Genomic DNA, 224,792 nt, shown 5'->3' on the forward strand with positions numbered 1-224,792 from the left:
TCTGCCCCGCATGCATGAGTGAAAGAAAAATAATAGCTTTCTAAGACTCATTAGGGCTTTCTAAATATAATTGGTCATAATGGTTTCATTTGGGAAAAACACAAAGAGAGTTTTTAGCTTCTGTGCTCCCAGGGACAACAGGCACACAGACACAGCATGAGCAGTTCTCTGGGAAATGAGTGAGTGCATAATACAAAATAAAAGGGCATTGTGACAAAGGGCACCTTAGAAAAATTCAATGGATATCACAAAAGTCTTGATTTTCTAATTTTAGTTCGGCTTACTAATGTTGTGTTTTGTTGTTTTTTAAACATTTCCTATATCTCTGCTGTTTTTGAACTGCCAGGAGTCAACTGGTGAAGAAATACAGAATCCATACAAGAATCAGTCTTTAAAACATCCACCATGTTTAGTTTAGAGTTTTTGAATGTAAACTGCCACAGGTTAATAAAGAGTGTTATAAGATGGAAAAGGTAAAACATATGCATCTCTTTTGTAAAAGATTTTCAGCCAGGCTTAGTGGGCCCAATGTTCACCATGAGTGTTAGCGTGTTAGCAGTAAGTGTGATCAGTTGTGATTTGATTGCTTTTGTAATATGAACCAAATTTCCACAATTAACTTAAATTACTGACAGATTATAAATGTGGACATAATTTAAAATCTTATCCCCCCCACACTGTGTACATTCCTTAACATATTTGGGTTGAATAAAGTGACACAAACTAACTGGCACATGTTACTCCTGGAGCATTTTAGTGTTGTATCACGGCAGAACAGTTTGCTGCCATGGTGGCAACAGGATCCAGAACGATATAATCAGTGCAAGCAATAAGGTTCAGAAAGGGCGCACAACAAACATGTGGCCCTGGTGGATCAAAATGATATGTTCCACAGGCTGTGCAGAGCTGTAGTTCTCCAAGGATAAGATGAGACAAACTTTTCTTTGTCCCACAGTAGGGAAATTTACATGTTACAGCTACAGCTGTAACATAAAGGTTGACACAGGCCATGACACATGGCCATGCTAGTTGGAAGTGGGGAGTGAAAATACAAAATTTTACATGCCTTAAAAAAGATATGACACAAATTCTTCTTTCTTTTCTTAGCACCATGCAGGCAGAGAGCAGAGTCAAGTGCACTAAAAAACAAGATGTTCTGAAGGTAGAAAAAAATCCATTTGGCCTGAATGCAGCACTGTTCCATTCCCCTCAAATTAGGAAAACGCTCGAGTGGATTCTTAGAACCAACAGTTTGTTTTGGTCCAGCAAATATGGATATCAATACACCATGAAGAGTCCTCTTATTACGATAAATGATGTACCATATCTATCATCACCTTGTGTTTTTAAGGTTTAAAAATATTTCTTTCTTATCCAGCTACAGAATTAATAAGTCAGCATTTAATCAACTCATTTCTTAATATGTTATTATTGTTAATGTTAAATATTCTATTAAAAGTGATTTATAACTCAATATTCTTGAGTTTTCAAGTTCTATTTTCAGTTGCCTCATTAATACTCACAGTCCTGGAAAAAAACTGCAGTTGTCTATTTTACTGGCTCATTACAGTCAACCAGACTAATGTTTAAATGGTGACACAAATATTTGGAAAAAAGATTTGGAACCCTCTTGCATAAGACATATTTAGGTAAATACAAAATAATTTCCATGGATAGAAGATAATTCAGTTTAGGCATTTCACACCGCATCTGGGTTTCTGTTTTAAAACGTCTTCCTGTGACATCTGGGTCAGTTTTTTTTTTTTTTTGGCAAAACTAATTAAACTACCGGACTAACCAGAGCAGCCAACAAACTGTCAACAGTGAGAGAGGCACCCAAAACAGCAACAGGCCGAGATTAAAGAGAACATCTTTCTCTCTCTCCATCTGTCTGTGTGAGTATATGCATGGAATTCGCAGACACAAAAGCATCAAGGACCTGTTTACAGTTTGTCTTCATTTCTGATGAAGTAGTGGTGGAATCACAACCTGGACTTGATTGACATACTGTAGATTTTCCCAGTGATTTGTGTTACTGTTCTGTTTTTATTATTTTAAATTTAACATCTGAATATTGAGGTCCGATCCTGAATTTGAAGGGGGAGATTTCAAAAGATGTTTCAGTGGGATCATGTCTATGCTTCCATGAGGCAGCCAGCGTAGTTTTAGCGTAAAAAATGTTGTATTCCTGAAGCTGACTAATCGAAAGAACAATGTTCACGGCTGTGTGTTCATCATATAATAAACATTTAAAGATAATCCTTCCAATGTCCTGTCTTACCCCTCCCTTGAGGAATGCCTATTCTTGCCTAACCAATTTCACAGTGGGGTGTGACATCACAAGAAGACCAGATTAAACACTAGATGAGGGAGGTTCAAAATTCTGAATAACTTAAAAAGACCACAGAGCTAGCGTTCAGTAGTTTTACAGCACAGGAGGACCACCGTCATTGCCTTAATCCACCTCAAAGCCCTCTTTTTTCACATAATACCAGCTCTTTAAGAGATCAAAAACATGCGATCTGAGCTCTGACCGACCTGAATGTAAAGCATTCTCTGGCAGAAACAGGATAAAGCTATAACCGAACTTCACATGCTTTGAAGAAAACAACACCATGTAACCTGGGAGCTGACTCACTGCTAACATTGGTTTTTATACACATACAGTTTTAACATATATGTTGGCATAAAATACCCAAAAGGGGTATTTTTTAAAAAACAAAGAGTCCCCTGCACCGTCACTCTGCTGTGACATGAACACAAACACAAAGTTAAAATCGTACCCCCGCTTACTTCACTGCATTTAAATACAGTACTTGCAGCAGCTCACTGTGATGATGTGCAGATCCCCGTTGCTTTATAGTTGCATTTGTGTGGAACAATGTTGTATTATTGTAGGATTGTTTCTTAAAAAATTGTAGGACATTGTGTCTTTATAATGGTCAGCTACGGTATAGTGTGGCTCATTTGCTGAAGGCATTTCATTTAAATGTACAGTACACTGTATAAGATCAGCTAATGATCAGCTAATGACTCCACTGACTTTCAGCTTGCTTCCTATTGTATACTGTACTTTAATGAGTACAGGTACAGGTATATGAGTAGTATTAAGCTTCCCTCATTTTCCTTGTGGCGAAAACAGTGATCCACTGTGGCGACCCTGAACTCACAGGTTAAACCAAAAGGACAAAAAAAAAAAAAATTAAAAAATATATGCAATAATGGGAAGAACAATAATGTGCATTTTATTAAACCAGTCAGCCACCAACTTTGCCTACATGCAGGTACTGTTGTTTTCATTTTAATCCTCCTCTGGAATTAAACATGCAGCACAAATTATTGATTATTCCTAAAAAAAAACTGCCAAATTACAGTATATTTTAATGTGTGTTTGCGTTTTGTTAAGTAAAATGTGTTATCATTGTGTGAGTTAGGAACAATTGTAGTGCAAGTGGCCATTAATTTCAGTTTCAGATCCTGAGGATAAACAAACACATTTTCCATCTTCCCTTTCGGTAATTTCATGGATCATTTAGTCTGCGTTGTGTATTTGTGTGCATGTGTGCGCGTGTGTGTGTGTGTGTGTGAGTGTTTCCATGTTTTGTTATGCTTGACTGCGTGCATGTGTATGTGATTAGAAACCTGCCCGCAAAAACAAATGAGCTCACGTAAACACATCCATGACTTCTAGTCACGACATTGAATGCAGGTACAAGTGTTGAGCAGAAATCTCAGAGAAGTGTTTATAAAAATGACAACTCTATTCTGACTCACTGCTGAGAAATAACAAACCTTATTACAATAACTTTAATATAACAATGAGTAATTAAAGTTATTTTACAGTGGTTCCATTTTTGCTTTAAAAAACTGGCACTTTTTGTCATCACATGCTGGCAAACTGTACTGTGAAAATTATACTTTAGCCAAAATTCATGTTACTGCTGCAGACAATGCCTGCTATTATATCTAAAGAAGGAACAGATGTACAGTCAGTCATAAGAGATAAGATAAGATCAAACTTTATTGAGCCGACAGTGAGGAAATTCACTTGTTAAGCAGCTCACAGGGACGTTGTACAGTGCAAAAAGTATTTACGAAAATTAAAAAGGGGAATATACAGTGTGTATGCATAAACATTTATAACTAAAACAAAGAAACAAAAACCCAAAATGAGAATTTACAGTAATCAAGGATGACCAGAGTTATTCAGCTGAACTGTTGACTTGTACAGTCTGATCAGTCTGAAGGAGCTGCAGAGGCTCCACTGTCACATGCAGTGGGTGAGAGGTTTTTTCCATAATGGATGTCAGCTTGGCTAAAATCCTCCTGTCACCCACCTCCTCCAGCGGGCGGCAAAAGACATTAAAATATAAACTATACCCCCCAGAGTACAAAGGCATTTCTAGAGAGGCAGAAAGAAGGGAGGAGAAGAGCTAGTTTTCAATCACCAGCCCTACTACAAACTGCCATTCATACAGTGAAAAGGTCAGGGCTATAAAAATGCTGGTTGAAGGGCAATACTCCTAAAAACTTCTCCGGCTCAATATTTATAATAACAGGAGGTAGATACTGCTTTATAATAAAACACAGACATTTTAGCACTCCTGTGGCTTGGGACGACATTTAACTTCAGTATCTCCCACATTTTTGGGTAATATACATATGATTTTCAATGATCCACAGTTTAGTATCTTTGTGATTCTCGTGCTTTGCATGACATTAATAATCAAAATGATTATCGACAGTTTTTCTTCCAGCTTGCTGCAGTGAATAAAACACAAAAAAAATAAAGAAGCACACAGTAGAATTCACAGAAGTCTGTTGTTTGGTTAGCATGTGCTGGCTCCCATACAGTAATACTGGCAGTGACTGCTGTTGATCGGAAGGCAAAACAATAAATAAGAGTTTATGTTCATGCTGCCCTTTGTGGCTAACTGACTGCTGGAACGTGTTTCTGTTGTTTAAATGCTCTGGTTAGCATGACATACTCTATGTCTCCTACTGAATGTCTGACTAAGCTAAAAACAACACAGAGAGCCAGAAACCAGCATATTTTGTTTCTGAAGTCATCAGTGTCACCAGGATCCCAAAATGACGTTACCAGTAGGCATTTACCACACACACACACACACACGCACACACACACGCACACACACACGCACACACACACACACACACACACACACACACACACACACACACCCACACACCCACACATAAACATCTATTACAAGTCTATCAACTACACATTTCTAATATAATAATTAATATACATATTATGCATAGTGTACTATACATATTCTACCACTACTATATTATAAGCACAAATACTGCATTGATGCAATACAATATCTTGTTTTGTTTAACATTTTTTAATTAAGCAAATTTAACCTTTGACCTTTAACCAATTCAGTAAAAATTCTCATTTGTCATCTGGAAAACCTGGAAACCATGTCAAAATATCTCTAGAAATGAAGTCCCTTTATGAATCAACACATTCATTAATTTCTTAAAAACAATAATAACTGTTTGTTACATTTGTTAAATACTTAATCTGTAATTAATGAAACAATTAGGCCTTTGAGCTCTGTAGTGAAATTGGTTCCAGATGTTTTATGTCTAATGTTGTCCACAGTAAGTAGTGATCTATACCAGCAATTTTAGTTTTGTTCAGTTTAATTAAAATTTGACCCACAGTGCTCCAGGAATTCTTGTCATCTTTAATGCAGACCAAATATTGAGGAGTATCTGGGCAGAGGTGGACAGATTTAATATTGTTTGCCAGAGGTCTCTTCACTTTTATTGAGAGCATTAATAATTGTCACCTGGTGAAATCATCCATTTCACAAGCACTTATGAGTTCATGGTTCAGCTTAAACTTTAACCAGCTTCTTCTCAGTTAAATTGTACACTGGTAAATGAGATGGGTTTTTTTATCTGAGAAATAAAAAATGTGACTTAAAAGAAATACCTAAATATGCTTTGTCATACTAACAAGTCAAGTCAAGAGTGTCAGGGAGGATGGTGGGATGACAAAACCAATGACTTTCAAATAGGAGAAAGCTGAGAAAGCATTTCCTGCTCCACTGTTGTGACTAAGTAATGTAAGTTGCTTTTGTGCCCAGAGATGATGAAGGTTTGGTACATTTGAACTGAATACTGAGATGATGATAGAAGCCAACTTTTCCAGCTACTATAGGTATGTGGTACATGTCCTAACCTCTCAGATGCCCCTCATGTGTTTAATTTATGACAAATACTGTGTGTCAGCTCTAGCACAGTGAAAATACAACATATTCTAACATAAATTGCTACTGCTATTATATCAGCACTCATGATCGAAGCACCAAAAATTAATAATTTCAAAATAAACAATGTGAAATTTAGCATTTAATATCACAAACAGGTTTTGTGAGCTATATTTCACATTGTCCAAGAGTCTGATTTACTTGGTTTAAGACTGAGGCTTAAAAGCAAGGAGAGCTTTTTAAGCACATGTTGAAAAAGAGAACATCCAAAAAGATGGTGGAATATTTTTCTCAAACATTGTCCTCTTCTTTCACACACACCAACACCCTGTGGGTCACTTACAGTGTTTGGACAGTGGCAGGGAGGGCAGGCTGAGGCAGGCCTTATGCACAACAATCATGTTTGCACAAGGCTGGCATATCCAAACACTTGTGAATACCCTGAGCACACAAATATTGGAATGAATGGAATTTATCAACACATTATGCAAGATTTCTTGCAAAGCTAAAACACAGGCAGAACTGTTTTGTTTTTTTTCTTCCTTGGGTGTCTATGTAGCTCTAATGTTTCATCATGGCAATGAACCTGTTTATCAAAAGGTTTTAGAAAGTGTTGCCATTAACACATCAATTATGATTGCAACATTCCAACATTCTAACGTTCTATTAGCGACCTCCACACGCACCCTGCACACAGTAACAGCAGCAACACAGAAAGCACTGAGATGCACATTTCAAATTAACAACCCATCAACAACAACACACTGGAGAATGTGTTTGCCCTGAAGACTGTTTGTTAAACTGTTTCAGTTGCATTCAATACAAATGTGTTTGGCTGCTAAGAATTTTACGGTGTGTGCAGCACATATAAAAAAAAAATGCTAAAACTATGAACATATGAAACTATGTCCTGCAGTGAAAAACTTTGTGAAATGACATGAGTTAAGGTATCAGACATTTCTAAACATCATCAATTGTTTTTGATATCAATACATGTTTGAAAACTGGAACATTTATTGTGTTAACTTTCTTCACTTTTCTTGCACAGAACTTGTACAGTTAAAAACGTGAAAGTGGGTAACTTCAAATTTAACCCGTGTGTATGAGATTAATTTAAATTCTAAACATCTAACATTTAATATAATTCCCCGTATATCAGTGCCAGGTGGGTTGGACTACTCTGCAACGGTTGAGTCTTTACTTTTTCCTCCTTTATTTCAGGTTATCAAGCTACCTTAAAGCTACAGTGGAACTTAGTACAAAGAGGTTTTATTCTTTATATTACACTTCAACGTACTTTATACATTCTGACTAATAATCCTTATTGAGGTCTGACCTGCACAGAAGCTCACTGAAATGCATCATGGCTGATTCGTACAGCCTTAGTTATAAGAGCAACAAATGCAAACATAAAGCAAAACATAATTAGTAAATGAATCATTAGGTTAATTTTTTACTTTGACAGGTAAAAGTAAAGTGAGAGTGAATGTGACCCCCCGTGGAAAAGATATAACGTAAACTGAAGTATGACTGGAGCAGCTCCTGCAGGTTTGGGTAAACGTGTCGTCCCAACTGGCCCACACAGTGCTGACTTAACAACAGCCACCAGCAATAAAAGAACATGTTGTTTTCACATGAGAGGCAGAATAATAATGATTCATTTTTAGCTCTGTTACTGCAGAGGTATTTCACAAACAACGGAGAGGTAACGGGCCTTGTTATACAAGCCTTAGTGAAATCTGTGGCTGATTTTGTTTGTTAAATCAGCATCGTAGCTTGAATATGTGGAACCTGCTTGAACCTCTTGACATGAAGCTGTAAAGTCAATAATTTGACCTCTGGCTGAGCCATAATGAAGACAGTTTGTATAGGTAGTTTATAGGTAGTCATTAATGGTGGAAGTAGTACAGTAAAACCCTCTGAGCCAATATTAACGACCTCCATGTCAGTGCTGGTGGCTGCCACATCTTACCACCAAGATTGCCTGTTGTATCAGGAGTAATAATGTCTCTGGAACAGAATGTTTATTAAGTACATTGTAATTCCTTTGTGAAATGCTCTGACAACATCTAACACGGCGCAAAATAGCTTTTGATAGATTATTGCTGCATCAGCACCTGGGTAGTGAAGCAAAATGCTTTCGAGGCAAAATCTGCCTGAGGGTTAAGAGACTTGTGAGATTAGTTATTGAAGAATGTGATTTGACTTTAGCCCTACATGGCACAAGGGCTGCTTACATGGTAGAAAGAAATTACTTTTTGGTCTCTGAAGGTACTACAGGAGTAACTTGAACTGCGAATGCACAAATACCCTGCACCAACACACACAGAACTTTACACCAACTGGGCAAGGATGCACAGTAAATAAGTGTGAGTCACTGAAGGTTGGGAAATAACAGATTCCTCTTAACGGTACAACAATAATCCCATTGCAATTAGTGGAAACAGTAGTCAATGGAATGAAACGCTTTGCAGAGTCTAGATAAGTGAAGAAAAAAGGGCATTAAGTTGTAAGAATCAGTATGAATAAAATGTGCTACTTCTTAATCTAATAATGTAGAGACTGAACAGTGATGATTACAGCACAGAGCCCTGGCAGCTCCAAGTCATTGCTGTGAATCCCCAGATTTGAGGGCTTGGCAGAACCTGACCCTGCTGGTCTCTAGCACTGATCCAAACTACACCCACACAAGTGATACTCAGCTCTCAGATCCGCTCTCACTCGTAATAGAGCACTCTGGGTGTGTGTTTGTGGGTTCCTGCAGGAGCGAGTGCTGTGGCTGAGTCTTGTTCCTGCCTCCCCTTTCCTTTATTCTCAGTGTGTTCTCAAAAGCCTCTAAAGTTCATATTAGATTCAGCAGGATGATGCAAACTTCATCCAGACTGCTATGTCTGGTGGTGGAGATGGTTGTAGCTCATTGAAAAACACCAAAGCTTTAAAGAGTTTGCCAGCATCTGAGCAGTATGATGAGATAAAGCATTTTTTGCTGAAAAAAGAAGTGTCTGGGGTGTAAGTTTGCAGATTATCGAGCTCTTTGAACAGGCAAGAAAAGTCTTAAAAATAAGACATATCTTCCTACTGAAAAGAGCTTTCATGTACAACACACAATGAAAAAATTCATTCTTTCTTTTTTGACAGTTCTGAACACCAAGCTGTAATTTCACCAGCAGAGACAAACAGTATAGTAATTTATTTCACATGCACTTTCATCTTGTTTTGAAAAGTGCTGTTCAAAGAGTTGCTGCTGCCACCTTAAAAGGAAAGAGTCTGACTTTACTCCCTCATTACATCAGCACACTTCAGAGAGTAGACATTTCTTAAATGCATGATCAATTGTTACAATGCAAAAGAGAAAACTAAACTGCTAAACTGGACGCTAACAGACATCAATAAACACAGCAGATGAACATTCCTTAAACCTTTTCTGATTTCTGGGAAATTTAAGTGCAAACATTGTCCAGTTTTAAATGTACACTTAATATAAATGAATCCCCTTTTTTTGTCCTTTCCTCTTATCCTGTGGGTTCAGGGTTGCCACAGTGGATCATTTGTCCACATGTTGATTTGGCACAATTTTTATGTGTCGCAACTCTCCACAATATCTATCGGGCCTGGGACCAGCACTTCACAGCTGGGGATGGGTTACATTTTTTTTTTTCTATTTTAAATGCTGTGTTAAACCATGATTGAGTGTGAATTATAATACATGTTTCTGTATACATACTGTATGTGTCCTCACGCACATGCAAGCATCCAAACACCACACTATATTCCACAGTGTACCTTTAATGCAGTCAAAGAATTGCTTTTTACATGTTATAGGCACTGTTAAGTTTAGAAAATGGCTTTAAGGTGCATTTAGTAGCTGTTCTGGGGATGGTAATCATGTCAAACATAGATTATAACTGCTTAGTAAAAACTGCTGTGACAATAGGACAAACTGTCTGCTCATATAGATTATTTGAAATAATAGAGAACACAACTATTAGAGCAACAACTAAACTGACCTTTTTTCGATACTGATTGAGTTTGAGAGACTAACATGTCCATAAACAGCTGTTTGGTCTGGCTTTCAATTAGAATCTCGTTCAGAGCTTATGATGTTTAGTCTGGCTTTGGGAGATTATCAGCAAATATCGGTCAATCAGTAATGAAAAACAGGTAGATTTCCACATCATTATAAAGAGTTCTTCTTTGATCCTACTCCTCCCGCAATATGGATAAAATGGAATATTAAGTAGCCCTCTGTTATCAATCCAACTACAGCGGAGTGCTGTTACACCTCTCTAATCCTCTTAATTTAAGAACCGGTACTCCTGGTGTGCTCTCATCCAGGTAGTCCAAGACTGGGTTGTCATATGCCAGCTGTGCCTTACTCTGGGAAGATTCTTCCTGTCGCTTCTGTGTCGGGATTTGCTCCTCTTCATCTTCTTCCTTTCCTTCCTCACATGCCGAGCTGCAGCAGACAGTTGCCTTGGTGATCAGGCGGTCTAGTGGTTTAAGAGAGCGCATCCACTGGGGCAGGAAGTCCCAGTTCTGGAGCTTGGCTGGCAGGTGACGGGGGCTGCGGGTCTGCATCACATTTATCATAACAATAAAGATAGTGACACCCACAAAAGGAGCCCCAACACCAGCCATCACCCGCCAGCCAGCCAGCGAGAGGCCCAGCACCAGCGAGGGAAGGAGCAGGAAGCACAGGAGAAGGTAAAAGACTGCAAACCAGCGGTACTTGGCCGTGCGTTCACCAAGAACACGAGCCATCCGTATGGGCAGACGCATGAAGGGAAGAGGATACCACAGCAGAATGCCCAAGACATTGAAGAACAGGTGACACAGAGCGATCTATGTGCAAACATAAGATGATGAGATACAGTAAGTACTGCATGTGCTAAAGGACCTGCACGTCACTCATTGCTGTCATTCTGTGATAGTTTTTAGAACCTCAGAAGGGGTCTACCCTCATACAACTACAGGACGTGTTTTATTTTCATTTTCACTCCTAAAGAAGACTCCCAAACATTTGTCCCTGAAACATCCACTTAGTTTCTTCTACATCGTCTGCTCACAGTTTGGCCCTTGGTCTCCCCTGATCCATATTTTGTTCACTGGCCCTGTTTCTTTAGTCACACACGCACACATGCACACACACACGCACGCACGCACTCACGCGCACACACACACACACACACACTATTTTACTCCCTCGTTCTGTTACCTGCCTTTCTTCCAGACCTGCCCTGGCCAACTGCAGCTCACTCTGTTTCATTTAGCCTCAGTATTTGAGTCTCCAACTAACTACCTGATTGTGAACAGAGACACACTCTGTAGACTCACAAGCAGTTGAACGCAAGAGAAGTTTCTTTAATAGACTAATAAAGTTGATTTTAATCTTGAACTTCAGGCTTTCCACGTTTATGTCTTCTTCGTACATTTTGTCCTCCACTGTCTGCCCAAAGACCTCACCCCTCATTAAGCTGACAACTCAGGGTCCTTGCATTTGTCTGCATGATAACCTGTTAGTTTGGCTAATTTCAGTTTAAGACTTCTGTAAGTTTTCTGTCTTAGTTTTAATATTTGTTACTCTGGTGAAGTTTTAGTCTGGTGCCCAGCAGCACTGTGTTAATTGATTCTCCCCTGCAGGGTTAGTCAGTGCCTTGCGGGCCACAGTTAGTTTTTTATTTTTGTTCTCACCTAGGTGCCCTTGATTAGCCATTCTTTATTTTTGTTGAGGATATCATTAAAAACATTTGTTACCTGGCTTTGTATCTTTGCTGAATGTTACATTATGTAGACATTTGTGTTAAACAACCACCACTGTAACTTCTATATTTTTGTTCCGTCTATTTATTTTCCAATCAGTGGAAAATATGTTTCCTCACTAATGCATTAATCTTCTAAAGAAGAATTGGTTGTGCCTTTTTCTCATGGTCCAGCAGTTTGAAAGGGGCTGTTGTATCTGATGCAGCTTACCTGTATGGCAGCTGCTAGCTTATTCCCAGGACTGGCCAGAGCCGCCAGCAGGGCCGTGGCAGTGGTGCCAATGTTGGAACCGAGAGTGAGAGGATATGCCCGCTCCAGGCTGATCACACCAATACCTGAGGGAGACGGCAGACATATGCTGTGTTAATAATTATCTATAAAGACAAAAGTTACACTGCAGCTGAGTAGAGAAAAACATGGGCTCATGGGCCGACCAAAAAACTGTGGGTGTCCCCTCAACCTGGATCAGAGAAGCACAGGCTGTAATGCTGAATGGCCTAGAACTTTGCTTTGCAACATGGATACAGGAACTAAACAGTAAGTCGGTAAGATGGGTGATCCACTGGGGATCACCCATCAAAATCTGTATATCCTGTTGCTATCTTTCCTGAAAGGAGAAAAGGAGAAAAAAGAAAACATACACACAAAAAAACACATTCCACAATACATGGAGAAGCTGAAACTTCACCAAAAACTACTTACAACCAATACTGCAAAACTTAAAAAGTATAAAACCATGAAGATTCTGACCTACTGTAAGTGGAAAAAAAAATGTAAGGATTGTTTAAAGTTTAAACTATATTTCTAAGCCAAAGTATGATGATACACGAAACTGATTAAAAGAATATGGTTCGAAGAAGTTAAACATTTCCCAGGTTCACTTACAGTAAAGAAACGAGGAAAAAAGTTGAAGAAAACAAAACTGTAAAAGCTAATGAAGTGAAAATAGTTCTCATTGTCTATAGATGTTATATGTTCAGAAAGTTAAACAAAGTTTTTAAGAAAAAACGTTAACAAACGTTAAAAAAGCTATGAGGAAAACTGAAAAGATTTTACATAGTTGAGGGGCATAATCACAGCTGCTCTCCCACTAATTACTATAAGTCCAAACTTGTTCAAAGGGCCTGTAGGTTGACAAGAAAACCCGAGACTACTTCCCTGTCTGGCAGCCCACTGGACAGTCCTCCTCTGACAACAACTCTATATATATATATATAAAATATATATAAAACAACCATACACAACAAACCATGCAATAAAAAACAACAAATAACTACAAAACAATAACATGTAATAGACTAAAAAAAGAATCTGAAAACAGAAATGTCTACCCTCTGGTACTTTGACACAGAGGAGCTTTAAAGTAAATGCTAACCCTCATAATGGCAATTCTTACATTCTGAGGGTAATAATGTTTAATATTTTACACGTTCACCATCTTAGTTTAACACGACAGCGAGATAATGTTTCCTAATTTACTAAACACAAAGGGTATCATCAAAGGCATAAGATTCATTGTGTAGGATGAATGTATACATTTTTGTGTCCAGTACTCAAATAGATGTTGAAACTTTGACCTGCTTATAAGTTTTGACAATTAACAGAAACCTAAAAATACTAGACATGTGTTAGTGCTAGAGAAAAAGTCAGTCTATCCAGTGATTGTTAAGAGATGTATTAGTCTGGAACACAGTGATGGACTGAGCGACCAAAGTAAAGTGGAAACCTGTCAGAGATCAACTAGCTGCTTAACATTACAAATCTATTTCTAATACTGTAAAAACAATAAGAGATGCAGCCGCAGGTTTCAGACTCAGACCGAGGTGATGACAGTACACAAGGTTAAATTGATATTATTCAGTGGTTTAATGGCTGTGGGTATTTTAAGATATTTTCTGAGGTCCTGAGGTGGGTGGTGGACAACGGAAGACTGAACATAAGGAGAGGAAAACAAAACCAAGTAGCAGGAGTTGTGTTTATTCTGTGTTCAAACTAAGTATGCTGCTTACAATTAAGTGATTTCCCAAAAAAAAGGACATCAATGTGAAGTGTAATGTCCTTAAGCCTGCTCAAATGTATCAGAAATCTTTTATTCACCTTCCAAGCCACATCTGTGATTCCACTTAAAACAGAGGCTGGAATTGTAAGATTTTGGTTAACAAGCACTGTGATAATGACCTTTTGATGTTTTTTTATGTACAGCTGCAAACAAAGGGTTAACTAAATGGCAATTTGGGGTTTAAATTATTTCTTTGAACTGTTTTTGCTGACGCAGATTGTATTTCATACATCCTTCATGAACAGAAACGTCAAGAATTTGGTGCAGGGATTTATTTATTAAAGGGGTTTATGACGCAGGTTTTAAACAGAGGTTTAAAATGATATAGTGAGTCAAAACTACACATACAGAACAACTAACATTTAGTTATAACATTTCAAGTAAGCTCTTGTCAGGTTTAGCTTTTTGCAGAGACTTTTTGGTAGCCATCACTATAAGAAGGTTCATATTTGACCACTTCTTAAAAGGCAAAAGGGTTGAAACTCAAATTAGCTGTTTCAACACTTGTTTGGGTGTTTAACAACTGTGGCTGACTGTTTATTTTTACTGTTCTTTTACGTTATGCTAATGAATTATGAGGTACTCAGCCATTAATATTTAATATTCCATCCACTCTGTTCAATGCACCGAATTAAACTGTATGAAATTCATGAGTTCTTCCTTAAATAAAAGTGTATGTTGTATCAGTTAACCTCAGTAAAAGAAAAAAAATCAGTTCAAAGAAATACTGTAATTGATAGCCCAATGTTGTCACAACTTTGAAAGTAACTTTAAATAAATTTGGATCTACTAGTTTTTAGACATTCAAAAGAACATGTCACTCACCTACCAGGGGAGTCATGGCTGAAGTAAAGACAGAGCTACTCTGGACCAGGAATGTCACCCCTGCACCCACAAACATGGCCATGTATCCTGCCAGCCACCCAAATGGATAGGGCAGGTCTGTAGTTAGGATGAGAACAAAAATTCAGAAACACTGCAAAAGAACACTGCATCCAAATTAGCTTTCAGATGCTTCTTTACAGACTAAATTCTGCACATTCACCTGCCACACTGAATAAAAGCTACTGCAGCACCAGATCTTGCCCACCTGTGTTAATGACTTCATGGATGACCTTTGCTACTTGGCCTTTGAGAAGAGAGTTGAGCAGCTTGACCAGCAGCAGTAGACAGGTGCAGAGGACAGCCAGGGAGGCTGCCAGGAGAATCAGACCCACAGCGAGGTCTGATAGTGGCGTAGACACAAAAAAATGACGACCTGCAGAGTGACAGAACCAGCAAACAGCTGGTTTATTACATCTTAAGGCACCAAGTATGAAACATATATGTATACAGTGTATACAGACTTAATAATTTACTGCAGCTCTCCTGTACTCGCTGTACAAGAGTGCGTGGGTTTCTACTGAGTTTGAACTCACACTTCAGTGATGGCTGGGATAAGTGATGACTGGGACCACAGTTTTCAGTGCTCACATTGTCTGTGGGCTGTAAAAAGAAATAAAACAAAATGAAAGAAAGAAGCAACTGCGATGAAAACAGAAATTAGCAACACAGTTCTCACGGGCAGCAGTGACAGGCTGTATTTGGTGCCAGTGTGTGACACAGTGTGTCTGCATGTGCAGGAGACAGCAGTGGGGAACCGCATTACCATAACAAGGTCAGTCTGGCACCATTCCTTCACCAGGCTCCTGTTCCTCATGTTCTCGTTTCCCATGGCGATACCCGTGATCACACACTTGTCTAACTGAGGGTGAAAGGAAAAACATTTTTCAGCTTTGAAGATTTGCAAGGTAAGGGAAAACAAAACAAAAGCACTCAGTAGACTTGTAGTTCTTCACTTTTTCTTACCAGGAGCTAGGACCTGCTGAAGGCAGTAATAAACAGCTCACAGCTTATATTAGAGGAGCTAACAACAGTGTATATTCCCCAGACTTTTGCTCTTGTATTTATGGTTTTGAAAAGGCAAAATACTACCACTCTCTTCACTCTTTAAATGGTAAGTAGGTCGGAAATCGAACGCTTGGCTTGCCTTTTCTCCCTAGTTACTATCAGGCTCTCTGCATCACTGCAATGGATTTGAAATAAAACAATCAACTGTCAATGAGCTTAGTTTAGTCAAAAATTCTGGATAAAGTGTCTGGAAATTAGAGACATTTTAATTTTTAGACCTGTATTCTTAGACAATTGTGGTAAAATCACAGACAAATTAAAAACTCCTGCAGTCAGTCAATACCTGAAGTCTGGAAACCATCAAAATAGGCAGATGCTAGATTTCTTCGCTGGTGATGCTCTGCCAGCCCTTTCCTGCTTATTTCTGAGATGATTTGCCTTCGGTTTTGCCTTCAGCAAGTGAAATGCAGCTTAACTGAATTTAGGTGACGTAACTGACTTGACCAATGCAGAGCATTGAAGTGCTGGGTGCTTTCACAGTACACTTGTTCAAGTTATTGTCCCTCTGCACTGTGAAGCAGTGTCCAATGTCAAATCTGTTGTTTCAGAAATCTAAATGTTCATTTCCAGGTTTGTTTGTTTTTTATCTGGTCTTCATGTTTGAGATTTAGCAGTGGTTTAAATGATCTCGTGTTTTAGCAAAAACAAGTCACAAGAAAGGTGGTTACCTGTATGATGAGCTTGGTGACTGGCTCAGTTATGACCTTGAGCAGCTCAGGTGCTTCCTCCCCAGGGTGGAGCCTGAAGCTGGCGACCAGTAGGTGCGACATCCGGGTCATGACGCCACTCACCACCTCCAGCGGCAACAAAACCAGGACTGACAGCCAGTTGAAACAGTCGTGGATTGTGGCTCCAGCGAAGGCACTGTGGTGAGTCACAATATTTTCTGTAATAAGGTCAGCCATCAACATGATTAACTACTCAAACTGATTGCTTGTTAATCTGCTTTTCACAGCTCAACTTTTTTGGATGCATGTGATGTAATGAGCATTTTAGTTTTGACTCAGTGTGTGAGTGTATTATGAAAGATTAATAAATGCTGTTTATTTTACCAGCCTCAGATTAAGTAACATGGCGTCTGTTCAGTGCCAAAGGGTTACTGGTGTGGGATCAGTGTGGATTGCTGCCATTATTGTCACTCTTGTAGAGATTGCACTCAAATAGAGGCTGAAGCAAAGAGCCCGCCAACAGCTGTCAATGCTTTCTCCTCACCATCCTGTGCTGGCTCCCCTGCACTTTTAACACTTTTATCCTGCTTTCCTCCATCTCTTCATCCTCTTTAATTTTCCATTTCCATTTCTTCTTCTTCTATACCTCCCATACACTCCCCCTCTCTCGTGCTACTTACCGCTGAAACTCAGTCCTCTCTGCTGCTTGCATCATGGCGACTATGGTGTTTGTGACTGAAGTGCCGATATTGGACCCCATAATGACAGGAACAGCAGACCTCACTTCTAACACTGTGAAGTCAGACCACACAAAACATCACTTTTACAAATGCAGATACATCTCTTTTGCTGAAACCCCATGATCACATAGATACACACTTTCACACATGAAGGCCGATCTGCTATATCTCACTGAGAAGCTTTACTGGATTTTAGAGCCTTTTTAAAGGATAACACAGTGTTGCTGAAGGAGGAGCCAGCACTGCTTTTTCACTTCCAAGCAGATTAGGATGGAACTTTCTGGTCACAAGCTTCTTCCTCTAAACATTAGGCCATCACTGCCTCCTGATAATTACTACACAAACTTCCACAATTCAGATTGCAACATGAGTTTCAATGGAGATGAAAGGTGATTGAAATTTGCAGGTGAGTGGAGGCAGCTCAGCCTTTTCACTTTGCAGTCAACTTTATTGTTGGAGACCTCGCTAATGATGATGATCTAGAGGAAACATGATCATAAGCAAGACTCACTCACTCACACACACACACACACACACACACACACCTACACACACACACACACACACACACACACACACACACACACACAAACAAACACACACACACACACACACACACACATACACACATCCGTGTCTTTTCATTTCTCTTTCTCTGATAATTACCTATAATCTTCCTCCTCTCTCTCCTACAGATGTTTTTGAAAGCAGAGAGGCAGCCTCTGCATACTGATATATTTCACTTCAACCAAACAAATGAAAGAGGGGTGAGCCGGTACAGACAGGTTATAACCTTATCGTGTATTAGTTTTAGAAGTCTTGATAAACTGCAGGCTAACCGAGATGGAAGATTACAGCCTGTGAAATGGTTTTATTTCATTATCCCACTGATCCCAGTCTGACCTTCTAGAATAGATGTGATTTTTTTTACAAATGTCCACCACAGCTCTGCAAACTGAAAATGCCAATTTCGGGTCAGTCAGTGAACAAAGAGAGATCTTACTTATATTTGTATGTCATTTTAATTAAGTTTAAAGGATGAAGCTAATGGGGAGCATTTGGTGACGTGGATAGTGCTACTGCCTCTAGAAGAGAAAGTCCTTGCTTTGAATCCACCTGCCAGCTTTTAACCTTTTTAATATGAAAACTACGTTTTTGTGAACGCTTTAGAAAGGTTTGGGCTATAGTATAATGTATGAGGATGAGCGCCTGAGTCAGGGGGGAAAAAGTCAAAGTAAAAGCTGAACTTGACTTCCTCTTTACTTTTTCATGCACAATTGGAAAACACATTTTTTGACTTTTCATACATTGCTCACTGCTTGAGTACATTCATAAATATAAACAACTATATCTTCATCTCCTACTACACATTCATCGGCTTACATTACTGTATTTATTGTAACCTTTATTTGCTCATTTGGTTCTTAATGCTAAGCAACAAATCAAATGGCATATTAAATTCTCCATAAGGAGCCCAGCATGTGATTGGGCTGCAAGCCAGAAAACTGAGAATTTAACCATAAACCACAAATGAATTAGATCTGTTTGTTAATGCCACAAATGCATCATGGGAGTTTTGTTTTTATTACTATGCTATTGTTCTTCTGTTTGCAGACCTACATTTGCATGCAAAACAATCACCTGCAGAGAGATACAGACATTCACACTTTTATGTGCCTACTCACGTCCAGAGGCAACCAGACTGACGATGATAGAGGTGGAAGTTGATGAGCTCTGAACCAGCACAGTAACCAAGATCCCCACCACCAGTCCTGCCACAGGGTTCGACAGCACCGCATTGTCCTGGAAAATGTCCCCTGCTACTTTACCTGGTTAAATATGCCACCCACGTACACACACACACACACACACACACACACACACACACACACACAAATACTGGATTCAGACATGACAAGGTTGCCAAGAGCAGTGTTAAACAAGGGTCAAACTGCTTGTTTTCCTAATTGCAAAAAGGTCACCCAGATGAAGCTTTCCACTACATTTTACAGCAGGGCCACAGTAGGAGAGTAAAAAGTGCTCTGCTGTGATATTTGTCAAACATTAACTGCCTGAGTCACTACAAACCCGCTGAAGGGGCAGTGAAGGTTTGGGTACTTACCCCCTGCTAACTGGAAGGCAGAGCTCAGAGTGTCCAGAGAGCAAACAAAGAGAAAGAGGAGGATGAGGAGAAGAGGGATCTTGGATAGATTGAAGATGAGCTGCTTGATCTTCACTGCTGTGGGCTGAGGAGAGCTGTCTGTTCAAAACAACAACCAGGGCGAAGTTGAGCCTCACAATGTGCCCTAAAATTGGACTGCAAAACAGACCTACTTTGGGAAAAATTACAGATAACACAAACATGTGGTATGTTTTTAGCCAGTACATAGCACTCTTCTTCCTTTTCCGTTGTGTATGCAGGAAGCAATTTTACATGTAGATAGCAAAGCCATCTGACATAGATTACACATACGCAGCCAAATACTGCTGAGTGGCAGCAGGACTTGGCCTTTGTTGCAAAGATCTCATGATCCCACTAAGTTTTTCTACTCCACTTTCTAATCCTGCTTTGTGCTTGGGGGATTTGTTGGGTTTTCTCAATAAACCTTTGCAGTTTTGACACAAGTATGTAGCACATATGATGATTTTTGTAGTGCATTGGTGGTATGTAAATCAAATCTAATTAAAATTTAAACTGCATTAAAAACTGAAATGTTTTTTCTAAGGTATATGCCTTTCCTTTAAGAACCACAGCCAACCCTAGAGATGAATTTGTGTTGTCTCTTATACCTTTCTCTTCGGGGAGTCTGCCTGCCTCTCCAAGTGAAGGTTTGTTGAAGTGGTGATTTGTATGTTGGTTGTAGCCCTCAAAGCTGCTGGTGAGGTCAAGGGTGGAGCCAATACCAGACTCTCTGTCCTCATCCAGTGGGAGTTTGGGCTGTGAGGGGAGCTGAGTGTCATGCATCCTCAACCCTGATAACAAAGAACAAGAGTAGACACTCAGGTGGAAGAAGATCAGTTTTGAAGCATTTCAAAGACATAAAAAACAGAGTGAAGGGAACTGAAACTCATAAGTTACCATTGTAGTCGAGCTCTGTGCTCCTTCCAGAGGACACTATAGTTATAGATCGAGAAGACATGGTGTTTTGAGTGCTGTGTGGAGACAGGGAGGTAATTAAAATCACAGGATGACACCAATGCAAAGGGAGCAAATGTGAAAGTGAATGTTTTTATCCGCCACCTGCAGCACTAAAGGAAGCCAAAGGAGACCAACACGTCTGCATATAAGCCCATCTCTCAGCACACTGCTGAGATCGAGAGACAAACAATAAAAGAGAACAAAGGCGGCCTGCATTGTTTGTAATTGGCATCTGTCCTTGATTCTCGGTCAAATCACACACTTGAGCCACATAGACTGCAAGACATCATTTCGCCTCTTAACAAACAAACACCTAGTTAGAATCAATGCTGGAACAGCATTTCCTGTAAATTCCCTTGTCCTGCATTTCCCACAGCTGCAAGTCAGCTCTTAGAGCAGCAACTGTCATCAATGGATTTCAAGATGTTGGTTTAAAGACACCGTCTTTAACCCCCTTTTATGGCAGCCACTTTGCCATATTTTGGGGACTCCAGTGGAAGAAGCAGCACTAATGTGTCTCTTAAATGCAAAGAGGATGGAAGTGAGTTGAGTAATTACAGCAGCTGAAATTACAGTAATTACAGTCCCTGCATCATTCTCATTCTGCGTGGCATCCTCCCAGCAGGTTTTGACATGCACAGACCCTGTAAGCATATGTACATCTATCTCTATGTCACAGCATTAAAAGTTCCATTGATTGGCTCTGTTTTATTTGAAGTATAAAAATAAAAGGATTAATGAAACATTTACTAACTGTTGTTAGTGACTGACTGCTGACTTGCCCACATTTTCTAAAGGATGAATGAGCTGCAGGCCCCACAGCTTCAGATAAAAGGCCAGAATTCAGTTTTAAATCAATTATTAATTTTAAATAACCAAAATATTGATGATAGCGGCTTATGTATTAGAAAGATGGAAAGATGTTGTTTATCATAAATATTTGATGTTGACATGTGCAGTATAGTTTTATCTTACCTTGTCCGAAACAGTCTTGGGTAATGTTTAGGACCTCTGGGAAAAGAAGGTATCAAACTAAAGTCTAAATCCTCTTTAAATAAACGAGCAGGTCTGGAGATGTGAGGACGCACAGCCAATGCCTTTAACTTTAACTTGCTCTATCATCAGCGACCTCATTGTTAATCAATAACACAAAGCCTTAAGTTAATGATGCATAAGTTGGGAAAGCACGTGGATGATGAATGATGTTTGTCCACCTGATTTGGACCCAGATAAAGATTCCACAATGAAGAGGCCAGTTTGATGTGATTATGGTCCTCTTGTTCTTTAACGTTCCCCTAGTTGCACATGAACGTGCTGGTGAAACCTGACATCTAGTGGTATGTGTTGGATAACTGCACTGCATTTCTGTGCTCTCTTCGCAAGGCCGCACAGATTCTCACAAAAAATTCATCACGTACTGTAGTCTGGCAAAGATTAAAGCGAGGGTATTAAATAATAATTTCTTCCACAAGATAAGTCAGCACGCACATCACGCACATCTTAATCTACTTGAATTGAGGAGGATGTTTCCAGACTTAGGGACTTTGCCAAGACTTGAGATAAGGCATATTGTGATTGGGAATGAACTATCGGGGAGATTTTGTCTCATCTATATAAACACACATTTAACACACCCCACTACCCACAAGCAATGTCCTCCTCACCATGGGGAAAAACTGTGATGCACTCAGTAACAGGATAATTGTTAATAATTAGACCAGCCACAGTTCTGTCATATCAGCAGTGTTCTCAACCAAATCTGCTGCACCTGCTGACCTCACACTTGCATCCACGAATTCACAGAAGCAGAACCTAATAACCCCTTAGATTAAGTTGTTACTTTCTAAAGTGTTATGAGAGCTGGGAGCTAGAGAGAGATAACAGCTCTGTTGCCGTGCAGCCACACGGTCAACATATATCCTGCCACCGAAGCCACTGCCAATCAATGTGCTGTGCAGGGCATTGGTCCTGTTAGGCTTCCTGTTATCCTATGATAATCTTACACTGACGGATACCATATGATGCTTTCACTGAGCTCCCAGTCGTTTCAATTGAAGGGGATCAAAAATGGACTCGGTTCCTTATCTCTGGATAATGATGATGGTGATTAATGGATCCAATGGTCCATGCTCTGTCAGTGTTTGATTTTGAAGTATTATTGGCCATTTGTAAATAATTCTAAGCTTTCCAATTTACTTGCAAAAGCAGCAAATTGGAATAGTCCTCATAAAATTAGTTCATTAACTAATTTAAGTATGTTCTGCCGTTCTTAATGCTGTTTAGTGAGGGTGCTTGAACTAATCGCAGCTCATGTCACAAAGTTTACTCCTTTCTGTCACTTTATTAAAGATATTCAATAGACATCAGTTTGTAAATATCAGAGCATTGATGGACAGATTTGCTGCAATTATGAACAGATAAAAAAAGACTGACAACAGCATCACTTTATTTTCAATAAACACTCAATCTGGAGTCTATATGTTGGTCACAGTACAATGAAACTGCATCATCATGGGTGTCTACATGCAGTTGTGTGTGTTCAGTTTTCTCTTTTTATACATGTAGTTTATCATTATCATAAATATTGTTTATGTTTGGATTCAAATGTATATTTTATGCATTTTGTGCTTATGATGATCTTGTTGCTTGATTGCAACTGTATTGTCCTATTGATCTTTTTATTCATCACTTTAGTTCTTCAGTGGATGATGAGGGTGTGTCAGAGACATCGGGACACTCCTGCAACACAAAGAGAGAAAAACAGAGCTCTGCATCTGATGCTTTATGTGTTTTGATCTATGCAGTAATTACAATGATATTTTGTGTAACAAATGGCTTACAATAAGATATTACAGTATTTCTACGATTTCAAAATAATAAATCTTCTGTGCAGAAGCAACTAGAAGTTGTATTAAGCTCACCTTCACTCTTTCCATCTCTGGTCTCCCTGGGAGTGATTTTTGTGAGGAAAAGGCCTTCGATATAAAATAGAGCAGTCAGATTAGATCTAATAAGTCACAGAGCAAGCAAAACACATGAAACACTAGAAGGTACAGATGCAGATACCTTCTTTGACTGTTGCATCTCCTCTGTGGATTTGGATCTGTTTTTCATATGCTTCTGAGGAGACGTGGTGGTACTCTAGAGAAATGGAGGCTCGTATCAGACACAACCAGAATGACTCAAATGCCTTAGTTTGGTAGGTTTACACACACCTCATTTGCCTTCTGCTCCATGGCTGACTTCAAGATTGTTCTCTGGAGAAGTCAAATACTCAACCGAGGTTAAGGATGGATGATCTCTGGATGTTCTGGATGATTCCTGGATGCAAACCTATAATATAGGGAAAAAGAAATGGAAAAAAAGCTGCCATTTTTTATGAAATATTAATGGTGGAATACATTTTCATAATGTTCAAGATGAGTGAGAAACAGAAACTGTTAGGCTGCAGTTATGAAATTTTTTCACTAGATGGCGACTCTGACTCAGTGAGCAACTGTTGATACAACTTCACTCTTTGTTGCATGTTTTTGCTTGTGCGTGCATGCGTGTGTGTGTATGCGTGCATGCGTGTGTTGGTGTGTATTTATCCTCGAGTTTCATTCTAATTACCAACCCCGGGATGCACACACTGCTGTTTACATTATTGATGATGATGATGATGATGATGATGATGATGATGATGATGATAATAGGCCTCATTGTAATAGTAATAGGTCTATATTTTGTAAATTACTATAACCAAAATTATTTTAATAAAAAAGATTTAGAAAACATAGTTTATAAAATCATTTTAATGTAAAAACCTATTATAGACAGAAAGAAGAACAAGAAGGCAAAGGAAGATAGAGCTGAACCCTCACAGTCAAGCAGGACCGAAAAAAAAAAACACTTCCTGTGAAACTGAAAGGCAACAGTCAGAGCCACAGCTGGTGTTAGAAGCCCTGGCAGCTGGGGACAAGCCACATCTGGGTTTTGGGTCAATTCGCAGGAGACTGACTTTTGTATGCTGTCGATTTCTGTACTGCCTGCGGATACTTGTGTCAGTCTGACATTTCACTAGTTTGATCAGAACAAACATTTTTCCAGGAATGTCAAACTGAATGGATGTTTACTGGTGCCCCTGATTAACTATTCTGCAAGGACACATGGGTGGGATTTTAATACCTTCTTCAAGATAACTGCTGTAGCTGTCCAGAGCTCAATTCATTTGCTGATGGAAGATTTACATGTAGCTGAAATCTTCAGAAACCTTGTGTCACCTTGTGCTGAACGTGTAGTGGATCAAGTCACTTTGATCATGATTACACTATTAAGATTACTGACAAGTGTTGGAAATGTAGATGCATGTGTATTTGTCCTTTAAAATGTATTCTGTATTGCCACATCAGAAGGCAAAGTACCTCATTTGTAAGTCACTGTGGATAAAAGTGTCAAGTGCCAAATGACTAAATGTAAATGCAAAGTAGCTTGAAAGCAGATTAAAATGAATGTAGAGCGGCTTCATATCTTTGTTATATACTGTAATGTAAACAGTAAAACGGCACATTCAAAGTCAAACACATCTTTAACTGTTATTTAGACAGTTTAATATGCATTACCGGGACTCTGTGGGAGTAGTCAGTCGGAACAATTTTGTGATGGATTACATTAATGTGAAAATGTCACTAAATCATGATTAGTGCACAAAATGTTAGTTATTGTCTTTGCCTTATTGTGTGCTACCTCGACCCAGTTAGAAGTGCACAGAAAAAACCAAAATTCAGGTGAAATAACAAAATATCTTTAGTGGGTTCATGTAAAATCTGATTATTCATATTAGGGGCCTCATAAAGAAAATGTGGCTTCGGGTTTCTTAAGGATAGAGTAATTTATGTTGTAGTAACTCAGAGTAATGTGTGTCTACACAAAATCTAGGTCCAGCTTCTTTCATAGAGGCATCTAACCACACACGATGGTTCAGTGGGCACACTGAAGGGCATAAAAGGCTGTTGTACTCCGTGCACTCTCTCTGAAATGTCCATTATAGCCTTTAGAGGGAAAGAGGAGGACAATCTCAGCCTAGACAGCTTTCAGTGGCTTCTGAGTGCTCTTTCGGACCAGATCACTGAGGGAAATGCCCTAAATGAGAATGCTTTGCCTGCTTGATTCAGCCTGTCTCTCCCTCTGCTTTCCTCTGTCACTGTTTGGCTGACTTTAGGCAGATGAGAAATCCCTCTTCTTAGAAAAGGAAAAGAGATGGGGAACAATATATAGGCTGCACTGAAGTGAGTAGAAGTGCATTTCCTTTGTAACTGAAGTAGAAAAGCCCTGTGGCTGTGAAAGAAACTTCTCCATTGATTAATCCACATGGACAAGCCAACAACAGTCAAGTGACACATCCAAAAACACAACCTTTTTGTGGTAAGAGTACAAAAGCAGTTCATGCACAAATGCACAAAATGGTCATACATCATTATATGGACACACCACACAAAGAAACAAAGAATTATGCCTCTTAAGCTGCTCAAGAACTCTTTCTGCAAGGATGGATAAATAGAATCGTTTACTTTGCAGTCTGTCCTCCTCCCATCAGACTGAGAGAGGAGGATGATAAATGTGAAGTAAAATGGGCTGAAGAGTTTAATAACAGAGTATTTAATGAGTTCCTGAGATTGGAATCGATAACATCGACAGAGACCAAAACTGGTCTACAGTAGCTTTAAGTGTTGGGCCAAGATTAATTAACTCCCCAACTGAGAAGCGTAACATAACAAGAGGCTCCTGAGATTAATTGCCATGTTTGTGAGAGTTTTAGACGAACAGAAAAGATCTTTTAAACCACCCCTTCTAAACCACCCTCTGTTGTTCTCAGCAAAGGTCTGATTAACTGTTGGAGATGCAATCACGTGGTCATTCACTCATTCATTTAATAAAAATGACAATGACAGAAGGAAGCCATACAGCCATGACATCAACTAAGCACTGCAATGTTAGTCCAGGAGATCAGATAAATACCTTGTACTGACATTGGCCCCACACCACATATATGTTGGTGAACATGCTAATTACAGAAGCTTACACACTCACAATATGCATAATTAGAAGCTGATGAAGCACGTACATGCACATTAAGGTGGTTAGAACCATAGAGGTGAACATGTGGATTTGAACTGCTCCAGAAGCTGGACAGAAGGCACATTAAGACAGTGGCAAGGACATTATGTCCTGTAATTGATGGTGATGGGCTGTTTGTTCTGCTGTGCTCAGGTGTGACACATGCATACACACAAACACAATTTTTTTTCTCTTCCCCTCAGCTGAATGAATTTAGTCAGGAGTCACGTAATGCAGCTGCTCCCTGTCTCAATCACAGCTCAGACATGTGCATCTTATCTGATAACCGAGTCACTGTTAATGAATCTATGGCTTTCCTCTCTTACACAGAGAGCAGTGGAATCTGTTGTTCTCACGATGAGTAGAATCTTTGAATGCATCTTAATGTGCAAGCATTAATCTGATTAATGGGTTTTGTTTTACACCACTTATGCATTTTTCTGCAGGTCTCTCAAAAGGCACAGTGAGTACTATTCAGAGCTCCCATTAGCAGAGGATTGAGTTCAGGGAATACACTTAGAGATATTCAACACCAGTTTGTTACTGTATCCATCTCGGTGTTGAAGAGACAAAGCCTTGAAAAGCGGTAAGAAAACAGAGAAAGGAGAAAATACTGGCTCTCAGTCTAAATGAAAATATGAGCTTTTCTATGAACGAGCAGGTGGGGTTTATCACAAGACAGCACAAGACATTTAATCAAGCACAGAAATGTGACAGGAGAGAATGAATGATGAGTGTGACAGTGGGAGAAAAGGGCAGGCAGATGCATCTAGTGCCTGAACTAGCACAGTGATACCCCCCCACCCAAAAAAAAAAAAAAAAAATAGATTAATGAAATGCCTGACGGTAATTTAGACACTCACCTCCTTTTCTTGCCTGTTCCTTCTCTTTTCTTCCTTCAGTAAGGCAGAGGTGCAGTAGTGTAGATGGCACTCCTCATCTCACTGCTGCTATGGTGTATGAGAGAGCACACCCCTCTGCCCATTCATAGCTCCATCGACGCACCACTCATGCTTGGATGGTCTCCCTCACACACACACACACACACACACACACAAACAAAACCAGGTGTGCCAATCAAAGCTCTGTATGCCAATTTCTCCAGCCCAGCAGTGAGAAGTTGTAGGTGTAACAAACGGGTATAAAATACAGCACAATGATGTTTTAAGTATATACACAGTGCTGTTTATTGTCTTAGGTTAATTACTTAGTGACCAATTCCTCAACATGGTGACTGTGAGCACACTGGGTAAATGAAGCCCCATGCAGTCACGTACTCTGAAATATGCATGCTGCTGAAATCATCCATGAGGATGACTCCATCTCTGAGTCACCTCATTTGTTTTGTAACCTGTACAATAGTAACGTACACCCCATAATATTCCTTCTAGACTCCAAAACACCTTCCAGCAACTGGTGTGTAGACAGATGAAACAGGTTATTGGCTAATATTTCTTCACAAAGAGCCAATCACAACATTGCAGTGAACCTCATCACTGTGCAAAAATGACATTATCACATGACGGGGGAGGGGGGGGGGGGTTCTCTTAATTACAAAGCTAGTTACAAGTGACACTTCACAGACAGATATTCTGCATGAGTCATGCAGCCATTCCACTGGGGCAGTGGGGTTTGGCTGCACTACATATAAAATCATATCACGTAGAATTTTTTTTGTCAAGCCAAAAAGTGACCTCAGTGATCCATCCAAAAACACTCCTCTCTGAGGACTGGAAGTTGAAACATGGGGTGTTTTTCCAATAACAAATGTAAACAGCAAAGATCACATTACATAACACTTTAATTATTTGAAAAAAACCTGTGGGATATTTACAATGATCACAGCATCTGAATCTTTGAGTATACTACCACATTACCGATTAAAGATCTGTACCCTGAGATCTATTCTGAGGTGACAGGAAAACCATGACTTAACCAGACTTATGTGCCATTACAGCAAAGCAAGTGCATTTTAGTACCACAAACACAGATTCAAACAACAAGCAAGTAAGCACATAGATGAAAACAGGCATTTAAAATACTAAAAACTAAATCAACATAAAAACTTTTACACACCTTAATTGAAAATAGGAAAATCGAAGTTGTGCAATACTCCTAAAAAACCCCTTCTGGAAAGTCACTATTTCCTGTGCAGAATCATGTTTTAGAGTTCAAAGAAATGAGCATGACAGCAATGTGAGAATGGGAGAAACAGAAGCATTGTGAGCTGTTCTCAAACTGGAACAGCATTGAACATCAGGGAAAAGTAGAACTACTTCAGCAAATTGGATTCAAAGTTAACGTTAAGCTAAAACTTTTTAGACATTTTTTGGATGCTTCAACATTTCATAGCAAACATTTTTTTTTTTTTTTTTTTTTTACACAAGGATGTGTAGTGTTTTGAAAGGACGGTAAATGCTTGCCAGGGTGTTCTTTACATATTGGCTGAAGAGGCCAATAATCAGTAGTAGTACACTGCTGTCTCCGAGCTTATCTGTAAACAATTATAAAAAGTGCTTGACTACTTTAGACTAAAATTAGTTTTTTGTCCTTGGACATAATTGGGAACATGAAGTTGTGGTTTTTTGATCACGTTTTGTCCATCCCACACATGAAAGACTTTCAAACTGTTGTTTCTTTTAGATCTTTAGATTTTGGTTCAGCAGAGTTTGGTTTTTCCCCTGTTGCTTCAGATGGATGTAAAGGGGACGATGTCTTGTCCTGTTGCTCTTTGGATTCTGCAGTGGAGGAGCTGGATGTATTGGACTTATGTGACTCTGTGTCCTTTCCCTTTTCTAGGGACAACTGCAGGAACAGAGGGACCTCGAGCTGCTCTTTGGTAAGAAGGCCTCGCTGGTCATCGGCCCTGGAGCACTGAGCCCTTGTCAGCATATCCAGAAACCCTGACACAGACAAAATAATGTTAAATAAAACCCAGGTTTTTAAACTTTCCCAAAGGTATTCACATATTATAACTGAGTGTGTGGGCTCCTCTTGGTCCTCCTACTTATTAACTTTAATAAGTAGGTGTAATTAACGTTAAAAATAAAAAGAATTATCTTTATTAAAAAAACGTAATTATAAAAAACTAAATTGTTCTCATCAAATCCCTCTCCTGGCTGTACACTAGGGTTGGGCAATACAAAATCATAGATCCTGCAACGTTAGATTAACTGAGAAATTTCAAATTAAAAGTTCTTCTTGAAATTAAAATTGTAGCCAATATAAAAATAAAAAAATCCAACTCCTTGGTTTAGGAGTTCCACAGTCCATCTGCTGAAAAATGTTGTGTAATATAACTAAGCTGTTCACTGTTAAACTATATGAAATCTTAGTATTTAATACATTGATTTAATATAATTATTGTCATAGAATCCCTTGATGATGGTTGTCCTACTTCAGTCGTGTCACAGTATATTTTGCCATAACGCCCAACCCTACTTGGTACTGCTGAGATGTCCTACCATCCATGTCGCGGTTCTTACTGGGCTTGGGTTGAGCCTTAGCTCTGTCTGTCTGCAACAATGATCGGGGGTCCAGACCACTTCCACTCGCTGCTCCTGCCTAGGACCGAGATTCCAGCATTATCAATTTAAGAAATTGTTTTGAAAATCAAATCTGAGATATAAATTTTGCTGTTTTATTTAGGTGTTTACTATATAAAATAAAACAATTCATAGTTTAAACTCAAATATTCCACAATGGACTGAAAAAGAACTATCTGCTGTTTACAGATTACTGTCCACTACAATCCCACAATGCAAAGTGCTGCATTGCACAAATGCGAAAACATTATAGCAAATTATTACCTTATAGAGAACATCTTTAGCTTATACTACCCTCTACTACAGTAAGAACAAAGTTCTACATTATCCATGCATTAAATTTCATTCTTTCTAATTATCTACACAATATCATAAAAGTTATCATCTGATGAACAGAGTTGTAAAAGACAAAACCGTTTTGTTGTGATGTTTAGGTCTTCCTCACCTGAGGGGCCACAGTGGAACCACTGCCTTTGGAAATGCTGGTCTGGTCTTTTCCTGTTCAAATCACACAAAGTTACTAATCACTTTTAAACAGTCCCGTTTCCAGTACAAAAGTAATGTAGGTAGTGGACCGCCAACGATGCTCCAGAACTTCAATTCCCTATCGGGTTAAACACTGACATCAGCCAGATAAAATAGTGTTGACAAGAATTAAACTGGTCCTCCTGGAATACAGCCACTCTAATTGAATCCATTTCCCTCATCCTACATGCAGTGAGTGGAACTGAGCTGGGGAGCACTGATCCAAAGTGAAGTTGGTTCTGGTCTCTCAGCATTTGGGAAATGAGGTGAGTGAACTCAAAGTGACACAGCACTCAACAAACCAAATGGACTCAGACATCTCAACCGCACAGAAAAGGATATAGACACAGAGGAAGAAAGACACGCACACATACACACACCAATCAGAGTAGGGAAAAAGGAACTTTTTCAGGAAATGGGCAGTAAATTCAACAGTGAAAAGGCCATCTTCACTGCCAAGAAATGAAGGATTTGTTTAAAGGCATCATAAAAAAAACCTATTAACTGAATAGGAAGGTGCAGCCTGGGTTCAGGCCTTTGGAGATCACACAAAAGTGGCATTACCGATATCAACGACTGACAGAGGATGGAGAGATAATTATACATCGTTTTCAAATTATATTAAACTGATACATCTACTTGTTGGCCAAGAATGGATCAAGTTACAATAGTTAGTAGTAGTTACAATAGTTAGTAGATGATGTAAAGATTAAAAAACACGTCTCCCTCTGGTCTACATTAAGTAAAACTGAGTTTTTAAAAAGGATCTATTAACCTTTGAATTTTTCAAGTCGTAGCGTCTTATTAGCCAGTCCTAACACAGTGCTGCTCATGTTCGTAGGCTCGTCACTTCCTGCCTGAAACAAACAAACAAAAAAAATTCTAGTCATAAACATGCTGACACATTTTTTTTTTTGTAAAGAGAAACACCATCAAGAGGAAGTACATTATGCTCTTGCACAGAAAAAAAAGAAACAATCCATAATATGAGCTTATTTTTTAATTATTTGTTTATTTTACTTATTCCAGGTACAAAACAGTGTAGCATTTAGTTTTCAGTAACCGCAGTAAATGCAGATTTGATATATAAAAGTAATTTGTACACTGGGCTGTAAACTGTTGCCTTGCTGCTGCTGTAGGCATAAGAAGCAGACAGGACAAAATGTGAAACAAATAATAAGTTTGAATTTATCTTTCAAGTCTGTTGCTTTAAAGATTAGAGAAAACTCATTAATTATAGTCATTACATAATATTACTACAGAGAGATGTCAGTTATGTCCAAGTTAGAAATACCTGACAACTTCACTCTGCTTGTCATTTAACTGGTTGTGTAATTAAACCAATAAAATCAATCCTTTACAATTAAAAGTAATAATCTGTTACTTCTAAGATTAACTGCTCAATAGTAAGTTTCCTTTTATGTCAGTGATGTGGACTCAAGTTAATACTTTTAATGAGCACTGCGTTTCTGACTTGAGTAAAGTTGCCTCTTTCAAACCATCTCCTCACCTTGTAAGAATTACAGCAGTCACTCTTTTGAAGAAGACCTGTCGTAAGGTTGAGCGTCTGTGGAAATCTACAGAACTTCAAGTCCACTATCAACACCTAAAAGAACTATTAATGCATTTTAAAAACATGGTTAAGGATGCTAGACCTAGCTATTTTTCTATTGTTATACAACATCCGTCACTGCTGCATTACCTGCCGTCCCAATTTTGTTTTTTGGATGATGACTGCAACAACTTTGCCTCTTTGTTTGTGCAAAAGATGAGTGACATCTGCCCAAATATCATTCCCTTTTCTTCCCCACAAATTGCCCCAGCCAGTTAGCTTTCATAACTAAGGTCCTAGAAAAGATGGCTGCAGACCAGTAAACAGATGTTTGGGTTTTGTTTTAACTTCAGCTAAATCTACCCTTCAAAACATACGGCGTTCATATGGCCCATGCTGTGAGCCTCGACCAGCATGAAAAGAAACTTTGTTTGCACTTGTATTTATCAATTAAGGAACTGACACACTGTGTCACATGCTGAATTCGAGATTCTTGTCCATGCGTTTACTTGACTATTGTAATTCCCTTTTCTCTTTTCCTTCGATTGTTTATATTTTGTTCAAAACGCTGCAGCCAAGCTCCTAACACAGTCATCCAAAAGGTCCCATGTCACACCTATTCTGACTTCTTTACACTGGCTTCCAGTCAAATTCAGAATCTAGTTCCGAGAGAATCTAAAATTTCTCGGATTACATTTGCAGCCATGCATGACCAAGCTCCTGCCTACATTACAGACCTACTGCAACTGTACATCACCGCTAGAAACCTAAGATCCTCTGATCAGGGGTGGTTAGTTGTCCCTCGCTTTAGGCTCAATACAAAAATGAGAGGGTGCTTTTGAAGATATAGCCCCTCAATTTTGGAACTGTCTCTGGAGCTAAGATCTGTGGAGACTGTGGATGCCTTTAAAAAGCATCTAAAAACCCATTTGTTCAGATGTGCATTTATTTATTTTGACTTTTTTCATTGCCGATTGCTCTCAAAAGGTGCTGTACAAATAAAATTTACTTACTCAAATACACAAACAGACACACACACTCACCATGGTGACCACAACTTCATGCGGCTTGAGACAGTGCTTCTGCATCACTGCAGACAGGGCATCCTGCAGCGTCTTACTAGACTTTGCATTGATCCCCATTGTCTTCCCGATGAAAGCAATCTCCAGCCTGAAATATGCATGTGTTTCAATAACCTCCCTCACACAAGTAGCAAGAAATGAATCAAATGGAAAGCAATTGTAGAAGAGCATCTGTAAATCTAGTCATGCAGAGCCTGGAGCCAGAGAGAATCTGCAGTGCAATGATGTCTGAGTAGCTAACCCATACTTAATTTAATTTGGCAACCTCTCTCATAAGATATTCAATGTAAATGATGACTAAAATAATTTCTGCTCAGTCTCTGTGTGTAGTGTTAAAACAAGGACTTCCCTCTAATATAGTGAGAAGTGACTGCTGTAGTGTGTGTGCGGGTGTGAATCCCCGGCTAGGTCGTCAAAGGCAAAAAAAAAAAAAGGAAGTGAAGGAAAGAAAGAAAGATAGATAGAAATAAATAAATAAATAAAATCACTCACGCAAACGTCACCCTGAGCTCTAAAGAGACCTGCTGATCTCTCAGTACAGAGCAGTCCTGGTCCAGCGATAAGGGCTGATGAAAAGAGAGGCACAGTGTATCAGTCAGACAAATTTAAGTTATGTCAGCTACGACTGAGGGGATAAGGGGATAATTTAAAATATGTTTCACAAAGTTTCAAAAATGAAAACAGGTAGCGAGATGACGGAGCACAAGGTTGAGAGGATGTCAGGACAGGAAGAAGGTGGTCATCTGCAATCAGGTAGTCATCTTTCATTATGCCTGTTGCAAAATAGCTCCTGTTACAGTGGACAGATTTTAGCAGCTTCTTGATTTAAATTAATAACAAGTGCAGGAGAAAGAGCAGCTAAGTGCTCACCTTTTCCTTGCCTTGAAGGTAGATGACGACATCTTTCAGCGGGAAGCCTCTCTTTTCACACAGGCTTGCCAGCATGTCTTTGATGGGCTGACCATTACGTGTGGGGGCCAGGGAGGCACTACCATCAGGTAAGTAGACACAGCAGTAGCCCCCCTCCACCCCTATTCTACTCCCACCTCCACCACCCTGATCTGGGGACCGGGGACTCGATCTGCCATTCTGATTCAGAGATGGAAAAAAAGAGAAAAGGCCTTAGGAGTGAAAAATAGGCTTTGATAGTATGAGATTTAAAATAGTCGGGTCCCTTTTTGGCACCTTTCAACTACGCTTTATCGCTATGTACACTGCATTTAGTCTGTAGTGTGTGTTATTGTCACTCTGCAGGGAATGAACACAGACTGTTGCTAAACCAGCACCAGCTACACAACAGACCCTTAGTTATAAATGTATCAACCTCTATATGCCTGTAGAGGGAGCCAAGCTCCACGCTGCTGGTCGACTTGACTGACATGTGGGACTCTTTTCGGTTGACTGTAACCTGGTCATTGGATGTATCTGTTGGTATCAATAGTAAGAAAAGAAAAAGAACAGAGCAAGGGAGAAACTGTAGTGTCATTGAATGTATTTTAAGCCATAAATCTGAATCAAAAAATCTGCCATTTGACATGGACTACCTCCCCAGGATCCCCTTTTCTGTCGCTCCGAGGCACTCTTTCCACCTAGAAACTTGTTGGAGTCTGACTTCTTGTTCTGTTTAACACAGTAATGAATTAAGACAATGCCAATATGTAATAATCACATACAGACTTTCTCCTACTTAATCTCCCTTAATCCATTCTCTCACAGGCTACCTTTTTGTCAGTGAATGTGGGGCTTCTAGCGGTCACATCCTCCCATGATCCAATGTGAACCGGGTCATTAGAGAACTGAGGTAGAAGTTTGCCTTCTACACTTGCCAAGGTGCAATTCTGGTACAGAGGAGAGCGCACAAAGCGCCTGTAGCTGTCCATCTTCATCAGCTTAAAAATCTGAGACAAAGCACAGAGAGTGGTACACATATTCAGCCTAGTCCCCAACAACATTTCACCGTATTACTGAGCTAAAAAGAGACTATGGACCCCACACAGACCTGAGTTTGAGCCTTGTTAAACATGCAAGGTGTGGGCTGCTCTAGATCCTTCTCCTCTGTCTTGGCTGTATCATCAATATTGACCGAGTAGGGAGCGCTATCAGACAGGTAGGTGTTGAAGATGGAGTGGGCTGCTGCTTTCAGCTGGAAACAAAAGCCTCAGACTGAATCATCCTGATGATTAGATATGACCTAAAGACTTTTTCCTATTCACCAATTCTAAGCTAAGAATTAGTGAGAAAAAACTCCAATGAATCATCAGTATTTTGCTTTTAACCCACCTAAGAAGTTAGTCAGTGTTAGTTTAGTATGTGCGTGTGTGTGTGTGTGTGTAGTGGCTTATTGTTCTTTATTAAGAGTTGGTCACTTGTACCAAAAATAACGAGTTGCTACAGGGCCAAATTTCCTGAGCAACTGAGAGCCAAGCTGAGCAGCAACTGTCGCTGATATTTGGACTGTCAGTGGCTCAACCGTTTCTGTACTTCCTTGTTTCTTTACCAGTGGAGTTTATTTATCTAAATCTTGAAGGTAACATACTGTAAACAGTTAATGCTAGCGGATTCGTGTTTCCTCATCATTCACTTTATTTGAACGACTTTTATAAGAGAGTGCACGACGCAAATTCGAAAAATTGCTTCATATACAACAATGATATCGACAGGAAATGTTGATCAAATCAATTGTAAATGAATGCTACCTAAGCCTGCTGATTTAAAGAGAAAAAAAAACACATCAGTCCCACATTGTCGATACAGACCAGCATACAGAGAACAACTACAGTACCAACATGGCAACCAGGTTTACATCACTGAATACATTTAACTTCTTAACATGTTTTTGAAAATTAAACTAAAGAGCTCATATGAATAACTTTAAAGGAGCTTGTGCAGGGTAAAACACACAATAGCATTTTAAATCGCAGATGACAGGAAGTCAAACTCAGCATGAAACAAGGTAAAAAAGTGCCATAATACCTTGTCCAAGGAGGTGGATGGAATCTTCCTAAATTTTTCACATGCTTGCCAGAATAAAATGTTCTCTTCGCTCACCTCAGATTTCAGAAAGGCCTGTGAAGCAACATGCATACGCCGCATAACCACACATGACATGCCAACTGTAGTACGAGATCGTTAGAAAACATTTACAACTTACTGTGAAGTGCAACATAACATTAGTAGGTTTGCGACTCACCGTAAAACAATGGACCCCACAGGGGTCCTCCAAAAGCTTCTCAAATGAGACAGCCCAGCCCAGCACACTGTTAGCAGGGCCGGGCTCTCCACCCGGAGTCCCTGGAAGGCTGGAGCTGCTGCCTCCACAGCCTCGTGCAGACATGTTCAACTCTGCAACACATTCAGGCACAAACACGCCCATTTATACGCACAGAAAACAATAACCAAGCCTGAGACTGAATCAGATATTGTCTTCTGTCATGCACAGACATGACCAGATTGAAGAAATGTGACATGTACAGGATTGTCAGTGTGCCGATTAAGGGTTCACTCTTACCTCCATCTGAAACTGCCTGGCTCTGTGAAGTCATAAAGAGAGAGAGAGAGAGACAAAGACAAAGTATAAAATTTTACTTCACTGTAATAAACTAAAACCTGATTGGTTGTCTATTGAATCACTGGATAAAACCCTAAGCAAATTAGGAAATGGAACTCAGTCCAACAGAAACCAACTGCCTTAAGGAAATGTATAGAAATATATTAATATTAATTTTAATTAATTCCTATTACCTAAGATAGTGTATAGAAATAAGAGGAAACTTAAAGAACTAAAAAATTTTAACTAATGTGAAATTCAAAAGTTAAAATAATCAGTATTAATATTAAGTAGACATGTACTGAAAGCACACAGCCAAACACTTAGGAAGTGAAATGTGAACAACAGCTGCATGATTTTTGCTTGTTGTTTTTTTTTTTCCCCTTCTTCTTCTATGTTACAGTGAAGTGCAATCAGCCAAGGCTGTTTTCACAGGAAGTGGTTGTGACACGGATGACAATAGCTCTCATTCAGCTTTCAGCAACACAAATTCACATGCACTTGGTAAGTTCTGAATAATTTACACACTACATTCAGAACAACTGGGTTCTGCAAGCTCTCTGTACACAACCCTGTGCTGACAACCATGTTTTCACCTTACTCTGGTACCTAGACACCGATCTAATCCCAAGGCAGGTATTTTAGAAAAGAGGATCTGCAGGCTGACTGAGTCTAAATTAAAATAAAGTATGAGTGTGGATGCTCGGTTTCAAGAAAGCCCCAACAGTGTTAAAGATTCAATTAATACTGAAATTACATTTAAAAGAGGGAAAGACTGGCTGGAAGCATGAGGAACCTGCTTTTTAATCCATAGGCCTTTCTGTGTGGAGTGTTTCTCTTGTCTGGATTTCCTCTGGGTGCTCTGGTTTCCTCCCACAGTCCACAGACACATGGGTTCCAACTCTGAATTTGCCCAGAGAAGTCAATGAGGGTTTTTTTCTGTTGTATAATTTAGTCCTGCTCAGGGTGTAAAGTGGGTGTGAAGTAAAAAAAAACAAACAAACGTTTTTTTGTTGGTGGCATTTCATGTGGTCCTTTGTTGTGAATTACTCGGATCTATACATGACATCCAAGCTTCATTCATGCACATTTAACTTTCTCAAATGATCAAACCAGACTTAGTGAAGCTGAACTAAAGCCAGTGTCGTAACTTTGACGTCACATGAATAAGTCACATGGCATCCACATTAAAACATGTCCATGTATTTGTAGTATTGTGATTAAAAAAAGCCCCATTTGTTTTTAGAAATAGGCTGACGAGAACTTAGAATAAGGATATAGCCACAATATTTAAGTTTTTCCTAAAGAAACAGAAATTATGGGTGTAAAGTTTAGAAAATGTAAAAATAAAGTGCCCTGCTCTTGACAACAGCTCAAACACAACTGCTTATGGCAAGTGAATCTTTGTCCATATATGGCTGACTTGGGCTGGCTGTTTTAGCAGGTGCAAGTGTCACTGTCATGCCACCTTTTTACTAATTTGCTCTTCTGCACATACACTTAAGAGAAACCAAGACACAGCCTTCCATAAACCGTAATGAAATGAATTTATCATAATCTTACACTTTTCAATTTCATATACCACCACAGAGAACAATTTCTCAGCATTAGGATTCTCTGCAAACCCTTTAATGGAGAGAAGAAGGTTGCAAACACACCCGATCTGAGGGAAGAGTCTGATGTAGCACCAATAATATCAGCACTTCCAATCTCATAAAATGCAAAGCAGTTTTTTTTTATAAAACATTAATAACCATGTATTTTCCGTCCCTTTGAAATACATCTATATACAGTTTCACACCTTTAGCAGAATTGAACCTATTCAAGAAATGTAATGGTCTCACAAGGAGTCGACCGAAGCCAACTCAGCCTACACATGACAGCTTGGCAACCAGGCACAGCTTGGCTGTTTCATCTGACTGTTTTCAATTGCAACCTACTGCAGCCACAGAGCCTGATCTGGCACTGCTACAGACTGGAGACAGATAATACAAGCCAACACATGTAAATTGCTCTACTGTACTCTAGGTACTCTGACCTGGAAAGATTAGCAATCAAACTTGGCAAAAAATAACTAAAGTGACAAATAAAACTGAAAAATCATCATTATAAACCATTGATTAAAGTTCAACATTTATCTCCCACTTATCTTACTTGAACATATTCACCCATATAGTCTATAAACTTCACAATGTAACAACAGCTAAAGAACCTAACCAAACCCAAAAAAACTTGCAGACTCACCATGTGGCCAGCAGGTATTTTTAAAGTATTGATGTTCGCCATAGTGACACGAACACTAGACGATTAGCAGAAGTCTTATGTGATGTGCTCCACCCAAACATGATGCACAGTCTTAATACACACATTGAAAAACTTACTTGGGTCCTCCTGTCACTTCCTGCCTGGAAGGGAAGTCTTGCCATAGCAACTAGCCACAAAAGAGGAAGTATGGTTACTATGATCAAACTGTTCTGGGTCTACATCTTGAGAAACACTGTGATGTGGGAACAAGACGGAACGCACTCATTCTGCTTTTTGATGTGCAGTCAATGTATGAGCTACTTGATGTGCATCTGAGAAGATTTTAAAGCACGTGTTACAGCCTTTACCTTGAAGACACAGACATTTCCGTTTACTTAGGGCATCGTGGAAACACACTGCACCACACTTACTGGTTTTATTACATGGTGGCAAAGAGTGTGCGCAGACTTTCAGAAGCCAACTGAAATTCCTTTTATTTACTGAATGTAGGTTAGAAATGAAAAAAACAAAAAACATTTAAATGAAGAGTATTTGTGGAATACACTGCACCTTTGCAAACTCACTAGTAGTATGGTTAAGGTTGGTGTATGAATGAAATGAACGTTAGTCAACAAAAGGTTTACCCACGGTGTAGTACATTAGGAAGTGTACGCGCGCGTGGTTAATGATTGGCATACCTTCACTGCTATATTTCCACGGGTGATTGCACACGATTTGTCATATTTCCTGTATTGCTTTTGTGCTGCAGCTTTTGCCAGGCCAGAGAACCGGTGAAAAAACTTTCTGAACGCGAACATCTGAAGTCAAACACTCAGTCAGTCAGGAAGAGACAGCTGGCACGTGCCGCAGCTCGTTGATCACCTCGCGGCACACAAAGCAACGGCACAGGTGAAGCTCGACGCTTAATTCTGGGGGGAAGTGTAGTTTTCATCGTTAAATATGATCAAAGCTGACATTAACGGACACGTGTCAGCTGTCCCCTCTCTCCTTTTTTGTTTTGTGTTCTGTGGATGTCCAAACAGTTATCAGGTTAAAGTATATGCACATACTAGTTGTATTTAAGGAAACGCAGTCTTAACTACAGTACTTTGCAAAACACAAGCAAAGCAGTTTCTATGCTATACTATATTGTATTAAGTTTATTTGAGCCTCGTTGCTTTTTTCTTATGAAACCGTTTTCAAGACACAACTCCTCACACATAAGTAACACTTTGCACACCATCTGCTGTAGAAAGACGCGTTTATCAAATTAAGACTTCTCCAGAATGTAACATCAAATAATGTGCTTGGAAGTGCCACAACATCATAAAAGCCCACGAATAACATTATTATAGCAGGTGTTGTAATGTTTTGACATTACATTAACATGCTAACCATCATAAGTAGTATTTGCTTCCTTAAAGTAGCATGTAATTATATTTGTGTTCAATTAACGTGATGTTTTTAAACGGTTATGTAAACATTAGTAATCGTGAAGAGAAGCTTTTTTTTTTTTACCACTTTTCCACTTTTAGTATTTCACTGTCACATACTGCTCTTTGGATGCTACAGTAGTGAAATGGTACAATTCTGCATGTTTGCATGCTATTTTAGCAATAAACCTAAAGTTTAGGCTTTAGTCTTGTTGAGTCATTAGTTTTAAGGACACCTGCAATCACTCAGAAAAGGAATATATGTTTGAAGTTACTTTAAAAATTTTTTCAGCAGTTCCATTGATTTGACCAACCAATAGAAATGGCTGATGGGAAAACTAGAAGTAAATATGAAATAAGCTGATAACGAATTTGTAAATAAATAAATAATAATGTCATAGTCTCCTTTGAAAGGGGGCCTTGTGTTTCAGTGCGTAGAGCATCAAATTAGGATGCAGAAGGCCGCCGGATCAAACTCCAACACACCAGGTGTGGCCCCACCGAGCCATCAAGGGCCACCTTGGTGCCCGATAAAATGGAAGGGTTGCAGCAGGAAGGGCATCCAGTGTAAAAACTCAGTCAATGTGCGGGCCATGTCCTGCTGTGGTGACCCCTGAAGGGACAACGCCAAAAGCAACTGATCTTTTGATAGTCTGCTTTGTATATTCTAACTTAGTTGATAACATTTTAAAGTTCAAATGTTAAGTTGCTCTCCCAACATTTAGAAGTAGAAGCTTGTTGAGAACCAAGTGGTACAGGTTCTTTTCCTCAGAAGCAGTAGTTTACTCTTAATTCCTCATATTCACCAGCACGTTAATTTTTGGATAATTCAGTGTTATCTTTAATACTTTGAGGTTGGATTAAAAATGGTTGAAGGCCAGCATAATCATTTTATTCCTCCATCGATAACAACAAAGTGTTTCCATTACCTTTCGTTGTTGTGGTCGGCTACATTATGCATGATGTAGCCTACCTAATAGTCAGTTGTTGCAAGGATTGCTGGTTGGGTGAGTGGAAGGTTTTATTGAGGTTAAAATAATAGAAAAACACAAATATCTTTCTGTACTGAAAGAGCAGTGGCTCATAGGTCATTGTGTTTATAAAGCAGTTTATTTCGGTTTGACTTTGCATGTTCACCTGTGTTCCTGCAGTCCACACACACACTGGTTTGTTTAAATGCAAGCCTAATTTGTCTGTAGGCGTAGGGAGTGTGATCGCATTTTGTGTTTTGGATATCTGTCCAGTGAACATCCTGCCTCTTTCCCATTGCATTCTGGGATATGCTGCCTCCTTTGACCCTGAGTGCTCAACCATCAAGAAGCAAGATGGACGATCAGCAGCGCTCTCTACTGGCCACTTTCTGAATAAAGTCCTTACATGACTTCGGGGGAAAGGGCAATAATTCATTTCTGATTTCTGAATCTTCAAATTCACTGATGTTGAACATAATCCAAAAATGTTCTGCGTCACATTATATAATAGGGGGAAAAGGCTGTGGCTAGTTTGCATAAGTAATCCACTTTTTTGCTAATAATAAATTATTGCACGTCTCTGTCATGCTGTTTCAGTGTCTGCTCCACTTTTGTCTAATTCTCTTTTTTAATCTGTAAAAATTGTAAAACACATTATTGCTCAACAACATACAGCAAACAGCTACAATAATCTAATGAATTTGCACTCAACCCTTCCATTTACAAGCATACAAACAGTGGTATTGTTTGTGCCAGTAATTTCCTGGAATGGACTTAAATTTGCATCGGTATCAGTGTTTATGATCAGTTCAGTCGAGCCTTTTCCAATGAAAAGACCTTTGGATTAAGCAAAGCAGAGGAGGTCATAATTCAGCCGTGTGTGAGAAGACAAGAGCACCACTGCAGGTAAAATAAAAAAAAACATTTGAGCTTTCTAAGGATATTTTTTAATGTATGATATAAAACATATAACACAGCTAGAAGTTGTTTAATGTGCCAGTGCTACAATATTTGTTACTAAAACTATGTTTGCATGTTGTTGTTGTTGTCTTTATTATTTGGCTTATTCTTTTTTATCGAATACTAATCCTAATGAAATGGTTGTCCACAAACAGAAAATGGTCAGCACAAGCATCTTACTTGCTCTTTTTTTTGGTCATCTGCTTATAGGTAAGGAGCCTCTTTGAATCTTACAGTGATATATATTTAATATTTTCAATAAATTCATGTTCAAGTATGCATATATACTGTACAGTATGTCTATATTTATTGTACATGTTCTTGTTATTCTTTTCTTATTGATGGTGTCTGATTAGTTTGTGTTCCTTTCCTGTGTCTGCCATGTAATACCACAAATGGTAAAAACAACGAAAAATAAAGGAACCCAAATCCCTCATCGTTATAATTGTTATTATAGTCAGCATCTGCATTATAGACTAATTTTTTATTTATTTATTTTTTGTCCTTTTGGCTTATACTGTGAGTTCAGGGTCACCACAGCGGATCATTGTCCGCATGTTGATTTGGCACAGTTTTTACGCTAGATGCCCTTCCTGACGCAACCCTCCGCAATTTCCTCCAGGCTTGGACCGGCACTGCACAGCTGAGGAGGGGAATGGGCTGTTAGAGGTTCAGTGTCTTGCCCACAGACACTTCGACATGTAGCCGGGACCGGGGATCGAACCACTGACCCTGTGGTCTGTGGACGACTGCTTTACCAACTGACTATAAAAGTTCCTAATGCTGTTTGTTTCATCTGTCTTTTCCCTATAGATAAATGTACCTTCTGCCCAAATTTGGGAGACCAGTGCAAGAATGGTTAGTGTCCTATTTCTTCTCATTTGTCTTATTTCAAGATAAATGTAAATTTTAGATTTTAGATTTAGACTATTTGATTTAATGATTCTTCTTGTAGGCTATTATCAATTTGTATACAAATTGTACATAAATATTGTCAGAAAAGAATAAGCGGAGTGATTGCCACCTGACTTTACTAATTATTTTCCATGTTTATTTTTCACTCTAGAAACTATTTCATTAACCTGCAGATCAGGTAATCTGTAACAACATCTTTATCTGTGACACAGACCTAAGATTAGGTAACCTACAGTAAGTCATTGCCTAACACTATCACAATTGCTTCCTTCCCTTTAAAAATGTACTCTCCCCATCAGAAAATCCGGTTTCTAACAGTACTGATGTCTCTGCCAACGAAGGTGATGACATCACTCTTCAGTGTGTCACTAACCCTCCTAATGTGAATCTGACATTTGAGTGGAAACATAATAACGCCTTGATACCTGACCAAAATAAAAGCGAGCTGGTTCTCGAAGGAGTGCTTTCAGACGATGCAGGCTCGTACAGCTGTGTTGGGAATAGCACGTGTTGCGTTTTTGAGTCTGGTCCATGCAGTGTGAAGATAACAAGTAAGTCTGCCTGCTTGTTTGACACAGCAACAGATTACATTTATCTTTGTAACACAGAATGTGTATTTTAAAGCATTAACCAGAGACCTGGATATACTGCATTAATAGTTTCAAAACTAAATATTAGAGCAGATACCTTTTACTTTTGGCTAGTAACTGATGAAAATTGAAATGCTCAAACTCCTCAGTGAGCCATGCTAGCGTATTTTCTGCCTGTGTGTCCTCATCTAGACCAAAGTGTGATCCTCCTTGTGGTCTGTGGTGTTGCAGCTTTGCTTCTGATTGTGATTATGGGGCTGGCTATGAAGTTCAAGCTAAAAAGAGATAATGGTAAGAGCTCAGTTTAGGCTGGTAAAAAGCAGAAGTCCTATAAAATAGAAAATGAAAATAATACATGCCAAATTCAAATCCTTTCTCTCTGATATTTTCTCTTAAATGCAAATGATGCTAATGTTGTTTGTATAAAAATAATGTATTTAAGATACTTAAAACTAATTCAACCTCCTGGCAAATGAAGTTTCCATTTTCCCGTAAAGAGTTGGATGAGAAAATCAATAGGACTGAAGCCTTATATTTAATAAAGAAATATAAGTCAGCTGCTAGCTAAGTTTAGAGAAAATAACTGATAAACACAGAGATAAGTTTTCAAATCTATGGTTACCTGTATGCAAATAATAAATAAAGAAACAAGATGTTGACTTTTTATAAATACATTTAAATTAAATGAGTATTTGATAAAACCTTCACTGTGCCTGCACGAAGGAATAGTTCAACACATAACCCTTTTTAATATGACATGTAACATAAATTACCTGTAGAGGTGCTGGTGGACAGAGCCAGGTTAGGTTTTTTCGCCTTTAACCAGTCGTTGTCCAGATAACTGGCTGCTGAATCCAGCAACATTACTTAAAAGATATGAGCATGGTATTTATGACTTCATCTAACACTTTTCCCAAAGTGTTGAATTGTTGAATTCCACACTGCTGATATTAAAAATGTAGTATATGAATATTCAATATTAAGTGTGACACCCTCCCCTATTTCTTTCTGCAGATAAACACAGAGAGAGGAGGAAACAGAGGGGGCAGGGTGGGCAGAATGGTGGCCCAGCTCCATTCACGCCAAGAGAGTCTTAAAAAAAAAGCAATTCTATTCAGAAGGAATCAAACACTGATCTTGTAAAATAATTAACTGTTGTAATGTTTGAAGTACAAATAAAAGATCTTCAATCACTGTCTTTGAGGCTAATTGTGAGGTTACATGCTTATGCAGAGGCCGCGTCCACAACTGGGTGGATTGATTGTGTAACACCAGTATTCATGGTAATTGGGCTGACTGACCAGACGCCTGTTCAGCTAAGGAAAAGAGACTTGAAATGTTTTAATCCAGCCACGGGACAGGCATGCTCAAACTAATCCCACTGAATGCTCTACTCACCAGAATACACACCACACAGAGCAGCTATAGCAGCCGGAGTGTACTGGATATATGGATGATAATGATTTTCACTCCAAAAGAGTGAAAGATGTGGGATTTGAGAGTTTACTCATGACACAGAAACCCTAAATTCCCTGGCTCAACAACATGATATAATCCCTTGAAGCTCTATGAAGAGCGTCAGTCATAGTGCTTTCAGGAGTGTGTTTGTTGCATTAACTGCACTTTCCCCCTCTGGCATATGGCAAAATATCTTCATTTTTTCATGCTTATATTTTTCATCTGTGTGAGTGTGTCAGGAAGGCCTGTGTATTGAGTTTCGTCCTGTAGCAGGTGGCCAAGGGATAATCCAGGTAAAGCCACAGCAAAGTGGAGATGGAGGGATGGACAGAGGAAGAGGGAGGGTGGATGGGTGGCCTTTGCATGGATGACTACGGCTAATTCTGGCCTCCTAATCCCAGTGCCATCCACCCTCCCCCTCTTCCTGTTTGCTAACTCTGCGACAGCGAGGACTAATTGATACATAGGTAGACATTACTATCACATGCACACATAGCACCTAACCCAGCAAAGTTTATTGAGAAGGAAAGAGAAGGAAAAAACAGAAGCTGCCTTTTCTAGACCAATAACCTGAGCGATCTGCATAGTTGACACAGCTTTACTGGAGAATGTAGCTGCAGCTTTTCAGTCAAGCAACAGGAAACACGCCACCATGGGAGAAGCTCAAAAGGTTAGTGATCTGATCTGGAACAACAGGAACTATAAAACCAAATGTGACCCTTGGGTATTTTGTTTGACTTCAATGAGTTTTGAGCAGGTGGTTATGAACCATCACATATATATCATCAATTGAAGTGTTGTACAGTATATCAATTGATGCAACTCTCAGGCAGAATGGCTGGATAATCTAAATTCCTTTGCTCTTTAGATTGAGTTGATTCAATATAAGTAGGACTATACATTGAAATAGGACTTCTAAGTACACATACACTGTAAAAGCTATTACCTTCAGTCAAATATGTAAATCTACAGGGATGCTTTTGTCAGCAGTCTGCACTTGTGCAACCTTGCTTCAGACTAATCACATTAAACAGTGCACCATTATATGAACGGAGCTCTAATGAACATGGCGGTTTTCTAAATGAAGTAACAGATTAATTCTTACTGAATAGCTGTAGCTCCAGGGCAGGATAGACCCACATACTGTATGTGGGCCTAACACATATATATATATATATATATATATATATATATATATATATATATATATATATATATATATATATATATATATATATATATAAAGAACATATTTATATATATATATATATATATATATGTTCTTTTTACCAGTGTAACATTTAATTATCCAATGTGTAAAATTGCTGAGCCCATTATCTGACTTTAGGACAAATTACTTGTCTGAAGGATTCTGTGAATGCTGATGTCAAGTCATGTATTGCACTCTCTATTTTCTTTTCCTTTACATAACTGTCCTACCTTTATGCAGGGCCTTCTATCTGTCATTGAGAAGCTGAAGGGATCCTCAGAGCAAGAGGTCAGAATAGTGCTCCTGGGGTTGGACAATGCCGGCAAGACCACCCTGCTGAAAAGCCTCGCATCTGAGGATGTGAATACCATCACACCGACACAGGTAAGAGGAAGTCATGTTATATTAAACTCACACACACACTGTAACCTTCAGGAGTCACGTGGTGATCGTCATAACTCAGCAAGAGATGCACAAATTTATTACATTTGCAGATATTTGTTGTGTCATTTAATTCATTAGTTCTTCTTATCATGGACAGCGAAGCTGAGGTGAGCTGCCGTCACTGAATCCTGCAAAAACTGGTTTTAATTTTATATATGTGGCTGTGTGTTTGCTTTTTGTTTTATTTTGTTTGTTCAAGCTTTTCGAAAGATAGGCACTGACCATCATTATAAAAGGAAGGGCGATTGTAGCTACTCCATGGAGACCAGCTGAATCAATGCTCACTCAGAGTAACTGACATGACCTTTCTGTTTTGACATGCTGTAAAATAAAATGATTGGCCAGTATACTTTATCTATTGATCAGTGAAATAATGATCTGAGGATGTCTGATCATCTTATTTCACATGGTCTGCTAAATAAACCGGGGGGCTTCCTGATTTACATGCCCTCACATGTTTTCTGCTGTAGGGAGATCCTAGACTCATGGCAAAATGTCGTAATGCATGCCTTGTAATTTGTTTTTGTTTTTCTGCCTATTCCACACTCCCCTTCACACACACACCCACACATACACAAAAACTGGCTCTCATTCACCCATGTCCTGCTCCTTCACTGTCTCTCCAACCTCTATGAGTATCACACCTTATTTGAGTTCCTTACTGATCAAAGTTACATATATAGTAAATGGGAAATGGTCTGCACTTATATACTGACACTCAAAGAACTTTACACTGCTTCTTATTCACCCATTCACACTCACAATCACACAATCACTGGGAGCATTTAAGATCTCGGTCAGAGTCTTGCTCAAGGACACTTCGACACATGAGGGAGGGGAGCCGGGGAATCGAACCAACAACTGCTGGATTGTTGGACGACCACTCTGCGCCACAGTGGCCCCAGAGTAGCTTACCAGAAGTTAACGGACGTCCAAGTTCCATGTTTTCCAAGTTTGAGTCTCTCTGGTATAGGTTCTGTGAGAGTAGTGGTTTCGTATGGCTTCAAGCGTATCTAAACTTTGTATCTTGCAGTTAGAAATGGCCGTGTGTTTGTGTGTTTGGGTCCTAAACCCTGATACAAGGTCCTTGTTTTTCATTGCTCCCCTTCGATGTGATTATCTAAGCTCTAATATGATTAATTAATACCCTTGCATTACTCTCAAACACAGAGCAGGTGTACTGCTGCATCCTGCACATCAGACACCAGGTTAAGAGGATGCAGCCCAGAACCACATGGCAATAGTCACGTCAAAGCTAAATAAGACTTGACACATAAACACATACACGGCACCTTATCCTTCCTTATCCTCAGATTTGTTCCTAGTTGACACATTAACTGACACAGAAAAGCTGCTTTGCTCTGTCAGTCGGTAACATTGTGTTACAGTACTATTTCCTTAGAAGCACCTAGAGCACATGTTGCACCCCTGCTGATACATAATGAGAATGCAGCAGAGAGTAACCAGTGGTTAATTTAAAACACACACCTGCGTTCTTGCAGATTTTCACTCAATGAATAGCTTTATTTGCGCAGCTTTCCGGGTGCTGCGTCCTGGAACTGTGATAAATTGAAGGCATTGATGTTCAGTACAGTGACTCCATCTTTGTATTTCGCTTCAGGGCTTCAACATTAAAAGTGTGGCCTCTCATGGCATGAAACTCAATGTTTGGGACATTGGAGGACAAAGGAAAATCAGGCCCTTCTGGAAAAAGTACCTGGAAAACACAGACCTGTTGGTGAGTGATCACTGTAATACGAATTCAAGTCGACTCAGATGTATAGTCCCCTGGGAGACTTTTACACTTTGTGTGAACTTATGAAGTCGGTGAAACACTACAAGAAAATGAAGGAGACAATTAACTTTAAGAAAATCTTCATTTGGAGACCAGGACAGGAGACCACATATTTGTGCAAGTTGCAATTAGTTACTAAAATGATAATGTTAGAGGACTTTTTAGTAATGGAATCTGTTTCCTTCTGTAAAACAAATAAATGTTTACTAAAATTAAATTTGACCTCACTGTATTTGATCATTCAGATTTACGTAATTGACAGTGCAGACAAGAAGAGGTTTGAAGAGACGGGACTGGTGAGCTTGATCCACAGTTTTGTTTTGTAGATGTAATCCTAGAAACAATTTAACCTTTAATTAAATTAAATTGTGCGAGCCATTTTTCTGTACGTACGTAAAAGGACAATAAAAAACACTTCTAAGTCAAATTTGTGCACATGTGCAGGAGCTGTCTGAGCTGATTGATGAGGAGAATCTAAAGGGCGTTCCAGTGCTCGTCTTTGCCAATAAGCAGGATCTGGCCACAGCATCACCAGCCAGTGAGATTGCTGAGGGACTCAACCTCCATACATACCGGGACCGTGAGTGGCAGATTCAGGCCTGCTCGGCTGTGTCTGGGGAGGGAGTTCAGGTCAGACCCAGCTCTGATTTATTGATTTCTCCTTTAGATGAAAACTAATTCACCATATAAAAGTGCTCCCTGCCTTCCTGTTTTACAAAAATGCCCTGAAAAAAAAATTAGCTTGAACTTTTTATTGTAGACTTTATTTTAATCAAAAACCTCTTTCATTTATATTTTCTGTCTCTAAACTGTTTGAGTGAGATGTATTGATTTCCCCTACAGGATGGCATGAACTGGATTTGCAACAACATTGTGAATAAGAAGAAGTGAAGCAGCCTCTCAAAGACTAAAACTGCAAAGCAGAATCACATAAAGGATTAAAGACAAATGTCCCTTTATGTAATATCATCACCCCTCAATTAGGTCAGGCCCAGCTCTGTTGACATAAATAATATTTTACATATTTTTACGATTTGTGTCATTTTTATGAACATTTTTAAATGTAGCTAATGTAACTATTTAACTCTGTACCACAAGTGTTTGTTTTGTTCCTTTTATCCCCAGGATCCCTGTCTGGTGAATCTGTGTGCTTTAACAATCATAATATAAATAAAAGTGATTGTGTAGCAATGTAGAGCTACTGGGTGTGATCAGTTACTTAGAAAATGTGATTGTAAAGCTTGTGTTTTAAAGTTTTTGACAATAAAATATATGGACAATTCTGCTACTTTTGCTCTTACTGTCACGGTTTTTGTTAGGGGATGGACCCAAAAGAGGAGACAGTGCGAGTGATAGAGAACAACAAGGGGCTTTTATTGACAGAAACTTAAATGGTGAACAGAAGTCTCTCCCAACAGGAGGATACTAGAAACCAGATTCAGAATAGAATACAGACTAAGACGACTAACGACAGGACCAGCACACGAGGGGAGTTAACTTAATAGAATGACAACAGAGTGGACGTTGAAAACAAGAGGGGAACAGAATTTACCAAAACACAAGTTAGGCTAGGAAATAAAAGAATAAAAAACAAAAAGGCTACTAAATAATGCACGGACAAACGTAAAACTACTAAAGCGGGTAAACACAAGGGGAAGGCTAAGGACTAACAGGAATATAAGAGAACACAAACTACCGAACAAATGAACACACATAGTAATGACTAAAGTAAAAAAGAGCACGACAAAAAAAAAAAAAAAAAAAAAACCAACACACACTGGAAGGGAAAGATAACCAAGGTAACGGAGTTGGTGGAGCACATAAACTAACACAGGAACTAAGGGGAGGCAGACACAAACAAACTGAACATAAAGCACTGGCAAACTGAAAAAACACAGAAGCATACCTAAAACATGAAAAAACCAGGACCAGACAAGTGGAGAATAACAAGAGGCTAGATCAAATCACTGAATTAAACAAAGGGCAAAACTAAAACACAAAACCCGGGAGCAACAAGCAGAGAAAACGGGACTAAACCAAGAAACACTGATTTAAAGCAAACCTCAGACCAAAGGAGAAAGCTGCACAGGGTCCAGAATACAAAAGTCCAAAAAGAAACAAGAGTCCAGAATACAAGAGTCCATGAAACACACATTCAGCTGTACCTAGTCCAGAGTCTACTGTGGGGTTGGTGAGGGTAATAACAAGGGTAATAACAACAGCAATGACAACAGTAACAACGATGAGGATCTGGCAGGGGAGTGAGGGGAAGACTGAACTTAAATAGAGGAGGGAAAAGGTGCAAACCATCAGGGACAAACGAAGGCAAAGCTGGGGAAAAGAACCAAGGCACAGGAAGTAGGGAGAAGGGGCAACAAAATAAAGGTCCAGGAACAAGAAGTGCACTGAGATCATGACACTTACATTCTCAAAATATGCACATATCCATGCGCCACAGTTAGAGCAGACATGGTCCCATCTTTTACTAGTTTTAAAAACTAGTAAAAGATGGGATCAAAATGAGCTCCTCCTGCTCCTGCTCAGCTGACATCTTGTTTTATTTCCTTACCCGATGGCAAAGCATTTATAGCGAAAGCTGAGAAAGAGAATGAAAAGCAAACACGAGAGATGGTTTACATCAAGATATCAAATCTTCAAGGAACAGCAGGACAGAAAGTGCACAAAATTACGTGCAGAAAGGCTGACTAATTTTCAGCAAGGGAACTTTTTCTCGTGTTTGTTTTGTATGTTAATTCTAGGACTATTACAGTATGTAGAGTGCAGTCTGTCTCACAGCAATACTTCTGTCACAGCTTGTCAGGATGAATTTTCGCAGAGGTATTTGTCCATATGACACCTCCTGTGAACACTGTGTGTCCAGCTGTGAACAGTGTGCGTCCTGCCAGCAGAAATACAGTCTATCTTGTGAAAGAAAGTCTGAGCTAAAATACCCCCCAAAGGATTGCTTAGATTATTGATTTTAGAAGACCTCTGTCACTGTCCTCATATGATTCCCCGGGGGACAATGGCTAGAAAACCATCAGGATTAGAGGTCCACTGTGGTCTTTCTTCACATATTCGTCCTTCAGATTGACCTTACTGTAGTCTTCCATTCAGCCATTTTGGCTTTACTCAAATGCAGTTGGATTTAATAGAGCTTTTGTTTCTATTGTCTAGAGGTGTAATTAAGCATCTGAAAGCACTCTAAAATCACATCAGCTGGCAGGTTTCCTCCTTTGTATAAAATAATTCAAATTATTTTTTTTCTTTTGTCTGCTATTTATGAGTAGCATGGGAAAAAAGAGATTTTTGATTTACTTGCTAGAAATGTTAAAACGACTGAATATCGGTAGAATAATTGAGCCATCTCCATGGGGACTAAAATTTGGAGCAAGGCCTAAAACATTTTTCAGGCATCGACTCCCGTTGAGGGAGCACAGCAGGGGTGTGTGGGACCAATTAGAATTTGTACTAAGGGATCATTGTGGAAGTTTGAAAGAGACCAGACGGCACAGGAGCTGGACTGATGGGCAGATGAGTTTGCGTTTTGCCGTGTGCACGTCACTGTCTTTATCTTCCAACAGGTGGCAGTGTTAGAGAGCTGAAACAATCTCAGGCCTGATGAGGAGGCTTTGCTCATTAGGTATAAGTGATTTGATATACTCTAATTTAATGCTGTTTGCTGTTGCAAAGCTGCAAGTTTTACAGGGCCCATATTTTTGCACAGTTTGCAGGAAAAAAATTTACCTAAATTAGTTTTTCTTACTGTGCAATACATTAGCTTAAGCTTTGCGTATATTTTATTCTCAGTGCACTTCCACCCGTTTGACATCACCCAGTGCCATTTGTACACATAATCTTAAGGTGATGTGATGTCAGCTAATGTTGCTATGGCAACTGTTATTCGTGATCTAGCAGCCACTTCTCTTCTTGAGTCTAGCCCTCCCTCTCTGTTTCTCCATTTCTTTTATTTTCCCAAGCTCTGCTCATCAAAAGAAGCCTGGGTCCTGCTTAGAGAGACTGGACAACAGAACTGCAACAACACAGGTAAGTGTACTTGGTTGGTTGAGAGAAACATAATCAACCTGCTGCTAACATGATATTGCTAAAACCAATTATATAGTTATTATTTAGATTTGTTCACGTTCTGAAGGTGCATAAATTAATTCTAAGAGTGATTCAAAAAGATTGATTTATTAGGTTTACTCTAATTGTTTTTCACAGGTTTACTTAGCCCCAGCTGTTAGTTGTTACAAGTTAAGGACTCTTCTTGTGGCAAACCTGAGTAAAAGGTGTCTTTCTCCTTAAGGTTGCAATAAAATATCCCTTAAGAGCAAACATCCTCCCATCATGCCTGAAGTCACCCACCTGGCATCCATGTTGTCACAGTCAACCACAGTGACTACTGAGCTCAGTTTCAGTCGTACTGGAACAACCTTGCTCACCACCACCACCACACTGCTCCCATGGGAGGAGCTGCACATACAAGTGCAGACCATCTTGATTGTTGTTATTTTCTGTGTGGTCTGCTTCCTTCTCCTGCTGGCCTTCCTCTATGCCTTCTGCTTCCACTGTTCCATTGGATCATCACCTAAAGAGATGGGCAACGAATGCAGTCTAGATCGTGAGGACGCCACCTATAAGTGCAGTTCATCTGATAATCAGTCAGTGGGAAACATTGTCTGATTGGAAGAGTGGGCCAGGATAACTTATGTTCAACTGTCCATCAGTATATTTATGTTTGTATTACAATGTTGTTGCTTTAATGGCAGTACCAGAAAGCAGATTGTAATTACAAATGTCCTAAACCAAAGCTTGAGAGTTGGGAAATTGGTTTAATTCCAGTTGTAAAAGTAGACAATCTAAAAAAAAAATACATTGTGATGAGTTGGAAGCTAAAATACAAGGGCATAAAATGATTGTTTAGTAGATTTCCTAAGCTGACAGAGTGGAAAGTGCAGGTGCACATGCATGCACGTCACATGAGCACACAAACACACACTGAAAACCTCCACACAACCATATCTAATGAAAAATGCATTAAATAAAAAGTGTTAAATCTAAGCAAATGTAAATGTGAGTCTAAATACCAATGACTTTGAGTGACAAGACAAACAATAACAAACAGATTCGCACATGACTCAGCAGTCATCTCTCCTTATTTTCACCCTGCTGACAAGCATTTACATTGTGCAGTAGCTGTGTATTCGACAAGACTGATATAGAACAATTAATTCAGACAAGCAAGATGAAGCAGAGATTAAGAGTGATTTCTTTTCTCACAGGATGACACAAGATGTCAAATCTCCAAGGTGCAGCAGAATAAACAGTGCAGGAAATGACTGAGATGAACTGTGTCCAAACCACATGGCACTGAACACTTTTTGGCACAAAGTAACAGCAAAGCTTTGAGGTGACTGGTATGAGGTATTGACTGGAAAAGTGTTGCTTCCCTCTAAGATTTATTAATCACTAAGGCAGCTGTTCTAAATGACCAAAGTGTAAAACTAACACAGCTCTAATTGATCTCTGTATTATCAGACCTTAATGTGTACTGATGACTTTGCTGTCAAATACAACAACACTCAAGGACAATGGACATTTTAAGATTTACAGTTTATTTTATGTACAAACATCATGTCATGAGAGACTCATGGCATCAACACAAAACATCTCAAGTAACACAAAATAACCACAAAAGACTGGTTCTGAAGAAAGTGTTTTTGAGTGAAGCGGTAAGTGTAAAATAGAGATTTCATTTTAGACATAAAGATGCCTGTCATAGCAAAAATATCCAAAGGCATCTGCTCCTCAATTATAGAGGGGAGTAAAATGGCAGATGGCATATTTAGAGTAAATTCCCTGATGAAAAATGAGTCACTTTTACTTTTTTGAGATTGGCACCTGTAATCAGCTGCTTCTGAAACCTTTGGGATTCATCTTGCTGGCATTATCATTAAATGTACAGCCATGAAGTCAGAGCCACTGATAAAAGAGAGCGGCAAATAAACAAGCAAGCTTTAATTATTAGCTCTGAATACTAAGTGTGCTGACTCCCCAGAGCCAAAACATTGTACTTTTTGTTCTTTTATATATATTTTCCTAGATTCAGAAATGTGTATTCTGCCTGATTGCTAATGCACAAATACTCCATTAACACAGATTACAGCATAAGTGTTGGGTTTTATATAACACGTTTTTAAATAGAGGCATGCACTTTATACTCTTTAAGCATCTTAAATGTCTGTTTATTTCCTTTATGTTTTTACTGAGGTGTGTGTATGTATGTGTATGTGTGTGTGTACTTAAGTTCTTAGAATTGAATTTCAAGTTTCGTGGGTGGCACTGCTGTGCTGATTGTGTCACAACTAGATAACATAACTTCATGTGTTATATGAGTATTCTCACTACCTTTGTGAACTATCCCAACCTCTCAGATGATCACTCATTATTTCACCAACCTTTCCAGTCCTATCCATGGCAGAAGCTGTGCAGATTATGTCATTGTGAAAACTATAACAACATATTAAAACAACCATCCCAAAGTGGATCCCTGCGTACAGAACAACAGTAAAGTAAAATACACACTAAAAGGTCCACATACTTCCTACTCACCAACATTGCCATAAGACGGTTCAGTCAGTTGATCTGTGGAGCCTTGAAACTTGTGAATGGATGTCACATATGCTAATTTTCTCTGGAGTTTTCTCTGGAGCCCTGGGAACCACCATGTAGACATCTCCAATACTCTAAACTTAGATAGGAGAGCACCAGCTCTTACACAGTAGCATTTCCTGTGTGCTTAAAATTCATTACATAGAGAAAAATATGCTGCTAAAGACGAAGAAGATGACGCTGTGCTTCTTGGTGAGTCTGTCAAACAGTGTGTACAAGGTGTTGAGCACAGAGACCACCTGCATTAGAGTGATGTGGCTACAAATGTGAGCAAATCCCAGCACATCACCGAGGGGAATAGTTGCATTTGGGAACACCTGGGAGGAAAGAGATAAGACAGTTGATGAGTAAGCAAACACGCTCACAGACATGAGGGAAGCAGGCTTTCATGGGCCTTTTGTGATGTCTGTACTGTTATGGACCAGCAGGTGCAAGCAATCAGGGGAGTTACATTGATGTGTGTATTTAGGGAGCCAGACATCATTTAAACCAGGAATTACAAAAAAATCAGTTTGTACTCTGCCATCAGAAGAAAAATCTTCTCGCTTATTTACGTCTTCTGTCACGTTTGTAATTTGTGAACTCAGATGGTAGGTTTTTCAGAAAGAGCCAGGCTAAATATTTCTCCTTGTTACCCGTTGAAAGTGTCAAACTACTGCTTTAAATAGCAGCGAAAGTTTAAACTAAAAATGTTCTTTTGTTGTTTATGTCTTGTTAAATCATAAGTGGAAGTCACATTTATTTATAACATTAGATACAATTATGATCTCACAAGGTCTCATTTTATAGCAGATTTATAGACTCCGGCTTTGGAATCATTCTCTACATCATTCATCCTATAGTGTAACATCTTCATGCTCTCCTCCAGCTTACTGGACTTTATTGTCTCCCGCAGGCGCAATGGGAAAGTTGACAAAAAACGGTGTTAATTTCTGTTTCTTTTATATCAGTTCTGCAGAAAGTAGGTCATCTGCAGCCTCCAGACTGAAAGAAGGGCCTCAGAGAATCTTCGCATAATACAGAGTGACAAGTGAGCTGATCACATATATGAAATGCAGCTGCACTTGGGACAGAACCTGGCGGGTCTCAAACATAGGACTTAGACTCTCCATCCTGCATACACATTGAAGCAAGGAAAGAAATTTCAAGCCACGATAAATGGTATACTAATATTAATTAGCACTACAACAGAATCAATTTAATGCGGAACGTATCGAAAAATTGGCAATAAATACAATTCATTTGAGTTTTTACCGTAGTAGTATTATATGGCCTTTAGCATTACACTAGTTCTGTCTGTACGCTGGCATAAGGTCATTGGCTTGAAAAACAAAATATTTTAGAAGAGGAGGGAGATGTTTTGCTAATGCACTCTGTGGAAAACACTCTCAGTTGCAAATGGGTTCCCATTAGGCTCACAAGAGCTGCACTGTCTGATTACAAGCTAATTAGCAGCTCATTTCATGCATGGTAAGTGTTGTTAGAATGGGCCCCTGATTTGATTCACTGCCCAGGCTTTTATTTCCAGTCTTTTAATTCAGTTTAGCTCTTACTGCTGTTTTACTTTTCAACTACGGCGTTATAATAAAGATCCGTATCTATGGTTGTGTGCCTGTGTGTTTGTATGTGTGGGAAGAAGCTCACAGAGGGGGACCCAAGAAGATGATGGACTCCCACACTGGCATGAATCTCATTTGTCCTTTTATTTTCAAGCAGTGGCTCGATCTCCACAGCTATCTGCATTAGCACTGTTACAATCTAAAAAAGGATTCCATTCAAATGCTAGCAAGTCAAATATGTAGTGAGGCTAGATTAAATTCTAACAGTAGATAATTTCTGCAGTGTGTTAATGTCATTCCTACAGATTTAGCAGTTTACCACTTAGGTATAGTTTGACACTATGGATTGATACTGTTGGACATCAATACATACACTTTTGTTTATGTATTGTATTCCTGTCTCAGATATTTCTCCTGGTAATTGCGGAATATATTAGACACATATGACACTAAAAAGAAATGAAAATCACAGTTTTGTGTCTGAGAAGTAGAAGAGCAAGGTTTGAGCAAAAAGTGTCTGGGCAGGTATAGTTCTATGGTTCCCAGCCCCTGTCTGTCCCAAAGGGGACTAAGACATAATCATAATGAAACAGTAATTAAGAACAAAGTTAGACAATTATTTGAATGTTTTGTATAATCTGTATCTGGCAACGTTACTAGTTAAGGTTGTATACACTTTAAAATAACTAGGGGAAATCACTCCAACATGTGTAGACACCAAAAATATAACAGGGAGCCTAATTCCAAATAAACAAATGGAGTAAAAATTATTCCTAAATGTAGTGGAACAGAAATATGGAGTAGCATGAAATGAAAGTACTTCAAAATGCATTACTTAAATAAATGTACTTATTTGTTGATGACCAGTGAGTATAGGTATAGCTCATAGTGTGTGACATGGGAGTAGTTATGGATCATCTGCTCAGACAGTGTTTCTCCATCTGCCTCAGGTGAAGCTTCCTAAAATCTTCCTAAAGAGAATAACGGCAAAGCTTTCAGTTGTTTGCTCTGGTCTCCCATTTTTATGCCTGGTGTCTAATGGTGTATCAGTCCCCCCCCTCTAAACCCCTGTGAGCATCTGCCATCCTCTCCTTGTCATCTCTGACCTGTACGGAGGGTGACTCCATGGGCAGAAGAAGGTTGGGGGCTGAGCCTTTGCATCGCTGAAACGCAGGCATTCACGAAAGTTGTCAAAGCCATTGACAAAGTAATATACGTGATGACTCAACCTCTGAAGACCGAGACACAGAGTGACAGGCTGCATTTAAGATTATTGCACTTCAATTTTTAAAGTATTTATAAGGAAACAGTAGAAAAATATTCAATTCACTCATTGCAGAAAAAAGCTACTGAGCTCATGAAAACAGTTGTATGGTGTTTTCTGTGGACAAAAGATTGTTAAGATCTCAGCTTGAGGCCAAACCATTAAAAGAAATGAAGACAGAATATTTTTGGATCTTGTCCCATACAAGTCACTGCAAATCAGTATGAGTCCTGCAGCCTAATGAAATTGCAGTACTACTGGAAATTGCTGGAGCACATTGTTGCTAATTTGACTAAAAATCAAGTAAGACAATAAGATTAATTAAAGTCTGTGAAGGGCAACATTTGAGCAGCAAAACAAAAGTAGTAAACATGTATGTAATTTTATTGTTTATTTAATAATTTCCTCCCACATCAAAAGCTTAAAAGACAACACAGTTCTGACAGTTTTGAGCCTGGCGTCTCTTTTCACCTTGAGGATCCTGTCATAGTCGTACCTTCCTACAAAGCCCAGGAAGTAGACACCCCAGGAGTTTCTCAGCTTATTGTGGGGTGTGCCTGTCACTCCACTAACTGCCTTTGCAATATGGGAATCACACTCTCACTCTACACACATACAGAGACGTCACTTTAAATAGATCTTTGACAAAAGGACTATGAAGTCTCTCACCAAAGCAGACAGTGACAGATAACACTGCAAATATGTTAAAGTGGAGGAACACGGCAAATGTCACATGCATACAGTATTATTATATTACTTAAGACACGATACCAGGTAAGTTTAACCTAATATCTGGTCTTTCTCTAACCAGCTTCCACTCATCATCTCTGTGCGACTCCTTGATAAAGTCATAAAGACTCTCTCACAGTGGCCCATTCATTTTGTCTCTCTGGATTGAAGCTCTAGCTGAGTGGAGTCAAGACAGCTCCCCAACTGATTAACTTCCAACAGTCCTCCCAAAGGCACCTGGGAGCGAATAAGAAAAGTTCAGAATGATGACTTTTTTCAGAGCTAGCAGCTGAATTTTAATGCATTTCGCTTTCAGCATGAAGCTATAAAAAGCTTTTTACTGAATATTGCTGCTTTCGGTTTCTCCTGCTCTGAACACTACCTGTGGAGTTTTGATCTTGCTCAGACTAGCCTGTTTCAATAATAAGGTTTCATCTGAAGGCCAGCAGGTTTTAAAGGTGCACAAGAACATGAGTGTGAATGAGCCTCTATTGTTGATCATAGCTGTCAGCCCCTGATAGCTGCACACCTCTGTCTGTGTGCCTCAATGACATGAACACACTGCAGAAGCCTGTTTACCTAACCTTGTAATTAGCTTTTACAAAAAATAAAGAAATTGCATTAACGTTATTTGTAATGAATTGTTATAAGCAATAGGCCTGAACAAAGTGGAAATGACAGATTGAATCCAATCACAGAAGCTCTATGTGATACCGAGCCACACAAAAGCTGAGATTTCTTTTATTAAAGCCAGGCTATTAAGCCACTGGTTTCTTTTTTAAAGTGAAATAGCTTTTTCTGCTAAATAAATACTCTCAAATAAACCCCTAATGGGCAGCAGCTGTTCAACTTCCATTGAGTATCAGCAGATGATTTTCTGTGACTCAGGGTGACTCCACATTTTCTTTCAGAGGCTGGGAGGCTGCCCACTAGGGGGACAGTGGCATTGCGTAGTAGGGCAGGTATGAAATCAATAGCCAATCTCAACAGGGATAAAGAAAATGTTTTTCTCTCCAGGCTCCTGCTGAGTTCAATGAATCAATTTGTGAGAAAAGCAAAGCTCCTCAATAAAGACTAACTTGACTTCAAAAATGGCAACCAAATAAAAAGCTAAAGGGCATCAATTCTGGGTTTTATGCAGAACGCAAAACTGGAGTTTCTCAGCAGTGGGTATACCTGAAATTAATGAAAACACAACAGCAGAAACATTGTTTCGCTATTTTATATTTGCACTACTAAATAAGTGCTGGCTGTTATTTAGTATGTAGAATCCCCTTAAATCGCAACAGTGTGAAAGAATAGACAGCAAAGGCTTCACACCATCGAAAATGGAAACGCAACCTGCCACATAGTTTCAACCTTGACCCCAACCTGGAAAAGGAATTCACAACCTCTGGCTGCGGCAACCTCGTGAATTTTCTAGCAGCTCCCATAAAACTGAAACACACGGAGGGTGTGTTTGTGAGCAACTAATGCACTGTATGGCCCACTAATTACAAAGGGTTTAACAGGAGAAAAGGAGAAAGAAAGAGAGAAAAAAATAGATTGTGTGTTTGTGTATGTTTATGAGATTGGCCTCTCGTATAGCTGTCACTGTCCGGACTGCAGCTGTTATGATGCTCACACACACACATACAGAGGGGATCAGATTTTTATTCTGAAAGTGGCTCGAGGTCAGGATGTAAATCTTTATACTTGCCCCTTCCCCTTAATAGTCCTTTTATACCCTCTCAACACTCCCTCCATCCATCCTCACTCGCTTAGCCCTCTGCTAAAATAAACCCGGTGAGGTAACCGCCCGAGGGATCCTGGGATGAGTTTTATACAGACTGTTACTTCTCTGCTGAGGCGTGTCGACAAGTGGCGTGAGGAAACATCCCAGCTCCAACACAAGATCATCCACACAACCATCAGCACCAGCTCTACCACTAACAACAGCCAGACAGGGGACACAGGTAAGGGCCAAATTGAAGGGAACTCGATCTGTCCTTTAATGTAAACAGGGATTTTACTCGAGCACACATTTCCTTATTGCTGAAGTGGCAGCGTTGTGTTAGGACGCACTTTGGATTTGCTGTGGTTTTATACAAGGTCTTATACAAGTAGTATTTTCCTTTTGGAGATTTGAACAAAGTTTCTTTAAATGCATTGCGGCCTGATTAATCTAGTCACATTCACTTAACAAAAAAGAGGTGACATTTACTTTGTGATGTAATGATAAAACTGTTTGTCTCCCTTTTGTCACTAAATGCAAATTTAACAGGGATTTGTGGTGCAGCTATAATTTATATCAATCCTTGTAATAATTATGAAAATGTCTGTGTCCATCTGAAGAAGATGACAAAGATGCAGTCCAGTCTGGATGATGTGACTAAACAGAGGATGCTGCAAGCTAAGGCTCTGTCTAAGGAAGCCAAAGGAGGTGAGTGTACTGTGGATGCATTGTTTTGTTTGTTGCTATCATATGCTGACTGATAGGTAACATACAGTATATTACACACATATTAGTTAACTTTTTTGCTTCCATTTTGCATCAACAACTTGTGTGTGTATACACCCATATTTAAACTGCCATACTGTGTGATCACAGCCGGATCTCTCAGATATAGTTGAACCAAATACCAAAGCCTGTTAGCACACTGCTTGTAGACACATGGTGCTGTACACCCAAAACCCAAGAGTGCCCATGTGTTGTTAAATTCTCCAAACATTCCACCAGGGACCATCCCATTTGCACTGTTTGCTTTCCAGCGCTATCCGCCAGCTCGGCGTTGAAACTAAAGTCCCCTAAACTCAGCAAAATGTGACTCCCACCAGTGAATTTTACGGAGGCCGATCAAAGGCAGCTCCCGAAGGGTGGCATTTGCGCAGACCCCTAAAACTCATCATGTGCGAGAAAATGGGCCTATCCACACGTATGTCTTTCATCCAAAGAGCCTATTTATACGCCTAGTTACCCCTGCAACCCATGACCACAACAAACATTACACACCCCTTGACATCATCTCAAGGCTATTTCAGACCCGCTTCTGTGCCATGATATAACACGAGAAGAGACCCTGAGCAAAAGCTGTGCGGATACCAACTTAGTGATGCTGCACATGGTTTGGCTTTTTCATATCAGTCCCCCTCAGCTGTTTGAAGTTGACAGAAACAAGAAGATCAGAGAAAACATTATAATTCGACAAAGTTCCTTATTAGTGTGTGTTACTTTCCTTCTCTTTGCAAATGTCTGACGGTTACTGCTGTCATTACCTTTCCACTACCCAGTAAATGTTTTGATGTATTTATGCAGTGTTAGGTTCACCTGGGGCCAAGTCACACAGTGCAAAAACCTGTGGCAAACAGAATTCTTCACTCTCGATGGTTCCATTTTGCAGATGCATAGGGAAATTAGCTTTAATTAGATTATCTCCCTTGTGTGTCGTGTTGTGCCAGAGGGTTTGAACCTAGGGAAGAAGATCAGTATTCCAAAGGACGTGATGATGGAAGAACTCAACCTTCCCTCTAATCGAGGATCTCGCATGTTTCAGGAGAGGCAGAGGAGAGTCGAGAGGTTTACGCTGGAGAGAAACGCCAATGCTGCTTATAACACCAACAATGTAAGTAGTGAAAAGACAACACATAACCCACGATGACTCACACCCACTGAACCAAGAACATCCCTTACACATCCCAAAGTAGTTTTGGCTTAATGCATGGTATTGGTGTGCTGGGTGTATCAAGGAACTTTAATTAAAAGACAGTTAGGCTTCTTCTCTAGGACTGAAGGTCCTTTAGGCTGTCTTCAGGGCTTTCAGGGTTTTTTTCCATGGCTCTGCATGTGTTTCATTACCTGGAGCTCATGTGTAAAATCAGGGATGTGCCTTTTTCAATAAAGCTTATCATTTTTGTGAATTAAATGAATTCACAGAGACCTAACCTTTACCCTTTAGGTACACGTTGAGGCCATTCCTCCCCCCCGGATCACCCAACAGCCACAGGGAGAAAAAGAGAACCAGGCTTTCCCTGGTAAGCATAGCCTGGTCATGAATCTACAGAAGACTGTAGCAAAGAAGGGGAGTCCTGACGTCCTCGCTCCAGGTAAATGATGAAACAGCCTCAAGCAATAGAGTTAGTTCACCACAATGCCTGAGCAATGCATGGGCACTGTATCTCAATTTGATCTGCCAGTATTCAGCTTTCACATGGAAATGCACTGAGCAAATAATTAGTTTTATTATCATCAGTGCCAGGAGCGTTGGCAGTTTGTAGAGAGCAATTACCTCTGAGTATCTGTGCTGAGTATTGTTGTGTATTTGGTCCGACAGAAGGCACTGCTTACAGTCTGACTGACAGAGAGCTAAGCTCTGTTTATTATCAGGGATTCATACTGAGATCTAATTACTGTAGTTCCTAATGTTGACAGAAGTGGTATCAAAGAGATTTGTATGTATATTAGATCTGTTTGTGCTTTGTTGGGCTTTGACTTTTTGAAGTCATCTAATTGGTTTTGTGATTAGTTTAAAAAAAACAAGGATTATTCATTTTTCTCAATGCAAGGGACATTATTTCACTTGCTTTGAATTGAAAAAACACAAAATCTTGAAATTAGAGTAGCAAAGCTTACATTTTACCCACAGAATTATGAAATTTCTACCCGCTAACATTAAACTTGTGTTTGTATCAGGATATTCAGGCCCTCTGAAGGAAATTCCTCATGAGAAGTTCAACACAACAGTAATCCCTAAATCCTACAGCTCCCCATGGAGAGAAGCTTTGAAAAACAATGACGAGCTCCTGAACACCCTAAACACCCAGCTGCCCCAGCTCCCACAAAGTCTACAACCTACCAGCTACAGGTGTTTCAACAGGTAAATCTGTCCCTCCACAACTCAATAAAAAATAAAAATGATAAATTGTGACTAGGAACCACAGATGTTAAGAGCCAACCATCTTCAAAAACAACCAGATGACCATCACCATCATCCTTTCCCTAGGCTCCACTCCATGTTTCCACAGTTTGAAAATTAATCCAGTCTTTGGCTTGGACCTCCTTGGAGTGTGGCTGTGTGATGGCTATTTTGAACTGTGGCTCTTGAAAGATTATCCACTGGGGGGCTGCAAGCTTTTAATGCCCTCACAAGACAGGCTACGCACGAAAGGGACTCACCTTTCTCGTGGCACACAAGGAATTGCATCACAACAGCTATGCAGAAAAGATGTCATACTTAAGAACATGGAGAAACGAAGAACACTATATGAAAGAGAAACTCAATTAAATTTGTCAGTCAAATTGTTTCTGCCAGCTAGACTGGTGCTGTAACCATTTAGGAGGGATCCGTTTACACCCTGAGGATTATTATGAAATTATCAAGCCATAATTAAATCTGAACTCAACTAATGGTCAGAGCAGCTACTTAAGGAGAAGAGGTTACATTTACCACTTTTATTTCAAATCCTCTTTCAGTACTTTTAACAGGACCTCGAGTTAAAATCAGAGACATGACCAGGCTATCATGTATCATCTAAAAGTTTTCCCCCTTCACAGGAAGGAGTGTCAGTCATATAATACCTAGAGTAATGTTTTGCAAGGAACATGGAATACAACGCTTTCGACTTTCACAGTGAGCACTCTTATTTGTTTCTCAGATCTGCCATGCCATTTGGGGGCGCTATGGCCAGCAAGAGGGCAATACCCATAATTGCTTTTGAAGCAGTAGAACACCAGAACCTGCCCGGCATCGCCCTGGACCGCATGTGCCGACGACCTAATTTCAACAGAGCACCGAGAGGCTGGGGAATTGATTACTGCCCTGAATCGAATGAACTATGATAAAGAAAATCTAAAGACTGTAGCACTGACCTATACTTGGCCTTCTCCCACAAAGACAACGCACCTGTTTAATAGTGTGGACAACAGGGCCAGAGAAAAGAAAACAAAGCATAATATAGAAATGTGGTTTGACCAGCTAGAGGCAGCTCTGAATGCTGCAATCAGCTAATTACAAAAGTAGAGTCTAGGACAATGTTGACACGGGGTTTGAACTATTACTCTTCTTTTTAGCAGCATCACTTTCCTCTTTGTGGCTTTGCACATTTTTTCCCCGCTAGCTGGATGCTCGACATAAGTAAAATCGTCTTGCAAATAATGATGAATAAAGTGCACTTCTAGATAACCAATGACAAAAGGGAGTCATTTTAATAAAAGTGAAACCAACATTCAAAGAAAGACTTACAATTAATAAGTCATAATTATGAGTTTATCAAATAGAAAAAGTCTAACTGAAAATTGACAGGTTTAAAAATGCTTCTCAGAACTTCTTGTAATACATGACACGAGACAAATACAAGTTCAACCTAAAGTATACGTTTTATATGTACAGTGGCTCCAACTAGGAGTCTGAAAGGAAAAACAAAAGAAAATAACTTTACAGCTCTCATCACACTGGTCAATACTCTCTTTCACCATGCTCTACTGTTTAGATGCTATTCTGGTACTTTTTCATTGTATGTGGTGACAAATTAATCCCGTGAGAACCTGGTAGCTGTCTCTCTAGATAGACTGTACTAGTTCAATTAACTCACTGGTGGTGCAGGTGGTATGATAAATCAGTTATATCTTACAGGTTAACATGTCACTTCTATGCAGTGTATAGAGGTAGCCTGTGGGGTTCAGTCCCAGTGAAAGCCCCAGATCAGGTCCGAATACAGAAATAAAAGCCTCCTAATCACTGAATTATTTGCTTATAGCAGTTAATCGCTATGACGTGAACCATGTGCCGCATGGGCACCCATGCGCTGAGGATCCTGGGAGGGGTAGTGGATTTGACCTGGAGGCCTCATGCTCATTGGAGGGGGCATTGGCGGAGCCATGGGACCCATAGGGTGAAACATAGGAGGGCCAAAGCCTGTTTGAGTAGAAGAAAAAAAGAACATAGCATATTTTCAGTGTTTTAATCTGGAATGTGATACAAAAAATGTTTCTTTAGCTGTTTCAAAAAAATTGTAATGTGTAACAGCTCAGCATTGGTTACATCAATACAAGTTTTAAGTGAATGGACAATTAAGTGAATTGTTTTAACTATCTTGCTTTTGATAAGCTACATCTGTGATTCTACCTGGAGGAGGTGGGTTGATGCCTGGAGGTGGGGGCAGAGCAATGTTCATGACAGCAGGAGAGGTGCTAGGGTCCAGGTTGAAGTAGTTTGCAGGAGCCTCTTCATCTAAAGCTGGTGGTGGAGGAACTGCTATAACACAAAGAGTGGAAGAATTAAAGACACAGCATGTCATTTAACCACAATTTCACTTTTAGATTCTAGCATCAAAATGACAGATTTCTATTATATTTGTTGGAAAAAAAACGAATATTACTGTAAACTACATTCACATGACTAGTATTAGTACACAGACTCACCTCCAGGCAGCCCCGGTACAGGATCAAGTCTGGTTCCCATTTCACTGACCCCATCTTTGATCCCTTCTTTCCCTCTTGCTGCTTGAGACCTTAAATAAATAAAGAACACATTACTTTTTTTGCTAAAACCCACCAAATTATACAAAATCCACCAAATTGTGCAGCAGCAGAACTGTGTCCAGAAGACAAAATGTCAGCATAAACTCTCTGCTGTGGAACGTCTGCAATATTCCAAAATATACTTTACATTGTGGCTCTAATTGTAGCTTCACTCAAGACCCTTACACGTATACACTTAGAACATCACCTTGTGTTAATAAGCAGATTCTAATTATAAATCTTCAACTCTCCTCCCGACTGGCTTTGATTAGTGGGGCTGTATGGAAGCCAAGATATTTTTAATCAAACAGCAGTGGGAGCTTTCTTTAGATTACATGCACACAACGGATGACATTCTGAAATTAAGTTTTACCATCTCGATCTGCTTCTTACCTTCCCCACTTGACAGTAAGTCTTCGTCCATTAATGATAAGTTTGTTAAAAGACTTCTCAGCAGCCATTTCAGCTGCCTGCCGTGTGGCAAACTGGATGAAGGCACACTGCTGCCTCTGAACTATAGTGATTGTTCGAATCTCACCAAACTGGTAAAAGTGACTCCTGCAATGAAAGATGTAAATGTTTATTACACTCAAAGCAGTGGACAGAGACAAAATCAACATGCTTAGGTTGTTTATTATCTAAAATCTGTTAAACCTCCTCTAAGCAGCCACAGGACATCATTTACAAAACAAATCCTTACTTGAGATCCCCATCTGTGACAGTATCTCCAAGGCCACCTATGTAGAGGGTGGTGATGGACTTGTCCTCTGGTGGGTCCAAGCGGGGCATAGTTGAGGCCCGCTTCAGCAGCTTGTCAGCTACTGGGTCATTGATACCATAGTAACGATCTTTGATGTTCTGGTCAGCTAGAGGGTCATCAGGATCTGTGGGCTTCTCATGCCTGTGTGTTAGAAAGATCGGGAAAATATAATGACGTTGACAATACAACTGCAACAAACAGTGAAATTCACAGAGTCAAAATAAGCTATAAGACCACATTGATTTCTATTTTGCTAATGAAAATAAGATATGAACTATTATTAAATATAGAGACAACATAATACCAGCTTCAGCTTGCTGAACCCCTGGTTCCCCAAGGTTTTTTCACACATGCACTACAAAAGTGAAAATTTATAAATATTACACAAAGGTACTTTCTAAAATGCCTCCTGCACACTTTGACCAGGTACCACCCGTCACTGAAATCCAGATCTGACTTAAGCCTATTTCACATATGAACTATGGACAATGTCGGGAGATATCAGCCTTGGACATTGTCTGGAGTTCCATTTCACACATGTAACACAGTGGGAGATCCTCAAAGTCATAAGTGTCCTCAAGGGAGAAAGTCCGCTTGATTTCAGTGCACAGGAGGCACAACATGATAAAAAATTAGGTTGCAGGAAACAGTGTTTTGTTTACAGTACATCAGAGCCATGCATTGCTCATTCAATCACTTTAAATTCCTGGTTCCTCTGGGCTATGTTTCAAAGTGAACCCCAAGTTCCACCAACAGGACAGCTATCACCATTGGTGCGTGAGAGTGTGTTTAAGAACAACATTTTAAACCACTATGTAAACAGACCATTGACATTTGCGTTTTTAATTACACCCCCTACATAGTCAGATTCCCATTGCAAATGGGAAAGGGGCTAAAGACAATCTACCGCTATGTGCTACATGTGTAAATCGACAACTCTGGACAACGTTCATACTTTATTTTCCAGACATTACAATGAGTTTGTAAATGAAAACCCCTAAGACACTGCAAGCTGAATTTGTTTTAAGTGTCACTAACCTGTAGGGACACTCCTCCCCTCTTTTACATTCTCCCTTCACCCAGAAGGAGCAGATGTGTGGCCTGTTCCTCTTGTAGTATGGCGTGGTACGGGCCAGTTTCAGCAACATATCGCTAGAGCTTGTAGCCTTACCTAGCTGGCCCACTGGTCGTGTGCCATCAGAATTAGCTATCTGAGAACAAAGAGGGCCAAATGGGCAAAAGGAATCATTGACAATACAAATATCAATCTTACAAAGAAACATAGCTAGAAATTCCGCTTTAAAGGCCTATTTAGTCAATTGTAATAGGTGAGGAGAATTTACTTCAGGTATTTTATTCATTTCGTAAACAATGACAACCTAAAACCTGTCCAAACCATACTGCCAGAACAGGCTAGAATGTCTTTTTCCATACAAATGACAGGATAACTAAAAAGAAACCATGAGGCAAAGAATATCTTCTTAATGCAAAGATATTCAACTGTCAGACACAAATGTAATGTTTTATCAGATTATTGTAGCTAAACTGTGGGCAGAGTGTGTATTTTATATACTGTAGAGGACATTACAATTACAATATTACAATAGACACATTACATCATTACATTACAATAGAAGTAGGACTAGAATTAGTTTCAGCAAATACTCTTTATTTAAAACTGGGGAAAGTGAAAAGCACCCAGTGAATTTCCTATATAAAAATCCTAATAAACAGATCAAATAAAAGACCTCAGCATTAGAAGTCACTATACCTCTCTCTCCATGTTCTGTGTGTAGTACTCTTTGTTCACATCAGACTTGGGGACCTCATCTTTAATAGCAAGCCCAGTGTCTCTAACCTGAATAGGCAAACCTGTAAGAGAAAATTAAACTCACATAGCATACATGTATGACAGCCAAATAACCATCATAGATTACAAGATGCTTTGCAGAGACTCACCATACTCAAGGTCCAGCAGACATGTTTGACAAACATTCTTCATTTTACTACAGGTCTGACAGACTTCTGTCTTCTTGAATCGCATTCGTGTTCCTGGACACCATCGGAAGACAGTAAACGGTCGAGCACAGATCTGAGGTGCAAAAAAGTGAAAAAGTATATTTAATGTTTTTACATTCAATGTAGTGCTACAAGTATAAGCTTGGTTGGGTGTTGGCTACATATGATATATTTTACTATTGTTGCAAACACACCTTGCATTCTTTACCATACTTTTCTTTGGTCTAAAAAGAAAAAAAAAAGCATGAACAAATTTTAAGCTTCACAACCAATGGTATCAGGACTGAAAGAATATAAACAAGAAAAACTGATTGTTTAACACATTAATGCTTACTCACCATACGGATGTAAGGATTTTCTCCTAAACATGTTTGGCAAAGAATGGGAAAATCCTGGAAGAAAAAGACAAACATACATACATCATATGTTATTTATTCAACAGCACACTGTTGTAAGCTATCGGAAGCATAAACCTGGCTTGCATGATCCTTTTCACTTCCTTCTACATGTGTGAATACAAGGAGTGCAGTGGGAGTCGCTGTATTCACACATTTAGGAGAAAGCGAATACAGGGAGTGCAGTGGGACTTGCTCACTCCTACTTTGCCATCTGCTAAAGGATGCTGTTTCAGTCCAAGTGCTAGCTGCAGAAAATGACCTGCTTTAATCCAACCCACTGACGGCCTCAGCCAAACAACTAAATATAAGCACCTCTTAACATCAGCTATATAGTCTAGTGTTGCAAAGTTTATATTCCAAAACCAACATTGGCCAAAGAGCTTGATGTGTCAAGGATTAAAATTGGAAACTGATTTATTACCATATATAGCAAGGTTACAAAACTTTTATTACGGTAAGAAATACAGACACTTCATGTGCTAATAGTTTCCTGAAGACTGAAGTGATTTTGGTAATGTGAGATTTGTGGTAAGTTTAATTTAGCTAGAAAGCAAAGTAAGCGTTTTGCGCTACAAAATAGAAATAAAAGACCTAGATTTGGATCAAACTGCATTCCAAATTGACAGGGTATTGGGCGTGCAAAGGTGCATCCAGTCAGATCAATTCAGGTGGATTAGCACCTAGTTAACTTAACGGAGTTTGAAATGCTTATTTAAGTCCAGTTTCCTTTGGAAGCGTTAATGCGCTTCATTTATTTAGAGCCTTTCTCCTCATTGCACCGTGTGTTAATCCACGTGTTTATTTCATAGAGAGATGGTTTCTTACTAATATAGAGGCATTCGCACACAGTGCATTCGCAGTGCTCTCTCTTTTTGGAAAGGCTTTTTCTGGTTTACTTAACCTTTCAATACATAGTGTGGCTGCAGGAAAAACAAGTAGAACAAATACAGAGAAAACTCTTGCTGGCTCATACAACGTTACACTTAACACTGGTTCTAACGTTAGCCATAACTGTAGCTGAATGTTAGCTGCAGTTGGATCTTAATGATGGTAGTTTAAACGATATTAAATTGCCACAAACATAATTATCAAAAACAACACAAGCCATGACACCGCTGTTTTTCGGTTCTATATATCTCCATGTTAAGTTGTTAATGTTAAAGGCTAATTAAATACCTGCCACAACTTCGTTCGTTTACTGTAAGCTAAGTGCTAGCACTGGTTAGCTAAGAAAGCTAACATTGGCTTTAAATATATTTAGCTCAAATAAACGGATGTTTCTTTAAAACCCGACATTGAGTCTTACTGTCGACCCTCTTTGGCCCCCTGTTACAGTATCAAGACGGAACGGATCTCTCTCAAATTATTGTTAACAACCATAAGCAGAAGCACTGGAAGACAGATGCAGCCACGCTACCAGCTAAAGCGGAGCTAACTAGCTATCAAGAAATCTTCCGGGTTTATAGCAAGCACGTAAATTTAAGCTCACGTAAATTTCTGGAATAACACGAATTTGTTATACTTTAGCTATAACTCAACCCGTATATGTATAATATCGATTTTAAAAAAGTACCGCGTCTTCCCAGTTCTGTCTATTGTACGTATTGGAGCCCAGCGACGTCGCCATTTTGCAGAGGATGAGCCAAACAGGCCGAAAGGGTTAGACCACAATGCACCGCGCCAAAGAACCACGTTTCACCTTATGGTGTCGCCCTATTTCAATACTCTATGAGGTTTATAAGACCACCCAACAACAACAACAAAATATTAGAAACAAATGCAGTAACGGCACGTCAAAATATCTATGCTTGATGCAATAGTAATAATAATACATAATATAGTCTATGATATACTCTAACATAATATAGTCTATGATTGAGGAATTCTGCATGAGAACTAATTTTATTTATAATTGGCTTCTACCTTTGTATAATTTGCACTTGGACAACCTTAAAAGAGTTTCCATGCAGGACCTTAATTTGAAACAGAAGCCTGTTGTAGTTTTATATCACAGAAGTTCAACTTTTAAGTAAAGTGAAGCACGGGAGTGCTAGGGATTTTAGAAAGAGCCAGACTGATTGGATGGTGTGTGTGAGCTTGTATAAGCCAATTGTGTAGTTCACTTACAGTTTATCCACCTGTTCCAGTTGAGGTCAGGGTGTCTTTGCAGTGGGAAATTCCTATTAGTAAGGCAAAGGATGTTTGAGATTACGGATGTGCATTAAGCTCCTAATGTTTATTTAAGGTTGGGGTGAGGTTATGGAGTCAAAGGACTGGGATTAGATTCTGGACTAAAGAGCTGGCAACTCTTTTATAATGCCGCTGCCATTCAGGAGGTCAGAAAGGAAAGTCTGCTGTATTTTTAAACTAATCCCAAGTGAAAAACAGCTCTTTTGAATGGAGTCGATCTGAGCTAGATTTAGTGACTTAAAGGTATAATCGGTTGCATAGTGCTCATTTACCTATGTGAAACTGACTATGGATCATCAGCTTCTTCTGTAAGTAATTTTGATGAAAGGTTTAAAGTGAAATCTGTACTGGTCTTGTCCTCCTGTTTCCACTATAGCCAGGTGCACAATCTGTCTCTTGCCCTAGATTTAGTGGGACACCAAAGTAAACCCTCTGGGCATCGCCTGCATGTCTTAATGAGCTGTGTGACCCTGTCTCCTGCATCATGTGATATGGATGAGACAGCTAAAGCTGTTTTGAAGGGTGGCTTTGTCTTGGATTTAGTCGCTCCATAATCAAAATCACCAACCTAATGTGTCACGAGGTTAGAGGACGTGTAGGTGTTACACTGAGCTAGATCCCAACCAATGCACCTTTATGTAGAAATGATTCTTATAGTGGTTTTGAAGTTTTGGATGGTACTTCTATAAAACTACGTAAAGACATTAGTTAAGGTAGGTTTCCTTTAGGCTTGTTCTTAGGTTTTTTGGGACATGTTCTGGAATTAGGCAGCTTTCTAACATTTTAAAATCTAGGATAATTCAGAGTTGCTGGGGCTTGTTCATTCTTTGCTGCTATAAATAACATAATAACCATTGTTATAATTTATAGATGGTCTATATAACCCCGAAATGATTATAGCAATGTCAAATAAAAGTGTATGACATTACAGGAAAACAGAAAGGGAACTAGTAGTATCATTGTGATTCAACAGTTACTAATATTATAGGACTTCTTGAGAAATATAATATGTATTTGGTGCAACAAGCATACTTGTTTGAAACTGTAAAAAAGAAAATGTTGCATGGTCCTTGGTTGTGTAAGGGTAATGGTTCGGTGACAAATCAAAATGATCACGAAAACATCTAATCTCTCGTTCCTATGAAAATGGGAATCATAAAAAACTTTCAGGATAATCCCAATTTCACTGCACGGCTGACTTTAAATTACCGCAGAGCGCATCAAGACCAGTGGACAGCACGGATGCAGATAAACCCCTGCGGAAACATGATCGCACACTGATTTCTTTGAGGAGTTGTGGTGTATTATGCATGTATGCGCATATCAGAGACAAAAAATGTGCTATGTTGGCGCCTCCTGTCGACAGTTATGGGCCACAGCTGGCACACAGAACTGCAGAAAGAGAGGGGCATTCTCAGATTTCCCGATTTCTCCCAGCCGAGTCCGCTGTGCCGCTTCCACAACACGACCGATAGCAAACCGAGACGACCTCGACGACATGCACCCAGCGTGCTTCGATCCCGAATTCATCTCAGCCGCCCTGTGTAGTCTCAGATCCACCTAGACTCAGACAAGGTGAGTACATCGACACAAGTCCTTCGTCGTGGTGTTTTCGCTCGGTCGGTACGCCGCCGAAAGCCCCGCCGCTCGGTCTCCCAGGCCAGGCTAGTGATCGTTGTCTGGCGCAGACGGAGAACGAGGCCAGTTTTTTCGGCCTGACTCTCCCCTTACTGAAAATCTACAACCTTGGAGATATGGTGGAGGCTCCGTACAGCCTTCAGTTTGTTCATACGGCACCAGAGAGGGGCGGCTAACGTTATTGTTGAAGCGGGTCGGGTCGGGAAGTTTGCGCTCAGTACGGACCTGTGTCCGGCTGCTCCGCGCTGTGACTTCATATCGTAATTGTTTTCTGCAGCGGGATCCCGTAATACAGCCCGGTACCGGCGACGACCAACAACTTGTTTTTCAACTTTGTAGTAGCCGCAATGTGCATCATCAAATGCTTGTTTTAAGTTAGCTTTAATTCGGCAACAATGTAGCAATTCACCTACAAACGCCACTCACCCGTGTCTCCAGCAATGATAAGGCTAAACGATCCTTAAGGTTAATATAGTTGTCTGCCCACTAATCTAACAACACTGTACGTGACAGAGGCAGACAAAAGACCGTGATGGGGATGCAACGATTGTTTTAACATTACTTAATTTGTCCAGGTAGTTTCTGGGGGGTTTGGGTGCTGACACTATGTAGCTCTACATGCAGAAATTCTCTGCAGGCTGATTATTGCCTGTATTTTGCCACCGTACGATTTGTGGCAGGAAAACAAAGTAACAACATAGTGCTGACTTTTCTGTATTAAGCTCCAATTTGAGAAAGTAGTACACTTGGGATACACTATTTAACAAGATACATGCAGCTTTAATAGTTTGTGCGGCTTTTGTGCTGATTGATTGCTGTTGAACAGTGCACAAGTCAGTGTCTTTTCTTTTCTTCAAATGTGTTCTTACGTGGCTGCTTTGTGGCATAACATAGCTGCATCTATTAAATACTATAAACACTTGATTTGCTTTTGTAGAAAAAAGGGGCAGTACAGATGTGCCTGAAATCTGTTGCCTTGGGGTGAACGAACACGCAAGTGTGCACCTATGTGAGTAAGAGATTAGTAAAGAAGAATGACTCACACTCTGAAATTATTTGGCAAAGTCATAAGGACTTTCCCTGCATTTTGCCTCAGCTGCAGAGGACAGTTGCAACTGAAAAAAATGCTGTCCTTCTGGGTTTCATGTATCATGTAGCTTCACATTTTTTGCTATTCCCAAGCCATGTGTTGTTTATCACATGTTCCACCCTGCATTTGTCGGGAAATAAAATTGTAGGGCTTATACCATTTGCAGATTAGATTTTATGAAAAAAAAAAAGTGTGTGGTTGCTGTCATTTGTTTGTCAAATTTTTGGAGAGCTGAATCTTAAGTTGCATTCTATTTATCAGTGCCAACTGTTTGTCTGGTTGTTCTAACCCTCCATCTGACTGCTCCCACTGGCTGCCAAACATGCTGTGATCTAGCGCTTTCAGTTGATGAAGGCTGCCACTGCTGCCGCAGCCATTTGATCATATATCAGCCTCCCTTCCCTTAGATATGCCTGTGAAATACAGCGACTGGGTTACAATGCCTACATATAGATGTTGATAAAATACTCTAGGCTTGGTGCTATATGTCACCAAGTAATGTTTGGCCGTTTATCCGAATAAGACATGATCACAGGTGATTTAAGATTTTAAGCTGGGTAGGGGAATCTGTGACAGAAACCTTAGTTCATCATCAGTTATGGCTTTTACTGCTTTATTGCAGTTTATCCTCGCACAGATGAGGATGTAAAATTTATTTTACTGCACCAACTATATTATCACATCTAATGCCACACAAGGTGAACTGCAGTGGCCAACAACATGCCCGCTCTTGTATTTTTCCATGTCAGTGACTTTTGTAGCTACACTCAGTGTGTGGGGGGGCAAACCTCTCTTTAAAGTCGGTCTGAAGTCAGATATCTTTCCAAATCTCAAGCCCCCCAACCCTCTCTGCTGGTTATAAGCATGGTTTGTGCCGAAAGTACAACTCCCCGTGGTTCTTATTCATGTACGACTACTACACCGCTGGCTCCACCAGATACTGGAATCTACAGTTTGATGTGTAGACAAAATAGCCTGCTGCTTCAGACAAACTCAGATGTTTCTTCATTAAGTCAGAATCTGTGAATATGCCAGAATGCAAAAAGCTGATTGTACCATTGTTGCCTTTAAAGTAATTTGTATTAAATTGGCTCTTTCTGCCTGGAATGTGGCTCTTGCATTTTTTTGGCTCAGGTTGTGCTACTGTGAGGGGTACTGGAGAGCAAGAGAAGGGTAAATACATTTCAAACTGCACAGTAAGACCGAGTATTAGCAAATGATCCGATAGCATCTCTAATCCTCAGGAAAACCTGGAGAGTTGTTTTTGAGTAATGGTAGCCTCCATCAGATGTTGGCAGGCACCAGAGGTGTCCACATGTGTGACCGGCTGGCTAGGCTAGCAGTGCGGCTGAATGCTACAGTATGCAGGCAGATCAGATTACTGAACGATTAGCCATGGCCTCCTGTCCTCAGCCCAGGGAAATGATTTTCCACTGTCATAATTCCCTAGACTGAATTACGCAGGCCAGTGACTCAGAGATACTCAATACTAGAGACCTGAGTACTGCACAGCATAACTGTTGCTCTCTGGAGAGGAGACATACGTTAAGAGTGGCAGTACCATTTTTACACTAGAGGGCAAAATAGGTTTTAATTTGAATTCCTGACTGAGCTCTAGTGCTTAATTGTACTAGCATCGACAAAGGTTGCACAAAGGATGATGTTCACTGTGATGTTTACCTTTTAGCTGGGACTTTGATGTAAAGTAAAGGAGGCTGCAAACAGCCTGAAAACAGTCCTGAAATTCTAAACTGTCTCTTTCATGTCCTTTTATGTTGTGAGACATGCGTCAATGCAGCAGAGTTTCAGTGAAGTTTTGGTCAATGAAATGACAGGGAGAGGAGTAGTGGGAGAGCCTAGCTGGTGGAAGTAGGACGATGTTTCCAAGGTGCTTACCCCCCGAGGCAGGAATCTGATACATTCCAGAGGCTCCCATATCCAGACGAATAATGGTGACTTGGGTGTAGCGTTTCATCAGATGACACATGATTGGTGTGTAAGTGCTGGGAAAGTAAGAGCTAAGTCATAGGCTCAGAGGTAGCCAGCTCTGGTTGCCTGAGGGATTGGGAATTATGCCAGAGGAGCAGGACAGGTTAGATGAGATATGGATTCATCCACAGCAGACGACAGCCTGATTTTCTACTTATCACACCACCACCCCCTTGCCACCGTTTAGATAGACATTTACATCACTGGAGGCATTTAGGTGACACTTTGCTCCTGAGATAGTCGCAATGAAAAGTGCAGAAGGAATCCCCTCAATTGTCTTTAGTACATTATGCTCTATTGTGCTCTGATTTGGCCCACAGTGGTAGTTAGACTGAATAAGGATTGGCACTTAAATGGCTTCTGATGAATAACCAAAAAGTCATTAGTGCCTTCTTGCCTACTTATACAACAAGTTATTGCATGAAGCTGTTTTTTAGGTCCATGGTTTCCTGGGAACTGTGTGGTAGTGATTGTCTTACGGTATTACAGATTCACTTTGGTCTAGATCAACAACTGTGAAGATACAAGTCAGCAACCACATCTGAGTTTGATTTTCTTTTACGTATTGTTTTTAACCCCAGACATCTGTGCTCCCCACCTTCTAAGCTATAGGCTATTTATACAGCAGACACAGAAAAATACCCTGTTTTTATTTACTGGTCAAAAAAACAAGCTGTCGGGTGTTAATGGACTTTACCTCAACCATTCCGTCAGACCCTGGGGGTAAAGCAGGTTCATACACTCGGCGAGGGAGCTCTTGGCACTGGCCTGTTAATGAAGCCATTTTCAGAGATGGAGAGATGCAGTAATGGTAACGCACCACTTCACTGCAGGATATTCTAACCTTGTCTTCATCATAAGTGCTATCAGTCATCGGATATGATTAGATTTTTTCATTTTCATTTTCAGGCCATTCATTGGCCTTTTTGTCTGACTTAGGAACACGTGTGCTTGCTGCCTCAGTGTTCCTTTGAGACATGCATAACATTTATACATATATAGCTTGTGAGCATGTTTTATGGGGGTAAAGGTTTTGCACTGTTGTTGAAAAACAGGAAATTTGCAAAGAAGGCTGTGCGCTTGTGTGTAAATATTAGTCAGGTTAGCTTCAACCATTACATCATACTTTGGACCAATGGCATGGTGCTAAAAACTCACTAATGTGAGCACCGAAGGCACACAGGTGGAGGGGAGGGAAGCCTGTATGTTTACTCAGTTGTCTGGTGGCCTCGGCTGGGTCTGGCTGAACCACAGATACCACACACATGCAATCACCTACTGCAGAACATTGGTACAGTCAAGCATACCTCAAGTTGTACACAGTGTTGCTGTACATAGTTTTCAACAGACTATAAACAAAACACTGTTATTATTACTATTAGCTTTGCTCATGTGAATTTAAAATGTAGATGGAACTGAAACCTTTTTTTTTATATCAGTTTAGTATTTAAAGCAATATTTTGACATATAGGGAAACTATACTTTTTGGTATCTTTAATAAAAAAGTTCCCAAAATCCAGATATGTATATAAAACCCATATTCCAAATCATTATCAGATGTGCATTAGCATCATGATGACACCGCTCAAACCCTCAGTTGTATGCACCCAGTCCACACTTTATTAAATTCACCTTGTTAAATTATTTCAGAATAGCAATGAAACTCACTTTGGTAGACAGAATTAGTTTTTGTTTTTGTTTTAGAGAAGCTTTGATTTAACTTTAGAGAGTTTATGTTGCTGATGATTATAGAAAGGCCTTTTTATATCACGGGCTGTAATACTGGGTGTATTACTTGTCTTCATAATTTCTGTCCAAAACTTTTTGTTGCCGACTGTCTTGGCCAAGAGACCTTTTTAGAGTGATTTTCCCGTTAAAATAAAGGTTAAAAAAAAACTCTTTCTCTAACGTAATACAATATGGTATCTCAAACTATTCATTGTTTTCAAACCAATATTGAAGTATTTCCCAGAACTTTGGAGAATTACAGTTTCAAGTGCAATTTAAAGAATTTTTTTTTGAAATTCTACAGTTTTCCAATCAATCTCAGAGGCACAAAAACCTGTCCCCCTGGGTTTCAAGTAAAACTTAAAATGAGGAAGAAAGGAGTGAGTATGGGATACGAACATTCAAAAAACCGACAAGGTGCCAAGTAGGACGGACATATTTACTATTACTACATACAAGCATGAACACAGTAAAGTGGATTTAAGGTCTTAGTGAAGAAACTGAAGAGGTCTGCTAGCAACAGTCAAGCACACATTTGAATGTGCTTGACCGAAGTACCAGGGCAATATAATTGGTTTGCCAGTAATACATGGGGGGATATAATAAATGTGCATACTAAATAATATTGGCGGTAATGTTCTAAAATTGTTAAAATTGTTCTAAAAAATGTTTTTCTTTTCCATATTTATTGTTGAGCTAATTAGGACTAAGTGTCTTGTCAATGTCCTTAACTTTACAGCCATCTTTGCCTGCGCTGTTTGACTGTTCTTCCTGATGCTTAAACAAAATCACAGCTGTGACCTGATGCTGTCAGGAAGCTTATGTGCAGTGTTTACCAGCCACAGTTTGTGTTTACAGGGCTCTCGTAATCAGCAGTGATATTGTGAGGAGTGCACACCTACACAAGGTTATATAGAGGTTTTGTTTCTTTGTTAGCCTGTGATGATAGAGACTGGTGTTATTCAGGCCAACAGCACAAAGCATGTCTGTGACATGCTTTTTCCGTTCACTGTCCTGATGCTTGAGAGCAGATGCCTTTGGAACATAATGGCATCCCACCATGACAGCAGGACCGAACTTTAGCAGGACATCTGGGTCACAGTGCCCCTGTTCTCTTCTCTTTTCCCTCTCTATCCTGTCTCTTAGCCCCAAAGCAGACCACCCCACCACGCCACAGCAAGTCATCTGGTGTCCAGTCGGCTCCCATCTGTGAGTGCATTTGGCTTCCCTGCAAACAAAGCAATGTGGCATGCGAAAAGCCTCTGCTACATCTAAACAGCTCAGCCCTGCTAGCTGGCTTAATCTTTGGGTGGAAACTATGAGTGCATTGCCAGGGTTATAGGTCATCTCCATTTCAATTCATTACATTGTATCAAGGCATTAAGAATGTACCGTAACAGACTGACCACAGCTGATGGGATACCTCTAATCCATTTTGAATTGCTGAGGTGGAAAGAATTGTAATGGTGCCGGCCCGAGGTTTAGCTTCTGGCAGCACCAAGTGTACCCCTTCACTGATCCGAGGCGGTGTCGTGTCTGCCCAGTCTGCTGACTCTCATCCATCTTGGGTGGTAGGGAGGTGTGTGTGTGTGTGTGTGTGTGTGTGTGTGTGTGTGTGTGTGTGTGTGTGTGTGTGTGTGTGTGTGTGTGTGTGTGTGTGTGTGTGTGTGTGTGTGTGTGTGTGTGTGTGTGTGTGTGTGTGTGTGTGTGTGTGTGTGTGTGTGTGTGTGTGTGTGTGTGTGTGTGTGTGTGTGTGTGTGTGTGTGTGTGTGTGTGTGTGTGCACCTGTCCCTGTCCCTGTCTGTGCAGGACAGGTGCTGGCAACCTGGAGGTCAGTCCAGACGCAGCTGGGGCACCTAGACGGGAGGATGGCTGGAGACTGCAAATGACAGCAGGACGAATGAGCTTTGTTTTGACCAGTTGAATTCAGACAGTGTAGCTTTGAAAGGGATCAGTTGTGACAGTGAGGTTGTGTAACGGCTGGCTGATCTCTGTGGGCCAAGCCACAGCTGTAAGCATTTGGTCCTCAGGAAGATGTTCAGAGGCTGTTTGGCTATAGAAGCTAAACTAGAGGAACCACAGTGGGATGTGCAAGCCTGCAAACACAAACAGCACCCTACCCCCTCTGTGAAGTGTTAAGTGGCCGGATATGTTTGGAGAATGGGACACAGGTGCCTGGATTGGGGTGTGTGTGTGCCTGGCCAAAGGGCTGTGTTTGTTTTCTCTCTGTAATGGCCCCCAACACTCTGCTGCAGTTTGACCAGAGCTCACTGGCTCTCAATAGACCAGTGTGGAGTGACTCCCCCCCTTCCCCTTTTTTCTTTTACTGTGGAACTAAGCTGTGGATGAACTCAAGTCAAGAATCTGATAATGAAATTCAAGACATCCCACAACACTATGTTCGGGCTGCACATTGAGCAAGCCTGGTGCTTTTTAGATTCCTCTTTCTCCCTTTATTCTTCTCTTTATCCCTCAGTTGCCTCTGATCTACCCCAGCAAAGCAGGTGTTTGAAGTTGTCAAGGCTTTAGCTTTACTGTGCAGTCCTCAAAGTGCTTATGTGACAGGTAGCAAAGAACTGGAGGGTAGTAATGTGACTCCCACATAGTCCACAGCCTCGCCACTCTCCATCTTTCCCGCTTTGTCTCCCACTTTCCTCCCTCACACAAGCAGCACCTCTGTGGTGATGTCACTCTGCTGAGCTCCTCTTTGTTTTGCAACAGCCCAAAGGTGCGCTCTGGGCTCTGAGGAAGACACTCAAACTGGTGCCATGTGCAACCACACGTTGTATCTCCCCACGGAGTGTAGCAAGGTGAGGTAATGAGTTCAGGTAACCCCTCAGCCACCACAGTGTTTGAACGTTGTCCTGTCAGCAGGGGAAGCTATCAGCACCCTGATCTGAGTTACCCTGTGGCCACTCCAGATGGCCCGGCCTTTGAGCTGTTTTGTGATAACTATACAGTTAATATCTGGCCCACATAACATTCAGCCAGCTTGTCCCCCCCCCTTCAAAAGTCTATTCTCATTTCAGGCTGCCTGCACCCCCTGTGCTATTGTCTCTGGCGCCTTCTCCCAAGTGCCCTGTTTTATTTCTTTATTTCACTCATCTTTTTAAATTCCAGAATCCATTTCTTTTGCCCCTAGGCACAAAGGGTGATGGCTAAAGATAATGGAGCAAATTAAATTTAGTCTCCCTCTTTTGCTACCCTTGGACATGGGCGCAATGGAACAGTGGAAAGAGAACAGGAGCAAAGAAAACTGGAGGAAAAAGCCTATTTCCTATGCATTACTGTCTCTTTCCTCAGGGTCTATAGTGAAGTAACACCAACACCTCTATGACTTTTTTTCTCTTTAATTTTCTTTTTCTTGCTCTTTCTCCTCGGTCTCGCTCTCCCTGCTGCTATTTCCTCTCATGCAACCTAACCTGAAGGTCTCTTTGCTCTTGCTCCCACTGTTAACACAATCTGACCTAGTTTATTAGTTTGGGTCTAGTGAATCATTAATCGAGGTTATCTAACTGTTCCTGTAATGATTCTGCTGTGACTTGTGTGTCAGAGCCTCTCTGTGCTCGTAACCCATCAAGCTGTACCCTCACGCTTCGTGCTCTACACATTTGTACTCTATCATAACCATCTTGCAAAAAATGCATTGTTCTTCAAGCTAGACTATATGTTTAATAGGTGTGCTGTGCACTGTAATATGTCATTGTGTCACAGCACAATACGAGGACTAAGTGCACTGAATGCAAATTAATCTTGTGGGATGGCAGCAGCTGAATAGAGTGTGGTTTTGGGCAAAGGAGGGGAGCAAAGGGAGGGACAGAAGGAGGGCTAATAGTGGTGACAGAGATGAGAGAGAGAAAAGAGCATGTGAGGAGGAGGAGGAGGAGGGATGTGGGATGTAGTCATCACCAGGCCCATTCATCATGCAGTGCCTGCTGGGATGCGCTGGGGTCAGTCCCGCACAACACAATTACAGCCTGTTCTGGTGTGTTGTGCTCAGCTCCACTGTGTTCCGACTATGTTCTGTTGTCTTTTGTTAGATTTCCTCTTTTCTAGCTCTCTTGTTTTCCCCTTTGCATGTTTTCTTCTCTGCTCTGCTCCGAATGCTTCTGTTCAGTGGCAGATTTCTCATTTTGTTTTTTTGTTTTTTTGTTTTTTCCTCTTCTCTTCTGGTGCTTATTTTTTTAACTTGCTGCTCAAGCTATTACTACAGTCAATGATCTGCTGCAGTTCTTTGAGCACAACATCTCAATTAGCTGAGCATGTGTTGTTTTTGTTTGTCTTTGACTCTCCACTTTGTCTTTTGCTTCTTTTGTTGATGTTGTTCGTGTTGTGTAGCCCAAACTTCTTTCATCCACATCAGATCCCAGTCACCAGAAGCGATTGACAGGCCTGGTTGGCATGTGCGTGTGGGATGTTAGTAAGCATGTTGTTTACCTTGCTTGTCTGACGGTTCTCTATGAGTCTACAGATGTTTCCACAAAGCTCTAAATGTCTGCTGTGTGCTCTAATCTCAGTTGACAGCATATCCGATCATAAGGATATCTCTTCCCGTCCGTGTCTATTCTTGCAGTGAAAGACTTTTCCCTGCCGGGGAACCTTGAGGTTGTGGTAAGTCCTAAATGAAAACATCACGCAAGGATCCTACAGCAACAACATTTGAAGATTGACTCAGAAATTTATGATAACAACACTAGACATAGCAGGTCCTGTCACCTTGGTATCTGTTTTTGTCACTTTACTGATGAGCAATACAAGGCAAACAACACAGATTTACTCTCTATATGTATAATAATACAGGAATCTTGACCTTGCTTGCTATATTTAGCTATTTGGTGCTTAAAAATATTAGTTCTGCCATTTTATTGGAGACTTTTCTTTTACATTTTCTTTTTTCTTTTTTTTGCACACAAGCATAATATGTGCAATCAGTGTAAATAATTTGATTATTTTAACTTTTCAATAAAAACTGTGTTTGAATCTTTTACGAAGTCCACCCATTCTCTTAACCACTTCTCTTCTTCATGTGTGTGCTGAAGCCTGTTCCCGTCCATCATAGGGCCACACAAAGAGACAGACAAACATTCTTACCTGTATTCCCACCCAAGGGGAATTTTGGTCATCTCTATAAAATGCTCATCTTCTCACAAGAAGCTGAAACCAGCAAATGTTTGGAAATTTAGCTTGTCAAGTTTAATCTTTAAATAATACAACCTATGTAAATATACTCTATAATGTAAACCAAATGGCATCAGCAAATATTAATAGGGCAGACTGAGCTGCAGTCTCATGTACTTTATGCATGTCTTGTTAATGAATGACTTATTGCAGGTTCCACTTCAGTGTTTTGAGTTTTAATGATGGGGCTGCTATTTTGGTTTACATTTAAATGACAAATTGTGCCTTTTAATAAATGACATCATTAGTACAGCTAGTCATATTTTGTAATATATCATGTTGATTATGGTAGAACATTATGCAGCCAAAGTTCTTCTTTGGTGTTTTGGATTTTAATTACCAAGCCTCATATGTAATTCTGGAAGAGGAACCAAAAACCTCCATAAAATGATAAATAGAAATGTATTCTTGGCATAAGGAATCTATGTTTCTTAGTTTCTGTTTCACAGCATTGTCTGAGTAATTTCTAGTAGTTGTTAAAAAGTTTCTTGTAAAAGAAGAAGAGACACTCAACCTCAGTTCCAAGAAGTCAATGTGCTCACTAAAAAAAAGCACTGGGTGGTGACTTGGCTGATGGAAACTAATAGGAAGCCCAAAGACTGACTGAAAGAATGACAAATCAAGGCCAGAAAATGCAGTTTTAAGTACAGAGCATCTGGAATCAATTTGAAATGATGGATAGTCTTCAGCAGGCTTCATGTTAAACTGTATGGATGCTTCTTCCCGAATTCTATCAATTCCTCCTAAAACAACCGGAGATGAACTTGAATGCTCGGAAAGAGTTTTGTAGTTTTGATGCTACTCATCACGTATTTTCATACTTGGTCAAAAATATTTGCTTTAGTGGCAGAATGTCAAGGAAAAATGACATTTAATAGTCTCCCAGTCCTAAATCTGACTGGGTAAAATCAAATTTCTGAGCATTTCTGTCATGTAACCTGTCAATAGATTTCATATAAGCATTTTCCCCTTCTGACTAATCTAATAACTTAGAGGCTTTCCCATATCAAAATATTCTAGCTAATTCTCGCTCTCTTCTAGCTAAAAAATGACATCACTTAGAGGAACCTTGAGATCAGATTATGTCATCTTGTTGCTCACACTATGGAGTTTGTAATCGTGGTGAATCTGCTTTTCTGAAGCTCCTACAGATGATGTCATCTGAAGGCCTAATGAGAAAAAAGTTTGAAAGCATTAATGTACATCGACACCCTAAACGAAAGCTATAGGACGCGTTAGTTGAAAGTGGATAAACTGGTGAAATCGCCCTTTAAGGCAAACTTTAATTAATAAAATATGCACTACTGTAGTGTAAAGCTAAACAGCAAATAGATAAGTTATTAGCACAAGTGCCACATCCCAGCTTACTATTTTAAGAGATTTTTTGGTAGCACCTTTTCATAACCTATACTTTCAGCATTAGACCTGGGCATATATCTGGGACAAGTTCTAACCACATCCCATGGCGACAGTCTGGATTGCTAAATACACCTGCTCAGTGTCTCACCAAAACTGCAGGCACAGCGGCCCATCTGTCGTCAAGTTGTCTTTTGTGTGCCCAAACGAAGCCAGGGGAGATGTGACGATATTCCTCACATTTCACTCTTCGCCTAATTGTGTTGACGTCGAGGCTGATATTAGCGTTGTGGTGGTTAATCTTCCCAGTGAGAGGAAATGGCAGCTAATTAGACTTGTGTATGCTGCCATGTGTGTGGAGAGAGGTGGGGCGGTGGTGGAAAAACATAGAGTGAGAAGATGTGCACTTTTTTTCCCCCCTACTTTGAAAGTTTCTTTTTATTGCTACAATAGGCTCTGAGACTTGCTTCAAAAACCTGCTTTGAATATCTGCCATAATCTTTTAATGTCACACTGTTTTAATGACAGCAGCCACTTTCTGACTAGAGGCGACCCAGGGAAACCTCAGCATTCATTAATGCCTGACATTTTACCCACTGCACAAAATCACTATCTTGGAGAAACTGAAATTAAAGTAATTTGAAGTTGCACATATAGACAATGGCCTACTGGTACAATAGGGCAGTTTTTTCTTACTTCATCCTCCCCTGAGAAAAGCTGTTAGTAGGTTTGAGTGATTGGGGCCTGGAGCTCCTGGCTCTCAATTAGACTGAAGACAAAGCTTCAACCCTTGCTACTGGAAAATCAGAAGTAATGAATTAGTGATAAAGGCTTTAAAGACAACACCATTAGCGGGGCTGTCAGGAGGACGTGGACTGCTTTCTCCTGGTAATTTGCAGAGTAGGTGATTTTCAGTCTCAAGGAATACAAGGACAATACTTTAGATTTCTTTTTCATGTTCTCCCCTTGACTGCTCTCCTTTCTTTCTCTTCCTCTGGCTTCCAGTGACTGTAATATGAACTTTGGTTCTACTGTGCCGTCCTTATGTGACCTGGCGATCCTGTCGTGTAAGGAGTGGTCAGCTGTACCCGTCTAAACCCTCAATGAGGCTTTCAGTGCATTATGACTCGATCACTTGGGGGGTGGGAGGATAAAATAATATATCAAGACTATGTTGTGAGTTGCTGCACTCAGCTTGGGTTGTACTATGCCAGCAAATTTTTCTGCAGAGTCATACTGTGCTAGGTTTTTTTTCCAAGGGTTGCCTAAGGCCTAGTTTAATTGTTCGGTATTTTAAACATCTCACAAAAGACAATAAACTCTACTCACCCTTCTTATTGACTGGTTTATAGCGCAACTGTTTGTGACATTGTCCGCTACTTTGTAATGCCTGTGTTTCAATGGAGAAAGCTCAGTCTTTTCACCTGATTGATAAACTGCATCGTGGAAACTTGTAAGAATGCAGGGCAAATGTAGATCCCCGATGGTTCAGCTGCCATGTCCTGTGCAGACAGGAAGGGGAAAGCGTGTCTCTGTCTCTGTTATTGGAGGAGTTATACAGCTGGGCAAAACATTTACTGCTTCCATGAAGCCTTTTGTTTGTCTTTAAAATTTAATTTAGAGTAATGGTGGTATTTTTGTAGCAGGAGCAATTACATTTAACCATGTATTCATTCATTTACAATACTCACTGTTAAATAAGGATCCAATTTAAAATTCGAGAATTTGTTACACCCTCGGTTCCATTGCAAAAACAACATGGGCATCTCATCTAAACAGTTCCATCTTCAACCTCTTGTTTTACAAAGACATTGGTTGGAGATTATGGTTTTGTTGGATGCGGTGGCTTGTCTGAGGTCAGCCCACTTGTGGTTTGGACAGAACGATGACAGTTTCCCCCCGTCACTGCTTCAAGCTCTAGACTTGGTTGTATTGTGACCAAAAACTAATTAACAAAAGTTTCCCCATATATTGAACTTAATTGGCCAGGGATACGCTCCCAGAAGTCGCAGTTATAAACCTCACATGGACAAACTTTATGAAAACTCAGTTCATTTAATAAAGAGAGTAAAATGTAGAAACAGAATTCATTGAATTTTAATATTTTTATATGTATAATTTCACTAGTAGTCTAAGAATCTTTTAAAGGGCAATTTTACTGTTATCCATTTTGATTTCTGATTATAGAGAATTAAAACGTTTTACTTGAGTTATTAAAAGAAGCATTTACTGACTTTGCATAATGTAAAAGAAGTATTGTCCTGGAGACCACTTAGTCTAATTAGGTGATTTGGTACTAGAAGCCCTGTAAATTTCAAATTAATGTCTTTGTGATCTGAGAGTGAAGTTTATGATAATTGTTGCTCACACTATCCTGCGTCCATTATATTAGCAAACACACCTTCCTATGGAGGAAGAAGAAGAGTTGACGGTGAGCCTTGTGATGGGATGTTACAAGTTCCTGTCAGTGTGACTGAGAGAGATCTGTCTGTGACAGCTGGGTAATGAACCTCTGTGTGTGTGTGTGTGTGTCTGTGTGTCTCTCTCTCTCTCTTACTCAGGCGTCACTTCACCTCTCCACTGCCTCGCCCATTCAGTTGAGACAACGGTGACATCACCCTTGCATAATGGAATGTAACCTTCCTTCCCATCCCTCTTCCCTCTTTGCTCTCATCAGCTGCTTCCTCTAATTAGATGAGGATGATTTCAATAAAGTTACTGTCGTCCTCACTCCATTACTTATATTAACACTCAGATTCCTGCCCTGGAGCTGTCTATATGTCCTTCGTCTTTCACCGGGGGGAGCAGTCCTCTTCTTTTCATGGATCTGTATAACCTAGTTACAGAGGCCCAGCAGGGGAGGCCAATCAATTAATGAACAAAGAAGCCCGCTCACTGAGCAGCGGCTCGAGTCTGGGACTATAAACAGGGCACTCCCAAAACATGGTCGCTGTCAGTTCAGTGTTTGATGGATGTTGTTTTCCTTTGTTGTTTTGTCTGAGCAGTATTTCAGAAGAGTCTAATGCCTCTCCCCATTGCTGTGTTACCTGTTTGAACACACTACCAGTCAATATTTAGGTGTCTTTTGTTGAGAATGAGAAGTGAAATAGATGGATTTGAACATTTTTGTCAGGGAAGCTCAAACTGCCTTCCATCATCATTATGCTTCATCATATTTGAGATATAAGTAAATGGACTGTGACATATAGTGTAAGCTCAGAAATAAAAGAGATTTAGTTTAAAACCTCTGCTTCCCTCAGACAAAATGTGGAGCTGAGCTACCCATTAGGTATGTGGTCAAAGGTTAAACATCCATATTTAGTGGTTTTGATCAGCCTCTCTTGGCAACAGGCACATTTGGATGGATGGTTCTCTCTCCTCTTCTGTCTGTTTCATCCACCTGTGCTCTCTCACGTCTTTCGCCACTTTCTCATCCTTTCCTTTTCTCAATACCTCTTTTCATGCCCCCCCAACACACATCTCAGTTTTATTCCACATCCCATAGGTCCACCCCTCATTCTTTCATACCTTTCTTGTCTCCAGCCTTCTGGTCTCTCAGTCATCCCTTTTTTCTTAATCCGGCTATTCGTCCCCGGCCTTTCCCTCCCCGGAGTTTCCAGCTCTGCCTCCGTGCGTGTGAGATCAGGGAGCGGGCTCTTGTAACAAGCTGTTGAATAATGTAAGCACAGGGCTGTGGGCCAGGGTTTCAGTTAACCCTTTGATCTCTGATCACACAATGGGTGAGGTGGACACATCATAAATGACATCTTGACAGCAGGGGAAAGCAGCCCGAAGGCCTTTTTGCTTCCGTCTTCCTACACCCCTTACCTAAAGGCTAAAGTACCCCCATCCGGTTTCACTGTGATGGCCTTTGTAAGCAGGAATAGAGTGAGCGTCCCTAGCCTTTTGTTATTCTAACACTGATGTATAATTAAAGGCTTAGAAAAGGCGATGCTGAATAATTGATATGGGAGCAAAGATGTCATGGCATCCCGAACCTTATCAGTATTTTTACTTGCAGTGCAGATGGAAGATTTACAAGTTTGCTTTTTTTCCTTGTCGTCTACTTTAATCTGCGCTGATTCATTGTGGCACTGTGCTCCTCTGTGCTATTATCTTTTTTTTCAAACTTCTTTCACCTGTGTTCTGTTAAGTGTCAAAACACAAGCCCACAGTCCGTACAATACTCACATTAAATCTTCTACAGTAGCCAAGCTGTATGTGTGTTACCAATTTGTATCAATTACGTGACCACGTCACGCATTTCCAATCTCGAAAAAGTGGAGCCAGCGCAAGGTCTTATTAACCCTTTGCAATCAATACAGATTCCTTTCTTCTTAAGTGCTTCTAGTTAGCTTTAGAGCCTCATATCCCGAGGATAGGGCGTATTGATCTGCTGGACTGATTGGAAGTTTCCCTTCAGGAGGTGAAGAATAGCTGTGGGAATGGGGATGTTTTGGCAAGAGTGGGTCTTCATGGCTGTATCAGCTTACTACTTCCTACCCCCACCTCCATCGCCACACCTGTTACAGCTAGCGAGGGGGAAAAAACCCCCACAAGTCTGTGTGTGGAATTGTGTGTGTTTGAGTGAGTGGAAACGGCTGTTTGTGTGCTCAAGAGAGCACATGGCTGAGAGGCGTATCAAATGAGAAATGTGTTACATAGGGTTTACGGTGACAGTGTGTGTCTGAACTGCACTGACTTTGGCAGCTGCTGGCCTGTTATGGAAGGGTGGCAGTAGACAGATTTTAGATTTTATGTGGCTAATACACTATGTGACCCTCTGCCTTTTATATTGGGCGTTTGGATCCATAATTCTTTGCTGAGCTGCGTGCACACAGCAAAACACATACATATACACAACAATAAACTGTTTGTGCGTGTACGTGCATATACACTGATCAGGCAAAACAATATGACCACCTGTGCAATAAAATGCAAACCAATACATGTGTCATAATTTCTCTGTTTTTAGGTTGAAACTGTGAGAGGTGATATTTCTACTATTTATATGTTTTTTATATGTTTGTCATTGAGGTCAATGTGGGTAGTGGAGTCGTGCTGGAGTGCATTTTACGAAGAGGTGGTCCTAAAGTTTTGCATCTCCACTACCGTCTTTGACCTCAATAATAAACACATAATAGAATTATCAGCTTTCTGAAGGTTTCCACCTCCAACCAAAAGTGAAAAATTAAAACATTTGGAAAAGTAGAATTTATGGCAGAGCCACTGTATTGGATTGCATTAAATTGCATAGGTGGTCATAGTGTTATGCCCGATTGGTGTATATGTGCACCACAGTGGCATTAATCAATAACTTTGAGAGGCATTACTTGAACTCGCTGGGAAAACATAACTCTTTTCCCACATAAATCCACCCTCTTTCATCTCTTTGTTTCCATCTCTGACTGGCATTTTCTCTTTCTAAAAAATACCATAGTTTTAAAATTTTAATTCTTCTGTTTCAGGACATACACATTGCATGCAGCCCTGTGGTGGCCTGACCCTGTGCACGAGCTCCATCCACCCCCTTCTGTAAACTGGTGTGTGTGTGTGTGTTTGTGTGTCTGTGTTAGTGGTGTAGTGTGTCACGGTGGGATACACAACAGCTGTAGAGACAGCAGTGAAGAGGGGAAATGGGAAGAGCCAGCACTGTAGACATAGCCCAGATAGACCTGTCAGCTCCATGACACCCACTCATGCCTCACCCTGTGGTTCAGGACGAGCACAGAGGTAGGAGAATTCAGCTTGGCTGTGGACAGGTAGAGCGCTACAGCGAGGGGCTAGACAGAGTCTTGAGTAGTGGCAGAGTTAAGATTAAAGCTGTGGAAAGGGATAACGGTGCACTGTGGCAGAGCTGTGTTTATTTTGGGGAACATAAGGGGACTTACGAGAAAGGGGCTAGAAGACCTTTCGGTAAGGTGCCAAAAAAGCATTCACTCTCCCTTTGACTTTAGTTAACAGGAGAATGTTGTTTGAATTACAATTGACATAAGTGAGCTTTTGTTACACGGATTGTCAGATTTCTTTATGTAAAATAAAAGCAGATGTCTTTAAATGAACTAAATTAAGGACAAACCAAAGAGAGCCAAAAAAAAACATTTACTTACATACATTATAAGTCGCAGATCAGTTTCATATTTAGCAGTGATTTCAGTCTGGCAGTGATTTTAAATCTAGGTTTGAGGTCTTTATCAGATGTATTGTATTTAATAGTGTATATAGCTGCCTTAAAGTCTTTAAGTACAATGCTTTAAGGTGCTTGACTGCTTTAAGTGCATGAATTGCATTGAGGTCTGGACCCTGACTCGGCCACTTCAAAACATTAACATTGTTGTGTTTAAAGCCAGCGTAGCTTTTGGCCTATGTCTGTACTGGACGTCTTCTTGAAACAGAAATCTTTGCCCAAAGTCACATTTTTCAATCAGACTTCAACATGTAAGATATTGCTTCCTATTTTATTTTTATTTATTTATTTGCTTATACTCCGACTCCACAATTCGTTTTGGTCCATCTGCACAAATGCATCTTCCAAGCAAGACACTGCAACCACCAGACTTCATGTTAGGGCTGATCAGCTTCTGATTACACAGTGTTTGGTTTGCACCAAACATAGCATTTAATGTGATGGCCAGAAAGCTTCACTTTTGATCACATTAGACTATAAAATCTACTCCAACTTTGTTTCAGATTCTCCCACATGCTTACTGGCAAACAGTAGCTAAGATGTCTTTTTTTTTTTTTAACTGTGGCTTTCTGTTTGCCAGTCTGCTATAAAACTTTGACTAGTGAATCACTCAGGCAACACTGTCTTCTGTCTCTCAACCACAAAACCTCGCAGATTCCTCAGAGATGCTACAGGGCTTCTTAGTGGCCTTCATGCTACTGTCCTTCAATATAGAGTTGCTATAGTTTTGTTTTGTTTGTTTTTTGAAGGATGGCCTTCTCTTGGCAAATACAAACATTTTGTAATTTTACGATTAAGCTTACTGTACTTTAAGGAATATTGAATGTGAAATCATTCCTTTGTCTTCAGAATGCAGATTTCTTTCTGAAAACAGGCAATTTTTCTATTTTTGTCTTTATGGGCAAACATACCCCATTAAGAACTAAAATCTGTATCAGAGTTTATGTATTACAAAATTTTGCTATAGAATTGTCATTTGTGGACATATTGTGGGTATTTAACTGGAAGCAAGGTAGAAAATAAAAGAGCAAACATTTCAAGGGGGGGTGAATACTGCCACGTTGGAAATGTGGAGAGTATAGCGGTGCTTGACTGTGGTTGTGTTTTAAAAACCAGGACGGAGGCAGAGTATGAGAGAGGAAAGACAAAGCTGGACATGAGCCTAGGTTATAAAAAAACACGGGATTTGTAATAGGATTCAAGACTCAGGCAGTAATTGTGAGTGTAATTATTGTTATTGCGATAAGCCAATCATGAGGCCGAGTATTTCTCTGCAGTTACCATGATGGGGGCATATATCAAGTATGAAGTGTGTGTGTTTGTGTAAAACTTACTGTATACAGCCCTCGAGACAAATTTCCCCATCCCTCCATTTATCGGTTCTGTTCTTGATTGTGCTTTGAAAGCAAGCTGATGATTATGAGCATGTTTTCATGCAGGAGGAAGATTCTTATCTGTTTGATCTCACAGGCAAAAATATGGGCAGAACAACAGAATCTCATTTCTTGTGTCAGCTATTCTTCTGCAGTGTGATATTCCCATGGGAACGCATTTCTGCTGTGCGAATCACAGTCGGATCAGTGCGGGCTGTTTCTTATCTGGACATGAAAGAAGGGAAGAAGGAAGAGAGAGGTGTGTGTGTGTGTGTGAGTTGGGGGGGGGGGGGGGCTGTCCCCTGGGGGGGGCTGTCCTCAAATCTAGCTCATCATTGTCATCAGCAGGTAGGATACAGCCCAGGATACTTTGCGTCCTATGCTCTGCCGTTTTACCTCTGTCCAGATTTATTCAATGCCACAGCCTTTGTTACAGCATGCCTGGGGATCTCTTGAGCTCTGAATCATCATTTGATTTGATGGTCAGACTTCTCAGCTTGCAACTGACAAGAGTGGTCATCTCTACTCCCCGTTTCGACTTGGAAACACCCCCAACTCACACGCTCACTCTCCCGCACAGACGTACCTTTCCCATCTGCAGTATGACTTTCACCTCTGAGTGATGTCTATTGTTGGTATAAGGGGAGACCCATTACGAATGTTATGTCCCAATGGAGACATTGTGCTGTCTGCCATGCTCCCTTGTCCTTCAGCAGCGTCCAAAGATGACAGTAGATAAACAATGGGAACAAACAGGCACTCCCACCAGCATTGATCTGGCTCCCTCGCCCCTCTCTGCTCTCACCAACAACGCCACATTGATTCCACCTACACTCAATTTATATGAAAGCCCCCTTTTCCACCTCCCTTTTCCACCAGGACTGACAAAAATGATAAATGACCAACTCCTTCTTCCCTCTGCCACCACCTCCGGGTGCTTCACGTTGGCTGTCCAAGGCACTACGAGCCTATTTTCCCCTCAGAAATCTAACAAAATAAGATTCCACCTTCCAAGTTGTCTTTTTTTCTTTTTTTCTATTTTTTTATGAAGGTGGGAATTATTCATTGATTCAAATCTTTCCTATAGTTTCCACGCATAAACATGTCACCAGTGTAATTTTAACCCTGCAGGACATCCATATGCATGATGTCAAACCTTCATACAGGACGAATGAAGGAAATTATTATGTGATTTAATGGTGCACACCGTAGGCTCTCCTCTGTGGCTGGCTAATAGACTGCGATGTCACTCAAAGACGAAATAATATGCAGAGCCTTCAAAAGTGGGGCTCTTATTTCTTTTTAACTGGCTTAATCATCAATTCTCCTGTGTATGTTTTTAATCAGTTCACCGTGTAATGACATAAATTAATTTGGCATTAATTCAGACATGACACCTTGTCTGTTTGGGTCTATCGTCATTTGTGAACAATAACAGTTTGACTATCTTAAATTAATTCCCCTTACTGCTGTGTTTTCTGTATGTTTTCTTTTCCCCGTTCTTCACTCCCTCTCTATTGCTAATAAAGGTCTGCAGTATCCAAACGATGTCTTCCATTTGCTTAAGTATTTATTTATTTTTTTATTTTATTGTGCAGATCCAGTATCCCAGTGCTTGTAAATGGGGCACAGACTGTCTATAAATAGATATACTGTGGTACTGAGCTGCTGGTGGTTATCAGCAGGAAGGGTGTTGCGTGTGCATGCGCAGTGCTTTTTATGTGCTTTGTGGAGGTGATCAAGGCTATTGATGAAGGTGTTGGTTCCACTCTGGACACTCTACCCCACCACCCAGAGGAATAATACCAGTGCGGAAAGTCTCCATTTCACATCTCTGCTCCGCTGTTCCCTAATGACCCTTCCTTGCCTCGTCTCCACTCACCGCCACAGTTTGCCCATGGCTCCCACAGCTCCTCTACACTGCTTTACACTTCCTGTCGCACTTGGATCCCTCTGTCCCTAAAGCTCCTGTTTGAGGTCTCAAATCTGAAGAAGGCGATACATTCGGGAGCCTTGTTTTTTAGGGAGCCTAGAGAGATCTAAGATGAAATAGACTTGGAAAGTGTCATGTATATTTTATACTCTGCCCTCTGTTTTTTCATTCATCTTGGCCCTAATCGTCCCCCACATAATATGAATGTGTAATCATGGCGTTCTGCCTGTGCCTGCTCAGGTTAGCTCAGGATGATATCTGGTGATTGGTTTTGACATGATCCATCTAATGGAAGTCAAAAGGTGGACTCTTGCTTTGTCTCGTGTACAATATCCACTACAGTAGTGGTACAGTGATGCCCCAGTTCCCTTTAATTGTCACTGATTCTGTCTTACTATTCTGGTCATAATTGCTCTTAGGAAAATGATTGCACTCCCTTGTCTGTGTTTGAAGATGAGTTTTTGCCACTTTGTCCCATTACTGTATCAATGAATAACATTGCAATCATTTCAATTATGACAGCACTGGGATCAAGGTCTTCAAGTAGGGCCTTGAGATGTAATCGGGAGGGCACAGGCGAAAAGGAGGAAAGTCATTTTTCTTCTGTGAAAATTGCCACAGTCTTGGGGACAGTAAATTGAGGTGCTGAAAAATGATGTGATAATTCAGCCGCATGGTTTGGTAGAGGAAATGGTCTTAAAGTCACTTTCTCAAGAATTAGAAGGCAGAACTGCATTTCCCTCCCGAGTCCTCTGTCCTTCACACAGTAGCATGAAATGAATTGATGAGACAGAGGGAGAGAGAAGTGTCGGTGTAAATGTTTGCAGCTAAAATGAAGCTCCTTGCTTGTGCATTCAGATTGGCTGAAGGGTGGGAGGCAGAAGCTGGAGCGAGAATACAGCGCTGCGTTCTGCTGTTATTTCACGGCCTAAGCCTTTAATCGCAGCAGCCACAATGGATGCATAAAATGGAATTCAAATTTCAGATTGATTGATTCTATATTGATGAATGCCAAGGACTGTGACTGTGGCTTTTTAATGTAACCTCTTTAAGAAGACAAGTTCTAGCTCCTCACATGTGCCTGTTTGCCGCTTTAAATGGGCCTCAAAAGAAATAGGAAATTTATTCTTTTTTGAAGTTTAATCTTCTCCAACAAATGGTAGGAGGCTCAATGCAAATGCAGACATTTGCTTTTTAGTGTTGCGTGGCGCAGAGTTCCAGCAAAGTGTACTTGTGGCAACAGACCGTAGTCACTATACTTCAAACTATATATTTGTCTTCTCTGGTTTTAATAAAAACCTTTTAAATGAGTAATACATGAATCATCTTAAAATAAGTGTAGTAGTAAAGATACATTTTATGTCACTTCAAATATAATGTTCAGTCCTCGCCTTCCTCACTCTATTGTGTCTCATTTCTTAATCCCTACAAGGCATTTTACACAGTAACAGCTTTGGCATAAGCACATTCGGTGCTGTTTGCAGTGTTGAGATTAACAGGATTACAGATTAGGGATTACATTGGCGTCATTCTTACTCATTTAACCTTGACCCATGCCCTACTGAAACAATTCGGTCGGATAGCCTAAACTTGCTTTCATGTTTGCTCGGCCTGAGTGTTTGCACAAAAGCCCAGTAATATTTGTTCAGGAATGAGTACAAACAAAATGGTGCGTGCTTTGTACTGAGATAATTTGGATTGTAGATCTTCTAATGAGTCCCTGGGGTCTGTGTCCACTGTGATGCCTCTTTGGTACACGCACATTAATACTTACACACAAAGACACAAAGGTGACAGCAACAGTAGCCTTTTGATGAGTGTCCTATGGATTACAGCCCTCCCTCTATTTGCTTGTGCACAGTTTCCATGCCTCTGAACACAACGTAAGTCTGTTTCCATGGAGAACGTGCTGTTGCCAAGGCCTGTGGTGATTGAACACAGAGGGTCATCGTTTATTTCTGTCCGTCGGCGACAAGGGGATGGTTCAGCGAGAAGAGGGCACTGTCTGGGCCTGAGGGGCTCGGAAGGTCCAGCTCTCCTTTAAAAGTTTATTTGTAGAAGGGATCACCTATGGCAATGGGACTCTGTTTGACAGTGTTAATGTACTGACTGTCCTCACAAGCCCTGGGACACTTGGTCTTATTCACACTTTAAAAAGAAGTGCAACAGCAGTTCTTGGGAGGGTGGGGAAGAGGGAACAGGATGTGTGAGGATACATATGGTCGACCTTAGTGTTGTTTATCCAGAGAGTTGTTGCAGCTGAGGACCGGGCTCCATCCCCCTGTTCCTCATCATGTCTCATTAATCTAGCAGTATGGTTCTGGCCTGCTTCCCATGATGTGGAGTAAGCAGGTTTGACTGACCACCCACTCTGAGGGAAAGCATGAGTCTGTCTTCTTAGCCATCACCTGCTATTGTTTATGCCTCCATTTCACTCTGTTAACATATTTTAGCTGTTTTAGAATAATGAGGGAAATATTGTAATTGATGCTTTCAAAGATTAATGGTCACCCTTAGGCATGAATTTCATGCTCATTTCTCCCACCAATATTTTTTCCCCGAAGGATTGGTAGTTTATCACCTCATCCTTTCGTTTCCCATTCCACTGATGTTGTTAACTGTCGCCCCCTTATTTATTTTTTATTTTTTTTTTATGGGAGGGTTGCTTTTTCCTCAGATTCTTATTTAGGGAGTGTGTGTGTGCAATTACAGGTCTGAGTACTGAAAAAGCAGGCAACCAGATACTCATTGATTTCTATCTGTCTGTCCTCTATGCATCAGTTGAGACACGCACTCACATTGGCAGATGGAAACATTTAGGTTTCTATGCATCTTTTGGCTGTCCTTTACCTTAAGGATGTGTCTGCTGGCTATACTGCTTGTCAGCTTCTGCTAAACATGAAATATTCATGTTCTCTCTTCTCTGCATTTTCACATCTTTTGTATTGTACAAGAGGGAAGAGATATTTGCGCTTGCATCTTGGCTTCATCTAAGGTGCTCGTGGCACATGGAGTAGAAGACACATGAGTGGGGTGTGCAGACATTTGAGAAACCATTAGCCATTATTCTGTTGAGTCAGAGATATCTCCTCATCTCTAACATAGGCTAATGTATTGTGCTCTCTGTTAAGCCAGACTGATCTCAGTACTTCACACATCAGGCCTGAGCTTTCCTTTTATTTGTGTTGGCCCCCTCTCTCTCTTTCGTACGTAGATGCTCTCTGTATCAAACATTGGGAGGTGGTCATCACTGCTGCAAATTAGGCAAGAAGTGCCCACACACTGTATATTGTTTTTACTTTTTAATCTGCTCCAAAGCCATACCAGCACTGTCATTAGTCATGCCAGAGGCCATTGTCTCATTTCAGACATTGTACAAAGATAACATGTCTTAATCTAATTAATCATAAACAGGAAATTTTTTTTTGAGGCTGGAGATCTGTAATGTGTGTAATATACTTTTTTAAGCTACTACCATCCTGAGTTACACCAACACTGGCTGTTAATAGTTTTAAAACATTGCCAGTGTATCACCATGTAGCACAAAATACTTAAAATATCTATTGATTATGTAGGTAGCAATGCACAAGAGCATATAAAAGTGAAACATTAAAATATACTTGTCTTCTTTAAAACATTCTGGCTTTCTAATTTAATGAATTCATATGTCCTCCTTAGACCCAGCCTATCAGGTTATGTCCTCTGTAGTGAACATTGGTTTGTGACCTATATCTGTTGACTCATTTTAACTACCTTACTAAGTCCTGATGTGCTCAATAGAGGACATCCTGGTCTTTCCAATAATATGTCTGTATGCGTTTGGGTGGGATGAGGGGAACTATTCCCTTGAATTTTCCTTTGTTTTCATCCTTAGACAAAATGGAGACCGCAGCAAAATGCAATTTTTTTCTGTTTTTCCTCAGGTGTCAGGAGGATATTTAAAGTACCAAAATACTACATTTGTACTTTTGGTGGCACGCCGTAAAAGGAGAGCATGTGTTGAGGGGGGAATGGCTTCAAAATCAGATGTGAGGTAGTCAAACTGTTGTTTAAAGTAATGAACCACCATACATGTGTGTAGTTACTTGCTTATGATTATCAAAGTGTAAAAATTATTGGTTCACTTTTTGACCATTAGTACTGCTGTAGAGCTTTGTCTTTGTGGGTGGGTCAATTCACTGTATTTGTCTTGTGCAGGCGCACGGCAGTGTTCATGGGCATTCTTGCCATTTCCACACTATTTCACAGATTTGCAGGTGTTGCTGCATTTCTTAAGACACAACAAAGTACCAACAAAGACCGGGAAAAAGATGATGCTAACAATGCAAACAAAAAAGATATATGATATATGAGGAGGGAAGTGCATTAAGCACGAATGTCAGACATCAAAGGTAGAAACTGTGTTTGGTGAGAAATACTGAATGTAAACCTTTTTCACAACAGGGACATTGCGATTATCTTGCATGTGCTGTTACTATAAGGCTACCAGAGCACACCCTACCCAGGACCTTCTTATCAGATGAAAACAGATGTATTGATTCTCTTCAGTTGTTTAAGTCAGATATGAAGGAAAATGCAAATATTCACTGATCATTGCAGTCATTAGCAGCAAAGATTCTGCTGAAAGCCATAAATGGTGATACTGAATCATTGCCAAAGCCCTCATAACTAGAATTTGGTGAAGAGAAACCTTGTGATTCTAAAAATGTTTTAAAATGTATTTTTAAAGTGGTGGCACAAGTGTTTGCCTAAGAGGCCTGAAAAACCCCGGCCCTCTGTGTGATGTTAAGTCGTCTTCTCTCCTGCTTCACTGTTTCCAGCAGCAGTCACTTCCTGTGGCTAATCATACTTTGATATGCCGCGGCACGAACCTTGGCTCTTCTCAAAAAATAACAAACAAGATTCTTCGGGGGGGTGGGGGGCTGTTGGTTTTTTGTCTGCTCTACTGCGATACATTCTCTAAGCACCCACAGGTTTTTCATGGCCTCTGTTTACATTAGACTCAGCCTCCCTGTGAAGAGGAAACTTGGACATGACTCAGAAAAAGCAGTGTGATTTCTTCCAGTGCACTCACAGTGCAATTTAAGGCATCGTGTTAAGCTTATCTGAAATGCTGGAGGGGGCGGAAATTCTTGATAGAATGTTGACCTTGACTACATTAAAGGGTCAGTATATGAGCTTGATTTTATTTATTTATGTTCCTGATCTGTGTGAATGCTCTGAACCTGAATCTAAATATTCTTTATAGATGTCTCTTAGAAATATTGTGTTGGATGATCTGAGGTTTGTTTCCTATTAGGCAGTAAAAAAATCGATTCTTTATTGATTGTAATGCTGTCTGATGGATGATAATTGCCAATAGGATTCATTTTGGTACTGCATACTGTTGCCACCTTTAATTAAACCATAGTTTATAGTGTTAGTAATGAATCCTTTGATGGCATTATCAAATCTATTTTATGTCTGATTTGTGTCTGATGAGTCTTGATGGGTTTGGTGGTCTTTTTTTAATGTCTTTAGGTTAAGAGGGTTATGACACTGCTTTCGTAGTATCGAGGGTTTTATGAATGTGTGTGTGCGCACCTCTGTAGCTCTCCTCCACATTGGTTCCATGCAAAGGTGATGATACTCAGTTCAATTTTTCCTGCAGGCCTCTAAATGCATAAATTATGTTTTTTGTAATGGAGTATCTCACTATTCTTATGCAGCATCTCGTGCTTTTCACACTTTTCTTGATGGAGATTGACTAAAGTGCTGATATATTGTGATGGATGTGCAGAGGCTGTGGGAATGTATATTGAGTGTGATAAGGGGTTTTCTCCTGGAGTAAAAGGGTCCTGTTGTTGCCTGGTCTGTCTGTCACCGTCATCCACTCCTCTAACCTTGGATCGCTTCTCTCTTTTTTCTCTTCTCTACTCCACTTTATTTTGTTCTTGATACTGGGAGGATTTGAGAGGAATAGTAGGTGAGTGTCCCCACGGGTCATGGCTTCACTTGTATGCATTCACACAGTCCTACAGGACTGAATAGGGTATTGGCTTGCACCGAGCCTTTGTTGTCACTCACATTCTGCCTATTGATTGTGTAGAAGCTGCGTGAGCGGGTGAGTTTTTTTTTTTGTGTGTGTGTATGTGTGTGTTTGCACACACATGGGTTAGAGGGGTGTGTGTGTGTAGTGGGGGAGGAAATTGGCAGTTCTTACTTTGTGTAGGTGAGTGCAAGGACTACTTTGGAGTGAAGTTTTGGAGTGTTGGCACTGGCAGCACACACATCTCCCACATTCTTTTAAACCTACACAACAAAAGTGGGAAAAAATGTGATTAAATAGTTTGTTCCATAGGAGCTGATGTTCTGCTGTCAGACATTACATTTTGTTTTTCTTTTTGCTGTTTTTCTAGGTTAGGAGATTCGATCCTGGGGGAATGGTGCCGCTGAGATGACCCGTGTGACCTTACTTTCCTCTAGAGATCATTCTCCAATCAGAAGAGTGGAGGAAAAACTAATTGGGACATGGTTGGCAGATTCACATGATGGACAGGTGATGGAGTCTTCCATCATCTTTCTCCACCAGTGACTCGGCCTGCCAGCGCTCCCTCTGAGGTATAAGTGTGTACCAGCGGTCCAAGGCCTCCCATTTCTCTGCCATGGTGACATAAGCAGCACTTCAATATGAGGGAGAGCCACCGTGAGACCGTCTCATTTCTTTCTCCAGTAGCTGCTGCAGCTGCTACCTTATCGCTATTTGTATTTATCTCCATAACAAGACTGACTTTTTTGTAAACAATCCCCGCTCGCCGTCTTCTACCCACACCAAGGGTCTGCCCCCAAGGCGTGTTGCTGGGCCAGTGGGGCGGAGCGGTGTGGCGTGAGACGATGCTGGGATGTGTGACACGCCTCCGTCGGCTGGTCCGTCTCCTCCCCCTGCAGACCTCCCTCCTCCTCCTCTTTCTCTTCTGCGCTATCAGCGTCTTTATCTCTGCCTATTTCCTCTATGGCGTCAAGCGGGAGCTGGAACCATCGGGAGGCGGTGTATCTGGAGCCGAAGGCGCGTCGGCTGACTCGGATGACCCAAGGGTCACGCCGTCCCGGCTGCTACCATTGCGAAGTGTTTCAGGGGGCCCTGGGGTGGATCCTGGAGGGACCAGGACAGATCCTGTGGTTCTGGTGTTTGTGGAAAGCCAGTATTCTCAACTGGGTCAGGAAATTGTGGCCATCTTGGAGTCTGGCCGGTTCAGGTACCGGACAGAGATCTCTCCCGGTAAAGGGGACATGCCCACATTGACAGACAAAGAGAGGGGGCGTTTCACACTGGTGATATATGAGAACATTCTCAAGTATGTTAACTTGGATGCCTGGAACCGAGAGCTGCTGGACAAATACTGTGTGGAATATGGAGTGGGCATCATTGGCTTCTTCAAGGTTAGGACAACAACACACTCCCTCTCCCTCCCTCCCTCCTCCCCTCCCTCCCTCCTCTGCCTCCTCTCACTCACACCTTCTGCCCTGTCCATCTGGCTGCACCGTCTCTAAGGAGATGGGATTCATAGGGCTGGAAAGACCTGCCTGGTTCAATATCATTCAGTCCCACTGCTCTCTTTCTCTTATACTTTATCATTCTCATGTTTTTCTTTTAATCCCAAATCTGCCTTCTTGCCCAGACCACTTGTTTCTCTCTTCTCAGTCCCTCTCCTTTGTCCTTTTTTCATTTTGTTCTCTCTCTCTCTCTCTCTCTCTCTCTCTCTCTCTCTCTCTCTCTCTCTCTCTCTCTCTCACCACCTTGTTGAGTGATCCTGAGCCGAGGCTCTTTGCCTATGGCCAGTTTTCAGGTCATGTGGTTTTAATCACCCTCTCCGAACCATGGAAAGAATATAGAAAGAATTGTGGAGGCACAGAGGTACGGTGGTGCAGAGGTGTCAGGCAGTGTAGGTGAAGGTTAGGAAAGCCTAGTGGGATTTGAAATCTATTGAGAGAGGAAGAAGTAGAGCGAGGGTGTGCATCCCAATGACTTGTAAATACACCAGCGCCCTGCTATCTGAACTGTTTGCAGTATAGCTCAACTGATTTGCAGTCAGTTGCCAGTTTATTAAGTGCACATGGGAGGGTGTGCTATGATATGTATGTAGGATGTAGTGTGTGATGCTGGGGAGCCGTGTTGCATTATACTGACATACGCTCCCTGGCCCCTTCATTAGTTGGAGGTTGAGTTTAACTGGAGTGCCTTATATTAAGAGGTGGTTGATGTTTGGTTCCCCTCGTTCATTTTAAATACAGTGGCCAAAAAACCCACGACCATCTTTTAATATGGTGCACTTAAGTACAGCTCCACCACCCAGTGTGACCTCAATGCAAACATACTATCATTATCACCTTTTTTCTAGTTTTAACTTAAACTAAGAAAATAACTTTGTTAAATTAGGATTCATGGCAGAGCTGCTGTATTGGACTGCATTAGATTGTGCAGTTGTACCAGTGAGCGTATGTTTTTGTTATGTTGTCCACCCGGTTTAACACCTTTTCTAAAACAGTGTAAACCAAAACTAAACTTACTTGATCCACTTTTTTTCATGAAGGTGATTTATATTGGACTGCCTTTGTTTTTAGCTATGTCAATCTATTTAACTGCCAGCTAAGTTAATAACTTAATTTAGATAATTTTGTCATTTAGAAAAAAGCCTAAAAAAATGCAGGAATAAAAAGAAACTGTAGATTATTTGGACAAATAACTGCCACAGATATCAAAGTGTGTTTGGATCATTTTTTTTCCCTCCCTGTTGCTTTGGACAAACATCACTAGTCGGCTTTGTGGACACCACACAGTACTTCGTCATTATGATGATCTCACCAACACCTATGTACAAACAGCAAAAACTTCAAGTAAGACTTCAGTAAAAGGGCAAAAGAAAGTAGAACTTCTATCCCATCAGAGAATCAGAGAATGACAAATTTGGGAAGGGAAATTACAATGAATAATCACTGAAACCTCAGCTTTTTAATCTTAGAGGACACAACAGGAGGTTATCCATTTTGGAGCATAGCAGATTGAGCATTGCAGGTAGAAGCTGCCTCATGCCTTCTTGTTTGAGTAAGCCTGACATTCCTTATTTCACACATGATTGGAGAAGTTGGGGAATTATATCCAATACATTTCTGTCTTCATCTCTCTGGTGAGTGATTAATGTGTGTAATTTCTCTCTCTTGTGTCTGTCTTCCTGTCGATCAGGCCAATGAAAACAGTCTGCTCAGTGCGCAGCTGAAAGGCTTCCCGCTCTTTCTTCACTCTAACTTGGGTCTGAAGGACTGCACAGTCAACCCAAAGTCCCCCCTGCTCTTTATCACTCGATCCGGGCAGCCCCTGCCAGGACCTCTCCCTGGGGATGACTGGACTGTGTTCCAGTCCAACCACTCTACATATGAGCCCGTGTTGTTGGCCAAGACTCAATCAGCTGAGAGCATCGCATCAATGGGGCAGAATGCTGCCCTGCTCCCATCAGTAGTTCAGGACCTGGGGCTCCATGATGGTATCCAAAGGGTCCTGTTTGGCAACAACTTGGTGTTCTGGCTCCACAAGCTGGTGTTTGTGGATGCTGTTGCCTTTCTGACAGGAAAGAGACTCTCATTGTCACTGGAGCGCTACATCCTGGTCGATATTGATGACATCTTTGTGGGCAAAGAGGGTACACGCATGAAGGTGCCAGACGTAAAGGTGAGTTTGTGAATACGTTGCATGTGTTTAAGACTGGGCAAAAAAGTTACCAGAATAGAAACTGAACCCACTTATGTATTCATCAACCAGTGTTTTCAACATCCCTTTGCAGAAATAAAAAATTGCCTCACACATAGAATATGCTATCCTCTGCCAGTCATACAGAAACCCTTCTTCTCGCTCCTCTTCTCCTTTTGAATGCGTTTGTCCCAGTAGGCCGCTCAAAGCTGACAGGCCCCACTGCTCACACTGTCACAGAAGCTCCACAGCAATGAATATTTCAGGGGCCCGGAGACATAGAAAGAATGTTGAAAAGCTCCTTGCTTGCGTCCCCTCAGAGCAGAACAGACCCCCCTCACACATGGAGGCAGAGGGTATAAGAAAAAGTTACGGAAGAAGCATCAAGGCCTCCTCACTGGCAGCGCAACAGCAAGCTTTTAGAAACAAATCGCACCCTGACAAGACGAAGAAATCGGGAGGGGGTGAGAGAGGATGTGTGCTGGGACACTCATCCAGCATGGAGATCAAATGAAACAAACACCCGAATCAGAGGAGAGCAAAATATCAAACAGAATGAAGGAGAGACGTGAGGCAACTGGGAGTGGATGTTGGATGTTTACCGAAAGAAACTTGCAGAATGAAATATGTATGTGGGCACGCGTGCGCCTGGGTGTTCACGCTTCCTCATTAATGCACTCGCGCACCAGTATGAGCACATCATGTACTGACTCACTCTCCTTTCCTCCCACTGTTTCAGGCCCTGCTGGAGACACAGAGGGAGCTGCGCACCCATGTGCCCAACTTCACCTTCAATCTGGGCTTCTCAGGGAAATTCTTTCACGCTGGTAAGATGCAGCCTGTGAACAGAACGTTTGCTGCTGTTAATTCAAGCAGCAACAGGCACAAGGACTAAACTGAAAGACATAACGGTTCTAACTCGAAGTATAGATTCACATTATTGTAATTTCTCTAGTCCTTTTGTCGTCATTCATACACTGACTTTTTCTTCTGCTTGTCCTCTCCCACTCTAATATTTGAACTTTGTGTCTCATTTTCTCTTTGACTTTAATTTCCTCTTTTTCTGTCACTGGCCCCATTTCATCTTCTTTCTTTGCCTATTTTTATCTCCTCTATTTCCTCCGGTCCCTTCATGTACTGCGTCCTATCCTGTCCAAATGTCCTCTCTGAAATGTCCAGGATCTGATGACGAGGACCTAGGAGATGACCTGCTGCTTTCCTATGTGAAGGAGTTCTGGTGGTTTCCCCACATGTGGAGCCACATGCAGCCGCATCTATTCCACAACCAGTCTGTGCTGGCCGAGCAGATGTTGCTCAACAAGAAGTTTGCCATGGTGAGTCACAGGAGGTAGAGGTCAGATCACAGCTTTGAATGAGCACTGTGATCAGAGCTGTCCTTGGTTAGCCTATGGTCATTCTTAAAATAGCCAATCCAAGGCAGTGTGTTCATGCTCTATTTAAAGGTCTTACCTGTAACATTTCAGTCCCCAACCGACTTAACAGGGACAGTTTATTTCATGCTGCATATGGTATAGACAGTGTCTGACACAACAGCGGTGCACAACTGGTTACCTTGCTGAGACTGTCTGCACTCTGTCACCTGCAGCCCTTCACCCATCAGTTCCCCATCGCTCTTTATTGTGCTATTACACACCAGCAAAAAATAAAGTTGATCCACTCACAAACAAAACGGAAAAAATGAGCTTGTCATTTTTTTAATTTTTCAGGGTGGTAACTGTGGTCACAAATGCATTGAGTTTCACTTTAAAGTGAAGCAGCAGTAGTAACTTAATACAGCTCTGAGCTGGTGTAGAAACTGCCAACAGCAAACAGCGAGGCTGATATCAATGAGATAAAATTACGCTGTGTAACCTGCTGTGTTATGTTCCTGTGAGTCCCTCGTGCTTTGGTGAGCAATCTAAATCCAGAACGAGAATGTATGTACTGCCACTTTTTTTTTATTTTTAACTTTTCCATTTGCTCTCTCTTTTTTCTCCTACTGTAATCCTCACTCATTTATTTGCATTTTCCAGGAGCATGGGATCCCTACTAACATGGGCTATGCGGTGGCGCCTCACCACTCAGGTGTCTACCCTGTCCACATGCAGCTGTATGACGCCTGGAAGAAGGTGTGGGGCATCAAGGTGACCAGCACAGAGGAGTACCCACACCTGAAGCCTGCTCGCTTCCGACGAGGTTTCATCCACAGCGGCATTAGTGTAAGGCCACTTTTCACACACCCAGACCTCATTATCTTGTTACCTCTGGCTTGCTTACCCTCCAGTTGGCTTCTCCGCGTCTGTTGCCTTTTCAGCCAATAATCCCTGTCAGGGTTTTCTCGCTCCATCTACACATTGTATCCTTTATTCATTAATTATATTTCCATGTGCACCTCCTGCAGTACTTTTGTATTTATTTTTTTCTTTTAGCCTGCAGTTGCTGCCCAACCTGCATTTGTCCATCATCGCCTTTTCTTCTCTGGCTCTGCTTTTCTCATGTCTTTTCCCCAAAGATGCCGAGCAGACTCTTTATTTTGATTTTCTCCATATCACCGAGGCAACAGACATCCTGAAAAATGCAATCATCTCATTAGTCTGGCTGTTGTATTCTTCTACAGAGGGGCAGATGATAATATAGTCAAGTGAACCAGTCTTGCATGAGACACCTGTCTGAGTAGTGCTGCCTAGCAGGCCTCGGCACCATAACGAAGACTGACAACAGCATAGCAAGTGTCTGCACACAGCCAGCTGAACTGAAATATCAACAGGCTAAAAAACCTGTATTTTTTCAGCTTCACAGCCAAAGCCAGTGCTGAATAATGGCTATGAGAGCAGAATTAAAGTTGAATAGATTACATTCAGGCATTTCAAAAGAAGGGAAATCTTATCTATTTCTTTCACAGCTTGACCTTCAGCACTGATAGGAAGCAGTGCAGCTTCAGTCCAGTTCCTTTGTAGTATAGGCACTCAGTCGGCCTGTGTGGTCTCAGCGCTCTGTTCCCGTCCTTGAGATAGTGCTGTGTGAATGGCCGGTCTTCGCTGCTTACTGATGATTGATATTCAGTTCCCCAGACACTCCAAACTGTAAACGCATTTCCATGAATTTCCATATAGACTCAGAGTGAATAAGAGGTTTGCGTTGGCTAGATGAGCTGCATAATATGAATGTTATTGAAAGCAAACAATGTGTGGGGCAACTGCCTGGAGTACTGACAGCTCCGCTCCGCTCTCAGCAGAGGGCTGATGGTGTGTGTGTTTATTTGAAAATGCATTTTTTTGAGATTTGTTTCTTTCTTCTTTTTGTGACTTTCTGTTTGTTATTATTACAGGTGCTTCCCAGGCAGACATGCGGCCTTTTCACACACACCATCTTCTATAAAGACTATCCTGGCAGCCCAAATGAGCTGGACAAGCTCATCAATGGTGGAGAACTTTTCCTAACCGTTCTGTTGAACCCTGTGAGTCAAGCACAATTGCATAGCACAGCTTTTGTCTTGCACACTTGGAAACCCATTTAACTGGTAGTGTAAATTGAAGTTTAAACAAGGGCCTGGACAATGACTAGTCAGTGACTCACGCAGAGATATCTGCATCGTGCTGTCTTATTTTTGCACTACTCTGAAAGCTTCTTTTATGTGAACTGTAATTCATTCCCTATATTCGTCAACATGTTTTGTTTTCAAATGATAAAAAAGGTTATTTCATTAGCATATCTGCAACAAATGTCACGCTGCATAGTGTGTAGATAATTTTATTCTCCTCAGTTACTTTTTGAAAACCAACCCATGTCTAAACTATGGAATTAGCATCCTTTGTTCAAGCCGTTTCTCTTGGGTCTGTTCAAGACACCCAGATGGGAAATATTAGTCTATTTTATTGGCGTATCAGAGAAAATTAATACCCATTATACATACAGTATGTTTAATCTCATTTAGTGGCCACAGTTGACGTTTTTCACGTTACCTTCATCCCCTTTAATAAAACTTAATCTGTTTGTTCCTTCCCCTCAACAGATTAGCATCTTTATGACCCATCTGTCAAACTATGGGAACGATCGCCTCGGCCTTTACACCTTTAAAAGCCTGGTGACATTCGTTCAAACGTGGACTAGCCTGAAGATGCAGACCCTGCCCCCTATTCAGCTCGCTCAGAAGTACTTCAGTCTGTTCCCCTCTGAGAGAGATCCCCTGTGGCAGGTGAGAGAAAGAGGCAGATAATTATGTAATAATAAATATTTATCAAACTTTATTGTTATTCATTTGGCACTACAAGCAAATTCTGTAAATGTTGTAATTTTAGGCAGCTTGTATTCCAGTGACTGAATGCAGCCATAAAGATAACTAATAACAATAGCACAATAAAAAAAACTTTTTTGTGAAGCCTTAGCAAGTATTCCATTGAAGTATGACTTTACACAGCAATAGTTTGAATATTGGGAATACATATGCGGACACAGTGTGTGTAGGATTTTGGTAATGAACAATAGCTTGTTTTGTTGCTGGAACTAAGAGATTTTACCATTGTTAGCTGTTGTGCTTGGAGAACATTTGAGTAAACATAGACTCATGTGCTTTCTCTTCTTTCTTTTTTTAAATGCACATATTTCTTACAGGTGTGTCCAAACCACATTTAAATGAAAAGCTTGTTTATCTTTTTGTGGCTACAGGATCCGTGTGAGGACAAAAGACACAAGGACATCTGGTCCAAAGAGAAAACATGTGACCGCTTTCCCAAACTGCTTGTCATTGGCCCTCAAAAGACAGGTGAGATGCAGTACTTCAGCACCCCCTATAGGACAGAGCTGGAAACTAAATGAGTGCTTTCACTGAGTTCAAACTTTTGACATGTTTGAATGAGGTTTTCACGTATTTCTTTGAAAAACAGTCATGGTAGTAATGGTAGACCCTCATATTCGTTTATGGACATACTGTTGTATTTGATATATTGTGTGTTAATTTTCAGTGTGTTAATGAAAGGAAACCCAGCTCTTTAAACCTCTTACTCTGTTCTTCCTCTTCTAAACCATTTGACATTTCTTTCCTCTCAGGGACGACAGCGCTCTACCTGTTTCTTGGCATGCATCCTGACCTCACCAGTAACTACCCCAGCAAGGAGACCTTTGAGGAGATCCAGTTCTTCAATGGCCACAACTACCACAGAGGAATTGACTGGTAATAAACCTGCCAAGCAACTCGGTCCTCAGCAAAACCAGCAACACGATTAATATTTGTTTTGATTTGTCAAGTTTTCATTGATTTGAAACCTGCATTAATGAGAGGTTTCACACACCACAGAACAACACAAAATTTACTCAGTAGCTGGAAATGTATGAATGAGCTTCCCAAATATTAGCATTGTATTGTGCCGGAAGTGAGGTGCTAAGCTTTTGCACATGGTTGATCACCCACACAGCGCTCGGAGAAATCCTTCTTATCTACAGAAAGCAAATTGGGCCAATCAAATATGGCTGTTTGTAACAATGTTTCTGTTTGTTCTGTTTGTGTCAGGTACATGGAGTACTTCCCCCTGCCCTCCAACACCAGTTCAGACTACTACTTTGAGAAGAGTGCCAACTACTTTGACTCTGAGGTGACCGCTCAGAGGGCTGCAGCTCTTCTGCCCAAAGCCAAGATCATCACCATCCTCATCAACCCAGCAGACAGAGCTTACTCTTGGTATCAGGTCTGTGTTCATTATGTAAACTGTTAAACTCTGCACATGTTAAATTTTAAGAAAGTTAACTTTTTAAGAAAGTTATCCTAATATAATTAGGAATAGATATTAAAGTCTCTCTTCACTCCACTTTTTTTACAGCACCAAAGAGCCCACGATGACCCAGTGGCGTTAAAATACTCCTTCCATGATGTCATCACTGCAGGCCATGATGCTCCTGTCAAACTGCGGGTCCTTCAGAATCGCTGTCTGGTGCCAGGCTGGTATGCCATCCACCTGGAGCGCTGGCTCACTTACTACCACCCCAGCCAGGTACAACGGATGTTTTCATGCTCATAGTGGTCGGCAGTGTTCAGTAAATTAGCCAGGGCTTAGGTACTCTGGCCCAGCCAAACAAACTCATCTCAAGATCTGAAAAATAGGTGGTTGGCAGGCATTTTTTCCAGCAAGGTTGAAGGGTTGTTTACTCTCTAGTACTTTCTAACAGGCGGTGTTTTAAATCTACTTGACAATGAGGGAAGAGAGCTGCCCTTGAGGGACGCTCTCAAGAGAAAAACGGGCACTTATTTCCCCACACTGACCAAATCTGTCACATGCATATACAAGACACGCACGACTGTGTTCAACATTTCTTGGCACTAAAATGAATCTCAGTTTACAAAATCTGTCCCACTTACAAAAACAAATCTATCAGTAGCACATTTAATTCAAACTTGGCATTTCCAGGCAGCCACTGTGGTAATAAAAAGGAAAAATATAGGTTTTACCAGAAATAAGTAATTTTTTTGTATTTATAAGTATTTATTTATTTTTTTCATGTGGGGTTGTTTCACTGGGTTTCCATACACAATTTTTCTGCTCTGTTCTAACATTTGTTAATGTATGTGTCTCACCCAGTTGTTAGTTCTGGACGGGCAGATGCTGAAGACTGAGCCTGCGTCAGTCATGGATAAAATCCAGAAGTTCTTAGGCCTCACAAATATCATCAATTATCACAAGATTCTAGCGTGAGTGTTCTTCAGATGCCAACTTAACAAGTTGACGCATAGATTGATTGTGTTGTAAGGCAAAGAAATACAGCGTTGTGCTGTTATTTAAAACAAATAATTATTTATTCTGTTCAGTTATTTTATCCACTAACTGTGGGAGGGAAAGAATTGGTAAAAGTATATTTTATTTATTCTCCTGTGTACAGGTTTGATCCTAAGAAAGGTTTCTGGTGTCAGCTGCTGGAAGGAGGGAAGACTAAGTGTCTGGGAAAGAGTAAAGGGCGCAGGTACCCTGACATGGACCCTGAGGTATGATCACTTGCAACAATTCTTTTGTAAAAGTTGCATGGTGCCATCTGTTAACCTGCTACACTTGCAAAAATTGTATTTTTATTTATTTATTAATTTTTTGAGTACATGAGATTTCATCACATCATTCTCACCTTCAGTCGCAGGTGTTCCTCAGGGAGTACTATAGGGATCACAACATTGAGCTGTCAAAGCTGCTCTACCGAATGGGCCAGCCACTGCCCAGCTGGCTTAGAGAAGAGCTGGTCCACACCAGGTAGCAGTACCACAGGGAAAACCACAGCTTCACACACTGAACCACTGCTGCACCCTGCTGTGGGACATTGGCCAAGATGCCTTGAAATGTTGAAGATCCCAAGTAGTTTTGAAAGAAACTGAAATGGGTTGAGATGTGAGAATATACTGCTCAACCACAATTCAAAACTAACAGCGATCTTCCCAAATGAACAGGCTAGCCGTGGATGGTGATCAGGGAAAAAGGGGATAGTTGCTCTCAGTAGTTCCTCTATCTCCCTGGTCTGCAAGACGCCATAACTCCGCCCTGCAGGACGATCACAGTGCACGGCAGCCCTGATAAAGGCTTCCACTGTGTCCTGAAGAAGAAGGAAAGGCTCAGTGATGCACAGAAGGGACCTTCAGTGTTTGATAATCACATCCCTGCTCTCCTTAATCAGACGTCCTCTTCGCATGAACTTGATCCTGCAACTCAAAAAAGGAAAATTTGTCATGTTTCATATCTGGAAAACGGTTGACAAAAGATGAACATGCTCTACTACTTTTGTCTCTGACTATGAGTCCTGGTGTTTGGAGCACATTAAAACGTGCAACATAACATTGAATAAATAGATACAATCCTGAGTGACAGAGAGACACTGGTTGCAAATGCATTTATTATAAATATAAAGTGTTCGTGTGAGAGGAGAATGGGACATCTGGAGTTTTGACTCGGGCTGCATGTTGTAGCCTCACTTGATAGGCCTTGGTAGAATCTAGCTATCACATTTACAAGTGCCAGGACAGAATCTTCATTAAACTATTATTTTTTTGTTTGTTTGTTTGTTTTTGTTTTGTTAGTTTTTATTTTCTCTACTCAAGTTTTGTTTTAACTTTTCTATAATGCATCAGCATTATTGTAGAATGTACCAAAATTAAACATCAGATTTCATATATAGGCCAGATGTACAGTATGGTTAGTTAAACTGTTGGGCTCAACCTCCTCTTAAGTCAATTCCATGACCACTGAATGGGCTCAAGCAGGAGCAGAAGAATAAATGTTGAAAGCACAATATTTAAGGCACTCAAGTGAACATCATTTCTGAGCATACTGGAAAGCACACTAACAAAACGGCTCCTACTACAGTCTGTGAAGAAGATCATAAGCTAGCTACTGTATGTTTAATAAAGCACTCTGGTCCGAGAGATTTAGATCGTGTACAGAGCAAGGTTGTTCATTTGAAAATTCGTATTCAGCATTGAGTTTTTGTCAAAACTGTATATCTTGTCTTATGTTCTGTTTCATTTTATTTACTAGATGGGTTCAAGTTTGGCGTGGGTTACTGTCTCTGGGAAAAACCTGAAAAAGTCACCAGGCGAACAAACAATACGCCCGTTGGTTTCCGGTCAAGGTGTTACCACTGCAACTACATGTCAAGCATAGATTACAAAAAAGCTGCTCTTATTGCAATAGTTTTGTACAATGTTCTGATGTAATAAAAATGCACATACTGTTATTTTTATTTTATGACTTTGTAATGTACATAATGCGCAACCCTTGGAAGACTTAAATTATTGAATGTCTTGGGGTCTACACTCTCCATCAGTCCATTCCCATAGTGTGAAATGTCAGTGCTATACCAAGGGAAGTTTGGATAATTTCATTGTGTTACTGATTGTTTCCTCTCCTGTCCTCTCACTGCCAACTATTGTACAGAGGTATTGAGTCTCTCCATATAAAGTATTAAGTGATAACACATAACAGCAACGATGGTACTAATCTCCTGGACTGTATGATAAAGATTTGTAATTGTTGTCAATAATTTTTACAGTGTAACTAATATTGTCGGTGCTTTTTAATTTGCAAATAAAACACCACTGTATTTTTCAGTAGTTGGACCTTTTTCTTCTCTTTATTGATTCATTTCAACTGAAGGAATCATCTGATATCAGCTGATCAAATCCTCTGCATGGAGATAGAGGGTTACTGCTTTTCTCCAGAAAGTTCTAGAAAGGTAGAGCTTGATCAGACTGGCTTTTGGTTTCACTTTGTGCAGAGGTGCTTTCAAGAAGCAAACAACATGAATCTTTCAAATTTTGAAAATTAACTGGTTGAGTTAAATGAACTCTAGGTAATTTTTTGTTTTCATAATTCTTGTATTTGACATAACCAAGAGCAGATTTACATGTTGGTTAGGTTGCTAATTTAAATTCCTTATTGAGAAAACACTAAAAACAAGCAATCTCCTTCTCTTTTATTATCTCAACGGCGTTTAAAATAAATACTTACTGCTGGATTAAAAAAAAAAACTAAAAGTAACACCATTCACACTTCCACAATTACTGATTATTCTTTTAAAGTGGATGCATACATATTATACATTTATTCTTGTTTTACTGATGTTGAGAGGCAGTGCTATTGTTTTGTTTTTGCATTTGATATTTATTGTTTCTGTAAATCACTTTATGACTGGTAAAAACAAGGAAAAGCAATATACCAATAAAAGTAATCAAATCTAGCATAACAAACTAGTGCAATTAAAGAAAAGATATACAGGCATAACTATTATAAAGCTTTTTATTGACTATACAACTGTGTTAAGTAAGAAAAGGCACAAAAATCGCTAACATATAAGAAAATATGATGTAATTCGGGATCTAACGCACTCTGAGTCCTTTCACCATTATCTGCCTCTATCAACAAGTGATGATGTTTTAACCTGACCAATCAGAGCTCGCCTGCTCTCAGGAAACAGCTTCTCTGAGCCACTCCACTGCTCTTTAAGGAGAGGGACTTTCTGAATCTCTTCACCTTTCTTTGGAACGAGAGTGGTGCTCCTTCCTCATTCCCAGGCATTTTATCCATTCGGCCTTCTGGACTTTCTGCAGTTTGTTACTTTGAAGAGGCTGAGAGAAACCGCCAATAGTGATGGCCAACGTTCAAGATGATGCTCCCCTGGACACAGGGAGTCTTAACGGCAGTGAAGAGGCTCTTGTTACCCATGCAAGACCCAGAGGGTGAGAGGAACCATCATATTTATAATGTATCAACTTTATTTATGCTATAGATGTTTGCTCCTAAGTGTCTTCCAACAATAACAACCTCAGCCAATAAAGTGCCTCTTTTTTTGATGAGAAAACATCATCAAACTTAAGGATTAGTAGCTAAACCATTTTGTTTATCTACAGATAATTCACATTCGTATATATTCTTGTTATCCTTACATGTGATGTATTTGTAGTTTCATTTTTTCAAAGAGGTTGGTAAAATAATAAAGATCATTTATACTATACTATTCTATAGCAACATTTTATGTTTGACTTCCACTAAATACAACAAACATCGTAACCTTAAGCAGAAATTGGAAATCCACTCTCTTTTGCGCAAGTAGAAGCCGTCTGCCTAGTAACTAATGATGCAACTGTCGTCCTATTGGTTGTTCAGTACCATTTATTTTTAAGTTAAGAAATAATTATTTATGTGTCAAAACATAACAGTTACTGTCAGAACTAGTTAAGATAAATAAAGCTTGCTGGTTCCCTCACAGCACAACACTGAAAACAGGGTTATTACAAGTACGTAGAAGTTCACACCTTTCTAGTTTCAACTTTCATTGAAACAGAATCCTTACGAAATTAGTGAGCATAAAGTTATTGTGCCTTGCACCTTTTAGTAAGAGAAACATTTACACTTGTACTAAATTTTGCACCTTTTTATAACTCTTAAATAGGCTCTAAACGCAGTTGTATTATGTACTTCCGTATTGCAGACAGAAGTCATTTGCCTAGTAACTAGTGTAGCTCACTTTCTATTGGCTGAGAATGGGCAAAAGAATATCCTTGTATTTATAGGTAAATCCTTTTTGATATTTAGGTGACATAATTACAAGTTTAAAGAGATGTTGCTTTAAACAGATGCTCTATAAAATAGCTTTTCTTATTCTCTGTTTACACCTGGGACTTTTTCTGACTGTCCGAGTTCAGCATCAAATCAAATTACCCCTGCTTTGTAAATGCCACACACTTCACTTTTGGAAAATCCCCAGGTCACTTCATCTCACTTTTATACCATAGAATGTTTTTTTTCTCTTCGGTTGTGTCAGATTTGTTGTGTGTCAAATTATCTCTGCTTCCAACTTGGTATCCCCCCACCCCTGCTTGATGCTTAAGTTATACGTGGTCGTATTTCTCTTTTTCAGGGGCTCCAACAGTCGTGCTTTTAAAGTGGCAGGCCTGACGACCCTAGCATGCCTGCTTCTGGCCAGCCAGGTCTTCACCGCCTACATGGTGTTCAGCCAGAAGCAGCAGATCCACTCGCTGCAGAAGAACTCAGACAGAATGAGCAAACAGCTGACTCGCTCATCTCAGGGTAATAGAGGCCTTTAAGTCATGATGATGAGGTATTTTAGTAGTCCAATAGGAAAGCGTAATTATCAGCAGTAGTCTTTACCATTTAGGAGGAGGAGGAAGGAGAGCAGAAACAGATAATGAAGTGAGAGTTTGAGAGTTTGCCTCAAATAACTTGATCTGAAATCTAGAAAGAGAAATGAATGTTTTGCTGCTGATTCATAAGGGGCAGAAATAGGCTGTGTGCTATCTTGTTAATCTAATTGTTTTAAGATTTCAAGTAGCCATTATAGAGAATAAGAAGTAATGTCCAAACCGTTGGGGGAAGTAGGTGCCCTCTTGTGAGACTTCCCCTACTTTCTTGTGGGTGAGTTGGATAATGAGTATGACTGTACTCCAATTAGCAGAGCTCTCACATAGCTACTGAAAAAGCCCTTTATGTATTTATCTTACTGTTGTAATTGAATTTCTCTTTTTTTCCTCTTCATCTCTTCCTATCTCCAGCATATTTGAAGTATATAAACAACTATTTATCCATCAAAACATATGCAGGAAACCAATTCAAACCAATGTAGCAGGCAGCAAACATACTGCATGGATCACAACATAGCATCTGCATCCCCCAACAGTTAACAGAGAGTGACTTAAGATCACATTTTCTCTATATTATTATTATTATTATTATTATTATTATTATTATTATTATTATTATTATATGATTTACACCACAGGAACTGGTTCTTGTGTTGAAAAGCATCCAAGCTAGGTTTGACTACATGTTGCCTGCATATTACTAAATTGTATTTTTCAACTTTTATGAGATTGCTTTAGTTACTTTTTGTATTTATTTATTCTGTGGAACTTTTATACTTCGAATTCTTCTTCCTAATATGAATAAAAAATACATGTTTTTGTTGTTTAACTTAAGTAATTCATGATTCGGTTTTGTTTTTTAGCTGTGGCCCCAATGAGGATGCACATGCCCATGAACAGCCTGCCCCTGCTGGCGGATTTCACTTCAGATGAGGACACAAAGACTCCCTTGACAGTGAGTTTACACCTGCTTCCTGAAAACCCTTTGACTAAACTGTATTTATGCTGTAACCGACTTCTTTAAGATTAATGTTGTATGGTACTGTGCATAATGAAGGCTTGAATATAAAAACTACAATAAATGTCAACAAGAATGTAAACAAACACACCTCTGTCCCCTCCAATCAGAAACTGCAGGACACGGCTGTGGTTAGTGTGGAGAAACAACTGATGGATCTTATGGAGGTAAAGCGGCAGTCATATAGTTTAAGTCTGCACATTGCTGATGTTGTGTTGTCACTAAACTCTGGTTGTGGTTTGAGCAGGATTTCCAGGCACCCCAGCTCAATGAGACCTTCCTGGCCAATCTGCAGAACCTGAAGCAGCACATGAATGAAAGCGAGTGGAAGGTGAAGCCTCACACACACTTCAGTGGAGAATAAAAAAATAAATAAGAAAAGTAAATAAATAAAAACAAATATGAATTAAATTAAAGAAATGTTGTTTTCTTGTTGCACTCTATAGAGCTTTGAGACCTGGATGCGTTACTGGCTGGTCTTCCAGATGGCCCAGCAGAAGCCCACAACCCCCACACCTCAGCCAGGTCACTGCAGCCTTCTTTATATTTTTGTGTAACAGAAGATGTTGGATTTCCTACACTTACAGTAGTTGCATTGAGGTTTTTAAGGGCCTACGCTATAACATTGTACTGTGAAAGGATTAATGTACTGCCACAGTAATGCAGTGTGATCAAGTCAGGAGTTTACAAGTGCACTGGCTTGTTTAAAAAAATGATTAAGAATGACACAGCAGATATTATTTTAGTTACTGTCACTGTTTTTAGGACCACTTATAGGAGGGGTAGTTATATCTTGCAAAAGTTAAAACCTCTTTTCTCCTGCTGCTCATGTGCTGCTCATGGGCAAAAGATACTCGTCACGTAACCTCCTGTAAAAGCAGTGAATGGAAATCTTTACACTGTTTTTGTACAAATTTAACAGATGAGATACAACATGTTAATTCATTCGCTTTAGGGGTGATGATGGGCATATTTTTTTTTTATCTTTGTTCAGAACCAGGAAAGCAAATAACAGGAAACAAGTCTTTAATGTCCCGGTGTTTTCCTCTTCCTTAGCCTCTGAAATTAGGACTAAATGCCAGCTGGAGGCAGCACCTGGACGCAGCAGGATTGGTTCCTACAAGCCCCAGTGTGACGAGCAGGGCCGCTATTTGCCCATGCAGTGCTGGAGCGGCACTGGCTACTGCTGGTGTGTGGATGAGACTGGCAAAGTCATTGAGGGCACTCAAATGCGTAACAGACGGCCTGACTGTCAAAGAGGTAGTGGACACATATTAATGGTCTCTTCATTCAGCATTTATGTGTAGCTTTTAATGTGCAGCAGCTGTGTATGATGAAACTAATTGTGTATTTATTATGTTGTTTTTTTTAAGACTCAGGTTTTCGTCGCATGATGGTTGCACCCAGGATGATGCAGAAGACTCTCAGCATTGATGGTGAGTGCCCTTAATATTTAAAGTTTAAAGACTAGATCTTTGATAGTTACATGCTAGTTCACAAGTATTTTTTGGTTGCTACATATCATTATTTGTTTTCTTTTTTTTCTTTTTCCCAGATGAGTGAAACAAATGAAGCGAAGAGTGAAGCAAGCTGTTTCTTTTCATCAAGCAAACTTTGCAGACATAAGAAAACGCTTAATTTAAACTGGCTACTAAACCATGCACAATTTTGATTTTACTGGCTGATCAGTTTATCCTCCATGTAATCTCTTGATTGAAACTATTTTGCTAGATGGCTGAAATCAAAATCAATAGAGGCCTGTTACGGTGTGTTGCTTTTTAATATTTTGTAATTTTTATCTTTTATAACAAAGTTTTTTTTGGGTGTGGGTGTCTGGGTGATAAATCTTTGTTTCTGCAGAATGTTTAAAGAGTCAGGTCAATCCAATTAGACACACACAGAAAAATCTCCTCTTACCTCTAACAATATCTACACAGAGGTCTGCCTGAAATGTGTGCCATTACTCCACACTTTTTATACTGCACACAGCATTGAAAAATACAAGAGCAATGTAAACAACCGAAGTACTTTTCAAAAACAGGATCCACTATTTCCCTGGTAATCCACGGACCTCACAGGGTAAAGTTTTCATTGGCACTATTTCTCTGATAGAAAGTACACTCACTTGCCACTTCACTAGGTACACATGTACAACTGAGTGCATTTCAGTACAGCAACGCTGCCATGAGTTCTATTTTAACTGGTTATAAATCTTCAGTTTTTGAGTTGATACTGACAAAAAGGTATACTTTTAATCCTGCTGTGCATATTCAGAGGTGGTTCTAATGTTTTGGCCCCCTCATTCTTTTAAATTGGGGAAAAGAACATTAGCACCACCTCTTATAATGCACTCCACATGACTCAACCACCCAAACACAGTAGAATGATCATCTTTTTGACATTGGAACCTAAAAAAAAAAGTTCTAACCTTGTAAAAGAATGTAGAATCTATGTCAGAGCTGCTGTATTGGATTGCATTAGAATGTGCAGGTGTACCTAATAAAGTGGCCAGTGAGTGTAGTTCCAATAAGAACTGCTTACAGTGAGTTTTGTGGCTCATTCAGAGTAATAGGTCTGGATTAATGGTGTGAGTAACAAAAATGATAAAATAAATAATTTGGGTGGATTTGAATGTATATATGAAAGTCACTTTTCCATGAAGGTTTTTGTGTTACAAAATGGTTAATAAAGTTTTCCTAAAGATACTGTTTGCATTGTTATATGAATATGATTGAATCCAGTCATGTTATCTTGGAATTAAAGCTTCAGACATAACAAGGCCTGAATAAACTTAACCAAATTAGATGCAATCACACTGCTCACTTTGTCATGGCTTTTGTGGCATCTGTGGTTTTATGTTTCACTGTAGACTTTGAGACTATTCTTGTTACTTGTAGCAGTTTTCATAGACACTGTAATCATTTTTTAGGCTTACTGCTTTTTCCCTGTACACGATGTATATTCACCCATCACTCCCTTTTTCTCGCACATATTTTAATATGACTAAGGAGAGACACAAAAAAGTTGCCTTCTGTCCCGGCCGACCTCCTTCAGTGGTGTTTTCACAGTCCTTTGTGTTGCTGGCCATGGTATTTGCTCATATTCTTGACGAATGCTTTTTTGCCAGCATAATTGAGAGTTGGTTCATCTTGTTCTCCCCAGTGGTGATGACATTCAGAGATCAGACTTGTAAGATTAATTCGGGGAATTCAGTTATGCATGCAAAATGCTGAGAGGCCTTGAACACAGATCTTCACAGATGTAAGTATAAGAAAGCGTGAACACCAGAAGCAGAAAATCAGATGTCAGTTGAGCCTGTATGTGAGCAGTTTGTTCTGATTTCAAAAGATCCTATTTTAAAATCTTTTAATGTGATGGATTCTTGTCTTTCACCTAAATGCATATTTAGGTAAAAACCCTATGTTGCCATGTTAGATACAAAATGTTGGAAGGCCACTGAATCAGTTGTAATGCAGTTACTGTGTCTCTTCTGTGGATCTTGAGGATTTGTGTCCAAATGTTGAAGCTGGAGCTAAAAGATGGCAAACTCCTTGTGTCTGACATGGATGAAACATTTGATCTAAGGTTTATTTTCCAGTTAATCCAAATAGATAAGCTAAATTCCAGTAAAGCCACAACTCTTTGTTTTTTCAGTGGTCCTGTTTCTACCACTGTCATCTTTCAACATAATTAGCTTCTTTTCATCCACCGTGTCAGTTCTCTAGAATCTAGAGCATCCAGACTTGAATAAGAAATAAGTCAAGAAATAAAGCCCCTAAGCTTGAAGATCACCTTATTCTTCTTATCTCTCTGGCAAAGGTCTTCTCTAAGAGCAGCTTGGTACAGTTGGGAGCAAAAGTTTCCTCTTTTTTTAAAAAGTAAAAAAGAGTAACTTTTTTTTTCATCAACATAATATTTAAAGCACATTGAGCTAGGAGCGAACCTTAATCAAAAAAGTTAATCTTTAATATAAAAAAAATTTTGCACAAACACAATTTTACTATAACTTTTTAAACCATTTGACCATGACCATTGTTGTTACATCTGATGATGAAAGAAGATTTGTTCTAGCTAAAGTACAAAGTTCAATCTAAGAGGACACAAACTTAACCCCATAGTATATATATATATATATATATATATAATAGTATATTGTTTAAAACCCCCTTTTAATTTTTTTATTTGATCTCACTTATGTGCATTATTGCAGTATCTTCTGTTCAATGTGATTTTCTTAACCAAAAAGTGTCTCTCTCTCTCTATGCCTGAAAAATACGGGAAATACTGTTTGTGTTTTCAAATATGTCCTTGACAATAAAGGAGCCTATGAGATTTGAGAAGAACAAAGATAGTGGCTGCAGAGAAGGGTGCTCCTGTTTGTTTTATAATAATACAAAGAGGGAGTCACACACCATGGCAGGATTCTCTCTCTTGTGTGTGTGTGTCATGCTTAAGCAGTAAAGTGTTGTTCAATACCGAACCCGTCTGGCTGAGAATTACTGGGTACAGTCTACAGTACATGATTTATGATGAATGATGGAATAAATCTGATTCATACTTGTTAAAATCACTTAATAAAAATGGTTGAAAATAAAAATGATAAGTACATATATAAAAATTATTTCAGCACAAAACTATAGTTGTGATCTTTCTGTCCATCTATGTAACTGATTGCTTAGAGCAGTGAAAGTAGACTCTGTCTTATTAATAATGCAGCCCAGTGCAATGATATCCCAGTGACTCAGTGGTTGTGTTAAAGAGTAGCACAAGATGGCCACTGTGAACAGTAACGCACCTGTAAGTACCGTAGTTTTGGAACTTTGTATAATGATATACTGTAGAATTTAGAGGGAGAAATACTTTTTTTTATGAGAAAGATTTTTATGAGGTTCATTTAATCTCTCTAACTTGCTTCTACAGATAAGTGAGGTTCCTGAAACTGTGAGAGTGGGACTTGTACTTAGTACAATTCCAGGTATAGCAAAGACAAAAATGTGACCAATGTTAATATATTATGCTGTCTCTGGGGATTTAAACATTGTTTTGTGCACTTAGTGGAGAAGGACTGTGTAGGTGTAAGTGAAGATGGACATGGCATAAACTTTACATCAGAAAGGAATGAGGTTAAAACATTCACACGCAGTCATTCACAAATCAGATTTCAGCCATTTGCTCTCTGCATGCTCTCACTGCTGTGATGCGTTTTTTCAACAGGAAAAAAAATTATTCCCATTTGACCAAGTTGTGACTGTTGACAACATACAGGTATAAACAGACCTTCTGACCTCACTCTGATCCTGATGTGAGCAGTCTAGATGAAATACTCAACAAAGTCTCTTTAAAACTTATCACTGCTGAATATTGTGATGTACACTAAAAGTCTGCATATAAATCCGCAGAGTTTACACCCTGAGCTCCTGCAGCCTCTCGTTGACTCCATATCCAGCAGTTCTAATGGAGCACTGCTAATATGTGGAGCCTCCACAGAGAAGATTTGCACTCTGATTGATCACTGTATCATCAAACAGGTGGAGACCACCACCAAACTACACTTAGTATTTCCATTCTTTTGTATTTCGTCACTATTAATCATACTTTTGTGGCAGATCTTGGCAAATGTCTTTAGTCACATGTCATCTCAAGTGAAAGAGGACTTGTTCATCTCTGTGTCATTCCTTCAGGTTTGTCCATGTATAAAACATCTTAACAACCCACAAGAAATCAAATGAGGTGCTATGAGGTGCAGGATAATATTTCATATTTTTCAATGTCAGTTTTACCCAGATGGAACTGCTGTGGATCGCCTGAGCCCCAACAGACAGACTTTAAAACTTTTGACACTCCCAGTCCTTGGAAGGTGAGTTCAAATGATGACAACTGACATGTCAAGATAAATACAAAGACAAATAAATACTGAAACGTATTATCCATTCAATGCCTGAACTCTGTGTTTACATGTAGATGTTTAACATGTAACTCAAATTATTACACTTAGTCTTTTATTCTCAGTCTTGTAGGAGGTTTATCTGAGTTGTGTGTGTGTTCAGAAGAAGAAGCATATGCTGTCTATGAGACCTGCAGGGACACACTGAAGACAAATGAAGGCTTCAAGTCCATCAGGTTGGTCAGTTTCACTATGTAATCCATTAACTGGTTTACTTTGAATGGATTCATTACAAAAGGGCTAATTATGATTCCATCAATGATTGATTGAATTGTCATGTAGGAGATTCACCTTAGTTTTCTGATCAGGTTGTTGCAATCAGTGTCTTTTCAGAAAGTTATGAATGACTTTGTTATTGTGTCCAAATGTGTGATTCCCTCAGATGTAGTTCCCTGTTCTCAGTGGCTTTTGAGTGGAAACTTCACCCAGAGGAGGTGGGATCAGAGATTTGCTGCAGCAGGCTGCAGCTGTTCAGCCTGGCAGGAGGAGCCAGCAGGGCTGACCTCAGAGGGTCAGTCCTACAGTGAGCTATCTTTTACACTTAGTCTATTGCCTCTGAAAGTTCAGTTCTTATGCTCTTCTATTAATCAAATTCTGAAATTACATTGACAGTCACTTATGAGCCAAGCAGCTTAATTATTCACCGTACACTATGCTACTGTTTACAAAACTGTGCACAAAATCAAAGTACAGACTAATGTTACGTTTTTGAATGTATAAAATGCTGTCTATAAAATGTATAAAATTTTTTGATCCATTTAAAAATAATAAATTGCAAAAAGATTACGGTTATTTTGAACTTCCTGATTACACATTGTACTCTGTATGTGGATTTCTTGCATAATGGCTACAAAGACCTGAACTGTAAAGTCTATTCACAAAGTCCAGCCTGTTCTCCCATCAGATACAGTGTTAAAGGCATCAAAAAAATGAAAAAGCGCTTTAAGATACTCTGTAGCAGCAGTAAAATCTTACTGTTTGAGTTGGTCTCAGTGGTAAAAGCTGAATAATCTCCAGGGTCAACCCACTGGTGAAAGTTATGGAACAGATTCCACATGGAGCCACAACAAGTGACAAGTTGCTTCCTCACCTTTTATATGAAGCATTAACAGGAAACAGTCAGACAGTCCTCATCTACTGCATTAACCCTCAGGGTAAGTGGTCCATGGAGCTCAAACACACAAACTCAATACGATAATCCTTCCAGCCTGGAAATGACTGTCTTTGTCTGTCAGGTCTGCTAGATGATGAGACACCATCTGCTTTGACTTTGGCCCAGAAAGTGAGAAGTATAGCAACTAAGGCCACTGTTGTTCACTGGTGTCCAAGAGCAACTGAGCAACAGATCAGAGATAACATAATGGATCTACAAACAACAATAATGTCAGACGGGGAAAATGAAGTTCACAACACCTACAAGTTGGCAGAGCTAATGCACAACCTGCAGGTAACTTTAAATAGGCCTAGTAAAAACTCGGGTATCATATTCTGTAGGGATAAGTGAGGCCATGTCTGAAATTATTTCCTGAACAGATTGTGAAAAATCAATCATGGGAGATGAGGAGGGAAGAATCAAAGAAGATAAAGATCAAAATAAAGGTTTATGACTAAAGTATATGTATTTAGATATTAAAATTTATGGCACATTCAATTTGTTTTCAATATGATGAAATGAGTTCCATGTTTTGCATTGGCTTGGTAGAACTGTAAGTCTTTAGATGGCGAACAACAGGATCGTGAAAGCACAGACACAATAAAATATCTACAGGACCAGTTGAGACAGGAGATGGAAGAACACATTAGAGGTAATTTGTTATTCAGAAATGTGTCATTTATTGCAGAGACCATTGTGGACAGTGTATTTTGAGTGTTTTTTTTTTTATGTACACAGAAGGTAAAGGGAATGTAGAAAAAATCCAGCAGAGAGTGGCAAGAATCCAGAAGCTGAAGGAGGCTGTCAGAGAGGAGACACAGAAGATCAGAGTTGCTACAGAGAAATCTGACTTCTGTCAAGATGTACAGTAATGCACACCATTCAAGTGCCTGCTATGTTACATATAATAGTGTATAACTCTCAAATAGGATATGAGGTGTACAAGGCTTTGTGAATACCCTATTAAATGTATAAAGAACAATTGTTTGTGCACAACTCACAATGAGACATTTGTTTCGCCAACTTAATGATCAGTCTCAGTTGGAATACAACAAAGCACAGGAGCGGAGGACGCAACTTAAGGAGGATCATGGGAGATTAATTCAGGAGGAGGTGGAGAAGATGGAGAGAGACTTGGCAGAGGAACAGCTACTGGTGAGATAATGAGATACACTGTTGTTTAACATTAATCAGCTTGTGATCTATCTTAGCTAAGGATGCTGAGTCAGTTTAAATTAATGCAAGGCTCCATTTATGGTGGGCAGAGGAAACCCCTGCATTTGGACCTTAATTTTGTTATTTCCTAACATTTTTCTACCTCGTTTCTTAGACAGTTCCGCAGAGAGAGCTGCTGGTGCTAACCAGAGAGAGGCAGGTTCTGGTGCTGCAGATAGAAGCCCTGCACACTGAGGCCCAGCAGGCTGAAAGAGACTTGGAGGATCAACAGCACAGACACCAAAGAGATCTGCAATGTCTGAGAGAGGAGAGCCTGGAGGTAGTTTTTTTGCTCACTCAGAGAACACTGATTCCAAAAAAATATTTCTGTTTTTTTTTTTTTTTTTGCTAATTACTTAAGTGCTTCCTTTTGATAGACTCTTTCATCCTGTAAGAATATGTCAAATTCAGCCTGTAGGAATAAAAGAGCTTGGATTTATTACATTTGCCATTCAAAACCATCTGAAGCCACCACATTTTAACTTTTGTTATGTTTAAACTCTGATAATGAGTGGAGTTACATTCCTGCTTTGTTTAGAAATATTCTAGAATTAGCTCCCAATTGGCAGCATCTACACATTTTCCATTTTTGGAAGCATCCGAGTTGATACAGAAAGTTTGGAAGCAAAATCTGTTTATCTGTAGACAATATGAGAATTCATGATGTGAAGTATTCAGAGTGAATATAGTCACACATTTGTGTAATTTTTCTTCATGTTTACATTAACTATGTTGTGAACTGGTACATAATGTGCAGAGTATACAGTATTTCAACTGAGCTGTGAATACAATAATTCTGGTGAGTTTTAGACAAAGGATGACATAAAAATTAGCCAAAACTTTGAAACTGGTGGTAACCCAGTCCTATAGGTGGTGGAAGTACATAAACTCAATAGTCAAGTGCAAGTATTAGTCTAGAGAAATTCCACTTCAAATCTTTCACTTAAATAAAAGTACCAAAAAAGGACACACTTTAAAACTATTACTTAATAATAAACTAAAGTATTTTCAAGGTATTTTTAAAAATTTCATTTTGACAATTCTGACAAAACATACAGTACAATAATTAATAGCAAAAGACAGTCAAGGAACACTGTTGGTAAAGGTGGAGCAGATTCTAACCACTTTTTATGCTGGCAGGTGCTTAACCCAAAATAATCCATCAGCATTTTCATTTTTTATACAATAAAAACATAATTTTACAATAAAAACATGTAGTTTTAATGTTGTAGCTGATCAGTGTACATTTGCCAGTGATAATTTTATGGCTATGTTTAATTTTTAGGTCAACTATTGAATTTTATTTATTTAGTCAACAAATTACATACGTCTCTTATAGAACGATTTCAAAGAATAGGTGGGTCTCTGGTACCATATTATTATATTATCTTTATATCATTTTAGATTTATATGAAAAACATCCAACATATTATTGAAATATTTGAAGTCTTGCATAGAGGGAATGACGGGTTATTTCTAACGATGACTGGTGTAATGCAACACAGACCATTCATCCCTGTTTTTAATTGTTTGAGGGAGATCACTGGGTAGATGTACAGTATGTGCAGTCCTGTTTACCAGCACTTGAGAGTCACTGCAGTCTAAGCTTTAGGGGTCAGCTTTGATAAAGTTTTTCAAAGACTGTAGAGAACAGTGCGGCAGAATCAATAAAAAATATTTTGCAGATAAAAACCACAAGAAGTGTTTTTCAGCAACTCTCTTGTACAAAAAGTGAATAAAAACACATTTAACAATTCTATAGGTGTTCAGAGTGTTTCGCCAGGTAAGCGAAGAGCAGAGGAAAATGTCAGAGGGCAGATATAGAAGTGTGCTGCTGGAGGCTGTGCAAGATGCCATATACCTGTCTGCCCAGAACCAGCAACTACAGGCTGACAACAAACAACTCCGCAAAGGTCAGTGTGCTTCTTTAACCCCTGCTAGTTTGAAATTAAACTCTGAAGTAAAATGTCAAAGAGTGCACAAATTGATATCAACTCGCTCCAGCATTAAACTTTTTTTTTTTTTTTACAGCACTGGGAGAGTTAAAGGATACTCTGGTTGTGAGAGGTGAACCTAACCAACTGTTAAACCAGCAACAATGAGTATAACTAGAATATGCTTTTAGCAAAGAACACTTAAAGAGAAAGCAATACCTGGTACTCTGCATTTTAAAACCTGAACACTTTATTTTGATAGTTGTTCTTGGCAGAGATATAATACATACAAAAAACATGTAACATAATTATAAACTCTGAAATATTATGTAAAATGTCAAATTTGCTGTCGAGACACAATATGATCTGCAGTTATAAATCAAATACATGTGTCTGAAGTCCAGCTCACTCCAAGACTCATAAGGCAGAAAGAGGCAGGAAATAAATAACAACGAAAAAGGGAAAGAAATTAAATTTTACTATATTAGGACTTATTTTGGGGGTGAATCAGGTTTATAGTTTGTTTGGTGTCAAGTCATCTATCTGTAATAAAGGTAAGCTGCCTGCCCTATCATGGAAACAGGTAGGAGGAAAAACAGGGTAAGCTGCAGCCCTAATATGGCCCACGACAACACAGCATTAACCAACATGGAGCAGGAAATGACAAACAGTCTGGTGATACCACTGCCGTGCTTCAGTACCACGGACATCAGGAGTCCATTTGCTGCCTGCCCTGATATAATGGCCCAAACTACCCAGGAGTATCCTTCCAGAAAACTCCTCTCACTTGCTACATAGAAGGAACACAGCCCATTGATAGCCACACCGAACGCATAGAGGTAAATATTCTGCAAGCTGAGGGGCAGCTTCTGGCTCTTTAGTACCCTCTCCGTGTAAACTGCAGCCAGTCCTGAAACACAGCAGTAAACCACCATAAGGATAACCCCCCAAGCTGTGATATGAAGCCTCAGACCTGCTTCAGCATGAGCCCTCTCAGGGTCCCCTAGATCCAGGGTGCTGTAGCTCTGACATACCCCTGCTCCCATTAGGAGCCCCAGAGCTAACCACTGGGAAAACCTGAGCCTCTTACCCAGGCAGAAGGAGTATAGCAGAGCAGTAGAGGCAATTTTAAGATTAGAAAGTACTTGGTATGAGCTTGGGTCCATGTAGGCCTGCATGAGAACTACCAGGTTGTTGTTGAAGGCATAGAGTGTGGCGGGGACTGCATAAGGAGCAACAAGAAAAATAGATGGAGGAGTGCGCAAGACAGAAGTAGCCCCAGTTAGAAAAAGTGTCACTAGAGAAATTAGTAGTTTAGCCAACTCCATTATAACAACACATGAGGAGGGGTTGAAAGGGACCTGACCATCTATCTTGGTGAGTGTAATGAGTGGTGCATGAGAGCCATAGATGAAGATCATCAGGCCCAAGAGAACTCCCCACCGAATGCTTTTCCTGCAGTCTCTCCTAATTCTCACTGGGGAACTGATTCCCACATTCTGGATCACAATCATAATCAAAAATGGAAAATAATAACTTAATTACCAAAGACTGGAACAATGAAGTAAAAACCCTGCATTTGTAAAATGAACAGCTATAAATCCCAAACATATGAACATCAGATTTAAAACACTAAGATAACGCTATTTTCTGTTTGATTCTATACTGTGTATAAGTAGAAAACAAGAATTACTGCATGATTTACACAACAGATTCAAACTCTAAAATGGGCCTCAACAGCTGCTCCAGGCAACAAAACTCCTTTATGAAATGCTCCAGTCTTACGTGTTGTGTTAATACTAACTAACCCCAAAAAACAAACGTAAATGAAAGGAACAGTCTTTCTTTGAGTCCCCAATAAAATTACATCTTAATGTTACTAATCCAGCTTCCACAGAAAGCCAGCTGCTGTAAGAGTATTTCTTCCTCTTCTGCCTGGTATATCACAAGCAGTGAGTCCAAATTATTTTGGTCCTTTTTTGAAGCTGTTCGTATACTCTTTCACAGTCCTTTCAATGTTAGGCACTTGATAGGTCTGTGCTGCGTAAATGCCAGTGATTGTTCCCAGCAGTATGCCGAGGAAGGCAGAGGAGCGTAGTTTGGCCACCACATAGCCGGCCACGAAGCCTTTCAGAAATGGGGATCCCAACACTGTGCTTCCCTACAAGAACAAAGAATTGAAGCAAAAGTTTTAGGACATATATGCTTAGATTAAAATAATGATAATAATAATAATAATAATAATAATAATAATAATAATAATAATAATAATAATATTTTGCAATTGAGTGCAAAGTTTAAATCAGCTTACTTTAAATTGGGAAAAAGATTAAAAATAAAACTGTTAAGAAGAGTATACATAAAAGTTTAGAGTAAAATTATTAAAATAATACCATTGTAAAAGCTTCTCCCTTTCTAAAAGTTTCTCAAATTTTTATTATTATTATTATTATTATTATTTTCCCTTTGTCTTTTTAGCCTCCTCCGGCCTCTTTGGCTACCCTCTGTCTGTCTTTCAGGTGTAGATGTATTCCATTCTTCCTTGCATAATTGTTTCAAGTCTGTTGCATTTCTTGGTTGTTTGCCATGTACAGCCTTCATCGTATAAATCCACAGGTTTTCAATAATATTCAAGTATGGAGACTGAGAAGGCCACGGAAAAATGTTTACCTTATTAATTTTCACCCATTCCCGAGTTTACTTTGCTTTGGATCAGATCCCCTGCCCCTTCGTTTTTACCATTTTGACTGACGGTGAGAGGTATTGCTTTAATATCCTCTGATATTGGGCTGCATTCATTCTTCCTACCACTTTATGCAGAGCTCAAGTGCCTGATGCAAACATGCATCCCCCCAAGCATCAGAAACACCTTGACAATTTTTGTTACTTCTAACAATGAGTGAACATTTGTACTAGCTGAATATGTATAAATATATGGATTTATTAAACAATAATAATTCTTTGTTTTACTCTTTATACCATTTCAACGTAAAGCGGTCAAACCTTTTCCACTCAACTGTATTTTGATCATATACAATCGATTTTCTCCATAATCTCGCCAAGACTGGGTTCGAACAGCACAGTCCAATTATAAATTAGGTATTTGGGGCAGCCTAAAGACATGATTAACACATACAAAAACAGTTGCAAAACCATTGTATTTAGATACACAGAGCACTCTTTTTATTCTTCACCTGCAGTGAAAAGAAAAATTTCTAATTTGATAAATATAAACGTCGCACGAGGGTTTGTGAAAACATGGAAATACATTTAACTCGGCTATTCTTCTCATGCAATCAGTGACTAAGGGCTGAGAAAACAACTTACCTTAGGAAGTCCTGCAGAAACTTCGTTCTCCACTCGCCTCTGAATCTCCTCTAACTGACTTTTGAGTTGGGTCAGATCTTTCAAATGTTTCAGGGGATCCTGAACATAAAACCAATGGATCACGTTTGCATTAGAAAATGCTGACACTCCGATTGGTGTAACTTACGTTAACTGAGAATTGTCAGCGTTGCTGTGAAATAAGTCTAAAATCACGCGTTCTTTTTCCTAGAAAGAGCTAAAGAAACAAAAGATTAGGGCAGTTCTCTCAAAGTTTACAGGTTAACCGAAGTTAGCTACTAGCAGAAACTTAACCAGCTCAAGGGTCGATTCTATTCAGAAGCCATCCTTGTAACTTAATTTTAGCACAGATCTAAAAGCCGCTAAGGGAGAACGTTTTTATTTGTCCCAACAGCTGTCTTCATCTGACGAAACACGTGGAAATGATACGTTAAATGGCAGAACATAGTTACTCACTCACCTTGCCATCCGCCATTTTTGCTCAGTGTGATCGATATTCAGTTCTTAAGACTGAGCTGCTGTTTGCCTCAGTTCGATTACTTTGGTCTGGGGGTAAACAATTTGTCTATATATACAATGGTCCGCTGTGGCGACCCTGAACTCACGGGATAAGCCGAAAGGAGAGTAGTAGTAGATACAATTTTAATCGCTAACTTGTGCCCTTTAGGCAGCCATAAAAGCTTCAGGAATTTTTGGCGATTTATTCAGTTTATGTAGCTCAATTAGAATGGGTAGGAAGTATCTGTAAACCACCCTTTTCAAGACTCTCTACAGATGTTAAAAATGGTTTAAGAGAGGGCTGGTTTTAAATCCACTTCAGTCTTGTCTTGGCTGTAACTTTAGGTCACTGTCATGCTATAATGTGAGCTGTTGCCACAGTCTCAAGTCTGATGCTGCACATTTAGCAAAGTTTTGTAAATTTTGCATATGTCACAGTGCATTTACTTTACTGTGTTCACAACCGAGCAAAGCAGCTTGAAGTCATTTAGAAACATGAATGTACACTATCACGTGAATTATAAATGTTGACAAAAATATTTTTAATTCATTTAGGCCTGTAATGTGAACATAGTTCATAAGGGAAGTATGGACAGGGGGACCTTTTTCAGTATAGACAACTGAGTAATGTTTTAAGTAAGACTTGAAAATTTGTGGATCTGTCCTTAAATTGTATTGAAAAATACACTATTCTTCTTTATAACTCTTGTTAACGTTTGCTGTTATTTGTGTCTGATTTGTGGATTTTACCTGTGCAAACAAACTGAAATGAATTCTTTCTTTTAAATCTCTTGCTTCTGTCAGTCTAAGATGTTTAGAGTGTCAGTACACCAACAAAACAGATTTTCATTTAGTCATATCCAGTTTGTTCAGATTTCCACATGTTAATACCCATGTTATGCCACTCCATGTAAACAGTGAAACAAGCGGTTGCTTGTGGACATCACTGATCTGTACTCTGAAGGTCTATGGGACGCACGCCCCAATTTTCACGTGTCAAAAACGTCTTCTGTGATTGGGTCATACTTGTTCATTCCGGTATCTGATTGGTTTAGGACCATAGCAACAAATCGCCATGTTTTTTACATCTCGATGCGAAACGAAGCTACTTTGGAAACATTTACCGATCGTAAGTCCTTGATTCAGTATGAGACATAGAAACATTTCATATTTTTTTATCGTTGGCACAATGTCTGACTATTTCGGCGACTTCTAAAGGTTATTCAGAGCAGTCTGTAGAGCTTCGGGGTCATCGTAGGTAAGGCTTCAACAAGAAGACATTTCATTGGATAACTCCGTGACTTCACAGACAGTATAAACACACGCCATTAAACCTGCTGTTAAAGCAGGGAAGGACCTGTGTTTTTCACATGCTAGCGCTTTATTTGTGACCCAGCGTCCACTATGCACGACACACGTTCCCAAAATAATATGTTTCGACTAACACATTGTAGTGCTTTACTCTCTCCGCCTGCTTTCCCAGACCTTAGTCACTCCATCTTTCTCTGTGTGCTTCTCTAAAATGTTACCTTAGTCATCTACAGAGCTAATAAGCATCAGAATTCTATGGTGCACAGTCTGTGTAGAGACGTTTAGTTGATTGTATTGTTTAAAACATAGTGTTAAAATACTATGCACTTCAGTGAATAGTCAATTGCCATTATTTTCCTTCTTTATTGTTAGCAATAATATCGACGTTCATTGGGTCAAAGATAAACAGGAAACTAATCTCACTACTCTTTTTGGCCCCAGATCTTCTGAAATCATAGAACAGGTGGAGGTGTGTAAGCTTGTGAAAATAACTAAAGAGCTGGAGAACTGCTCCAATCAAATGGATGTGACAGCCTCAAAAAAGAGAAAGAGCAAAGCTCAAGAAGAGAATGTTGAGAAAACAAAGAAGCCGAGGTAATGTATATAGCACCAAGGGGCTTTCGTGCATTGCATATACTATGAAAACACAAATAAGGGCCTGTTATGAACACTAGTTAATAGTGTTAATATATTATACTATAGCCTATAATCCATGAGTGCCAAACCCAGCCAGGCTGCAGCTTTAGAAACCTATAAACCTATAAATTGAGCCTGAAACATTCAATATCCCAGCAGCAGAGAACAACTATGCATGTTCTTTGCAAAGGCTACATCCTCAGTAGAAGGGGGTCTCAGCAAGGTGACTTGGGGTAGAAAATTGACCCAAGACAAATGACAGCTTATGAGTAGATCAATATAAAAAGGGTTTTTTGTCCCTGAAAGTGCACAAATAGCAAAAGTAATCTGTGAATGTGTGTCTCTCATTGTCATTTACTAACTGTAGGCATGAATTATCTCTATCCTTAGGTCTGCCTACCTGCTGTATTACTTCGATGTTCACCAGATTTTGCAACAAGAATTTCCCAATCTGCCACAATCAGAGGTCAACAAACGTATCAGTGAGAGCTGGAAAAGGCTCAGTGTGGCTGAGAAAAGCTACTACCTGGAGAAGGCCAAGTCTGAAAAAGAAGGCACAGATACAGTGAGTGACATCCTCACATTTTGGGCATATATGGAGCCATTTATACCCTAAACCCTAAGAATATAATTCCTGATGTAACTACTGTAATAAGAATAATCTGGCAGTGTGAATATTGACATCAATAATATTATTATTCAAAATATTAAAATGTTTCATGCAAATGTTCATTTTCATTACTATTCATGGTCATAATTTTAGAAAAAAAAGTAATAGTAATATTTTGTCAAAACTGAACATACAACAGTAATTAAATTACGGTGCTGAGAAGTATGGCCAAGCCAATCTTTAGAGAGGGTTTGCTCTAGAGAGAGCCCTTTTATGATTACACACAGCACAGAACTCATGTAGTTAACTTTAATGAATTTGGCTCATATAATTGGAGATAAAGTGAGAATAACGTGAGCCATTAATCTAAATAATCAAAGCAGAGATAAAGCGGCTTTTGTCCAGCTTTATTTCTTTACCAGCCACTCAAGTCTAGTGTAGTGTCAAAATAAATCCATGAATGGCTTTTAAAAAGTCTTCTTTTAATGTAACTTTTTTTTTTCAGTCCCTCAGCCTCTCCAAAGACTTGCCAGGCTTTCGCAAAATCCTCCCCAGAGCCAGTTACTTTCTCTTATCTAAAAGCTGTTCCTCAAATCACCAACTGGGAATATTTCAGCCCGAGGTGATTTTGGATTCTCTGGACCCTCGAGATGATGGAGGCTTAACCTCCATCTCCCTCACCCAAGAGCACCAGTTTCCAACTCTTGGGCTGGCTGGTGAGGTGGAACTTTCTGAGCAGCCCATCATCGTTAGCGACGTAGTAGAAGAATCAGCAGTGCTGTCTTGTCCCACTGTGCTCCAAGGAATCCCATCCTCCTCTTCCTCCTCTGCTTCATCTTCCATCTCATCCAAACCCTTAGCCCCTACAGATGCCTCACAGGGATCTGCTAACCCTACAGCAAATGGAGCCACGACTAAAGAGGATGAGATGAGACTTTCTAGCAATGGCTATGGTGGGACGATGGTGCAGCAAATACAGGCAGAAACTACACAGGTGGTTGCCATCATACCTACTCAAGTAAGACCTAAATGTCCTCTTACCAGTTAGCAGAATGAGCCTAATGTGTCTATGTAGTCGACCATTTATTTACACAACAGTGTTGTTCCTAACCTCATTTCAGAACATGCTAGAGCCCGAGTCTATAGCAAGTGTCAGCTCTGTGGGCCCAGTGATGATGGTCTCTGTAGGCCCCAACATAGAACAAAGTGCCAAACCTTCATATAAAATGGTCAGTACCACACTATTCATTCAGCCTGGAAATGTCAAAACTGGCAACCATAGAGGATGTACACAGAAGAAGAAATATCAAGAGGGAATGGTATACTCTTATGGTATACTATATATACCATAAGTATATAATTTAATAGTATATAATGGTATACTATATATCTTTTCTGCAGTCTGAGAAGACCTACACTAGGCGAGGTCGAGGGAGGTGTCTGAATGCTGGCTGTTCATTTGTGTATGTCACTCGTCACAAACCACCAACGTGCCCTGAATGTGGGAGCCACTTGGGTGGGAAATGGATACCTGTAGTAAGTGTCAAGCAATATTTCTACAAAAAGTTTTGATGTTGAAATGTTCTATTAGTAGTAGTACAATTACTCATTTGGCTGTTTCATATTAGGCAAAGAAGACTCAAGAGAAAGAAGCAACCTCAAAGCCATGTAAACCTGAAACCAAGCCTAATGAAAGCTGCCACCATACACCACCTCTTGGTCAAAAGGAGAATGCTGATGTCAGTAAAACAAACACCGATGGGAGCAAAAAAGTAGGGCGAATTCAACAACGCTCCAGAAAGCAGCATACAGTTTCAGCTGAAAAGCCACCAGAGGGCAGCAAGTCACCGAAACAAGCAAAGTAAGTGTTCATGAAGTTTTAACACTGGATGACCGGGTGTGCTGAGTGTACTGGTCCTGCTTGTACTTCATTCACAAGTGGACAATGTAGACTGTGATGAGGGAAAACTGTGCTGTATATAATTTACTATCTGGAGCATTAATGGTGGTTTTAGGTAAAGGTAAAAGGTTCAGATACATTACAAAGTTTCTATGTTCATGTTTAGTAAATATATTTGCTATTTTAGTCTTTATTCACTTTTTTTGTTAATTTATTTGAAAAGTTAAAATGTTGGGGATGAAGACCAGAATTATAAACCAGAAAACAAATGAATTTAAAACACGTTCTGAGAATGGTTTGAATCTCTGTTGACAAACTTTCCTCTGTCTTTATATAGACAATTGAAAGACAGTATTAAAGGCAAAGTAGTCCAAGGTGAAGAGAAAGGGAAAGCCACTGTTCCGAGGAGACCTGTGAGACCCATCCGCCCTGCCTACCATAGCACAGGTGAGGAAAAACAAATGTTTTTTGTCAGTTTCAAGCTGTCATGATTATAAGTCACATATTTGGTTTTACTTGTGTTTCTAGGCCGTGCCCTGTTTCAGATCATAACTGTCCCACCTGACAAAGGAAAGTTGCAAACTTCGAACACCAACAGATCATCTGCTGGTACAATACATCATTTGATTATATTTGCAATCATACTTTCAGATTGTTTTCATTACAGATTTATTTTATGTTTAAGCTTATAATGGACTTATGTGAAATAATGTAATAGACAGAGAGGAACTGAGACATTTATAAAACCAGCTGTGCTTTCTGAGGCTTCCTCTCTTAGCTGATGCAGCCTTTCTTCTAACCACAGTGCTTCGAGATGGTTTCTCAGGTCTCAAACCCAGCACTTTAAAGCAGCTTGGGCAGACAGTCCCGACAACCACAGCCAAGCAGGTTAACACACATTGAAACACTTAGAAACAAACAATAATAGAAAATGCTAAAGATTCATTTGAGTGTTCTCGCTCTTTGCATATTTCTCCTTAGGATATTTCCGTCTCAGCAGTTGGAGGCGGGCCTGTGTCATCACTCACTGAAAGGAGAGTGAATATCCTGTCAGTCGTGCCTTTCAAACAGCACACTGTCTCCAGCTTTGTCAGTATACTACTTTCTTTTCTTTATCAAAAATGACACTCAGTGTCTCTTTCAAATGTAGTTTTGTCTCTGGATGTGCCTTGTTTCTTGATATTTGGGGCATTTATGTTCAGCCTTTCTGCCTCTTAGGACTTAGGACTCTCCACAGCACGAGGCAGGGGTCGATGTAAGAACCCCTCATGTGACTATATGTATAAGAACAGACACAAACCTGCTGTGTGCCCTAAGTGTGGTTGTGAGCTGACCCAAAAGAACACCAAGGGATCAAAGGTGACAGTTTTTTCTCAACTTCAATACGGTACAATTAGTTACAATTAGTTTCTAGCTCTATCTCTGACTTCTTAACTGCTATTACTCTGATCAGACATAACATTATGACCACCTGTGAAATTTAATACGATCCAATATACCCATTGGCCACTGATTAGGCCAAAACAATAGAACTGCATTAAATTGCACAGCTGGTCATAATGTTATGCCTGATCAGTGTACAAGCTTCAGTATAACCTTGGATTCTTGAGCTGTTGTTACTTAATATTCATAAATCCAGATTTAAAATGTCAACTCAGTGCATTTGATGTCAAGTCAGTCATATTTGCCATTTTTGAGTGACCACAACTTTTACATCCTCTGTATTTGTCTTAACTATTGTATTTTGTTTTTGCTGCCACAGCCATTATTACAGAATAAAATGTAACCTCATGAAAAGTGAATCTATACTATTTTTTTTGTGGTAATGTTTGATGACTTTGTTTAGATTCAAAGCTGGCCTGTTAACCCTTTATTACAATGTCATGTGGATAAAGTTCTGATTTTGTACTTTTTTTTTCTCCATTCTCAGTTTGGGACTCTGCTGGATCCGTACCAGCCCTTGAGTCCTGAACAGAAGGAAATCCAGCACCAAAACACGCTGCAGCTACTGCGCCATACCCTGCAGATTCCCGAAAGTGAGACAGAGCTTCAGGAAACGTTAAAACTCATTCAGGAGCTTAACAGTCTTCAGATTGTCTTGGTTCAGGCAGATGACCAGAGGCATGAAGATGGCGTAGAGACAGTGATTGAGTCTGGGTGGCCTCAGTTCTATGAATCTGCAGCTACTCATTGTGGCCTCTGCAACTACCCACTCTTCAAAGGAGATCAGAGGTGAGAAGAAAGGACCTAGGATTAAAAGAAGGAACGCTTTTAAACTATTGAATGGAGAAGAGCTGTTTTAGTTATGAGCGGCCTCCTTTTCATCTAACTCTAATGCTTCTGTTTTGACCACTTGCATGTTTAATTTAAGATGCATGTGCTTGTACATCGTAGTACTGTTGCAGGACAGGAGGACTGCTGGCTGCTTACTGAGACACTGATCCAGACAGCTTCCCTCCAGATGAAAGTGTGTCTCAATGTTCAGTGTCTGGCTCTTCACAGCTTCACTGACCTGCATCCAGGTGAACAGCACCACTCACAATAATACATATACATTTTTCTCTTTCATCTGTAAACAAAAATAGACACAACACCTTCAGTGCATTGTCCATCGTGTATTTAACGACAGCTCTGTGAACCTGTTTACATAGAGTGCATCAAACCCAACATCCAATATTGTTGTAATTATTGGAATTATTTCTGTCACTGCTATTGCACCTTTTTCCAAACAACACATATTGCTGATTGATCCAAGGGGAAGTCTTCTGCATTTTTGTAGGGTAGTTGATTAGAGTTTGCTTCAGTCATAATCAGAACTTTGCTGTTTGGCCAAAAGGGGGCACTAAAATTTTGGATTGCTTGCACAGATTCCTGAAAATACTACTTGTTTCATTTTTCTTGCAATACAGATTTTGCCGTTTAATGAAAATACAAAACATTATTTTTTGAAAACTACCACTGTTGTCATTATTTATTCCCACTATTTCAGCAGAAACTTAACTTTTGTTTAGTATACGAAACAGTGAGTCACTGCTGGCTGCAGCTTTTCAAACTCCTTATTGCATTTGTGGGCTCTGGACTATAGTTAGACAACAATATTTATCTTGTGTGTTCATGGTAACGGCAATGCTCAGTCACAGCACATCAAGCGCATCCAGTTTTTGTACTCTGTGGCATGGCCTGTTGCCACTGTACTCTGTGAATTAAAACACAGTTTCTTGACAGGTCTTTTCAACATTGGGAACAAGCTGCTGGTGAGTATTGACCTGTTCCTGAAGATGAGGGCCAGTATCAAAGTGGGCAAAGCCCCTACTCAAGCAGCTCAGTCTATAGTGGACCATGTCCCCAGTCACCCTGGTAAACAATGAGTTATAATTTACATACAGAATTTCTGCAAATGTGCTTGTGTTCGTTCAGGAATTTATATTTTCTAACTTTTTAAATTAGCAGTTTTGTTCCTTTGGTTATTCACTGTGTTTTTCTCTTTTGCATCAGTCCATTCCTTGAGTCCAGAGGAATTCTCTCAAATTCAAGAGCTTATCCTAAGTGGTTACTGGGCCTTTGAGTGTCTGACAGTTCGAGATTACAACGATATGATTTGTGGAATATGTGGTGTTGCTCCTAAGGTGGAAATTGCACAAAGATACTCAAATAACGTGCTAGAGCTAACGAATGTGGAGGTGATTCATTGATAGATTTTTCCAAAATGAGGGCTTTTCTTAGATTTGTTTAGCAGTGACAGTCTGTCAATCATGCTGTCCCTGTAGTTTACCTGGCCTGAGTGTTCAGTGTCAGATGAGGTCTACGTGGATGACTTCTGGCTGACCATGGAGAGTGAGGCTATCGAGCAAGCCGCTTTCCCCACAGACATCCCCATCACACGGGTGGATGCCTCCATCATTGCTCCCTTCATCCCCCCTCTGATGAGGAGTCCCACTGTTATCAACACAGAGAAGGACAAGATGCTGTTAGATACACAGCCACCTACAGGTACCTAATTCTATTCAATTAAATACTGATGAATCCTGTCACAGTGGAATTTCCAATAATAATTTTCTAAGTATAATATTATATTCTTATATAGTATAATAATAAGAGTACTTGGACCACTGAAATGCTTGAAATGTTACCTCCCTACCTGTCACACATATATGGCTTCATGCTTTGTTTTCGATGCAGTTGCTTATGTGGACCATAAACACAAATGGTCTGCTTTGTTTGTTTCAGGAGATCCATCAGTTTTGGTGCGTCTCATTCATGACGGTCAGCTCAGGCTCAACAAGATCGAGGATCACAGTGAGGCTGAGCTAAGGACAATACTTGACCATTGCGGCGTGAATGTCACCCCGGGCTCCACTAAGGTGTGTGTGTTTGTGTCTGAGGGAGAGAGTGACAGAGGGAGAGATAGTGTGTTTCAGCTGTTGTGTTTTAATGACTGGAAGTTGACTTTAAAATATCAGCAAGAATTACATTATTACATTATATTCTTTGGTCTGTCTTTTGGTCATGGTTTATTCAACCAGATAATCTTTACATTATGGCAGGATCTTTAGTTGAAATATGGTTTCATTGATCATCCCTCTTAAGTTTATGTACATCATATTTCTGCTTACTCCCTTTGTTGTTAGAATGAGCTGCTGGCTTCTTTGCTCTCCTTCTACTCACTTGTTCATAGCGGCCTCTCCACTGCCCCCCAACCCCCCACACACCTTACTGCTGGCAAGTTGTCCAAGATCTGCCCTCACAAGGTAAGAACAGCAGCCTTGTTGTTTCATTCAGTCACCCAATTATGAGCTCACTTGTGTAGCAAAAAATGTAGAAATTAAAATCATCTGGTATTAAAAATCCAGCATTAATGAAAACAAAAACTCAAGTGTTTACTTACAAGTGCCAAATTTTTTTTCTCCCTTTTTTTTGTTTTTAACCTGTTTCCAGGTGGTGTGTGGCTCAAAGTGCTTGGTAAGAGGAGAGACAGCTCGAGACCACGTAGACCTCCTGCTGTCCTCTCGCTTCTGGCCGCCAGTGTATGTCAGTGACTCTGCCCGGAAGGTGGCGCTCTGTACTGACATGCAGTATCCGGAACTAGCAACCCAGATGTGGGGCAGGAATCAAGGTTGCTTCTCTGACCCCTTTGAAAATTCAGAGGTAAATTTAGACTTAATCCTCTCAGTGTAATATTTAAAATTAAAACAACAATTAAAAAGTTATTTGGAAATTTTATGTTACTGTACACTTATAGTACAACCATACAGTTTATATATAAATCATGCAGATAATTAAAGAGTCATGTAAATGATTCTTCAACCATCAACATTTCATTTAATAAAATAAAGCAATTTCAGCAAAACCTTTTTTAAAATTTAGTAGGACTTTTTGTTGTTGCATCTATTTATGGATGGCTCTGTGTGTTGTCTTTGTAAATGTTCAGCGTGTTTCTGTCCTTGAAAATCTTTCTTCTTTCTTCTTTAGTTTGTATCATGTGCAGAACTCCAGGACCAGCCCTACAGCGCTGACCTTTCCTTGGTAGCAGAGAACCAGCAGATGCACCCTATCACCAAGTCGTCTTCTTGCTGGATGGTTCACCCTCCTGGAGCAGAGCAACCGTCTGAGCCTTCTGCACCTGCTTCAGATCACCACTCGATGTCTCTCTGCAGAGACCTGGAGCCCTATGTCAGCCTGGTGGCTGAGCTAGAGAAAGAGAAGGAAGAGGAGTATGAAGAGCAGGGAGAACAAAAACAGCAAATAGATAAAGCAGAGAGAGTCTCTACAGACCAATCTGAGGACTGCTCCTCAGTGAGCTATGCACGGCGGCAACCTGTCGTTTTCAACAACACTGCTTTTTACTACCTGTACAACCGTCTGGTTGATTACCTCACCAGTAGGGACATCGTGACCCAGCAGATCAACCAAGTGGTCAAAGCCTGCCAGCCTGGAGAAGTAGTGATTAGAGATGCTCTGTACCGGCTGGGTGTGGCACAGATCAAGAGAGAGATGGAGGGAGAGGGACAAGAGGGACAGATAGAGACTTATGAGGTTGTCCTGCCTGAATAAAAATGTTCTGGGCGCACAGCTGAATGAGATTAGTGTGAAAAATGGTTGCGTGCAAAGAGAGAACAGCAGGGTGCAGAAAGTGCCAGTGAGTTCTCACATTTTATTTGAGGCCTACCCTGTACAAAAGTTCATCAGCCATGTATTGTTGTCAGGTTTTACTGATGTGCCGAGATAGGCTGAATATGGACACAGTGGTTTGAATTTTGCAGAAGATGACCTTATGGTAGGTACTGATAAGATGACAGAGTGGTCAGCAGAGTTTGAGAAGATGCTAAAAAATACATTTGAGATTAGAGGTTGCATGGTCATTTTTAGCCATGTCTAACATATAGAGAGTGTGAGAACATGTCAGGGTCTGTTTGGTGGAATCATTTTAAATGATTCAAAGAATGTAACAATATTTTGTTTATTTTAAAGTTAGTGTGAAAGTGATATCAACTTTGGTTCTAAACCTAAATCATTGCTTCCTAATAACTGAAAGGGTATAAAGTTTAAAAAACTCAGCTTCCCCAGCCTGAATGTAAAGATTTATCCATGTACAATGCATTCGGAAAGTTTTAGACCCCATTAACGTTTTAGACCCCTGTTTTTCAAATTTGTGATGTTGCAGTTTTTTTATTTTTATTTTGTTCATTATTCTACATTCAGTACCGTAATCCTAACCCATAATGACAAAGTAAAAACAAAATTATAGAAATGTCTGTAAATTTATAAAAAATAAATAAGATTTGAAATTTAGCTCAGGTTCCTCTTATTTCACTTGTGGACATCTTGTGGACTGGAGTCCACCTCTGGTAAATTAAATTGATTGCACGTGATCTGGAAAGTGGGAGCAGCAGGGTGGTGGAGGGGTTAGCGCTGCCACCCACTGTAACCTTTCTATGTGTCGTTTACATTTAATCCCAGTACTTGCACAGATATGCATGTTAGATTAATTGGTGACTCTAAATTTCCCGTAGGTGTCAATGGTCTGTCTGTGTTGACCGGGTTCAGCAGCAGACTGGAGACTGGTCGGAGTTGAAGTAAAGCTGAATGGAGTAAAGTACAGAGATAATGACCACACTCAGGACCTCCGACTGACCTGAAGGTTCACCTTCCATCATGGCAACAATCCTAAGCACACAGCCAAGACAAATCAGGAGTGACTTAAGGTCCACAGACGGTCCCTATCTAACCTAACTGATCTTGAGAGGATTTGCAGAAAAAAATGGCAGAAAGCTTGTTGCAAAGCTTGTTGCATCATACCCAAAAAGACTCAAGGCTGTTAGTGCGGCCAAAGGTGCTTCAACAAAGTAATGAGGTCAGGGTCTGAGTACTTATGTATATCTGATCTTTCAGTGGTTTTTTATTTTTTATTTTTATTTTACAGACATCTAAAATTCAGTTTTCTCTTTGTCATTATGGGGTAGTGAGTGCAGATCAATGAGAAAAGAAAAATATTTAACAACTGTAAAATCAGGATGAAACCAATTACAAACAAATTTAATAGTAAGAGAAATGTTTCGAAAGCTTCGTATATTTTACCTTTTATGTCCACAGACGTTACTTTTTTTTTCCTTTCAGCTTATCCCGTGAGTTCAGGGTCGCCACAGTGGATTATTGTCCGCATGTTGATTTGGCACGGTTTTTACACCGGATGCCCTTCCTGATGCAACCCTCCCCAATGCCTACTAGGCTTGTACCGGCACAGCTGGGGATGGGAATGGGCCGTTGGGGGTTCAGTGGCGGGACCGGGGATCGAACCACTGACCCTGTGGACCACTGCCTTATCAACTGAGCTACAGCTGCCCCCACATGTTTTAAACACTTGTCCTCTCACCTATCACATGTTGCCTTTTGGCCTGATGTTTGCTTTTATTACAAAAGTTTTGATCAAATATGTATGCTTTAGTATGTGGTTACATTTGGCATTTTATTTTGGACTCAAATCAAGTACCTTCTCTGTGGAGGTTCATTTTAAGGACACATTCAATCATTGTCAATTAGTAGTCAGCTTTAGAGAATAAACAACATACTTAGTAGATGAGTTAGCATAAAGTGCTTCAGAAATTAAATGTAAATGAAACTGCTGATGCAGAAAATAAATACAAAAAGTCTGGTTAATAATGGACAAAAAAGAGATCTGATTCATAATACAAACCGCTGTCTGATACAGCGTAACTACTGCGATTGTGTTATCACGTGATTGTTAATAAAATTTAAAAACAAGAAGGAGAGTGAGTTCTCTCTCTGGGTGAACTTACCTTTGAGCCGTGTTATCATCAAAACCACCCACCAGAATTACAATTTTCACATACTAATCATGTGATACAAAAAGAGGCTCGCTATCAGTATCATCATCAGTATCATGGTTTTTGATGAGCACCATAGTGTGAAATCACTACAGACTTTGAAAATAACAGGCCTTGTAAGTTTCTTAGCACTAAACTTTGTCGCCTATAAAACAGTGAAGTGATGAACTTCTAGTTTTGTCTGTGTTGTTTCCCTGCAGGATTAATTATTCACTATTTTAAACTTTGTCCTGATGTCAAATCAAATAACGTAATGATTGTTCTTCCACCATTAACTACTCTTCTTCAGACAAAGTGGTTTATACATTTAAAGAGAAGCGTTTATATCCTTCCATATTTTATGTTTTTTTTTTTTTTTTTCTATTTCTATTTTTAAAGTTTAGACTTCCTGTAATAGTACAATACTAATAACTGTTGGGTTTTCCCCTGAAGGGACTTCATCATGATTTTCGACTCACAGGAAAGGGCTCGAGACTTTGACGCCACTGAATTCAAAAAAGAAAAATTATGCTTTTACTATGCTTTTACTTGCAGACAATATACTTTGTCCAGTGGTATGTCGCATGCTAAATAAGATTTAAATGTTCTGTAGCCTCAGTGATTGGAAGAATACTTCCCTGCAAAACTTTCAAAGTTGTGAAATGTGGAGACATGTTGTTTGCTAGAGGAAATGCAGATTTGATGTTACCAAGTGAAAAAAAGAAAAATAGGAAGTGTGGAAAGAAGAACACAGGCACTCAGTTTCAGCACATTTTGGTACAAATGAAAGAAATCGAAATTTTAACTTTCTGACTTTCTTTTGTAGTATAAACAATTTTAGTGCAAAAGCTTTATTCAAAATTTCAACACTTTACAGTGATGTCATTTTTTTGCAGTTTACACAGACACAGCATATACAGCATTCGAAATATTGATGTACGACTAGCTACTCTGCGTCTCAGCAAAAAATAAAGATAATTCTTGATTTACATCATTAGATATATACATTAAGAGACATGTCACTCATGTTCCATTCAGAAGCAAGCTCATTGAAATTCCTGAAGTCACAAATTTGCAGTTTGCATCTCTCATAGCTTATATTCCTCTAAAATCTTCATATAGTTGGCAGTGTAGGCTGAATGCTACATATAGACATCTGTGAAGCTTACATCCAAATACTCATCTAACGCTACAGGAAGTCAGACGATTAAATTGTGCCCCACGCACATGTACGCATGCATACACACACACACACTTTCACATTGTTAACCATGAAAGATAATTCATCGAATCCATCGCAGATCCAAAGATATCCCTGCTCGGTTCAGTTGTATTCCCTGCTCCTAAATCACACTTAGCACACTGATTAATTCATTATATTCAAGTGGAACATTCACATGTTGCCACAAAAGTGTGTCACTTAAAATACAGCTATGACCAAAGCACAGTGAGAAAAAAACAACATGGTCATTCTTTGCCCAGGCCATGGTTCATTTAGCATGTTTAAACCAGATAAAAAACCTCAGACTTTCAATTAAGTTGATCAGAGAATCAAAGTTAACCTTCTTAAGCCACATATAGATGTTTAGCTCTTAGTTTTGTATCCAGTGTTTATAACTGTTGGGTTGCTTCCTCTGAGAAACTACATGCAATAAACTGGGGAAAAGGAAGTGAACCTGCTGACAAAAGTCTCTACAAAAATAAGACATTTGTTCTCAAGGGTGTGTAATAAAAAGTAAGTATTATGAACATGGTATGCAGTTTACAATTAAGAACAGGCCTCCAGATTTAATCTCCTCTAGATACTGCAAATGCATAACAGAATCAGTGATGATCTACTTATTGGGTTTTTTTTTTTTTTTTTTTGCTTATTTTTTACATTTTCTCCTTTCATGTCTGCATTCGTTCTGAGACTTGGCAATTTCTAGTCATGATCTGCAAAGAAGCAAGTCACATGCTTACTGCAGTTGTCTGTCTGGTCAGCAGGCATGACAGACAAAAATAACTGTGAAGGCAACTGTGTGGCTGTGGAGCATTTAGAACAAGCTGTAGTGCTTCAGCAGTGAACTACAGCTGAGCCCACTCTACTGATGCTTGCTAATCAGTGATTGATTTACTGATTGATTGGTGGTTAGGGATTTTAACAGAACTGGTAGTTGTTGGTCTTCATCAGAGGCTGCTCTTCTTCCTCGTGGTCACAAGACTGGTCACAGGGGCCGTTGCAGCACTTGGGCTCATCACACATTTCACCCTCTGTGACCTGCTGCTGCATATTCTGGTAGATTAGTTGGAGAGAGACGTCATTGAGATAGTGAGGCACCATCTGAAAAAGTGAAATACGTACTTTAATTCAATGTTAGAGCGGGATAAGTAAAAGAAGCTTTGCTTTGAATAACATGCTTTTTTAAAACGGCATTATAGGTTCCTCATTTAATATGTGACAGAGGATGTGTCTTTGCTATTAATAGTATTTTGAAGTATGTTGTCTAGGAACAAAACAAAAATACAACTTTTTTTTTTTACAAAATATCCAAATTATTCATTGGTTTTAATTGTCTTTGGAAGAATTTGAATAAAAGTAGATGCTTTTCTCAGGGCATTTTGCCTGAAGCCAAATTCTTTTTTTCTTTATATAGTTTGGGTAAAGTCAGAGTCAATAAACCCTGTGTTATACTTATTCACCTGTTGTTGCTCAGGTTGATCGCCAAGCAGTCTTTTTATCATCTGGCTTATTTTGCTGAATGTTGGTCGCTCTGTCGGCTCTAAGTTCCAGCACATCTTCATGATTGTGTAGCTGTAACAAACAAACCCAAAAGCTTTTTAAAAACACAGATTTTCTGGGGAGAAATCCTCTGGCTAAAACAAGTGGTATTTTGCACTTTCAGGGACGTGTATCCACGGTCATGCACTGGATTTTAATTGGAGAGCTGCTCAACATTTATGATAAAATCAGGAAAGTGTGTAAAAGCTAAATAAGAGAAAGAAGAGGCATTTGGAGGTGGTGACACAATTTCAAAGAGAGGCTCGTTCATAAGAAACCCTCCCTTCAAGTCTCATTTTGCTGCCATGAAATAACAGTTACATGGCTTCCTAGCTTAGAGATCATGTGGCTAACAGGCAGAACTGAAGCCTGACTCACAGCAGAACAACAGATGATTAGACTCTGACTCAGATTCAGTCCCCCTCGGTTTCCACAGTGCAGTTATTCTGGGTGGTGTGACAACCATGGCAAATCAACACACACAGATGTTAGGACCCTCTGTGGTGCTGGGAAAAACACTCTCTTTTATTTTTCATTTTGGCAGCTTGTTAAGTTATAAGTTTAGGCTTATTAAATTTAGAGATTTGGCCAAGGAGACATTGCAAGGCCAGAAAATTAATATCAAGCAAAATGGAACTACTTCATGAGGTTACCTCTTTGGTACAGTAAGATATTTAGTGGAGATGTTAGATAAGGTGGAAAACTGGCAAAGCAAAAAAAGGGCCCTTTGTTCAAGCCATGATGACTATTTGGGAAGCAGGCTACTTTGTGTCGGGTGATTAAAGTCAACTTCAGATCAACTCTTTTTATAAATTTGTCTTTGATACTACTAGTTAGTAATAATTACTGAACACTAGCAGCTGATCGTAGCACTGAGCAAACCTAACCACAGCATAACTACTATTTTACCTCTCAGCCTTATAAGTTAAGCCCGGACATTTTACTAACTGATGAAAAGGCTGGAAAAAACTGAAAGAAATCCAGCTGATAGTCACTTGATACTTCAGGAAAACTCAACTGATAATCAGGTGACACAAAGTAGAGTGTTAACACTGGACAGAAACCAGAAGTGATCCATCCTTATTGAATAAGTCTACATGTTGCTAACGTGTGGAGCTTACATCTCAGGTGGGGCATAGTCTGGCTTTGGCATTTGGTAACCACGCTTCACCATCTTGTAAAACCTTGAGTCCACAGCCATGCTGGGGTAGGGGCTCTTGCCTATTATTCAAGAACATAATTTACATTTAGCATGACAATCATAAATTAAATGTGATGAAATGTAAAATGCATATGCATATGTTCTGACCTAAAGAAAAAATTTCCCACAGCAGGATACCGTAAGACCAGACGTCACTCTGGACGGTGTAGACGCATTCAAAGATGCTCTCAGGAGCCATCCACTTCACGGGCAGACGTGCCTTCATGTACAGGTGTAACAAGACAAAAATATTTTCATCTATACTCATTTCATAAGTCAAAATCATCTCTAATGTTCATAAGGTCTTACGTTTCCCTTCACCACATAGCTCGAGTCATTCATGATGTCCCGTGCAAGGCCAAAATCACAAATCTTGGCTTCTCTACGATCAGTCAAAAGGACATTCCTAGCAGCAACATCTCTGTGAATGCACTGCAATGACATGCACACACACACTTCAGTTGTGAAGTCTTAAACAATGAAAAACAGACAGATCAGTTGATGGAGTAATGTAGCCTCAACAATTAAACTCTGTTGATTTAGAAAGTAATGGAAAAGACCTCTCATATACCCCCCACAAATGATTTAACACACTTCATTTACCATATTCTTTAAAAAGCAAGTTGTTTGTCATGCAGGACTTTTTTGAAAACCAGCGTTGTGTTCGTTTTCTGGATGTTGTGTTTAGATGCTTGGGTGCTAAAAGCACTCACATTTTTGGCTGCCAAAAATTCAAGACCTTGAGCCACTTGAAGGGAAAATCTCAGCAGGTCATCTATGTCCAGCGGCCAGTCAGCAGTTTCCTCACACACAGATTCTACACATGAATGATAATGTTAATAACACCCAGGGACAGGAAGTAAAGAGGCTCATGCCCTTCATTTGGATCCTGCTGTAAAGAGAATGAATTTTACCTTCAGATGATTCCATATTTGGCAGCTGACTGGGTCTCATCTCCAAGTAACTGCTGGAGGATTCACTGGAGATGCCGCTGTCACTGTTTGATGGACAACACAAGGAGAAACACAACGTTGGATTTCACACTGTTTCATCAGAAACACAAACAGGGACTGCATCATTAAACATGTTTGGAGATGTACCTTCTAATAAACTGTTTGTGAGTGCAAAAGTTTTTGTAGTTATTTGAGTTCTCCATTGCATCTGGGACGCTCGTAACAACGCTCATAAGTATTTCTGCCTGCCGAAGGAAGTTCAGCAGGTCACCGAGGCTGCAGTACTCTGTGATCACAAGCACCGGTCCTGATAAGGACACAAAATAAGGACAATATTACAGCATGACCCCATTTTTTGCATGCATATTATTTACTAATACTAGATTTTTCACAAACTGTAACACTGAGAGCTTTTATGTTCTTACAACACTTCATCAAGCATCACACAGAGCATGCTGCCTAACCTCCATAGGTGCAAGCTCCAAGTAGATTGACGATGTTCTCGTGGTGTCCCAGGTGGCTCAGGATCTTCAGTTCAGACATTAGAGCCTCTCTCTCATCTGAATGGGCACTGGCTGCAGAAACACAACACAGATTTCCATTATGTTTTTGTTTTTGGTTAACAACATTTTGACATTTGCCGGTCACTCGCATGTGCATGTAAACGCATATCTCCCTGTTAAAAGAAAGGCTGAACATTGCATCACCTTTTAACATTTTAACAGCCACACGCATCACATTGTCTTCCTTTCCCAGACCATAGGCTGTGGCCTCAACCACCTTTCCAAAGGCTCCTGCTCCTAGGATCTTCCCTAGTGGGCCAGACAACACAACACATCATTTTGAGTATGAAATGAAGCTTGTATGTGGTTTTATCTTATCTTTCAATATTTATATCAATATTTATCTAAAAAATATATTTTATTCTATGTAAAATAAGCTTAAGATCTACTACTTTTTAAATTCATTTAATCATGGCAAATGATTAAAACGTGACCATTTTATAGCATAAATTTAAGATAACATGCTGCAAACCTAGCTTCAGCTTGTCTCTTGGGAACTCCCACTTTTCATTGTAGGGCAGCTGAGTGGGGTCAATAAACGTATAGTTATTTCCATCTGTTGCCTCAATTATCTTCCATCGAATCTCATATCTGGGTTTCTGAAAACAAAAACAAAAGAAAATTGGTATAAAATCAAAGCAACAAAACCGATGTCTCCAATATCTTCACATATCTACACAAGATAATGCTACTACATTTTGGGCTGATTTCTGATTGTTGGAATATCAGTATAGACTTTCATGCCTGCTTATATTTGTATATCATACCTGCTTATATTTGTAAAACAGAAAAACCAGTAGCACAAGGAGGATGGCCAGAATTGCTGCTGCTCCGGTCAGCATAGAAGTAAAGAGCTCATCTGAAACATCATATTAGTGCATCATTTATTTGCATGTAAGGACACAATATACAATTTCCATTGGTATATTATTATGTGTCAAAAAAATCCAGCAAGAATTGGGATTTTCACACAAAACAAATCCCCAGACTAATACAGTTTCATACTAAGTTCAGCTGCTGAGACAAGGATAGCTGACACTGAGAACAAGATTTTACAAACCAGGCATTAGATTTGGTTTTTGCTCCCTTCATGTGGCTGTACAATAACAAATTGTAAGGCACAGTGATTTGATCCTGAAAACAAACATACGATAAACTACTCACCGGTAACATCCATGGCAAAAGTGTCACTGCTAACGCCGACAAGGTTGAAGGCCACGCACTCCACCGTCATCCTCCGGCTGGACGGTCCCACGGTGAGGACGCTCTCCACCTCCACAGCTCCGTACTCTTCCCTCTGGACCTCCACTGTGGGAGCCTGCAGAGGGATCGCCATCTGGGGCCCTGAAGTGTTTTCATTGCACCTGTGTCATTTAAACACCAAACAACCTTTAGCATAAAGGACGAAGGAATATTATGTCCTTGCTGCTGTAGTTGAAAGTGTTTTTTCCTACTGTTCCCTGTGAGCAGTGATACTTACGTAGGCCGGATCCCAAAACACTGGTACCACATGATTATGGGTGCGGGATACCCGAATGAGGTGCAAGTGAGCGTGGTTACATTCTCCCATCGCACCACTGCAACAGGTTTTTCTGGCAGTGAAGAAAGAATAAGGGAACAGTTAAATTGCCAAGCAGACACACATGGGATATTTGAAGAAACACCCAATTAGGTCCCAACAGTGTGAATATGAATATGACTTTGATTTGCATTAATGCATCACTTACGATACATTTGGACTTGAAATGTGATTGATGCATTGGTCATTTCACTCATGGCATAGAAGGTGTACTGGCCCTGCTCCTGTGCATTCATTCTCTTTAGCTGCAGACTAGCATGGTATCTAAAAAAAACAGCAGAATGTAGCTTTAAAGTCTAAAAAGAGGAATGTCTAAAGAATCAGAAGTGACTCATTCAGCGGTTTGAAATCAGACAGTTCCTATTTATCACAGGCAAGTACGTCAACAAACCAAAAAGAGAACACTGCCCTTCCCTCTACCAGCAGTTTCATGACCTAAGGAAATATAATGACCTTGGAGTTTCCTGTGAAATTGCCCCCAAATGCATGTTTACGACCTACACTGTCTTACAGTAAACTTGATTTTTGCCTAAACAGAATACTGTGTTCTAAGTACGTAATAGAGACGCTTTCCCATAAGTCCTCTTTTGTTTAGATTTTATCCACTCAGGGGTTGGTCTTGTACCTGTTGTTGTATCGGATGAACTTGTGTTCTTGCGTTGATGTGTTAGGAGGTGTTGGCGTGTGCCATCGGTGCTCTGTAATGTGGGGGTATGCTTCGATGAGAACGCTGAGCTCCAGATCTTCCCCTTCGTTCACCTCAACTGAAAGATCCTGATGGGCAAGTTTAGGGGACAGCTGGGGCAAGAGTCTGATGTAGGGCTTATCTGTTCAGAACAATGAAGAGACTTCTCACATAGTTGTCATATACTTGTGCCTGTAGATGCTTCAAGCATTTCAGCATCAGTCATGGTGAGTGTGGTTGTTTCAGTGGCTTACCCACAACCAGCAGGTATGTGGTCGAACTGTTCACCCCTGCTTCATTTGTACCAATGCAGGAAATGTTCCCTGTGTCTGCCAGGTCCACAGCAGAGATAGTCAGAATGCTCTGTATGTCTAGGCGATTTTCTCCACTGGAGCGAACCTTCTCCTCAATGGTTGGTTTCTGCACACACAAAAAAAGTTAAAGCCCCACCTACGCCACTATGAAGCACACTGAAATGCCACATACTGACCGACTTGCTTGTGTATTTCCAAGTGACATTGTAGTTGAAGTTGGGGTTGTGTGTCGTGCAGCGAATCTTGAGTTCCTCCCCAACAATGCGCACATATTCATCTGTCTCCAAGAAGACATATGGGGGAAAGCGAAGTTCTAGAGCCACAGGAAATTATAAATAAGTGACAAACTGAATGCACATATGACTTTAAAGAAACCAATAACTGCTTTAATTCTTTAGCCAAGTGGCCTTACTCTGAATGACGTTGATGGAAAAGGCCCTGGAGGTCTTTTCTACCCCGTTGACCCTGGCTGTGCAGACATAGTCAGCATTGAAGCTGGGGTGGAGGCTGTGGATCATGATACCGTGGTGCCGATAAACTGTGAAGTTCATTCCTGGCGGCACAGTGGTGCCATTGTCCATACGGAGCCCAAGGTCTGTGGCTGCTGGGTCTGTCAGCAGGCAGGGCAACAGGTAGTCCTCACCCTCTTTCTTCACCACCCGCAGGGATGTGCTGCTGGTCCAGAACACACGTTGCGTGTCTAAAAAATAGAGATGGGAAAAACTTGTTAAATCGCAAAACAAATAACGTGAAAGGAAAATTGAAAAGAAGTTAACTGTTATAACTTATCGTAGAAGTGTATAACCAGTGTTGCCAATGATCCACTCAGTCATTTCTAAGCAACGTTTCTACATTGAATATTAGGACTCTCGTGTGGCCAAGCTCACCTTTCACATACACGTGTACTGAGGAAGTCAGGTTGCGATACTGAGACCCAGCAGTGTAAAAACACTTGTATGTTCCAGTGAATTCAGCAGAGGGATGCTCCACCTTTAGTGTACGGACCTTCCCAGTGCTCTTGGACACAAAGCGTCTGTGTTTGGTTAGCCTGGTTTGCCAGTTCACAGGGCCATCCCCCTCACACTTTAGATCCAGAGGGGAACCGGGTTCGACCACCACTTCCAAACTCCCTACCACCTCAGAGTTGAACTTGATGACAGGATGCCTCCATTCCACTGAGAAGGAATTAAAATAAAGATTAATTTATCCATTACTTAACTTTGATGCAATGGACACAGAACAAGTAAATCAAAAGAGATGCTGGTCCTGATAATCGAGTATATTAATGTGACTCCTTGAGATTTTGTTTCTCCTTTGTTAAATTTGAAAATAACTCAGAACTTTGGATTCTAATTTATTTTGGAATAATTCTTGTGAATTCAGGAAACACACTGAGAAATTGCATTTGAATAACATCATTCAATCCTTCTCGCTTCTGCTTTCTACAACATGTTATCTCAGCAAAAACTCTAAATATTCTGAAATGATACTGCGAACGATACTAAGTTTGTTACTTACGGCCTCAAGTTAACGCCAAAGACAGGAGAAGATAATGTATGCTTTTAAAAGTTATTAAGAATGGGTTTGAAATGATATTTTTCCGACATCTATGAGAGAGGAATGTAAAAAACAAACAAACCCTCAGGGTAAGATAAGATATAGATGAAGAACAGAGATCTCTTTGACACTTTTGTTGAGAATATGAAAGTTTGTAGAAACTCAGTAGGCCAATTCATTTCCTCACTGTTTATTGGAAATAGTTAACGCTGGAAGCCCTGAGAATATCTTTACTTTTGGTTTGAAAAGTTTCCATTTGTACTGTGCTTTTTGAGGCTTGAAGCAGAACTGAGATTCCATGTTCAGCATTTTTACTACAGCATTACAGCAGACCACAGACTAATGCAGTTTGAAACCAATTAGCATTTTAGTTTTAAGCGTATTGATTATCAGTGTAAACAACTGGATTCCTCCCCAAACCCTGTTCAGTCATCAAAGTGAACAAATCATTTAACAAAATCATGACCCCCCTTCATATACTGATCCACAAGAAAGCAAATTTATTTCATTCAGCTCTAATTAAACCAAACAAGAGATGTTTTATGTTTCTCAATGCGAATACATGCAATTGAAATTTAATGCACAGCAAGTGATACTCTTGGTTGTGGAATCCAACATGTAAAGGAAGTCAATATTTCTCATCTGCTCTCCACTTGTTTATGAAAAGCCTTACGTTTCCGCCTAGATTAGTGTGATGTATATATCTGGTTGGTGGTGGTGCAAAGCCAGGTGTTGTTTAGAAAATATATCTTATTGTCATAAATACATTTGTTTTGATTTAACCTCATATTAACAAAATCTTTTTCTCCTGTAATTTTATGTTATATTATGTGTTACACATTTACAGTAGATTTTCTAAAAACAACTAGAGTGAGAAGAAAAATCACAGCAGCTGTAGATTTAAGAGTTATTGTTAGTCGGCACCTACCTGAAACAGCGGAAGCCACAATCCCCAGCAGCAGAGGAAGGTAGGACTGCATCCTGAATAAACTCCAAACCTGCAGTTTGAAGGTAATGTTTGCTAGTCAGAGCAGCTTTGCCAGTGAAGGTGAATCAATGCAGTTCTTCTACTATGTACATTAAAATCAGGAAGTAGACTAACATTAAGTGTTATAAGGAACCATTTAATGATTACATTTAGGGAATTAATATGTTACTACATCTCAAAATATAATTTACAATGTAGTATTGATACAACACTAATTTACTTCAAATGCACTCACCTGCAGTCGTCTCCAACTTAAGAGAGGGAAATAAAAGCTTCCCTGGGTTTGATTTTTCCAGCATTCAGCACTGACACAAGTCTCTTCTTCCCTTTCTATTTGCCTCTGTTCTTCTTCTCTCTTGTGCTTGTTTACAGTCTCTCACCAGAAGTCACACAGCAAACATGATGTCTCTCAGCAAGCAAGCAAGCGGTGGAGGGTGGAGGGAACTGTGGGTCTGTTGGAGGCGGGTCAGCATAACATCCTCAACAAGTTAATGTACCAGTGCCATTTAGCCACAGAAAAGGTACAATTTTCCAAAGACATCCATGAAGGGGAGACTAATCACCTTCATCACTGCTGAACCACCAATTTTGAACCATGGTTTTAACAGGACACGAGTGTAGAGTGACAAATGGGGATGAGAAAAATTCTGAGCAAGACTTAAAAAAAGCCAAATGTTAGCTTTACATAACTAAGACCAACAGAACATTGTTTTATTATTATTAATATTATTATATTTGAGCTGCCAGGGGAGAATAGATGTAGAGGGTATATCAGCCAGATTAGAGCCCCTGAATTCATGTGATCCATGAAACAGTGACGCGTGCAGTAGTACTGTGATAATACACATTTATTGTCATATTTACAACATATAAAATGGCACATATAAAAAATACATTTGTAAACGTTAAGAAGACCTTTGGTACCATAGCTTGCAATGCTGTGATTTTATGCATTTTAACTGTTTTAAAAATGCTGCAGGAAGTACAAGTAAGCAGTTTTTCAATGTTGAAATGAATATCAATATATCAGGAGATCAAAAGCATCATTTTTACATGTACATATATGACTATCTAGATTTCCTTTCATATCAGCAATCAACCATACAAAGGCACTCATGTGTGCCATCTTGTGCTACGGCAGTGATAGGCTGTGCTTAATAGTTTCACTTGAGATAGTCGTAGAGCATCATGAGCACTATCTCGTAACAGTCTCATATTTAACTCAAAAATTCTTAGTGATTATGGGTTTAATTGTCTTTTCCATAGAGTAACTGTATATCTTTATAATAAACATCTAAATTTATCTACAAAGAAAGTGCAAATCTGGCACAAAACTAAGGATTAAGTTCACAATAAACAAATACTCAAAATCCAAGACACTGTTCAAAATAAAAAAAAAAACATATACATTTAATTAAAAAAAAAAAAAAAGATTGGAGGCCAAATCTGGTGCTACATCATACAAAACTAAAAAAAAGTCATCCCTTATAGTAAAACAGTGCATGTCTGCATTTCACATCCTGCAAATAACATTTTATAAAAACATTATACTACAGTGAAAAGAATTGTTGGTCGTACTTAAAATGAAGAAAAATACAACTGACAGTAGAAATTCAATTACCCACTTACCCATGACTGATGGTGTTTTAGTACCTAAAATAGAATTAGTGATGCACATTACAAGAATGATTGTTCTTGTGTGCAGAGTATTTTGTTTCAATGTGTGCATATTGTCTATTGTTGTGTTAAATATTACTCACTTTTCAACAGTGGTTGTAAGCAATAAACGAGACATAAATTTCCCTGGCTAAAATGGAAAAAACATATGTCTAGTTACTGTAAAGTTATTCTACATCTAAGAGTGTGAATAGTGTGAATAGTACCGTGTTTATATTACGACAGGGTTTCAATAAATGACATGTTTCATGTTTATAATTGGTAACCATTTTGTAGTTTCAGAGGTACAGTTTCACGTGTAAAACTAAAAGTGAAAGTAGTGCTTACTGGAAACACAAACATGAGCTTCTGTTACATGCTATTTCAGTTACAGGCCATTTTAAAGGCAGTTTAAAAAAAAAAAGGAAAAAGTAAAGGACCACGTTTTCTCAGGGTTCCACATGTCGCTACAGGAAGCTGTCTTCTGCCTCTGGTGTCACAGAGAAGCCAAGCAGAGCGTCTCTCTCGCTGGTCTCCTCCAGCCTGTCCTCCTCTGGAAGAGTGTCAGCAGTGTCCTGAGACATGGAGTCAGTCTCTTCCTGCAGAACCAGAGAGCTGAGGACAGGACAAAACAAAACACAACTTAAGACTGTGTGCTCAGTCACTTATGACTCACTGGATCATGCACCATGGTCTGTGTTTTGGTCTGCGCTGATCCTCATAACTTTTCCCGGTTGTTATCTCTCTCTCTAAATTATGACTTGTAACCACTAGCCTTATATTTACCATTCAACCGTTTTGACTACACACATGGTACATGTGTTGTTTTAAATGCTGAGCACTTAACTATTTTCCACAACCTGGAGAAGCATTTGAACAGCGGCTCAGATGTGTTAAGGAATCCCTGTGCTCCTCACTTTTGTATAACCCCTGCACTTGCACTAAATTACTTGATCAAATTAACTGGCTGCCAAATTAGCCTGATAGAGTAGGCCGTGCTCCTTATTTCTTAAGTATGTTAAGCAGCACTTTCCTCACACCCTTAGTAGAGTGTAAAAGAATTTACAACAGTTGGTCGACTGATACAACTTTATTTCTCATTTTTAAGATTGTTTTGCCTGAAGTATGAGCAGTTCTTTGACAGTGGTCCTTGGACTCAAGCCCAAACCACAATGTTGAAGGTGTGGCAATGGTTAATGTTTGAGATCCAAATACAAGTAAACACAGTACTGAAACCTGTTATCACTGCCAAAATGAGAAATTACCTAGAGTTTGTGTGGTCAGACAATTATTTGTCCTTTTAAACCAACCTTGCTTTTTTAAAGCTAACTCTCCCGTGTGTTTATGTATGCTAAAAAAACATGTCTCCAAGTCTGCTTTCATAGTACAGCTATTGTCTCGGCTCAACATCTGGATGAGTGGGTGTGTGATGGAAAATGGCTGCTCTTGATAAGTAAATACATCCTCTTCTTTCTTGTAACCCCACCATTTAACACAGATTATAGCCACTAGTCCGTACCTTCCTGGGCTTCCCGATGGCACATCAGTGAAAACTTCCTCTGGCTTAGGGTCTGGAATGGGAATAATGTATTCGTTGTATGAAGGTATGACTTCCGTTGTGTCTGCCTCTTGTCTGAAGTCTCCAGGGTTCGGGCTCTGGTTGTACATGTCTTGGGGAAAATTGAGGGTGCCAGGGGATTGGGACCCGAATGAAGGGCTGGTGATCGGGAAGGGTGATGAAAGCTGGGGTTTGGTGCGGGCAACTGCTGGGTGGTTACTCTTCAAGAAGTGGTCGCTGACATGGGTGTATCTCTGTTGTCAGGACACAATAGTTTGGTACATGGAATAAAACAGTGAAGGCTGCTGATGCAGATCTGAGATGTTGCGTTTTACACCTAATAAAACTGTGATGTGCAAATTTGCATCTAGAACTATTATACCAGCAACATTTGCTTTAATAATGTATGTAAATTGATGTAATGTACAGCATCAATTGTTGCTAATGCTTTAAATTATAGGAATCATTTTTAATTTTCTGATTCATTGAGGTGGAGCTACTTTTAACAAAACAGCATAGTAGTGATGCTGAAACAAAATACCTTTTTATAGCTGTCTGTCAGCATATTCCCCACACTGTGCACCAGAAAGGAGAACTCAGGCCTGTTCTCAAACTTCTCGTCCCAGCACCTCTTCATGATATCATAACTACAATATACATAATAATATATTTCATATTTTAGTTTTTGTGTCAAGTAAAAGAGTGATCAGAAAGGTAGTAAGGTGACCATGAGACTCACACTTCATCAGACGCGTGGGCAGGTTTGGCCATCCGGTAGCCTCTCTTCAAGGCACTGTAGAATATCTCATTCATGGGCAAATCAGGGTACGGGGTTCCTCCTGCAGAAAAAAATTCAGATAATTCAATAGATGTTCTAGAAATCATAATCATGCATATGATAGAAATGCAATCTAGTCTAACATCAATCTAACCTAAACTAAAGTAATATAAAGTTTTGCACACAGAATAAAATTTTCCTAACTTATATAAGACACTGCCCATATTAAATTAATTCTGTTTATTTTCCAAGAAGAAAAATACAGTGATTGTTAGAATCACATTTGTTGTGCAATTATGTATTTGTTCTGACCCAGATCGGTTACAAAAATGGATCAGAAAAGTCCAGTGAATGTCAGACTGAAGCAGTGAAGCACAGAGAATCTTTGATTATCTCTTACAGAGGCTGGATTGTGAGCTTGTTTTCCAGAACCCAAACTTACGCTGCATATGTTATAAATTGTCCTATTTTGTTTTCATGGTGGTTAAAAAACATTTGTGGGAAAAGGATTTTTTAAAAAAAGCTAATAATATGCTGAGTGAGGAAACGCTGATTTGAAAGTTTGACAGTGCCAACTACGATACAAAGTATGTACTTATAATCAGATATGAAATATAGCCCTACTGCACACACCATTATACTCATTTTAGGTGCCAGCAGCATTTTTGTGATAAGACTTATTGTTTACACCCACTGGCCGTTTTATTATAGGTACATCTGTCCAGTACAGCAGTGCAGTGCATTATAAGAGGAGATGGTTCTAATGTTTTGGTCACCCTATTTAAATGAAAGAGATGACCAAAACATTAAAACTACCTCTTCTCATAATACGCTTCAGCGTGACTCCACTGACCTCAACAATAAACTGAGTAGAATTATCACCTTTCTGAAGATTTTAGCTTAAAAACTAAGAAATTATAAACTTGTAAAAGTAGAATTCATGGCAGAGCTGCAGTATTGGATTACATTAGATTGTACAGGTGTACCTAATAAAGTGACCAGTGAGTGTATGTGCAATTAAAAAAAGATTGTCTGTGTGCCTGTGTGCACGTGCGCATGTGTTGAACTGACCCAGTGTGAAAATCTCCCAAAGAAGAATGCCGTATGACCACACGTCACTCAGGGTGGTGTACAAGTTATGGAAAATACTTTCTGGTGCCATCCACTTGAGGGGAAGGAACGTCTAAATAAAAAAAATTAGAAAACTGAGCCAACAGGTTTAAACGAGTCCAGTTTACACATATATTCTCCTACTGATAGTTTTGTTCTTCATTGTGTAGTTTGTTTAGATCACACATTTAGATAATTCTGTACTACATAACATTCATTTGGCAGTTATCTTTAACTAACGTGTGTTACAGTCTGAAGTGTCAGTCTGATAGGAACAGCTTGATGTCATCAGAAATAGGAACTACACTACACGGCTACCAAACAGGGAGCTATAGTACATGTACAAATGTGTGATCTGTGCAATAATTCTGACACTTACACTGCCTTTAGAGATGTAGTTGGAATCATGCATGATGTCTCTGGCCAGGCCAAAATCACAGATCTTCACCAGTTTGCCCTCACAGATCAACACGTTCCTGGCAGCAAGGTCACGGTGGACACACTGTTGCAGAATAAAATGTAATTAATAATATAGTTTTTCTGCTTTTTCCACCTAAAAAACAATATACAATTTGAATATTCTTTAACTACAGTATCTGAGTGAAGCTGAAGCAGAGAAGCCTCCATATGCTGTAACATCCCATAAAACTACAAATTGACATTTTCACATAAACAAGATATGACAGTGTTCATCAGTGAGCTTTAGAGAACCTGAGTAGCTGTGCCTCCTTGTTTCCATTGTTACGCTGAACTAAGGCAACAGGCTGCTACACTGCAACACAGGTATAGCATGCAGATATGAGAGTGATATCAATCTTTACACCTGAAACTAAGTCAGAATCGTGGTAGATTTCAAGATTTCAGGTAGAGAGTCTCAAGTCACTAGTTAAAAAGTACATTATTTTTAATATCCTACATTCTTGGAGGCAAGGAACTCCATTCCCTTTGCCACTTGGTAGCTAAAGCCCAGAAGATCTTCATAGGTGAGAATAGGAGAGTCACTGATGACCAGTTCCAGTCTGCCCCCACCTAAACGCATGGACAAATTAATATGTTAAACATTAGATTTAAAAAAAAAAAAAGGTTAGGAGCAACAGATGAATGATGATATTGTCTTGTTATTGGGGGAACTCCAGCTGTCCTGTGACTGCATGGGCTAATATGCTGTAACATCTGTCTGTATGTTCTTCATGGTCTTTGATCAAAAAGAAAACTGTAATTATTGATTTATTGGACATCATTTCGTCAGTTCATGAACTGCACTCATTTATTGATTAAAAATAGCACTTACACACAAATACAATGGTCGGAGAGTTTCTGCCCTCTGCCAGCAGATGGCCTCACATCATACTTTAACAAACTGCTCTTCATTCTTTTTTTTCCTTCTTTTCTGTGTTTATTCAGCGTCTTTCATAACAGTGGGCTCAAACCTTGCTCCTGATAGATGTCCTGCTGGTAGGGAGACTCGTATGGAGAAGGCTGGATATCTGCATACTTGATGGTGTCTATCTGCTCTTGCATGGGGACGTAGACTGAGGGCTCCTCTTTACTCATGTCCATGTATCCTCCATCACTCTCACTTCCGAAAGACACATATCTGGAGACATTCATGAATTGTGAAAATCCATACTTACTCATGGTTTCTTAGGATATCAAACCTTCTCTTTATTTGACAACATAGAGATTTCAACAAGCAAAACCTCTCTAGATTATGATTTTGGGGACACAACCCAGTGTCTTCTTGTGTCAGTCCCAAGTCTGGATAAATGCAGAGGATTTTGTTTGTTCTCCTCACCCTTTCCTCTGGCTGAGTGGAGTGCTTCCTCTTGAGATGAAACAACCATCGTCTTGGTTCTTCTCAGCATAGTACTGCAGGAAGGTGTGTTTGTTCCTGTGCAGGTAATCCACCAGGTCGCCATAGCGACAATACTCCGTCACCAAGTAGAGGGGTCCTTGGATGGTGGAAAAAGAAGACAAATAGAAATATATGTATTAAGTTCTTAAAATATAAAAAAATATATTTAACTACTGTTGCTAATATTTATGCTTAAGGTGTTTATTAAAATGTATAATATATTCTTTTTGAATACTTAATATTTATAAATTATTAAGCAATGTACAGTTAAAGTATGTATCTCTAATTGAAGTACACATTACAGGTCCTTAAAAGTTTACACGAGTGATCGCTACAATAATAGGTATAACATTGTTTATATCTAAGCCTAACTTTGCATAATGGGGGCCATTTTAAATCATCTGATCCAGTCAAAGTGAAACTAGAATGTCTGTTGCTCAATCAGATTAAGAAGTTGCTTGTAAAGTGGTTTGGATAAAAGCATGTGCCAAATGACTCAATGTAAATTTAAATGTAAAGTGAATAACATAATATAGAAAATACTAAAAAGCATGACATGCTTTTTTAAAATTCTATTTGGAAATATAATTTAGTTTTTTCCACCTATTGCAGCACCAGGGTAGTTTCCCTTGAAGGAAAAGCCCTCTGCTGCACTACATGAATACATAAACAAACAATTAAATGTACTGTATCTGATGCTCACCATGTTTGGTGCAAGCTCCTAGCAAGTTCACGATGTTGAGGTGAGGACCCAAGTGACTCATGATCTTCAGCTCTGACATCAGGGCCTGAGTCTCACTCCTCCTGGCTGTGGCTGAATGGACAGAGAGCAAAACCGAGAACATAAGAGACGTATACAAGTAGGACAGTATGAGGTAGGTATGAGAAAGAAGAACTGAACATACTGAGATCAGGACACACTGTGTCCTTGCCAAACTGCTCAATGACCTGTTGGCTGAAAGTCCAAGCAGGCTGGCAACCAAAACTAAAGCTCAGCAAGCTGCTGCCCTCTTTGTGCTCATAGAATTATGGCACTGGTGTCACAATGTTTGACAGCTACGCAGGAGGCTCCAATGTGATCGCTATATCCTTTACATATGGTTTGTAATGGGTTTTCACTTTGCATGTCTTACATTTGAGCATTTTCACAGCCACTTTTGTGCTGGACTGGGAATGGGTGAGACCATACGCAGTTGCCTCAACAACCCTGCCAAAGGCTCCTGATCCAAGAGTGCGACCTGAAACAAAAAGAAGGGCTCAGTGAGACAGGGTGTGAATAGAGCACACATAAGGCTGAAACGAAAGGGAGGCCATTTGTGTTTATTGGAATATTACTGTGAACAAAAGTGGAGGTGGGTTACAAACTGTATTAAAGCCATATATAACAGGTGGTATGGATAATTGTTTTTTAACAGATGTCTGACTGACTAACAATGACCTTTCATCAAACACAAAAGTTATAAAGCTGCTTTAAATGAGGTTGAATTAGTGCAAAGTCGACAGTTTTATTTATATTCTGCGGCTGACTCGGTCCAGATGACCCAAAACACCAAAACACCAACAGCACCTGGTGAGAGGAGCAGTGTAATTATTCTTCTCTTGGCAGACAAACAGACTTAACTAATAGAAAGTCTAATGAGTCTGATTTTCACAAGTAACGGACATTTTTAATTGCAACTCATTGAGACAAAAGGCTACAGAATTTTTTATGAAAACTGCTACACTTGAGGATTATGAGACTTTAGCAAAGAGCTATGAAGGAGTAAGTAATTTTACCAGCAATAAAAGATGGACTAATAAAAACAATAAAGAACTAATTCTCTCATTCCTGCTGTAAGCGTGTCTCTAAAAAGCAGACACATGTACATCATACACATTTGATACCTAAATAAACAGACAACTTGTGAAAATGTGCTTTTGTTTATTAATTTAATTTGATACAAATTGAAGATTAAGTGTTACTATTATTTGTTTGTATATAAAATAATTATTTTGGACTCATTTATTTACGTCAACATATATTTTAATTGACTGATTACTTTAATTTATTAACTTTTTATTTTATCCTATTTCAATGTCAAAGGCTCAATGTCAAAAGCATTTGACAAAAAACTATACTGGAAATACTTTATGTTTATACATTAGTACATGTACATTTGGTATTTATAGTAAACTGTCTAAACTGTCAAAATTTTAACTTGATTTCTGTATGGTGTTACAAATACTGCAAACTTCTGTTACGCAGCTAATTCAAGTTAAGTTGATCTGCAGAATTCAGCTCTTCACACCATCATGTCTTTAAAGTCTCTTGACCTACCCAGCACCAGGTTGTCTCGGGGCATCTCCCAGGCCAGGTCATAGGGCAGGTGGATGGGGTCCACGTAGATGTACTCATGACCATCCTGGCTCACAGACTCTATCACCTTCCATCTGATCTCATAACGAGGTTTCTGTAGACAGACAAACACACATTAGAACAAAACTGCAACACAAAGTCCGTTATCTTTCAAATTTCCACTCATTTTCCTTTGCATTAAGGTTTAAGGAGTTGCTCTGATTAGAATCAGGTATTAGGCTAATTTTGTCCATCTTACCTTCCTCCATACGGCAATGAGGATGATTAAAGACATGATCACAATGACCACTAAGGCTAAAACAGCAGCCAATACTGCAACCTGGGAGAACAGTGCTGCAACAAGTTAAAAGGACACAGAACATGAGCCTGAATTAAGGGAAGTGATACATTCAAACAGAAAACATTTAGCAAAGACATCTTAATTTTTATCAGTTGTAAACATTCTTCATGACACCTACTGCTGGACACCAGTTTGATGTCTCTCCTGTCCACGAACCCAACTGGGTTGCTGGCCTCACAGCGAACTGTGACCTGCTGGGGTTTGTGGAAAGTCAGCTGGCTCTGCACCTGACTGGTTTTCCGGGTCTCGTTGTAGCTCACATTGGTCTGAATGCTGAGCTGTTCCTGGTCCGGTAACAGTAGCTGCCAAAGAGTCCTGTTGTTGCTACACCTGCAGCAGGATACGTGATCAGTACAGTGTAAAGTCAAAGCAGATACAGAAGATTTGAGTCATTTTATGTGTAAGTTCAGCCCTCTAGTGTTCACCGTGTGATAGTTCAGTGGGCAGTGGGTGGGGGTGAGACTTACTTAAGCATGCTGTCACAGCTGTACCACTGTAAAGTGGGGGTTGGGACCCCCTCCGCTACACAGGTCACCAAATGTCTTTTCCCTGGGAGGTGGTGGTCAGTCAGGTCTTTAATCTGAGAGGGAACTACACACAGTAGGTGCAGGGGTCATTAATCTTTAGTGACACGAACAAAAACAAAGTCAGTCCTTGATATTTCCAGTGCAAAAAACTGTGCTTTCAGTTAGTCTGTGTTTTAAAACCCAAAGGCAGCAATGACGCCTATCAGTATACCGTGACAATTTTATGTTTTTAGAGATGACCTCTCACCTTGGACCTCTAGGTCAAAGGTCACTTTCTTTGAGTCATCTTCATTAGTGACAAGGACGGTATAGAGGCCCTTCTGCTCCGTCCTCACCCTCACCAAGGTCAGAATAGTGACGTACCTGAGGTAGAAGAAATATGGACAAAGTGGGAAAAACATTTACATTAAAACATGCATATGCACTGCTCTTCTCCTGCAATACATATGAGCTCTCACATATTACTTACATATGCAATAGATATTCTAGAGATAAATACACTAAAGATTATTGACAGGCGTCAGTATATAATCCCTCCTGTTTTGTACAAAACAAATGGTGCTCTCTTACTATGAATTACACGTACACAAAGAAAAAAAAAGGTTCTTCTATGGCATCAGTCTCAAGAACTATTTTTGGTTCCAGTTAGCACCTTTATTTTTCTGTGTGTATGTGGACATAGTCTACTGCTTTTGGAACGGTAAACTAATTTCAGCATTTATACATTATAACATATAGGGATACAATTAGTTTGTTGTCTGTTTGTCCCTTTAACTTTATAGGTTTTACCTTTTTGGCTCAATTACGTTGTGTTACAGTGTTTTCGGTCTGCTGGTATGGTATGTTAAATACTGGGATGGATACATGTGGTTGTCTAAAGTCTACATTAAAAAATGTGCAATTATATTCGGTCTTTATGTGATGAAAGGCCTGGTGGTGCTTGTGAACAAGGACATTGTCTGTCTTGGGCCTTGGGGAAAACGTGAAAACGTGAAAGCTTTGTTTGGAATTTTTTTGAGAGACATTTGTCAGTTGTGACATGTATCTTGTGTTTATGGTTCCTGTATGATGAATGATGGGAGTCCTGCCCTCTAGAGAGTATTGTGTTTCTCTCTGCTGAGGTCTTATCTGGTGTTGACTGACAAGAGCTAGATGCTTCAAGAGGCTGTCACCATAACTGAGGTCCAATGCTAATTGTTTAAATACATCAAGGCATATGCGGTGTTTAATTGCATCATGGCATTTAAGGGCATTTTTAAGCTCAAAGCTAGAGATTATGCTTTGGTGTCCTACCTGATCTCATGTTCTTGTCTTGTTATGATAGTCTTGTCTCCCTTGATGGTGGTCCCATCTTTACTCCAGCGGACCTGAGGGGGAGGGTAGGCCTCAAACTCAACTCTCAGCTCCACATTTTCTTGCAACTTGGTAGAAATCTTTTGCGGCTGAATGGGCTTCACATTCACGAAACCTTGCCCTGAGGGGAATCATAATATTTGCAACATATCAACAGAATGTGAATTGAAAGTATCTGCATTCATTTGCATTTAAAAACCTCAATTAACAAAATCTTTACATTCTCTTTCTTTGTTTAACTCGTGTAATCGAGTCCCTTCATTGGATGAGAGGCTAGAGACAGTTCATTGTACTGCTGCTCTTTGCTGATAATCTGTCTGTGGACAGACAGTAGCTGTCTTTTCCACTGAGATGTCCAAAAAGAACTATTAAACTGTCCTAGTCTCCATGAAGTTTAGGTTATTCAGGGATTTCATAAACATAACACACCTCACTGCATATAGAATAAGCATTCACAGACTTTAAGAGATTCAGAGACTTTCAAGAGCTAGAAAAGAAAAAATGTTTACAATCCTGCTTTTTTGGCTGGTTTGTACAATAACTTAGTTGCTTTGAAGCTGACTTATAGTGTGTTAATATCTAAAACTGGTCAAAGTCAAAATTTGTGACTTGACTAAAGTCAGATTTGCAATACCACAGAGTTTGAAGTTCTGTTTGCCAGGGTATTATTTATGGCACCCACACAATGTCAAAGTTTATTTCACACTTTGAACAGAAACAAATGGACCTGATCTTCATTGAGTGCCTCTCACCATGACTTTCAAAGGTTTACATAATAAGCAGTCTTCTCTCTGTCAGCAATACACAATAATAATCTGGCTGGCATCAGTTTGTTTAAGTTTGTGTGTGTGTTTATGTGTGGGTTTGTCTAACCAAGCACAGTGATGTTGACGCTGGCAGAGGCAGTGTGGCCTTGGACGCTCTCATGGACATGGCAGATGTAGTCTCCGCTGTGAGCAACAGTGGCAACAGGGAAGATCAGGCAGGAGCGCATGTTCATGGAGGACAGGATGTCGGTCAGTGGCTCAACATCGACCTTAGAGAGAGAAACACTGTAAATTTCTGAATGTAGTATTTTTATTTCAGGTCGACTACTTATTTCCTTATTTACAATACATTAATATCCTATCTGCAGCAAAGATCTCATGAAAGATTCACCCATCAAACTGGGTGAAGCTGCCTCCTAACTGAGCTAATGGTTTTAGTAAAAATGTCTGAAGGGTCATCAACAAAGCTTGAACTTCTCCACAAATTAATTATTCCGAAGACCTAAGAAATGCACCATAGTCAAAGGTCTTACATCTAAAAGTCCTATATTGCAAATAAACCAATGTGTTATGAGTACGATTTATCAAGGGAATAAAAATGTAGGTGTGTCTGTACATCTTGAGGCAATCTGGGTTCGGTGTTGAGGCCTGAGAGTTATCACAAATGGAAAGCTGAACAAAAGCGTTAGTTCTGCTCCACTCCTACACACCTCTTTGTTGGGGAAGTCCCATGAAAAATACACCAGCTGCACTCCGTGCACTGTGCAGTTTACTGTCAGCGATTCACCCTCCTTCAGGACGGTCTTTGACGCATTGACGTAGGCGTCAATGCCCTCTGGGACTGGGACAGGAAGAGAGTGTGGGGGAGAGAAGGAGGATGAGTTAAAAAAACAATATGTGGACCTGGCTCCTTTGTTACTAAATTGTTTAAATATATTTTATATATTAATATATATATATTAGTCAGAAATGAACCTGGTGGCCGGCTTTAGAACAGCTAAAAAAACAAAAAAACAAAAACATTTTCAGTAGAACTTTACAGAACTTTACAGTTTAATTTAACTGAAACATGTTCTTTATATGTCCCCATGAAATACTTTCCAATGTGTCCTAAAGATTAATGGTTGCACTCTCAGGACAAAACTCCATTATTGGCATGTTGTTACTAGAGAGTTGTAAGGTGACCTAAGCATTTGTCATAAAATGGACATAAATTATATTGTTGTCACTATTCTGATGCTGATCTGTGTTGCCCTGGTAACCGTCCCCACCTCTCCCCTTTGCTCTGCTCTCACTTTCTGTCCCGGCTTTGTCTAATTCTAACCTGTGCCGCTCCCTTTATATGCCGCTCTCACCGACTTCTCTTATTCCAGATCGTCTTCCTTTGCACCGTGAATCTTGCCGCCTGTTTGTCCCGGCGTTGTGCTCTACAGTGAGTCAGTGACTTTTATTTGGACTATTATCTTTGATTGATCTCTCTGTTATGGATTGTCCTGATTCTCCTCGCTACCTAATGTTTTCTGCTCACGGACCTGTCTGATACCTGTCAGTCTCCCATCTCCACTTCCTCACAGTAACACTTTGGTCAGTTCTATTGGTTTATTTCTGTCTTCTCCATAACTCACCTCTTTTCTCCTGTCTTCCCCCGAAAAGTTTCCACCTGCCGCCTTCTTTCTCCACCACATACCCTCCATAATACACTGCAGCAACTTTCCATTCAGTTGCTGCTTTTTGTTTTTACTGGACCCCTCTCAAAACATTACTGACATTTTAGTGCTCAAACACAGAGCTTTGGCTACAAACCTGCAGAATAATCTCCTAAAGTTGTTTATAGAATTTTGTTTGGCATTTTATTGGATTTATTTTTTAATTTATTTTCAACACAGTGTTTTCGGGTTCTCTGGAGTTTCAGCACACAAAGTGGAGAGTCATCAATAATGACCACATTTGTATTCTGGGAAGTGATTTCTCTAACCAGTTTCTTCAAGTTAAACACTTACCAACAATACTGAAGACGATGAAAGGCTGAGACTCTTTGATCTCCCCGTTCAGCTCTCCACGGCACACATAGGTTCGGTCCTCCAGGTGTGCCTTGTAGCCCTCACTGGGAACATACAGACCCCTGATGGGCATGTTGGTGTCTTTCTCATACAGGGTGACATTGATGTTGGGGTTGGTGACAACGCAGGGGACAGTGCTTTCTTCGCTGGTCTTGGTTACCATGCCGTAGGGGCTCGAGACGAACCACACATCATCGTCTGGAGACAGATTGGTGACTTCTTTTACCATTTTATTGTGGATCAAAAGAATTGCTGGGTATAGTTTCATATTGTTTATATAGCTTTAGAGTTTTGCAGTGAAATGACTTCACTGTTTTATACTAACAGCATGTGTGCCATCAGACATTACTGAGACTATAGTAAGCTTATTGCCAACTCACTTTTTTAATTGAATTTGTTTTCCAAGGTTCCCTGGAGCTGTCTCACCACCATTCAAATTGTTTGCAGCTTTGAAAAGCACTTACATTTTTTTTGTACATGAATTTAGGGCATATGTGCACATGAACAGGCTAATCTAAAATCAGGCCTTTTGTAGTGTGAACTCACTCATGTTATTAAATAGACAGTACTGTTCCACACAATACTCCTAATCTCCTGAGAACTTTCATGCAGTAGTAGTGTTTAGTACAATTGCCCCGTTGTTATTTGAATACAATTCTGACGTTTCTAATCTGACTGAAAAAATCTGATCAAATTTTTCACAGCAGGCAGCTTTTACTAACTATATGACAGCAAACTGAAGTTATTAATGGTAAACAAATCAGATCTCACCTGGGACAAAAACGGCCACCTCCTTAATTTTTGCAGCGTGCCGATCAAAACACTGATACACCCCTGTGTGGCTCCAGTTTACGTTCAGCAATGTCAGAGCAGTGGACGTAGCATTGCTTTGTACGATTTTGTAGCGTTCACCATCATTTTGGACTTGTGTTTGGGTGTCTTCCTTCTTAAACTCCCAGGTCGTCTCACCCGTGCCGGAGCAAGAAAGGGTGAGAGAAGAGCCTTTAACCAGCACTATCTGTTTGTCATCAGGTGTGATTTCCAGGCAACACAACTCAGTGCAGAGATACAGAAGAGCTGTGTTGACACAACAAGCAAAATGGTCAGGTTGGAGGTCAAAGAAACAGCAGCATGGGGTCAAAGGTTAAATCAGACTTATTCAGTCTTTAAACGATGAAAGATTTGAGTTGGCTGGAGCGGATAAGTGTAAGGATAATGAACCCATGTGCCATTAAACCATGTGACAAATGTATTTAAAACAAGAGACGTCAGTTTAATTCATCTGTTGTCCTTCACATCTAAGTAGTTATCTCAGACTGGGCAAGTACTAAATGGTCCAAAACAAGCTATTTTTTAAATGTGTATACCAGTAGCGTTCTTATGATCACACTAATTTAAAGTTTCATTTGGACATTTTTAACTTAGCATTGGTAAATACCTCTGCCAAGCTTGACATCTTGCTTATTGCTTTCCTGCAAAACCATCAGTTGTCCTGATTGCAGATTAGATGTTTTTGTTGGTACAGGATGAAAGGTTCTCACCTGTGACTGTCAGATGGAACATGAACACAGACACCCTCCTCATGGTAAAAAACCTCCAAGCTTGTTGTTCTGTAAGAAAATAAATAAATGTTTAATCTAATTAAATACTGTGACATATTTTGCCTCACATACAGATACTATAATTTAAGTCCAGATAACAGACAGTAGGAAGCTCTAGTTTGAGCCCATCCACTCCGCTAGAGTTAACATCTGTCCATGAAGAAGAGTCCCTATATCATGACGGATTGATCCCTGCCCTCATGAAATGCAGCAGTTCGGGTTAAGTAAAAGTTTAAAAAAATAAATCACATTACGTGTCAAGACAATCTGCTTCCAATCAAAGAAAATGACATAAACAATATCTTGCTCATACTAAAGGGCCACAAACAAAAACATTCCAGTTGTTGTTAAGCAGCTTTCTTCAATGATTTATGGCCTGCACTCGCAGTCTGAGGTGCAGATGCTGCTCACTCTGAAGGTATTTGATGCCTCACTGCACCAGGACAGAGAGACAATGTCTGGCTCTTTGTGTTCCTGGTACACCAGCATTCTGCCCACTAACAAATGAGTCACTGTGTGCGGTTTTGTAACATGCTTACTGGCAACAATGCTGTGCCCGAGCTATTCTAGAGACGTGCTGAGCCATTAATTAGTTTTGGTGTAAACAAAAGTAAAAATGAAGGTATTTGCACATTCTGCTGACACAAGAGTGTACTTGGAGGGTTGCTAATTTTTTGTAATAAAAACTGGATTCACGTTGTTCACCAACATGAATTAAATCATCAGCTAACAAGGTCAAAAGTGGCTCATTTCTGAGCCTGTCGTGAAAAAACTTTAGTTAGTATTGGCAACAACCTTAAAATGCTCTTAAAATGAACAAAATGAGGGCAGAAGAAAGGATTGAGGAGTGGAGGAATGATTTGTTATTATGTTTGAGATTGGGGGTGAAGGCCTGCAGGACACACATGTCTGGAAACAGTTAGGGATGGATCACAGGCCTGTACACAAGAGGGTGGGAAAGAGAGAGGGCGGAAGAGTGAGCCTTGGGAAGAGCGAGGGTGGAGGAGGAAGAGAAGGAGGGAGCCAGTGGAAAAATTGTGAAATGTATCTTAACCAACTTAGCTGGACAATGCAATCCAATTTTACAAACTCTATTTTAAGAAGCAAAACTATGATTATGCAATCATAGGGATTATGCAATTTAACACGTCATTTTCTCCATTTAGCCTTTAATACCAAGGTTTATTACCTGAATATGTTTGACCTCTTCACCTCTAAGAATACACCTACTATCTAAAACTATACTATAGTTGTTGATTTTTTCATGTTGGTATAAAAGATACTTGATTAATTAAACAGTGGTTGTGAGGTACCAAACCTTTCATGACTAACACGAAGCCACTTATTCAAACCAGATCCACTAAATTAACTGCCTTTGGCACTTCCGGTCCCAAAACGAAAATCTCTTGAGTTGCTCTAAAAACATGACTGGTCCATTTCCTCCCCCGCCTCCTGTTTCTAATAAAAAGGGTGAAGGACAGAGAAAGAGAAACACTGTTTTCTCTTTGAGTTGTAGCTGATACACAATCAAACATAAACCTCATAGGCACCTAATGCATGCTGCATACCATCATGATACTAAACCTTACACACACACCACTCCACCTCACCCCACCCCCAAACCAACCTCCGAAGATTATCTACACACACACACACACACACACACACACACACACACACACACACACACACACACACACACACACACACACACACACACAAACACACACAAACAAAAAAAACAGACATTTTTCTCGATCTCTATTTCTTCCCCTTTTTGTCACTGGTGTCAATGTGCAGTTCATGTTCCCACAGTATTTGTCTAAAACTTTCCCAGGACTGCTGATACACTGGGGACCATCTTGATGATGAGAGTGGAGGGGTCACCTCGTCCCCCATGGCGGGCCTTAGCAAACAGCAGTGAGAGACGGTCCACCAAGGAAGCCATACATCAACGCTTACAGCGCCAGCACCAGCAACCCCAGTGTCAGTGATGATGACTTGGAGCGACAACAGCCAAAGGCAGTGACTCAAAAGGCATGTGTCACTTGCCAGTATGAGAACTAACAGATGTTACTGTGACTGGCTGCTGAAACTATATTTGTTAAAACAGCTTTGTTGGGGCTGCTGCAGGATGTTAAATTACATCTGAAATCAAATTATTTTTTATGATAACAAGATTGGGTGTGTCTTAGTTTGGGGTCTTTCAAAATGATGGAAAAATAATGTTTGGCTACTGCAACACAATGAAGTTTTATGTTGACTGATGGGCAGTGGGGGAGAAGAAATTTTAACCTCAAAATGACATTTGCTGACTAGGATCTGAGGGCTAAAGGGAGTATGGAATCTGCTTCAAAACAAGTTGAGAGTGAACATACTTCAGAAGACTGATCCGGGATATTAAAACACGCTACAGTAACATCACAGAGGTAGTCTTAGAGTCAGGAGACATTTAGGGGTAATTCTGATCAGTGTCAACAACTGAGCTGTTTTTATACTTAGCAGAGACAATATTATGGAGCAATATTAAAGGTAATTGTGGTTGGGCAGGATTTCAATGCCTCTGTCTTCCGACTTCATAAAAAATAAAGACTTGGTAGCTGCATATAACACAAAGCTGGTCTTTGCTAGAATCCTAGGGACAATAAAGTGGTACTTGGAAACACAGAGTGAACCAAAGTGGTTCTCAATCTGATGAGATCTTGTTATTAGGATGACTTAAAAGATCTGAAAAACATTTTTCTAACCCAGATGTTTATTGTTGTCTTTTGAATCTTTGAAATGTGATACTCTGGTCCCACTGTGATTGTGTACGGCTGAAAAAAAAACATTGTTTACGCAAGTGATGGCACAGTAATCACTGTGAGGGATGAATTGTTATCCTGCCGTATGAGTTTTCCCACAGATGCTGGGAATTTGGTGGCTGATTGACCCTTCCCAGTTTTCATAAACAAGCCCGCTACACTCAAAGTGTCACGATTGAAACAAGTCAACCTCCGTGGGGTCCGTGCAGCCCACGCACAGCCTCTGGATACAGAGAAATGTGTAAACTGAAATCCCTCGGCAGCCTGCAATGCCACTTCTGGGATTATCTATATATACTGTAGCTGCATGTTTTATTTAAACATCTGGCAGTACTGAAGCAGGACTCGATGAGGTGGGAACTGCCAAGTGTTTGCTTGAGTGTGTCCCAAGGGAGGAGAAGTTGCACATGGGATGGGGGGGTGGGGTAGTAATTTATTACAAAAGAGAGACAAATGTCTAAAAACCTTCTAAAAGTGTAGCTGGAGAGTCCTGACAGCCTCTACAGGGAAATTTTCTGGCCTTGTGTGGGTGTAAGTCAGTGATGCATTAATGACACAGCAGACCATTACATTCACTTACCAAATATTCACATATACAAGAGATGCCACAATGAGTAGTAGGATTTGTACATAATGAAACTCCTACAAAGTAAAAAACTGTTTTGAATAACAAGCAGCACAGAATCGAGGGTACCATCACAATCAGAAGCGAGGAAATTCAAGACCACAGAAAAATGAAATAGAAAGAGACCAAAAAACTTTTGCCATGCAAAACCAGACCAATTAGACCAATGACAAAGCATGAGAAACCATTGACACACCACAAGAATACTGCACACAGGACCAGACCGTGGAAAAACGGCAGGGAGCATGCAGACGTACAGAATACAATTTATGGGAAGCACCACATCAAAGCTTAGCAGCTGAAGGAGCTCACATACAGTTGTACAACACAGACAGTGATGTTTACTCCACTCAAGCGTACAGGAAGCTGTGATCTGCAAAACAAACCTCTCCAATTTAGAGGTCACTTCTTTCCACTGCAGACAATTATGACTGAAGACAGGACAGCATATGAGCTATAACTGACGCTGAACACTTTATTAGGACATGTACTAAATCCTGGAACTAGGATTGCTACAGTGCATGATTAATGTACACACCATTATCATATATTCTATTTCTTTTTAGAAGGACGTCAGGTTTTCTGAACAGCGGGACTCTGGCGAGCTCTATGGGAAGAAAATGACCCACTGTGTATCTGTTAAAACAAACCTCCATTTTTATCACTCCTTTTGGCCAGACTAAACCCCTGGAGGGAAACCTTCTGGTCCCTGGCGGCAGACCCATAAAGCACTGCTCCCACTTCAGGCAGCCTTACAGTCCCCCAGCATGACTAATGCACATACTGTACATTGCCGGGTTTGTAACAATGACTGATAAACTGTGGGCTCCTGAAAGAACTTACATTTTGTCTTTGTATCATAACAGTCCATATTTCAAACTGAAAAAGATGCAGTAATTGAAAGGGGGTGAGCCCCCATAAATTTTTCATTAGTGATAAGGTATACATTAATAACCCCAAAAGACTCCACATTGCCTCACTACCCTCCTCATTACTAGATCACAAAGTATGTCACTGTGTAGAAATGTTTTTGCAATACTTTTTAAGGGGAATACTCTTCATACCTTTATATGATGTTGCCAGTTGGAGGAAGTGAAACCAAGCTGTGAAACAACGATTTTTACAAAAATAAAAAAATTCTTAGTATTTTCTGTATGGAACAGTTTTTATGTCTTTTACCTAGTTTGATCTATATGAATTTCTCAGACAGAGGCACTTTAGCTTTTAAATACTCCAACAATCTAAAATGCTTCATAGGGCTGAGGTGTTTTATAGGTTCAGGTTTGGTAACAACAAATTGACAAGGACCTTTTTACAAGTCTTTATTTGATTCACTGTTACTATAAAATTGGCAAATAAACAATTTAAACAGATGTTCTAGTTCAATAGACATTTTGTCACTCTGGAAAGTTTTGTGTTGAATAACTTACTGACAGACTGAGGATGGAGAGAGGTTCTCATTTGTTATTTCAACTTCTGGCTGACAGAAATAGTTTTTCTGGTTTGTTGGCTCACTTATAGCCTACTGATTTCACAGTTACACAGCTGGACACAAGACTTTGAAAATGCCCTATCAGCAAAAAACAGCTTGCATCCTGTAACTTCAGAGCTTTAGGCAGCACAGACGCCATCTCAAATTTGCATTATCAGATTATTGTGCAAAAAATCCCCTATTAAATTATTTTAGCTGCCCACAGTGACTGTGGGGTCTTTCCTCAGCAACCAAAGTGAATCTGTACTCCTGGTGAAGCAACACATGTTTGGGAAACTGTGGATTTTGGGTTGCTTTATTTCAAACGGAGTTGTAAATGCTGTTTGTAGTGGTGGGACAGGGGGGTGTAAAGGGCTTCTGGGTAAAACTAATGGTTGTAGAACGACGGCCTTAGATGTGGCTAGTGTTTGATATCAGTTTAATGATCTACTTTTCTACTCATTTGGATACCTAAATGAAAGAGAAACTGATTAGAATATCGAAAACTAAAGCAGCAAACGTCATTGAAGTCACTGATGTGGGGCAGTAAATCTTCTGTAATTCTGTAATTTTGTCTGTAATTTACTCCAGTACCGGCCAATAAAAACTGTTTCTGAACATACAGAATACTAAATGTATTTGCTGGAGTAAGAAACACTGCATTACATCCTCCCATGTTTTCAAGACTTCTCCACCCATGTGCCGGGTACAACACCCCACCTTCCCTTTCTTCCGCTGCTCCAAGAACATTGGAGGGTTAACACCCCCAGCCTACTTCATAAGAAACAGACGACGCCTACACACACTTCTAGTCCCTCCACTCGTACACACCCACTCATCCCCAAAAAGATGGAAACAGAGACAGCTGAACTCAATTAGGACCGACAGGACTTAAATTCCCCTCATTTCTTTAAAGACAATAATACTGGGAGGAAGGAAAACGTGAGGTCAACAGTGGCAGAAGTCAAGCATCACTCCATTTTAGATGATTGTTTAAAAAATGATTTAAAGCCAATTTTACATTATAATAGCTCTAATATTTTGGCATTGTTTTCTACTTATGGGGTGTAACAGGGAGCAATATTCTCAGTTACCATTTATTCTAAGTGCAGCATTTGAGCATAGAACACTTGTCTTACACTCACATGCCAAATTAGTCTTGATTTTCCATTGTGTGGAATATTCTTATCTTGGGAAAGCAACAGGCTGTTTTTCTTTGCCTTTCTCTCCTCCTGTTTCACTGCACTGTATCACCAATTCCAGCATGTTTTTGTTGGAGCAAGGAAAGCACAAACCCCAGAGAGAAAGTTTTTGTTTTAAAAGAATCTGACCAAAACGTCCTGCTGAAAATCTCTATTTTTCCTTATGTAGCTGTTTTCTAACATTAGCACCATACTGGGATGGAAGACTACTCCTGGAAACCCAGTTTTAAACAGTATAAAAGGACATTTCTAATTCTTGGTGAACTATCACTTATAGGGGATAAAGGCTATAACACACAAAGCCAAAGGGCAGCCTGTTGGCAGCTTTTTAGCTAATTCAGCATGTTAAATCCACAGTGGTGGGCAGCAGGGTGGTTAGTGGTTAAATGTGAGTCTGAATGGTTGTCTGTCTGTGTTGGCCCTGTGATGGACTGTTGACCTGTCCAGGGTGTACACTGTCTCTCAGCCAATGGCAGCTGGAATAGGCTCCAGCCCCACATGACCCAGAACAGAATAAGTGGTTACAGATAATGGATGGATGAATATGAGACTATTTTCACTACGACATGGCCATTGTAGAAAATGAAAACAAACTGATCAGAATGATTTAAGACAGGCAAGGTCTCTGTGACATCATTTTGTTCATAGTTTAGATTTCCGCAGTCATGTCCTCTAATGGAGGCACAAAATGTACATGCTAGTTGGCTATAGTCTTTGCAGCGTGTTTAAATCACATATATCCGCAAATTACGGAGCTTTAAAATTGCTAGTTGGCAGATTTTGATTTCTACTGAAATTGTAACTTTGATGCAGATGAAGTTATTTGACTGCTTAGGGCTTGTGCGTAAGACCAAACAAGCATGTACAGTAGTTTTAAACTCCGATTGGTTCACAGAGGTACACTGTTATTCTAGTCCTTGTGTCTATTTAAACAACTAAAGTAAAATTTACCCAGAAATGTTGAGTTTGACTGCATTACTTCTGCATTACAACAATCTTATAAGTATATAAAGTTATTGACGCTACAGCATTTTCCCCTTACTATTTCTTTCATGTCACGATTCTCACAAAGTTCAGGTGTAATTAAGTAATTGATTCACAATAGGGTGCACAATTCACAGTAGGGTAGAGTAAAAGAAAACCCCACTAAAATGTACCAGAGTGTGTGTAAAAGCATAGAATGGGAAATATGTAATATTTTAATTAAGTCCAGTACTAAATGCCATTAGCTATTTAACACAATTCTGCCCATATTTAAGCACAGCACTTGTTATATGTGTAAAAAATAACTTCCACAATATTCAAAGCTGAGATTTTGATGTAATAAATCATAAAAAAAACTTCCTCGAGAAGCCGTCCTGCAGGAGTAGCGGTAAAGATGAGATGCAGCTGCCTGTCAGCGCAGTATCAATGAGTGTGAAGGAGAGAAGGAGGAAAAGAGGGGGAGGCCAGATGGACCTGCAGCCATACAGGATGCAGTATCACAGCACTATATGACGCAATCACAAGGCAAGATTTCAAAATCATGAGGGCACAAAACCAACTCATCTTTTCATGTGAATCATGAATCAGGCAATAAGTGACCACCAGAGAATGAGTCAGAGGTCCAGCATTTAAATATAAAATCTATATACTCATCAAGTAATAGGCATTAGTAATCATCACATGTTAAAATGCTCGAAAAAGTAAAAAAAGTGAAAACATGATCCAGATATATACAAGAATGACACTAGTTTTGAAAGAGTGGTTGTTCAACAGCTGTGTGTTCAGCTCACACAGGAAAAATCACAAGTGGACAGAATGAGATCAATGTGTTTCGAAACTTCGGCTGCTGAGCTCAAACTGTTACATATCAGCGGTCTGGAGCATATGTCAGCTGAATCAGACTCCTGGCATGTTTTCTGCATGGTCATAATGTGAAGCACATTTTCTCAGAGCGGCTGGCAGATAGTGCAGAGAGCCAGGAAACAGCTGATGGTGAAGGATTAGGTCTGAGCCAGGAGACCGGAGCCGACTGGACCGCGCTGCATCAGAGCTGGGGAGCTGTGCTCTGCTGTTGTACATACCAGCAGCCTGACGCACAGGAAGAAAAATCCCCAACATTCAAGAGACAAATTATATGTTTTACATTTTTGTGCCATAAGAATTCATGAAAGTAAATACTTTTGCACTGGGAAATGTTCCACAATAAGCCTGCTGCAGATAGTAAAGCTATGATATAAATGCAAAGAATTCTAATAGCACTGATGGTAAACGTATGACATCAGTGCAGTTTTCCAGCAGCTCATGTGCAACAACAGTACAAGACAGTTCCTGGACCAAAATATCTGCAGAGCCAGACAAGATCAAAAACTTCAAAATTAAACTCCTCTCTGAAGAGGAGGAGAGCAGCAGACACAAAACACATGCCAACGTTGTTTTGATCACAGCTGATGTCAATTCTGATGCCCTCGTATCAGAAAGGTCATCTGTAAACAGAAGATGTGGAGTGTGCTGTATGTGATGGAGTATGTTCAGTTAACCAAACCAACAACTAAGAATCACATCAGAAGCAAAGTGGAAATGCTTTCATCTGCAGAACATATGTCGAGTTAGAGTGGAAAGACATGGCAGGCATGTGTGTCAGCCATGAAATAGGTCTCATAGCTATATTGTAACTCATTCACAGAACTCAAACCATGTCTTGCAATGAATGGTGGGAGGTGAATCATCAGGTCGTTTAAGTCTGTTCGGTCTTACATTTAAAAGGGGGATCGAGGCATAAGGCTACAAAGTTAAGCTGGTACAGTATGTGTTCTCACTAAAAGGAGGTCCCTTCACACTTCAAGACAGACAACGCTGATGACAGGTCTGATGTCACTGCAAAGCAATGGCTTTTCTATGTAGCTATGTAGTCTCTTTTTCTAGAGGCGTTTTTAGTGGAGGAAGGAGACTGATGGCTTTAAGCAGTGAGAACCTTCAGTTCACTCAGGGTGACTGGAGAGGGCTGTATAAACAAGTCCTTTAGCAGTCAAGCACAAAGTGGAGTGCGTACAAACAGCTTGTACTATAAAGCACACAGTGTGTATATCTGGGACCCCGGGACACCGTGTCAAACTGGTTTTCTTAGCGAGAAGGTAAACATTGTTAAAGTTGCACTGTACAAAGTGTGAAAAGGTTCCTGTGTACAAAGATGCAAACCATCATCATGTTGGTATTTGAACAGGTTGCTCACACACTTTGACATTGTTATTCGTCTTGCGCAAACAGATGTGGGAAACAAATACCACAAACAGAGGTAACAGAATTACATTTAACTACAGCAGCAACAACATCAGAAACAAGATACACTGTAGTGTTCAAACTCGATATTTTTTGGCTGTCAGGTATTAAACTGTAAGGATGAGTTGCATCCTTTCTATGAAGTTCTGTGACAGACAGCTACGCCTTGTTACAACGGTGTACAGCAAATCATTACTTCTCCCAACAGCTTCTAAACAGGCCTGACTAAAAGTAAAATTGTTGAATTGACTTTGACAGAGAAGTAAGACAACTTACCTTCAGAGTGATCTTAGACGCACAGACAAGTCTCCCCACTCTGTCCAAAGAGTTGGACAGCCAGCCGTCGGTCTCCTCCTTCTGAAATCAGAGGAGAGATTTCCAGCTGCTCGCCTCTACAGGGGCTGCTGCTTCAGATGTATAGATCCCTCAGATGTTCAGAGTCTGAGGTTAATCTCTGCTGTCCCGGGAGGTGCTGCTCTGAGTCCAGCTGTTTGTTTAGTCAAATCACAGCAACACAGGGGTCTCTTCTCTCTCCTCTCTCACACTCTGAAAAAGTCTGCCCACCACTCCCAAACAGTTCTCTAAGTAAAAAAAAAAGTGTTCCCAATGGAGACATGCGCACGCACACACACTCCTTCCCTGACAGGATCACACTGAAGAGTGTCAGTGGTCCAGCCCTGCTGAAGCTGAAGAGAGAGAGCAGAGAAGGACAGGAGGGAGGGAACAGTGAAGGGAAGTTAAGCAAAAAGGAATAGAGGGATATTTAAAAAAAGAGTAAACTAAGAAAAAGAAAAAAGCAGAGGGAGAAAACTTTACAATACAGTTCGGGTTCTGCTTGTTGTTCTTAGGTAGCAGCTTAGCAGTCCCAAGCTGGAGTGATTTGTTTATGAATGGAGCAGCAAGCAACTGGAGGAGAACTGAGACAGTCTCTGTTGGCAACAGCAATCTGGACTGCGTCTAACTCTTCCATAAAACAACAAACACAATAGAAAGGAAGAAAAAGAGTGAGAGAGTGAATGAGCGGTCCAGGAGGGGAAAAAAAGAGGTTTTTGGCAGAGCTTATAGGTGGCCTGCTTTGGAAACAAACATGGAAGCCTCCGTTTCTCAGGAAAAATAACCAGTTTTATAATTGCACTGCTATCAGGTGTAAATGGGGTTAAACTCATGCTTTAAGCATTTCTCTTAGATATTACACGTTAGACTTAAATGTCTTCTCTTTTCCCATTTTAACCGCATGCAACACATAAACACCTCCCTCTGTCTCCCCCCTTCTATTTCTTTTCTCTGCTTTTTTAGTCTCTCTTTCAAACGCATGCAGACAGAATCTATCATTCAAATATGTCTGTTTTATATGTTGGCTCTCTTCCTAATTTTACCCTTTCCCAGGATATGAGTGAGGCTTTAAATTCATAACACAACTCACCAGCTGACAAAAGCCTTTTCTCTCTACCAAGGGGCCAGAGCAGACAGAGGGGGGGAGGGAACAGGGGTAAATTGGACAGTAACCATGTTCTCCTCTAATTGTGAGAGTAAATCTAAAACCCCTGCTAGCAGTAATTAGAGAGCAAGTGAAGCACTGGTTATTAGGTAGGAGGGGAGCAATACAACACAAGACTGTTCAACCTTAACATCTACCTAATTCTCTCCATGTAATTAACACCTCAGTGCAATAAATCTGATCTAAATCCACCAAGTTAACCACTTAAAGCTACTCTTGGCTGTTCAAGTGTTTGCAATGTCAATCAAAATGTAGCCACGTGAGATAACAGGTAATAATGCAACAATGATCCACAGCATGTTCACATATGCAAATACTCCTCCGCACACAATCCTTTATCAGCTCGAGATAAGACACTGTCTAAACATCCTGCAGCATAACACAGCTAACCGGACACACAGGGTGGATATGTTTAAAGTTTTAAGAGTGAAGACAGACATGTTCAATGTGGACATTGCATTTTGTTATTATTAATATTTTAGTATGTTGTTAAATGTAGAAATGGAGAAACAAACTTATGGATGTGTCTGTTGTTTTATTTGGCAGCTATCCTCCTTTATTTTTGCAACGGGGCAAAGTGGAAAACCACTTAATAAACTGGAGTCCAAATCATTTTTGCTACAACAATGCCGAGTCTATTCAGCCTGTCTCAACTGCCAAAGAGAGTTTTCACTCTTTGCTAATCTGGATTGTTTCCATAGCTTTAACACTACTAGTTCAACCACCCTGTATACTGGTTGTAAATTGGGGTTATGGCTAAGACTGGTCTCTCTGGGCTAATAAGAGTGCGAGGGTGGGGTAGGGGTGAATTCAGACTAGGAAGCACTGGGGCGAAGGCCTGGATCTGGAGATCAATCTGTCTCTGACAGATGTAGATGAATGAAGATGTGAAAAGATTCATCTAGATTCAAATTAGTTTAAGTTATAGGCTATTAATAAAAGATTTATAAATCAGTGGCTGCTCAAGGCTCAATTCACATGATTTAATTTAAAACATCAATACATTTACATTCACAACATCTGCAGAACAGAATAACAACATTAGCATAAAAACTTTTTTAACCATTTACATTAAGAAAGAGGAAATAAATATATCCATTCATCCATTATCACTGACTACTTATCCTGTTTAGGGTCGCAGAGGGGGGCTGGAGTCTATCCCAGCTGTCAAAGGGTGAGAGGTGGGGCCCACCCTGGACAGGTCACCAGTTCACCTCAGGGCCAACACAAAGGGAAATACGCAGACAGACAGCCATTCACATCTATGGGCAATTTAGAGTCACCAGTTAACCTAACATGCATTTTTGGACTGTGTAAGGAAAGACGACACAAGCATGGAGAGGACATACAAACTCCACACAGAAAGGTCACAGTAGGGTGGGAAGCAAGCGCGCAATCTTCTGGCTATGGCTCAGCAATGGTAACCCTCCACTAACATGCTGCCCTCAAATAAATATTTATTTACTTTATGACAGCTCCATTATATTTATTCACAAAATAACCAATGTTGCCTTGTTTTTGTTCTCTTCAACAAGAATGTGTGCTTTTCATTGCCAAATATGATTGTGTTTGGAATTTTGGAAAATAGTGCTTTTTTTCTTAAATGTAAAAAATTAATATACTAAACTAATATATCAGAAAATATTTGATCTCTGAGGTCAGAAAAATTATGCAAGAGTTTCCAATGGTAAATCTAAGAAATTAACTTTTACCAAATTTTATACATTTGTCCCCAAATTTCAGCACTACTTATTTGGTTTCATTTAGTATCTACGGTGTAAACTTATGTGGGTTTGAACAAAGCCTGGCTTTTAAATGACTATGTCTGAGTAAAGCTTTCTACAAGAGGTTCATTGAAGGAGAAGGTAAAGTAGGAGTTAATTTTATTTTATGTACTGACCAATTGCTTATTCCATAAAAATACCTCTTTATTTACATGTTTTAATTAGTTTGAAAAGTTTGAATCTGCAAAATACACCAACTCCTGCTGTCTTGCAGTAAATGTTGTAAAGTAAAAATTATAATAAAAAGTAACATAACATCTCAAAATTTTCTTTGAGTACATTACATTACACTACTGCATTAAAGTGAAGTTGGGAAAGTTGAGTCTTGATGACCTCATTTCCTGTCAGCTCTCATAAATAAAATCATAAATTGTGCATACAAACAGCTTTTACTCAATCAAACGTACTTTTAAAAAGGAGTTTGGTCAACAAGAGATACTTAATCTCACTCTATCAGCTGTTGTTTGTGCTGGCAATCAGGCAAAACAGAAAGTGATTCAATAAAGAAATTGAAAGAATTTTAGTATATAGTTGCATATTTACTAAAATCCAACTTGTATGCCGTGTTATGGTTGATTACATGAGTCTGAAGACAGACATAGTAATGGATAATAATACAGACCACCTCATATGCTATGATCAAATAAAACATGATGGTGACTGATGATGCTGACTGAACAACTTAACTTGTGATCAACACTCTGTTTGCTCGTTTTTTTTTATCATAATGCTGTGCCAGAGTGTAAATGGATCCACTTTGTTGTACAGAGTTTAAACAACGTTGTACTCTTGTCAGCTTTTTTGTAAAGTGAAACTCTACGACAAAGGTTTCTTGTGGAAGATGACCCCAGCTCTCTATGTAACATGTGAGCTTTAAGAATAAGTTAAAAGTGGATTTGAGCCTTTTATTAGTTCCCCCTAAATCATCCAGCGTAAACTGAATCTCTATATCGATCATAGAACATTAACCCTCATGTAGGGAAATTTTAAAGATTTATGACACATAGCAATTTAAATTATAAGCATCTTCTCTATGGGTGATTTACGACATTTAACACTGTGACAGAGTTATGTTAAGCCTGGAGAGTTTGTACAATACAGTTTGTACTGCACATTAATACAAAAATGTTTTCTGTAAGTGCTAACACCACATCCTTTATTTTTAGCCAGGTTTTTTCTATTTGGTGGCTATAACTGTATATAATGCATTGCAAGCTTTTCACCATTTGTTTGATGTTTATGTTGCGCTTGCATTAAGATTGGTCCTGTAGCACTTTCCTCTCCATTAACATGAGCTTGATTCATGCTAACAGCCTGTTATCCCTGATAATGAGTGTTATGATCAAGATACATGCATTAATCTTTTATGAATGTTTGAGCAGATTCAGATGCACATGAGCCTATAGACAAACATCAACAGTTTATTGCATGAGTGAACTGAATGAGTAGCACTAGAACTGAATATGAGAAATTATTAAGCAAACAGCAAGTTGGAGGAGAATGAACTCAGAAATTGGGAAGTTTTGTCTCCTAAGGACTTGTGAACACCTGCTGTGTTAAGTTCTTTGTTGCCCTCATGTGGTTGTTTAAATCAAATACACATTACAAAAAAGTATTTAAGACATTGGGTATTTTTCAAGGCCCTGGAATAGACTGGAGAACTCTCCTAGGCCCCCATGACGCTAAATGGAATAAGCAATTACAGATAACAGATGGATGGATAGATGGTATTTTTCAAAAGAAATTAAAAACACAACCATAAATTCACTCCCCATGTGTTTCCTCAAGATTCCTCATGTGTCACACCTTGCAAATTGTATGGTCCCACTGTGAAACAATTACATCATAAATTAAAAAACAATAACAGAAAATACAGGAATAAAATAAAAGTTTTTTGCGAATAAAATTTGAAAGGTTTATTTAATACAAACTGTATCTACAAAAATGTCCACCTATTATTGGTGATCATGGTGGTTATTGCTCATTCACATGTGCAATGTTGTAACCAAAGGGGGAGAAGTGAAAACTATTTTATTGTTACTATATTTTCTGTTATTACATAATGTTTCATTGTTATTAGTATTGTTAGAAAACTATTGCATGTTGTTTATTATTTGTTTTGTTTTTTTCTTATATGTTGTTCTAGTGTAAATAACTTAAACTAACTAAAACTGTACAGAAAATGAATAGAAAATAATTCAAAGAACCTATATGAAGAGTGGCTGAAAGTGTTTTAGAAATCAGGAAAAAATGTGTGATGATGGAGGAGCCGTGAGAGGAAAAGGTGTCACCTTTATTTTTATCTTTTGTTATGATCTTTTCATTATTTCATTGGTTTCTTTTCATGAGGCTTTATTCCTTTTTTTTCGTTCACTGTTGAGAGTTACATTCGAAAATAAAAATGCAATTTACAGTAAATATTCACACATTTGCCCAGTATCAGTAGTTAATCTGCTTGGTGCTGTCGTTTTCATATTGTGGAGTTAAATGAAGAAATGCACTCAGGTTATATGGATTTAATAGTAACACAGACCACATTACCTAAAAAAATTGACAGATATCAAGGACAAATATCAAACCCACTTGTAATAAAGGGTCCTAAAGTCAATTTTAAACGCCATGTATTACCAGTGAGATAACATTTACAGAAATTTAAAATAAAAACTTTTGAAATGTGTGGATTTTGAGCTACTGTCCTGCTGACAGATAACGTTCCTTTTTCTGTTTAAACAGTAATTCGTATATACATTTAGTCTGTTGCCAGAGTCAATTCATTTTTTTAATTGACCCCTCGTTGCTGAATATCACGACCCCCGTGCACGTGCGAGCATGCCGTATGTAGGCCTGTATAGCTCACGCGCACCCTACGTGATGACCCGGAGAGACCGGGTTATTTGGGGTCATTGCTCAGGCAGCTCGCTCTCAGGTAAAACCTGACGTCATGATGATACTTTTGAACTCCTTGGCAGTAAATCTATAAAGGTGTGTAGTCTTACTGCACAGGTGGGCCGGCAGTTATCCTGAACCTTAGACTCAAACTGCGCGCCAGAGCCCGCTGGGAACAAACACGAACATGCCCCAGGAGATTTGATTAAGAGAGGTCTACCTGAGTCGCCCTAGCTGTCGGAAGAGCGAGTATGTACCCCAACTCCCAGTCGGCCCGACACCCGGCTCAGACCCTGTCACTGAACAGTCAGTACCTTCCTCCTGCGTATGACTTCAGCGGATATCACCACGTCCCGGCGCTCGGTGACGCTTCGACAAATGCGTGGAACCCCATTTACGCGCCGCGGGAGGAGTTTGCGTACAGCTTCCAGGCGTCAAACCCCAGTGCCGGCCAGGTCAGCTTCACCTCCGCGGAGCTGAGCGGCCCGCCCACCGCCGCTGGCGGGGGGTCGTTCACCCCGTACAACTTTATATCTGCGCAGGACACGTTCAGCCCCAGGAGGAAACCACATGAATCCAGCAGACCGACGATTTCAGGTGGGACTTTATTACAAAACAGACTGTGTGAGGACAATAATAAATAATATTGTTAAGGTGAGAAAATATTTGTTCATAAGATGGAATAATTCTTTAAAATAGACAAAACTGTCATCTTTCTCACTAGAAAAACTTACACAACTTGTTTGTGTGGTGTAATCAATATAGACAGATTAGAACCAACATCCTCCAACATACATCATTTCTGATTAATAGACAAAGCTGAGGGGGTTTGCAGATGACAGATATGGTTGAACACATATTCAAAGATGGGAGCAGTTTCGACATATACACAGTTAACCCAGACTGCACACACATTCATTGAGCTTTCCGCCTCTCCCTTCCGCCAGTGTGGTGTAAGATGTCATTGCAAAGCTAACAGTGGCGGCCGTGAAGTCTGTAGAGGTATCGCTCCCCACCCTCTCTGTCCACTGGGTGGGTGCACAAGGGTGACAAACCCGCCAGATAACGCTGGCACTGCAGGAAGTCTGCACAAGTCCCTCTGGATCACTTCTAAAGGCAAACCCCCAGTCCTTACTGATGTGTGTGTGTGTGTGTGTTAGTCTGCCTTGATCGATGCTGTCACATGGTCAAGATTTCAGATAAATAACTCTGACTCACCCTTTCCTAAGTGTGCGTGTGGACATGTGTGTCAATGAATAGCTGCCTGTGTAAACACCTATGTAAACACGCTCACTCCGATAAGTAGAACCACTGATGCAACGCAGCGCAGAGTCTTTACATTAGCTATAGTTAGTGAGATTAATAGCATTGATGAAGCTTTAAGTGGCGCCTGAACTTGAACAGGGCACCAGACGTCTTCGAATTAGTCGTCTGTTTGGCTACATCTCACCATGTGGGTGACTTCCTCACGCTGCAATAATTATCATACTGTATTATTAATGCTAGTAGAAAGTCCAAGCAACTACAGATATACACACAACACACCTGACCTGCCAGCCAGTCATTCAAACCTGTGCTGAGTGCTTTATTAATTCAGCTGTGGTTTTTGTTTGATCCAGGAGGGAAGACTCGTACAAAGGACAAGTACAGGGTGGTGTACACTGATCACCAACGTCTGGAGCTGGAGAAAGAGTTTCAGTACAACCGCTACATCACCATGAGGCGGAAGACGGAGCTGTCAGTGACACTGAGCCTCTCTGAGAGACAGGTGAGAGGAGTGGAGCAAACCAAAGTTAGCGGTGGAGAGGGACTGAACAACAGGAGAATGTGTGAGAATCAAAGGAACATTACTGAGAAAAATGGATGTGCAAATGTTAAGTTGCACATCAACATTATTGGAAAGCCATCAGCTATTTTAAGAGATGGTCAGTAAGTTTCTACATATGTGTTTCCTCAGGCACAACATTATATAACTTTTGAGCACAAAAGATCTTTCTTGACCTGGAAAACAGAAAATAGTGGCAGCTAGTCAGGAAGCTCTAGAGTTCTTTAATCTATGCAACTCTTGCTGTACAGCAACCACTGTTGCAACTACCGAATATTAGTAACTGCATGAGCAACTCTTCATACCAGAATAAGTTGGCTGTGACAGCAAAATCGGAGTGTGTTTCACTGGTGAAATGTTACATCTGAAAGAGATAGAAGCTGCTCTTTCTTTGCTCAGATGTTGCATAATCTGATTTCAAGGCCAAGGCCTAATAATTGAAAATGATTTAAAGAACGTACATGAAGAGTGGTTAAAAGAGGACAAATTGTCTCCTTTATTTCTAACTTTCTTTATGAGAAACTCACTTGGTTCCTTTTTTATGACGCTTTCTTTCTTTTGTTTGTTTGTGTGGAGAGGGAGGTTTAGGTTCTGTGTACATGAACTATTTCTGTTTAGAGTTACATTGGAAAATAAAAATGTAATTTACAGTAAAAACACACACATTGGCTCAGTAACAGTAGTTAATCTGCAGCTTTTCTGTGCTATCGTTTTTATATTAGCGAGTAAATGAACAAATGCACTCAGGTCATATGGATTTAATACTAACACAGACCACATTAGCAGAAAGTTCTTCCACTCCCTTTTGGAGAAACCAGCTTTATTAAAGAAAACCTTGGTAAGCCTTGATGTTATGTGGCCAAATAAAGCATTTCACATAAGTAGTGCTAATGGTGAAACCCTCAATCTCGATCTCATGGTTCTATAAATGTTCTGTTTGCCTACTCATCCATCTTGTTAAAGCCACAGCTGAGTGCAATAACTGCAGAGTAATTCTGGGAAAGTTGAAAATCACTAAACTTCTGCAGAGGTACTGTAGGCGTGGTGAGGATATGTCAGCACTTAACTTTTTAACTTTTCAGTTTTTGTTAACATATTTAATCAATGTCAAATTAGAGTCCTAACTTACTTAAGAGGTTTTTAATATTGATATCTCATATTTGTGTGTGTGTCTGTGCTCCAGGTGAAGATCTGGTTTCAGAACAGACGTGCCAAAGAGAGGAAGATCAACAGGAAGAAGCTGCAGAATTCCCAGCAAGCCTCTACGACTACACCCACCCCACCTGTGCTGGGCGGGCTTGCAGATGCCCACATCACCTCCAGCCCCAGCAGCAACATTTTGTCTGACACTATATCGGAGGACTTCTAAGTGGATTTCATATGGACGACTGATCAGCATTATCTGATGTGTACAGTACATAGTTTTAGTTTTAAGACGTTTAGCACAGAATGAATGAAGATGATTCACAACATATATATATATATATATATATATATATATATATATATATATATATATATATATATATAACATGATGTTATAATGCTGCACCTCCTGCCTATTCACAATGACAAGCACTACTTATCTTTTGTAAGTCAAATTGTATTTACTGTTTAAAGTACGGTATCACAGACCCCAAATTTGCTGTGGCTGTTGTTTTACAGACAGTGCGTTATCCTCTGCCCTTGGCCCATTTGTGTTACCTCTTAAACAGCGATGCCATGTGATGACACTGACTTTTCAGAGGTTTCTTTTTGTTTAATGTAGATGGTGTTGAAATAGGACATTGTAACAGCAACAGTTACCACATATGATGACATAAGATCTTATCTAACACTCTTCTGCTTGTTTTCGGGAAAGTAAAACTCACAGTGCTCCAAGATATAAAAAAAGAAACCAAGTAAAGCTACAAACTCATGCTCATTGTCACTGGTGTTTTCATATTCGATCAACCTTGATAAATATTGGAGACAGTCTGACACAAATGAACAACTGCCAAACACAGTTAATCTTTGTGAAAGTGAATCTTTCTCAGTCAACTAATCGTAAATAATGATAATGACATTATAAAAGACATTACTTAAGAAAGTTATGTAATAAACATATTAAACATTTGGATTCCGCAACATGGCTCCTCAGCTTAAAGACAGTGTCTAACTTGTTTGTTTGTTTCTGTTTCAAATTATACTAATTCCTCTTTTTTGTCATTTACATTTATGGGAAATAAAGAAATCTTAGCTTTTTTAATTCCAAGAATAGAAGAAGAAACCCACCAAAATGTTATGCCAAGGCTTTAATATTTAAATATTTTGACGCTTTTTGTTTGGATATTGATGCAGAGTGTATCATGTGAATGAATAATTCCAAAAGTGAAAGCCAATTTTCAGCAGAAAAGAAGAAGGAGACTGTAAACAGTACATAGTATAATGGAAAAGGTGATTACACATAAATGATAAAAACAGTAACAGCAGCGAAATTTTGATATTTAAACACAAATTTTATCAGGTGGCATATACAGTATAAAATCAAATAATGTTAGACTTCAACAAAAAGGCACTGAGAGCAGGCTGCGTTTAAATACTAGCACTGAGTAAGATGTTCAGACGGCAGTGTTAGCCACATCCTGACAAACAGCTGCAGATGAAAAAAGGCAGACTTTGGCTAAACTACATTGAGAACTGTAGTTACTAGTTAATTTTCAGATTCGGATCAACTTTATTTGACTTTATTGACCCCTTTATTGACTCTATTGACCCCCATTGTGAAATTTACAAACTACCCTGCATTGTGTAAATTATTTCCAAGTTCAACTATTAGATTTAAATCATATGATCATGAGTAAAGTCAGTAAATTCAGCTCTATTGTTAAAAGCTGCAACATAAAGTGATGAACATATTAATACATCAATAATTATAAACCAATATTGATTTTTAAGCTAATACTGCATTTGAGCTATTATTGTATATTTATTAAAGCAACATTACAAATGCAGGATTTTACTTGTAACTACAGTATTTGTACATGGTGGTAATGATACCACTGGTTAACTAAACTATCTGAGTGCTGATCTTGAACTATTACATGTGAGAAATGGTAATTCTTGTTGTTCCTGTTTTTAAATCACATTTAAAAAAAGAGGAAGAAAAAGTGGCAAATGTGGCAAAGCAAATTTGACATCGACCAGAGAAAGCTGAGAATTACAAAAACCAGCCAAAAGAAACCGACAAACTCGTACATGAAGCAAACAGGGTGTGAAGTGAAAGAATTTTCCTTTTTTCTCTTTCAGCACTTGTTAATCGCAATGGTTTGCTTGCATTTTGTTTAAGTCCATGCTGGTTTTGCTGCTTATTACAAATATAAAAAGCAGCAGAGCAAACAGGTTAATCGATTATGTTGTATTTTGTGTTTATTAGAACACAACACCGTCACCTGCTGTGTCAGTTTACACCATTACTTGCTTCCAATCTATCACAAGCTTTTGAAACATTTCCACAAATGAAAATGTTCTCGCCCTGCCACCAAGTAAGACATGCACGAGACATGTAAAGCTCCACCTGCCCACTCCCTATTTTTAAGATTCACACCATCCCACATTAAAAAGCTGCAGTGTACAAATATTGAATATATAGAAAGCCTAAGATAATTTGAAATCCATCTATTACCTTTACATTGTCGACTTGATAACAAACCTCATATTCTTTAAACATTAAGTCACATGAATGATAAGTTCAGCCAAAGACTTACGAACCCAATTCTGAAGAAATGGCACCAGTCAAAGTCTTGGTTTTATGAGTTAATGGGTTTGGTATGGTAATGCAGCATCACATGCAAGTGTCACAACAATGACAAAATCAGCTGGGTTTTATGCTGAAAAAATAAATCTTTAAATGTGGTTCAACGCTTATCAAGCAGTGTAAGACTTTAATCTTTTTCAATTTTCAGTTTTACGCACATGTTAAAACAGTAGAAACAATATTTAACTATTTGTTATCCATAAAGTTATCATATAGGGCAACCGATTGATCAAATGGTAGAAGAAAATTGTTGGAGCAGCTTTGTTAAACTTTGTTGTTAATTATTTGCTCAGTTTATGTCAGTCAGAAGTTCAACTGTGTTTAAAACACTACAACCATTGTGGATCATAAACACCAATTTTATGGCACTGCTGATCATCTGAACTTAGTGGATGGCTGTCGAGCTTTAACCTTAAACTATCAAACAAGTCGCCTCTGTCTTTAATTAAACCCATGCAGAAAAAAATCACAAGGTGTCTCCTTAACTACAAAGACAGATCATATCACCAAAACTGAAAACGTAAATGAGTCTCAGAGAGGAAATGAAGAAAGCTAAACTCAAAGGTAACAAACTTCGTGAACAATTATGGTCCATGGTGCAGAAACTAAAAACAACAGTGTGTTAAAACTAAGCATCCAAGGCTTTTAGTATGATTTGCCTTTATTCTGCAACTATTTAGACAATATACTGTATGAAAGTACTGTCACTAAACTGTGCTTCATGAGGTGATGTGAGCTGCACAGTTAAGTTACAGTATGAATCACTGAGTCACTGTAGAAATAGCAGAAACAGCAACTTTAAAAAACAAATATGGTAGATCGTGTCTCTGGGCATTAGCAAGAACTTATTAGCTCTTGCAAAGAAAATAACACTTTTTACTGTGACGTGTACTAATTTGATGTCTGATTAAAGTGCTCTTTCAGGCAGAGAATAAGGAGGTAGTTATGAACCTCTATGCAGTCAAAGTTCAAAGATTTTGTTTGTCACATATTCAAACCATAAAAATGTTTGAAGGATGAATCTTACGTTTGAATATCGATATCAGGGAAACCGCTCGTTATTTGCGGAAATGCTCCTGCATATGAGAACATCCTGTTATTGGATGTGTTCAGCATTTTAGATTGTGTCTCTTGTTCATCTAAAAAATTGCAACAACTAAAATGTATTTAAAGTACAAACTGTGGTGAATAATTTAGTTCAATTCTAAATAAACAGATATGTTTCACACTGTGTATTTTTTGGTATACCCCAATTATTATTTAAAAATCATGATGTTACTCCTGATGTTATTCCTTTGACCGTTTGAAACTAAACTATCTCAGACTGGATTATTAAAATGATTCAGTTTCCAAATACTGTAGTTTTATGTGATGCTACAACTGAAGAATCACATATGTCTGTCATGTACATTTTGAAGTGGAAGCCAGAGATACATACAAAGGAAATGCATTAAATTAAATATAGAAAACATAATCTGATGGTGTTAAGAGATAAAAATCTGAGATCTGAAAGTTTCTTCCTGTTTAAAATCCATGTACCTGCATCTATTGAATTCTACAGTGACACTACATTTGTCCCAGGTTTGTCAGCTGTCTGATCATTTTATTAAAGAAACAAAAGGAAAACAGTCATTTCCAAGATGTTTATTCTCTGCTGCTCTTTAAGGAAACACTAAAGTGTAAAAAGTGCAAAGTGACCATTCTAAACCATTAACCAATTTCATTTTCAGGCAATTTAAAAATATAATTACATTAGTTATTAGTCTATTAACACATTTTAAGTACAATCTTTATAAAACTGCAGTAATAAATATACACTCAAATATATCACTGCATTAATGATATGTTAATGTGAAATGACACAAATGGTTTGAACACCCTGTAACATATCAGGGTGTTAACTGTGGTTTTCATGAATAACTGATTGGTTATTGTATTAGAGTTTAGTTATTGGTTAGAATAAAAACTGAGGTCTTAAAAAAACAGAAGTGTCTAATCATGGAAACTAAAAAGAACTTCCTGAGAGACAAGATATTTCTTCACAAATTTATCTTTAGGCCAAAACCTGAACTTATTGAACATTAATAACACACACATACACACACACACACACACACACACACACACACACACACACACACACACACACACACTGCACTGTACTGCTAAAGAACCGTCTTTCATTTCACACTGTGCTAGAGGTTATTTAAAATGGTCTGACTCACATTTAATGTATCTACATCTATTTAATAAATAGATTCAATTTATAAAATGCAAACTTTATATTTTCATACACGGTTAAACATAGCTCAGTTATATTACACATAAATGCCGATGACTGAGGTTATGTTCTCTGTAGAGTAATTACACTAAATACATTACATGCACATTCTTAATCTTTGTTATAATTCATCTTTACTGCAAGTTTTCCAAACTTTAGCAGTGAAATAAAAGTTAAAATGTTATAAATCAGAGTAATAAACAAAAACTCTTCATGATGTCAAGATAATCACCAAAATTGTGGAATACTTTGAAAATCATTGTTCAAAAAGATATAAAATTATTTGTACCTTTGCTTAGTGGCAGATAATGTTAAGCCTGTAGGTCATTTAAGACTTGAAAATTTCATGTGTGGTTTTAACCCAAAAGTAAAGTAAAGAAAACAACAATTATATATGAACTTTCATGGTTTGTGTATAAAATCACAATGAAATAACTTCCTTCCTCCCTCCACCATCAGTGGTACAGTCTTGGTGAACTCAACACTCAGTATTAACTGTCTCTGTGGACCTTGGCATAAACACAATCGTCTCCTGATGGTTTGACAGTCTGCTGAGGTCGACCAGAAAACCTGACTTGGCCGTACTCCACCTCCACCTCTGCTGTCTGCTGCAGCTGCCTCCCCTGTTGCTGCATGATCCTGACATCTGCATAGGTCACTTCTTGTTCATTATCTTCCTCTGCCAAATAGAAAGGAGAAGTGACATAGGAAATATTAAAAGTATCATGAAGTTGTGACATGAGTAGATATATGTAGTGATAACAGTGGACTGTCCATTAAAATATACAAACTATTCTGTTAATCTGTGATAGGCCAAACAATACTTCTGGCAATGACTAATAAAAACAAGGAAAAGTTTTGTTTTGTACCTTTAGGTTTGTTGTTTTTCTTTTTAGTCTGAGTACAGATGACTGCCAGCCCAATCACTAAGAGAAGAACCAGTGCTGTAAGTACACCAGCCACTACTGGCATATTACCTGTTTAAAGAATAAAAGACACAAAACAAACACAGATACATAAATAGCAAAATACAGGTGTTAGCGTGTAGACAAATGAATAAGATGGGAGAACGATACGAATTAATTCACTAAAGCAGATTTAGTTTTCACTTACTAATAAACCACTGGATATCTGAAGCAGTTTTATTGGAGATATTATTGGTGGTATTAGTGGTGGGTTTACTTGACATTATGATATCAGTCTCCTTACCCACAGTGTGTGTGGAGGTTGTAGGGTTTGTTGTTGGTTCAATACACAGTGTGTTATTAGCTTTAAACACCCACTGTGATATTTGTGTCCCATTGGAGGTGCAGTTAATAAATATGAAGCCTGTGGACAAAGAAACAGATCAGCCATGACCTGACATCATCAGTGTCAACATCATCAAACTGTTTTCTACTCATGTTCTCACTCACCACAGTCAGGTGTCTTCTCTTCTTTGGAGACACTGCTGACATGATTCCTGACTGAACAGACCAGGTTTCCTGAGACCTGTTGTTTCAGAGTGATGCTGTTAGTCTCATTATTTCCAGAGAGGAGCTCAGCATCTGTCAGTGTGTGTCCATCCAGAGTCCAGCTGTACTGCGGACTGTCCCCTCCTTCAGAGGAGCAGGACACCCTAATCTCTCCCTGGGACAGACACTCAGAGACCAGCAGGACAGAGGACACAGGAGCTGAAAGAAACATCACATGACTTTTGATAATAAGATTCTATTGTGGTGTGTATTGTTAGATTATGAGAAATGTGTGTTTGATCAATGATTCTGAATCTCTGATAGTTAATAAATACGTTTTTAAAAAGTTAATTACCTTGAATAGAAAACTGTAGATTTTGCAAAGGTGATTTTTCTCCATTTGAATTAAATATTTGAAGATCATATTCACCTCCATCATTTCTGCTCAGGTTATTGATTCTAAATGTTCCATCACTGGGAGTAAAGAAGGATCTGTTTTCTAACATGTTAATAAAAATAGCATTGGTGTACCATGTAATTACGTTTGTCTTGTTCTTCTGCAATGCAAATCTAGTTATTTCTGGGCCAATGTCCACCAGATGAAGAACCACAGCTCCTCCCAAAGCTCCATAACACTGAGTTTCATTCTGTCTGACATCACAGTACGTTTCCACACCTGGAGATTTTGACACAGATCTTGTTAAAATTATAAATGTCACAGTTTTCTGACAGTGTTTTAGACTTTATGTTGTTGAGAGTATATAGTAAATTTAGTCACAAACATTAAAATTTTAGACATTGTATGGAGTCTCATAGTAATAAAATAGTTTTTTTTTTTTCTCTATTTAGCCCAAAACTATGTAATAGATAGATTTTGGGGGTGAAAGATATAAGGTACAAAGGCAACACCAAGGCCTCTCATAACATATACACCTGTCTCAATAATGTCTTGTGAGGGTGGGTCCTTTCTTGGGTTTGAGTTTAAGTAAAAGCTTTTGAGAGAGATGTCAGAAGACGCTGACTTCCAGTTGTTCTTCTCCATGCCGGCATGTAATAAATAGAGATAGTTCATCACACTGAGTCTTGTCATCAATTCTTCAAAGATTTAGTTACACTTGACTAAGGAAGAGGGAACATTTCTCTAACACTGTTGACTTAATGTAGGATAATAAATGCTGAATTAAAAGGGAAATAGTGAGTTAATTAAACTTTTTTGGACTGTAATATGTAAACAAGCATCCATATCCATAGTGAAAAATTCCTAATGTTCAACTAGCAGCTTTTCTAAAGAGACCAAACTATAATTTGTTTTGTATTTTGGAGAAAACAAAAAGAAGCAAGAAAAAAATTCAAGGTTTTGTCTTTTATTTGTTTCTTTTGTTTGACGTTATTTAAGGGACATTTTAAAGGGGAATTTACGTTCTGTGTGTTAACTAAATATATAAGTAGTAAAAATAGTATAAGAAATATATCATAATTGTTGTAGTTATTTATATATTCATGTAGAATTGAAGCTAATGCAGTCGTCTTTTCATCCCTACAGCTGAATTTATTCAGGATTTAGTACGCTTTGGCCCATTGCTGCGTAAAAATGCATTGCTGGTAAATGTGTTGTGGATATATTGAATCAAAAATTAAAAAGTACCACACAATAAAAACTCACCATGGGAGACTCCCAGTAACACGACCAATAGTCCAACCACAGCTTCCATGTCTCCTCACTGTTCAGCTTCTGTTGACCCAGTCAGCAGCTCTCAGACAAACTTTACTGTTTCATCCAAAATAAAACGGTGTGAAATGTGTCCTGATAGAGATTAGTCTCAAAGGAGAATGTGTGAAGACAGTGTTGTGTTTGCCTTGTTGAAGGCTGAAAGAAGAAAAGGAGAAAAGGAAGTGGTGTCTGCTTCACTTCCCCTTTTAGCCTACAACAGGAGGTCTTCGTGTTCATGGTGGACTGAGTGGAAGAGACGGAAACATTTCTCCTTCACACTGAAAGGGGATTTCAGACTGACTGTTGACATTAATAAGAAACTGATGTACTGACATTAAATTAATTTCTACAAACTGATCTTGGTGACACATCATGACTTGTAATTTCTTCATGTTATTGTTTTTAAAAAAATAAAAGATAGAACATGGATCATATTTCTCTGCACTTTATATTCTGAGCAAAAAAGTCATCAGATATTTTAAAAAAGATATTAAACTATGGGAGCATTTGTATAATTACATGAAAGATATTCAAAACTATGCTGGTTGGATAATAATGTTCCATTGAATTCACAGAGCCTAAAGAGTTTTTAGACACCAACAACAATACAAAACATAACCAAGAAAACATCTGAAAATACATTCTCTGAAATGTAATAATTATAATTGACCAAAACAAAACCAAGCAAATGTATTTGTAATTTTACGATGTGATTTTCAATAGGTGAAAACTGTAGGATGATAAATACTATAATATTCTGTTATACTTATCATTAATTTACAGATACATTAGGTCAGTAGCATAGTAAAGCTTTAGATTATATCATTCACTAAATAATACTGGGGTTATTGTTTTTGATTTTATTAAACTATACTTGCATTATAAAAACCATCTAACTATTTCTATTTTTTATTCATTTGACAATACCAATCTACAGTAAAAAAAAAAATATGGTTTCGTCTTTTATCAATGAAATTTGTCAACAAGGAAAAGAAAAGCGACAATGTTCCTCTCAGGCTCAAACTGAGTAGCCGATTAAACAAAGTAATATTCTACTATTGGGGTAAATTGGATGCAACATGTTTTATACAAGTACTTCTCTGGATTATTAAAGGTCTGAACAGCTCTAAGCTACATTTCAAATGTTTTATTTTCAAGCCAACATCATTTAGTAAGTTGTAGTGAACACACACTCACACATGTATATATGTTGGTCTGAAAGAATTTTCTCATTTTTTTCTCAGCTTCTGTCGCCCTCCACAGGTAATTTTGTTAAAGGCAAATTTGCAACAATAAGAAAAGACTTCTGACTTTGAACAGATTGAAAAAAAGAATATTTAAAAGAACGTAGACAGGTGGATTATTTTCAGAAAAATGTATTAAGTCAGAAACATATCAAAATTATTTTATTGATCACTATTCTTTCTAAAATGATTTGCAGGAATACTCTCAACAAAGTTTGACTGGATTAAAATGATATTTTAGAAAGACAAATGTATTTTCAAACCAGTAAAGGAAACCTTCAGAGCAACTGAACTAGAGGATGAGTCTCAAAGTTTGTGACTGTCCCCCTGTGACATTTAAAGAGAGGCTCCTATGAGTCATATGAGCAAAACATGACCTACTGTCTTATAAAATTACATGACTGAATGATTGGCACATAATGACACAAAAAACTAACTACTTTTTAATGCTTTGAGAGGTTTGACATTATTGTAAACTTTTGAAGAAAAAAGAATTATGTTTGAATTTATAATTAGATTAGAACAAAATAATTTGTGACATTGTATTTCATTGTGTATCATTACGGAAACAAAATCATAATCACCACATTTGCAGATTGTTTTTTATGCAGTACAACTATTTCCAGCCAGCATCAAAATGATCTGTACTGATACTATACACTCTATTAACCATTAGATGTTTCTTTGTTAATTCTGTATTTAATACAGCTCTAATGCAAAAAACAGCAATCAAGCACAACATTCAAACATCTGCATGAGAAAATGTAATCCTGCCATATCAGTGTATCTTATTGTGTGTAGGACTGTGTAGCCACAGACTGGCTGTGCTTATGCTGACCCCTGTCCACCAGGACATTAGAGCCTCCAAGTGATGTTAATGTGACGGATTATTCTGCTGCAATGACTGGACTTTTCTAACAAATATGTTTTTTCTTCAGCAATCTTACATAAAACAGTGAGCATCTGGATGATTTATCATTGTCTAAAAGTCTTGTCACTTTAATTAGATTACTCTGCTTTACTTTTACTTCTATCAAGTGAATATACTTTTCACAATATAATCCATAGCTTCCACAGTGACACTAATTCTGGAAACAAAGCTTTTGAAGCAATGGTAAGATGTCAAGACAAGACTTTTTTTCTGTAACGATCACAAATAACTCACTCTAAATAATATTTTCACAGCATTAGGCTTAATTTCAGAAAATTAAAGTTGAGATGCAGAACCTCTCATTTCAACCATCAAAACAGAACCTTCAACTTGCTTTAATTTATTTTTCTTCCAAGCAAAATACACGATAATCCCAATTAGTATGAGAATAGCAACAGCAGCTCGCAAACCACATATGAGCAGGGACTGATCTGTTAGGATAAAGACAGAAACACCATGTTAAGTTAGGACTGTTACAGCAGAGTTAGTTTTCAGAAAAAATCCAGCCACGGACAAACTCTACAGGAGGACATTTAGATTTCAAAAATTAAAGACACAAGAACAACACAGATCTTTAAAATATCAAAACATTATAAGTGTTTGTATGAACACAAATGAAAAAATGGAAAATAAAACGAATGAATCGTCTGCAGCAGATTTAGTTTTTACATATTAATAAACCATTTGACATCTGAAGCAGCTTCCTTGGAGTTATTAATAATGAAATGAGTTGTGTGTTTCCTTGACATTGTGATATCAGTCTCCTTACCCACAGTGTGTGTGGAAGTTGTTGGGTTTGTTTTAGGTTCAATACACAGTGTCTTATTAGCTTTAAACACCCACTGTGATATTTGTGTCCCATTGGAGGTGCAGTTAATGAATATGAAGCCTGTGGACAAAGAAACAGATCAGCCATGACCTGACATCATCAGTGTCAACATCATCAAACTGTTTTCTACTCATGTTCTCACTCACCACAGTCAGGTGTCTTCTCTTCTTTGGAGACACTGCTGACATGATTCCTGACTGAACAGACCAGGTTTCCTGAGACCTGTTGTTTCAGAGTGATGCTGTTAGTCTCATTATTTCCAGAGAGGAGCTCAGCATCTGTCAGTGTGTGTCCATCCAGAGTCCAGCTGTACTGCGGACTGTCCCCTCCTTCAGAGGAGCAGGACACCCTCATCTCTCCCTGGGACAGACACTCAGAGACCAGCAGGACAGAGGACACAGGAGCTGAAAGAAACATCACATGACTTTTGATAATAAGATTCTATTTTGGTGTGTATTGTTAGATTATGAGAAATGTGTGTTTGATCAATGATTCTGAATCTCTGATAATTAATAAATACGTTTTTAAAAAGTTAATTACCTTGAATAGAAAACTGTAGATTTTGCAAAGGTGATTTTTCTCCATTTGAATTAAATATTTGAAGATCATATTCACCTCCATCATTTCTGCTCAGGTTATTGATTCTAAATGTTCCATCACTGGGAGTAAAGAAGGATCTGTTTTCTAACATGTTAATAAAAATAGCATTGGTGTACCATGTAATTACGTTTGTCTTGTTCTTCTGCAAAACAAATCTAGTTATTTCTGGGCCAATGTCCACCAGATGAAGAACCACAGCTCCTCCCAAAGCTCCATAACACTGAGTTTAATTCTGTCTGACATCACAGTACGTTTCCACACCTGGAGATTTTGACACAGAATTTGTTTTTGTCAAGTCCACAGAAACAACTGGTTGCATGTTTCTCTCTGACAAAACAGTTTGCAACATTTTTTTTCTGAGATCAACACAAACCTGTGGCCAATGGTGGAAAGTACATTTACAAAAGTGTAGAAAGGGTGAAGAAGTATTTTAAATATTTTAATGTTAAATGTGTCTGCAGCTACAAAAACATGCTCAGTAAATTTGTCTACTTTTATCTTTAACCAAATAAAATATTTTTATTTTATGACCCAGGTAAAATTGTGATGAAAATTAATATATTTAGTATTAATAATTTATTTACTAAAAAAACATGATTTCACATTAACACAAAAAAGTTTTCAGTTTCAAAGCATTTTGTTTATTGCTCAACCATTATGATGATGATGATGATTATTAGAATTATTATTGCTAAAGACTGAGTCTGGTGTTGGCTGTGAAACTAGCCCCTGAAACCTAATTTACATGTGTCAATGTATCATATTGTAAATACATTAATTTACCAGTATCTTAGATTTGACCTGTTTCTGCCTATTTCAGTGAAAATATTGATGATGACACAATATCAAATCAAATATTAATATTTAGAATTAAGAGCTCACCAGTAGAGACTCCGAGGAGCATCACCAACAGTGCAGCCACAGCTTCCATGTCTCGCCACAGTTGAGTCGATCCAGTCAGCAGCTTTCACACTAACTTTATCTAACAACAAGCTTGTTCATGCGACAGTGACCTGTATGAAATGTCTCCTGTTAGTGATCAGCTTCAGAAGAGAAGTTATGAGAACTGGTCTGTGTAGAGACGAAAGAGGAAACAAATTTAACACTTATTCACACAAGATTTAAAGAAACACGAAAATTTTCTTCTTCCTCTTCTTACCTTCTTCATTTACTGTCGTTGCGGTAATTATTGTTCATCCTTATTTTTTTATTTTTTATGATACATTTCTTGCCCAGTAGTTATGTACCTATGTCTGTGTTTTAGTCAAACATTCAAATTTAGCTTGAGTGGCCACTGCTGCATAACAGGCAACTGTGGAGCAGGAGGTAGAGCGGTCGTCCAGTCCCACAGAGGTTGGTTCTTTTCCCATCTCTGCTGTCAAAGTGTCCTATAGCAAGACACTGAACCCCAATTTAGTTGCTCTTGGGAGCAAAGCAGCCCATAAGTGTGTGTGTGAATGTGTGTGTGAATGGGTGAAGGAGAAGCAGTTTAAAGGGCTTCGAGTACCAATAGGTAGAGACGTGTGATGTAAGTGCAGATCATTTAACAGCTCTGACACAACAATGATTTTAAGTGTAAATTACTGAGCTCATAGTTAAAGTCGCTGTTCTACATTTTCATTACATTGAAAGGTGTTTTTAACTTTTGTTGATCCTTTGACACATGAAAGAGGCAGAGTTTAACACACAGCGGTGAACATAACACAGTCCAGTACAACACCATCACTGACTATGACCTCAGTGCTAAAACATGTAGTTAAATGAAAATGAATACAATAGTATCAACAAACATGAACATTATTGACATCACTGTGGACATAAAGATGACATTTGTATTGATTTATTTTAGCTTAAACAATTCACTTCAACCAAGATAAAAAGAAACCTTTGTTGTAGCTACAGTAAACCTGCTCTATCACACAGAATTGTATTATCCTCAGTGTGACTTAAATCTTTGACTGTTTCAAACTTTTAAACTGATTCTTAACTTCTTTGATAATGTTGGTTTCTGTAAACTTGCTGTTATTGATGTCTGTGTCATTCTGATCATAGGTTTAGTTCCTCATTTATACAGGAAGCTCTCGTACCAAGTGCTAAAAATAACACTTATAGCTTCAGGAAGTTCTTGAGTGACACTTGAATTTATCCACGTTGCTCAACATTTAACTGTTTCATTCTCCTCAGTGTCTAACATACATAATGTTTCTATTTTTTAATAGTAAACCAAAAGCTAATTTGAGCAGTTTCAGTCACTCTGGTTTCCTCCCACAGTTCAAAGACTTGCATGTTATTTACGCTGTCTGTGTCCAGGGTGTACCCCACCTCTTCCCCACTGACAGCTGGGAGATGCTCCAGCCCCCTGCAACACAGCACAGGATACTGTGAGTGTCTAACCCTGTAAGACCTAAGGCTTAAAATTGGTCATCTGGACAGGACTTGGTTTTTGGTTGCATAAAATTGTCATCAAGAGCTACGTTTTTTTTTTTTTTTTTCCCAACAGAACTTCTACTTTTAATATGTGTCACTTTTTTACTTTATTGTGTTGTTTAGGAAAAGAAGCAGTGTGTTAAGATTTAAAAAAGTTAAACATATTCACAAAAATGTTGATAATTATAAAATTATTATCAAATTTACTAATGTACTGGTGTAGATTCATTGCTGGTAACAACCAAAGTAATAGTTGCTGTTCATGCTGCAAAGTGGCACCTCTGACTTTTTCCTCCTGTCTTCCTCCTGTATGCAGCTCACCACTTGTCCCATTTGGACGCCTTGGGTTAGTCCAGCATCTTCATTGTGGGTTGTTTCTGGTCTAGCTGTTGTCCTCTGGCTTATTAGCCACAGCATGTGTATTTTAGCAAAACACACATGGAAAAATAAAAAATGAAATGACTGTACAAGGATGAATACAAATAGCTAAATTCTGTAAAGTAAAACTACTTTTCTTAATAAGTAAAAATGACAAACTAACAAAGATCTTGTAGTTAGTCTGTATGTTATCTAATGAACTTCAACTCTCCCACCCCCTACTTTTGTCTTGAATTTCACAAATAGTATGTAATATTAGTAGCTACAGGATTTCACATTTTACATTGTTTTAAAACTGCAACTCAAACACATGACATCCTACTCCTCCATGGAACAGCACCCAGCCACAGTGTACAGCAGTGGTGAGATCCTTACTGACAATGCCACAAAAGGTGGGCTACATTACTCACCCAGGCCACACTAGAGGACATCAGATCATCACATAACCCTCATGGAGTCTGTTTCTGACACTTTGCTCAGAAACATGAACAGCAGTAACCTGTTGGTGTCATTTTGTAGGGCTCCCCTAGTTCTCCTCCTGTTCCTCATTGTACAAAGGAGCTGGGCTTCCTACTGGGTTCTAACCTTAATATGGCTCTATAATATAGAATTATTAGAAAGTTACAGTTCAGATGCAGAACTTTCCATTTCAACCATCAAAACAGAACCTTCAACTTTCTTTAATGTATTTTTTTCCAAGCAAAATACACGATAATCCCAATTAGTATGAGAATAGCAACAGCAGCTCGTAAACCACATATGAGCAGGGAGTGATCTGTTAGGATAAAGACAGAAACACCATGTTAAGTTAGGACTGTTAAAGCAGAGTTAGTTTTCAGAAAAAATCCAGCCACGGACAATCTCTACAGGAGGACATTTACATTTCAAAAATTAAAGACACAAGAACAACACAGAACATTATAATTGTTTGTATGAACACAAATGAAAAACTGGAAAATAAAACGAATGAATCGTCTGCAGCAGATTTAGTTTTTACTTACTAATAAACCATTTGACACCTGGAGCAGTTTTATTTGAGGTATTAATAATGAAATTAATGGTGTGTTTACTTGACATTATATTAGTCTCCTTACCCACAGTGTGTGTGGAGGTTGTAGGGTTTGTTGTTGGTTCAATACACGGTGTGTTATTTAGCTTATTTAGCTGTAAACACCCACATTTTAGCCCCTTTCAAGCAGATCAAGGTCCCACAAAAAGGTGGTGCTTTGCTCACAAAAACACATTCACACATAGACTTGTGCTTTGACCTGTAGGTGTCACTACTGCAGATTTTACATTGACATTCAGTCATTGGGCAGATGTTTTTATCCAAAGGTACAAGGCAGCAAAAATCTAAGTCACAGAGAAAACATGCAACAGATGTGTTTTTGTTTCATGAGATGGAAGTGTAAGAAACAGCAGAAAGGAACTTTCTCAAACTTTTTCCACGATTTATGTGCATAGGAAGTTGTTGAAGAGTTCTGTTTTTTATTGTTTGGAGTGAAGTTGCTGAGCAAAACGTTTGTAGCTCGTTCCACCATCACTGAGCTGAAGTGTCACTTTTATTTGTTTAAGCTAAATTACAGCAGTTGTTGGAATTTTAAACATGTCACTAACACATACAGTTCTCATTCACAAAATTTAACACCGGACAGCCTTGAAATAAACTTTAACTTGAATTTCAATTTGTTTTAGTTGAATTAGTTGCTACAAATTCAACAGCAGCACTGCTCTTAAAGACCTAAAAAGTTTAACGTCATTGCTTCAGTTGTGCATCTAGCAGAAGTAACTCAGCAGATAACAGACTTTCAGGACTGCAGCTCCTATGACTCCAGTCAATTTTTATCCCAGGGGGCTGTAGCTCAATTTGTAGGGCAGTCATCCACGGTCCACAGGGTCAGTGGTTTGATCCCGGCTATATGTCGAGGCGTCTCAGGGCAAAATACTGAACCCCCAACAGCCCATTCCCACGCCCAGCTGTGCAGTGCCAGCCCAATTGAAATTGGGCAGGTTTCTGTCAGGAAGAGCATCCAGTGTAAAAACTGTTCCAAATCAACACACTGATGCGCTATGGTGAATTTAAGGGATAAGCCGAAAAGACAATAAATTAAAAAAATTATATGAGACTGCAGATTAATTGAAGCAGAGTTTCTCATGGCAGAGACTCAAATTTCTATCAGTATGGAAATATTTTCTGTTATTAGAGTTATTAACTATAAATAAAACCATTTCCCTCCTGATCTTATAGGTCGAGGCCACTACAGTGAAATCTGAGCTGAAACACAAACAAACAAACATGGTCACTCACAAATTAAATAAGATCTGGTGATTAATTTAACAAAATAAATTCATAGGGTTTAATTTCTCGTTACGTGCACCAGCAGAGTAATGTGATTTCTCCTCCAACTCGGGTTTATTTTTAAAGCTTGGAACACAATTTTTACCTGTGTATTGACAGAAAACGGTGTGTGTGTGAGTGTGTGTGTGTGCGTGATAGTGTGAAGGTGTTATCGCAGCATAGTGGGATCCAGGCTGAGTACAGCAAAGAGGACAGGTGAAAGAATTATTATGCAGGAGAAAGTGACTAATTTTGACTCTAACGAGGCTCTTTGTGTAAGTTTCATGTTCTTTCGGACTTCAGACGGACTGTCTTTACAAACGAATTCCCCATTATTCAGTCAATGCGTGTTTCCACCTGCAGCCTTTTACATACATCAGAGTTTACTCATCAATTATGAGGTAAATGAAGGATGATCAAAGCCCTTTACTCATCGGTTTTTAGTGCTGCTGAAACAATGCAATGCAATGCAATGACACTATTTAACCAGCAGGAGGCAGCAATTCACTAAAAGTTGGTTAGTCTGCCTGAAAAACTCATGTCTCTCTGTGTGGACCCTGAGGTAGAATGGTAACCTGTGCGGGTGGACCCCGTTATGCGCCAGCAAAACAGACTTATGTTTGGATTCATAATCAGATGAAAGCAAAATTATTATTTACGAGATTAATAATTGAACATTTTATTATACTGCATGTAAACATACCTGTAATTTGCAAGGATGTAAAGTTGCAGTTGTGTAGCATTACAACGTTAAAACAGCCACTTTCACAAAAAAATTGAAAATAATTTATCATTATTTAACTTTATTGTTTTAAAAAAATCATCATCATCCAGCTTTGTAAAATCTTTTTATAAATATTCAAGGGTAATTTGAAAAGGGTTTTATAACTGTAACAGAGGAAGAATCATGTTTTTTTTTTAAAAAGAAAGAAAACACTTAATCGCTCAGTTTTTAAATATTTCCAAATCACTTACATTTGGAGATAAATGGTTTTAAGGGTTGGTATCAACCTGCTATGTAATTATTTCCAGATAGCATCAAAGTAAATTGCACTGCTAGTACATATTACATTTATGTAGCTTTGAGTATAACATTAACTTAATTTATAATTTTCTATTTTTCTTTAGGATAAAACATAAACTGAAATTTGGCAATACACACACACTAATAAATGGCTCTCTCTCTCTCTGTTATTTTATTTAATTCAGTTGTAATAAAAGAAAAAAAATTCTAGTAATCAGCCACAACATTAAAAGCACCTGTATGAAAAAATCCCAGCTTCTTGTCTGTAGGGCTGTGTAGCCACAGACGGGTGATGCTCATGCTTACACCAATTCAAAGCACTTGATAGAGTTCATGTTGTGGCTGTTTGTTCTATTATCCATACACATTATACAACACAGTGACTGGACTTTCCCTACATAAATTGTGTCTGGATGATTTATCACTATCCAAAGGCTTCATTGTCAGTGTTTATGCTGTGGTGGAATTTATCATTTACACAGAAGTTTTAAAAAGAAGCTGCTAAAACATTAGGTTCATGATGTGCATTAGGTTTTATATATATATATATATGATATGTATATAAAAGAAAAAACTTTGAACTATGCGGACCGTATGTCTATAAGTTTGGGAAGAGCCATAGTATCAGCCAATTGTTTTTAGAAATTTTCACTATTTAACTTTCATTTATCTACTTTCACTATGAGATAAAATGACAGAATAGAGTCTGAAAATGTCACCTATGCTTTTGAAAACAGGTTTATGATATAAAATCTTCCACAAATATACTAATTCAGAAAAGACATGAAGATTTTACACAAATGTTGTCATACATTCCTACTGTGACCACAGTAAGAGCTACAGCCAAACTGTACTAATGTAATGATTTTTACAAAGTTAGAGTTCAGAGGCAGAAGTTTTCATTTCAACCATCAAAACAGAACCTTCAGCTTTCTTTAATGTATTTTTCTTCCAAGAAAATACACGATAATCCCAATTAGTATGAGAATAGCAACTGCAGCTCGCAAACCACATATGAGCAGGAACTGATCTGTTAGGATAAAGACAGAAACACCATGTTAAGTTAGGACTGTTACAGCAGAGTTAGTTTTCAGAAAAAATCCAGCCACGGACAATCTCTACAGGAGGACATTTAGATTTCAAGTTAATGAATATGAAGCCTGTGGACAAAGAAACAGATCAGCCATGACCTGACATCATCAGTGTCAACATCATCAAACTGTTTTTTACTCATGTTCTCACTCACCACAGTCAGATATGACATGATTCCTGACTGAACAGACCAGGTTTCCTGAGACCTGTTGCTTCAGAGTGATACTGTTAGTCTCATTATTTCCAGAGAGGAGCTCAGCATCTGTCAGTGTGTGTCCATCCAGAGTCCAGCTGTACTGAGTACTGTCCCCTCCTTCAGAGGAGCAGGACACCCTCATCTCTCCCTGGGACAAACACTCAGAGACCAGCAGGACAGAGGACACAGGAGCTGAAAGAAACATCACATGACCTTTGATACTAAGATTCTATTGTGGTGTGTATTGTTATATTATGAGAAATGTGTGGTTGATCAATGATTCGGATTCTCTGATAGTTAATAAATACGTTTTTAAAAAGTTATTTACCTTGAAAAGAAAACTGTAGATTTCGCACAGATGATTTTTCTCCTTTTGAAATAAAATACTTCAAGTTCATATTCTCCTCCATCATTTCTGCTCAGGTTATTGATCCTAAATGTTCCATCACTGGGAGTAAAGAAGGATCTGTCCTCTAACATGTTAATAACAATAACATTGTTTCTCCATGTAATTACGTTTGTCTTGTTCTTATTCAATTAAAATCTGGATATTTCTGTTCCATTCTGTCTGACATCACAGTATGTTTCCACACCTGGAGATTTTGACACAGAACTTGTTGTCAAGTTCATAGAAACAACTGGTTGCATGTTTCTCTCTGACAAAACAGTTTGCAAACATTTTTTTCTCAGATCAACACAAATCTGTGACCAATGGTGGAAAGTACATTTACAAAAGTGTAGAAAGGTAATGAAGTATTTTAAATATTTTAATGTTAAATGTGTCTGCAGCTACAAAAACATGCTCAGTAAATTTCTCTACTTTGATATTTAACCAAATAAAATATGAAAGGACGAGTTTTATGACCCAGATAAAATTGTGATGAAAATTAATATATGTAGTATTAATCATTTATTTACTAAACAAACCAAGATTTCACATTAACACAAGAAAAGTTTTTAGTTTCACAGCATTTTGTTTATTGCTCAACCATTATGATGATGATGATGATGATGATGATGATGATGATAATGATGATGATGATGATAATGATGATGATTATTATTGCTAAAGACTAAGTGTGGTGTTGGGTGTGAAACTAGCCCCTTATACCTAATTTAGATGCGTCAATGTCTCGTATTGTAAATACATTAATTTACCAGAATCTTAGATTTGACCTGTTTCTGCCTATTTCAGTGAAGATATTAATGATGACACAATATCAAATCAAATATTAATATTACATCCAGAATTAAGAGCTCACCAGTAAAGACTCCGAGGAGCATCACCAACAGTGCAGCCACAGCTTCCATGTCTCGCCACAGTTCAGTCGACCCAGTCAGCAGCTTTCACACTAACTTTATCTAACAACAAGCTTGTTCATGCGAAATTGACCTGTGTGAAATGTCTCCTGTTAGTGATCAGCTGCAGAAGAGAAGTTATGAGAACTGGTCTGTGAGGAGGCGAAAGAGGAAACAAAATCAACATTAATTTAATCACACAAGAAAAGAACAAACCCACAAGTTTTCTTCTTCCTGTAGTTTTTGTCTTAATTCCTAATTTATTGTCATTGCGGTAATTATTGTTCATCTTTATTTTTTATTTTTTATGATTCATTTCTTCCCCAGTAGTTATGTACGAATGTGTCTTTGTCAAACATAAATTTTATAATTCTCAAATTTAGCTTGAGTGGCCACTGCTGCGCAACAGGCAACTGTGGAGCAGGAGGTAGAGCGGTCATCCAGTCCCACAGAGGTTGGTTCTATTCCCGGCTCTTCCGTTGAAGTGTCCTCGAGCAAGACACCGAACCCCAATTTAGTTGCTCTTGGGAGCAAAGCAGCCCATAAGTGTGTGTGTGAATGGGTGAAGGAGAAGCAGTGTAAAGGGCTTCGAGTACCAATAGGTAGAGAAGTGTGATGTAAGTGCAGATCATTTAACAGCTCTGACACAACAATGATTTTAAGTGTAAATTACTGAGCTCATAGTTAAAGTCGCTGTTCTACATTTTCATTACATTGAAAGGTGTTTTTAACTTTTGTTGATCCTTTGACACATGAAAGAGGCAGAGTTTAACACACAGCTCTGAACATAACACAGTCCAGTACAACACCATCACTGACTATGACTTCAGTGCTAAAACATGTAGTTAAATGAAAATGAATACAATAGTATCAACAAACATGAACATTATTGACATCACTGTGGACATAGATGACATTTGTATTGATTTATATTAGCTTAAACAATTTACTTCAACCAAGATAAAAAGAAACCTTTGTTGTAGCTACAGTAAACCTGCTCTATCACATAGAATTGTATTATCCTCAGTGTGACTTAAATCTTTGACTGTTTCAAACTTTTAAACTGATTCTTAACTTCTTTGATAATGTTACTTTCTGTAAACTTGCTGTTATTGATGTCTGTGTCATTCTGATCATAGGTTTAGTTCCTCATTTATACAGGAAGCTCTCGTACCAAGTGCTAAAAATAACACTTATAGCTTCAGGAAGTTCATGCTATTGCATGTTATTTACGTCGTCTGTGTCCAGGGTGGACCCCACCTCTTCCCCACTGACAGCTGGGAGATGCTCCAGCCCCCTGCAACACAGCACAGGATACTGTGAGTGTCTAACCCTGTAAGACCTAAGGCTTAAAATTGATCATCTGGACAGGACTTGGTTCTTTGTTGTATAAAATATTTAAATGTTCATCAAGTGCTACATATATTTTTTAACAGAACTTCTACTTTTAATATGTGTCAATTTTTTACTTTATTTTGCTGTTTAATAAAAGAAGCAGTGTGTTAAGATTTAAAAAAACTTAAATATATTAACAAAAAAAGTTTGATGAAATTGTAAAATTATTATCAAATTTACTAATGTACTGGTGTAGATTCATTGCTGGTAACAACCAAAGTAATAGTTGCTGTTCATGCTGCAAAGTGGCACCTCTGACTTTTTCCTCCTGTATGCAGCTCACCACTTGTCCCATTTGGACGCCTTGGGTTAGTCCAGCATCTTCATTGTGGGTTGTTTCTGGTCTAGCTGTTGTCCTCTGGCTTATTAGCCACAGCATGTGTATTTTAGCAAAACACACATGGAAAAATAAAAAATGAAATGACTGTACAAGGATGAATACAAATAGCTAAAGTCTGTAAAGTAAAACTACTTTTCTTAATAAGTAAAAATGACAAACTAACAAAGATCTTGTAGTTAGTCTGTATGTTATCTAATGAACTTCAACTCTCCCACCCCCTACTTTTGTCTTGAATTTCACAAATAGAATGTAATGTTAGTAGCTACAGGATTTCACATTTTACAGTGTTTTAAAACTGCAACTCAAACACATGACATCCTGCTCCTCCATGGAACAGCACCCAGCCACAGTGTACTGACAATGCCACAAAAGGTGGGCTACATTACTCACCCAGGCCACACTAGAGGACATCAGATCATCACATAACCCTCATGGAGTCTGTTTCTGACACTTTGCTCAGAAACATGAACAGCAGTAACCTGTTGGTGTCATTTTGTAGGGCTCCCCTAGTTCTCCTCCTGTTCCTCATTGTACAAAGGAGCTGGGCTTCCTACTGGGTTCTAGCCTTAATTTGGCCCTGTCCAGCTTTCCTGGTGTATTAGCTGGTCTTCTGGTATGTGGTCACATGGATGTGCCATGTTGGAGGACATGGATTTCCTGTGCAAACTTATTGTGTTGCATGTATTGTTTCATGCTACCAGTAGTGACAGTGACACTAACAAAACTCAAACTTAAGAAGAAACACTCAGGAAAGATAAGAAAAGCACATTTATCTGTGGCCACCACACAATAACAGTCACTTTAGGAAATGGTCGATACCTAAAGAAAAAAGGTCAGCGGTACCTACCATTACCCATGGGTTTGGATCAGGTTTGGAAAGAAATTTTAAAACCACGTTCAGGTTTGTGTCAGGTTTGGTCACGCAGGTAAGAATAAATAGTCTGACTTAAAACTTTCTAAAATACTTTGTATAATAGATAAATTCATGTTTCTTCTTAACTCTAATGTTAAGTCAGTAATGAGCCTACAGTGGTTATGTTGCTTCCTGTCTGGTATATGTACAGGAAAAACTTCAGCTATGAACGACTCAGGTCGGGTTCAGACATGAAATACACTGTGATTGTCAGGCTCAGTCTGGTTTAACTACCACACCTTTGAGTTCAGGTCAGGTTTGGATGGAAAAACGCAGCCTGATCAAAGCTTTATTTCCTAGTCCATTTGTATCTGTTTAAATGAAATGGGTTTTTCATGGTTTCTCAATAACATCACTCCTGCTAAGGTTGAGTTTGTTTTATAACTAGGATTCAACCAGGATCTGATTTGATCATTTCCACTTCTGTATCTTTACATTTTGGTTTGTGGCTTTCAAAAATAATAAGTGTTTGATGTTACAGCCCAATAGGTGAGATTTAGGAGCAAGTTTGGTTCAAAACTAATGTTGTTATTGTTAATAAAAACAGATTAAAAGATGAAACAAGATTTAATGGCTGTAGTTTATTTGGTCGCAGCTTGTGGCCCCTGTGCTAATGTCATCATCTACTTTTAAATGTATCTGTTTCTAAGTTATTAAGTTAAGGGCCATTGTGGTGATGATTTTAAATAAAATGATTGCTGGATTTTGGCTGAAGACAGGAAACAATAAGTCATCTTTTATGTTATATTCAGACTTTGGAACATTCAGTGATGCTGTGATTCTCTGGGCCTCAGGATACTGACAGGATTTTGTTCTCAGGTAACACACACAAATACAAAATGGCTTCAGACAATTAAAGTAATAATTGGTCAACCTTGATCCTAAAGTACAGCTGAGTCAGCAGCTTATACTGTTTTATTAAACCACCTTCATATTTGCCGAACAGCTGCTGATTGTCAGTCCAACATATATTGTTTTTTAGCTGTGTTTTGATCTCCACCAACTCCTCATGGAAATGTCTGACTGTAGCAGTGAGCTGCTCCACGAAACAGCTACTTTATAACTCAGTTCATGATGATTGAGGCTGAGGAATTGTTTCATTTGTTTTAAGAATGTTTTTGTTAAAAACATTCCTGTTTAGAGGAAATAAATGGCCAAAGAGCAGTGAACCTAAAGAGCGGAGCTCTGTAATGCAGCACTGAGCTATAGATGCAGATTCAAATCCATTATTTTTATTGGTTTTTAAAAAACAAATGTATTTTTAAAAATGACCAGTTGCTGTTTAAGATTTATCACTGAGAAAATATCTATTAGACATATTATATATAGTAATAGTATAGTAATTTAGTATAACATACATTATTTTTTTGCCATATCCCAGCTATGAAGGTATCAGAGATGTAAACATAAATCCAGGAAAAAAAAGTAACTAATTTAAATTAGGTGAAATGTGTTCAGAAAAATTACAAACTAATCATAAAGCACACCAGGGCAAAACAGACGATCAATAATTGCTTTTTGTAATTACATAAACATTTTCTTGCATTTAGGAAGTGATTAATGTTGCTGTTCTCCTGAATAATAACTGGATGGCAACAGATTCAGTTATGTGTTATGTGTTGTGTAGTGTACATGGCACAGCTACTGAAGATATGCATGTGTGACAAAAATACAGCAAGCGTGTTGGGACAATCTTTACTTGGTCCAAGGCCTTAGTGCGTTTTAAACCCGTGAGTTATGTTGGTTTAAATTAGCTTTATTTTGTAACTTTGAAATCACAATATAGAACATTAATCCAATAAACTGTCTTATTTTTGTTACTATAATTTAAATGTTTTCATAGTTTCACCACAAACCACCATGTAATGCAAACAACATCCATAGTTCATTTTTTTTTTGAGTTTACAGATGGAGCTGCTCAGATTTGCTGCCCTCAGCTGCCTGTCAGTGAGTTGTCACCACCTCTTATGCAGTTCTCAGTTTTTTATCAGATGGAAACATTTCACAGTAACTGCCCCCATTTAAGCCCCTTTCAAGCAGATCCAAGGTTCCACCAAAAGGTGGTGCTTTGCTCACAAAAACACATTTACAAATAAACCAGTGTTTTGACCTGTAGGTGTCACTACTGCAGACTCAGCACATTTTACATTGACATTCAGTCATTGGGCAGATGCTTTTATCCAAAGGTACAAGGCAGCAAAAATCTAAGTCACAGAGAAAACATGCAACAGATGTGTTTTTGTTTCATGAGATGCAAGTGTAAGAAAGAGCAGAAAGGAACTTTCTGGAACTTTTTACAAGATTAAAGTGCATAGGAAGGTGTTGAAGAGTTCTGTTTTTAAATATTTGGAGTGAAGTTCCTTAGCAAAACGTTTGTAGCTCGTTCCACCATCACTGAGCTGAAGTGTCACTTTTATTTGTTTAAGCCAAATTACAGCAGTTGTTGTAATTTTAAACATGTCACTAACACATACAGTTCTCATTCACATAATTTACCAGTGGAAATCCTTGAAATACATTTTAACTTGAGTTTCACAAAAAGTTGCTTAGTCTGCCTGAAAAACTTATAGACAAGCACTAACAGGGTCATGTACTGCAAGTATTAATGGGGTGTAATAGAAATTTTTCCTCTTGGAAGAATTGTAGACAGAACTCAGCGTGATGAACCATCTCAGTTTAATACATGCCGGCATGGAGAAGAACACATGGATGTTGAGTGTTGTTTCTGACTTGTATCTCTCAAACCCCTTCTATTTATACTTAAACCCAAGAAAGGAACCACCCTCACAAAACATAAATGAAGAAACCAGGTGCACGCAGTTGACAGTCATCACTCTTGTCCCTTTCTAGATTATCTGAAGATATCAGTAACGAAGTCAATAAAACCCTTTTATTACCCTCTTTTAGATCTTGCGACCCCAGGATTCACTATCTGCTACATTGCTTGGGCCTTGTAACAACAAAGTGCCTGCTGTGATCTTAAACATTCCTCCAAACACGACCCATCCTATGATCTCTTGTCCTCTTTGTGACCTCTTCAATAGCTCATCTTGGTTGATTGTTTGCTAATTGTCTAACCATATGACTAAATTTACTTTCTTCCCTCACAGGGGTCAAAGCATCCTGGTGCAATTCTGCCCTGTAAGTGTCTTCTACTGGTGTTTGGTAAGGATGGACATTGGATTAAAATTCGAAAGTCATCTGCTGCAAGCAAAATATCATTCATATTAATTCAATACAGTGTGAAGAACATTTTACACTATGGTGGGACTGTTACTTGTGTACAGCAGAGAAAGGCAGAGAGATGGAGGAGATGGACAAGGTAGGGGAGAAGGGGTCTTTCAATTTTAATAGCTTATCTATGTGGTATAGCATATAATAATATAGTATGGTAGTTACAAGTACACCTAAGTAAAATTTTAAGTACTGTACATTGGCTATTTAGTTGAGAAAACTAAATTGTAAGTGTACTACACTTAATAAGCTTTTATAAGTAGAACTAAAAACACAGTTTCAGTTTACTTGACTTTTTAAGTCAATTAGTTTGAATGCTTTAGTAAGGTTAAATAATTAGAATTTACACACAAAAACAACCGATAGTAAATGTATTTGGTCACGAGCATTCACAGAAATAAAAATAATTTATCAACATCAACTTTTCTCTTTAAAGAAAATTCATTTTCCAGCTCTGTGACATTTACTTTTTTAATAATCAAGTCTATTATAAAAGGAACAAAACTGACTATTAAATGTGATTAGCTGTAAAAAGAAATTAAATTATTAATTAATCAGCACCAGTAGGAGTCTCGACAGCGGGTTCAAATTCAACCCTACCAGCTGTGGCCCCCACCAAGCCACCAAGGGCAACCTTGGTTCCGGTCTGGATCCCAGACAAAAAAAAAAAAAAATGGGAATGTTGCGGCAGGAAGGGGCATCCGGCACAGGCCTACTTGTGGTTCCCAGAGTTTGCAAAAGTAGAATGGGAGGCAGAGCCTTTAGCCATCAAGCTCCTCTCCTGTGGAACCAGCTTCCAATACAAATTCGGGGGGCAGACACCCTCTCTACTTTTAAGACTTGGCTTAAAACCTTCCTTTTTGATAAAGCTTATAGTTAAAACTGCTCACTCAACCTGAACTAGCTCCTACTTAAGATGTTATAGGTAGTAGTCTTGGGGGACTCACGTAAGTGCAATGAGCTCCCCTCCTCTTTTTCTCTATACATTTATTTGTCACCAATATGCTATTAATTTTGTGTCCTACCAACCTGTATAATGTTTTGTTGTTGCCTTTTGTTGTTGTTTTGTTGTTGCTTTTTGTTGCTCTTTTCTTTTCTCCCTTCACTTTCCACTCACCCCAACCTGTCAAGGCAGATGGCCGCCCACCCTGAGCCTGGTTCTGCTGGAGGTTTATTCCGTTAAAGGCAGTTTTTCCTCTCCACTGTTGCCTAGGGCTTGCTCAAGGGGGATTTGTTGGGTTGCTTCTACATACTTGTGTACTCTGAACTTTATTCTGTAAAGTGCCTTGAGATGACTTTGTTTTAAATTGGCACTTTATAAATAAAGTTGAATTGAATTGAATTGAATATAAAGTTTCTTCCTGTTTAAACTCCATGTACCTGCATCTATTGATTTCTACAGTGACACTACATTTGTCCCAGTTTTGTCAGCTCTCTGATCGTTTTATTAAAGGAACAAAAGAAACACAGTCAATTCCAAGATGTTTATTCTCTGCTGCTCTTTAAGGAAACACTAAAGTGTAAAAAGTGCAAAGTGACCATTCTAAACCATTAACCAATTTAATTTTCAGGCAATTTTGAAATAGAATTACCTTAGTTATTAGTCCATTAACACATTTTAAGTACAATCTTTATAAAACAGCAATATAAATATACATTCAAATATATCACTGCATTAATGATATGTTAATGTGAACTGACACAAATGGTTTGAATACCCTGTAACATTTTAGGGTGTTAACTGTGGTTTTCATAAATAACTGATAAACCGTAGTGGTTAGAATAAAAGCTGAGGTCTTTAAAAAAAAAGAAAAAGAAAAAAACCCAGAGGTTTTTACATCATGGAAACTATATTCTTGGTCACTAACAACTTACTGAGTGACAAAATATTTCTCCACAAATATATCTTTAGGCCAAAACCTGAACTTATTAAACATTAATAACACACACACACACACACACACACACACACACACACACACTGCACTGTACTGTTAAATAATCGTCTTTCATTTCACACTGTGCCAGAGATTATTTAAAATGCTCTGACTCATGTTTAATTTATCTACATCTATTTAATAAATAGATTCAATTTATAAAATGCAAACTTTATTACTTTAATACATTGTTAAACATTGCTGACTTATATTACACATAAATGCAGATGACTGAGGTTATGTTCTCTGTAGAGTAATTACACTAAATACATTACATGCACATTCTTAATCTTTGTTATAATTCATCTTTACTGCAAGTTTTCCAAACTTTAGGAGTGAAATAAAAGTTAAAATGTTATAAAAAAATCATCATGGAAAGATAAACAGCGAAATTGTGGAATACTTAAAAAAATAATTGTTCAAAAGATATAAAATATTTGTACATTACTTAGTGGCAGATAATGTTGGACTGGATGATTTCATGTGTGGTTTTAACCCAAAAGTAAAGTAAAGAAAACAACAATTATATATATGAACTTTCATGGTTTGTGACTAAAATCACAATGAAATAACCTCCTTCCTCCCTCCACAATCAGTGGTACAGTCTTGGTGAACTCAACACTCAGTATTAACTGTCTCTGTGGACCTTGGCATAAACACAATCGTCTCCTGATGGTTTGACAGTCTGCTGAGGTCGACCAGAAAACCTGACTTGGCCATACTCCACCTCCACCTCTGCTGTCTGCTGCAGCTGCCTCCCCTGTTGCTGCATGATCCTGACATCTGCATAGGTCACTTCTTGTTCATTATCTTCCTCTGCCAAATAGAAAGAAGAAGTGACAATAAAGTATTTTTGATTCTTATTCTGAAAAATGTTTTGTTTTGTACCTTTAGGTTTGTTGTTTTTATTTTTAGTCTGAGTACAGATGACTGCCAGCCCAATCACAAACAGAAGAACCAGTGCTGTAAGTACACCAGCCACTACTGGCATATTACCTGTTTAAAGAATAAAAGACACAAAACAAACACAGATACATAAATAGCAAAATACAGGTCTTAGTGTGTAGACAGATGAATAAGATGGGAGAACGATATGAATTAATTCACTACAGCAGATTTAGTTTTCACTTACTAATAAACCACTGGATATCTGAAGCAGTTTGATTGGAGATATTATTGGTGGTATTAGTGGTGGGTTTACTTGACATTATGATATCAGTCTCCTTACCCACAGTGTGTGTGGAGGTTGTAGGGTTTGTTGTTGGTTTAATACACAGTGTGTTATTAGCTTTAAACACCCACTGTGATATTTGTGTCCCATTGGAGGTGCAGTTAATAAATATGAAGCCTGTAGACAAAGAAACAGTTCAGCCATGACCTGACATCATCAGTGTCAACATCATCAAACTGTTTTCTACTCATATTCTCACTCACCACAGTCAGTTATCGTCTCTTCTTTGGAGACACTGCTGACATGATTCCTGACTGAACAGACCAGGTTTCCTGAGACCTGTTGTTTCAGAGTGATGCTGTTAGTCTCATTATTTCCAGAGAGGAGCTCAGCATCTGTCAGTGTGTGTCCGTCCAAATGTACTGAGGACTGTCCCCTCCTTCAGAGGAGCAGGACACTCATCTCTCCCTGGGATAGACTCTGGGACCCTGGGACTCAGAGACCAGCAGGACAGAGGACACAGGAGCTGAAAGAAACATCACATGACTTTTGATAATAAGATTCTTTTGAGGGGTGTATTGTTAGATTATGAGAAATGTGTGTTTGATCAATGATTCTCTGAGCGTTAATAAAATTTTAAGTTATAATAAGTTATTTACGTTGAATAGAAAACTATAGATTCCGCACAGATGATTTTTCTCTATTTGAGTTAAATATTTTAAATGTATATTCACCTCCATCCTTTCTGCTCAGGTTATTGATCTTAAATGTTCCATTACTGGGAGTAAAGAAGGATCTGTCCTCCAACATGTTAGTAACAAGAGAATGTTTTTTCCATGCAAATAGGTCTAATGTGTTGTTCTTCTCCATGCCAGAATGAAATAAATAGAGGTAGTTCATCACACTGAGTCCTGTCATCAATTCTTCAAAGATTTAGTTACACTTGACTAATAAAGAGGGAACATTTCTCCAACAATGTTGACTGAATGTAGGACAATAAATCCTGAATTAAAATGGAAATAGTTAGTTAATTAAACTTTTTTCGATTGTAATATGTAAACAAGCATATTCATTGTAAGTGAAAAACTCCTAATGTTCAACTAGCAGCTTTTCTAAAGAGACCAAACTATGATTTTTTTGTATTTTAGAGAAAACAAAAAGATGCAAGACAAAATTCACGGTTTTGTCTTGTTAATTTTTACAGTGAGGTTTGTACAATAACTTAGTTGCTTTGAAGCTGAAAATATCTGGATAATAATAATAAACTAATAATAAACTGGTCAAAGTCAAAATTTTTGACTTAACGTCAGATTTGCAATACCACAGAGTTTGAAGTTCTGTTTGCCAGGGTATTATTTATGACACCCACACAATGTCAAAGTTTATTTCACACTTTGAACAGAACCAAATGGGCCTGATCTTCATTGAGTGCCTCTCACCATGACTTTCAAAGGTTTAGATAATAAGCAGTCTTCTCTCTGTCAGCAATACACAATAATAATCTGGCTGGCATCAGTTTGTTTAAGTTTGTGTGTGTGTTTATGTGTGGGTTTGTCTAACCAAGCACAGTGATGTTGACACTGGCAGAGGCAGTGTGGCCTTGGACGCTCTCATGGACATGGCAGATGTAGTCTCCGCTGTGAGCAACAGTGGCAACAGGGAAGATCAGGCAGGAGCGCATGTTCATGGAGGACAGGATGTCGGTCAGTGGCTCAACATCGACCTTAGAGAGAGAAACACTGTAAATTTCTGAATGTAGTATTTTTATTTCAGGTCGACTACTTATTTCCTTATTTACAATACATTAAAATCTTATCTGCAGCAAAGATCTCATGAAAGATTCACCCATCAAACTGGGTGAAGCTGCCTCCTAACTGAGCTAATGGTTTTAGTAAAAATGTCTGAAGGGTCATCAACAGAGCTTCTGCACAAATTAATTATTCCGAAGACCTAAAAAATGCACCATAGTCAAAGGTCTTACATCTAAAAGTCCTATATTGCAAATAAACCAATGTGTTATGAGTACGATCTCTGTATCAAGGGAATAAAAATGTAGGTGTGTCTGTACATCTTGAGGCAATCTGGGTTCGGTGTTGAGGCCTGACAGTTATCACAAATGGAAAGCTGAACAAAAGCATTAGTTCTGCTCCACTCCTACACACCTCTTTGTTGGGGAAGTCCCATGAAAAATACACCAGCTGCACTCCGTGCACTGTGCAGTTTACTGTCAGCGATTCACCCTCCTTCAGGACGGTCTTTGACGCATTGACGTAGGCGTCAATGCCCTCTGGGACTGGGACAGGAAGAGAGAGTGTGGGGGAGAGAAGGAGGATGAGTTAAAAAAACAATATGTGGACCTGGCTCCTTTGTTACTAAATTTTTAAAATATATTTTATACATTAATATATATTTATATTAGTCAGAAATGAACCTGGTGGCCGGGTTCAGAACAGCAAAAAAAAAACAAAAAACATTTTCAGTAGAACTTTACAGAACTTTACAGTTTAATTTAACTGAAACATGTTCTTTATATGTCCCCATGAAATACTTTCCAATGTGTCCTAAAGATTAATGGTTGCACTCTCAGGACAAAGCTCCATTTTTGGCATGTTGTTCCCTGGAGCTGTCTCAACACCATTTAAATTGTTTGCAGCTTTGAAAAGCACTTACATTTTTTTTGTACATGAATTTAGGACATATGTGCACATGAACAGGCTAATCTAAATTCAGGCCTTTTGTAGTGTGAACTCACTCATGTTATTAAATAGACAGTACTGTCCCACACAATACTCCTACTTTCATGCAGTAGTAGTGTTTAGTACAATTGCCCCGTTGTTATTTGAATACAATTCTGACGTATCTAGTCTGACTGAAAAAATCAGATCGAACTTTTTCACAGCAGGCAGCTTTTACTAACTATATGACAGCAAACTGAAGTTATTAATGGTAAACAAATCAGATCTCACCTGGGACAAAAACGGCCACCTCCTTAATTTCTGTTGCGTGCCGATCAAAACACTGATACACCCCTGTGTGGCTCCAGTTTACGTTCAGCAATGTCAGAGCAGTGGACGTAGCATTGCTTTGTACGGTTTTGTAGCTTTCACCATCATTTTGGACTTGTGTTTGGGTGTCTTCCTTCTTAAACTCCCAGGTCGTCTCACCCGTGCCGGAGCAAGAAAGGGTGAGAGAAGAGCCTTTAACCAGCACTATCTGTTTGTCATCAGGTGTGATTTCCAGGCAACACAACTCAGTGCAGAGATACAGAAGAGCTGTGTTGACACAACAAGCAAAATGGTCAGGTTGGAGGTCAAAGAAACAGCAGCATGGGGTCAAAGGTTAAATCAGACTCATTCAGTCTTTAAACGATGAAAGATTTGAGTTGGCTGGAGCGGATAAGTGTAAGGATAATGAACCCATGTGCCATTAAACCATGTGACAAATGTATTTAAAACAAGACGTCAGTTTAATTAATCTGTTGTCCTTCACATCTAAGTAGTTATCTCAGACTGGGCAAGTGCTAAATGGTCCAAAACAAGCTATTTTTTAAATGTGTATACCAGTAGGGTTCTTATGATTACACTAATTTTAAAGTTTCATTTGGACATTTTTAACTTAGCATTGGTAAATACCTCTGCCAAGCTTGACATCTTGCTTATTGCTTTCCTGCAAAACCATCAGTTGTCCTGATTGCAGATTGCAGCTTTCTTCAATGATTTATGGCCTGCACTCCCAGTCTGAGGTGCAGATGCTGCTCACTCTGAAGGTATTTGATGCCTCACTGCACCAGGACAGAGAGACGATGTCTGGCTCTTTGTGTTCCTGGTACACCAGCATTCTGCCCACTAACAAATGAGTCACTGTGTGCGGTTTTGTAACATGCTTACTGGCAACAATGCTGTGCCCGAGCTATTCTAGAGCCGTGCTGAGCCATTAATTAGTTTTGGTGTAAACAAAAGTAAAAATGAAGGTATTTGCACATTCTGCTGACACAAGAGTGTACTTGGAGGGTTGCTAATTTTTTTGTAATAAAAATTGGATTCACGTTATTCACCAACATAAATTATAACATCAGCTAACGAGGTCAAAAGTGACTCATTTCTGAGCCTGTCGTGAAAAAACTTTAATTAGTATTGGCAACAACCTTTAAAATGAGCAAAATGAGGGCAGAAGAAAGGATTGAGGAGTGGAGGAATGATTTGTTATTATGTTTGGGATTGGGGGTGAAGGCCTGCAGGACACACATGTCTGGAAACAGTTAGGGATGGATCACAGGCCTGTACACAAGAGGGTGGGAAAGAGAGAGGGCGGAAGAGTGAGCCTTGGGAAGAGCGAGGGTGGAGGAGGAAGAGAAGGAGGGAGCCAGTGGAAAAATTGTGAAATGTATCTTACCCAACTTAGCTGGACAATGCAATCCAATTTTACAAACTCTATTTTAAGAAGCAAAACTATGATTATGCAATCATAGGGATTATGCAATTTAACACGTCATTTCCTCCATTTAGCCTTTAATACCAAGGTTTATTACCTGAATATGTTTGACCTCTTCACCTCTAAGAATACACCTACTATCTAAAACTATACTATAGTTGTTGATTTTTTCATGTTGGTATAAAAGATACTTGATTAATTAAACAGTGGTTGTGAGGTACCAAACCTTTCATGACTAACACGAAGCCACTTATTCAAACCAGATCCACTAAATTAACTGCCTTTGGCACTTCCGCTCCCAAAACAAAAAGCTCTTGAGTTGCTCTAAAAACATGACTGGTCCATTTCCTCCCCCGCCTCCTGTTTCTAATAAAAAGGGTGGAGGACAGAGAAAGAGAAACACTGTTTTCTCTTTGAGTTGTAGCTGATACACAATCAAACATAAACCTCATAGGCACCTAATGCATCCTGCATACCAACATGATACTAAACCTCACACACACCACTCCACCTCACCCCACCCCCAAACCAACCTCCAAAGATTATCTACACACACACTCACACACAAACACACACACAGACCTTTTTTCTCTCTCTCTTTCTTCCCCTTTTTGTCACTTCATGTTCACGTTCCCACAGTATTTGATTAAAACTTTCCCAGGGCCGCTGATACACTTGGGAGCCTGTTGATGATGACGACGAAAGCGAAGGGGTCTCGGTCCCAGCAACATGTATGTTATTTCATCAACATACACTGAAATGGTGCTGTGGTCGGTGAATACTTTGTACTTGTATTTGGTAACAATGGGCCTTGTAAACAATGGGCTTATAGATGGAGAATGTGTAAATAAGTCAACATAAAACTAGTTTAGCACTAAAGTTTTATTTAAAGTCTCTGATAGCTTTCATTTAAAATTGTAAATGTCTGGACTTCCTTGCTGCAAAGGCAGCTATGGTATCATGATTATACCTGAAACCTAATGAAAACTGTACCTGAGGGCCTTTTTCGTCCTCATCATGATGACAATATCAATATGACAAATACAAGATAAGATGAGATCAACCTTTACTGATCCCAAAGCAGGGAAATTCAATCATTAAGCAGCTCACAGGAATGGTATAAAGTGCAAAAAGCATTTTTAAAGTATTTACAAAAATTGAAAAGCAGACTATACAGTGCATATCCAAACACATTTAAAAACTTACAAACAGCCAACAGAATTTACAGTAATCAAGCATGATCAGAAATATTCAGCTGAGCTGTTGAGTTGTACAGTCTTACAGCGGTGAAGATGAAAGAACTGTGTTAACGCTCCTTGCTAGACTGAGGGTGTATCAGTCTGCCACTGAAGGAGCTGCACAGAGTCTCCACTGTCTGATTCAGCGGGTGAGAGGTATTGTCCATCCATCCACAGATATTGTCAGTTGGCAAACATCGTCCTCTCACCCACCTACTCCACAGAGTCCAGTGGGCAACCCAGGACAGAGCTGCCCCTCCTTACCAGCCTATTCATTCTCTTCCTGTCCTGGTCAATGCTGCCCAAACCACAGCAACACGACTTGTTGTTGAGGTCTGTCAACAGGAACCGATAACTGAGATAAGCACCCATAACTTGTCCTATCCCCATCAATCAAATAATGAGAAACAACAAGAGGGGGTTGTTGTTGTCCATTGTTCCTATATTTGTATATTTTTGATTTTCAACATGGAACACAAGGAAGAGGTGCCAGTTACGGCTGCAAATTATTACTATTACTATTTTTTTATTTTTTGTTTTTTTGCAGCAGGGCCCCCTCCAGCACGTGGTGCCCTAGGCTACCACCTATATGGCCTATAACAAGAGCTGGCACTGACCAAGTCAAAATATTGAGAAAGTATCTCATTATTTTGACTTGGATACAGGGTCATGATCTATTCCCCCCAGTGGCAGAAAAAGGCTTCCATAACTGTTACTATAAAATTGGCAAATAAACAATTTAAACAGATGTTCTAGTTCAATAGACATTTTGTCACTCTGAGGATGGAGAGAGGTTCTCATTTGTTGTTTCAACTTCTGGCTGACAGAAATAGTTTTTCTGGTTTGTTGGCTCACTTATAGCCTACTGATTTCACAGTTACACAGCTGGACACA

General features: G+C 39.2%; 15 protein-coding genes across 29 annotated transcripts; 7 read left to right on the forward strand and 8 right to left on the reverse strand.

The window, feature by feature from the left end:
- Positions 1-9,330: 9,330 nt before the first annotated feature.
- Positions 9,331-21,660, reverse strand: slc34a1b (solute carrier family 34 member 1b). The gene is made up of 13 exons (XM_067518907.1): positions 21,540-21,660; positions 20,505-20,578; positions 20,216-20,398; positions 19,548-19,685; positions 19,111-19,254; positions 17,366-17,477; positions 16,686-16,881; positions 15,716-15,811; positions 15,486-15,552; positions 15,158-15,325; positions 14,893-15,009; positions 12,219-12,343; positions 9,331-11,090 (listed from the first exon to the last, which is right to left on the reverse strand). Exons 2-13 carry the CDS (start codon positions 20,563-20,565, stop codon positions 10,509-10,511), a joined length of 1,989 nt encoding a protein of 662 aa, XP_067375008.1. The 5' UTR covers positions 20,566-20,578; positions 21,540-21,660; the 3' UTR covers positions 9,331-10,508.
- Positions 21,661-28,202: 6,542 nt separating this feature from the next.
- Positions 28,203-39,988, reverse strand: rgs14b (regulator of G protein signaling 14b). Of its 2 annotated transcripts, none has more exons than XM_067518908.1 (15): positions 39,854-39,988; positions 36,873-36,894; positions 36,555-36,706; positions 36,338-36,430; positions 35,364-35,507; positions 35,086-35,262; positions 34,909-34,984; positions 34,689-34,789; positions 34,235-34,453; positions 33,857-33,930; positions 33,326-33,452; positions 31,506-31,587; positions 30,651-30,703; positions 30,146-30,224; positions 28,203-29,563 (listed from the first exon to the last, which is right to left on the reverse strand). In XM_067518908.1, exons 1-15 carry the CDS (start codon positions 39,971-39,973, stop codon positions 29,283-29,285), a joined length of 1,800 nt encoding a protein of 599 aa, XP_067375009.1. In that variant the 5' UTR covers positions 39,974-39,988; the 3' UTR covers positions 28,203-29,282. The 2 variants fall into 2 exon arrangements, with proteins under 2 accessions (XP_067375009.1, XP_067375010.1); XM_067518909.1 differs by lacking the exon at positions 39,854-39,988 and adding an exon at positions 39,156-39,246 and having other exon boundaries at positions 30,125-30,224.
- Positions 39,989-42,194: 2,206 nt separating this feature from the next.
- Positions 42,195-50,203, forward strand: arl3l1 (ADP ribosylation factor like GTPase 3, like 1). 4 transcript variants are annotated; one of them, XM_067519590.1, is made up of 12 exons: positions 42,195-42,465; positions 42,675-42,729; positions 43,333-43,377; positions 43,586-43,612; positions 43,734-43,985; positions 44,217-44,315; positions 45,039-46,152; positions 46,933-47,076; positions 48,758-48,874; positions 49,177-49,227; positions 49,376-49,561; positions 49,775-50,203. In XM_067519590.1, the coding sequence occupies exons 7-12, from the start codon at positions 46,135-46,137 to the stop codon at positions 49,820-49,822; spliced, it is 564 nt and encodes a 187-aa protein (XP_067375691.1). In that variant the 5' UTR covers positions 42,195-42,465; positions 42,675-42,729; positions 43,333-43,377; positions 43,586-43,612; positions 43,734-43,985; positions 44,217-44,315; positions 45,039-46,134; the 3' UTR covers positions 49,823-50,203. The 4 variants fall into 4 exon arrangements, with proteins under 4 accessions (XP_067375691.1, XP_067375693.1, XP_067375692.1 ...); XM_067519591.1 differs by lacking the exons at positions 42,195-42,465; positions 42,675-42,729; positions 43,333-43,377; positions 43,586-43,612 and having other exon boundaries at positions 43,619-43,985; XM_067519592.1 differs by lacking the exons at positions 46,933-47,076; positions 48,758-48,874; positions 49,177-49,227; positions 49,376-49,561; positions 49,775-50,203 and having other exon boundaries at positions 42,372-42,465; positions 45,039-45,215.
- A 10,740-nt stretch (positions 50,204-60,943) lies between these two features.
- LOC137134333 (myozenin-2-like) lies at positions 60,944-65,328 on the forward strand. The gene is made up of 6 exons (XM_067519035.1): positions 60,944-61,113; positions 61,493-61,580; positions 62,597-62,760; positions 63,094-63,241; positions 63,828-64,011; positions 64,790-65,328. The coding sequence occupies exons 2-6, from the start codon at positions 61,496-61,498 to the stop codon at positions 64,971-64,973; spliced, it is 765 nt and encodes a 254-aa protein (XP_067375136.1). The 5' UTR covers positions 60,944-61,113; positions 61,493-61,495; the 3' UTR covers positions 64,974-65,328.
- On the reverse strand, positions 65,321-71,528 carry rbm22 (RNA binding motif protein 22). 2 transcript variants are annotated; one of them, XM_067519034.1, is made up of 11 exons: positions 71,404-71,528; positions 69,771-69,824; positions 69,627-69,656; positions 69,373-69,505; positions 69,185-69,285; positions 68,452-68,624; positions 67,354-67,554; positions 67,047-67,211; positions 66,555-66,643; positions 66,259-66,384; positions 65,321-66,048 (listed from the first exon to the last, which is right to left on the reverse strand). In XM_067519034.1, exons 1-11 carry the CDS (start codon positions 71,455-71,457, stop codon positions 65,894-65,896), a joined length of 1,281 nt encoding a protein of 426 aa, XP_067375135.1. In that variant the 5' UTR covers positions 71,458-71,528; the 3' UTR covers positions 65,321-65,893. The 2 variants fall into 2 exon arrangements, with proteins under 2 accessions (XP_067375135.1, XP_067375134.1); XM_067519033.1 differs by having other exon boundaries at positions 66,259-66,387.
- A 1,759-nt stretch (positions 71,529-73,287) lies between these two features.
- Positions 73,288-113,289, forward strand: LOC137134101 (bifunctional heparan sulfate N-deacetylase/N-sulfotransferase 1-like). 3 transcript variants are annotated; one of them, XM_067518567.1, is made up of 16 exons: positions 73,288-73,595; positions 90,468-90,542; positions 100,891-101,911; positions 103,713-104,195; positions 104,953-105,040; positions 105,393-105,547; positions 106,247-106,432; positions 107,542-107,670; positions 108,226-108,408; positions 108,879-108,975; positions 109,260-109,383; positions 109,720-109,894; positions 110,027-110,197; positions 110,783-110,892; positions 111,081-111,183; positions 112,715-113,289. In XM_067518567.1, exons 3-16 carry the CDS (start codon positions 101,366-101,368, stop codon positions 112,838-112,840), a joined length of 2,676 nt encoding a protein of 891 aa, XP_067374668.1. In that variant the 5' UTR covers positions 73,288-73,595; positions 90,468-90,542; positions 100,891-101,365; the 3' UTR covers positions 112,841-113,289. The 3 variants fall into 3 exon arrangements, with proteins under 3 accessions (XP_067374668.1, XP_067374667.1, XP_067374670.1); XM_067518566.1 differs by lacking the exon at positions 90,468-90,542; XM_067518569.1 differs by lacking the exon at positions 90,468-90,542 and having other exon boundaries at positions 73,289-73,595; positions 111,324-113,289.
- Positions 113,290-114,191: 902 nt separating this feature from the next.
- On the forward strand, positions 114,192-119,559 carry cd74a (CD74 molecule, major histocompatibility complex, class II invariant chain a). The gene is made up of 9 exons (XM_067518680.1): positions 114,192-114,414; positions 115,596-115,765; positions 116,700-116,791; positions 116,965-117,021; positions 117,102-117,185; positions 117,301-117,379; positions 117,911-118,114; positions 118,228-118,290; positions 118,410-119,559. The coding sequence occupies exons 1-9, from the start codon at positions 114,326-114,328 to the stop codon at positions 118,415-118,417; spliced, it is 846 nt and encodes a 281-aa protein (XP_067374781.1). The 5' UTR covers positions 114,192-114,325; the 3' UTR covers positions 118,418-119,559.
- Positions 119,560-124,884: 5,325 nt separating this feature from the next.
- Positions 124,885-127,442, forward strand: si:dkey-201i24.3 (cilia- and flagella-associated protein 157). 2 transcript variants are annotated; one of them, XM_067519193.1, is made up of 4 exons: positions 124,885-125,106; positions 125,282-125,446; positions 126,929-127,079; positions 127,198-127,442. In XM_067519193.1, the coding sequence occupies exons 1-4, from the start codon at positions 124,954-124,956 to the stop codon at positions 127,266-127,268; spliced, it is 540 nt and encodes a 179-aa protein (XP_067375294.1). In that variant the 5' UTR covers positions 124,885-124,953; the 3' UTR covers positions 127,269-127,442. The 2 variants fall into 2 exon arrangements, with proteins under 2 accessions (XP_067375294.1, XP_067375293.1); XM_067519192.1 differs by having other exon boundaries at positions 126,929-127,442.
- slc35a4 (solute carrier family 35 member A4) lies at positions 127,329-128,614 on the reverse strand. The gene has a single exon (XM_067519191.1). It carries the CDS (start codon positions 128,612-128,614, stop codon positions 127,640-127,642), a length of 975 nt encoding a protein of 324 aa, XP_067375292.1. The 3' UTR covers positions 127,329-127,639.
- Positions 128,615-129,063: 449 nt separating this feature from the next.
- LOC137134403 (uncharacterized protein LOC101885612 homolog) lies at positions 129,064-131,041 on the reverse strand. Its single transcript, XM_067519194.1, has 3 exons — positions 130,906-131,041; positions 130,428-130,526; positions 129,064-129,261 (listed from the first exon to the last, which is right to left on the reverse strand). Exons 1-3 carry the CDS (start codon positions 130,918-130,920, stop codon positions 129,064-129,066), a joined length of 312 nt encoding a protein of 103 aa, XP_067375295.1. The 5' UTR covers positions 130,921-131,041.
- A 957-nt stretch (positions 131,042-131,998) lies between these two features.
- On the forward strand, positions 131,999-144,094 carry hmgxb3 (HMG box domain containing 3). Of its 2 annotated transcripts, none has more exons than XM_067517669.1 (21): positions 131,999-132,072; positions 132,696-132,848; positions 133,281-133,455; positions 134,006-134,518; positions 134,622-134,729; positions 134,902-135,036; positions 135,129-135,361; positions 135,738-135,847; positions 135,929-136,009; positions 136,206-136,288; positions 136,382-136,489; positions 136,619-136,759; positions 137,331-137,632; positions 137,795-137,922; positions 138,626-138,757; positions 138,896-139,080; positions 139,168-139,390; positions 139,628-139,761; positions 140,029-140,148; positions 140,336-140,545; positions 140,870-144,094. In XM_067517669.1, the coding sequence occupies exons 2-21, from the start codon at positions 132,775-132,777 to the stop codon at positions 141,449-141,451; spliced, it is 3,777 nt and encodes a 1,258-aa protein (XP_067373770.1). In that variant the 5' UTR covers positions 131,999-132,072; positions 132,696-132,774; the 3' UTR covers positions 141,452-144,094. The 2 variants fall into 2 exon arrangements, with proteins under 2 accessions (XP_067373770.1, XP_067373769.1); XM_067517668.1 differs by having other exon boundaries at positions 132,062-132,201; positions 140,870-144,093.
- Positions 144,095-144,535: 441 nt separating this feature from the next.
- Positions 144,536-154,718, reverse strand: csf1ra (colony stimulating factor 1 receptor, a). Of its 2 annotated transcripts, none has more exons than XM_067517675.1 (22): positions 154,558-154,718; positions 154,263-154,332; positions 152,665-152,952; positions 152,190-152,477; positions 151,954-152,090; positions 151,718-151,883; positions 151,404-151,605; positions 150,927-151,042; positions 150,680-150,791; positions 150,364-150,563; positions 149,967-150,058; positions 149,672-149,798; positions 149,344-149,448; positions 149,101-149,211; positions 148,784-148,943; positions 148,598-148,680; positions 148,397-148,500; positions 147,993-148,115; positions 147,792-147,903; positions 147,604-147,703; positions 146,404-146,515; positions 144,536-145,996 (listed from the first exon to the last, which is right to left on the reverse strand). In XM_067517675.1, exons 2-22 carry the CDS (start codon positions 154,312-154,314, stop codon positions 145,862-145,864), a joined length of 2,925 nt encoding a protein of 974 aa, XP_067373776.1. In that variant the 5' UTR covers positions 154,315-154,332; positions 154,558-154,718; the 3' UTR covers positions 144,536-145,861. The 2 variants fall into 2 exon arrangements, with proteins under 2 accessions (XP_067373776.1, XP_067373775.1); XM_067517674.1 differs by having other exon boundaries at positions 144,536-146,044; positions 154,558-154,717.
- A 434-nt stretch (positions 154,719-155,152) lies between these two features.
- pdgfrb (platelet-derived growth factor receptor, beta polypeptide) lies at positions 155,153-180,318 on the reverse strand. Of its 3 annotated transcripts, XM_067517671.1 has the most exons (23): positions 179,923-180,318; positions 170,224-170,292; positions 169,454-169,759; positions 168,623-168,880; positions 167,333-167,463; positions 166,729-166,891; positions 165,796-165,976; positions 164,750-164,865; positions 164,443-164,566; positions 164,094-164,305; positions 163,874-163,968; positions 163,597-163,729; positions 162,413-162,517; positions 161,983-162,093; positions 161,220-161,376; positions 160,855-161,021; positions 160,341-160,453; positions 159,804-159,926; positions 159,386-159,497; positions 158,276-158,375; positions 158,078-158,183; positions 157,498-157,790; positions 155,153-156,593 (listed from the first exon to the last, which is right to left on the reverse strand). In XM_067517671.1, the coding sequence occupies exons 2-23, from the start codon at positions 170,264-170,266 to the stop codon at positions 156,446-156,448; spliced, it is 3,297 nt and encodes a 1,098-aa protein (XP_067373772.1). In that variant the 5' UTR covers positions 170,267-170,292; positions 179,923-180,318; the 3' UTR covers positions 155,153-156,445. The 3 variants fall into 3 exon arrangements, with proteins under 3 accessions (XP_067373772.1, XP_067373771.1, XP_067373774.1); XM_067517670.1 differs by lacking the exons at positions 170,224-170,292; positions 179,923-180,318 and adding an exon at positions 170,121-170,223; XM_067517673.1 differs by lacking the exons at positions 168,623-168,880; positions 170,224-170,292; positions 179,923-180,318 and adding an exon at positions 170,121-170,222.
- A 5,604-nt stretch (positions 180,319-185,922) lies between these two features.
- On the forward strand, positions 185,923-189,428 carry cdx1a (caudal type homeobox 1a). The gene is made up of 3 exons (XM_067517679.1): positions 185,923-186,411; positions 187,434-187,582; positions 188,823-189,428. The coding sequence occupies exons 1-3, from the start codon at positions 186,066-186,068 to the stop codon at positions 189,006-189,008; spliced, it is 681 nt and encodes a 226-aa protein (XP_067373780.1). The 5' UTR covers positions 185,923-186,065; the 3' UTR covers positions 189,009-189,428.
- A 3,636-nt stretch (positions 189,429-193,064) lies between these two features.
- On the reverse strand, positions 193,065-197,030 carry LOC137133770 (inactive tyrosine-protein kinase 7-like). 3 transcript variants are annotated; one of them, XM_067517677.1, is made up of 6 exons: positions 196,834-197,030; positions 195,526-195,846; positions 195,132-195,389; positions 194,926-195,045; positions 194,586-194,693; positions 193,065-194,395 (listed from the first exon to the last, which is right to left on the reverse strand). In XM_067517677.1, the coding sequence occupies exons 1-6, from the start codon at positions 196,880-196,882 to the stop codon at positions 194,208-194,210; spliced, it is 1,044 nt and encodes a 347-aa protein (XP_067373778.1). In that variant the 5' UTR covers positions 196,883-197,030; the 3' UTR covers positions 193,065-194,207. The 3 variants fall into 3 exon arrangements, with proteins under 3 accessions (XP_067373778.1, XP_067373777.1, XP_067373779.1); XM_067517676.1 differs by having other exon boundaries at positions 194,830-195,045; XM_067517678.1 differs by lacking the exon at positions 195,526-195,846 and having other exon boundaries at positions 194,830-195,045.
- Between the last annotated feature and the right edge of the window lie 27,762 nt (positions 197,031-224,792).

This window comes from Channa argus, chromosome 10, assembly GCF_033026475.1.
Source record: "Channa argus isolate prfri chromosome 10, Channa argus male v1.0, whole genome shotgun sequence".
In the NCBI taxonomy this organism is placed as follows: domain Eukaryota; kingdom Metazoa; phylum Chordata; class Actinopteri; order Anabantiformes; family Channidae; genus Channa; species Channa argus.

Excerpts from the sequence above, each read along its gene's own strand:
- csf1ra (XM_067517674.1), bottom strand. The coding sequence starts at position 154,314 with ATGCAGTCCTACCTTCCTCTGCTGCTGGGGATTGTGGCTTCCGCTGTT. Across the intron at positions 152,478-152,664 it reads AGTACACGTGTATGTGAAAG|ACACGCAACGTGTGTTCTGG; the intron begins GTGAGCTTGGCC and ends TCTATTTTTTAG. Across the intron at positions 146,516-147,603 it reads GACTATGCCCCACCTGAGAT|CTACACAATCATGAAGATGT; the intron begins GTAAGCTCCACA and ends TGTTTGTTACAG.
- cdx1a (XM_067517679.1), top strand. The coding sequence starts at position 186,066 with ATGTACCCCAACTCCCAGTCGGCCCGACACCCGGCTCAGACCCTGTCA. Across the intron at positions 186,412-187,433 it reads CAGCAGACCGACGATTTCAG|GAGGGAAGACTCGTACAAAG; the intron begins GTGGGACTTTAT and ends TGTTTGATCCAG. Across the intron at positions 187,583-188,822 it reads TGAGCCTCTCTGAGAGACAG|GTGAAGATCTGGTTTCAGAA; the intron begins GTGAGAGGAGTG and ends TCTGTGCTCCAG.
- slc34a1b (XM_067518907.1), bottom strand. The coding sequence starts at position 20,565 with ATGTCTTCTCGATCTATAACTATAGTGTCCTCTGGAAGGAGCACAGAG. Across the intron at positions 19,255-19,547 it reads TGCCTTCCAGTTAGCAGGGG|GTAAAGTAGCAGGGGACATT; the intron begins GTAAGTACCCAA and ends ATATTTAACCAG. Across the intron at positions 15,812-16,685 it reads TCACCAAGCTCATCATACAG|TTAGACAAGTGTGTGATCAC; the intron begins GTAACCACCTTT and ends TTTCACCCTCAG.
- cd74a (XM_067518680.1), top strand. The coding sequence starts at position 114,326 with ATGGCCAACGTTCAAGATGATGCTCCCCTGGACACAGGGAGTCTTAAC. Across the intron at positions 114,415-115,595 it reads ACCCATGCAAGACCCAGAGG|GGGCTCCAACAGTCGTGCTT; the intron begins GTGAGAGGAACC and ends TCTCTTTTTCAG. Across the intron at positions 118,115-118,227 it reads ACGGCCTGACTGTCAAAGAG|ACTCAGGTTTTCGTCGCATG; the intron begins GTAGTGGACACA and ends GTTTTTTTTAAG.
- LOC137134333 (XM_067519035.1), top strand. The coding sequence starts at position 61,496 with ATGACAAAGATGCAGTCCAGTCTGGATGATGTGACTAAACAGAGGATG. Across the intron at positions 61,581-62,596 it reads GTCTAAGGAAGCCAAAGGAG|AGGGTTTGAACCTAGGGAAG; the intron begins GTGAGTGTACTG and ends GTGTTGTGCCAG. Across the intron at positions 62,761-63,093 it reads CTGCTTATAACACCAACAAT|GTACACGTTGAGGCCATTCC; the intron begins GTAAGTAGTGAA and ends TTTACCCTTTAG.
- slc35a4 (XM_067519191.1), bottom strand. The coding sequence starts at position 128,614 with ATGATTGTGATCCAGAATGTGGGAATCAGTTCCCCAGTGAGAATTAGG.
- si:dkey-201i24.3 (XM_067519192.1), top strand. The coding sequence starts at position 124,954 with ATGAGACATTTGTTTCGCCAACTTAATGATCAGTCTCAGTTGGAATAC. Across the intron at positions 125,107-125,281 it reads TGGCAGAGGAACAGCTACTG|ACAGTTCCGCAGAGAGAGCT; the intron begins GTGAGATAATGA and ends CTCGTTTCTTAG. Across the intron at positions 125,447-126,928 it reads TGAGAGAGGAGAGCCTGGAG|GTGTTCAGAGTGTTTCGCCA; the intron begins GTAGTTTTTTTG and ends ACAATTCTATAG.
- rgs14b (XM_067518908.1), bottom strand. The coding sequence starts at position 39,973 with ATGTTCGCGTTCAGAAAGTTTTTTCACCGGTTCTCTGGCCTGGCAAAA. Across the intron at positions 34,454-34,688 it reads CCCTCTACAGGCATATAGAG|AATGGCAGATCGAGTCCCCG; the intron begins GTTGATACATTT and ends TCTCTGAATCAG. Across the intron at positions 31,588-33,325 it reads ATGAAGTTGTGGTCACCATG|GCAGGAAGTGACGAGCCTAC; the intron begins GTGAGTGTGTGT and ends TGTTTGTTTCAG.
- pdgfrb (XM_067517670.1), bottom strand. The coding sequence starts at position 170,166 with ATGGTTTTGCAGGAAAGCAATAAGCAAGATGTCAAGCTTGGCAGAG. Across the intron at positions 158,184-158,275 it reads GCCCACGCGTCTGATGAAGT|TTATGATATCATGAAGAGGT; the intron begins GTGAGTCTCATG and ends TGTATATTGTAG. Across the intron at positions 157,791-158,077 it reads TGACAGACAGCTATAAAAAG|AGATACACCCATGTCAGCGA; the intron begins GTATTTTGTTTC and ends TCCTGACAACAG.
- arl3l1 (XM_067519589.1), top strand. The coding sequence starts at position 46,861 with ATGCTGATGTCAAGTCATGTATTGCACTCTCTATTTTCTTTTCCTTTA. Across the intron at positions 48,875-49,176 it reads TGGAAAACACAGACCTGTTG|ATTTACGTAATTGACAGTGC; the intron begins GTGAGTGATCAC and ends TTGATCATTCAG. Across the intron at positions 49,228-49,375 it reads GGTTTGAAGAGACGGGACTG|GAGCTGTCTGAGCTGATTGA; the intron begins GTGAGCTTGATC and ends GCACATGTGCAG.
- rbm22 (XM_067519033.1), bottom strand. The coding sequence starts at position 71,457 with ATGGCGACGTCGCTGGGCTCCAATACGTACAATAGACAGAACTGGGAA. Across the intron at positions 69,825-71,403 it reads GACAGAACTGGGAAGACGCG|GATTTTCCCATTCTTTGCCA; the intron begins GTACTTTTTTAA and ends TTTTTCTTCCAG. Across the intron at positions 68,625-69,184 it reads CACAGAACATGGAGAGAGAG|ATAGCTAATTCTGATGGCAC; the intron begins GTATAGTGACTT and ends CTTTGTTCTCAG.
- LOC137133770 (XM_067517676.1), bottom strand. The coding sequence starts at position 196,882 with ATGGAAGCTGTGGTTGGACTATTGGTCGTGTTACTGGGAGTCTCCCAT. Across the intron at positions 195,847-196,833 it reads GTTACTGGGAGTCTCCCATG|GTGTGGAAACGTACTGTGAT; the intron begins GTGAGTTTTTAT and ends CAAAATCTCCAG. Across the intron at positions 195,390-195,525 it reads TCTACAGTTTTCTATTCAAG|CTCCTGTGTCCTCTGTCCTG; the intron begins GTAATTAACTTT and ends TGTTTCTTTCAG.
- LOC137134403 (XM_067519194.1), bottom strand. Across the intron at positions 129,262-130,427 it reads TTTCTGCAGGACTTCCTAAG|GGAAGCACAGTGTTGGGATC; the intron begins GTAAGTTGTTTT and ends TTGTTCTTGTAG.
- LOC137134101 (XM_067518567.1), top strand. The coding sequence starts at position 101,366 with ATGCTGGGATGTGTGACACGCCTCCGTCGGCTGGTCCGTCTCCTCCCC. Across the intron at positions 105,041-105,392 it reads AGGGAAATTCTTTCACGCTG|GATCTGATGACGAGGACCTA; the intron begins GTAAGATGCAGC and ends TGAAATGTCCAG. Across the intron at positions 108,976-109,259 it reads CATTGGCCCTCAAAAGACAG|GGACGACAGCGCTCTACCTG; the intron begins GTGAGATGCAGT and ends CTTTCCTCTCAG.
- hmgxb3 (XM_067517669.1), top strand. The coding sequence starts at position 132,775 with ATGGATGTGACAGCCTCAAAAAAGAGAAAGAGCAAAGCTCAAGAAGAG. Across the intron at positions 135,037-135,128 it reads GTGGGAAATGGATACCTGTA|GCAAAGAAGACTCAAGAGAA; the intron begins GTAAGTGTCAAG and ends GTTTCATATTAG. Across the intron at positions 137,923-138,625 it reads CTTCACTGACCTGCATCCAG|GTCTTTTCAACATTGGGAAC; the intron begins GTGAACAGCACC and ends GTTTCTTGACAG.